This window comes from Mauremys mutica, chromosome 13 (assembly GCF_020497125.1).
Source record: "Mauremys mutica isolate MM-2020 ecotype Southern chromosome 13, ASM2049712v1, whole genome shotgun sequence".
NCBI lineage: Eukaryota > Metazoa > Chordata > Testudines > Geoemydidae > Mauremys > Mauremys mutica.
In genome coordinates this window covers 30126384-30412631 of record NC_059084.1, presented here as the reverse complement: position 1 = coordinate 30412631, position 286248 = coordinate 30126384, and the positions used below count along the sequence as shown (strand labels likewise).

The 286248-nt window shown below is 51.3% G+C and overlaps 1 protein-coding gene and 1 long non-coding RNA gene across 10 annotated transcripts; one reads left to right on the top strand and one right to left on the bottom strand.

Moving 5' to 3' along the window:
• The first annotated feature begins 58860 nt into the window (after positions 1–58860).
• On the top strand, positions 58861–276272 carry CHD6 (chromodomain helicase DNA binding protein 6). 9 transcript variants are annotated; one of them, XM_044985565.1, is made up of 38 exons: positions 58863–58947; positions 130930–130982; positions 163189–163679; positions 177021–177168; positions 178648–178797; positions 181432–181497; positions 182416–182474; positions 183154–183271; positions 185836–185922; positions 186754–186888; positions 187382–187503; positions 189826–190069; positions 192876–193052; positions 195030–195173; positions 197543–197798; positions 198190–198400; positions 201453–201648; positions 202349–202513; positions 209813–209992; positions 211784–211894; positions 223317–223519; positions 223988–224187; positions 226789–226948; positions 228548–228637; positions 230206–230309; positions 231217–231346; positions 232121–232181; positions 240941–240995; positions 241698–241917; positions 243642–243850; positions 245902–247122; positions 248194–248342; positions 248893–249099; positions 250092–250538; positions 252888–253079; positions 256684–256803; positions 269743–269847; positions 272217–276272. In XM_044985565.1, the coding sequence occupies exons 2-38, from the start codon at positions 130956–130958 to the stop codon at positions 273108–273110; spliced, it is 7854 nt and encodes a 2617-aa protein (XP_044841500.1). In that variant the 5' UTR covers positions 58863–58947; positions 130930–130955; the 3' UTR covers positions 273111–276272. The 9 variants fall into 9 exon arrangements, with proteins under 9 accessions (XP_044841503.1, XP_044841502.1, XP_044841501.1 ...); XM_044985558.1 differs by having other exon boundaries at positions 245902–247437; XM_044985559.1 differs by lacking the exon at positions 58863–58947 and adding an exon at positions 95258–95311 and having other exon boundaries at positions 245902–247437.
• Positions 205407–207581, bottom strand: LOC123348145. Its single transcript, XR_006573176.1, has 3 exons — positions 207325–207581; positions 206529–206615; positions 205407–205629 (listed from the first exon to the last, which is right to left on the bottom strand). It is a non-coding gene; the product is annotated as an uncharacterized LOC123348145 (long non-coding RNA).
• Positions 276273–286248: the final 9976 nt, after the last annotated feature.

Genomic DNA, 286248 nt, shown 5'->3' with positions numbered 1-286248 from the left:
ACACTGGACCTCCTTTTATCTGTGGAAGCCATATCCACCATTCCTTACCTCCAGGCCCCTCTCACCTCACACAGACCATCCCCGTTGCTCCAACACTAACTCCACATGAAGGCATGGTCTTGGCAGATGTGGGACTCTCAAGCCTCCATATGTCTCCCAAGCTGGCCTGGACCATCGCAGCATTCAGAACACATGGAAACAGCCACCACCAGGCTTGGGCTCTCCAGCCATTCCACCAACAAAACATGGAAGAAGGAGGTGTTGAGTGGTGATGTTTCAGGTTTTCTCAGATTGCCCCAGCTCTCACAGCACTACACCTTGGTAGCTCACCCTGCTGTATATTTGTGTAGCACTTTTTTAACATGCACACCATTTTTACACTGTTCTCTTTTCCCTCTTTTTAAAGCACAATTTAATCATTACTCTGAGCCTTATTTTACTGTTTTAACTGACCCTTATTTTAACCTGTAATCTCTGAGCGGAACATCTATGATGTTTTATCCAAGTGTGTCAACTATAGCATTTTAGCTGTAACTGCACCATCATTTATTTTTTTAACTTGAAACGTGAAATATTTGGCATTTTTAGCTCAGCGTGTTTTTAGTCTAGTATTGTTTTCAATCTGATTTATGTTTCTGTCTGTTGTCGTGACCCTGGTTTGTTGAATTTTATACCCCTTTTCTAATTCTGTTTCTCCTACACATACACATTTGTGTGCATGAAAGAAAAGGCTGGTTTGGCATGCACACTGGAGCCTGTCTTTCTTTTTTGCTAAGATTCATTGGAAGTCTACAGTTACCAGCTGATGGGCTAGAACACCTCATGCAGGGGTCACTCCCAGATCCTCCTTTCCTCTGCTGACAAGGGACAGCAGCCTTTGTGCATGTGCTTGTTGTGGATGCTGGTGTCGCCCCTACTCGGCAGCCTCAGCCTGCTGCTGCTGCTCTTCCTCCTCCTGCCCCACTTCTTGTGTGTGTGGCCCCTCAGGAACAGGAATGCCAGACTGGAGTGCAATATTATGCAAAATGTAGCACTCCCATAGATATAGTCCTTTCAGGGTCAGCAGACTAATGCACACCAGAGGGATGGAGACACCTCCAGTACATCTTTGAGATGCTGAAGGCTCTTGCTATCACTTCCTGAGTGGTAGCAACAGCACAATTGTATCACTCCTTTGCCTGGGCTGAGAGGTTCACAGTGGGCTGTAGGAGCCATAGCCAGAGGGGATATCCTTTGTCACCAGTGAGGAGGATATGTGCAACAGGGGTTCTGCACCCACCCATGTGGTAGCAATGACCATGGTGGGTCCTGAGTGGGGAGTGGTGGCTTGGGTGGGGTGTGCTTTGGAAGGGGCAATGAGTGAACATAAGGGGTGTGGGGATGGCTGGGAGGGAGGGAGTAGGGGAACTTAGGCACAGACCCTCCAAGATTTGTAAAATTCTCACATCCACTAAACCCAAATGAAAGTTAGGAGCCAGCACGGATCCCATTTGCTCTCAGCCTTTTCACCTGGCCTCTTCTTTTGCCTGACGCTCATGGCTCTGAAGGAGACTTTCTCTCTGGAAAGTTGGTTTTCATTAAACTCTTCCCTGCTTCCTGCACATCTGGGTCTCTCGCATGCACACACATGTTCTGGCTCATCAGAAAATACGTGTTTGGAGTCTCTGTTTATGTAGTTGCTTCTGAAGCTTTTTCTTTGCTGCCTTCCCTGTTTTACTAAACCATCTTCTTTTAGGGCCAGATCCTTGGCACAGCACACACTGCACCTGCCACCATATTCTCCTCCACTGGGGCTCAGCTGCACAAGGCAGAAGCCTAATTATTCTTCTGTCTCATACAGAAAGTTCTCCCTCCCAATCAGGAACAAAGACCAGGTAGAAGGTGAACAAGCCTCTTTGCTTCCTTTGTACTTGCAATGGGCTCAGCAATGAACAGGTGCTAATTGATACCCTTGTGACTCTTGGCTTTGTCTTCTTTAGCAGTGAGTGCTTAATGAGTTCTGGGTATAAAGGTGCCTAGCGGTTTCTAACAAAGGAACATCTGGACACACTGATCAATAGAGAAAAAGAAGGGGGAGTTTCATTTTTCTACCCCCTCCCCCCACCAAATCCCTTCTTGGCAGGCGAGTTAACACACAGCTGCCCAGGAAATGTCTGGCATACATGTGACTGTACTTTGCCAGTAAACAGTCAGAGAGGAAGAACGTTCAGAGCCTGGGCTCGGGGAGCCCTGGGTTTAAACACCCCATGTGACCCTGAGCAAGTCACTTAGGCCCAGATCCTCAAAGGTATTTCTGTGGGAGTTAGGCGACTGTGTGGATCTGGTCTTAGTCTCTCTGTGCCTGAGTTCCCCATCTGTACAGTGGGACAATCAAACTGTCACGCTTCACTGGGTGTACAAGGAAAAATACACAAAATGTGTGAGGTGCTTAGATACTATGTGACAGAGGCAAGGTAAGTTCCTCAGACAGAGGGACTAGCCTTCCTTGGCTACCAGAGGGAACTGTACAAGGACATTATGACCTGCATGCTGTGCCCAGTGTTCAGCACCACAGAAGGAAGCTCCTCTGTGAGGTCTGTGAATCCCTGACCTTGCCATTTTGAACGAGCCTGTCATTTCTCCTTAGATGGACGTTTCTCAAATGCAGCCACCATGGCCGCATGCAGCCACCAGGGGGTTTCCCTGCAGCCACAACAGCTTCCTGAGCGGTGATGGGGTGGGTAGGGGAGAGAGAGGCAAAGCGTTGGCCCACCCCCCTCCCTTCTTGATCCTCTTGGATGCACCGCCCTGCACGGCCCCTGGAGACAGGTGGGGCACAACGCTGCAGGAGCATGGTGAGTTCTCTACGGGAGTGGGGCGTGATGAGACTCGGGCTTCAGCCCTGGGGTGGTAGGGAGGCAGGCTCCAGCGGCAGGACTTAGGGAGCCTGGCTGGGCAGATCAGGGTTCTAGCCATGGGGCTTCAGGTGCCAATACCCGGCTCCGGCTGCTGGTTTTGGGCGCTGACCCCCAGCTCTGGCCACCCAGCCCTGGCCTTCAGCCATAGAGCTTCAGTTCAGGCTCCAACCCCTGGCCATGCAGCAGCAGGCTCCAATCCCCATCTGCGGCCACGTGGCATGGGCCACACAGCATTGGCCCCCGACCCCGGTGGCAGCTGCTGACCCTGGGCCCCGACCCCCTGGGCCCCGACCCCCAGCTGCATGCTCCAACCCCCAGTCCTGGCTGCTTGCCCTGGGCAGCAATCCCTGGCCCCAGGTCCATGGCAGCAGGTCCCGATTCCAGGCCCCGGGTGGGCAGCAGCAGGCGCTGAACCTTGGCCCTGGGTGGGTTGCAGCAGGCACCGATCCCCAGGCGCATGGCAGCATGTGCTGTCTTTGGCCCCATGGCAGCAGACACTGATCCTTGGATCCGGTCACAAGGCCCTGGGCTCCAGCACCCAGCTCTGGGCTCCGGCTGCATGGCAGTGAGCAGTGGCCCTGAGCTCCAACTCCCCCTCCCCAGCCATGCAGCTCCTGTCCCCAGCTCCGGGCTCTGGACGTGAGCACTGACCCCCAGCTTCACAGCAGCAGGCGCCAACTCCCTGCTCCAGCCGCGCAGCTGCGGGGCTCACCACCCGCCCTCTTCTCCCTTGGCCCAGCATCTATGCCCTCCTCCCCATTGCCCCTGGACCCCACTGCCTTCCTGGCTCCGCATCCACCTCTCCATTGCCCCAGGCCCTCACTGCTTCCCCCAGCCCACCATGTCCCCACTGCCTCTGCCTCCAGCACCCTCCACCCCCTCATCCAGGGCTTAATTTTTCCTGGGACTTGCTGGGAAAAGTGATATTAACAAACATGCAAGTATCATTTTTCACAGCCTTCCAGATAGCTACTAAGTGTCCTGTGAAAAGCAACTGATATTAACAAACATACAAATATCATTTTTCAAAGTAATATTTTTATGACTGAGTATGAAAAAAACCCTACATAAATTACAATGATGTGCATATGTGCTATTTATTTGTTTTTTTCTAAAGTTAATCAAGTGTTTTAGGATAAAGTGTCAGTGTGGCTACCAGCTAGAATTGGTGGCCGCACTCTGAGGCCACCAAAAAATGTGTTGCGAGAACCCCTGCCTTAGACTATGGGCCAGGATTGTTTCAGACCTCCCTAAAGTGCTTGCTCTGCACCAGCCGCTGCCACCCCAGAGCACTGATGTGGAAGGGGTAGGGAGGGATGACATACCTGGGCTGGGATTGGCCAGGACCCTCTGCACACAGAACCATAGACAAAGGGCCAGACAGGACACTCAGTGAACCCCTGCATGTTCCAGGCTGCTTTACACCTGCTAATCTGACCCTAAAATGCCACAGGAATGGGGCTTCAGCCACCTCCCTTTCTGGGCAGAGCATTTTCCTAATGTCTAGTAAAAATGTTCCCTTCGTGCCATGTTACCCTGTGAACAGAGCAGGGCCTGAACTCCTCAGTCCCTTTCCCTGTGTGCTCAGCTTTCTGGCATTGCCTGCCAGAGCTGCTGGAGGACTCACCCACAGGTGAGGCACTCTTTTGAGCAGCAGTTGGCCATTAGGGGATGTGTGCGCGACATTCAAGCCAACAGTCTCTAGGCCAGGGGTATAAAATCTCTGCTCCTGTAACCACCCGTTCGTTTTCCTGTGCTGCCAGCAGAAGCTGTCACTGAACCGAGCTTCCCCTTCCAACCAGGCTAGATAAGCAGACCTCCTTGGATGAGTGTGTAATAGCTGTGATGGTAGGGCCGGGCTAGACTGTATGACTATGTGGGATCTGGGATGACACCTGTGCCTGGCACTAGGGTGACCAGATGTCCCAATTTTATAGGGACAGTCCTGATTTTTGGGTCTTTTTCTATTACCCTCCACACCCTGTCCCGATTTTTCACATTTGCTGTCTGGTCACCCTACCTGGCACGTACTCCCCTCCACCCCAGCCCCACCCACTCACTCACAACCAATCCAACAAGCTGATGGTTTGTTAACTGCTTTCCAAACTCTCTCTCCCCTGTGGGGTTCCCTGGACATTCCCCTGCCTGTTGATCCTGAAGTCCATCTTCCCTTTTTGGCAGCAGTTGGTGGCCTAATAACCTGTTCCTGGGGGGAATTCTGCACCACTGCACATGCACAGAATTTACGTCCCTGCAAATTTCTTTGCTTCCCTGCAGAAAAATGACTTTCTGACAGGGAAGCAAAGGGAAGCTGCCAGAGCAGCCATGCACCACTCCCTAGTAGCACAGGTACATTGTATCAGGCACCCAGAGCTGCTGGCAGAGACATAAATCACCAGGGACTGGGGACACCACAGCCAGCGGCTCCTACCTTGAGCTGGGATCAGCTGCTAGTCCTGGCTGGACTGGAGGCAGGAGAGGACAGGACTTCCTCTTCCCCAACAAGGAGTGACTGGGGCTGTGTCAGACCCACCCCCAGAAACCTCCCCCAAGCTACAGGAAGCTCAGCATCCTCCCCTGCTTCCTCCTCCCATTGCTCCTCAGCTGTGAGGGGAGGGGTCACTATATGGGGAGCTGTTCCCCCATCTACGCAACCCCCATACATCTGGACCTCCCACACCCAGACATCCCTGCCAAGCCTCACCTCATACATCCAGAACCCCCCCTAGTCCTCCATACTCGAACCCCACCCCACTGAACCTCAACCCCTGCATCTGGAACCCCCCTGCACCCAGAACCCCTACCTCTGTACCCCCACCCCTGCACCCAGACCAACCCCCACTGAACTCCCTGCACTCAAACCCCCAGCCTGATGAGCCTGAGTCCCCACATCCAGACCCCCACACTACTGACCCCCAACTAGCTGCACCCAGACTCCCACCCCTCCAAGCTCCACTTCCCTGCACCCAGACCCCTCTTCTGAGCCCCAATCACCTTCACCTGGAAACCTCTGCAGAGTCCCATTGCCCCTGCATCTGGAACCTCCCCACCCTCAACGAGCCTTGTGTATCTGGATCCCCCCCACACACACCTAGACCCACCCACTGAATTGCCTGAATCTCACACAGAATCCTCTCGCCCCACACCTGGATCCCTCCACACTGAGCCCTCCACAATTGGATCCTGCCTGGTTGAGCCTGCCTGCCCCACACCTGGTGCACCTGGGACAGAGAGGCAGGGTCCCAGGGGGTTTCTGGGGCAGCCCCAGGCCTTGTGCTGTTTCAGGGTCGGGTGCAGCCTCACCACTGAGTCCATGTCCCAGGGGTTGGGGGTCTGCAGGGTGATCTCCCACATCCCACCTTCCTGGAGCCAGTGGCCTGTGCTCCCCACTGCCTCTTCAAAATCACTGATGAAGATATTGAACAGAAGGAGTGATCTCTGTGGGACCCCACTCGTTATGCCCTTCCAGCTTGACTGTCCACCACTGATAACTATTCTCTAGGAATAGTTTTCCAACTAGTTATGCACCCACCTTACAGTAGCTCCATCTAAGATATATTTCTCTAGTTTGTTTATGAGAAGGTCATGTGAGATAATATCAAAAGCCTTATTAAAGTCAAAATATACCACATCTACTGCTTCCCCTACATCCACAAGACTTGTTACCCTGTCAAAGACTGTGCTTGTGCAATGCTTACAGTACATTGGGTAAGGAGGACTGGGGTTGATTTTCATGCATTGTACTTATGAACGACATGACCACTTATGAAATGGGGGTGAGAGGTGGGTGAAACCAGATTTACAGTATGGATTGATGTAGATATCTGTATTGAGAAATAAATACTGTTTGCATACAACTTCCAAGTTGCCCATTATCATGCGTTTACCTTTATTATTTGAAATACACATGATATGATGGGACTCAGGTACGGTAATACAATTTCTTAATAAAATAAAAATCTTTATTTTTGAACATTTGTTAGAAAAGCACAATATCAAACCATTGCCAGGCAAGCCAACTCCCATTAGACCACCAAAACACCAGTACACCAAAACCTTTAACAAAATCATGAACAAAGTGCATGAACAAGTGCAAACACAGTCAAACAATTTCCAAAGCTGGAAAACCCCTTCTGTGCCATGTCCCCTGCCCACTGTTCTCCTTTCCCTCCTAATGCATTTGCTGCTCGCTTGGTGCCAGGTCAGGGAGGTGGAGGCATCCACAGGGGAGGGGTTCAGCATGGGGAGCTTCATGGGGTACATTTAGGGATAGGTCCTGATTGCATGGACCACCCAGCCATGGAATTGTCCAAACTGTTCCTGGTCTGCAGCACATTGCACCATGGAAGGGGCTCAGGCTGTGGGGCGGCTGCAGCAGGATCCTGCAGTCTTGCAGCCATTAGCAAAAGAAGCCACTCACACAGTTCTGTCTGCTGTGCTCTAACTTCTGTACCTCTTCCAGGAACAGCAGAGCAAGAGCCTGTTCCCAAAATATAATCCTGTCCTCAAGCTGTGCAGCCAACTTCAGCCTTTCCACTGGCCTCTCGTCCTGCCTTTCCACTTGCCTGAAATTGAAGTCCCTGTCTCTTTGGTATCAGATCTTCTTGTTGGCCCTATCCAGAATGGCAACCATACGTTCAGAGAAATGCTTCCTCCTGGGCTGGTCCATGACAGCATGGCGACCAAGGCTTCTACTGGCCTGTGGTGAGCTGTTGAGATACAACAGGCTGTAAAGGTCAATAGGCCTGGAAGTGGATGAGCTGCAGAAGGTGATTGTCTCCAGTGTCTCAATACAGGAGCACAGAAAAATTCCTTTTGGAATTTCCAGGGCATGAAATGTTACTTTCTAAAACTGTACTGCAATATATCCTTCAGACCACAGAAACTCCCTGGACACAGCCAGGTTAATTGCAGTGAAAGATGTGCACAGAGAATGGTAAGTTAAAAATCACAACTGCTTTTTTCTAAAAATTGCAGACCAGTTTGGGTTTTGGTGAAGGTTCTACATAAGTCTTCTCTGCCATTTCAGGCATTCCTCATTTTGGAGGGCATTGCCATTCGGGAACCACAAGAATGGTTAAGAGAGCTTTTATTCCAAGCTGTCAGCGGGAAGCCAGCCAGACGTGCCACCGAAGTATTCAAAAGTGTGGTGAGTGAACAGCACATCTACGAGTGAAATGGACTGGTCAGCAACCGAGGTGGCCCTGAAAATGTCCTTTCCTGAACTGTGATTCCTTATCTGGAATTCCTGCTATGGGAAGAGTTTGCAGCTATCAGCACCTGGGGCTGGATTATAATTCATGAGGGAATAAGAACATAAGAACAGCCGTACCGGGTCAGACCAAAGGTCCATCTAGCCCAGTATCTGTCTACCGACAGTGGCCAATGCCAGGTGCCCCAGAGAGAGTGAACCTAACAGGCAATGATCAAGTGATCTCTCTCCTGCCATCCATCTCCATCCTCTGACAAACAGAGGCTAAGGACACCATTCCTTAACCATCCTGGCTAATAGCCATTTATGGACTTAACCACCATGAATTTATCCAGTTCTCTTTTAAACCCTGTTATAGTCCTAGCCTTCACAACCTCCTCAGGTAAGGAGTTCCACAAGTTGACTGTGCGCTGCGTGAAGAAGAACTTCCTTTTATTTGTTTTAAACCTGCTGCCTATTAATTTTATTTGGTGACCGCTAGTTCTTGTATTATGGGAATAAGTAAATAACTTTTCCTTATCCACTTTCTCCACATCATTCATGATTTTATATACCTCTATCATATCCCTCCTTAGACTCCTCTTTTCCAAGCTGAAGAGTCCTAGCCTCTTTAATCTTTCCTCATATGGGACCCTCTCCAAATGCCTAATTATTTTAGTTGCCCTTTTCAGAACCTTTTCTAGTGCCAGTATATCTTTTTTGAGGTGAGGAGACCACATCTGTACACAGTATTCGAGATGTGGGTGTACCATGGATTTAAATAAGGGCAATAATATATTCTCAGTCTTATTCTCTATCCCCTTTTTAATGATTCCTAACATCCTGTTTGCTTTTTTGACCGCCTCTGCACACTGCGTGGACAGCAAGCAGGCTGGCTAATTTGCAAGCAGGCTGGCTAACCTAGTGAGGAGGGCTTTAAACTAGGTTCACTGAGAGAAGGAGACCAAAGCCCCGAGGTAAGTGGGGAAGTGGGATACCGGGAGGAAGCACAAGCAGGAGACTGCAAGAGGGGAGGACTCCTGTCTCAGACCGAGAAAGTGGGACAATCAGCGAGTTATCTTAAGTGCCTATACACAAATGCAAGAAGCCTGGGGAACAAGCAGGGAGAACTAGAAGTCCTGGCACAGTCAGGGAATTATGATGTAATTGGAATAACAGAGACTTGGTGGGATAACTCACATGATTGGAGTACTGTCATGGATGGATATAAACTGTTCAGGAAGGACAGGCAGGGCAGAAAAGGTGGGGGAGTTGCGTTGTATGTAAGAGAGCAGTATGACTGCTCAGAGCTCCAGTATGAAACTGCAGAAAAACCTGAGTGTCTCTGGATTAAATTTCAAAGTATGAACAACAAGGGTGATGTCGTGGTGGGAGTCTGCTACAGACCACCAGACCAGGGGGATGAGGTGGACGAGGCTTTCTTCCAGCAACTAACAGAAGTTGCTAGATCACAGGCCCTGGTTCGCATGGGTGACTTTAATCACCCCGATATCTGCTGGGAGAGCAATACAGCAGTGCACAGACAATCCAGGAAGTTTCTGGAAAGTGTAGGGGACAATTTCCTGGTGCAAGTGCTGGAGGAACCAACTAGGGGAAAAGCTCTTCTTGACCTGCTGCTCACAAACAGGGAAGAAATAGTAGAGGAAGCAATAGTGGATGGGAACCTGGGAGGCAGTGACCATGAGATGGTCGAGTTCAGGATCCTGACACAAGGAAAAAGGGAAAGCAGTAGAACAGAGATCCTGGACTTCAGAAAAGCAGACTTCGACTCCCTCAGGGAACTGATGGGCAAGGTCCCCTGGAAGAATAACATGACGGGGAAAGGAGTCGAGGAAAGCTGGCTGTATTTCAAAGAAACCTTATTGAGGTTGCAGGAACAAACCATCCCGATGTGTAGGAAGAAAAGTAAATATGGCAGGCAACCAGCTTGGCTTAACAGTGAAATCCTTGCTCGTCTTAATCACAAAAGAACAGCTTACAAGAAGTGGAAGATTGGACAAATAACCAGGGAGGAGTATAAAAGTATTGTTCAGGCATGCAGGTGTGAAATCAGGAAGGCCAAATCACACTTGGAGTTGCAGCTAGCCGGAGATGTTAGGAGTAACAAGAAGGGTTTCTTTAGGTATGTTAGCAACAGGAAGAAAGTCAAGGAAAGTGTGGGCCCCTTGCTGAATGAGGGAGGGAACCTAGTGACAGAGGATGTGGAGAAAGCTAGTGTACTAAATGCTTTTTTTGCCTCTGTCTTCACAGACAGGTCAGCTCCCAGACAGCTGCACTCTGCAGCACAGTATGGGGAGGAGGTGACCAGCTCTCTGTGGAGAAAGAAGTAGTTCGGGGCTATTTAGGAAAGCTGGACGAGCACAAGTCCATGGGGCCGGATGCGCTGCATCCGAGGGTGCTAAAGGAGTTGGCCGATGAGATTGCAGAGCCATTGGCCATTATCTTTGAAAAATCATGGTGATCGGGGGAGGTCCTGGATGACTGGAAAAAAGCTAATGTAGTGCCCATCTTTAAAAAAGGGAAGAAGGAAGATCCAGGGAACTACAGGCCAGTCAGTCTCACCTCAGTCCCTGGAAAAATCATGGAACAGGTCCTCAAGGAATCAATCCTGAATCACTTAAAGGAGGGGAAAGTGGATTCACCAAGGGTAAGTCATGCCTGACTAACCTAATTGCCTTCTATGATGAGATAACCGGCTCTGTGGATGAGGGGAAAGCAGTGGATGTGCTATTTCTGGACTTTAGCAAAGCTTTTGATACAGTCTCCCACAGTATTCTTGCCAGCAAGTTAAAGAAGTATGGGCTGGATGAATGGACGGTAAGGTGGATAGAAAACTGGCTAGATGGTCGGGCTCAACGGGTAGTGATCAATGGTTCCATGTCTAGTTGGCAGCCGGTATCAAGTGGAGTGCCCCAAGGGTCGGTGCTGGGGCCGGTTTTATTCAATATCTTCATTAACGATCTGGAGGATGGTGTGGACTGCACCCTTAGCAAGTTTGCAGATGACACTAAACTGGGAGGAGTGGTTGATACGCTGGAGGGTAGGGATAGGATACAGAGGGACCTAGAGAAATTAGAGGATTGGGCCAAAAGAAATATGATGAGGTTCAACAAGGACAAGTGCAGAGTCCTGCATTTAGGACGGAAGAATCCCATGCACTGCTACAGACTAGGGACCGAATGGCTGGGCAGCAGTTCTGCAGAAAAGGACCTAGGGGTTACGGTGGACGAAAAGCTGAATATGAGTCAACAGTGTGCCCTTGTTGCCAAGAAGGCTAATGGCATTTTGGGTTGTATAAGTAGGGGCATTTCCAGCAGATCGAGGGAAGTGATCATTCCCCTCTACTCAGCACTGGTGAGGCCTCATTTGGAGTACTGTGTCCAGTTTTGGGCCCCACACTACAAGAAGGATGTGGATAAATTGGAGAGAGTCCAGCGGAGGGCAACAAAAATGATTAGGGGGCTGGAGCACATGACTTATGAGGAGAGGCTGAGGGAACTGGGATTGTTTAGTCTGCAGAAGAGAAGAATGAGGGGGGATTTGATAGCTGATTTCAACTACCTGAAAGGGGGTTCCAAAGAGGATGGATCTAGACTGTTCTCAGTGGTAGAAAATGACAGAACAAGGAGTAATGGTCTCAAGTTGCAGAGGGGGAGGTTTAGGCTGGATATTAGGAAAAACTTTTTCACTAGTAGGGTGGTGAAGAACTGGAATGGGTTACCTAGGGAGGTAATGGAATCTCCTTCCTTAGAGGTTTTTAAGGTCAGGCTTGACAAAGCCCTGGCTGGGATGATTTAGTTGGGTTTGGTCCTGCTTTGAGCAGGGGGTTGGACTAGATGACCTCCTGAGGTCCCTTCCAACCCTGAGATTCTATGATTCTATGATCTTCAGAGAACTGTCCACGATGACTCCAAGACCTTTTTCCTGACTCGTTGTAGCTAAATTAGCCCCCATCATATTGTATGTATAGTTGGGGTTATTTTTTCCAATGTGCATTACTTTACATTTATCCACATTAAATTTCATTTGCCATTTTGTTGCCCAATCACTTAGTTTTGTGAGATCTTTTTGAAGTTCTTCACAGTCTGCTTTGGTCTTAACTATCTTGAGCAGTTTAGTATCATCTGCAAACTTTGCCACCTCACTGTTTACCCCTTTCTCCAGATCATTTATGAATAAATTGAATAGGATTGGTCCTAGGACTGACCCTTGGGGAACACCACTAGTTACCCCTATCCATTCTGAGAATTTACCATTAATTCCTACCCTTTGTTCCCTGTCTTTTAACCAGTTCTCAATCCATGAAAGGACCTTCCCTTTTATCCCATGACAGTTTAATTTACGTAACATCCTTTGGTGAGGGACCTTGTCAAAGGCTTTCTGGAAATCTAAGTATACTATGTACACCGGATCCCCCTTGTCCACATGTTTGTTGACCCCTTCAAAGAACTCTAATAGATTAGTAAGACACGATTTCCCTTTACAGAAACCATGTTGACTATTGCTCAACAGTTTATGTTTTTCTATGTGTCTGACAATTTTATTCTTAACTATTGTTTCGACTAATTTGCCCGGTACTGACGTTAGACTTACCGGTCTGTAATTGCCAGGATCACCTCTAGAGCCCTTTTTAAATATTGGCGTTACATTAGCTAACTTCCAGTCATTGGGTACTGAAGCCGATTTAAAGGACAGGTTACAAATCTTAGTTAACAGTTCCGCAACTTCACATTTGAGTTCTTTCAGAACTCTTGGGTGAATGCCATCTGGTCCTGGTGACTTGTTAATGTTGAGTTTATCAATTAATTCCAAAACCTCCTCTAGTGACTCTTCAATCTGTGACAGTTCCTCAGATGTGTCACCTACAAAAGTCAGCTCAGGTTTGGGAATCTCCATAACATCCTCAGCCGTGAAGACTGAAGCATTTAGTTTCTCTGCAATGACTTTATCATCTTTAAGTGCTCCTTTTGTATCTCAATCATCAAAGGGCCCCACTGGTTGTTTAGCGGGCTTCCTGCTTCTGATGTACTCAAACATTTTGTTATTACCTTTGGAGTTTTTGGCTAGCTGTTCTTCAAACTCCTCTTTGGCTTTTCTTATTATACTCTTGCACTTAATTTGGCAGTGTTTATGCTCCTTTCTATTTGCCTCACTAGGATTTGACTTCCACTTTTTAAAGTAAGTCTTTTTATCTCTCACTGCTTCTTTTACATGGTTGTTAAGCCACGGTGGCTCTTTTTTAGTTCTTTTACTGTGTTTCTTAATTTGGGGTAAACATTGAAGTTGGGCCTCTTTTATGGTGTCTTTAAAAAGTGCCCATGCAGCTTGCAGGGATTTCACTTTAGTCACTGTACCTTTTAACTTCTGTTTAACTAACCCCCTCATTTTTGCATAATTCCCCCTTTTGATATTAAATGCCAGAGTGTTGGGGTGTTGAGATGTTCTTCCCACCACAGGGATGTTGAACGCTATTGTATTATGGTCACTATTTCCAAGTGGTCCTGCTATAGTTACCTCTTGGACCAGCTCCTGTGCTCCACTCAGGATTAAAACTAGAGTTGCCTCTCCCCTTGTGGGTTCCCGTACCAGCTGCTCCATGAAGCAGTCATTTAAAGTATCGAGAAATTTTATCTCTGCATTTCGTCCTGAAGTGAAATGTTCCCAGTCAATATGGGAATAATTGAAATCCCCCGCTATTATTGGGTTCTTAATTTTGATAGCCTCTCTAATTTCCCTTAACATTTCATCATCGCTATTACTGTCCTGGTCAGGTGGTCGATAATAGATCCCTAATGTTATATTTTTATTAGAGCATGAAATTTCTATCCATAGAGATTCTATGGAACATGTGGATTTGCTTAAGATTTTTACTTCATTTGAATCTACATTTTCTTTCACATATAGTGCCACTCCCCCCCCCCACGACCTGTTCTGTCCTTCTGATATATTTTGTACCCCGGAATGATAGTGCCCCATTGATTGCTCTCAGTCCACCAGGTTTCTGTGATGCATATTATATCAATATCCTCCTTTATCACAAGGCACTCTAGTTCACCCATCTTATTATTTAGACTACTAGCATTTGTGTACAAGCACTTTAAAAACTTGTCCCTGTTTATTTCTCTGCCCTTTTCTGATATGCCAGATTCTTTTTTATGTGACTGTTTATCATCTGATCTGGCCCTTACATTATCCTCTTCTGTCCTCTGCTCCTGACTATAACCTGGAGATTCTCTATCATTAGACTCTCCCCTAAGAGAAGTCTGTGTCCGATCCACATGCTCCTCTGCAGCAGTTGGCTTTCCCCCATCTCCTAGTTTAAAAACTGCTCTACAACCTTTTTAATGTTTAGTGCCAGCAGTCTGGTTCCACTTTGGTTTAGGTGGAGCCCATCTCTCCTGTATAGGCTTCCCCCATCCCAAAAGTTTCCCCAGTTCCTAATGAACGTAAACCCCTCCTCTCTACACCATCGTCTCATCCATGCATTGAGACTCTGAAGCTCTGTCTGCCTACCTGGCCCTGCGTGTGGAACTGGGAGCATTTCTGAGAATGCCACCATAGAGGTCCTGGATTTCAGTCTCTTCCCTAGCAGCCTAAATTTGGCTTCCAGGACATCTCTCCTACCCTTCCCTATGTCATTGGTACCTACATGTACCACGACCACCGGCTCCTCCCCAGCACGACACATAAGTCTGTCTAGATGCCTCGAGAGATCCGCAACCTTCGCACCAGGCAGGCAGGTCACCATATGGTTCTCCCAGTCATCACAAACCCAGCTATCTACGTTTCTAATGATCGAATCTCCCATTACTAACACCTGCCTTTTCCTAGCAACTGGAGTTCCCTCCCCCGGAGAGGTAACCTCAGTGCGAGAGGCAACCCCAGCACCATCTGGAAGGAGGGTCCCAACTATGGGAAGGTTTCCCTCTGCTCCCATTGACTGCTCTGCTTCCCTGGGCCTTTCATCCTCCTCAACAGCACAGGGGCTGTCTGACCAGAGGTGGGACAATTCTACAGTGTCCCGGAAAGCCTCATCAACATACCTCTCTGCCTCTCTTAGTTCCTCCAGTTCCACCACCCTGGCCTCCAACATCCGTATGTGGTCTCTAAGGGCCAGGAGCTCCTTGCACCGACTGCACACATACACCACCCACCCACAAGGCAGGTAATCATACATGCTACACTCAGTGCAATAAACTGGATAGGCCCCACTCTGCAGCTGGGCTTCTGCCTGCATTGTCTCCTAGTTAATGGAAGAGTTGTTTAAAGCACAAAGTTTTGAATGTAGTTTGGTTTATAGGTTTTAAAGGGACTGAAGGGGCACAGATAGAACCGACAAGGGACCCCCGCTCCCTTCCCACTCCCCTTCCAAACTCCCTTGCGAAACTCCCTGTTAGCAGCCCCTGGTCACTTGTGTGCAGCTTTATAAAGCCCTGGCCTGTGTGAATGCCCCGCTCACTGATTAAGGCTCGCCAATTACCAGAGGCTTCTAGCTTTCAAACCTTCCTTTGAAGCTCACAGCCTCCAACTGCCAGCCACAGCACATGGTCCTTCAAACAAACAAACAAACAAACAGACTGACAAACACAAGTTCAGCACACAGCAAGTAACCCCCAAACACAAACAAACACACACTACAAACAGTCACTTACCCCAGAGATGCCGTATTTGCTCCTCCTTCACCTGGAGAACTCCCTTGCGAAACTCCCTGTTAGCAGCCCCTGGTCGCTGTTAGCAGCCCCTGGAATCAGGGGAAGACACACTAGCATCCACATGGGTTGGTGCCTTCCCACAACTTCCAATACAGACTGCCTGCAAACACAACGAACTCCACACGCATCCCCCTGCCTCCTCCTGACATATTTCAGGGCTTCATTAAACCCCAGGCCTATTTGGACACATGATTTTGTCTCCCATGGACCACATGGATTACATTGAATTGAAATGGACTACGGTTGTACATGGACTACATTTCATCCTCCCATCACCGCCATTCACTGTTTTGCAAGCAGCTTGTTACACCATTGGGTTGGCAATGTAAGGTTCTTGTTTTTAACAAACCAGCATGTCCTAGCAAAAATTTGCATTTTTCTAGTAAAACTTAACTTTTAGATGCTTGTGTCACTGTTTGCGTTTCCCAGTTTCTATTTGGAATGCCATGTTGTGGAGAGGTTGGGGGACGTCAAGGCACTGGCATGCAATCCACTATTAGTGGATAACTGCCGCCATCCAGGGTTCGTAATAACTTTTGTATTGGTTCATAAAATGGAAATCCCTCTCATAGCTGCATTAATAAATGCAAAAATGGAGCCAGAAACTTACCTGGCTCTGGAGCAACTTCTGACTCTTCCATTTCTGCTGCCATTTCCGTGGTGGGCTGCTCCTCAGGGGGGCCATCAGAAAGCTTCTTCAAGTACAGTCTCGGGATGTGCTGCAGCTGCTCCTGCAGCAAAGCCTCATTGGGGACTGGTTTCATCACCAGCGTCACTTGAGTGGCTTCATCCAGTACCTGCTATTGGCTCCATTTACCAGTCTGGTGAATTTCCAACGCTGCCATCTTCTTCGCTATTTGCTGGTAGGCATAGTCATTCCTGGTGCTCTAATCTGGCTGTGCTCCTGCAACCAGGAAGCAGAGCGCTTGGCGAGGGACTTTTCTGATTGGTGGTGTAGTGAGGCGGCCTGGCTCCCGGCCGCACCTGAGAGAGAGGAACCAGAACAGCCACCTCAGTGGGCGGAGCCACCACTACCTGTCCCCGCCCCCCGGAAGTCAAGGGGCGGGACAGGAAGTATAAAGGCCCGGCCCCAACGCTCAGTTGTAACCCGGCGGCCGGAGAGGACAGACGCTCCAGACCGTGCTCCTGCTGGACTGAGCCTTCCCCGAGCCAGGTATCCGGAGGAGGACTGGCCAAGCCTGCCCCGAGCCAGGTACCCCGAGGTGGACGTACCGAGCCTGACCCGAGCCAGGTACCCCGAGGTGGACGTACCGAGCCTGCCCCGAGCCAGATATCCGGAGGAGGACTGGCCGAGCCTGCCCCGAGCCCGGTACCCCGAGGAGCCGTTCGAGCGCTACCCTGACCCGAGTCCTGAGGAGCAGCCCGAGCTAGCCAGCCCTCCACCCGGCGAGGAGCCCATGGTGTGGGACCCAGCGCCCGACCCCAGGGATGAGCAGGTACCCATAGAGGGGGAAATGGAGTGTAGCCCGGGGGTAGCCGACCCCTGTCAGGCTGTAGGCACTGAGGTGCCCATGTCAGTGTGTTGCGGTCAGGACCCCACTGACCAGCGGCAGTGATAGCCGCTAATAGGGCCCCGGGCTGGGACACAGTGGAGTGGGTGGGCCTGTGTCCCCCCTGCCACCCCACTCATGGGTGGCAGTCTCCCCCTCACACCAGCGCACAGGCACAGAGGCCTGCACTTGTCTGATTGTTACTGCTCAGCTCCTGATGCAAGGACCTGAGCCCTGATCTCTTATTGTTGCTCAGCTCCTGGGACAAGGATTGGAGCCCCTTGAACTATTGGGTGTTGCCCCGCCCTGACTGAGGGCCTGGGCTTCCTGACTTTGTTATTGCTCAGCTCCTGGGACAAGGATTGGAGCCCCTTGAACTATTGTTTGCTGCCCCACCCTGACTGAGGGCGTGGGCTTCCTGACTTTGTTATTGCTCAGCTCCTGCTGCAAGGACCTGAGCCCCTTGAACTATTGTTTGCTGCCCCGCCCTGACTGAGGGCCTGGGTTTATCTCATTGACTCTGTGCCGCTCAGCCCCTGACTGAGGGTCTGAGCTTAGAACTATTATTTGCTGCCCCGCCCTGACTGAGGGCGTGGGCTTTATTGACTGCTTGCCTTTTGTTTAGCCCCTGCCGAGGGGCGGAACCCCTGGACCTTCGGAGACTGATCACGAACTTAGGCCGTGTAGTGAGGCGGCCTGGCTCCCGGCCGCACCTGAGAGGGCCGAGCCCCCACACCGGACTGTTACAGGTGGCCATTGCAAATGCAGGAAAAGGTTCATTGTTTGCAGCTCAGCGGTCAGAATAAAATGGAAGGATACTTGAACAGAGCGGGTTGCCTACATTTCCTGGGAGTTAATTGGCTGCTCATGGGATAGAGTGGACAAAGAACACCAGCCCATGGGCTTGTGGGATACAATTGGCAGACTCCTAGGGTCTGAGTCCAGCATGGCTGTGTCTGCATGGTGAAATGGTAGAGCTTGATCTTGGGTCCTGGCTGGACTGGACTTGGCCCCTCCATCTCAGTGAAGTCCTAGGACCCTACAGTTGAGCCCAAGTGATTTGTGTGCGGACAGGAGAGTTAGGGCTTGATCCTGAGTCTCAGCCCAGGCTTATATTTGTCGAAGAAAAACTCAGTTCTCGCTTTTTGTTTGGGTGCAGCAAAACCAAATACTTTATTATTTCTCCAGTAATTACCATGGAGGGAGAGAGTGCCATAGGACACAGGGTCCTGGACAGGTCTCTCAACTGGTAAACAAGGTGGAATATTTAGACAGTCCCTTACCCATTTTCCACTCACACAGGAGAGACTCACAAGGAAAGGGGAGGGAAGATGGGTTCACACACTCCTAGACCCAGGCAGCTTCCTCGCCGGACAATGCCTGGCCGAGTCAGCCCACTGTGGGTCGGATCTCCTAAAGATCCACTAGTTACCGGGCTAGCCCGGTAACAGCCACTCACACTGGTGTACACACACACACACCAAGGCCTCTTTTTCTTCCTTTTTATCTCTTTTTAAATTTTTTTTCCTTTTTATCTCTTTAACCACGATGCATCTTTACCTGGTCCGGACCAATACCATGAGGCGGTATGACAACCCCTCTTGAGGCGGTAAAAACCCCTCAGCACCGGTGCATTCTAATGCATTCACCTATGCATTTACCTTATGCATTACCTTATGCATTTCCTTGGCCAACTCAGCAGTTCCCAGTACTGCTATAAACTAACCTTATTGGGGCCTCTCCCCAACACCACTTGCATCTGATCCTGCTGCACAGTCAATAAGTTCAGATGGCGTGAGCCCAACAGAGACAGACGTCCTCACGGAAAGTCCTCCTCCGATACCCCAATAGAGATTTCAAAAGGTCTCATACCTCTCATGTGGCGCCATGGGGTTCGAAGGGTAATGATCCGTAGTAGCCGTCTGTGGGTCCGTGGGCGTTGCCATCCCGGACGAGCCCCCAAATTGTCGAAGAAAAACTCAGTTCTCGCTTTTTGTTTGGGTGCAGCAAAACCAAATACTTTATTATTTCTCCAGTAATTACCATGGAGGGAGAGAGTGCCATAGGACACAGGGTCCTGGACAGGTCTCTCAACTGGTAAACAATCACAGCAAGCCTTTATACCTTTTACAGACAATTTCTAACAATAATACAGACAGTAAAAAGCAACAAATACATTTTGTTTATACATAAGCTTCTCTGCTATCTCACTAGAAAAACAAGACTGCAAGACTGCATATTGCAAGGTCGTAATAACTTTCACACAATTCCCTCTGTCTTACATTATCTTGCTTCCTCACGTCACCAGGGTCACAGTTAACCTAACTCATGCTAACTAACATTCATTAAGATCTCTTTAAAACCTTGTTAATTATTTACTGGCTTCCACATATTGCACTGTAGACATACCTATGGTTGTAACTTGTGGGAATGAGTTTGGGACCTGCTTCACTGCACCCAGAATCGATGGAGTAGGAGGTGGTACTGCTGCTACCACCTATTTTATGACTTTTGGCCCTGGAGTTAGAGCACTCACCCAGGATGTGGGCAACCCAGGTTTAATTCCCCCATCAGCTTGAGAGGGACAAAGGATTTTACCAGGAGTCAGGAGTATGTGCTAACTGCTGAGCTATGGAATAGTCTGAGCTGGGGGGTTCCCACAATCTCACCTGTTGAAGCTGTTCCACTTTATAAAGACATACAGAGTCACTGGGCCAAATCAAGAGAAAGGGAAGTGTCTATAGCCTGGCAGTGAGGGCAGCCACATGAAAGACCAAGGGGCCAGATCCCCTGCTCCAGTGACTTCTTCATTTAGCCACGGAAAGGAGGGGCTGGTCCATATGGAATAAGTGACCCAAAGGTCAGGCGTCTGCTTCGAAAGGTCACTGAAATGTTATAATAAAAAGGGATGTCCCTTGGTGTCCTGCCTGGAAGTTCAAAGTCAAAGTTTCAATAGGGGATATTTCCCATGCCCTAAATGGCCCAGGATAATCAGTCCTAGCAATATCTGGTAGTTGCAATTTATGTACTTATTGTCATTGCCCCCAGTCTGCCTAACCACAGGGGCCTTTCCCCTCTAAGTTCTTTTATCCTCCTCCCGGGTGTGGGGAGGGGGAGTAGCCACTCTGTTCTGGGGGCAGCCAGGGCCCCAGTAAAAGCCAGTCTTGACCTCCCTTGTAAGACAGTGAATTGCTTATATCTCCTCTGTGTTCAGCCACACTGACAACTGGAGCTCGTGCTATGTGTCCCACGCATTCCAGCAAGCCTGGCTGCCAGAAGGGACCCACCTAACTGATCCCACCCAAGTCTGGCCATTGGTGGGCTGCAGCCAGCCTGCCCTGCCTCAATTACTTGTTCCTGTATTCTAATCTGTCCTAGGGACTCTAAGCAGCCAGCTGGGTCTGAGCAGTGCTAGGAATACAAGCCAGCCTTCAGTTTGTGTTTATGGCTATTTAATGAGCTCATTTTCTTGTACACTATTGATTTCTCTGGGTGGTGCCGAGAGAGGACTTGTCTCTCCCTAATGACAAGTGACTCAGAGCCACTTTGAATGGTGCATTGGTTTAAATATGCAGGATGTGCTAATGCAGAATGGGCAGGGAAGCAGAGCCACTTGCATTCTCTTCTGCCGGCGTGGTGGTGTTCAGGGACTGTGCTGAGAAGAGGCTGCTATGGATTTAAAACCACAATGATTTCTTCATTTCATAATAGTAAAGCTATTCTATTGTTACAGATCAACCAGATCCTGCCTTCCTAAAGCTTGAATTTACATCATATCATCGCAATGGAGGAAAAAGTGCCTTGCTGATCAAATGAGCCAGAACTGGGGCTCCCCACTCTGACTGTGGGGTTTGTTTGTATTATCACCTTGCACTGGCTGTGCCCAGAGACCTGAGTGTCTGGCATACTACACCCTGGGTACTTCTGCAGGATACTTGTTTTATAAAGGAGTAAGCCAGGGGACAGAGAAGTCATGTGGCTAAACAGTCACCCAGTGACTGGGGATAAATCCTAGGAACCTGACTCCCGGCTCCCCCAATTTATCCTTTAGTGAGAGAAGAGGGGAAGAATGGACCTGCACCAGTTAGTTCCTCACTATCTGTGCCTCTCCCAGCCTGTTCAGCACAGAGGAGCTGAGTCCCACTGATTGCAGTCACATCTCCACATGGACAAACACCTCTCAACTAGCTTCTCTTCTGTCCAAGCAGAAGTCTCTGGCTCATCAGCCACCAACTGCTCTTTGCTCTCCAATAGGCACCCCTTTGAGTGCCCTTTTTCTCAAGGCCATTGCATAAAAGCACCCTCACCATTAAGAACTGAGTTTCCCAATGTCTCTCCCTCTCATCTTCCAGGCCAACCAATGCCTGGGAGAATTTACTGCTGCTCCCCCATGCTAGTGTGATGCTACTGGAGTGGCATCCTAATCTTAGCGAGACAGGGACCTGAAGAGCTCTGTGTGGCTTGAAAGCTTGTCCCTTGCACCACCAGAAGTTGGTCCAATAAATGATATTACCTCCCCCACTCTGTCTCGCTAATATCCTGGGACCAACACAGCTAACAACTTTCCTAATCTCAGCATTTAATTATGCACAGGCACAGCCTGTGCCCCTTGTCTTACCTTCCAGTTGCACTAACAACAACAGCAGGCAAATCTGGAGGCAGTAGCATGCTGGGAACTGGCAGCATCTCCTGTGGCTAGCCCACACTGTCAAGAGACCTGAGTTCTGCTCCTGGCTCCACCATCACCTGCTGTACAATCTTGGACAGGTCCGCTGTTCTCCTCATTTTCCCAAATGTAACATGGGGATAGAGCTAACTATCCCCCTTCATGGAGCTGTTAGAGAATGCTGGTTACATTAGCTATGTAGTGTTGTAGTGTAGCCCAGAAAGGGGTTACTTTATGAAGAAAACCCTGCACTGTGTGCCCAGACACTTCCTTGGCAGGTGGCCTTTGCCTAGGTGTAGGCTGTACTCAGGATCGTCCTGTGCATGCCTGGGTTGGAATTGAGCACACAGTGCAGGCTGACTCTGAGACTCTGCAGCATAACTGATTTGGCATTCTGCCCTTGAGCAGTAAGATATACCTTTGCTAAAAATCTGTACTCAGACACTGAGATCAAAGCTGTCAGCCCTGGGTACCTGGAGCTGGGTCTCTAACTCAGAGCAAGGTGCTAAGCTGAAAGCCACATGTCCTGCACATCTGCAGCTCCCAGTGGGGAAAGGGGAAGGGTGGGTACCTGGCACATCTGAAAGTCTGGCTATTTTTATTTAGGTGCCTAATTTTAAGCACCTGAGTTTGCAAATATTGGCCCTCTGTTCTGGACGAAACCAAAACACTCCCTAGCCCAAAGAGTCTCCTTTCATCTAGTCCATGCAGCTGGCACCCCTACTGGATGATGGCAGGACTGCTGGCCCCTACTGGATGACGGCGAGACTCCCAGACTCTGGGGAAGAAAGGCAGCATTGATCATGTTTCATACTCACCCTTGAGCATCAGTCAATAAAACACTAAAGAGGCACTTAAATCGCAGGAATCTCCCCCAGCAGCTTATTCTCCTTCCCCATCCTGGCAGCAGCTTCACACTCACACTTTAATTGCCTCAGTCTCTTTTCCCCCTCCCCCAGAGACCCCTTTCTCCCTTCTTTTACCTCTCCTTGCCCTCCCCCTCTCACTCCCTGCACTTATCCCACTGTGACGGGTTCCCCCCAGATGGCACCTGGAACTGAGGTACCACTGAGTCCTCTGAATCATCAACCTGGGCTCCCTCTCACACTGTGCTGCTGTGACAAGCTGCAGACCTGCTCCCAGTCCTGCACTCTCACCAGCATCCACACAGGCAGGCTGGCCAGCCACTGCATGCACCACAAGGGAGAGGCTACAGCCAAGATAACCTCAGCTCCCCAAGCACGCACCTTCCCCCCTCTGGAATATAAACCCAAAATTAGGCTGTCTTGCGCTGCACAGGGAACTGTACAGCATAAGCTCATAGAGTCCTGTGGCACCTTATAGACTAACAGACGTTTTGGAGCATGAGCTTTCGTGGGTGAATACCCACTTCGTCGGATGCAAGTAGTGGAAATTTCCAGGGGCAGGTATATATATGCAAGCAAGAAGCAAGCTAGAGATAACAAGGTTAGTTCAATCAGGGAGGATGAGGCCCTCTTCTAGCAGTTGAGGTGTGAAAACCAAGGGAGGAGAAACTGGTTCTGTAGTTGGCAAGCCATTCACAGTCTTTGTTTAATCCTGAGCTGATGGTGTCAAATTTGCAGATGAACTGAAGCTCAGCAGTTTCTCTTTGAAGTCTGGTCCTGAAGTTTTTTTGCTGCAGGATGGCCACCTTAAGATCTGCTATTGTGTGGCCAGGGAGGTTGAAGTGTTCTCCTACAGGTTTTTGTATATTGCCATTCCTAATATCTGATTTGTGTCCATTTATCCTTTTCCGTAGAGACTGTCCAGTTTGGCCGATGTACATAGCAGAGGGGCATTGCTGGCATATGATGGCGTATATTACATTGGTGGACGTGCAGGTGAATGAACCGGTGATGGTGTGGCTGATCTGGTTAGGTCCTGTGATGGAGTCGCTGGTGTAGATATGTGGGCAGAGTTGGCATCGAGGTTTGTTGCATGGATTGGTTCCTGAGCTAGAGTTACTATGGTGCGGTGTGCAGTTACTGGTGAGAATATGCTTCAGGTTGGCAGGTTGTCTGTGGGCGAGGACTGGCCTGCCACCCAAGGCCTATGAAAGTGTGGGATCATTGTCCAGGATGGGTTGTAGATCCCTGATGATGCGTTGGAGGGGTTTTAGCTGGGGACTGTATGTGATGGCCAGTGGAGTCCTGTTGGTTTCTTTCTTGGGTTTGTTTTCCAGTAGGAGGCTTCTGGGTACACGTCTGGCTCTGTTGATCTGTTTCCTTATTTCCTCGTGCGGGTAGTTTTGAGAATGCTTGGTGGAGATTTTGTAGGTGTTGGTCTCTGTCTGAGGGGTTAGAGCAGATGCGGTTGTACCTCAGTGCTTGGCTGTAGACAATGGATCTTGTGGTGTGCCCGGGATGGAAGCTGGAGGCATGAAGGTAGGCATAGCGGTCGGTAGGTTTTTGGTATAGGGTGGTGTTAATGTGACCATCACTTATTTGCACCGTGGTGTCTAGGAAGTGGATTTCCCGTGTAGATTGGTCCAGGCTGAGGTTGATGGTGGGATGAAAGCTGTTGAAATCGTGGTGGAATTTTTCCAGAGTCTCCTTCCCATGGGTCCAGATGATGAAGATGTCATCAATGTAGCGTAGGTAGAGAAGGGGCGTGAGTGGACGGGAGCTGAGGAAGCGTTGTTCCAGGTTGGCCATAAAAATATTGGCATATTGTGGGGCCATGCGGGTGCCCATAGCAGTGCCACTGATCTGGAGATAGATATTGTCATCAAATTTGAAATAGTTGTGTGTGAGGATAAAGGCACAGAGCTCAGCAACCAGTTGTGCTGTGGCATCATCAGGGATACTGTTCCTGACAGCTTGTATTCCATCTGTGTGTGGGATGTTTCTGTAGAGAGCCTCTACATCCATGGTGGCTAGGATGGTGTTTTCTGGAAGGTCACCAATGCATTGTAGTTTCCTCAGGAAATCAGTGGTGTCACGGAGATAGCTGGGAGTGCTGGTGGCATAGGGTCTGAGTAGAAAGTCCACATATCCAGACAGTCCTTCAGTGAGAGTGCCAATGCCCGAGATGATGGGGCGTCCGGGATTTCTGGGTTTGTGGATCTTGGGTAGTAGATAGAATAACCCTGGTCGGGGCTCTAAGGGTATATTGATTTGTTCCGGTGTTAGTGTAGGGAGTATCCTGAGTAGATGGTGCAGTTTCTTAGTGTATTCCTCAGTGGGATCTGAGGGAAGTGGCCTGTAGAATTTGGTATTGGAGAGTTGTCTGGCAGCCTCCTTTTGGTAGTCAGACCTGTTCATGATGACAACAACACCTCCTTTATCAGCCTCTTTGATTATAATGTCAGGATGGTTTCTGAGGCTGTGGATGGCATTGCGTTCTGCACGACTTAGGTTATGAGGCAAGCGATGTTGTTTTTCCACAATTTCTGCCTGTGCACGTCGGCGGAAGCATTCAATGTATAGGTCCAGACTGTCATTTCGACCCTCAGGAGGAGTCCATGTGGAGTTCTTCTTCTTGTGCTGTTGGTGGGAGGGTAACTGTGTATCAGTGCGCTGTTCAGTGTTGTCCTGAAAGTATTCTTTGAGTCGGAGATGGCGAAAGTAGGCTTCCAGATCGCCGCAGAACTGTATCATGTTGGTGGGGGTAGCAGGGCAGAAAGAGAGTCCCCGAGATAGGACAGACTTTTTTTTCTGGGCTGAGTGTGTGGTTGGATAGATTGACGATATTGCTGGATGGGTTAGGGGTACCACGGTTGTGGCCCCATGTGGTAGGTAGGAGTTTAGACAGCTTACAGTCCTTTTTTCTTTGTAGAAAGGTGAAGTGAGTAATGTAGATCTCCTGTCTTATTTTAGTGAAGTCCGTTTGTATGGAAGTTTGGTTATTAATGAGAGTTTCCAGGTTGGAGAGCTCTTTTTTGATGTTTTCCAACAGGACTCCACTGGCCATCACATACAGTCCCCAGCTAAAACCCCTCCAACGCATCATCAGGGATCTACAACCCATCCTGGACAATGATCCCACACTTTCACAGGCCTTGGGTGGCAGGCCAGTCCTCGCCCACAGACAACCTGCCAACCTGAAGCATATTCTCACCAGTAACTGCACACCGCACCATAGTAACTCTAGCTCAGGAACCAATCCATGCAACAAACCTCGATGCCAACTCTGCCCACATATCTACACCAGCAACACCATCACAGGACCTAACCAAATCAGCCACACCATCACTGGTTCATTCACCTGCACGTTCACCAATGTAATATACGCCATCATATGCCAGCAATGCCCCTCTGCTATGTACATCGGCCAAACTGGAGAGTCTCTACAGAAAAGGATAAATGGACACAAATCAGATATTAGGAATGGCAATATACAAAAACCTGTAGGAGAACACTTCAACCTCCCTGGCCACACAATAGCAGATCTTAAGGTGGCCATCCTGCAGCAAAAAAACTTCAGGACCAGACTTCAAAGAGAAACTGCTGAGCTTCAGTTCATCTGCAAATTTGACACCATCAGCTCAGGATTAAACAAAGACTGTGAATGGCTTGCCAACTACAGAACCAGTTTCTCCTCCCTTGGTTTTCACACCTCAACTGCTAGGACAGGGCCTCATCCTCCCTGATTGAACTAACCTTGTTATCTCTAGCTTGCTTCTTGCTTGCATATATATACCTGCCCCTGGAAATTTCCACTACTTGCATCCGACGAAGTGGGTATTCACCCACGAAAGCTCATGCTCCAAAACGTCTGTTAGTCTATAAGGTGCCACAGGATTCTTTGCTGGTTTTACAGATCCAGACTAAGATGGCTACCCCTCTGATACTCATAGAGTTCACCACTCCCTCAATGTGGAGAGGAAATGCAACAGCCTTTGCCCCTTAAGCTAAGATTTCCAAGCATTTCATTCAAACACACTGGTTTAGATAAAGCAAAAGCATAAGATAAGTTTATTAACTACAAAAAGATAGATTTAAAGTGATTATAAGTGATAGCAAACAGATCAAAGCAGATTACCTAGTAAATAAACAAAAATGCAAACTAAGCCTAAGACAATAGAAAGATAGGGTATTAATTAGCAAATTCTCACCCTGGCTGATGATACAAGCAGGCTTGCTTATTCTCAAGGCACAAGCTGCATTTGCTTTGCAGCTTGGGTTTCCCAGGTTTCCATACACAGGCTAGAAATCCCTTTAACCTGGGTCCAGCACTTCCCCCAGTTCAATCTTCGTTCCTCATGTGTTTCCAGGATTCCTCTTGTGTGGGGAGTGATGTCACTCCCTGCCTTATATAGTTTTAGGGTTAGGGTTAGGGTTAGGGCAGGAGTAATAAAGGGTTGTTATCCTTGTTGTATGAACCAAGGGCAGCAGAATTGTACCTGGCATACCCCGATGGAGGGATTCACCCTCAACTGAACGGCACTTGCTAGGCAGAGGACATGGGTTCCAAAGCCCAATGAGTTGAGAGAGGGTGGAGATAGGTACTTGTACCTGATGGTATGGGCCCTGTTTAAGGGTCCTAGACACTATTTGACCCCTTCTCTCTCCATGGCATAATAAAAGAACTTATTGAGAGTCTTGTTAAACTCTGTAGAGCTGAAATCACTGATATCTAGCTATTAGACCTAGTTTGGGACAGTGTCTCTATTGCAAGAGTCTGCCCAGTGTGCACCAGCAGTAAGACTCCCCCACTAATAGCTGAAATCACTGAGAACTGTGTTAAGTGGTGGACCCTGAAGCAGGGCCGGCTCCAGGTACCAGCTTATCAAGCAGGTGCTTGGGGCGGCCACTCTGGAGCAGGGCGACACTTTCAGGTATTCGGCGGCGAAGGCGGCCACTCCCGCTCAGAGCGAAGGACCTCCCGCTGAACTGCCGCAGATCGCGATCGTGGCTTTTTTTTTTTTTTTTTTGGCTGCTTGGGATGGCAAAACTCCTGGAGCCGGCCCTGCCCTGAAGACATCTTGGTGAGTGACCAGCTAGGCGGCTGGTGGAGAGGCGCGGCCAGCAGGCTGGCTGGTGGAGAAGGCCAGAGCAGAACCCCTCAGAGAGGTGCAGCAATTGGCCCACGGGACGAAGAGCAAGTGCCCAAGCAGCAGAGCGTGTACAGTGTCACCTTACCCACACTTCCACCCAGGCTGGGAGGTGAACTCTGCAGATGGACCTCTGAACTCTGGGGCTGCACTGGCCAGGGACAGCAACTGTGAGTGGGGTGCAGAAAAGGGACGGGCACATTAAAGGGACTTTTGGGTTGCCGGACTTAAGAACCTGAGGGAAAAGGACACCGCCCAACTTACTTGGGGGGTGGGTCTTTTGCTCATGGTTTATGTTTATGAACCCTAGTTGCGGTGTTTTCCCAAATTAATGCTGAGTTACTTCCTTCCTTTTAATAAAAGTTTTTGCTACACAGACTCTGTCCTTGCGAGAGCGAAAGTATTGCCTCTTAGAGGCACCCGGGGGTGGTGTGTAATTGTCCCAGGTCACTGGGTGGGGGCTCGAGTCGGTTTTGTGTTGTATTGTTGAAAATGAACCCCTAACACTGAACCCGGCCCTTGTTGCTGCTGGCTCCACCTGGCAGAAGGGTTACACATACCTTACTGAGTAATAGCAGCCATTACTTACAGGCTGTCTCAGGAAGGCTCCCCAGGTGGGGGATAAGCTTCTTCTAAGGCCTATTGTTTTTCCTAATGGCCCTTTACCTTGAATAAACCGACTATCTATCACTTTTGCTTAGTGAGTGTCACCCAGGTGTGACTACATTTGAAATACAGATACATAGTCAATATTCATAACTTCAGATACAAAAATGAAACATGCATACAAATAAGATAATCATATTCAGCAAATCATAACTTTTACAATGACACCTTACATGTCCCATCTTGGCATCATAATTATGCCATAATCATATCATAATAATATTGGAACGAAGAATATGGGGTGCAGAGTCATACCCTCCTTCTCCCATTTCCTGCCCTCTCAGACCAGCCATTTGCTGTATCTCCGTTCTGCTATAACACAGCTGTTCCTGGGTCCCCAACCCAACAGGGGGCCCTGTTGTGAATAGCCAGAATCGCTGCCCGAGATCCACCTCCCATGAAAGGGAGGGTAGAGAGGAGCAGGCATGTATGCAAATGCAGCTTGCGTTTGCCCTCTGCACCAGGCAGTGCAGATCGTTCCCCGCCAGCAGACACTCATCCATGGGATGCAATGACATGCCTGATGGGGGTCTTTCCTCCTTCTCTTTTCCCCACCACTCTAGGGCCTTGGTGCTACACAAGCAGTAGGTCAGCAACAATTTTCTGGGGGACTCGACGAGCACTGACATATTCCTGACCTTTTGTGCAACGTTCTCCAGATGATTTACAAAGTCTCCTGAGCCCCATTTCACTGATGGAGAAACGAGACACAGAGAAGGGAAGTGACATGCCTCAGGTCCCACTGTAAGTCAGTGGCACAATGATCCGGGAGTTCTGTGTCCCACTGGACTGTGCTGAAGGGCCCAGATTCCAAGAGTCCCATTTTAATTTGTCCCTGGGAACTAAAAATTGAGATGTGATGTACCGAAACATTCAGCCATTGGAGAGCAAGTTAGCAGAAGCTTGAGGTCTGTGGGCTAAACCCTTGGAAGAGGTAATCTGGAAAAGGCAACTACTGATAGTTCCGAAACAGTATTGTGCCCTCAGGCTATGGGCAAACAGTGAGGGGTTGTTCTGATGATGTAATGTTTTAAACATAGGCCTTTCATTGACAAAGGTCTAATTCCACCACAAGAATCCGTACCTTACCCTGGCTTTAGAATAGGCCTGGTGGAGAGTGTGTGCTGGGCAACAGCATGTCCATCCCCTTTTAGAAAGGGGCTTGGGATGTCTCAAAAGAGCTCTCCCCATAAGAGCTAGAACCCAGAATCATAGGAGTAGGGGGCTACTGACGGTTCTGCATTGCCAATGGAAGCTCAGCTTAGCCTTTTGTTAGAGGACCCTGTGAAGCTAGGCTCAACAGGGCCTGAGTGGCAGCCCCCCACAGCCCACTGATTGGCTGAGGCTAGTATTTAAAGAACAAATCGTGTCAAACCAATCTGATAGCTTTCTTTGATAGGATAACGAGTCTTGTGGATAAGGGAGAAGCGGTGGATGTGGTATACCTAGACTTTAGTAAGGCATTTGATACGGTCTCGCATGATATTCTTATAGATAAACTAGGCAAATACAATTTAGATGGGGCTACTATAAGGTGGGTGCATAACTGGCTGGATAACCATACTCAGAGAGTAGTTATTAATGGTTCCCAATCCTGCTGGAGAGGTATAACAAGTGGGGTTCCACAGAGGTCTGTTTTGGGACCGGATCTGTTCAATATCTTCATCAACGACTTAGATATTGGTATAGAAAGTACGCTTATTAAGTTTGCAGATGATACCAAACTGGGAGGGATTGCAACTGCTTTGGAGGACAGGGTCGTAATTCAAAATGATCTGGACAAATTGGAGAAATGGTCTGATGTAAACAGGATGAAGTTTAACAAAGACAAATGCAAAGTGCTCCACTTAGGAAGGAAAAATCAGTTTCACACATACAAAATGGGAAGAGACTGTCTAGGAAGGAGTACGGCAGAAAGGGATCTAGGGGTTATAGTGGACCACAAGCTAAATATGAGTCAACAGTGTGATGCTGTTGCAAAAAAAGCAAACGTAATTCTGGGATGCATTAACAGGTGTGTTGTGAGCAAGACACGGGAAGTCATTCTTCCGCTCTACTCTGCGCTGGTTAGGCCTCAACTGGAGTATTGTGTCCAGTTCTGGGCACTGCATTTCAAGAAAGATGGAGAAATTGGAGAGGGTCCAGAGAAGAGCAACAAGAATGATTAAAGGTCTAGAGAACATGACCTATGAAGGAAGGCTGAAAGAATTGGGTTTGTTTAGTTTGGAAAAGAGAAGACTGAGAGGGGACATGATAGCAGTTTTCAGGTATCTAAAAGGGTGTCATCAGGAGGAGGGAGAAAAATTGTTCACCTTAGCCTCTAAGGATAGAACAAGAAGCAATGGGCTTAAACTGCAGCAAGAGAGGTTTAGGTTGGACATTAGGGAAAAGTTCCTAACTGTCAGGGTGGTTAAACACTGGAATAAATTGCCTAGGGAGGTTGTGGAATCCCCATCTCTGGAGATATTTAAGAGTAGGTTAGATAAATGTCTATCAGGGATGGTCTAGACAGTATTTGGTCCTGCCATGAGGGCAGGGGACTGGACTCGATGACCTCTCGAGGTTCCTTCCAGTCCTAGAATCTATTAAACTATGAATAAACCAGGAAACCAGTCTGGGGAAATGTCTGAGCAACAATGCAGAGTGCCTGCCTCTCTCTGCTCCACCTTGCTTACTACAGACCTAGATGCTGGCTTCTGACCCTGGTTTGTCCTCGACTTTGCTATTTGATTGCTGTCTATAGCCTAGCACCTCACCTCAACTTCCTGGAAGACACAGCTTGACCCTAATCCCACTACCTGTCTGGTGCCTGCACCTTGGTGCCTGACCTGACTTCCTGGTGTTCTGACCTGGCTTGCTCCCAACCTCATGACTTTTCTCCCAACCGAAATGTAGCAGCTGACCAGTGCTCACAGGCCACCCACAGCCCGGCCGAGACACTCACAGGCCAGGACAGACTCACTGTGGCTTGTCCATGCTAGCTAGGCAAAGAGTAGGAAACCCCTGGGGGCAGCATGCATTTTACACACTGAATTGAGCTAACACTGATTCTTGGTGATAGATGGTGTCTTCCTTGATCGACTGCTGGAGAGTCTTAGGGCTGGAGTTCTGAGGAATGGCCCTGGGCCAGCTCTGAAGAAAGACACAGCCAGTGCTTACATGCAGGGCTATGGAGGGATGGCTTTGGGGCTGAAATCAGGCAGTATTTGCGATATTCCCTAGTCTATAATGAGACCTGGCTCGGGGGGAAGAGCCTTGAACCAGACCCTCTAAGAATCCACTCAGTAAAGGGAGTGCTGCTCAGTAGCATGGCAGACTGGCAAGACAGAAAAGCCTCAGCTGAGAACACCAAGAGCACTGGGAAGCTAGCCCATGCAGGGGAGTAGATGGATGGGAAAAATGGTTAGTTGCCATTGTACCCCAGGGAATCCCAAAAAATCACTGCTTCCCCGTGGCAGTGACACACTCTGTGCAGCAGGATGCAGAACGCAGTACTGAGACAGGGAATGACCATTCCAACACATCCCCCAGCTGGACTGTACAAGAGTTCACCGGGGCTCGAGCCTCTCCGGGGTGGAGGGGAGCCACGCTGGCTCACTACCCACCGAGGGGTCCGGGAAAATAGTCTGGACGGGGTCTCCCTCGGTAGCCCTTGTGGTAGTCGGCTGCACTGTGGTTACGTCTGGCCCCGGCTCCGGTGGGGCAACAACCACTGGGTCAGGAGGCTCAGGCCCTCAGGCAGGGCTGAGCCGTAACAACAGTTATGAGCTCCGGCCCTAGGTCAGGGCGGGGCAACAACTACTGAGTCAGAATGCTCAGGCCCTCAGGCAGGGCTGAGCAGTAATAACAGTTATGAGCCCCGGCCCTAGGTCAGGGCGGGGCAGCAACCACTGAGTCAGAAGTGCTCAGGCCCTTAGGCAGGGCTGAGCACCAGTAACAGGCTTCGGCCTCCTCAGGCCAGGGAGAGGGGGAGTCTGCCACCCAGGAATGGGGTGGCAGGGGGGAAGCAGGCCCTCCCACTCCACTGCGTCCCAGCCCGGGGCCCTAGCAGCGGCTGACGATCCGCTGCTTAGTCAGTGGGGATCCTGGCCGCAACACACTGACATAGGCTCTGGTAATGCTGCAGCCAGACTGGGGTCAGCTGCCCCCGGGCTACTTCCGTACTCCCCCTCGGGCCCTACCTGGTTCCTGACGTCGGCCTCTGCAGGGTCCAGGAGCATGGGTTCATCGCGGCCAGGGCTGGTTGGCAGGTCCGGCAACTCCTCCGGGTAGCGGGCGTGGGGTAGCTCCGGCAGCTCCTCCAGGTAGCGGGCGCGGGATAGCTCCGGCAGCTCCTCCGGGTAGCGGGCGCGGGGTAGCTCTGGCCAATCTGGGTGGCTGCCTTGGGCCACAGGAGCTTCCCATTCTCGAGCTCCCCTAGGGAAATCTGCTCTCTCCGGCGGCTGGGGCCCTACTGAGCTCTGAGGGCCGGCCTTTATAGTTCCGGGTCGCCGCCTGACCCTTTGAGGGGCGCGCTCAGAGCTCCCTAGCTCCGCCCACTCTGGCCTCCGGCTGGGCACTTCCTCCTCAGGGGCGGAGGGGAGCCACACCGCCTCACTACATGGACCATCTGGGATCTCCCATCAAGCCACTGTTGTGAGAGAGAAAATGTCACTACCTAGGGCCAATAAGCCACAAGGGAATGCCAGCCTGGGAACCAGGGATGGACTGCATGCCTAATAGATATCAGTGTCTATATCCAGGGCACTGTGGGACAAAAGTGCCCATCAGAGTCTCCTAAACCCAGTCAGGAAGATAATGGAGGTGCCCTCGGGGAGAGGATAAGTTTTCAGGTATGAAAAATGACCCATATTCTTAAATGTTTCTTTTAAAAAACTACTGATTGCACTAGATCTACTCGATAGGGAAGACAAGGGGGAGGTGTGCGTGTGTGCTGGGGAATGGACGGAGGTGGGAATTGAGGGTGGTCTGGGGTCTGTGGAAGACAGGAGGAGAGACACTAGGGTGCATGCTCTGGCTGCTCTCTGCTCGTCTCTGAGGGCTGGGCAAGTTTTCAGCCCAAACTGTTTTGGTCAAAAAATTCTGGTTTGGGTCGACTGAAACGTTTTGTCAATTTTGGCAAATTGTCTTGGGCAAAACCAAAAAGAGAAATTTTTGGAAATGTCATAATGAACATTCCCCAGACTAAACATCTTGATTTTGGGGGGAAAGATTCACAAGAGGATATAGGAGCCATTCACAAAATTGAGGAGCTCCCCACCCCCTTTTTAACCTGCAGACCAGTGGATACCACTCTCTAGTGGGAGACCCCAGGTTGAATCCCTGCTTTGGAGCAAAGGCTTGAACTTCAGCCTCCCACATCCCCCACGCGTGCACCAACCCCCAGAGTATAGTCATTCTCACCTTTGTTTTTTGGCCCAATGACTATTCAAGTATTTTATAAAAAGTAGAACGGTTTCAACAGGAGAGACTGAGAGAGACCAACCGCAGAATTCCTGCCAGCCTGGTGGTTAGGGTACTGAGGTGGGCGATCTACACTCAAATGCTTGCTCCAGAGCAGGGATTCAAACCTGGGTCTCCCAAGTGAGTCCCCTAATCACTGGGGTAAATGCTGGAAGGGGGCAGTGGCATCACCACCATTTTGGGAATCTAGCCCTTCTTCACCTCCTTCGTATTTGTTTGAAAGTGTCCCAAATGAAACAAAATTCTTCTGACTTTTTGATTTGGTGAAAATTCCAAAAAGTTTCAGTTTGACACATACTGAATTTATTTTGGATTCTTTCAGAACTGAGCACAGAGCCGAAAAATCAGTTACTCAATTAGCTGTAACCCCTGTTTAACTGGTCATTGTTCTCCAGCCACTTTGTGCTACTCCAGAGTGGCATAAATCAGCCCAAAGGCACTGACAAATCTGTTCCTAAAAGTCAAAATAAACAATTATTTAACATTTTAAGCTATACATCTTCAAATCCTTAGGAACATCACAGGGTATCATACTTTGGGGGTTTATGATTACTGTTTATGGATAAAAATTTTAATTACTAACAAGGGAATTCCCAGACAGAAACTAAGGGCTGGTCCACACTAAGAAGCGGGGTCGAACTAGGGTACGCAAATTCAGCTACGTGAATAGCGTAGCTGAATTCGAAGTACCCTAGTTCGAACTACTCACCCGTCCAGACGCCACGGAATCGAAGTCCGCAGCTCCAAGGTCGACTCCGCCACCGCCGTTTGCAGTGGTGGAGTACCGGAGTCGACCGCGGCGCTTCCGGAGTTCGAACTATCGCGTCCAGATTAGACACGATAGTTCGAACTCCGAGAAGTCGAACTCACCGCGTCGACCTGGCTGGTAAGTGTAGACTAGCCCTAAGTTAAGACAGAGTTAATATTGAGTATGTGTATCAGTGAATTAGGGTAAAAAAACATTACCAGGAAATTGTAATTATCTTAGAAATAAGCATTACAAACCCATCAGATTCAGAGTTAAGGGTAAACTTTATAGAAATACAAACATGTTCAGGTATGGAAATGCACAGTTAAGGCACCCAACCATCCCTATCTGGCTTTGGTAACAAGCTCTTGAAATGTGATTAAGAGCCAATCATCAATCTAAGCTTGCCAAGGCATAGATAAGAGCTCTGAAGAGAGGAGAAAAGAGACCCCACCTGAACTGGCAGAGGGCCTTGGAGATTTACATTCCTGGCATATCCAAATACCAATGACAATTTCCAGGATAAATTAGCAATGGACCAATTTATGGATGCTCAGCTGGGACTGGGATCTACAGATCAAGATCAGCGAAAGGAGGCCAAGGACAGTCAAAGATGCTGTGGAATTTGCCACAAAGCTTGAATCTTTCCTTGTAGCAGCACACCAGATGATGGAAGTGGATTGCCATGAGCCCTATAAGCACAGCTCTAAGATGTGTGATAGAAAAAGGGAGTTTCTAAGCTGGTTCGTGACATTTTTGAAGAATTGGAAAAATTGTTAAATTCAGTTTGTGAAACAAGGGCAATTGGCAATAATGCAAAAATTAAGGGAGGCAGTTCAGATAAATGTTGGTACTGTGACAAAAGTGACCACAAAAATTATCATTATAAATTTAAGACTGGCCAGGAATGTGCAACAAAGTGCCTAGTGAAAGCACCTCTCCCAGTTCAGTAAATGGGGGGGTGCCAAGCTGAAGGGGCAAAGCTTGGTGAAGGTACATGGCTCAGCCCTGCAATTTTTTGTCTAGATCTGCGTAGCTGAACAATGATGGGACTTTGGCTATGGGGTATATAATAGGAGCTGTGAAATGTGCAGGCATAGTGGACACTGGCTCAAACATAAGTTGTTAGCCCAAACTTGCTAATTATGTTAAGGAATAGGGGATCCCAAACTGAACCACCTAACTGGTCTGAAATGGAGACTGTGACTGGGGAGAAATTTGGTTTGCAAATTGGACCTCTGGAATTCAAGCAAGAAGTCTGGCTAGCCAAGATATTGAATGAGCTAATAATTGACTTGTATTTCTTTATGACTAATCACTATGGAGTCAATGACAGGAAAGGCATTTTACAAATTTACTCTGGAGAAATTCTCTTTAAAAACAAAGCCGAGGTAAAACAAATGGTTTGTAGGCAATTGGTTTGCAATACACCAGTTGTCCAATCCCTAGCGGCAGAAACCATAATAACAGCTCTGCACTATTGTAGCTTTCAAGCAAGGGGAAGATGGGTAAGACATGCTTTGAGACACAAAACTTGAGGGAATTTTACCTGCTAAAGTTCTGGTGGATCTGAAGCAAGAATGGATCCCTGTTAATTTGCTGAATAGTTCTGACAAACAGCAAATTATAAAGAAAAAGGAACATGGTTGCAAAATGTGAACCCATGGAATTAGTAAATGCTGGTACAGAAGAAGAAAAGTACAAGGGAAAAAGGGGTGATAGTGACTCCCAGAGTTTCTATTGGAGTTGTTTCAGCACAATGCTGTACATTTAAATGCAAGCAGGACAGTCTACAAATTTCTGGTTAGGAATCAGTGGTTGTTATCTCTATCCACCAAAGATATAGATTATACTGCACTGGTCCAGCACAAGATTGATACTGGGGAAGAACAGCCTATTAAACAGCCCTGTAGCGAGGCGGTGGGATACCCCACAGCCCCGCTGAGGGACGAACCTCTGCTGATGCCAACGTGGGCAGAGCCACTGGGTCCTGCGCCCGCCCCTCAGAGGTCACGGCGCAGACCCGGAAGTATAAAAGCTCACCGGCAGAGCTCAGTTGAGAGCGAGCCACCGCAGAGACCAGACGTCTATGGCCGAGCTCCCGCGGGGGAGACAGCAGAAGGCCGCACCGGGCCGGCCGAGCCTACCCCTCACTCGTTACCCTGAGGAGGACTGGCCGAGCCTGCCTCTTGCCAGCTACCCCGAGGAGAAGCAGAGCCTACCATCCGCTACTTATCCCGAGGAACCGATGGTGTTTGAGACCGCCGGCGATGCTACCATGACTCAGGTACCCTACGAGGGGGAGTGTGGAAGTAGCCTGGGGGCAGCCGACCCCAGTCTGGCTGCAACACTGCCAGAGCCGATGTCAGTGTGTTACAGCCAGGATCCCCACTGACAGCAGCGAGTTTCTGCCGCTGCTAGGGCCCCGGGCTGGGACGCAGTGGAGTGGGAGGGCCTGCGTCCCACCTGCAACCCACTCCTTGGCAGACTCCCCCTTTTCCCTGGCCTGGAGAGGCTAGAACCTGCTGATATTGCACTAGTGACTCAGCCCCTGCTGAAAGGCCTGAGTCCGTGACTATTTGCTTGCTGCCCCGCCCTGACCTAGGGCCAGGGTTGCTATTGAACTGCTGACTCAGCCCTTGCCTAAGGGCCTGAGTCTCTGACAGGTTGCTTGCTGCCCCGCCCTGACCTAGGGCCTGGGCTGCTAACTGACTATTGACTCAGCTCCTGCTGAGAGGCCTGAGTCCTTCACTGTTTGCCTGCTGCCCCGCCCTGACCTAGGGCCTGGGCTGCTATTAACTGCTGACTCAGTCCCTGCTTAAAGTCCTGAGTCTTTGACTATTTGTTTGCTGCCCCACCCTGATCTAGGGCCTGGGCAGCTATATGAACTATTGGCTCAGCCCCCTTGCTTAAAGGTCTGAGCCCCTGACCGTGTGCTGGCCGTCCCACACTGCCGCAGAGCCCAGACTGCTGGCGGACTAGAGCGAGGCGGTGGGATACCCCACAGCCCCGCTGAGGGACGAACCGCGGCAAAGCCGCACTACAAGCCCCTCACCATTTACTAGTTGCAAAAGGGAAGGAGCTTAACAGGCTATTGTGGAAATATATCAGGGAATGTTCAGGGAACCAGGGCTTGGCAGACACACTTTGTACATAAACAGAATTGCACCAAAGAACCACCAGGCTCGTGTCGATGATTTCTCCTCATTGGGCATAGGGCTGCCCCTGCCTATATAGCACAGGCCACCAACACCTGCACACTAAACCCAACAACCTACATGAGACCAAAGTGTCACAGCAGATAGGAGGCTAGGCTATGATGTGCCACATGCAGAGAACAGGAGGAACCGAGGTGCACCAGGACCTGAGGCCCCTACAATGGCAGGGAAAAGATTACCTGAGAGAGATGCAGAATATTTTAGCAAGTGACCAGGACTCCATGCTGCAGAGGAAGGTGAAACACTGCCAATCTGACCTGGGTGAAATTCCTTCCTGACCCCCACGTATGGGGATCAGTTAGACCCTGAACATGTGAGCAAGAAACAGCCAGCCAAGCACCTGAGAGAGAGAATACTCAGTGCCACCTCAGAGCCCTGGACCACCCCATCCAGAGTCCCATCTCCAGCTATAACCATCTCTGATGCTTCAGAGGAAAGAGACAAAAACATACAAACCAAATACATTGGGGGGGGGCACACTTCCTGACCCCGACAGACAACTGGCTAAAGCCCTGAAGCATGAGCTTGAGGGACATTAACTAGAAGGGACCCCAAGGCTGCTGAGTCCTGCCCCCACCATCACAAGCAATGGAGTTAAACAATCCCACTCATAAATTTGTCCAGCTCTCCCTTAAAACTAATTCAGTTGTTTGCCCCCACAACTCCTGTGGGGAGGCTGTTCCAGAACCTCACCCCTCTGATGGCTAGAAACCTTCTAGTTTCCAGCCTGAATTTGTTCATGGCCAGTTTATACGCATATATTATTGTGCCAACACTGTCTTTTAGCTTCAGTAGAGACTTAGAACTTTGCAACTACATTATCTGAAGATTCGCCAGCCCAAAGATGCAGGGCTACAAAGCACTTTCCCTGTAATTGCTGCTTATTGATACTGCAGGCCAGGATGGAACTGGGCACTGGAGAGCCAGGAGATCGTCTCTCTAATGCTCTCAATGCTCCCCCTGCTGGGCCAAAGCAGCATGGAGAAGGAAGCTGCCTGACTTCAATGCAGAAAAAACAAAAGCTGGAACCAGTGCATGGATGGAAACTGGGTCTGTTGGCTGGTGGATGGCAAGTAATCTGGGACTGAGATCTGGGAATGGAGATGGGGGGCCAGGATAGGGGTATCACAGCTCAGGGCAGGTGCACCTGTATTCCCCTCTGTGATCCAGACAGGGGACCCACTCTTGGCTTCTGGCTCTCCGTTATCACCTCTCTTGGATGAGACTTGTCTCTCTCCCACTCTTGACTGGGGTTTTTCCAGGCTGCACAGTTCCTTGCCTATACTATGGTATTCCCAGCAAGTCAGGTGGCCTGAACAGGCCAGTGTTTGTGCTTGGCTGTCTCTCCAGAGCCTATAAACAGTGTGATTGTCAAAGATATATGTTACCACTCAGCTCTTTCTAAGCAAGCACATTTGTTCTTAAGGTGAAAGCATCACAGAGAAAACATTTTAAAAACAATAAAAGAACCTACATGCATGCTAAGAAGCTGATCAGAGATTATCCCCAACTCCAGCAGGAGTTGCTCCTTGAAATCACACCAAGGCGTTTGTCTGTGGTTGGTAGTTCATAACAGCTTCACTGCAGAACCAGCCCCCCATGCATAGGCAGGGCCGGCTCCAGGCACCAGCATTCCAAGCTGGTGCTTGGGGCAGCAATCTGAAAGCAGCAGTCCCTGTTGTTTTGCCCCCAAGCAGCGTGCTGAATTGCTGCCGCAGGTGGCGGGGGCAATCCGTGTGCCCTTAGGGCGGCAGGCGCATTTCCGCGGTGGTGGCAAGTCTGCGGCAGCTTCTATGTTTAGTGGTCCGTGGTGGCTTCAGCTAAACATAGAAGCTGCCGCTGAATTGCCGTAGCTGCGGAAACACGGGTGCTGCCCTAAGGGCACACAGACTGCCCCCACCGCCTGCGGCAGCAATTCAGCACGCTGCTTGGGGTGGCGAACACTGTAGAGCCGGCCCTGTGCATAGGTCAGTCTTTCCTGTAGACAATCTGGGCCTTGATCTTCAGATTTCCAGGAACAGGTAATCAGTAGACTATGGTCTCTTCCTCAGGGCAGAGCTACAACATAACTGGGGGAGCGGGGATGGAGAACAGGGGCAGATGATTTGAGATGGGGAGGGGTAAGAGATTGATTGAGCAAGAAGCTGTGGCAGGAGATGGGACTGGGACTGGTTAGGCAAAGGGACTAGAATGAGAAGCATGAGGGATGGAGATTAGGAGTGATTACATGAGGAGAATGGGATGGGGTGAGAGGGAGACAGGACATGGACAGAGACATGCTGGAGGGGACAGGCCAAAAGGGATCAAGCCTGGGGGCAATTCCACAGACTGGAATGAAACCCAAGGTTCTTGAGTCTTGCCATTCCTTTGCTGTCAGCACATATCTATAGAACCCATTGGCTAAGAGTCTCATCCCTTTCTATTGCTCATCCACACAGAGTGACAACCCACTACTGCTGTCAGTTACTCCATTAGCTCAAGTGGCAGAGGTCTGTGTGGTGGAGGTAAAGGTTCCAACTCTGCTGATGATCCATGTGGGTGCCAATCTGATCCCACATAAAGGAATTTCTGTTTTTTAATTTGCTTTGTTTAAAACATGAGAAAATTACACACACAAAACACATTAAAAGCACATTATTAAGGTCACAAATTCAAGCTCCTAGTTCAGAAGCTAGGAAATGCCAGAATTAGGGATGCTTGTACAGCCTTAATTAGGCCCCCTTGTGTGTTCGCAGTTTTCAATTACATGATCACATAGTATTTTTTCATCCCGACCTCATTCAGTGCACAGGCAGGACCTGCTCTGGGGATGAATCAGGGTTATGTAGGGAAGGAGACTGTTGTTTTCAGGACCCAGCCTTATTTGTTTGCAGAAGCTGGCAGGTTTGTAGTGCATGAGACAGTGGAGTGCCAGAAAAGAAAGGATAGTCTCATTGTTAGAGCAGTTGCATGATACCCTGGAAATTGGATCCTATCCCTGCCTCTGCCACAGAGTTCCTATGTGATGCTGGGGAAATCTCTTGAATCAAGCCTTTCACAGGTGGTCACTAATTGTTTCTTATTTTCTAAGTAGCCTTCTTGAGACTCTGGGGTCTGATTTGTACTAGAGCTGAACACTCAGAGCTGGAAATGAAGTCAATTTCAAGGTAATCCAAGGAACCATGCCAATTTTAGAAAACATAGAAAAGCTGAGCCTTAAACAGAAAGCTGGTTTAAACCTTAACTACAGAAGGTCTGGTGGTCCACAGTAATGGAGCTGTGATTTGAACACATAGAGCGCTACATAATGCTAAGCACTCTGAAAAGTCCGGTCCTAGGCATCTCATGTTGGACACCCAAAATTAGCACACACTCTGGCCTTAGTCTCTCTGGCCCTGATCCACAAAGGTACTTAGGCACCTAAGGCTGGGGTTTAGACACCTAAGTCCTAGTTTTAGGCTCCATTGAGATCCACAGAATTCCCACCAAGCCCTGTAGGCACCTAACCTCACTCAGTGCTTACATTTTCAGAGTAAAAGTTCTCTCAGTGTCCATGTTTCTGCCTCCTGGCATGAGCACCAGTACCTCCTTCCAAGCATCTGAACACCTGTCTCCTGCCTAATCCCCAGAGCAATCCACAAAACGTAAAAACATAGAATCATAGCAGATTAGGGTTGGAAGAGACCTCAGGAGGTCAGCTAGTCCAATCCCCTGCTCAAAGCAGGATCAACACCAACTAAATCATCCCAGGCAGGGCTTTGTCAAGACGGGTTTTAAAAACCTCTAAGGAAGGAGATTCCACCACCTCCCTAGGTAATCCATTCCAGTGCTTTACCACTCTCCTAGTGAAATAGTTTTTCCTAATATCCAACCTAGACCTCCCCCACTGTAACTTGACACCATTGCTCCTTGTTCTGTAATCTGCCATCACTGAGAACAGCCTAGCTCCATCCTCTTTGGAACCTCCCTTCAGGTAGTTGAAGTGCTGCTATCAAATCCCTCCTCACTCTTCTCTTCTGCAGACTAAATAAGCCCAGTTCCATCAGCTTCTCCTCATAAGTCATGTGCTTCAGACCCCTAATCATTTTTGTTGCCCTCTGCTGGACTCTCCCCAATTTGTCCACATCCTTTCTGTAGTGGGGGCCCCAAAACTAGATGTGGCCTCACCAGTGCCAAATAGAGGGGAATAATCACTTTCCTCGATCTGCTGGCAATGTTCCTACTAATGCAGCCTAATATGCCATTAGCCTTCTTGGCAACAAGGGCACACCGTTGACTCATATGCAGCTTCTCGTCCACTATAATCCCCGGTCCTTTTCTGCAGAACTGTCGCTTAGCCAGTTGGTCCCCAGCCTGTAGCAGTGCATGGGATTCTTCCATTCTAAGTGCAGGACTCTGCACTTGTCCTTGTTGAACCTCATCAGATTTCTTTTGGCTCAATCCTCCAATTTGTCTAGGTCAGTCTGGACCCTATCCCTACCCTCCAGCATATCTACCTCCCCTGCCCCACCCCCCAGCGTAGTGTCATCTGTGAACTTGCTGAGGGTGCAATCCATCCCATTATCCACATCATTAATGACCAGCATTTGTCTGCCTAACTCACATGTGGGACCCAGTCAAGAGGCATGCTCTGAGGCTGCCTACCGGATTGGGTGCATTTCAAAATTTGGCCAGAGGAGGAGGTGGGCCAAAGGGAATGAGACTGACTCTCTATCCCAGTGGTTAGGGCACCCACCTGGGAGGGGAGAGATGCAGGATCAAGTCGCCCTGCTCCAGTGACTAATTATTTATACACCCTAGAACAGCTTCAGCAACTCAGCAAGCTCCACATCACCATGGCTCAGTGGTTAGAGCATTCACCTTTAACATGGGAAACCCTTAGTCAAACCCCTTTTCCCCACCAGGCAGAGGTGGGAATTGAACTTGGAGAACCCACATCCTAGGTGAATGTGCTAACCCCTGGGCTAGAAGTTATACTGTGAGCACTGCCACCTCCTGCCATTTTGTGCAAAGCGAGGCAGGTCCCTAACTCATTCTCACAAAGAACTACTTCGGCACCTGAGCTGTACGACTTCAGGAGAGGGGTTCCTGGGTGTGGAGCACTAGCAGAGGTAGGCACCTACCTCCACGAGAGGGGAGGGGCTTAGCACACACCTCTCTGTTTGGCACCTCTGATTGGCTAGTTTTGGGGCTTCCAGCCTAGTGTGCTGGCTTCATTGTATAGGGACCCTGGGTGCCAAACTCAGCTTTGTGGATCACAGTGTGTTCCTGTGGTTGTCTAGCTGCCTACAAGCTGGACACTGCGATGCTGAGCATCACAATGCCAAAGCCTCTTTGTGGATCTGGGCCTGTTTGCCTCAGTGCCCCGTGTGTAAAATGGGGTCAGACCCTCTCCCCTCACAGGGGCATTGTGAAAATAAACTCATGAGTGTTCATGGAGCATTCACCCACTGTAGTGATGAGTGTCATAGAAACTCCTGTCCCATTGCAGACAGGACTCCAAATAGGCCAGAGAACTCCATTGTATTGTAAATGGGCCCTGTGGCATGATGGCTTTGCCTTCCATGGCTTCCAGTCATGCATCTGCCTCAATTTCCCCTCTCATCTCAACTCACTGTCTCCCCCTTGTGGCCCTCTGGCTCCCAGCATGGATGGATCACTGAGTGTCATAGCCCTCCAGCTAGCTAAGATGGGTCCATCCCTTCTGGAGAGTCCAGTGCAGCCAAGCAACCATCTGGTCTTCCCTGGGTGCAGTTGTTTGGCTGCTCTGTTGGTGCAAGCCCAGCTCAATCCCAAGTAGGGCCTTCTCCATCCCTTCCTCTATTTCCCCTGGTGGGACATTTGTCCCTCCTGAGCTTCTCTGTTTCTTCTCTCTCTGTAGGCAAAATCAATCTCCTTTAGACCTTCATGGGACTCACCAGTTTTTACCCTGAGGGCACCAGGTGGGACAGGGGCCTCCTTATTTCCTCCTTCACTAAAAGCCCCTGACCTGAGGCCCCTAACAGCTGACTCTGACACTGAGCCCCCAGCCCACACCAAAGCTATATTGCTCAGGCCTTTTCCTTCTCTCTTTCACTCCTCCCTGCTCGTACCTGGTAGGTTTCAGGTCGGACTCTTGTACCTGATATGGTCTGGCTACCAAGCTTCCATTGTAGAGAGAGATACTATAGTGTGTTCTTTATAAGATTCTTTAATGCACTGCCAGGTATAGCTGTTGTATGCTCAGATAAGTTATGTTACACGTCACCACCTACTGACTGAATAGTGCAATACAGTTTAGTATTCCATTACATCTCCCCCTTTAAGTTTTACATTCAGGGGCGGCTCTAGACATTTCGCCACCCCAAGCACGGCGGCATGCCACGGGGGGCGCTCTGCCGGTCGCCAGTCCCGCAGCTCCGGTGGACCTCCCGCAGGCATGCCTGTGGAGGGTCCACTGGTCAAGCGGCTCCACCGAAGCCGCGGGACCAGCGGACCCTCTGCAGGCACGCCTGCGGGAGGTCCACTGGAGCAGCGGGACCAGCAGACCCTCCGCAGGCATGCCGCCGAAGGCACCCTGCCTGCCGCCCTCCCGGCGACCGGCAGAGCACCCCCCCGTGGCATGCCGCCCCAAGCACGCACTTGGCGTGCTGGGGCCTGGAGCCGCCTCTGTTTACATTCCTACCATTTACAGAATTTACTTTATCTTTAAAGTTCAGTATGGATCAGTCTGTTAAGTGTCTCTAAATGGTACTGTTTTTCTAATTATACGACCCAAACTCATAATTACTTGGCCATCTGGCTATCCATTATTTGCAATGACTGCTCTGGTTGGTTTGGAATCTTTGAGTTCTGTATCTGTAGAGTTTTATCTGTTGATTGTTCTGAGAAATAAATGGTTTCTATTGAACTCTCCTCTGTCGGCCCTAGTCACATATAATCTGGGCAATTATTTTTCTTTACAACTAGAGTTGTCCATCCTTTTTCTCCATCTAGTTCAACACAAACGTGGTCACTAGACCCAGCAGTTCTATAACCGAGTGATGTCTGTTGTAGCGGTGTTTATAAGCTTTTTTTGCTGTGTTAGAATCATAGATTATTAGTGTTGGAAGGGACCTCAGGAGATCATCTAGTCCAACCCCCTGCTCAAAGCAGGACCTTTGGCTACTCATTTCATGTCTGGCCACTCTGGAGACAGATTATTTTCCAAAGTTGGAAAAGTAGTTCTTAGTTATTGTCCCATCAAGACTTGTTCTAGACTATATTCAGTGGCTGCTATTGGTATTGATCTCTACTAAGAAGATCAAGGAATGGATCTTGCTGCCATAGGATTTTCTTGGCTGTTTGTACAGCTTTCTAGCCTCACCATTTGCTTGTGGATAATGTTAGTAATATGCTAGTAATATGATCAGAATCATATTTTGTTCAGAACTATTTAAATTCTGCTGCAGTGAATTGTGGTCTGTTGTCCATCACTGGTTGTTCAGAAATACCAAAATGAACAAAAGTGCACTTCAGTTTCTCAATTACACTGTTACATGTTATATCTTCCAAGTACATTATTTCTATATACCTGGAAAAATACTCCACAACAACTAGTTACTGATGTCTTCTGAATTCACATAAATCTGCAACTACTCTCTTTCAAGGTCTGTCTGATAAAGGTGTTCGGCATTGTCTCTTGAGGTTATTTTTAAACTCAGTAGTCTTTCCATGAATATTCAGTTTCACTCGCCAGGAAGGTTCTGTGTCATCACAAGTGATAGAGCCAAGAAACAATGGCTCGATTGTCTGTAATATTAGTCAACTCCCTGACTGCTTTGATACAGAAAACAGCTGCAAAATGTCCATATTTTGTGCATTTATTATATATTTCACCTTTAGCTGGACACACATCTTGAGCTATGAAATTTTCCTCATTTACTCTGCATTTACTCTGAAATGCTGTGTAGCTAGACTTGGACTCTCTCATAGCGTCAGGGCTTTTATGGTAATGATTCTTAACATTTATGTTATGTCAGTTTACAGTTTCTAAGCTAGTTTCAGGGGTTTCAGATTGTTCCTGTCTTTTGTTTTGCTGTTTGACTATTTCAGACTGCTTTGCTATCTGCATAGGTGTGGATAAATTTAAGTCTGTCTTTAATTATAGCTGTTTTGAAAGGTTCTTATCTGATAACTTAATAGTCAGTCTGTACCCAATAACCAGCCTGTCTGTGATATATTCATGTTTTGCAGTTCCAAAAAAATCACAGCTTTTGGTCAGTGTATGCAAAGCTCTTAGAAAATATTCAACATTTTTCCCCTGGTTCTTGAATTCTCTGGTGAAAACATAGAATCATAGACTTTAAGGTCAGAAGGGACCATTATGATCATCTAGTCTGACCTCCTGCACAACGCAGGCCACAGAATCTCACCCAGTCACTCCTGTATCAAACCTGTGTCTGAGCCATTGAAGTCCTCAAATCATGGTTTAAAGACTTCAAGGTGCAGAGAATCTTCCAGCAAATGACCTATGCCCCACGCTGCAGAGGAAGGCAAAAAAACCCCAGGGCCTCTGCCAATCTGCCCTGGAGGAAAATTCCTTCCCGACCCCAAATATACCGATCAGCTAAATCCTGAGCATGTGGGCAAGATTCACCAGACGCACGCCCAGGAAAGAATTCTCTGTAGTAACTCAGATCCCACCCCATCTAACATCCCATCACAAGCCATTGGGCATATTTACCTGCTAATAGTCAAAGATAAATTAATTGCCAAAATTAGGCTATCCCATCATACCATCCCCTCCATAAACTTACCAAGCTTAGTCTTGAAGCCAGATATGACTTTTGCCCCCACTGCTTCCCTTGGAAGGCTGTTCCAGAACTTCACTCCTCTGATGGCTAGAAACCTTAGTCTAATTTCAAGTCTAAACTTCCTGATGGTCAGTTTATATCCATTTGTTCTTGTGTCCACAGTGGTACTGAGTTTAAATAATTCCTCTCCCTCCCTGATATTTATTCCTCTGATATATTTATAGAGGGCAATCATATCTCCCCTCAGCCTTCTTTTGGTTAGGCTAAACAAGCCAAGCTCTTTGAGTCTCCTTTCATAAGACAGGCTTTCCATTCCTCGGATCCTCCTAGTAGCCCTTCTCTGTACCTGTTCCAGTTTGAATTCATCCTTCTTAAACATGGGATACCAGAACTGCACACAGTATTCCAGATGAGGTCTCACCAGTGCCTTGTATAATGGTACTAACACCTCCTTATCTCTACTGGAAATACCTTGCCTGATGCATCTCAAGACCACATTAGCTTTTTACACAGCCATATCGCATTGGCGGCTCATAGTCATCCTGTGATCAACCAATACTCCGAGGTCCTTCTCCTCCTCTGTTACTTCCAACTGATGCGTCCCCAGTTTATAACAATAATTCTTGTTATTAACCCCTAAATGCATGACTTTGCACTTTTCACTATTAAATTTCATCCTATTATTACTCCAGTTTACAAGGTCATCCAGATCTTCCTGTATCATATCCCAGTCCTTCTCTGTATTGGCAATATCTCCTAGCTTCATGTCGTCCGCAAACTTTATTAGTACATTTCCACTTTTTGTGCCAAGGTCAGTAATAAAAAGATTAAATAAGATTGGTCCCAAAACCAATCCCTGAGGAACTCCACTAATAACCTCTCTCCATCCTTACAGTTCACCTTTCAGTACAACTCGTTGTTGTCTCCCCTTTAACCAGTTCCTTATCCACCTTTTAATTTTCATATTGATCCCCATCTTTTCCAATGTAGCTAATAATTCCCCATGTGGAACCATATCAAATGCCTTACTGAAATCAAGGTAAATTAGGTCCACTGCGTTTCCTTTGTCTAAAAAAATCTGTTACCTTCTCAAAGGAGAAGATCAGGTTGGTTTGGCACGATCTACCTTTTGTAAAACCATGTTGTATTTTGTCCTAATTACCATTGACCTCAATGTCCTTAACTACTTTCTCTTTCAAAAATTTTTCCAAGACCTTGCATACTACAGATGTCAAACTAACAGGCCTGTAGTTGCCCGGATCACTTTTTTCCCCCTCTCTTAAAGATGGGAACTATGTTAGAACTTCTCCAGTCATACGGTACAACCCCTGAGTTTACAGATTCATTAAAAATTCTTGCTAATGGGCTTGCAATTTCATGTGCCAGTTCCTTTAATATTCTTGGATGAAGATTATCTGGGCCCCCTGATTTAGTCCCATTAAGCTGTTCGAGTTTGGCTTCTACCTCGGGTGTGGTAATATCTACCTCCATATCCTCATTCCCATTTGTCATCCTACCATTATCCCTAAACTCCTCATTAGCCTCATTAAAGACTGAGGCAAAGTATTTGTTTAGATATTGGGCCATGCCTAGATTATCTTTAACTTCCACTCCATCCTCAGTGTTTAGCGGTCCCACTTCTTTTTTCTTTGTTTTCTTCTTATTTATATGGCTATAGAACCTTTTACTATTGGTTTTAATTCCCTTTGCAAGGTCCAACTCTACATGGCTTTTGGCCTGTCTTACTTTATCCCTATATGTTCTGACCTCAATAAGGTAGCTTTCCTTGCTGATCACTCTCTTCTGCTTTTTCTTAATCACCTCTCTGAGATGCTTGTTCATCCAGCTTGGTCTACAACTTGCGTCTATGATTTTTTCCCCCTTTCTTGGGATGCAGGTTTCTGATAGTTTCTGCAACTTTGACTTGAAGTAATGCCAGGCCTCCTCTACCTTTAGATCCACAAGTTCTTCAGTCCAATCCACTTCCCTAACTACTTTCCTTTCCTTAATTCTTTAAAGTTAGCCCTTTTGAAATCAAAGACCCTAGTCACAGATCTATTTTTGTTTATCCTTCCATTTAGTTTGAACTGAATTAGCTCATGATTGCTCGAACCAAGGTTGTCCCCTACAACCATTTTTTCCTATGAGGTCCTCACTACTCACCAAAACCAAATCTAAAATGGCATCCCCTCTTGTTGGTTCAGCAACTACTTGGTGAAGGAATCCATCAGCTATCACATCTAGGAAAATCTGAGCCCTCTTATTATTACTAGCACTTATCCTCCAGTCTATATCTGGGAAGTTAGTCTCCCATGATCACGCAATTCCCATTAGTATTTACTTCATTAAAAAAGTCTCTATCCATATCCAAATCAGATCCTGGTGGTCTATAGCACACCCCAAGCACTATCCCAAAGGATGCTCTAGTAGCTTTCTTCCGCAATGTGATTTTTGCCCACACAGACTCTGTCTTATCCATTCCATCACTTCTTATTTCTTTAGTCTACCTCATCATTGATACACAATGCTACTCCACCACCTTTGCCTTTATTTCTGTCTTTCCTAAACAGCACATACCCTTCAATACCTCTACTCCAGTCATGACTACTATTCCACCATGTTTCTATTATCCCTATAATATCTGGCTTCACTTCCTGCACCAGTAACTCTAGTTCCTCCATTTTGTTACCTAGGCTCCTCGCATTGGTGTACAAACATCTTAATTTCTGCTGTTTGGCTTTGCTCACATTCTTTACTCAATTAGGCCCAGACATTCTACCGCCAGTATCAGCTATTAGACTGGTATCTACACTACCCTTCCTCCTTATGTCCATTCTCCTACCCACAGCTGTATCCTTTCTTACTTCGTTTTCTTCCCTCTCAATGTTAAATTCCGGCATGAAGATTACCTGGACATCTCCCAACCATCTCCCCCCAATTCCTACTTTAAAGCTCTCTTAAACAGTTGTGCCAGCCTCCATCCTAGAAGTCTATTTCCCTCCCTACTCAGGTGAAGTCCATCCTGAGAGAAAAGTTGTCTGTCCATGAATGCCTCCTAGTGGTCATACATCCCAAAGCCCTCCTTATAGCACCACTGCATGAGCCATCTGTTGATCGTCATAATCTTCTCACACCTTTGTTGCCCTTCTCATGGAACAGGCAGAATCCCACTGAAGATCACCTGAGCCCTGATTTCCTTAAGCATCTTCCCCAGCCTGGCATAGTCTCCCTCTGAATCTAGCCGTATCATTTGTTCCCACAGGAAGGACAATCAGTGGATTCTTTCCCGCTCTCGTTAGGATCCTCTTCAGCCTCAGGTCCACATCCTGTATCTTAGCACCTGGCAGACAGCATACCCTTCTGTTCTCTGGATCAGCTCTGGTTACAAGCCTGTCTATTCTTCTCAGTAAGGAGTCCCCAATCATTTAGACCTGCCTTTTCCTTGTGTGGGTGCGATTCTCTGGTCTATCCCCTGTTCCCTCTGGCTGCAAGTCCTCTCGATTCCTATTCACCCTTGCAATCCTCCGCAACCCATCCTGTATCCTCCTGGGGGCTCATATTTGGTGTTGTTATCACAATTGACTCTTCCCCTCTTCCTATAGGACTAGTTGCTCTTCTCTTCTTCCTTGCCCTTTCACCTTCATTGACCACCTGCTGTTCCCCTTCTTCATTTTCCAACTCCGCAGACCTGTTCCTGAGCTCTATTTCTCCTTCACTAGCCGGTCTTTTCCTCTGCCTGGTTCTATTAGTCATATGCTTCCAACATCCACTTTCCTCACCCAGCTGTCTCCCCTCAGAGTTCTTTGGTCCTGCTTCCATCTGCAAGTCTGAGCTTTTCCAGACTCCTCATATCTTTGCTCTATCATCCACTCGAATCCTCTTCTAAACTCAACCAGAATTTCCACCTGCATCTCCAATCCTCGGATCTTTTCTTCCATCAGCTCTATCAGGCAGCACTTCATGCAGATGAAACTTTTATCAGGTACCCTCTCCAGGATCATGTACATGCCGCAGCTTCCACATCCAGTCATTTCCATTGTATCTTCCACTGCTTGGGTCACTACCACTCCTGCCTCTGTATCTGTCATAGGCTTCCCACCTAAATCCTGTAAATCTGGGAAACACAAACCAAGCCACACCACCACCCACAGCAAAACAAACCCCCAACAAGCACCAAAACACTGCTAGAACACCACACACTCCCTTCAGTTACCTGGCTGTTCCTCTGCCTGCCTCTTGGTCTTCCCCCCAAACTCACACTCAAACTCCCCTGTTTACAGCTCTGTTTACAGGCTCCTGTGTCACTGCAGCTGTCTATGCTACTGCCTGACTGGCTGGCCACCTTTATAGGACCCCTAGTCAGAGAATCCCCACCCCCTAATCAGGGGTCAGCTTCTCTTCCAGCACACTGCCCCTACCAGCCTCCACACATACAAATACAACTACAACTACACTAGCTACAAAATACCTTCTCCTCCAACAGAAGTCCCACTCAGACTCTGTTTACCGCTCTGTTTGCTGCTCTTTTATAAATCACATTTGTCTGAGGTATAAAGTATGCATTGAACATAGCCATAACTCTTTCCTAGTCATCTTTGTGACTGTCTTCAGTAAAGTCAATGGATTTAAAGATATGCTCTGCTTGCTTCCACATAGCATAAATTAAAGAAGATATCTGAATATCTCCAGTTTCCTGGTGGAATTTTGTAGCAATGCAAAACACAGCTTCCAGTCTGTTCATTCTGAAGGTCTATCAAAGCTGACGTTCTCTGGGGCATTGAAGGTAGAATGTTGATGAGATCCTGCAACCTTTTGTTGCTTTGTGCCTTCTGTTTGCAACTCTTGCTGTTGTTTTTACTTCTGCTTCTGCTCTCCTCTGGCATCAATTAGGCTACCTTTACTTCTGACACCATGTCATAACTGCTTGTACACTGGAGGTTGCAGGTCAGTTTGTACCCGATATGGACTGGCTACCCACCTTCCATTGTAGAAGACGTTACTATAGATGTGTTCACTATAAATCCTTTAATGCCTGCCAGGTATAGCTGTTGTATGTTCATATAAGGTATGTTACATATGGCGTTACCTAGTGGTTGAACATTATAATACAGTTTAGTGTTCTATTACACTTCGGGTCCTTCTCACTCTTTTAAGCAAAACCCAACTCTCCATCAAAAACAGTTTTTTCCAGAAACTTTTCAACCAGCCCAGGCTGCTAGATCCTGTCTCCTGACCCCTGGTCTTCTGCAGCAGCCTTCCTGCTCCCTGCAGTTCTTAATTCTCTCAGCTGGCTCTCCAGACAGTTCTTCCCTCTAGCTGGTGTCTCTATCAGCTCCATCCCCTGATGGACTCAAGGAGCTCTTCTTATTCAGAGGCTTTCATTATCACCTGAGGCCTGGTTCCCAGCATGCACAGATAATACAGGCTACCTCCTAGTACTTCCCCCTCGGGGGGCAGTTCAGGATTGCTCCCACAGTCTGTTCTCCAGAGCTTTGTCCAGTCTAGTTTGAAACATCTCCAGCCATGGGGCACTCCCTTCCCTCCCACAGATCAGAAATCCTGCTCTGTAAAGAAGGTTCTCCAGATGTTTGCAGGCTACATGTTGCACCCAGAGCTCAGTATGGGACAGTAGGAAAGCGGAGAAATGAGTCACTGAGCAGAGGGGCAGTCACCAGCAGGGGACATGAAGGGATAGGGAGAAAAGGAAGAAGGGGCACCATCAAGGGAAGGGACATGCTCCCTGGGGTCCATTACTTTTCCTCTCACTGAATCTATGTGTTGCCTGATGGGACACTCAGACTGGGCACTTGACAATCATTTACTCCTGGGGGAATTCTGCACCACTGTGTAATGCAGAATTTGTGCAGAATTAATGTTCTATGCAGAATTTCCTTTTCCCCTGCAGAATTGGTGCTGCAGAGCTTCTGGCTGCCACTAGGGGCTACTGGACCTGGCAGAGCCCAGCTCCCCAGCTCACAAAAGAAGACACTGGAGGGGACAAGGATGGAGCTGGAGGGTTTCCAGCAGCTGCAGTTCCTGGCATGCCCTGAAGGAAGGAGGCAGCATGCAGGAAACTCCATAGAAGCCTGGGACCCAGCATCAGGATGTTTCTCCCTCTGGATTCCTGTGCTCTGGAGGGAGGGAATGCAAGTGTTGGGGCTGGAGGGCATGGCTGGGCTCTGGGGGTAGGGGATGTGGATGTCTGGGCTGGGGGGCGCCCCACAGCTGGGATCTATGGTGTGGGTGTCAGTGTCTGGGCCTGAAGCTGGGCTCTGTGGGGGAGGGGCAGAGAAACAGGAACTGGGTTGTTGTAGGGGTTTCTTTAACTCTCTACTCCTGGGGTTTTTGTTGTTGTAGTCTGTATTATTATAGAAATAGTTGCTGACAGGTATTATTAAATACATTACCAAAACTGGTGTTATTTTGAGTTTTTTATATATATAGTGTTATTTTGGCAAATAAAATATGCAGAATTCTGCATAATGTTAAAAGATTGTGTGCAGAATTTTTAATTTTTTGGCAGATAATTTTTAATTTTTCAGTGCAGAATTCCCCCAGGAGTAACAGTCACCATCAGTGACAGTTTTCGATGGTTTTACTGTGAATTGCATTTGGATGACTACATTTTCTGACTCTTGGCAACCCAGCAACTCTCTTCAGCGTGAGGCTGAAAAATTCTGAGTGTCTCTCTGGATGTGCTGGGTGCCCACAGCTCTTACAGAGGTCAATGGGATGGGATGGAGGGCTCTCAGCTCTTTGCAGGATCTAGAGCTTGATATAGTATCACCAGTCTGCCCTGGAGCACACAGGCTAACTGGGCCACATGTGCAGTGGTGAGCTGCAGCCGGTTCGCACCGGTTCGCGGGAACCGGTTGTTAAATTTAGAAGCCCTTTTAGAACCAGTTGTTCCCGGTGGGACAAACTGGTTCTAAAAGGGCATTTAAATTTAACAAGCGCTCCCTGCTCACCTCAGCTCTGCCTCCACCTCCTGCCATGAATGCTCCTCCCTGCTTCTCCTCCCGCCCTGCTTCCCGCGAATCAGCTGTTTGTGCGGGAAGCCTGGGAGGGCTGAGAAGCAAGCAGGCTTCCCGCTCAGGACAAGGAAGAGGATGCTGGGGGGCATCCTAAGATTAGGGGGGCCGTGTGCCCCGGCCGGTCTCCAGCCGCAGCCCGCCCCGGCCCCGCGTTCCCGGCCCTGCGTCCCCAGCCACCCGGCCCCGACCCTGCCCGGCGTCCCCGGCGCCGCGTCCCTCCCGGGCCCCGCGGCGGCCCTGGCCCCACCTACCCAGATGCCCGGCTCTGGACACGGCCCCCCAGCTTGGCCCCGTGGCTCCAGCAGTTTTGCCAGGGGGCCGGGCTCCAGCAGTGTGGGTCGAGGCGTGGCGGCAACCCCGGCTGCCCGGTTCCAGCTCTGGTTGTGGCCCTCCCTGGCTCCGCCGGGCCAGCTGCCGGGCTCCCGCCACATCCTCCCGCTCTGGCCGCACAACTCCTGTCCCGCCCCACATCCCCGGGCTCCCGGCTCCAGCAGCGGCTGGACTGTAGCGCCGCCAGCCATGTCCAGGCAGCGCGGTAAGGGGGCAGGGAGGGGGTGTTGGAGAGAGGGTAGGGGAGTTCGGGGGTGGGGGTTCAGAGGGCAGGGAACAGGGGGATTGAATAGGGGCAAGGGTCCTGGTGGGGCAGTCAGAAAAGATCAGGGGTTGGATGGGGTGGCGGGGGGCAGTCAGGGGCAAGGGTTCCAGGGGCAGTCAGGGGACAGAGAGAAGGGGTGGTTGGATGGGGCAGGGGTCCCAGGGGTGGGGGGGCATCAAGGAACACGGGGGGTTGGATGGGGCAGGAGTCCGGGGGGGCATGATCCCTCCTGGGGTGAGGAGGGAACCAGTTGTTATGATTTTGGCAGCTCATCACTGCACACGTGTCTTGAGGTAAGATCATTTCTGGATCTCAGAGTATGTGGGAATAGTGCAGTTCGGATCCTATTTGAAGCCAACAGAGTCTTTGATATTGACTTTAATGGGAGCAGATGTAGGTAAGAACTTTGGGGCAAACCAAATTTATAGATTCTTAGAGACCACCAGTGCTGCCTGTGTGCAATGATCAGGCAGAAATCATCTGTGTTTTCTGCAGATGGGACGCACACTGTGCTAGCCCCGTTCTGTTATGCTATCAATAACACAGTGAAATATCATCACACAAAACCTGCCTTTCCAAATCTACTTTGTGTTGGGCATGATGATCACTTTTATTGTGAGAAGTCTAACCTAGTAGCACAGTCCTGTTTCAGACTGAACTGGCAGATGACTTTCCACTACAAAGCCATCTTTTCAGGATTTATAACACAAAGATTGTTAACCAGTTTCAGGTGCATTTTTTTAGCTCAGAGAACTAAAAAGTGATTAGTCTTTACATGAATTGCTGTTGGTATTTTGATAATAAAAATACAAGTTACTTTTCAGAGCATTCTTCATGCAAAGAATTAGGAGTTAATTCTGAGACAGAGTACAGAAAAGGGTGAGGGAAGGCAGGACATAGGGAAATGCAGAGAGATCAGGAACACTTGGCAGAGGGAGGGAGAGGGGTTGCAGAGATAGAGGAGGAAAGGAGTTTGGGGAGAAGCACTTTGCACATTTGGATCTAGCAGATCTCATCTAGTCAGAGCAAGGAAAGTGATGCCTAGTATAGGGATGGGGTAAAGATTCCAGTGGATGTAGTAGAGACAGATCAGCTCTATGTAGAGTGGAATAGCAGGAGGCAACAAGGGGGGAAGGAGGCAAGGAGAGTTTTAGGGTTGTTTTATAGATTCAAATGCACCAGAAGTTTTCAAAGTGAGATTTGAGGAGAGAAATCATCTGTCTGGCTTGCAGGAAGGGTGAGGGATCCCAACTGCTCAGCAAGAGGTCTAGGGTGGAGTGAGTGTGCAGGGGGAGTGGATAGCCAGAGGAGCGGGATGCTAGAATACATAAAGCTCTCAGGAGGTCCAGCAGAGTGCAGCCTGGCAATGGGAGTTTTGAGAACCAATAGGTCACATTGGAATTGATTTGGAGATGGGCAAGGAAGTGAGAAGGGATGGGGTGATCCCAGATTGGAGCCCTATTCCCCTCCCTCTGGATACAACTAGCTCCTATTGATGCCCAAGGAATTACTCGCATCCTGTGGGAGGAGATTAGGTCCCCTGCTTTCTATGGGGTAGGCTCATGTTTAATAAGACTTTAATAGATTCCTAGCTTGTAAGGTCAGCAAGGACCATTATGACCATCAAGTATGACCCACATTGCACAGGCCAGAGAATAACACCTAGTGATCCCTGAATGAGTTTATAATTTGTGTTTGAACTACAGCAGATCTCTTAGAAAGACATCCAGTCTTGCTGTAAAGACTCCACCACATCCCTTGGCAATCTGTTCCAATGGTTTAACATTTCCAGTGACTGGTTCTTATGTCTTTGTCGGCTAGATTGATGAGCTCTGTTTCCAGAAATATTTTTCTTTCCGTAGGTACTAAAAGACTATAATCAAGTCACCTCTAATCCTTCTCTTTGATAAACGGAAGAGATTGAGCTCCTTAAATCACTCATTGTACGGCAGGTTTTCCAGATCTTAAGTAATTCTGGTGACTCTTCTTTAAAGCATCTTCAAATTTTCAGCATCCTCTCTAAAGTGGGGATACCAGAACTGGACAGAGTAATAATCTAGCAGTGGTCTCATCAATGGTATATACAGAGATAATACTACCTCCCTAGTTCTAGTCGACATTCCTACATCAAAGGATCCAGTGGGAATTTGTGAAGATTAAGGCACTACTCAGCATGAGTATCTGAATCTTGCTCTAAAGCAAGAGACTGCCTCGGGTATATAATTAAGAAAGGTGACTACAACTTCTCACTATGCTGTTCTAAGGACAGAGTAACTCGAAGCCAGGTGCCTCCAATGGAGCTATTCCAAAGATCAGCTCTTCAAAGGTTATCTAGCTTAGCTCCCAGACAATGCGGGATCATTCCCTAAATTCTATTTTCTGGTGCTTTCCCAGCCTCATTTTGAATATCTGAGCCACTATTTTAATAATCTGTGGTAAGATTTTTAAAATATACATATTTACAGGATATCTATTGAGCAAATAAATAGTTAATATGAACATCAGTAATAAGTGAAACAAGTGACTGGATTCCCAATGTTTGGCAATCCCAGAGCATGGGAATAGCTTGGGAAAATCAAGGCTGATAAGAGAAACTGGAACAGCACTTGTCTAATCATGCTGAAAAGAAGCAGCAAGTTGTATAGTATGATTTACCAAGGAGAGAATATCAGATTCTGCAGCACATAGAGGGAGTCAGTGAGATTTAGACATTAGGGCCAGTTGTGACACACTGGTATGAAGAGTGGCTTGTGGCAGCGCTGGACAAGGTACAGTCACATCTGTAATGTAATGGTATGGGAGCTTCTCTGACACAAAGGAAAGCCAAGTGGGTGCCAGAACAGGGTGTTAAACACATCTATTGGCCTGGTTCTCAGTGGTGCTGAGCTTTCTTTGACTGAATCTGAAAATCAGGATGGTTTTTCCCTAGGGAAAAAAAAAGATTGAAATTGATGAGTTCTGGGCACTTCACTGAGAGACATTAATCCCACTTGGAAAAGATGTCCCAGAGAGAGAGAAACCAGCAGAAGGTGGACAGTGTCAGGGGTGAGCTGGAGAACAGAGATTGTAGTGGCTCCCAGGAATTGCAGCGGCTCCCAGGAGGTGAGGGGCCAGAGGGACTAATGTGGTATTTAAGATCACAGAGTGGCTGAGTGAAAAACTGCTGCATCTCATGAGAACAAGGAGGTGAAAAGAAGGTGAAAAGACAGGAGGCCTGAAGACCCGTCTGCCGTCTCCAACCTGTCCTGTTGGGCCAGGTTATTGAAGACTCTGTCACACCCTGTTCCAAAGACCCCTGCAGTACATCTTTCGGATCACTGTAGGGGGTCAAGGGCAGAACCTAACCCTTATGTTTGTTGTAGTCACTTCTCTGTGGAAGGCAGGATATCACAGCACTCTGAATGGTGCTTGGGAAGATTTCACCACTCTGCAGCTGAGTACTTTGGACCATCCCTGCAACAAGTCTAACAAAGAGCAGTGCCCTAGTTGGAGTATGTTTGCAGAAAGAGATGGAGGCTCTGAGAGCCTTTGGCCCTCTATATCATGATTCTTATTTCTACCTTTTTTACACCATTAATTAAGGTTCCAAGGAACCTAAGTGCTCTTTTAGTTATATGCATTTGCCCCATAAGTGACTGCCCCCCTATTAAATACCAGGGGTAAATAAATCAATTAGAAAGTAAAGGGCAGCGTTTACTTTTTATTAACTCTCATTGCAGCCACCAGGCGATAGATATTTTGTGGGGAGGCAGCACGGGTTAGAGGTGGTACCTAGCAGTTTAACATCCAAGAGCTGCAGCCCCAGGCAACTGGCATCCCTGCCTGTGCCCTGCTTTCTCCTCCTCTCCCGCGGCGAGCGAGGATGCACTGCAAAGCCTTGCACATTCCAGCTTTACACATTGTGTTTTTGTGCAGGAAATTTCACATCCGGGAAATGAAAGGCGAGCAAAGACGTGGAATGCAAAGGGAAGAGTTTTTTTTATTTTTCTGGTTGGAGCAAGTAAAACCCCCCTTGATTGGAGGATGCAATGGAAATTCGGGTTTGCCCCCTGCCTCAAGCCCCGGGAACTTGCAGCCGCCGTTGCCCTGCGCGGCAGAGCTGGAAGCCGAGAGGGGGCGAGAAGCAGCGCCGAGGGGGGGCAGGGGCTGCAGAGCCGGGTGGCTCGAGGGGGAAGGGGGCTGCACGGCCTCGGCCCAGCCAATCCCAGCAGCGATCACATCAATGCAAATAGGAGCACAATGGAGCTAGCAATAAGCGCGCTGCAGCCAAGCTTGAGAGGGGCTGCGCGTGGCTGACGGGCAGGCCGGCCAATGGCAGGCGGGCGGGCCGGCCAGGGGCCAGTGGCGGCGGCGCGGGGGTGGGCCGGGCCAGGCTAGGCTGCGCGCGCGGGGCGGCTGGCTAAACTTCACCAAATAATAGCTGGCTGGGCTTTGGCTGCCGCAGGAGCCATTTTAGGTAAGTTCTGCGCCCAACTTCGGCTGCGGCGGCTGCCCGGGCTGGCCTGGGTGCGGGGCGCCGCCCGATGAATGATCTCGGCGGCCGGGGCCCGCGCGGGGACGGCGACGGCGGGGCCGGGCCGGCTCGGTCCATGGCTAGGGGCTCCGTCCTTGGGCTGCGGCCCGGCCCGACGGGTCACACCTGTGGGGGCGGCGCGGCGCGGGCCGGCGCGTTGTGTTGCGGGCGCTCCCCGGGGCCGGGCTCCCCGCGGGCAGGGGCTGTTCCCCTCCCCCCGGCAGCGGTTGCTGTGAGGGGGGCGGGACCGTCTGCACCGGAGAAGTTGTGGCCCGCGGCCAGCGCTCCGCCCTCCCGCGGCCCCGGCCCGCCGCCCGGGACGATCCCTGGCCGGAGCTGGGTCGAGCCTGGTTGGTAGGTGCGGGGGCAGCCCGCCCTCCTGCCGCGGAGCTTTGCGCGCTCACCTGCGCGCTGCCCGCGGGCCGCCAGGTGCGGGCATCCCTTGCTGGCCGTTGGGGGCGGGGAGGCTGCAATTCTCCGGCAGTATACGGGCCCGAAGTGTGCCCCTGCCACGGGGGCTCTGTGGCTGGCATAGTGCGATGTGAAACCAGCCTGATACCATGGCACTGGGCAGTCCCTCCAAAGTGAGCCCGTTTGTAGTGACACGGGGCACTGCGGGCCCGGATGGCATCATACAGAAAATCGGAGCCAGTGACGAACCATTGCCACTGTGTGCCAGTAACCCTCAAAGGAAGTATGCTACAGTTGGAGGTGAAACCAGGTGGTGTTCAGAGTCAGTGCAGTCTTATGTAAAGTATCCGCTGTGGTTGTATGTATGGGTCTAGGGCAACTGATGTGATTTAGGATCTTTGTTTACCAATGAGTAGTTAAAAATCAGATATGCCAGCAGATGTTGGGTACCATGCTGCCTGAGTAGGATGGTGAAGAGGGCTGCTTTGAACATATATATGGATTCAACACACTCCTATGGCAAAGCTATTTAATAGCTGTGTCCGAAGAGTATCGGCAGTGCAACATTTCTGGCTGTCTATTCTGTATTTTGGTTAGAATTATAGCAAAGTAAATTAATAATTAAGTCTTTAAACTGTAAGGCTAGCAGAGAAACCCCTTCAAAGGCCAGGATACCATCTTTAAGGGCTTCCTGCCAACTGACCTATGGCAAGCAAGGTCATCTTCCACCTTGTATTGATTAGGAGAAATAAATGAATGCTATTAAGGAGCAACCCTTCCTACAGAAGCATCTAATCTGTTCTGCCTCTCTTGCTGTATGCAAAGCAGACACAGATCTATTGTGACATTGCAGCCATGTCACAATAGAATGGCATCACTGGCACATTAGAGCCATATCTCATTCATGCTGCAGTCATCTCAGGGTTAGCTAGCAGTTATGTTACAAAGCTTTAATCCTGATCATTTTGATGATTACTTTGTGGAATTATCTGTATCCTTACCAGTGACTTTACTGATAATCAGAATAGATTTCTTAGTGTTGATCAGTAGGATTCTTAGGGTAAATGTTCCGAGAAGTCAGAGAGAGACCTACAAACAATATAGAGATATTACTGGCTAGTGGCACACTTAATGGCTGAGGTTTTCTCTATTTATCAATTTACTTTCCTGACTATTGTGCTAAACTCACAGTAAAGTTAGTAGCTGAGGAGGATGAGTACACAGACTCTGTAGGGGCACAGGGAGCTGGTCTTGCTGGGACGGCTGCTGGCCTTTGATGTAGGAAATCCTTTTACTAACTTTGGTATGAAAAGTGCTCAGTTTATGTTTTTGCAATAAGTGTCTCAACTCACTCAAGAAATAGTCTCCTCCTTCCCCTTACCCCCTCTTTAGGAAACATGGCAGATGCTTTCTGGAGCTAAAGAATGTTGGGTTGCTATTATTAGGTCAATAGAGTAGCAGAACAGATTGAATGGTGCTCCATAAGGGTTAGATTATCCCATGCACCTATATAGAAGGCTCTGATTCCTTTCTCTGTAATTGCTGGCATCATTGAAGTGGTGTCTTTGGGAATGGCCTGACTGTTAAGAGTAGTACTCCCAGACTGCCTCTCATTTCAAAGCCTTTCATTTACAGGTTTACAGATGCTTGGTAGGTGGCACTGCTCATATTGCTGAATTGTCACAGTTTCAGGTTGGTTAGAATATAGCCAAATGAGAGGGAAAGTTGAGCAGTGCTCATGTGATCCCACTTCAGCATGTTAACATTGTTCCCACAATCATATCCATGTTATAGATAAGATAGTAGCTGCTCCAGTGCTGTCTTTGGTCTCTTGTTTACTTCATTCAGGTGGCATCTCTGTCATGTTCTTCTCCAGAAGAGAATTAATTTTGGGCCACCCAGCACCATAAATGCTTCAAACTTTACGCTTTTGCACAAGAAATAAATCCCTCTTGGAGAAAATTGGCTGGTTCACTTGTAGGTGCTGCCCCCTCTGCTCTAGTTCTGTTTGGAGCTGCCATACCCAGGTGTCCTCCTCACTGACTTGGTAGAGAAATTATTGTTCTTCCAGTACTGACTCTTAATACTGTTTTCTCTTTAGTTTTGAGATGTTGAAGGTTAAATAAATTTGAGTAAATGAGCAACCTTTTAAAATCACCTGCTAAGGAAAGGTCAGCAACTCCCTCTGGGGCCTTGGATGTGTCACTTGCATAATCTGTGCCTTAGTTTCCCCTTCTATAAGGAGTGTGTGTGCACATAGCAGAGATGTGTTGAAAGTTAATGAATGATGTCTCTATAACACTTTGAAGGTCTAAAGTATGATATAGTATGCAATATTATTAGGATTACATATCAGCAAAACCTCTGTGGACACTTTGTCAGGGGTTGGCAACCTTCGGCATGCAGCCCGTCAGAGTAATCCACTGGCAGGCCGCAAGACATTTTGTGTACATTGACCGGCCGCAGGCACGGCCCCCTGCAGCTCCCATTGGCTGGGAACGGTGAACCGATGGGAGCTGCGGGGGGCCATGCCAGCGGATGGTCAACATAAACAAAATGTCTTGCAGCCTGCCAGTGGATTACTCTGATGGGCTGCATGCGAAGGTTGCCAACTCCTGCTTTATGTAGTAGCATTTAAAATGTTGCAAAATAAAAAGTAATATTTTAAACTGATAATGCAAGCTTGGTTCTTCACTCATTGGGATCTGCAGACAATGTCTTGAAACTGTTGCTGTCTTTTCTTTCTTAACGTCCAAAGCATCTAAACACAGCCATGGATTGCAATATTTCTCAGAAAGTAGCCGTTCCTTTTCAGGGGTCACTGCACCTGTGTTAACAATTAACTAGCTTGACCCTCTGAAATTAGCAAACTTTTTGCACCATTTTTCTGTGGTGTGTGACTAAAGTATGTCCTTTTTGGAGGGTGTCATTAAGCTTTGTCACTATCTATTTCGGTGTGTTATATAGCAGTTTGCTAGGTGGAGAGAACTGTGCCTTATTTAACTAGTTACATTAACCCTTCTTTCCATTCTCTTATATATCAAAATTAGGAAATAGGCCCTTTCTGTGCTACCAGTCTTTATTAGTAGTTGATTTCAGTAGTTTTCTGGGCCCTTTGTCAATGTTGCTAGATCCAGTAATGCATATCTTTTTGCGATCCGCTGATTTCTAGTGACTCAGTGAATTGTTGGTGTTCAGAAATGGAGATGTTCCTTATGTTGCACTGTTGCATCTCTGAATGAGAAACAAATGCCTAAATTTCTTTCCCTAGAATTGTGGTTTCATAATTTTTAAGATTAATATCCGTCGAGGGAGTCTTAATATTTTCTCCATAATAACTTCTCCAGGGACATAAAGTTTTACAGGTAGATGATGCAAAGTATTTTATTTAATGGTGTCTTATTTCTAAAGTCATTTGCTCATGCAAACTAACTCATTTTAAAGAGGGTAGCAGCTAAACTTCTGGCCTTGCAGAGCAGCGAGACTGTTGGCTATGGGGCTTTTGTGCTTTTGTATGAACTTGTGGTGTTCTGGCCTGAGCTCTTGGAGATAAGAGCTAGTATCTTGCACATCGATTTGCAGGAGGGATTTGCTCTTGAAAAGGAGAGAGAGAAGGATTGATCAGGCTCCTGTTCCTGGTGATCCATTAATAAAGGAATGTGGATTTGGTGTGTTGAGTACAGAGGAAGCAGGCAGGTTCCTAGGACATTCTCTGAAGTTGTCTTAAAGGAACACTGCTGAGTCCTGTGAGCCCTAAACTTAGATTCTGTCCAGAGGTCAACAGAACCTTACATGAGTAGAAGAGATTTTTAATTATTACTTTAATTAAGAGTGAAAGCTCTTTTTGCTTTCAGGGAGGTAGATTTTAACCCTCCCCTGAAATGTTTGAAAGGCAGATACTGCAGCCTTGTGCTACCACGTGGAAGCAGAGAGAGAGCTGCTGCCAGGAAGTGGAAGTGCCCAGTGTCCAAGCTGGATGAAGTGCAGAAAGCAAACTCCACAAAGGGAGTAACCTGTGGGCGTTTAGTAACAACCACACATGGATACAATGGTGGCCTATTTTGATTTAAGATACCTCAAAAAATATTCCTCTAGGCACCTTGACAAATAATAGAAAATCAGAGTTACCTTTGCCCCCAAAGCAATGGTACTGTACACTAGATATTATTGCAGTCTGTTAGTATATTGGTGGTTGCCCCAAGGTCCTGATTGGCATGGGGGTCCCAGTGTGCCAAGTCTCTACAGGCACCTGGGGATAGACAATGCCTGCCCTAAAGAGCTTGCAGTAGAATTTCTAGATGGCTAACTGAGTGAGAGAGTTGGGGACAATCTTGCTGACATCGTTACAAAAGAATGAGTCTTCAGAGAAATACAAAAAACGTGTGTGTGTGTGTGTGTGTGTGTGTAAACTCATAATATTAAAAAAACCTCCAAAATCAAAAAATCTCAGATTCCCCTAATATTTCAGGCTGGTAGAATATTTTCTTTCTATGTGTTAGGACAATGCATCCGACCATCACAATCTTCCCTTATATGGGATTATCTAGCATGCAGTCTAGCAATCGGACAGTATGCGGCTATTATTATTTATTTAATATTGATGTTGTGGTTGTGCCCGGAGGAACTGCTTTCAACTCTGCTCTTGGGTTTTAATGCTCAAGACAGGCACTTGATGGTCAGGTAGGAGAATGTTTCCCGGGGGCTATTCTGTGGCCTGCGTTGTGCAGGAGGTCAGACTAGATTATCATAATGGTCCCTTCTGATCTTAAAGTCTATGATTCTATACAGCAGGTTTGTGAGCTCCCTGGGAAGTGAGTGAGAATTGGGGGTACTGTGCCTTTGGTAGGAGGCATACCTCACCTGTTGGGATTGAGCCCCAAAAGCTTCAAGGAGAGGTAGGCACTTGAATGACATTATTAGTTAATAGCATATAGGGATGTTCACCCCTTCACCACTGTAAGGCCCCTTTCCATGGAGGAAGTGAGGCAGTGCTTCAGCCAGAAACTGTTTCCTTACTGCTTGGGGAGTTGTATTCTCTAGGGGCAATAATACCTGGTTTGCAATGGGTGTAAACCCCACTGTGAAACCAGGAACAATGGGAGGAGCAAATCTGCCTAGCCGTTCTAAGTATGGAGGCAAGTGAGGGGTGAATTCAATAGCGTGTGTGGAGAAGGCTGCACGCCAATGGAGTTTGTTTTTAATCACAATGTGCTGTTTCTAAAAGTTGTGCAGAGAGGCCACTAGTTCCAGTTTATGTTCCTAGTGTGAGTACGTGCAACGTTCAGGTTGCACAGTGACAGTAAATAAAAGTCAAGACATGCCAACCGTAAGCATCTCACAGTGGCCTTATCCGGTCCCTGCTGCATGCAAGTTGTATTTGCCATTCTTCTCTCTCATTCTTTATGTACTTCAATTTATTTTTGTTGATATTTAGTATATTACAGTTGCTATAGGATCCCTAATTTTGGCAATCTGCCTTTCTCCCTAGCTTTGACTGCACAGTCTCATTGTTGCATTAACAGTTTTTAGCTTTTAATTTTCTTTTTTTTAATTCTGTGATGTTAAGATGTAACCCTCTCCAGCCAGTAGCTCACTGGGAGGGATGGACTCGGATGGGTCCAGAGGCTGGAACTCTCTCGGATGTCTGCCTTGAGACAGCTCTCAGCCAGGTTGGGATTACAGAACAGCAGCTTCTTGAGTCACTTTTGGGTGGCTGCATCCTTGCCATGGAAACGTCTTTTTCCAGATGGAAATGAGGAATGTGTGAGGGTATAGCAAATTTCCGAGACTCCCAAAGTCCTGAGAGTTTTGGAGCCCAGTTTGCTCAAGTTAAAAAACAACCAACCAACCCAGCCAATGATTCTTAGGACTGAGCCCAGACTGGGAAAGCTTCACCCCAAAGGAGAGTTGTTCTGAGTGTCCAAAATGGACATGCAATGGAATCTTCCATACTAGGAGCACTACCAGCACAATGCAGACATCCCTGCTTATTCCAAAGGGTGCTAGACTCTCTTCCAGCAAAAGAGAAGAAAGTAGAGAGGGATAGTAGATTCTCAATCTGGAATGGACCATTAGATCATCTGGTCTGACCTCCTAGTTAAAAATGTGTGTCTTATTTCCAATCTGATAGATAAGTGAATGTGAGACAGCTGCCCTTGGATATGCTGTGAGGGGACATGGGGCAGGTGTGCTGGGACACCACTCTAGCTCAGGAGGAAACACTGTGACACAAACAGGGAGAGGGTGTGGGGGTGATTTGTTAAAGGAAAAAAACCCTAACTTGAGAGGGTTTCTTGGAAATTTTGGGTGCCTTATTTTTGGTGAGACACCTTGGATCACACTCTGAAGTGGTGAGTGCTCCCAGCTCCGGCTGAAGTTGATGGGAACCTCCCTGAATTTTAGACTCAAGGTGTCTCTAGTTGGGCACCCAAAACCAGTGGCTACTTTCAAAAATTTTGACCCATGTGTATTTATTAAAAACCTACATTTGTCGTGAGGATTTAGGAAGCAAATTGTCCTTTGTTGTATTAAACCTCTCTCTTTGCAAGCCATGGAGGAAACTGAAAAATTGGGGTTGGTCACTTACTGTCATTTACACAGGACATTCTGTGGTCTCTCCTCCACTTTTGTGTGTGCCCATTTGAGTGAATATACACAATGAGCTCACTTTAATAACTATTTCTGGCATCATTATAACAATGTAACTGGTTCCAGGTGTGTTCCCCTTATTACATATTGACGGTTTTGCTCAAACTGGTAGTCTCTCTGAAACCAGAGTGAATTTCTTAAGTACAGCCACTAGGCACACACAAACCCACACAATGTACATTCCATCCCAAAATGAGGCCAGCACTAGGTTCTGGGTGAAGTTTTACCTGCCCAGAAGTCAGGAAATTCCAAGTGATGGTTCTTAGAAGAACTCTTAACTCTGCTCTTTGCACATATATAATAAGTCATTAAGGTTAACCCTATCTACAGAAATAAACATCAGTGCTTTGCTACTTATGAGGAGTTAGCACTTCTATTCCTATGGAAACCATAGCCTTGAGTTTCCTGGCTTTTGTGCATATAAACACCTGAAACATAACGCTGAATTAACATGGGTTTTAAATTTAATGTTCTTGTTTTTTTACAAAATAAAATAGTGATTAAATGCATTGTGTGTATTTGTTAAACATCTGAGAAGAGAGAAGAATGGAGTTCTTTCTGAGATTCCCAGGTTACTGTCTGGATCCGATACTCAGTTCTTGCTTAAGCCAGGAAGGAAAATACGTTATCTGTGTGTACAGTGTGCTGCTCTTTTTTAGTTTATCTTTTAAAGGTTTGGAAAACCTACTTTTCTTATTGATCTGTCTTGGTTCCTGTGTGGTGCCCTTCACGGGGGGGGCGGGTGTTTGAGCACTTCCCAGAATACATGTATGAGCACATGAAGCCATATATGTTTCACTCTCCTTGCTCCAGCCAGTCAGGCCTGGCGCTGTTTGTTCTTGGTGTGGTGTTATTGTGGGCAGGCTGACGGGAGCAGCGCTTGCAGTTAGCTGTGAAGACGCTGAGGTTTGTGGTCACCCTGATCTTTCGATAGACAGTTACTCTCTCGATGACTGGCCCACAAATCTGTATTTCCTACACACATACAAGCCTAGTTCTTGAGGGCAATGGTTACCTTGCTTCACTGGAATGTAGCTGGCTTGGCCACTCTTGGAGTTAGCTTGGGCCAGTCCCATGAAGTGTTTGGAGATGAGGACTGAGCTCTTGAATTTGCCCTGGTATCCCACTGGAAGCCAGCATATAAAGTGGCTTTCTGCTGCCTGTGGTGCTGTGCGGATGGCTGCATGTTTAATTAAATGTAGCTTTTTCAAGGATGGTGGTTTCATACCCAGGTGTAACAGATTACAGTAATGAGTCCTGCAGGGTCTGAGTGCTATGCCTAAGTCTGACAGGAGGGAGGGTGCAGTGCTCTGGGCAGCTATCTCTGGAATGGGAGTTCTGTGGCTGTGTGTCCAGTTGCTTTATGAAATGCAGGCAGACACTGGGGCCACAAGCTCCCCTGCTGAGCTGAGGGTGATGTTAGAGAGGTGCTAAGCTCTTAGTGCTTCACTCTCCCCACCAGCCTCTCCTTGATTTTCCTGGTTTCAGCTGCCGCTCTTCATCCAGTCACTGCTCATGGAAACAGTGCTACTTGTGCCTGATATGAAGGAGGGTGGTCATCCATGCTGTCCTGATGTCCCCAGTGACTTCAAGTAAATGAGAGCCACGTGGGGGAGAGGATGGATCCCAGTGAGATGAGGGCTGGGGTAATGGAGCAACAGGTGACCATCTTGACTGGGTGAGGCCTGAGGGGAGCCGTGGAAGCCATCTTGGTGCGATCCTGCTAAGCCTGTCCCATCTCTGAGTGGGATGTGCCGAAGACTTGTGGTTGAGATGCTGGGCAAAGAGATCTGGGCAAGTCACTGTACCTCTCTGGGTGTCATTCCCCATTTGTAAAATGGGGATAACTTGTCTGCTCCATCCCCCCAGGGCTGTGGGGAGGGGGGATGCCATGGTGATGGGAACCACAGAGCATCTAAATAGAGGTTGTCAGTGACTAGTGCTGCCTGCCCGCTCCTCTTGCACTGATTAGCAGGAGCTGGTCAGATGGCTGTCTATTCACTTCTGTGAGCCTGTGGACTGGCTGCAGGTGTCTCTAATGATCAGCATTCTAGGTGGTAACTGGCATTACCTGTTTCTGCCACGTACGCTTTGGATTGGGGAGGTGAGATGTTGGGGTGAGTTGTGGGGTTCCCCATGGATCCAAAGCATGGCCAATGTGCTGTGCACCTCTTAGCTGCCAGGAGGGGCACAGCAGTACTCCAGCAGAGAAGAATGTGAGGGCATAATGCTTCCTGTTGAGGGTTTCAGGGCTTGCAATGGGCTAGGTTCTGTTGGAAAGGGGATTCTGTAAAAATGACCTCCTGGGGCTCCATGTTTATCATCCCTTCATCACTAGCTGCAGATCATATGTGCTCGGTTTTAAGATTGAAAAGATGTACACACCACCGGTTCTGCATACTTCCCCAATCTAGGCTCGCTCTTTCTCCAACAATGAAAGTACTGCAGTCTGCCTTTGTGACACCTGTGCATTCCCATTAGCCTTCCCTGGGTTTGTACAGGTCTTACCAATTGGAACTTAGGCATCTTCAAGAAAATTGGTTGCCAGGGAATCTAGCTGCCTCTTCTGGAGCAGCGTTGTTGGCTCTGCAGGTCTGACAGGAGTTAAAAGCAGTAAAACTTTACTTTAATAAAGTCATCTGACTTTGATGCACATTGGGGCAGGTCTAGAGTAAGAAGGGGCTGCTTCTCAGTAACCGCTCTTCAGAACATTTTATTTTATCTCTTCAAAGGTTTGAAGTGCTATGATAGGTGCATATCCAGAGCTCTTGGTGTGTAGCCTGTGCATTACACATTACAACCTAAACAGGCCTGCCCATGAATGTGCGCCTCTCACCCACACCTTCCTCAACAGCCTGAACAAGCTTTACAGAGTGCTTGGAAGGATGAGAAAGTGAGGGGAGGTTCCAAAATGAAGGATTCCTGCCATCCAGACAGCAACCTGCTAGCAGTACCCTCTGTTTGGTAATGAGGGACACCAGCTCAAGTGACTCTTAAAACATGCTAGAATACATGACACACATAGGCATGAGGACAGTTGCCACAGAGCATTTCCTCGCAGCGTTTCCGGCTGGAGGGATTCTCTCCCAGTGGTTCCAGGATGTTCCAATGCTTTTAGGATGAGAATAATGAGAACTGTCTTCCCAAAGAGTAACTTCAAAAATCAGTTCAGAGCCCCTGGAAATGTGGGCTTGGCCAGGAAGTGCCTTGCCAGTGATATGGTGGGGTCCCTAGCAGGTCCACAGGGTGAAGGATTATATGGTAGGATAACATTAATGCCCGAGGGGTGGAAACATCACTTCTACGGGGCTGCAATGGCTCCAGCTGGAGATGGGAACCATTGCTCCGTGAAGGGCACTTGTTAAACCCAGGGGACAATAGATTTTGCTTCAATGTTCTCAACTGCCCATGTTTCTATAGAGCCTCAGGGGCAGGCTGAGGTGCTAGGCACAGAGCAGCTGCTGCCATCTTGGATTAATCCTTCTGTGCTAGCTTCTCTTCGTCTCATGGTTTTGTTTTTTTTTTCTCTAGTACAAGGGAGGCTAAAAAGCATCGGAGAGTCAGGGAGCCCCTCAAATGTGGCACAGACTGTGGTACATCTATGTAAGATTGACTATTTCAAATCCTGGGTGTCTGCAGTGGTTGCCTGCCCCTTTGCTGCCTGCTCCTCTGCTGTCACATGGACAGTATGCCTGGTAATGAATGTCATCAGGCTGTGTGGTGTCTGTAAGCCATACCCCCAGTAGGGGGAAGCATGAAGAGCACGGCCAGAGCAGGCTCCTGGGGAAAAGCTACCCGAGTTGGACAAAGCACCTCCCTGAGTGCAGGAGACTTCTCACTTCCAGAGAGAACGAAGTGGGCTCCCTGTCCTGGGAGCCAGGTGTGCAGGCAGATGCAGAGGGGGTGGGGCCATAGTGCTGCTGCCACCTGTCTCCTTATTTGGCTAGTGGCTAGTGCCATGGCAGGTGTCCTTGTTCTGCCTCCTCTACCCCCCAGATTCCTGCATGTGAGTTTATACATGTAATTCTGCTCACGGCTGAAATTTAATGTCCAGGCTATAATCTAGGCCCCTGGGAACAGGAGCTTACAGTGGCAGCATTGACCCAGCCTTGCATAAAGTGCCCTCACTTCTGAAGGCTGCTTTAACATGGCTTATAAATAACAATTCAAAATGCACAGTACACATTCTGCAGACAACATACTGTGTGTGCAAAGTACATTGCCCCGTCCTAAGAGCATGCAGCATAGAGCCCAGAGAGGTACAGGGATGGAGAATGGAGCGAGTGGTCTTAGAAAGAATTCCTCCTGCAGTTCCACTGTGCGAGTCTCTGGTGTGAGTGCCCTGGCATGTAGTGCACTCCACAAAAGCAGAGCAAGGCTTGTACTCACTATGCTGTCTGTACTGCAGTGACACATCAGAGAGCAGGGTTCCTATTTTGCTAGGCGCTGTGTAAGATGGTCTCTGCCCTGCAGAGCTTACAGTCTGAAAACCAGCTAAATGGCCTTAATGTAGACCAATTTAAAGGCTGTCTGCCATGATGAGCTTGTGCAACCTGGTAAATATTTACTAGAGGAGAATCTGGTCAGTAAAATATGAAATCTGTTTCTGTGGTTCACTTGTTAGGGGTAAGGTCATCCCTATCAAGATCTCCCAGCAGGGGTTGCACTCTGCTGCAGTGTCAGAGACAGGCAGGATACTGATGTCTATAGCCAAGAATCTCAATGCATGCTAGAAACATTAGTTCAATTCCTCAGCCTCCCATGAGGTAAGGTATTTTTGTTATCCCCATTTTACAGATGAGGGAATTGAGGCACAGAGGGTACTTTGATGAGTCAGTTATTGTGGATACTGGGTGCTGAGTGCAGCCTCATGAGAATTTTCTCCTTTCTGGTATCTGACAGCTGCTGTACTGAGTGGATGACAGGACCTGGGAGGAGAGGGCCAACATTTTTCAAAAGTGGCCTGTGATTTTAGGTGTCCTAGTCTGTGGGTGCTCAACTTGGGACATTAATGCTTGTTTTTTTTCAGAGGTGCTGAGCCCTTGACTAATAACCTTCAGGGGAGCTGCAGGTGCTCAGCACCTCTGGAAAGCCTGTGTCTCAAGTGGAAAACTTTGGTCTAAGTAACTTACTTAAGACCACACACTGAATTCGTGGTGGAGATGGAAATAGAAGTCAAGACACCTAAGTCAGCTCCCTGCTTCAGCAGGAGTGTGGCATTGTTGTCCAAGCTCTCAGGTTAAGGCTCAGGGATGTGCATCAGGCCAGCAGAAATGCAATCTTTTTCCTTTCAGACAACAACAAAATGTTATTGTCACTCTCTTTTGTGATAAAGCTGCATCAAAAGTAGCTGAAGTTTGAAGGTTGAATCGTGGCTATAATTGTCCCTCCATAGGGTGTGGAGCCTTTGTGGAGTGTGAGGAAAATGGATTTAAGTAATAGTAATTTGAAGTAATATTCGATTGAAACTAGTAATACCGCACATGCTCAGTAAACCATCTTGAGTATGTCTACATTGCAACAAAAAAACCTGTGGCACCGGGTGTCAGATCCTGGGTCAAATGACTCAGGTTTGGGTTTATGGGACTAAAATTTGCAGTATAGATGTTCCGGCTTTGACTGGACCCTGGGCTCCAGCCTGAATCCGAATGCCTACACTGCAATTTTTAGACCCGTGGCCTAAGCACTGCAAGGCAGAGTCAGCTGACCTGGCCAGACAAGGCTGTGCTGTGGGTCTTATTGCAGTGTAGACGTTACCTTGTGGTTCTGTTCTGAAAAGTGACAACATGGCACTGTGGGGCTCCACATTCTTTATGACTGGTCTGCTATCCAAGCTGAGTTCTGCCCTGCTTGTGCACCATTGCCAGTATTAAAGGTTCTCTGAGCGGAATGACGCTGTTGGTGACACCTGGGCAAGGCCTTCAGTGGGGTTGTGCTGGTGGCCTAGAGGTTGGAGTTCATTTAACATTTCCCACGATGCATGAGCTGGAAAGTCTCTAGAGCTATTGATGCTGCAGGGATGACAGCAGTTAAAAGCAGCATAAAATTATTTATTGGGTAGCCAGCATTGTAGCTCTGCCCCAGTATATCCAGGCAGCAGATCTGTGCAGTAAGGTGTGTTTGTTTTTACAGACTCCTCAGAATGGAAAGGCAATTCAAACCTGGGAAGTTGTGCTTTGTGGGAGACTGCATGTGTGTGCATGCATGGGTATCCTGGCAAGAATGCTGTCACCCTACACAGCTTGCCTTGAGTCTGCTTCCGAACCTAGCCCCTCCCAACCCTTTGTGCTTTATGAGAGCATTAGTGCCCATGCTGAATCTGGCTTCTGGCTCAGAAGCCCCTGAGCCTGGGAGCAGTGTTCCCTGTTAACAAAATTTATTCCACGCATGTATATAAAAAAATTATGTGCATCAATATGGAGGTGATGTGTGGTGGGGGTGGGGCCGAGGGGTTCGGAGTGTGGGAGGGGGCTCAGAGCTAGGGCAGAGGGTTGGGGTGTGGGAGGATGAGGGCTCTGGCTGGGGTGGGGATGAGGGGTGCGGTGTGCAGCTCAAGACTGGGGCAGAGGGTTGGGGTGTGGGGGGATGAGGGCTGTAGCTAGGGGTGAAAGCTCTGGGGTGGGGCCAGGGATGAGAGGTTCAGGGTGCAGGAGCGAGCTCAGGGCTGGGGCAGAGGGTTGGGGTGCGGGCTTTGGGGTGGGGCTGGGGATGAGGGGTGTGGGGTGCAGGCTGCACTAGATCTGTGGTGGAGAGAGAGGACTCCCCACCCACCCCTCAGCCCCCTCTTACCACAGCAGCTCACGGTGCCTCTCCCCGGCCATGGCAAATCTGGCAGGGTCGGGGCAGGGGCTCCCCTCTCCTGCCTGCCTTGTGGCTGCGCAACTTACAGGGAACTTAGCTTGGAAGGGCTCTTCCTTCTCCATGTCTGCAGGACCTGCCCCCTGCTGGCATTGGGAGGCCTCTGGGCTCTCTGGGACACAAGCCCCAGGTGTTCAAAGCAGCTGGTTGGGTTGTGGATTCCCAGGACAGTGAGGAGAAGGTGGAAAATAGGGTCCAGGCTTGTCTTTGGCTGTCTTATCCTGGCAGGTGAGCTGGTTGTTCTCTGGCTCCCTATCTGAGGAGCTCCAATTTCACTTCCACCATCTCCTAGCACATTCCACAGCCCTGCTGCCTTCATGGAGGTCCTGCGTGGTCCTATAAATGCTGTGCCAGGGCATGTGTTAATGGCATGGTCACAGAAGTGGGTGTTCCCAAGATGTTCTGCCCTCCCACTGCATGCAGGAAGTTTCTATCTTTGCAAGAGTCAGCTGCAATTAAAAAAAAAAAAAATTAAAGGTAGGAAATGAGATGCTAAAATCACCCATATCCAGGAATGTGGACTTACTGTCTGCAGAGGGTACATGTGTTTCTCTTCTGCTCCCCCAAGGAAAGCTCTGCAAGGTTCATCCTGAGTGCAGCTGTGGCCTTCCCTCCCACTTAGAGGCAGTGTGGATTGGGGGGCAGCAGCCTGTAACCAGGGCCGGCTCCAGGAACCAACGGAGGAAGCACATGCCTGGGGTGGCACATGCCTGGGGTGGCACATGCCTGGGGTGGCACATGCCTGGGGTGGCACATGCCTGGGGTGGCATTCCATTCATTCTTGGGGCAGCACAGTCCGAGTGGCTTTTTCGCTTGGGGCAGCAAAAATAGTAGAGCCGGCCCTGCCTGTAACCCTGCAGATCGGGGACGGCTCTGTCAATGGCCTGTCTCTGAGCACTGCCCTCTGTCTGGGAGCAACGTGCACGATCAAGTGTTGGATCTAGCTCAGTGATTCTGAAACTTTCTGTATTGGTGGCCCCTTTCATGCAGCAATTTAAAATTAAAATTAAAAATAGGGGGAGGAGTAATTTAATTTAATTTTAACAGGGGCTTGGGCCCGTCAGCCCCATGCATGGCCAGGCTCCAGCCTGTCGGCCCCATGGGGCTTATAGCTTGTGACCCCCTGAGGGGTCATGACCCCCAGTTTGAGAACCCCTGGCTCCTAGAGGACTTGCTCAGTGGAAACCTCAGGGTTTGAAGGAGAGTAAGATGTGGGATTGCTGCAGAGGGCTGGGTGGGCTCCCAGAGAGGGAGGAGCAGATTTAACAGCCACTTTCCCCCACCCCTGTCACCAGTTACACATGCTTAGACTCCTCCCTGCCTGTTGTGCTGGAGGAGAGGCACACCTCCCCTATGTGTTTTCTGCCAACTTTTCATGGACTATGTTCAATGTAATGTTCAGAAACAGAGCATATCAGAATTTGGTTGCTGAGAACATGAAGGGTTCACTCAGCCTGTCTATGTGGTGACATAGATGAACTCCCACAATGGAATGCATTCATACTTAGGGAGGAGAGCAGTCAGAGAAAATGCTACATCTGTGAACATGGCTGTGCTAATGCTGCAACAGAAAATGAATTTGTGGCGCCTCCTGACATTTGGGTGCTAGATTGCTCCTCTGGGACTTCATTTCATTGGTACCATCATGGAGAGATGTGGATGCAGGCCCACCTGCTGTAACTCTGCATTGGGAGAAGGTGGGCATTTTTATGAGCATGCACCGAATGGTGATTTCAGACAACCATAATTTCATGATCCTGTAGCTGCTGATTGTGAGAAGTCAGAGGGGAAGCAAAGAAACTGCCATATGCTAGGCAGTTCTCACGTAGAAGGATTGAGATGGTGGCCTGTGGACCTCTGGGTCAAGCCTCCTCAGAGGTTCAGGGATATCTGCCATCACTTGCTGCTGGAGCCTGCCTGCTGGTGTTCTTGCCACCGTGCCATCCAGGCCTGCTTGGAATAGGTGGCTCAAAAGCTGCAGTGCCCCTGCTGCAGGGCAGGGGCTGCGGTTGTCTGTCTCTCACCTGCCAGCTCCCTTTTACTGTCAGCACAGCTGCTGGGCTGCATAGAGCTGCTTTTTCAGGTTTCTCTTGCTGCTGCTGAGGATTAAAATCCACACCGGATTAAACTGTCTGGGACCCACAAGCCATTGTCTGGAGCCTGATTCTTGGCCAGCTGATTTAAAGACACTAGAGTTAGGTTCGGTTGAAGGAGAAACCTATGACATACATGGCTGCTCCCCACCACAAGGGCAGCTGAGTAGGAGATGCTGAGAATGGGCGAAGGGAGAGAGATGTAGCTGGTACTAAGCTAGGATACAGGTGGTGTGTGTGTGTTGCGGGGGGGGCAATGTTTGTGTTGGTGCAGTGTTACCATGGCCGAGGGCTCACTGTAACACAGGAGAAGAGCAGTGATTCCTTCCAAAACCCTGCTGTCATTCCCACCTCTCAGTCTGGTGACTAGCGGTGGTGTCCATCCCTGCCCTGGGAGATGCCGTGAGGTCCCCTCAGCCTGGGAAGTGCAGCAATGCAGGGCCCAAGAAGTGAACAATGGGGGATGAAGACTTTCAGGGCTGTTGCAGGACAATGTTTGCTTTCATTTGAGTAGCTTCTTAACCAAATAATAGAACTTAATTTACAGCAAGTCTACAGATCAGCTTTCTTGTCTGTTCTCAGGTTGAGGTACACTGTCTATGTCCCTTCTCCAACTGTCAGATTATCCAGTAGGCTTGGTACTCATTGCTGCGTGCCTTATTGTGTGAAGACATAGATCTAACTCTCCGCCTTGTTTGGTGGTTTTCCTTTCCCTTGAGCTGAGATGTCCTGCTCAGACTCCTGGCTCCAAATTGCAGTGTTCACTGTGAGGTGAGGAGGGTTCCCAGGAAGGTTTATGTTTTGTAAGGTGTCGAATGTCCTGTGTCTACAGGGTTTGCAGTCACCAAATTGAGATGGGAATGTGTGGTTATTTCTTGCCTGTCCGTTGTGAGTACTGTTTCTCATCTGCATTATGCCATGCTGCTGCTTCCTTTCCCAGCAGATGCTGGTTGAGAGCTGGGTCCCAGGGATGATGTCAGTGTTGCTGCATGGATTGGCCAGCAGGGGACAGTGCATGGTGTAGCCAGGATCCTGTTTTTCTCAAGCGACCTAGAATGCCAAGTCTGAATGCTCAGCCGCAGGCAGTGCTGTTAAGTATCTCCAGATTTAAGATCAGAATATTTTAGGAGACGACAACAACCCTGAAGCATTAAATGTCATTTCCTCATTTCTGTGCGCTTGCACAGCACTCTGAGGGAGCCCGGCCCAGGCTGTGCTCATGGAGCTCCGCGGGGCATTTGCTCCCCAGCAAAGGGATCCCTCTGCTTCTGAACTCGGACTCCTCCTTTGCCAGTCAATTGGGTTGCTCAAAACACATGCTGCAGTTCCCCACCCCCATCCCTGGTATAATATTGGCTGGGCCAGTGGACTTATTCCTACCAGGTTTCTGCTGGTGGCATTGATCCAGGAAGCAGAGAATATGCACTGTTAGAGCAGCTGCTGGGATGAAGAGGCCAGCAATGAAAAGAGGAGCGCTCGGCTCACTGAGAAGCTAAAGTACAGGCCTACAACTCCCAGGAATTGGGGATGTGGAGGGGAGTGAGTGTGTGTGTGTGTACATCTGCCCCCAAGAGGTTCTATCTCCACATCCTGCTCATTAGAGAGGGAGATTCTTCTGCCTTGACCTTGTAGTGAGGTTACAGGCTCTCAGCCCTCTGCCTAGCAATGCTGCCCCTTCCTTTCACTGAACTGCTGGATTATTTTTCACTTGGAAAAATTGCACCCAAATAATCCCATCCCCTTCTCCACCCAAATTTAGGAATGAAGCAGGGTCTGGAGGAGGGGACTGCAGAGCCCTGGGATGGGAATTCAAGTCTTTGCTCCAGATTGACCATTTCCAGGGAGTATGGGCCCCCTTTGATTCCTCAGGCAGTGAAATGGGAATGCAGTGGGGCTACTTCTCTGCTGCACAAGGCTGGAGTTTTAGTGTGGATTTCCACAGTGAATGCACTGAGCAGCTGCAGATACATAAACAAATTCTGCTGCAGAAAGAAACTGTGGGGAGAGGTGGGTTCTGCTGCTGCCAGGGATGCATAAATGGGCAGCCTGCAAATGGAGTAACTCCTAATGGTGAACAGATGCCTCTGCCAGGTGCCTGGGAGGAGGGAGCCCCCATAATACAGCAGCCTGTAGAATGGCGAGTATGCAGTAGCGCAGTGGTTCTCAAACTGGGTGTTGGAACCCCAAAATGGGTTGTGATCCTGTTTTAATGGGGTCACTGGGGCTGGCTTAGACTTGTTGGGACCTGGGGCCAAAGCGCAAACCCCACTGTCCAGTGCTGAAGTTGAAGCCCGAGCCAACTGCGTGGGGCCAAAGCCCAGTGGCTTCAGTCCTGGGCAGTGGGGCTCAGGTTACAGACCCCCTGCCTGGGGCTTCAGCCCTTGGGTTTTGGCTTTGCCCCTTCTTTTCCCCCTGCTCCCCCTGCTTGAGAAACCTTGAGAAACTACTGCAAGGTTTCTCAAACTTCACTGCACCATGATCCCCTTCTGACAACAAAAACTACTCCATGACCCCAGGAGGGGGAACTAAGCTTGCTCAAGCCCTGCTGTCCGAGTGGGAGGGGCAGCAGGGCTCAGGCTTTGGCCCCTCCCACTCAGACAGCAGGGCTTGAGCAAGCTTAGTTCCCCCTCCTGGGGTCATGGAGTAGTTTTTGTTGTCAGAAGGGGATCATGGTGCAGTGAAGTTTGAGAAACCTTGCAGTAGTGTAACGGCTGTGGGGGGCATTGCCTCCCCTTAAGGAGAGGCTTTGCTGGGCCCTGCTGCCCTCCTGGAGCAGCATGCTGATGTGCTGCATTGGTTAGATGGGGAGGGGTGAGGGAGGGAAATAGCCATCAATCTTAGCTGTGCCCCATTGCTATTTACAGACACTGAGCTATCCCCTCTAATGCATCTTCCTTAGCAGAGTCCCTCTCACCACTCAAACCACAGGAATGTAGTTTTTTTTTGAGTTCCTCCCACTGGATTGCGCCAGAGGTACCCTGGCTTCAAGCTCCAGTGGCTTTGCTGGCTGAGACGTGTCCAGCTGAGCAGCCCTGCCTGGGAACAAGAGCTGATAAGGTAGCAGGAACAAAACAGCCCAGGAGGCTGTGTGGGCCTTTCCTTTTGTTGTTCAGTGAATCAAAGAGGGTCTTGGAGAAGCCAAGCAGACTGACAAGGCAGGTACCCAGGGCCCATTGCATGTCCGCTAACACCTGGTCTATGCCAGCAGCTCTTGCTGACAGCCTTGCCAGACGTGTGTTAGGTACAGATGGCAGTTCTTTATTATCTATGTTGTATTTGTGCCTAGGGCCCAGCCCCATTGTGTTTGGTTGCAGTTAGCCTTTCTAACTGACATCTCTGACAGAACAGCTGCCATGGCATGGAGCAGTCGATGGCAGTGGGAGCATCCCCCCCGATGGGTAGGTATTAGCGGTCTAGGAATCTCTCTGTGTTTCCCTACATGTACACCATTCTGTCACATGGGATCCAGCACAAAGCTCTGCTGATCTCCTCTTCTCCTCCCCCGCGCAAACTGTGACCTGTAGCTCCTGATGTCCCAGAGCTGGGCCCCACTGACATTACTGATTCTTAGCTGCACTCCCTGCAATTCCTGCCCTGGACCCATCCTTGAAGCAGACCACAACTGAGATGCTTTGTCCCTCACCTCACTTCCAATTACACTTATCTCCTGTATTCACTTACTTTGTATGGGTCCAACCCCCTGTTGTCTCTTTAGATTGGGGTGAGGATCCTGGCACGCTTTGGGGTGCTATACAATGGGCAGTGAAGAGTCTGGTTGAATCGGGTTTCCCAGCCCATATAATGGGGCGTCCTGAGGGCGCCAGTCCTGTCTTCCTGGTCAGTGTGGAGATAAGAGGTGCTGTTTCTCTGCCATGGCTTAGTGTAACAGCTCTGGCAGTTTCTAGGATGCTGCTGGGATGGAGAGGGGCCCAGCAAAGACACTGATGTGAACATCTCCCTTGTGTAGAAGTCCTGAAACATTCATCCTGTGACCATCCACAACCAAGGTGGTGACAGCATAGGTCAGCCTGCACTCCATGTTTGTTTGTTCTCAGGGTTGGTGTTCTGGTTATGCCCAACTGACAGCCCTGGTCCCATGCTGTCTCACAGTGGGCGTGGTACTGAGCTTTGCTGTGACTGGGGGAGATAGCACCCACTGCCCCTGGGGTGGGGATGGCCGGATCTATATGGGGTTTGGTTTGGTTTAAGATCTGCTATCTCTTGGACTGCCAGGGTTAGAAATGATGCCTGTTCACTTGGGGGGACCCACATACCTCACTAGGCGGGACGAAGGGAAGGGATTAATGTCCTACAGGGAGAGCCAGGCTAGGAGCTGGCCAGGTTGAAGAGCAGCAAGGTGAGTGATTAAACAGGAAGGGAGTGGTTTGGAGCTCTGGGGGAAGGGACTCTTTCTCTGCTCCCCCAGCCCAGGGAGCCTGCTGCAGCCAACCTGGCAGTGTCCTGAGGAGTATGTGCTGCTTGAAGAGGCTCCTATCTGAGGTTGATTCTCTCTCCTGTGTATATGTGGACTGATCAGAGCCTGTGGGTACTCGATGCAGACTCAGCCCCTCAGTCCCTTGGGCTCCTGCTGTCTAGAAACAGGCCAGAGGCTTAAATTGTCCTTCGCAGCTCCTGGCCTGCATTCACAGGGGCCATAAGCACAATTACAGACTGTACACCGGGCAGAGCAGGATGCTTTCAGCATCCCAAGCGTCTTAGGCTAATTGTAGCACACCACTCTGCCAGCCCACCTCCGTTCTGACCTGCAGCTCCCTCGGCTATTTCAGTGCTGGGTCTCTCCTGCGTGGACACTGCTCACAGTACTCTGTTGTTTGGAGGGTCTGTTGCTACAAAATAAACTCTTCATTTCACACAAGCAATCCAGGTATGAAATGAGACTTCACTCTTAAACTACAGCTCTGTCTGGAGTGCGAGCCAAGAGACGGCTTGTTTCTTTCAAAATCAGTACCCCCATGACCTTTTTTATACAGTCCTTGTCCCTTCTTTATCTGCCCCTCTTGTCTGTGGAGTCTAACCCCCCTCTTTGGGGCTTGAACTAGGTCTGCTGAGTGCCTCTGAAATGCACATCTATGTTGCTATGCCTTTACAAAATCACTTCTCTGGGGTGGAAGCTGCAGGAGGCACTTTGGAGGGGGAGGGGGTGCACAGTGTCATGACTCAGTGGGACTTTGATTAGCACCCTTTGTCAGGAAGAAATGCCATATGATCTTTAGTGGCACTCTGAAGCTACTGTGGTGTTGCCAGCATTAGTGTATCAACTCTTCTCTTGTGTCTGGACAGGGGAGGACCTCCTACCCATCTAGCTGTGATGTCTTGGGAACATAGCAGTAGACAGACTGGCACAGACCCAGGTCTGTCTACCCCAGGGGTTCTCAAACTGGGGGTCGGGACCCCTTGGGGTCACGAGGTTATTACATGGGGGCTCATGAACTGTCAGCCTCCATCCCAAACCCTGCTTTGCTTCCAGCATTAATAGTGGTGTTAAATATGTAAAAAAGTGTTTTTTAATCGATAAGGAGGGGTCGCACTCAGAGGCTTGCCATGTTAAAGGGGTCATCAGTACAAAAGTTTGAGATACACTGGTCTAGCCAGTGTCCTGTGTCTGACAGTGGCTCAGTGCCAGATGCTGCAGAGGAAAGTGTAGGAATCCCACAATGAGAAATCTGTCCCCATGTTAGGGCTCACCCTGATCTCTCAGAGACAGAGATTAGCATAAGCTTTGAAGTAAGGGCCCTCAGCCATGTCTGTAGAGCTACAGTTGGGGCTCTTCATTTTTCTTAGTCACTTGCATTGACCCATGGGGTTTGCTAGCTGTAGTTTCCATTTTGCCAGACAATTTTTTTTCCCCTTGAAAAAACAAGCCAACTGTCTCTCCCAAAGAGCACAAAATGACAGTGTGGGATCCTACACTAACTAATGAGGGTGCTCATCTTAAGGCTTGAACCCATTCTGCCCCCCCTGCATGCTGAATAAGGAGCGTTATTGGTCACATGCTATCAACTACTGCAGGCAGTAAGCTGTTTTAAAAAGCTTGTAGCCCTCATGGTGTGAATAAAACCCTTCCAGTTCTGAATGGAACGTAGCTGAGGCAGGCTCTACCTGAGTCTACACGCAGCTCACCCCAGTACCTATGCTGCTGCTGCTCAGAGCTTGGCCAAGCAGCTGCAGAATAAAGACTCACTGGAGTCTTGTCAGTTATTACTGCCTGGTCTGTTTCACTCTGTGGTTGCCTGGGAAAGTTCTGAGCAGTGACTGAGACAGGCCATGGAGCTCTTCGCTGGGGCCCAGGACTCCAGCACTTCCAAAGCAGCCAGAAGGTTGAAGGTGGGGTAGAGCAGTGAGAATGCACGCCCTTAGCACAATAGTTAGGGAAATGGAAGAGCGAAACAAATGCAAGAGATGATAGGTTACAGATTAAAAAGATGGATTAAATAGAAAGTTGGCTGACGATGTTGCAGTTTAATACAGCACATAATAAAGTGGATGCAATTGTTTTATTCCAGGGGTGCTTATGCTTTTCCATATGAGGTTCCCCTATAAAAAAGAATAAATGCAAAAAAGACTAATTTATTGCAGCAGGAATGGGATTGGCCAGTATTGTGCATGAACTGCTCTTGGTTTTCAGCTCCCTGCTTGGAATGTGCCAAGTGAGGTTCTCCCCACATTGATTTCCAGACCCAAACATAGCATGTAGGAGCTGTGTGTACAATATGCTTGCATTTCTGCAAGACTGCATTCAGAGCAGGGTAGGGTGACCAGATGTCCCGATTTTGGGGTCTCTTCCTTATATAGGCTCCTATTACCCCCCCTACCCTGTCCCAATTTTTCACATTAGCTGTCTGGTCACCCTAGAGCAGGGTGCCTTCTCTAAATCTCTGGCTTTCCTCCGGTGATGCTGTGTGATTTCCCTTCAGGAAATGAAACCTGCTGTTTGAGCAGAAGCTGAGACTAAAACTTTCCTTCTAGACTCTATGCTGTGTTCAGTACTGTAGAGCCCACTGGTGCACCTGCTCCTGGTTATAGCATCTGGGTCAGACAGCCTTTAAAGGGACAGCAGTGAAAATATGTAGTTGGGAGATGTTAGGCCAGGGGCAACTTGCCAGGCATGTGAAATTCATAGATTCTAAGGCCAGAAGAAAGAGTAGTGTAGAAAGAATACACTAATACACAAATCATATGGCAGGCGACCAGCTTGGCTTAACAGTAAAATCCTTGCTGATCTTAAAACACAAAAAAAAGCTTACAAGAAGTGGAAGATTGGACAAATGACCAGGGAGGAGTATAAAAATATTTCTCGGGGGTATGGCTACACTTACGGTTTGCAGCGCTGGTCATCCAGCTGTGCAGGGCCAGCGCTGGTGTGTGGCCACACTCACAGCTACCAGCGCTGGTGTGTGGCCACATTTGCAGTATTTGCAGCGCTGTTGGGAGTGATGCATTATGGGCAGCTATCCCAGCGTTCAAGTGGCCACAACGTGCTTTTCAAAAGAGGGGGGTGGAGTGGGGTCTAGTGTGACAGGGAGCGGGGGGAAAGAGAGAGGGGATTTTTGGAGCCAACGCTGTGTGTTTAGCTTCCTGCATTGAAAAATCAGAACATGTTTCCGACCCCTTAGTCTTAACTCTTAATTGCAAACAGCCTGCAGCCAACACGACTCCCCGCTGTTTCACTTCCTGCCTGCCTGCCTCTCATTTGATTGTTTACAGCCAGGTACAGATGATCACAGCAAACAGGAGCTCTGTTTGTTTTTTAGATAAGCAAGAAACGGAGCTGATCGGAGCTCGTTCATAACAAAACAAAGAGAGGCTGCATAACAAAACAAAGCATTCTGGGATACATCCTTATACCCTGGAGGCCAATCACAGCGCTGGTGTGTGGCCACACTTGATGACCAGCGCTGGAGCACCAGCGCTGGAATCCTTATTCCCCATGCTGAGTGAGGTGTACGGCCAGCGCTGCAGCCAGGGAGTTGCAGCGCTGGAAGTGCCCTGCAGGTGTGGCCACTTACTAATTGCAGTGCTGGTGGAGGCTTTCCAGCGCTGCAACTCGCCAGTGTAGCCATACCCTCAGCCATGCAGGAGTGAAATCAGGAAGGCCAAATCACACTTGGAGTTGCAGCTAGCAAGGGATGTTAAGAGTAACAAGAAGGGTTTCTTCAGGTATGTTAGCAACAAGAAGGTCAAGGCAAGTATGGGCCCGTTACTGAATGGGCCTAGTGACAGAGGATGTGGAAAAAGCTAATGTACTCAATGCTTTTTTTGCCTCTGTCTTCACGAACAAGGTCAGCTCCAGACTACTGCACTGGGCATCACAGTATGGGGAGGAGGTGACCAGCCCTCTGTGGAGAAAGAAGTGGTTCAGGACTATTTAGAAAAGCTGGATGGGCACAGGTCCATGGGGCTGGATGCACTGCATCCGAGGGTGCTAAAGGAGTTGGCGGATGTGATTGCAGAGCCATTGGCCATTATCTTTGAAAACTCATGGTGATCGGGGGAGGTCCCAGATGACTGGAAAAAGGCTAATGTAGTGTCCATCTTTAAAAAAGGGAAGGAGGAGGATCTGGGAACTACAGGCCAGTCGGCCTCACCTCAGTCCCTGAAAAAATCATGGAACAGGTCCTCGAGGAATCAATTCTGAAGCACTTTAGAGGAGAGGAAAGTGATCAGGAACAGTCAGCATGGATTCACCAAGGGCAAGTCATGCCTGATTAACCTAATTGCCTTCTATGACGAGATAACTGGTTCTGTGGGTGAGGGAAAAGCAGTGGATGTGTTATTCCTTGACTTTAGCAAAGCTTTTGATACGGTCTCCCACAGTATTCTTGCCAGCAAGTTAAAGATGTATGGGCTGGATGAATGGACTATAAGGTGTATAAAAAGCTGGCTAGATCATTGGGCTCAATGGCTCCATGTCTAGTTGGCAGCTGGTATCAAGCGGAGTGCCCCAAGGCTTGGTCCTGGGGTTGTTTTTGTTCAATATCTTTATTAATTATCTGGAGGATGGCATGGATTGCATCCTCAGCAAGTTTGCAGATGACACTAAACTGGGAGGCATGGTAGATACGCTGGAAGGCAGGGATAGGATATAGAGGGACCTTGACAAATTAGAGGATTGGGCCAAAAGAAATCTGATGAGGTTCAACAAGGACAAGTCCTGCACTTAAGATGGAAGAATCCCATGCACTGCTACAGACTAGGGACCGAGTGGCTAGGCAGCAGTTTCTGCAGAAAAGGACCTAGGGGTTACAATGGACGAGAAGCTGGGTATGAGTCAACAGTGTGCCCTTGTTGCCAAGAAGGCTAATTGCATTTTGGGCTGTATAAGTAGGAGCATTGCCAGCAGATCGAGGGACATGATCATTCCCCTCTATTCGGCATTGGTAAGGCCTCATCTGGAGTACTGTGTCCAGTTTTGGACCCCACAGCACAAGAAGGATGTGGAAAAATTGGAAAGAGTTCAGAGGGCATCAAAAATTATCAGGGGGCTGGAGCACATGACTTATGAGGAGAGGCTGAGGGAAGTGAGGTTATTTAGTCTGTAGAAGAGAAGAATGAGGGGGGATTTGATAGCTGCTTTCAACTACCTGAAAGGGGGGTTCCAAAGAGGATGGATCTAGACTGTTCTCAGTGGTAGCAGATGACAGAACATGGAGTAATTGTCTCAAGTTGCAGTGGGGGCGGTTTAGGTTGGATATTAGGAAAAACTTTTTCCCAAGAGGGTGGTGAAGCACTGGAATGGGTTACCTAGGGAGGTGGTGGAATTCTTAGAGGTTTTTAAGGTCAAGCTTGACAAAGCCCTGGCTGGGATGATTTAGTTGGGGATTGGTCCTGCTTTGAGCAGGGGGTTGGACTAGATGACCTCCTGAGGTCTCTTCCAACCCTCATATTCTAAGAACACAAGAATGGCCATACTGGGTCATACCAATGGTCCATCTAGCCAGTATCCTGTCTTCTGGCAGTGGCCAGTGCCAGATGCTTCAGAGGGAATGAATAGAACAGGGCAGTTTATCGAGTGATTTGTCCCATGTTGTCCAGTCCCAGTTTCTGGCTAACCACAAGTCATACAAGCAATTTTCTTAGACACTCCAGTCTCCCAGTATCACCACCATTGCCACTCGTCCTGGGGATGAATGGTTATGAAAACCAACACCCCAATAAAAGAAAAAGATTATCTCGATCCCAAAGAATCAAGCCCCAGACCCAGGTCAATATACACATCAGATCTTACCCACAAATCACGCTGTTGCCAATCCTTTAGAATCTAAAATCTAAAGGTTTATACATAAAGGGAAAAAGGTAGAGATGAGAGCTAGAATTGGTTAAATGGAATCAATTACATACAGTAATGGCAAAGTTCTTAGTTCAGGCTTGTAGCAGTGATGGAATAAACTGCAGGTTCAAATCAAGTCTCTGGAGTACATCCCCAGCTGGGATGGGTCATCAGTCCCTTGTGTAGAGCTTCAGCTTGTAGCAGAGTCCCTCCAGAGGTAAGAAGCAGGATTGAAGACAAGATGGAGATGAGGCATCAGCCTTATATAGGCTCTTCCAGGTGTAAGAACACTTCTTTGTTCTTACTGTGGAAAATTACAGCAAAATGAAGTCTGCAGTCACATGGGCAAGTTCCTGCACACCCTGCTGAGTTACAAGGCATATCTGCCTCCTCTCAATGGGTCAGTTGTGTAGCTGATGGTCCTTAATGGGCCATCAAGCAGGCTAGGCAGAGCTAACACCAACTTGTCTGGGATTTTTCCCAGAAACACAGCACAAATTTGAAATACAGAAAGTATACAGCCAATACTCATAACTTCAATTACAAAATGATACAGACAACATAATCATAACCAGCAACCCATAACCTGATCTTAGACACCTTATCTGACCCCTTTTACATAAGATTTGGTGCCACTACAGGACCTTGGTTGCAAACCATGTTCTATATGGTCCCAGTTTATATCAGTAACGTCACAGGGTCCCCTTGTAGGCTGCAAGCAGATTTCAGGGGATCCACCAAAATAAACCAGAGAGTAGGGCCGGCGTTAGACTTGCTGAAAGCTGAAGCCCAAGCCCTGCTGCCTGGGGCTGAAGCCAAAGCAACTTAGCTTCATGGGGCCCCACTGCTTGTTACCCTCTAATGCTGGCTCTGGCTTTTAATGTACTGGATATGCAGAAAAACAGTTGTTGTGGCACAGGTAGGCTGTGGAACTTTTATAGCATATTGGGGTGAGGGGGCCTCAGAAAGAGAGGTTGGGGAAAAAAACTGTTTTTAATCTCTCCTCATGTGGAAGCTGTTCCATATCCCTAATCATTTTCTTTGCTATTCTCTGTATACTTTGCAATTCTAATTGATATATCATCTTTGAGATGGGGTGACCAAAACTGCATGCAGTATTTAAGGTGGGCGTACCATGGCATTATATTTACTGTCTTATCTATCCCTTTCCTAATGGTTCCTAACGTTCCGTTAGCTTTTTTTGACAGCCGCTGCATATTGAGCAGATGTTTTCAGAGGACTGTCTGCCAAGATCAACTAATCTAGACCCCATCATTTTGTATGTATAGTTGGAATAACGTTTGCCAATGTGCATTACTTGGCACTTACCAACATTTGAATTTTATCTGCCATTTTATTGCTCAGTCACCCAGTTTTTTGAGATCCCTTTGTAATTCTTTGTAGTCAGCTTTTGACTTACTTATCTTCAGTCATTTAGTATTATCTGCAAATTTTCCCACCTTACTCTTCACCCCCTTTTCCTGGATCATTTATGAATAAGCACAGATCCCAGTACAAATCTTTGGGGGACCTTGCTATTTACCTTTTTCCATTTTGAAAACCGACCATTTAATCCTGTTCTTTGTTTCTTATCTTTTAATCAGTTATTGATCTATGAGAGAATTTTTCCTCTTATTCTGTAACTGCTTACTTTGGTTGAGAGCTTTTGGTGAAGGACTTTGTCAAAGGCTTTCTGAAAATCCAAGTCCACTCACTCGTGTTCATATGCCTGTTGACACCCTCAAAGAAATCCAATAGATTGGTGAGGCATGAATTCCCTTTACAAAAGATGTGTTGACTTTTTTTCCTCAACAGATCCTGTTCTGTTCTGTTCTTATAGTTTCAATCAGTTTGCTTGGTACTAAAGTTAGGTTTATCAGCCTCTAATTGCCAGAGTCGCCTCAGGAGCTTTTTAAAAAAATTGGTGTCACATTAGTTATCCTCGAATCACAGGCTGATTTTAGCCATATGTTTAAATAATACAGTTAGCAGTTCTGCAATTTTGTATTTGAGTTTCTTAAAAACTCTTGGATGAATTCCACGTGGTACTGGTGACTTACTACTGTTTAGTTTAGTGTCCAGTTTTGGACTGGAACACCCAGTTGAAAAGTGATCCTGGTGGCTCTGACCGGGCCGTTGACTGTCCAGTTTACGATGCCACACAGCGAGGCTGGCAGGCTCCCTGCTAGCCTCTGTGCTTCACGGCTCCCGGGAAGCAGCTGGCATGTCCCCTTCCAGCTTCTACGCAGAGGGGCCAGCAGGGGGCTCCGCACGTTGCCCCTGCCCCAAATGCCGCCCCGCAGCTCCCATTGGCCGGGAACCGCATAGGAGCCAGAGGGAGGACATGCAGCTGCTTCTGGGAACTGCTTGAGGTAAGTGCCACCCGGAGCCTGCACACCTGCCCCCCTCCCAGACTCCAACCCCTTGCCCCAGCCTGATCCCCCTCCCACCCTCTGTACCCCTCGATCCCAACCCAGAGCATCTTCCTGCACTCCATACTTCTCATCCCTAGCCCCACCCCAGAGCCCGCACTCCCAGCCGGAGCCCTCGCACCCTCAGTCCCAGCCGAGAGCCCCCTCCTGCACTCCGAACCCCTCAGCAACAGCCAGGAGCCCTCTCCCGCATCCTGAACCCCTCATTTCTGGCTCCACCTGGAACCTGCACCCCCAGCCCAGAGCCCGTACCTCTTTCCACACCCCAACACTCTGCCTCGGCCTGCTTTTCTTTTTTGGCCTGCCTAATTATACTTTTACATTTGACTTGCCAGAGTTTATGCTGTTTTCTATTTTTCTCAGTAGGATTTGACTTCCAGTTTTTAAAGGGATGCCTTTTTGCCTCTAACTACCTCTTTCCTTTTTTCTTTTTGCCATGGTTGTGGCTTTTTTTTGGTCCTCTTAGTTTAAACACAGCACAGTAGAGGTTCAAAAAGTTTCCATGCAGCTTGCAGGCATTTCACTCGTGTGACTGTTCCTTTTTAATTTTCATAGAATCATAGACTTTAAGGTCAGAAGGGACCATTATCCTCTAGTCTGACCTCCTGCACAATGCAGGCCACAGAATCTCACCCACCCACTCCTGTATCAAATCTATGTCTGAGCCATTGAAGTCCTCAAATCATGGTTTAAAGACTTCAAGGTGCAGAGAACCTTCCAGCAAGTGACCCGTGCCCCACACTGCAGAGGAAGGCGAAACCCCCCCAGGGCTTCTGCTGATCTGCCCTGGAGGAAAATTCCTTCCCGACCCCAAATATGGCGATCAGCTAACCCTGAGCATGTGGGCAAGACTCACCAGCCAGACACCCAGGAAAGAATTCTCTGTAGTAACTCAGATCCCAGGATACTTTGCTGCTTCTTCAGATCCCATCCCATCTAACATCCCATCAGGCATATTTACCGCTAGTAGTCAAAGACGAACTAATTGCCAAAATTAGGCTATCTCATTATACCATCCCCTCCATAAACTTATCAAGCTTAGTCTTGAAGCCAGATATGACTTTTGCCCCCACTACTCCCCTTGGAAGGCTGTTCCAGAACTTCACTCCTCTGATGGTTAGAAACCTTTGTCTAATTTCAAGTCTAAACTTCCTGATAGCCAGTTTATATCCATTTGTTCTTGTATCCACATTGGTACTGAGCTTAAATAATTCCTCTCCCTCCCTGGTATTTATTCCTCTGATATATTTATAGAGAGCAATCATATCTCCCCTCAGCCTTCTTTTGGTTAGGCTAAACAAGCCAAGATCTTTGAGTCTCCTTTCATATGACAGGTTTTCCATTCCTCGGATCATCCTAGTAGCCCTTCTCTGAACCTGTTCTAGTTTGAATTCATCCTTCTTAAACATGGGAGACCAGAACTGCACACAGTATTCCAGATGAGGTCTCACCAGTGCCTTGAAGAACGATACTAACTCTTCCTTATCTCCACTGGAAATACCTCGCCTGATGCATCCCAAGACCGCATTAGCTTTTCTCAAAGCCATATATCACATTGGCGGCTCATAGTCATCCTGTGATCAACCAATACTCCGAGGTCCTTGACCTTCTCCTCCTCTGTTACTTCCAACTGATGCCTCCCCAGCTTATAACAATAGTTCTTGTTATTAATCCCTAAATGCATGACTTTGCACTTTTCGCTATTAAATTTCATCCTATTACTATTACTCCAGTTTACAAGGTCATCCAGATCTTCCTGTATCATATCCCGGTCCTTCTCTGTATTGGCAATACCTCCCAGCTTTGTGTCATCCGCAAACTTTATTAGCACGTTCCTGCTTTTTGTACCAAGGTCAGTAATAAAAAGATTAAATAAGATTGGTCCCAAAACCGATCCCTGGGGAACTCCACTAGCAACCTCCCTCCAGCCTGACAATTTACCTTTCAGTATGACCCGTTGAAGTCTCCCCTTTAACCAGTTCCTTATCCACCTTTCAATTTTCATACTGATCCCCATCTTTTCCAAATTAGCTAATAATTCCCCATGTGAAACTGTATCAAATGCCTACTGAAATCGAGATAAATTGGATCCACTGCATTTCTTTTGTCTAAAAAATGTTACCTTCTCAAAGAAGGAGATCAGGTTGGTTTGGCACGATCTAACTTTTGTAAAACCATGTTGTATTTTGTCCCAATTACCATTGACCTCAATGTCCTTGTCTACTTTTTCCTTCAACATTTTTTCCAAGACCTTGCATACTACAGATGTCAAACTGACAGGCCTGTAGTTGCCCGGATCATGGTTTTTTCCGTTTCTTAAAGATTGGAACTATTTTAGCAATTCTCCAGTCATATGGTACAACCCCTGAGTTTACAGATTCATTAAAAATTCTTGCTAATGGGCTTGCAATTTCATGTGCCAGTTCCTTTAATATTCTTGGATGATTTAACTAGCTTCCTCATTTTTTGTGTAGTTCTCCTTTTTGAAGTTAAATGCTACTCTGGTGAGCTTCTTTGATATTTTCCCATTTACAAGGATGTTAAATTTAACTACATTATGGTTGCTCTTACCAAGCAGTTCATCTGTAGTCACCTCTTGGACCAGAACCTGAGCTCCACTCAGGACTAAATCAAGAAGTAGTCATTAATGGTGTCTAGAAATTTTATGTCTGCATCCCATCCTGACATGAAATGTTCCTAGTCAACATTGGGGTATTTCAATTATCCCCTTATTATTGAGTTTTCTGTTTTTTGTAGCCTCTCTAATCTCCCCCAGCATTTTACAGTCACTGTCCCCATCCTGGTCTAGTGGTTGGTTACCAACTCTTTGCTTATTCAAGCATAAGGGACCATTTCATTCAGAATGGACCACTGTGATCATCTAGTATCAGAGGGGTAGCCGTGTTAGTCTGGATCTGTAAAAGCAGCAAAGAGTCCTGGGGCACCTTCTAGACTAACAGACCTATTGGAGCATGAGCTTTCGTGGGTGAATACCCACTTCGTCGGATCCATGTAGTGGAAATTTCCAGAGGCAGGTATGCAAGCAAGAAGCAGGCTAGAGATAACGAGGTTAGTTCAGTCAGGGAGGATGAGGCCCTGTTCTAGCACTTGAGGTGTGAAAACCAAGGGAGGAGAAACTGCTTTTGTAGTTGGCAAGCCATTCACAGTCTTTGTTTAATCTTGAGCTGATGGTGTCAAATTTGCAGATGAACTGAAGCTCAGCAGTTTCTCTTTGAAGTCTGGTCCTGAAGTTTTTTTTTGCTGCAGAGTGGCTACCTTTAAATTTGCTATTGTGTGTCCAGGGAGATTGAAGTGTTCTCCTATAGGTTTTTGTATATTGCCATTCCTAATATCTGATTTGTGTCCATTTATCCTTTTCCGTAGGGACTGTCCAGTTTCGCCGATGTACATAGCAGAGAGGCATTGCTGGCATATGATGGCATATATTACATTGGTGGACGTGCAGGTGAATGAACTGGTGATAGTGTGGCTGATCTGGTTAGGTCCTGTGATGGTGTCGCTGGTGTAGATATGTGGGCAGAGTTGGCATCGAGGTTTGTTGCACGGATTGGTTCCTGAGCTAGAGTTACTATGGTGTGGTGTGCAGTTACTGGTGAGAATATGCTTCAGGTTGGCAGGTTGTCTGTGGGCGAGGACTGGCCTGCCACCCAAGGCCTGTGAAAGTGTGGGATCATTGTCCAGGATGGGTTGTAGATCCCTGATGATGCGCTGGAGGGGTTTTGTGATCATCTAGTCTGTTGTTGTGCGTTGTGATCATCTGGTCTGACCTCCTGTATACTACATGCCATAGAATTTCCCCACAATAATTCTAAGAGCAGATCTTTTAGAAAAACATCCAATCTTGATTTAAAAATCATCAGTGATGGAGAATCCACCACAACCCTTGCTAAATTGATCCAGGGATCGGTGAACTCTCACCATTACAAATTTATACCTTATTTCCAGTTTTAATTTGTCTAGCTTTAACTTCCAGCCATTGGGTCATGTTAGACTTTTCTCTGCTAGATTGAAGATCCCGTTATTAAACATTTGTTTCCCATGTAGGTATTTGTAGGCTGTAGTCAAATCATCCCTTAACCTTCTCTTTATTTAGCTAAGTAAATTGAGCTCCTTGACTGTGTGACGATAAGATGTGTTTTCTAATCCTTTAATCATTGTCTTGGCTCTTCTCTGAACCCTCTCCAATTTATCAACATCAAGGGCTGGGCCCTATCTGCAGAGACTAAAATGTCTTGAATCTGCCCTCATGACTAACTTGGAGATGTATACTATGGGGAGTTCCCAGTGGAGGCTGCTCAGAATCAAATTTGGGACTGACTGTGTCTCCAGGTGAGCTGCACTGTGGACCTGTGGGCCCATGAGCTGCACTTTGGTCACCTTTTGTTTTAGGACGTTGTTGATGTATAAATACTTATGCAGGGCAGAGACTGGGTGAGAGATCCCAGGCTGTTATCCTCCAGGGACTCTAAAGCAGTGGGGCTTTCACTTTATATGTAGGTGTGTTGTGCTGGTTTCCACTCCACTGTCATTACCTGGCAGAGGGTTCCTTCTACTGGGTATTTATTTTGGCAACTATCCAGGCTACTCAGAGGCCTAAGGTGAGGTAGGAGTTAGCTGTGTGATGGCTATCTTGCTGAGACTGCCAGTTGTAATGGAGATTTCTGTGATACCCTCTAGGAATTAAATTTGAGAATCTACCAGATTATTTGTTCTAGACAGCCATCAGATGGGTATGACTTGGGTTGTGCTGGACTGGAGCTGGTGTGTCCCATCACCTCCTTAGCTGTCAAGCCTTCTTCAAGGACGTGTAACCCTGGGTGATTTTCCACTGCTTTTTAATGACTGATATATCTCAAGCTGGTCACCTGTAGCAGTTGGGACAGGCTAAGTCAGGGGTTCTCAAACTGGGGGTCACAAGGTTATTATATGGGGGTCGCAAGCTGTCAGCCTCCACCCTAAACCCCGCTTTGCTTCCAGCACTTATAATGGTGTTAAATATATAAAAAGGTGTTTTAATTTATAAAGGGGGGTCACACTCAGACGCTTGCCATGTGAAAGGGGTCACCAGTGCAAAAGTTTGAGAACCACTGGTCTAAGTGCTGTCCCTCTTCCTACCTGTTTTTTAAATCATTTCATTATGAGTGGAGTTGGCAGCATGGCACAACACTTCCCATTATAAACCCCTCTTTTCAGTTGTTATAACCAGGGCTGTCAAGCAATTAAAAAAATTAATCGCGCGATTAATGATGCTGTTAAACAATAATAGAATACCATTTATTAAATATTTTGGATGTTTTCTACATTTTTCAAATGTATTGATTTTAATTACAACGCAATACAAAATGTACAGTGCTCACTTTCGATTTTTATTACAAATATTTGCACTGTAAAAAAACAAAATAGTATTTTTCAATTCCCCCATTAAAAATACTGTAGTGCAATCTCTCTCATGAAAGTTGAACTTAATTGTACATTTATATGTACAAAAAAGTTGCATTAAAAATAAAACAATGCAAAAATGTAGAGCCTATAAGTCTACTCAGTCCTACTTCTTGTTCAGCCAATTGCTCAGACAAAAAAGTTTATTTACCTTTGCAGGAGATAATGCTGCCTGCTGCTTGTTTACAATGTCACCTGGAAGTGAGAATAGGCATTCAGATGGCACTGTCGTAGCCGGCATCGCAAGATATTTACATGCCAGATGTGCTAACAATTCATATGTCCCTTCATGCTTCAACCACCATTCCAGAGGACATGCTTCCATGCTGACGACAGGTTCTACTTGATAGTGATTCAAAACAGTGCGGACTGATGCATGTTCATTTTCATCATCTGAGTCAGATGCCACAGCAAAAGGTTTATTTTCTTTTTTGGTGGTTTGGGTTCTGTAGTTTCCGCCTCAGAGTGTTGCTCTTTTAAGACATTTGAAAGCATGCGCCACACCTTGACCCTCTCAGATTTTGGAAGGCACTTCAGATTCTTAAACGTTGGGTTGAGTGGTGTATCTATCCTTAAAAATCTCACATTGGTACCTTCTTTGCGTTTTGTCAAATCTGCAGTGAAAGTGTTCTTAAAACAAACAACATGTGCTGGGTCATCATCTGAGACTGCTATAACATGAAATATATGTCAGAATGCACATAAAAGAGCAGGAGGCATGCAATTCTCCCCTAAGGAGTTCAGTCACAAATGTAATTAACACTTTTTTTTTTTTTTTTAAATGAGCGTCATCAGCATGAAAGCATGTCCTATGGAATGTTGGCTGAAGCATGAAGGGGCATACGAATGTTTAGCGTATCTGGCACGTAAATACCTTGCAATGCCTGCTACAAAAGTGCCATGCGAATGCCTGTTCTCACTTTCAGGTGACATTGTAAATAAGAAGCGGGCAGCATTATCTTCCATAAATGTAAACAAACTTTTTTGTCTGAGCGATTGGCTGAACAAGAAGTAGGACTGAATGGACTTGTAGTCTCTAAATTTTTACATTGTTTTGTTTTTGAGTGCAGTTACATAACAAAAAAAAAATCTACATTTGTAAGTTGCACTTTCACAATAGAGATTGTACTACAATACTTGTATGAGGTGAATTAAAAGATACTATTTCTTTTATCACTTACAATGCAAATATTTGTAATCAATAATAATATAAAGTGAGCACTGTACACTTTGTATTCTGTGTTGTAATTGAAGTCAATATATTTGAAAATGTAGAAAAATATCCAAAAATACTTAGAATCCCAATTGAAATGTATTATTGTTTAACAGTGTGAGTAAAACTGCAATTAATTGCGATTAATTTTTTTTGAGTTAACAAGAGTTAACTGCGATTAATCGAGAGCCCTAATTATAAGTTTTCCTAGCTTTAATTGTTTTTGGCTGAAAATGTCCATGTTTGCTCTTCTTCAGACTGTTGATTTTGTTTTGGTTTTTGTAAAGTTACAAGAAAAATGGTTGTCATTTCTGAGACCAAGATTAGGGAAAAACACAATATGTGGCAGAGGTGTTGTCCTGGGGTCAGGGAGGTGCCTTTTGCTATCCTTATGAAAATTCATCCAGATTTGTCCATGCTATAAGTCTCTGAAAATCAACATTCACACATGCTCAATCAAGCTTTTAAAGAAGTTTGTTGTTTTAAAATTTGCGTGTTGTGTTCCCCTCAAGTAGCTGGTCCTCAAAAGGGTAACAGTCTACTACTGCTATCAGTTATTCTTTTAGCTTGATCAGTAGAGGGTTGTACTGTTGCTCTACGGGTCCTTGGTTCCCACTTCCTAATGAGCTATGTAGGAGGTCATTATGGTTCTACAGGACAATTTTTTTTTCAGTTTGCTTTTTAAAAAACTTAGGAAATAACATAAAATGTTAAAGCAATATTAATGTTGCAAAGTCAAGAACTCAAAGGTTAGGAAATGTTCTTGCAGTCCTAATCCAGCCCTCCTCTGCATGTGTAGAACAGTACAGTCTTTCCTCACATAAACACCCCTGCCTCATTCTATCCACAGGATGGACAGTGAAAAAAGCAGAGGATCGCAAGAAAAGAAGGGGTATTCTTGTGGGTAAGGCACTGGACTTAGAACCCAGATCTTGTGGGTTTATTTCTAGAACTGCTACAGGCTTTGTGTTATTGAAGGCAAGACTGTTTCATAAAACACAGGCACAGAGGGGGCAGAGTTAAGGGTGCACGGGCAACTTTAAATCTGACTTTTCCTGGCTTCTGAGGGCTTGACTTTGCAACTTTCACATTCTTCTAAAATCTTGTAAAGTGAGGGGTAGCAGTGGAAATGATTGGAGCCAATCAGCACTGTAATAAATACTTAGGTGTCCCTGAGTAGCTAAGGGAAGGGCAGGGTGCTCAGTGGTGTCTGAGAATAGATGCTCCTTGTCACTGGTTGGACACTGAAGAAATAAGGTTTCTAAATTGGCATTTAAATGTTGCCATAAAGCACATCAACAGCTTTATGGGCACAACTAATTTTGCAGCCTATAAAGTAGTTTTAAAGCTCTCATGAGGGTTTTAAAGGTGATCTGCAAAGATTTCATCAGAAATAAGCCAAGAACAAGGTTCTGTGTGGAAAGCCCAGGACAAGTAACAATGGCTACTCATGAGGGAATTCTGCACCTAAAAATGATGTGCACAATATTTTAAAATTTTGCAAAATTTGACACATTTTATTTGTCATAATAACATAATATAATCATTCCAGTTTCAATTATTTTAATGATTTTTTTTTTCAAAGTACTGGTCAGCAAGTATGTCTGTAACCATACAGACAACAACAAAAAATTCAGGAAATGTGTTTGGACCAATAGATTCCTTACTAGGTATATTAATACAGATCTTTGAGTACTAATGCCTTTAAACTATAATACAGAAATGTATTTTTCGCACCCCTCAGAAGCAGTGCAAAGGCTTCAGGGAGTCAGGGGTAACAGAGGAGCTGAGGGAGATGGAAATAATTGCTGGGAAGGAGTCTAGGGGTGAATCTGGGGGGTTGGGTGTGGGTGGGAGAACTAGGAAACAGGTTTTTTTGGAGGTGGTGGTGGTAGGGAGTTGGGGAGCTTCCCCTGTGCAGACTGTGGCTGACTCCTAGTCTCTCCCATTCAGCCAGGCCTAGCTACCTCTGTCCCCTTGTGGCCCTGCACCCCCCACCAGCTGTGTGCCCCCCATCCCCATGTTTCCCTGCACCACCTCTCCCTCCTGTCCCATGTGGCCCTGCATCCTCGCTCCCATTCAGCCCTTGGCTCAGTGCTGCACCTTACTAGCTCCTGTGCCCCCGCCCCAGTCTGTGCCCTCCTAGCCCTTCTGAACCCCAGCCTTGTGTGACCCACTCTGTCCATACTCCCATATATCCCATCCCTCCTCACCTGGCCCTGTGGGCAAGGTGCTGTGAGGAAGGCAGCCTTTCCCCCTCCTTCTCTGTGGTGGCTGGCTGCTCTTTCTTCTGTTACCACCTGGTGAGAGAAGGGTGTAATTGCAGAGTCCCTTTGCTTCCCCCATTAGAATTGGGGGTGGGGGTGGGGTGGGGGAAGTTGAGTGCCCTATAGTCTCTTTCCAGTTTGGGATGCCCAGCATGTAACTCTGTGCTTGACTGGAGCCTGAAAACCTCTGTGCTAGGGAGGGGTTGGACTTAAGAAAGCTGGGTTCAATTCAGGGCCGGGCCCATTGCCTCTTGCTTCTAGGGCTGGCAGGCTGGGGAGTTTGGGGGCAGTCAGTGTCCCTAGCTTGGTGTGAGCCTAACATTGCAACCCCTTTTGGGAAGTTAAGGAGTGGCCCAGAGGGTGAAAAGAATACCCTTTGGGGAGCAAGGAAGAGGTAGGTAGGGCTTGGTGTGCCTTTCTTGAAGTTGTAATAGCTTGCTGGAGACTGTCGGAGTGAGCGACTCTCTATTTCGTACTGCTCAATCTGAAGCCAGTCTTCGTATCTGGACACACATCGTTCCAGGAGTTGATGGACAAGTTTCCGTTGGGGAGACTTTAGCCTGCACTGGTGTTTGGTGTGCTGGAAGGCTGGTTGCTCCCTGATTCTGTCATGCCTTCCCAAAGTCTCTTCCCTCTCCCTGGGCCTTCTCTTCCCTGGCTTGGTGGATGAGTTGTAGTATGTTTTCTCTCCTAAGGTTGGCAGTGTTCTGCTTCGCGCTCTCTCTCTGTCCTTCTGCTTTCTTGTTTATTGTACAGCCAGATCTGGGGAAAAGCAGCTCCTTATTGGCTGGCTGGCATGAACCTATTTGTGCCCATCAGCTGTGCCCGTTCCCCAGAGTTTGCACTGCTTGCTGTCTGGCAGCCATGCTGGCACCAAGTGAGCATCTGATATTCCTTGGAATCACAGGCTGTTTCTCATCCTAGTGCAGTTTTTTGCTTGTTTTTCTCAGGGTGGGGTGGATGCAAGGATAGTACTATGTTGTTTTCATACCCAGCCCTCTTTCTGCTTCAGTCCTGCATTCATTAAACCCCAACCCCAGGAATGCTGAGTAGCTGCTGAAGCCATGCTGCACTGAGGCTGCTGAAATAGCTCTGGAATCCAACTCAGTGCAGCATTCCATCTGGTTTTGCAGAGCAGTGGGTGGTTGGCACTGGAAAGTTATTTGAGCCATGTCCAGGGCCTGTCCTCAGCCATTGTGTCAAACTGGTTTGTTTGGTTTTTTTAAAGTGGAAAAAAAAATCTGAAAAAAACTGTTTTTTTTTTTTTTTTTTTTTTAAATATGAATTTTGGGCCTGGCCTGTGCACCAGGGTGGGGAGGATGGAGCCATAGGTGTGGAAATGCAAGAGCATGTTTTGTGACATATGGATGTCTCCAGCAGTATTTTTTATCTTGAATTCATCTATGGCCAAGTCATGGTGTCTTCCCTGTGTGTGGAGAGCAGGGTCTGTGATGGGGTAGGAGGGAGGGACCTCATATCTGTGGGAGACAGCCCCAGTTCAATGTGTAACTTCAAAGAATTTCAAGGGCTTACAGTTTAAAAACATCTGCAGTGGGAAGTAAAGTCCTTTCTAAGTGTTAACTCTGTTGTTCTGAGATGATTTGATCCTGTTAGGATTTTGTAAGCCCACATGCAGCTTTATGCCCTCTTGGGCAGCTCTCAATCAGTCCCGCTCCACTCTAGAAATTTTTCTGTTAGATTAAAAATAATTTGACCCCCCTGTAAGAACCTGTGAGCAGGTGCCTTTTCCAGCCTAGTCCAAAACTGAGTCCACATGCTGGGAAGAGTTATAAATAGGGCCCTAACAAATTCATGGCCATGAAAAATGCATCACAGACTGTGAAATCTGGTCTTTGGTCCTTTGTGTGCTTTTACCCTATACCATACAGATTTCATGGGGGAGATGTGTTTCTCAAATTGGGGGTCCTGACCCAAATAGGAGTTGCAGGGGGTCATAAGGTTATTTTAGGGGGTCGTGGTGTTGCCACACATACTTTTGCACTGCCTTCAGAGCTGGGTGGCTGGAGAGTGGCAGCTGTTGGCCAGGCGCCCAGCTCTAAAGGCAGCGCAGAAGTAAGGATGGTATGGTACTGCCACCCTTACTACTTTGCTGCTGCCTTCAGAGCTGGACGGCCGGAGAGTGGTGGCTGCTGACTGAGGGCCCAGCTTTGCAGGCAGCAGTAAGGGTGGCAGTACCATACCATGCCATCCTTGCTTCTACACTGCTGCTGGCAGCAGTGCTGCTTTCAGAGCTGGGCTTTTGGCCAGCAGCCACCACTCTCCAGCTGCCCAGCTCTGAAGGCAGCACCGTCGCCAGCAGCAGCACAGAAATAAGAGTAGCAGTGCCGCAACACCCCTGCAGTAACTGTGACCCTCCCAGTTGGGTCAAAACTGCTACAGTTTTGGGTCAAAACTGCTACAGTTACAACATGGTGAAATTTCAGATTTAAATAGCTGAAATCATGAAATTTACATTTTTAAAAATCTTATGACCATGAAATTGACCAAAATGGACATGAATTTGGTAGGTCCGTAGTTATAAACTCACCTCCTTTCTGGAGTCTGGCTTTATTGGCCATAAGAGGACATCAGCTGAGCTGTTCTGCTGTTCTCCCACACTCAAGGCTGCGCTGCCCACACCCCAGATTTTTTTCTCTCTGGAGAGCTGCTTGCACCTCCCTGGTAGCCAGCTGCTTTGCAAGCTGTGTGCACCAATGACTCAGCAGAACCCACTGCATTCTTTCCTAGAGCCTGCTGGCAAGGTGGGGTGTTGCTTTGTGTCAGGCAGACTCAGTTTGTCAGCATCAAGACTTCATCTGTGAGCATGAAGCAAGTTGCTGTACGTGTCCTCTCTAATCTTATGCCACAGCAAACTTCTTATTTGTGGAGACTTGCTTGATGAATAGCAATGGGGCTGGTTCTGGCTGGAGTCATTCCACTGGCCTATGAGAGGTCAGACTATTTTAGCCTTAACTGAATGCAATGCTAGTGAAAGGCATTGGGCTGGCAGGCCTGTCCTCTGCTCCATGCCTCTGACAGGTACAGAACAACTTCTGGGAGAGCTGAGCCAGGCCCTTGGTGTGCATGGGGGTTGGCATGCTGGCCGGCTCTGGACAAATGGACAGTTATTGCCTGCTCTGATGGTGGCTTCTGGGCTGAGGTGCCCCCACTGCTTTCTGAAAGGCCACTGCATAGTCCTTAGGGCAGTGGCTTCCCGTGGTGGCTGGTCTGGGACCAATGACAGGGCCCCAGAGCAGCAGCAGCACTCCTTGCCAGGAACGGGGCAGGTCAGGCCTCTTCTCCCCATCCTAGAGTATATGTGTGTGTATGGGGGAGGGGGAGAGAGGTGGCAGGAGAAAGACCTGGGGCCCTCAGAATAAACAGAAAAAGCAGTACCCTGGTGTGCTGGGGTGAAGCGCTCCATGTGGGCCCCCCAGCTGCTGTTGATGACACAGCAGTTCTGGGATCCAATGTGGTGCATATGGCATTCCCTTGGCACCCAGGGCAGACCCTCATACCCTTCTGTAACTGCATCCATCTGCAGTGCTGCGAGGTTTCTGCAGGGTGCCAACCTTCCTTGGTGAGACGCATATGTTAAGTGGCCCTTTCACAATCCTTGGGAGGAATAACTGCTGCCTCCAGGGGACGTGTACACTGCAAGAAAAAGACCTACCACAGCAAGTCTTAGAGCCTAGGTCAGCTGTGTGACATTACCCAGGGTACAGTCTGGACTGATGAACAGCTGTGTCCCCTCAGTTCTCCACCCTGGGGTACCTTTTGTACTGCTTTGCTGTGGGAGCTTACCACTCCTGGTCGTTCCCGCAAAGCCTCCAGCAGGTAAGTTACTCTCAGCTATAGTATATGAGTGCTGTAGCTAGTGAATTACACTGTAGAGCAACACCAGCAAATTTCCAGTCCCAGACTTCCCCCAGAAATGTATGTCTTGTACTCTCCTGCTTACTTCTGGACAATACAAGCTCATATAAAGTCTGTCATTTTGTTGATAGAAAATGATTTGCACAAATCCTGTTATCCCAAATGGAGTTTCCCAAACTCTTCAGTGCAAACACACTAGTTTAGATAAAACAACAAAAGAAATTCATTAACTACTAAAGATAGATTTTAATTGATTATCCATAATGAGTCTTGAAAGTCAGAATTGGTTACAAGAAAATAAGAGTAAAACCCAAATAATATCTAACTTAAGCTAAGTGAATTCAAAGCAAAGGTCTCTCTCGCCCCATGTTACAGCAGTCTTGCTGGCTGAATTTCATAGACTCAGACTTCAAGGTCAGAAGTTTTGACCTCCTGCACAATACAGGCCACAGAATCTCACCCACCCACTCCTGTAATAAACCCTTAACCTATGTCTGAGCTATTGAAGTCCTCAAATCATGGTTTAAAGTCTTCAAGGTGCAGAGAATCCCACATGACCTGTGCCCCATACTGCAGAGGAAGGCGAAAAAACCCCAGAGCCTCTGCCAATCTGCCCTGGAGGAAAATTCCTCCCTGACCCCAAATATGGAGATGAGCTAAACCCTGAGTATGTGGGCGAGACTCACCAGCCAGACACCCAGGAAAGAATTCTCTGTAGTAACTCAGATCCCACCCCATCTAACATCCCATCATAGGCCATTGGGCATATTTACCGCTAATAGTCAAAGATCAATTAATGGCCAAAATTAGGCTATCCTATCTTACTATCCCCTCCATAAACTTATCAAGCTTAGTCTTGAAGCCAGATATGTCTTTTGCCCCAACTGCTCCCCTTGGGAGGTTGTTCCAGAACTTCACTCCTCTGATGGTTAGAAACCTTTGTCTAATTTCAAGTCTAAACTTCCTGATAGCCAGTTTATATCCATTTGTTCTTGTGTCCACATTGGTACTGAGCTTAAATAATTCCTCTCCCTCCCAGGTATTTATCCCTCTGATATATCCCTAAATGCGTGGTTTGCACTTTTCAGTATTAAATTTCATCCTATTAGTGTTACTCCAGTTTACAAGGTCATCCAGATTTTCCTGTATCATATCCCAGTCCTTCTCTGTATTGGCAATACCTCACAGCTTTGTGTCATCCGCAAACTTTATTAGTACATTCCCACTTTTTGTGCCAAGGTCAGTAATAAGATTGGTCCCAAAACCGATCTCTAAGGAACTCCACTAGTAACCTCCCTCTAGCGTGACAGTTCACCTTTCAGTATGACCCGTTGTTGTCTCCCCTATAACCAATTCCTTATCCACCTTTTAATTTTCATATTGATCCCCATCTTTTCCAATTTAACTAATAATTCCCCCTGTGGAACTGTACCAAATGCCTTACTGAAATCAAGGTAAATTAGGTCCACTATGTTTCCTTTGTCTAAAAAAATCTGTTACCTTCTCAAAGGAGAAGATCAGGTTGGTTTGGCATGATCCACCTTTTGTAAAACCATGTTGTATTTTGTCCCAATTACCATTGACCTCAATGTCCTTAACTACTTTCTCTTTCAACATTTTTTCCAAGACCTTGCATACTACAGATGTCAAACTAACAGGCCTGTAGTTACCTGGATCACCTTCCCCCTGCCCCCTCTTAAAAATAGGAACTATATTAGCCATTCTCCAGTCATATGGTACAACCCCTGAGTTTACAGATTCATTAAAAATTCTTGCTAATGGGCTTGCAATTTCATGTGCCAGTTCCTTTAATATTCTTGGATGAAGATTATCTGGGCCCCCCGATTTAGCCCCATTAAGATGTTCAAGTTTGGCTTCTACCTCGGGTATGGTAATATCTACCTCCATATCCTCATTCCCATTTTTTCATCTGCCATTATCCCTAAGCTGCTAATTAGTCTCATTAAAGACTGAGGCAAGGTATTTGTTTAGATATTGGGCCATGCCTAGATTATCCTTAACCTCCACTCCATCCTCAGTGTTTAGCGGTCCCACTTCTTTTTTCTTTGTTTTCTTCTTATTTATATGGCTATAGAACCTTTTACTATTAGTTTTAATTCCCTTTGCAAGGTCCAACTCTACATGGCTTTTGGCCTTCCTCACTTTATCCCTCCATGTTCTGGCCACAATAAGGTAGCTTTCCTTGCTGATCCCTCCCATCTTCCACTCCTTGTAAACCTTCTGCTTTTTCTTAATCACCGGTCTGAGATGCTTGCTCTGCAACTTGTGCCTATGAATTTTTTCCCCTTTCTTGGGATGCAACTTTGACTTGAAGTAATTCCAGGCCTCCTCCGCCTTTAGATCCACAAGTTCTTCAGTCCAATCCACTTCCCTAACTAATTTCCTTAATTCTTTAAAGTTAGCCCTTTTGAAATCAAAAACCCTAGTCACAGATCTATTTTTGTTTATCCTTCCATTTAGTTTGAACTGAATTAGCTCATGATTGCTCGAACCCAGGTTGTCCCCTACAACTGTTTCTTCTGTGAGGTCTTCACTACTCACCAAAACCAAATCTAAAATGGCATCCCCTCTTGTTGATTCAGCAACTATTTGGTGAAGGAATCCATCAGCTAGCACATCTAGGAAAATCTGAGCCCTATTACTAGCACTTATCCTCCAGTCTATATCTGGGAAGTTAGTCTCCCATGATCACACAATTCCCATTAGTATTTACTTTATTAAAAAGGTCTCTATCCATATCCAAATCAGATCCCGGTGGTCTATAGCACACCCCAAGCACTATCCCAAAGGAGGCTCTAGTAGCTTTCTTCCCCAATGTGATTTTTGCCCACACAGACTCTGTCTTATCCATTCCATCACTTCTTATTTCTTTACAGTCTACCTCATCATTGATATACAATGCTGCTCCACTACCTTTTGTGTAGATGTGCAGACTCGCCCCTGCAGCGCCTCCTGCTGGTCTGTTCTGGGAATTAGCTCATTCCAGCTCCAGAGCGCCCTCTGCAGGCCAGTGAGCCGCCTGTTCTCTGGCCCCCATGTCCCTCCCTGGACCTGGTGCCCCTTTACTGGGGTGCTGCCCTCTGGCAGTAGCCCCTTTCTGTTAGGGTCTCCCCTCCCCAGGGGAACCCCCACCCACTATCCCCACCTTGCCTCAGTATCAGGCTACTGCCAGTCATCATCTAGCCCCATGCCCTGGGGCAGACTGCAGTATCATCCTAATCATCACTGGCAAGGTTGGGTTTGGACCTGCTGCCTTGGCCTACCCCGGGCTTCCCAATGCTAGGCTGCAGCCTGGGGCTTTCCAGGCTGGAGCTCCCCAGCTCCTCTGCCTTTCCCCAGCCCTGCTCCAGTCAGGTACCCTGTCTCTAGCTCCCTGCAGCCAGGCCCATCTCCCTCTACAGGCAGAGGGAGACTCTTCCTTCTGGCTTTCCTGGCCGCCTTTATAAGGCCCTGTTGCTCAGCTTGGGGCATGGCCTCCAGCTGCAGCCACTTCCCCCAATCAGCTAGAGTTTTACCTTGCCCAGTCCAGCCCTCTGCAGGGCTTTTCCAGCCCCTTCCAGGCTGTAGCGGGTGGTCACCTAACCTGCTACACTTTGCCTTTATTTCTGTCTTTCCTAAACAGCACATACCCTTCAATACCTGTACTCCAGTCATGACTACTATTCCACCATGTTTCTTTTATCCTTATAATATCTGGTTTCACTTCCTGCACCAGTAACTCTAGTTCCTCCATTTTGTTACTTAGGCTTCTTGCGTTGGTGTACAAACATCTTAATTTTTGCTGTTTGGCTTCGCTCACATTCTTTATCCGATTAGGCCCAGACATTCTACTGCCTGTATCACCTATTAGAATGGTATCTACACTATCCTTCCACCTTTATGTCCATTCTCCTACCCATGGCTGATTCCTTTCTTACTTCATTTTCTTCCCTCTCAATGTTAAAATCCAGTGTGGAGATTACCTGGACATCTCCTAACCCCAAATTCCTAGTTAAAAGCTCTCTTAATCAGTTGTGCCAGCCTCCATCCTAGAAGTCTATTTCCCTCCCTACTCAGGTGAAGTCCATCCCAAAAGAACAATCCTCTGTCCATGTATGCCTCCCAGTGGCCATACATCCCAGAGCTCTCCTTATAGCACAACTGCCTGAGCCATCTGTTGATCATCATAATCTTGTCACACCTTTGTTGCCCTTCTCATGGAACAGGCAGAATCCCACTGAAGGTCACCTGAGCCCTGATTTCCTTAGGTGTCTTCCCCAGCCTGGCATAGTCTCCCTTGATACGTTCCAGGGAGAATCTAGCTGTATCATTTGTTCTTCTTCGAGTGGTTGTTCATGTCCATTCCAAGCAGGTGAGTGCGCGCCGCGTGCACACCAGCCGGAAGATTTTCCCCTAGCAGTGTCCGCAGGGTCAGCCCTGGCGCCCCCTGGAGTGGCGCCACTACGGAGCCCTATAAAGGGGCCCGCCGACCCTCCACCCCCTCAGTTCCTTCTTACCGCCGGTGACGGCTAGCTGGAAGTTCTCTTCAGTGTCCTATCCTCGTGTATAGTCCGTGTATATAGTTAGTTTACTTAGGTCATTTGTATATAGTTCTTGGTAGTTGGGGGGTTCCCCCCCATGTTTTGTTGCCTGTTGGGGCATGCCCGGGTCCCCCGGGTTTAAACTCTGCAAGGACTGCGGGAAACTCGTGCCCAAGAGCGACCCACACTCTGCTTGTTTGAGGTGCCTCGGAGAGAGCCACCAAAAGGACCAGTGCTCTATCTGCAGGGGCCTCAGACTTGATGGGACTCCCGGCGCCGGCCTACCCGCACCGTAGTAGGGAGTTGCTTACCACGGGCCGTCCCCCAGTACAATCGAGGGGCAAGCCAGCCATGCTGTCGCCTCCCTCCCCACCCCGCACCTCTAGGGCGGCACTGGACCAGATGGGAGGTTCCCCGCCGCCTCAGCATCGCTCTCCAACGGCACGGGGTGCTGCTCCCCCCAGGTCCCCTTACTCAGAAACTTCAGACTCGGAGGCAGACTCCTATCGCTCCAGCCGGTCACGGAGCAGGAGATCGGTTTTGGGAGTGAGCCACCAGTGTTACCCACAGTGGCAGCAGCAGCAATGGATCCGCCCTCACAGTGGCCGTTTTGGACCCTCTGGGCCTACCACCAGTCGGTAGGCCAGGCGTTTGGTCCTCGATCAAGGTCGGCCTTGGTCTCCTCGGCGTCGGTGGCCCCGGCGCAGTTGCCTCCTCCACTGGCACCGTCGCCGGGCAGGGGTGTGCCATATTCAAGTTCAGCACCCCCTAGCTGGGCAGCGGCACCGGCAGCGACTACAGTTCGGGCTCAACAGGCACCGCCCAATACGCCAAGCCGCTCACTGGCGACCCTGGTACTGGTCGCGGTGCCGCATTTAGAATCGGAACCGGCCCTGCAACCACAGTACCGTGTGCCGCAGGACCCCAAAGGGCTACATGCACCTGAGGAAGGGCCGATCCAAGTTATTTCCTCGTCTTCCTCCCCGGACGACGCGGTCTCGGTAGTAGGAAACCATCAACCAGGGCCACCTACCTGGCCAAATGGAAGCGCTTCTCCATATGGTCGGGTCAGCGAGGTCGCAATCCTCTGAGGGTCCCAATCCCTATTATCCTAGACTATTTGCTCCTCCTCAGACAACTGGGCCTCTCCCTCTCCTCGATTCGCATTCACTTGGCGGCCATCTCGGCTTTCCATCCGGGAGAGGGGGGTACCTCGGTATTTGCGAGCCTGCTGGTAGGGCGTTTCCTCAAGGGTATGGACAGGCTATTTCCGCATGTTCGTCAGCTAGCTCCTTCCTGGGACCTGAATCTGGTCCTCTCCGCCCTCTTGGGACCTCCCTTTGAGCCCCTGGCTTTGTGCTCCCTGTTGTACTTGTCGTATAAGACCGCCTTCCTGGTGGCAATCACCTCGGCCAGGAGGGTGTCGGAGCTCAGGGCGTTAGCATACGGGGGCTCGGATGTTGTCTTTTATAAGGACAAGGTCCAACTTAGACCTCACCCGGCCTTCCTGCCCAAGGTTGTCTCACAGTTCCACGTGGGACAAGATATCTTTCTCCCGGTGTTTTATCCGAAACCACACTCTTCCAGTGAGGAGCGGAGGTTACATTCCCTGGATGTCCGCAGGGCCTTAGCCTTTTACATCGAGCGTACCAAGCCGTTCAGACGCTCGACGCAGCTCTTCATCGCGGTGGTGGATAGGATGAAAGGGCTCCGGTCTCCTCTCAGCGAATCTCTTCATGGATCGTGACCTGCATCCGGGAATGCTACCGCATAGCTAAGACCCCTGTCCCTCCAGTCACGGCCCACTCCACTAGGGTGCAGGCCTCCTCTGCGGCATTCCTGGCTCAGATCCCGACTCAGGAGATTTGTAGAGCGGCCATGTGGTCCTCCATCCACACGTTCACGTCGCACTATGCCATCACGCACCAGGCTAGGGATGATGCAGCCTTTGGTCGTGCAGTACTCCAGTCAGCAGTGAACTCTGACCCCACCACCTAGGTTCAGGCTTGTGAGTCACCTGCTTGGAATGGACATGAACAACCACTCGAAGAAGAAAAAACGATTACCCACCCTCCTGCCCCTCTGTCGGAGTGCTGGCAAGAAGGAACTGAGGGGGTGGAGGGTCGGCGGGCCCCTTTATAGGGCGCTGTAGTGGCGCCACTCCAGGGGGCGCCAGGGCCGACCCTACGGACGCTGCTAGGGGAAAATCTTCCGGCTGGTATGCACGCGGCGCTCACACACCTGCTTGGAATGGACATGAACAACACATCTCGAAGAACAACAGTTACTAAAAGGTGGGTAACCGTTTTTTCCCACATGAAGGACAAATCAGTGGATTCTTTCCTGCCCCCGTTAGGACCCTCTTCAGCCTCAGGTCCACATCCTGCATCTTAGCACCCATCAGACAGCACACCCTTCTGTTCTCTGGATCAGCTCTGGTTACAAGCCTGTCTGTTCTTCTCGGTAAGGAGTCCCCAATCATGTAGACTTGCCTTTTCCTGGTGATGGTGTGATTCTCCAGTCTATCCCCTGTTCCCTCTGGCTGCAAGTCCTCCCGATTCCTATTCTTCCTTGCATTCCTCTGCAACCCATCCCATATCCTCCTGGGGCTCATATTTGGTGTTATCTCTATTGACTCTTCTCCTCTTCCTAGAGGACTAGCTGCTCTTCTCTTCTTCCTTGCCCTCTCACCTTCAGCGACCACCTGCTTTGCCCCTTCTTCATTTTCCAACTCCGCAAACCTGTTCCTGAGCTCTATTTCTCCTTCACTAGCTGGTCTTTTCCTCTGCCTGGTTCTATTAGTCATATGCTTCCAACATCCACTTTCCTCACCCAGCTGTCTCCCCTCAGAGTTCTTTGGTCCTGCTTCATTATTTACCATTCCCCCAATGTTTATATCATCTACAGACTTGATCCGTGATTTTATGTTTTCTTCCAGGTCATTGATGATCATTTTTAAATAGAAGGCAGTTTATCCTCTGCCTAATCATTCCTTTATCCGGAAGGCTCTTACAGCTGCAGTGGTGGGCTTTTATGTGTGTTAGTTTTGTTCATGGCAAACCCTAGGCGAGCAGCAGGGCCTTATCTCGCATATATGCTCTTCTCCAGTCCATTCCATATAGCTATCAGGTGGATGTGCTTCATATAGCATTGGGGGCTATAGTCCAGTTTAGACACCACAATTCTCTTGCCGATATTTTTCCATCTCTTAAGGGTTCTCTATGCTAGAGTTGGCCATCTCCTGAGTTGCTCCTCTGCTAGCAGAATCAATTTCTGCATTCCTTTTTCCTAGGGTTTCTGTGCTCCTATTGAGTATCTGCTGCAAAAAGGGGGTTTTTGGCCCCTAAAACTAGCCGCCTTTTTTCCATCAAATCCTATGTGCAAATCAGTCCATCTTTACCTTCTCTCATTCACAAGGGACATGAAGTGTGCATGTGCCTCTGGAATTACACATGCAAGATGGCTGTGCTTAATGGTTATTTACCAGGTATATCTCTGATTCTACGCACAAGGGTGTGTGTGTGTGTGTTTTGCATGAATAATTGTGGCAATCTGATTCACTACAGCTTCTCAATGTTAGCTCTTTGTGATGCTACAAAATTCCTAGAGCAGATGGTAGTCTGTGAGGAACATGGCAAAGGAATCCCTCAGCAGCAGAGCAGAGATGTCAGAAATGAACCTGGACATCTCCTAAGGCAGCTATGGTCTCTGGGTTTCTTAGTCACTCACTCTGGGAGCTTGGGTGACATTTTGTTCAGAAGTAGATTTAAATGGCATTTGTGTGTGTGCGTGCGTGTGCATGTACATACATGTGTACAGCTCCACTCAAACTGCCATGAGGGTCTCAGTGAAAATGATGGGAAATGTGAGCTTCACCCTGGTGCAGGGATGTGCCATGTTTTCGGGACAGTAATAAACCAAAGTGGGGAGGATTCAGTGTATGCTGCACTGGCCTTGTGCATTGGTGACTGGTTGGCACTAGGGTCATGCAGTCTGGCAGTACTAGCATGAAATACACAAATTACATTGGGTTAAAAAGACATAAAAACTTGAGAATGGAGCATAAAACTATTGCCACTGGCGCAAATAAGGAAAGCTAACTCAAACAACTCAGGTGCACTTACATGATGCAGTAGTGAGAACATGTTGATCTCCATATGAAAACCATAAGCTCATTTAGAAAATTAGGCTGTCTCATTTGAGATTAGTCTCTGGTTAATCTCCACATATTTAACTAGCTATTTCCTGGCTAATTAAGTGAGGGTCTCCATATAGTTGTGTACCAGCATGGAGGTACTCTCAAGGAGGGTGCACATTCATGTTCCCTAATAAGAGATGCGTTGTTAGCAAAAGGGTACCAGCCGATGAGACCAGCATGGGGCTGAGGCCCTGGGGCAATAGGAAACATGACATTCTCAGAACAAAGGGCAGATGTGGAGATGGTTCATGCTCCAGAGGGCCTTCTCCTCCCCTCCCCCCCCCCCCCCCCCGGCATATTTGTAACATATCAGGTGATTGACAGAATGGGTCCCAGGGTGGATAAAAAACAGTGCTTTTTAAGAAGAATCAAATCAGATTTTTTAATTTAAATTGAACGTTTATTTTTAAAAAATTTTTAAATTACATTTGAAATTGACAACGTATGTTAAGACCTAAATTTATTATAATTTATTAAAATATCATCAGTGAAATAATAAACAGTATTAAGCAGTACATGTTTGCTCCCAATTTTTAAACAAAGTCAACTTCCTGAACTGATGGAAGTCACTGACTAAGCATCTGGAACCAGAGTTGTTTGAAGCTTTTCACAGCGGTAGACTTTTGCAGCTGCAGAGAGAATATTTTCTTCATTTCAGTTTATTCAGTTAGTTCCGTTCTCGCTGGCATTGCTCCCCTCATGATTAGATATGAAGATAGGGCTCTGGCCCCATTACTATGCCCAGACAGCTATCAAGAAAGTTTACTTCACAGTTCCATCTCAAAGCCACATCAAAAACGCCAGCTAAAGTCAAGATGCCCCTTTTCTGAAATAATTGAGTCTCTCAGAGAGTTCTAGGATACAATGGCAAGAGGTGGTATGGGACTGATCAATGGCACATTTCTGGGAACATTGACAACTCAGATCTGTGTTCGCTAGTCTCCCTGGATGAGCTCTCACAGGACCCTTAGAACAACCCTATGAACTGAAAAAGCCTTCCTTGTTACGACAGGGTATGTTGCGGTCACCGGTGGTTTAACTTGCATCTTTACTGTTGGGACTTCTTGAACTCCCCGTCCTACCTCTGGAGCTCAAGAACAAATTGCATCTGGTTATGGACTGTTCTCTTTATCATCTTGATGGTGAATGGATGCACTCTGGATGAGGCTGCCGTGATAGAGTGGCTGTGTCACTTACCTAACTGCTAATTTATGGTTTAGTGCTGTCACAAGTCATATGTCAGAAGAAGTTCAATGATCAGTTCATAAGTTAAGAAACCAGGTGGGAATTGAAAAAGAGGAATGCTTGTTTTTCTCTTCTAATCTATCTGAGTGTGAGAAGTTGAAATCTACTAGTTCTAACATCTCCAAGGATGTGGTGACCAGAAAGAATCTTTTCACAAAATACAAATAATACTACTGTTTAATAAATAAGTTTTAAATGTGTTAAGCTTTCTCTTGTGCACCCAGCACATTTAAGGTAGTTTTATTTAATAAAAATAAAGGAAAATGCTGTTTTTGTGTATTTTTAATTGAATTTGGATTTCCATTTAAATAAAGCTTGATACAAATCACAGGTAAAAAATTGATCTGTTAAACAAGAAATGCATCATTCCCTATTTTCTACCATTATAGAAAAATTTAAAAATTAAGAATCTGGATAAATGTAAGTTACACTATATAATTGGTTAAGTAAATGTGTACATCTATAGTATATCCTCTTGGTTAGCACAAAGAAGCACCAAGTTTAGCATAAATGCTATATTAGTTGCAAATCACCATGTTTTAATGGTTACCTACCAATGGAAATTCAACCTTTCTTGAAGAAAATAAAAAGTGCAAATATAAACATGATTTAAAATCAAGGTTTCTGCTTGTGATTCTAAGTCATACTTCAACTCTGATTTAAATACCTTTTGATTTTAAATCATTCCAGCTTGGTGTGTCCCACTGACGTGTAATTAATGACATAATGTGTAATTATTACACAGTTCTGAAATGATCAGGTTAGCAAACTGCTTAAGTGGCAGCACTGTAATTCTCCTTCTCCACTGGGTATTTAACATGGGCTGCCAAAACTGCATGATGGTGTGTTAATGCAAAGATCACGTAGCAACAGCTCCACCTGAGTAAGCACCTGGAACGGCTTTTGTCTCCAGAGTACAGAATCCTGGGAGTGTGAGGGTGATTATGTCGGTGGGCGAGGCCCGGTTAGCTGTGGATTTATTCAGGAGGCCAGGAACACCCTACAGCACGATTGAGAGAGAGAGCCGTATTGTCATTGTGGTCACCTCAAGCGCAGGCTTCCCCTGAGTTGCCCTGTTTAGCCCCCTAATGTTGCCCTGCCTCAGCTCTCCTTTGCTCTGGAAGGAAGAACAGGGTCATTCAGACTACACTCACTCTTGGGCTGCTCTGCTGAGGCAGCTGGCCAGGATGGCAGTTAGTCCAGCTGTGGTGATGACTCATTATGTGATCCCATGTCCATTAGGGGCTGGACTAAGACCCATGCCTGCCCATCCCCCCACACTGCTATCTCATGGTGACTTTTATCTTGGTAATTAAGCCATATCTGAGTAGGAATGAAGCCCCATGTCCCCCCCAAAAACTCCAGCTGGTACAAAACAAGTAGGCCATATGCTTAGGAGCACAGGTGCCTGTATGTACATCATCCAGGCCCCTGCTTTGCACTGGGTCCCCCCCGAACAGAGTCCAGCTTAAGGCCTCTCTCCGGTTAGTCCTACATCAGGCACTCGACGTGCTCAGAGCTAAATGCAAGAACTCCTTTTTGCACTTAGATTTTCCCTTGGTAAAGACTACACGTGCATTCTCAGCATCTGTATAGGCATAAGAACATAAGAACGGCCGTACCGGGTCAGACCAAAGGTCCATCTAGCCCAGTATCCTGTTTACCGACAGTGGCCAATGCCAGGTGCCCCAGAGGACGTGAACCTAAGAGGCAATGATCAAGTGATCTCTCTCTTGCCATCCATCTCCATCCTCTGACAAACAGAGGCTAGGGACACCATTCCTTAACCATCCTGGCTAATAGCCATTTATGGACTTAACCACCATGAATTTATCCAGTTCCTTTTTAAACTCTGTTATAGTCCTAGCCTTCACAACCGCCTCAGGTAAGGAGTTCCACAAGTTGACTGTGCGCTGTGTGAAGAAGAACTTCCTTTTATTTGTTTTAAACCTGCTGTCTATTAATTTCATTTGGTGACCCCTAGTTCTTGTATTATGGGAATAATTAAATAACTTTTCCTTATCCACTTTCTCAACATCACTCATGATTTTATATACCTCTATCGTATCCCCCTTTAGACTCCTCTTTTCCAAGCTGAAGAGTTCTAGCCTCTTTAATCTTTCCTCATTTGGGACCCTCTCCAAACCCCTAATCATTTTAGTTGCCCTTTTCTGACCCTTTTCTAGTGCTAGTGTATCTTTTTTGAGACAAGGAGGCCACATCTGTACGCAGTATTCGAGATGTGGGCGTAGCATGGATTTATATAAGGGCAATAATATATTCTCAGTCTTAGTCTTATTCTCTATCCCCTTTTTAATGATTCCTAACATCCTGTTTGCTTTTTTTTTTGACCGCCTCTGCACACTGCGTGGACATCTTCAGAGAACTGTCCACGATGACTCCAAGATCTTTTTCCTGACTCGTTGTAGCTAAATTAGCCCCCATCATATTGTATGTATAATTGGTGTCTGACGAAGTGGGTATTCACCCACAAAAGCTTATGCTCCAATATGTCTGTTAGTCTATAAGGTGTCACAGGACTCTTTGTTGCTTTTTAGAGTTGCTGCTTTCCTGCTTTCTGTCCTATAAAGTACTCCTGGGGGAATTCTGCACCACTGGGTATGTTGTTAATGAGCTGTGCATATTTTAAATTATTTGCACAGAAAAAAGCTTCTGCTGGAAAGTTGCTGCAGTTCTGCCTTTTGCCCACCTGAGGGCCCTATGGTACTAGAACAGAGCAGCATTTTAGTTGCCTGGCCAGCTAGGGAAGAGAAAGAGCCTGCCTTCACAGCACCTGTTGAGCCAGGTCAGGGGATATGCGGACACAGCACGGGGCTGCTGGGGGGGGGGGGGGGGGAGTCAGTCAGTGGCTCATAAGGGCTAGTGGGGGAGGACAGACTGGGCAGGTGCTGAATAGGAGTGGAAGTGCAGGGTTGGATGGGGGAGGGGATGGCTGAGAGGGGGCACAGAGACACATGGGGATGGGGTGGCTGAGTGGGGGTGGAGGGACACATGGGTACAGGGTCAGATGTGCCTGACTGGGAGAGGCTAGGGGTCAGCCAGTGTGTGCCATGGGGAAACTCCCTAACAATCCCTCCCCAGCCCCTCAAAATCCTGTTCCATACTTTTCCCATCCATTCCCAACAATCCTCCAAGTTGACACCCAGGCTCCTTCCCAGCAATTACGTCCCTCTCCCTTAGCTCCTCTGTTACCCCTGACTCCGGCAAGCCTTTGCACTGATTCTGAGGGGTGTGGGAAACACGATTCTGTATTGTAGTTTAAATGAATTATTACTCAGAGTTCTTCTTCGAGTGCTTGTTCATATCCATTCCACTTAGGTGTGCGCGCGCTGCGTGCACGTTCGTTGGAAGATTTTTACCCTAGCAACCTCCGGTGGGTCGGCTGGGTCGCCCCCTGGAGTGGCGCTGCCATGGCGCAGGATATATACCCCTGCCGACCCGACTGCTCCTCAGTTCCTTCTTACCACCCGTGTCGGTCGTTGGAACAGTGAAGCGCGGCTTAGCTGTCCTCCACTTCCCTAGCTACTCCTTATCGCTGTCTTGGTTGTATATAGTTATAGTATAGTATAGTTTAGTATAGTTAACTTGATAGTTCTTTAATTGTTAGTGTATATAGTTCAGCGGGGTTTAGGCATTAGCCCCTTCCCCGCGCCCAGTGCCAGGGCCCATGCCCGGTTCACTGGGGTTTAAACCGTGCTCGGCCTGTCACAAGCCGATGCCCACAAGCGATCCCCATGACTCTTGTCTAAAGTGCCTCGGGGAATTGTACATCACAGAAAAGTGCCGGATTTGCAAAGCGTTTAAACCGAGGACAAAGAAAGAAAGAGACTTTTGCCTAAAGACATCACGTCGACATTGTCAAGGACCTTTTCCTACATTTAGGCCTAATGATCAATGCGGAAAAATCAACTCTGACTCCTACTCAGAGGATAGAATTCATTGGTGCCACCCTGGATTCCAACCTCGCCAGGGCCTGCTTACCGCTGCCCCGGTTCCATGCAATGGCGGCCATCATCCAGAATCTGCAAGTTGCTCCGTTGACTTCGGTTCGCACTTGCCTCGCTCTCCTGGGTCACATGGCGGCCTGCATGTTTGTGACGAAATATGCCAGACTACGCCTCCGTCCCCTCCAATCGTGGCTCAGCTCAGTATACCGACCACGCAGGGATGCCATAGACATGATAGTCACCATTCCCCCGAGCGTCTTAGATTCCCTCAAATGGTGGCTGACCCCCTCCCGGGTGTGTGCAGGGCTACCGTTCCAACCGCCCTAGCCCTCGGCATCCGTGACAACGGACGCATCATCTCTCGGTTGGGGTGCTCACCTCGGACATCTACGCACTCAAGGCCTTTGGTCACTTCAGGAACTGGCCTTGCACATCAATGTCCGGGAGCTGAGAGCAGTCCGCCTTGCTTGCCAGGCATTCCAACAGCATTTGCAGGGCCGTTGTGTGTCATTATTCACCGACAACACAACAGCCATGTACTATATAAACAAGCAGGGCGGGACAAGGTCCTCGACCCTTTGTCAGGTGGCCTTGCAACTCTGGGACTTTTGTATAGCCCACTCTATAGACCTCATGGCGTCCTTTCTCCCGGGGGTTCGGAACACTCTGGCGGATCACCTCAGCAGATCTTTCCTTTCTCACGAGTGGTCACTTCGCCCGGACGTTACTCTTTCGATCTTCCGGAAGTGGGGATTTCCCCGTGTAGACCTCTTCGCGTCCCGCGAGAACAGGAAATGCCAGATGTTCTGTTCCTTTCAAGGCCTCTCACAGGAGTCCATAGCGGACGCTTTCCTGATACTGTGGACGTCTCACCTGCTATACGCTTTTCCACCGTTCCCACTTGTCCACAAGGTCCTCCTGAAAATACGCAGGGACAGAGCCCGCTTGATCATGATCGCTCCAGCGTGGCCCAGGCAGCACTGGTACACCATGTTGCTAGACCTGTCAATAGCCGACCCTATCCCACTACCTCTTCACCTGGACCTGATAACTCAGGACCACGGTAAACTGCGACACCCAGACCTACAGTCCCTCCACCTCACAGCATGGCTCCTGAGTGGTTGACCCAGTCTGAGTTGCGTTGCTCTGTCCCAGTGCAACACGTGCTCTTAGGTAGCAGAAAACCTTCCATTAGGGCGATATATCTGGCCAAGTGGAAGCGTTTCACATGCTGGTGCAGGGAGCACAACGTTCTTCCCACCGAGGCCTCCATCCCCACCATCTTGGACTACCTCTGGTCTCTTAAGCAACAGGGCCTAGCGGTATCATCTTTGAGGGTGCACTTAGCGGCCATCTCTACCTTCCACCCAGGGGAGAGTGGTCGCTCGGCGTTTTCGCATCCTATGGTATCTAGATTCCTCAAGGGCGTGGAGCGTCTATACCCCAGGTACGCCGCCCCGCCCCAACCTGGGACCTCAACCTGGTTCTTACCAGACTTATGTTGGCCCCATTCGAGCCATTAGCAACTTGCTCCCTTCTCTACCTGTCCTGGAAAACTGCCTTCCTCGTGGCCATCACATCGGCACGACGAGTTTCCGAGCTTCGGGCTCTCACGGCGAACCCTCCACAAGGACAAGGTGCAGTTGCGACCGCACCCGGCCTTTCTCCCCAAAGTGGTATCAGCCTTCCATGTTAACCAGGAGATCTTCCTTCCGGTCTTCTTCCCGAAGCCACATTCATCACGTAGAGAGCAACAACTGCACTCCCTAGACGTCCGTAGGGCACTCGCTTTTTACATCGAGCGGCCAAAGCCCTTCCGCAGAACCCCCCCAACTCTTCGTAGCGGTGGCAGAGCATGTGAAGGGCCTACCCGTTTCCTCACAGAGGATTTCATCCTGGGTGACATCTTGCATCCGCACCTGTTACAACTTGGCTCATGTTCCGTCGAGCCACCTCACTGCCCACTCTACCAGGGCTCAAGACTCTTCTGCTGCTTTCCTGGCTCATGTGCCCATCCACGAGATATGTTGCGCAGCTACCTGGTCCTCAGTCCATACCTTCGCCTCTCACTATGCCCTGGTTCAACAGTCCAGAGATGACGCAGCCTTTGGCTCCACAGTACTACACTCTGCGACGTCTCACTCCGACCCCACTGCCTAGTTAAGGCTTGGGAATCACCTAAGTGGAATGGATATGAGCAAGCACTTGAAGAAGAAAAGACAGTTACTCACCTTTATAACTGTTGTTCTTCAAGATGTGTTGTTCATATCCATTCCAAACCCGCCCTCCTTCCTCGCTGTCGGAGTAACTGGCAAGAAGGAACTGAGGAGTGGTCGGGTCGGCAGGGGTATATATCCTGCGCCATGGCGGCGCCACTCCAGGGGGCGACCCAGCCGACCCACCGGGGGTTGCTAAGGTAAAAATCTTCCAACGAACATGCACGCGGCGCGCGCGCACACCTAAGTGGAATGGATATGAGCAACACATCTCGAAGAACAACAGTTATAAAGGTGAGTAACCGTCTTTTCTGTGTTAATATGCCTAGTAAGGAGTCTATTTGTCAAAAAACATTTCCTGAATCTTTTTTGTTGTCTGTATTGTTACAGACATACTTGCTGACAGGTATTTTGAAATAAATGACCAAAAATAATTGAAACTGGTGTCATTATATTGTGTTATTTTGACAAATAAAATATGCAGAATTTTGCAGAATTTGAAAATATTGTGTGCAGAATTTTTAATTTTTTGGCACAGAATTCCCTCAGGAGTATGTAAAGGTGGCCTAACTGCTCTGTTCCTACAGAGCATTTGGCTGCATTAAAATGCATGCCTGTTTGCATACAGGTTACGATCTGCAACCTGAAGACAAATGGGATATTCTCTAGCGCTGTTCATAAAGGGCTTTTCAGGGTGAATTCCGTTCTCCACATGCTCTGGGTATCCTAGTACTGATGGTCATGTAACAAAGGAATGACACTTTCTATTGCAGGGGTTCTCAAACTGGGGGTCGCAAGGTTATTACATGGGGAGTTGCAAGCTGTCAGCCTCCACCCCAAACCTTGCTTTCCCTCCAGCATTTATAATGGTGTTAAATATATAAAAAAGTGTTTTTAATTTATAAAGGGGGGGTCGCACTCAGAGGCTTGCTATGTGAAAGGGGTCACCAGTACAAAAGTTTGAGAACCACTGTTCTATTGGCTGACTGCAGGTGGAGAGGTGGGAAGAGCAAAGTTAGGAGAGAAGCTGCTCTTGACCCTAGTTCAGATACTCCCAGAGCCAAGGAGGCAGATCCCGGAGTGAGGTCATTTTGAAATGACTGAAGTGTGGACGCATAACTTGTGTGGCCTTCCATGGCTACAGCACTGCAAGAAGAGGGTGCATCTGTGATGGTTTAAAGAGGATAAGTTGTGGGTGGTTCTCTCTCACCTTCTCCGAGTGCCTCAGTGCCATGACCCTGAATGACACAGGTTTAAACAAGCTCTCAGCAGGCTTTGGTAAGTAGCCTCCACTCTTTCCTTTTGTAACTCAGCTTTCTGGCATAGAGCCAACATTGAAGAAAGTACCAAATTGAAGAAATACTAGAATACAAACAGAATTATGGAAGCAGCTGTCCTCGTGTACACCCCACTCCCCATCTTGTCATCCTCCAGCAGGCACCTTACATCTCTGGTCCCGCCTTTCTGTTTCAGTGCCAAGGCAAGCCCTGGCTGTAGTTAAAAGATGTTCATTCACTGCATAAGCAGCTTATGGTATGTTGGCAGAAACTTGTGACCTACGTGTAATTTCCATCTGATCTGCCCATGCCATATAAATTGTGAGTAAATTGACACATCACCCCCTCGTCCTTGATGAGCAGAACCAGTTTTCCTTGTAGCTCATGGCAGTCAGATGTCTAGGCTGGGTCTTGCTTCAGTCAGTAGAAGTTTTGTCAGTGACTTCAGTGGACAAAGGAGCAGGCTTAGTGTTTACACGCATGTGCCCAGCTTTGTTCCCTGGGGAAAGGAGGGATTTCTGCGTGGTATAGTGCACACATGCTCTGTGCTTGGAGAATCATTATCAGTGCAAGTGACGCATGTACGTTACTACTAATTTACACCCATACTGTGTAAATGTCACTCTTCCTTGCATAAACCCTATCAAATGGGGTCTGCTCTATGAGTCCTCTCCTCCAAAATGCACTGTTCAGTGCCGTACTGTCTATCACAACACATGCCAACATGTCTTCCTTTATGACATCCCATCACTTCTTCTTGGGTCAGTCTCTCTGTGTTTTTCTTTCAGAGTTGATCTGTTGGACTCTCACATAGTTGCCAGGACTGCTTTTACTGTATATGACCAAACCATTTGAACCTGCACTCCCCAAGTTTTTCATTTAGGGTGTTACTTTGAGCATGTCAGTAACATACACGTTCCTCAGGTGGTCTGTGACGGGGCAGCACCACCCCGCACCGGCCCTAGTAGCACTGATGGCGGAAGTCCCGCCCCGTCTATACTGGGCATGTTCCAAGTACTCTGGGAGAATAAAAGGAGGGAGCCCAGATCAGTCTGGGTTGGCAGCCGCAGGGGAAGGACCTGACCGGGAAACTCCTGCGGAGGACCAGCTGCCGCCCATGGAGGTGCCAGGGACTGAAGCCTCTCCAGGCCGGCCCAAAGCCCTACTACAGGAGGAACCTGGGGAGGCGACTGACCCAGAGGCCCGCAGGGAACCTAGGGAGTTGTGGAAGATCTCCACGCTCAAGCCGGTAGGAAGCGACCCGGGGAGGGGGTGACGGACTGTACCTTGCCCCCAGCAAGTCTCAGCGTGTTTCAGTAGGAACCACCTGCTGAGCCAGGGGCAAGGTCCTATGCTGCGGTTAAGGCCAGAGGCCGGGACCCGGTGGAGTGGGAGAGTCACTGGGCTGCATTGCCCCACAACCCGGAGTGACCCTAGAGACTCTGGCCACTAGGCCGTACTGCCCTGCAACCAGGGGCAGGTCTATGGACTCTGGCCACTAGGCTGCATTGCCCTGCAACCAGGGGCGCAAACCCTCACGTGGTCTTTTTTGCTTACCGCTACTCATCCTTCTCAACATCTGCATTTCTGTGAAACAGATCATTTGCTCATGTTTCTTCATTGTTGCCCAACACTCAGTGCCATACATCAGAACTAGATAGACCATCGTTTTATAGACTTTCCCTTTTACTATAACTGGAATCTTCCTGTCAAATATTACACTACTTATCTCTTTCCATTTGAGCCAAGCATTTATACTTCTACTTTTGTTCTCTATTTCCCCATTTTCCTGGATTTGGGAATCCAGGTACTCTGCATTTTCAGTATTGTCTGTCCATCTAGTTTCATGGATAATTCTTCAGCATTCACATTTTTGAAATTATGATAATTATAATATTTTTCCTTGGCTTATTTTGAGCCTATGTCTCTCCAGCACATCTCTCTGGATTCTCTTCTGGACTATCGTTCTCACTGAATAGAATATAATTTGCAAACATATACAAAGGTGCCTCCTTCTGTATGTTCCTTGTGAAGGTATCCAAGAAGAGGATAAACAAGAGTGCTGATCACTGACGTACTCCCACCTTTATTGATAGTTCATCTGTTTCACCACTAGAAGTTCTGACTACTAATGTTACTTCTACATATGTGCCTTGAACAAGTTCTTGTACCTGTTTTCTCCCTCATGTACCATTAGATGTTTTCCTTTGGAACTTGTGGAACCATATGAATTTTTTTTTTCCACTAGCTGCCTCCGTGCAAAAAGAGCCTCTGTTGTTGATCTTCCTGGTGTAAAACCATACTGATCTGCACTAATACTTTGCTTCTTAGTCTCTTAGAGCTCGTAAGCTTCACAGTGCGTGCAGTGTTTGTAGTTGGGAGGATATGGGCGAATCCCGCATCCATTTCTCCATATCTATGTGGGAATTGGCTGCAAGAGAATTCTCTTCACTGGACTTGATGATGATGATTTCCAGCCATTTGTGTGTAATCCATACATGTCTTTCCAGTAGTTCTGGCTGCTCAGCCTTCCACTTGCTGCCAAATGATTCTCTTGATTCTTATAGAGATATTTCTCCCTGCAAAAGGATTTCTCATCTGAGTGTGGCTTTGGCTTACAAAATGGAGTGACGCTCATACAAAAACTCTTTAAGCAGCAAGAACCTGCATGGTGACCACGTCTGAACTTGCTCCATCTTGAGTGAGCTCTGAGGAGGACTGTCAGAGGAAGAGGTGGGAATGAGAAGGGGAAATAGGAAAGATTAGACCTTGGAATTGAATTGAATACCCATTTGGGTAAATGTTTACTGTGGGGAGAGGGGCTTTTTTGTCTTCTCCTCCCTGCTGCCCCCAAACAGAGAGATGTTTTCCTTCAGGCTCACATCATTAGCTAACCTTCTCTTAGAGACATAACAGCGTAAACATCCCAGGGAGCTTATATGTTATGTGTACAGCAAATCTCAATGCAATCGTTTTGTTAATTTAAAAAAATGGTGTTCAAAACAGCAGTAACCAGTTGTGCTTAAGAACTGCAAAACCGTAAGGGCATACTGGAGACAAGATATCTCTGTACAGAAACTGCAATCCCTCCACTCATTGCTGGACTGCTGCTACCTCTGTGGTGGAACATGGCCGCTGTTTAAAAGTGCACAGAGGTGGCACCCAGTATCTTAGAATGGGCTGTGAAGAAAAATACCATATCCAGTTGCGGCTGCAATTGTCCTGATGGAATTTGGCCAGGAAACCTGGGTGAATATTGTGGCTCTTAAGATTTAGATCTACCCTGATTGTTCAGTCTGCTCCATCTGAATGAGTTTGAGTGGGAGACACTCTGTAGTGACCGTTTTGCTGACAGATTGCAGGTAGTGCTTCCCTGAATAATTCCTTTGCAGCACTTCCCCTTAACCCAGAGGTGGGCAAACTACGGCCCGCGGGCCACATCCGGCCCACGGGACTGTCCTGCCTGGCACTTGAGCTCCCAGCTGGGGAGGCTAGCCCCCGGCCCCTCCTCTGCTGTCCCTCCTGGGCTGCGGAGCCGTGCGCTCCTGCCGAGCAGAGAAGAAGCGTGTCTAGCTCTGGCCGGGTGGCGCGCCTGCCAAACATGCTGCTCCGAGCGGCATGGTAAGGGGGCTGGGGCCGGGGGGTTGGATAAGGGGCAGGTGGTCCTGGGGAACACTGAGGGGACAGGGAGCAGGGGGTGGTTGGATGGGGCAGAGGTTGGGGGTGGTGGTCAGGGGACGGGAAACGGGGGGGTTGGATAAGTGTGGGAGTTCCAGGGGGTGTGGCTAGGGGTCGGGGCAGTCAGGGGACTGGGAGCAGGGGGGTTGGATGGGTCGGGGTTCTGAGGGGGGCAGTCAGGGGGCAGGAAGTGGGGGGGGGGATGGGGGGGGGGCCAGGCTGTTTGGGGAGGAACAGCCTTCCGTACCCAGCCCTCCATACAATTTTGCAACCCCAATGTGGCCCTCGGGCTAAAAAGTTTGCCCACCCCTGCCTTAGCTGCACAGGATCTTGATTTTGGTCCATTACCACAATTCCCAGCACCATTGGGGCCATCCTCCTCGGGTGTCCTTGTGGCTCACCAGGTAGCACTCTGAAGTCTCCTCCTGAGGCTTGGGCTCATACCTAGTGCTGGCCCAGCCCAGTAGCACTGGGGAACAGATGTGCTGTTAGGGCAGGGGATGGCAAACTTTTTGGCCAGAGGGCCACCTCTGGATGGGGAAATTGCATGCAGGGCCATCAATGTAGGGCTGGGGCAGGGGGTTGGGGAGCGGGAGGGAGTGTGCGGTGTGGGAGGGGGTGTGGTGTGCAGGAAGGGGCTCAAGGCACGGGGGTTGGGGTGCAGGAGGGGTGTGGGGTGCACAAGGGGGCTCAGGGCAGGGGATTGGGGTGCAGGGATGGGGTGCGGAGTGTGGGAGGGGGCTCAGGGCAGGGGGGTGGTGTGCAGGAGGGTGTGGGAGGGGGTTCTGGGCAGGGGGTTGGGTGCAGGAGGGTATGGGAGGGGGTTAAGGGGCTCAGAGTAGGGGGTTGGCGTGTAGGGTGCAGGAGGGGTTCTGGGTGCAGGCTCCGGCCTGGTGCCGGTTACCTTGTGTTGCTCCGGGGTGGCAGTGGTATGCAGCGGCTCAGGCAGGCTCCCTGCCTGCCCTGGCCCTGCACTGCTCCCAGAAGTGGTCAGCACCACATCCTTGTGGCCCCTGACGGAGAGGAGGTAGAGTGCTCCGCGTGCTGCCCTTACCTGCAGGTACCTCCCCTGAAGCTCCCATGGCCAATGGGAGCTGCGGGGGGCGGTGCCTGCAGGCGAGGGCAGCATGCTGAGCCCCCGTGCAACCCCCCTTCCCCAGGGGCCACAGGAACATGGTGCTGGCCGCTTCCGGGAGTGGCGCGGGGTTTGTGGTGCCATGGGGGTGGCTATCCTGCAGTCTGGATCCAAAGCTCTGACGGGTCGGATCCGGCCTCCGGGCCGTAGTTTGCCCACCCCTGTGTTAGGGGATTTTCCTTTGCTGATGAGAGGAGCTGAAGTTCTTTCTGTTCCCTCTGGGTGTGCTGGTGTGTCTCGACGATCATGTGGTGCTTTTTCATGCAAACCCCTTCCCTAACAAGCATGCTTTGCAGAAATCTGAATGTGGTGAGGAGGGGACAGTGGAGCAGGAGGGGACGTTGAGAGATTTCTGCATTGTAGTTTCAGCTCCAATCTGAAATGAGCTGGATGAAGTAGGTGAGACCCACAAAGGTAATGGCTCTGGCACCAGCAGCACCCAGCGCTTGTGGGTGACAGAGTGGAGACAGGTGCCAGATGAGTTGGTAGGGGAGCAGTGAGAAGCAAAGCCATGCCGGTATAACAGGGGTAGGCAATCTATGGCACGGGCCTAAGGTGGCACACAAGCTGATTTTCAGTGGCACTCACACTGCCCAGGTCCTGACCACCAGTCCAGGGGGCTATGCATTTTAATTTAATTTTAAATGAAGCTTCTTAAACATTTTAAAAACCTTATTTACTTTACATACAACAATAGTTTAGTTATATATTATAGACTTACAGAAAGAGACATTTTAACGTGTTTAGAAGGTATCACTGGCATGCGGAATCTTAAATTAGAGTGAATAAATGAAAATTCGGCACACCACTTCTGAAAGGTTGCCAACCCCTGCGGTATAATGTCCCTGGCCTTGAGGGCATGTAAATGCTGCAGGGGTTGCCTTCACAGTCACTGCAGTGCTGTTTGCTAGCTCCTTGCTGCACACAATACTCTGGAAACCTTTCTCCTTTAGCATCCTTGTCTTGTCTTCTAGCAACTGCTGAAGTTAAAAAGAGACTGAACAGAGGGGTAATGGAGGATGGGTGGGACCTCTGCACTGGTTGTTGAACAATGTCTGACTCAGACTGGCATCTAGCGTAGTTCTAGGCCTTTTTGGTTTTGGTGCAAAACACTACCCCATTTAGTTTCTTGGTAGCCCACTGGATTTGCTGGGTACTGATATGCTCAGCCTTGACTAGTCTGGCAGCTGAGGGGCTTGTAGCAATGCATCTGTGTTTACTTGCAGGAAGCATTGCTGAAGTGCCACCTTATAAGCAGATGCCTAGCAAAAGCCCATGGCTTCAGAGTCCTTCTGCTTCCCTGGAAGCTCCTGAGCCTGCAGCGGAACTCCCAGAGGAACCTGCTTTGTGTATTCTCGCTTCTAGGAGTCAAGCTGGGTCAGAACTTAGGGCTGGGTTACTGAAGCCCTTACAGATTTACAAGGGGGCTCTCGTACTTTGCTTTGGAGTGAGACAGTGAGAAGTTCTGCTAATGAAATGTGGAAGGTGATGCTAACCCTCTCCTCCATTCTGCACTGTGAGGGATGGGGGAGGGAGGACCCACAGGGATTGCCAATGTCCTGTCTGTTCTTCTGTTCAAATTCATTCCATGGGTGTGAGATCTTGTAGTGAGCATCTCATCCTGTGCTCCTTCTGCAGGCTGTTCTGTGCAGACACATGCCACGTGCTGTTCCCAGAGCTGGAATTGGCTGGTGCAGCTGCACACAGATGTCTTGCTGCGATAAAGTCAGTGCACCGTTAGCTAAATGTGTCAAACTGGCAGCTGCATTCATCTCGTTTCAGCTCCATTCCAGGGATGGCAAAAACTCGTTGCCAGAGGGACGCAGGGAACTTAACAAAGGGTCAAAACACCATTCTTCAGCTTCAGAGTCAGGTGAAGGGGAGCAAACACCAAAAATACAGTTCTGGGGCAATACAGTAAAGAGGACAGAGCTGTGGGTTTCTCCATGCAAAGAGTCAATGGAAGAGCTGGAGAGGGGCAATGGAAGAAGGGAGGGTCAAGGACACTGAGGAGGTGCGGGTTGTTTGGCCAGTGAGTCAGACAGAGAAGCCCAAGGGAAAAGCTGCTGGCTGTAGCTTTAGAGAAGGTGGAGTGGGACAGGACTGGATGCCCACTTCATGGTGTGGGGCCCCAGGGTGGAACCCTCTAATGAGGGTGGACAGGAGCTGGGTTGGAGGGGCCCTGCAGGAGGAGAAGCGTTGGTGGAGTGACACAGACTCTGGAAGGGGAGTATGTCTGACTGTAGGAAAAGCTCCATTTTCCAAAGATGGGAGGGGAATCATGCCACACCCACCTCACTGTGCCCTGGCCTCACGCTGCCATGTGTTGGAAATAGTCATTCCTGCGAATGGAAGAAACTGGGTGCTTTGTTGCTGCTGGGTGCCTCGGCAAAGCAAGACACAGAACCACCTGCACAGTGTGTCCAGTGCTGAAAGGAGACCAGGGGATGCCATTCAATACAGTGTGTGTCATAGATAGAATGGTACTATCAGCCCTGAGCCTCTGGGTTTCACTGTCCACTGTGTGAGCTAATGGCTTGGAGAGCTAGTGATTGGTTACGTGCTGCTTTGTGGTATGGGGTGGATTGACGCTAGTGCATTTCCTACCATGCACTCCATGGCTGTGGATCAAAGTTTTCACTTAAAAACAAACCAGAACCCAGACAGATTTCTAGCACTTCTGGTTACAAGGCTACACTCAAGATGGGATGTTCTTCTAAATGCTCTGCTCTAGGAATTATTTGGAGGGAGGTCTCTGACGTGTTAGATGGGAGGTCACACTCTGTGATCACAGTGGTCTCTTCTGGCCTTGGAATCCATGAATCTTCAAAAGCTCACCTGAGTGTGAACAGGTGCAGTGCTGTCTACAGGGAGCCTGAAAAAAACAGTTGATCAAATGATGGTTAACTCTGGAACATAACGATGGTGACATGAATGTCAATTTTGTTGCTGATTGTGTTAGCAGACACATCCAGCTGCAGTGATGTGCTCATCTTGCAGCCCAAGATCCCTCCCACTGGGGACTCACGTTCATGGGGAAGGGAGGCTTGCTTAAAAGGCAGGGAGCACAGGTTAGTGAGCTTCCTGTCCAAAAGTACAGTTAAAATCCTCTTCCCCAGACGTTGCATAGGGTGCCTGGATCAGGTGTGGGCTCGTCTGGCATAGAGTTTGGCTCATGTTTGGGGTATATGCTGCCAGCTGGAAACCTGTGCTTGCTGCCCTCCACAGCCAGGGCTCGCTTTCCTGGGCTGTTTGAATAGTATGAATAGGGAATACCTGAGCCTCCAGAGCACGGTTTATCCCCCTGGAGGGAACATGGGCCCTGGTCACTCTGAGGTTTTAGTCATGCATGGAAGTTCAGACTAGTGGAAGGATTTGGTTTCCTGGCAGCCACATGCTGCATGGGGGCATTAGTGTTAATGCCGAGGTACGTAAGAGTTGAACTAGGCCAGTGCCCTGCAGCCAGCAGTGAAACAACTTGCAGGGCCCATTGGCTTCACATATCCTTTGTAGAGGGGGAGGAGGAGGTGAAGGCCGATGGGGTGGGGATGGGCTGCAGTGTGGGAGGAAGAGGAGGTGGTGGGCCCCGTGTTCTCTTTCTGTAACTAAATCCCTGGCAGGGCAGGGGGATGGGGGAGACTGGGGATGGGCAAAAGAAAACCTAATCCAATGGAAGGAGGGTTTGCAGCAGGTGGCCACAATGTGAACAGTCGGATCTGACAGCAAGATCCATGCAGGTGCTCTCTGCTACTGAGGCTAGTCTGGAGGCTGCTCTTCACAGGAGGATTCCTCCCCCGCTGGTTATCAGAGCAGGATCTGGCTTGCCAGTTTGTTTATGATTTTCCTGTTGCCAGTTAGCACCCTACTTGTGGCCTGGCCATGGCTACTGGGGAAGTGTAGCTGTGTCTCCCCACAGAGTGTATGTGGGACATGTCTGCATTCTCCATTGTGGGAGAAGACACCTGGATGAGAAGATGCTCAGGCCTGCTCAGTGTCCCCAGCCTCAAGCACAGGAGCCTCTGCACATGGGAGAGGATGCAGGGGAAACCCGTGGAGCTAGGATGCTTCTTATATCTGGAAAGAACTATTGCCCAGCTGAGCCCCATTCCCCATCCCCCATCGAGAATGGGGGCTGGGGAGCAGGAAAACATGGGATGAGGAGATCTCCAGAATAACCAGAGGATGGGGAGAGACTGGGGAATGGAGATGGGGTGCAAAGCACCAATACAAGGGGAGGAAGAGAGCGCGAGGCAGGACAAGGACTGGCCTTAAAATAGGGGCCAAGACCACCTTCTCAACCACACCCCAAGGAGAGTTAAGCCCTGCCACTCCCTCAAATGGCTTTATGGCACCTCCTCTGTGAGGGAGGGGGAGCCATTATCCTGGCAGCTCCCTCTCTCCAAAGCCAGCTGGCTTAGTGGTGGTGCTCTGAGGTGAGATTAACCCTGCTAGTGGTGGTGCACTGGAGTCTGGCTTCACCCACTGGATCTGGCAGACTGAATTCCCAGCTCAAACAGGGTGCATTGGGAAGGTGGCGTTGCCCAATGAGATCTCTCAGCCTTGCAGGCAGTTATATGGAAATAGACCAGCTCAGGCCTGTCCTACCAGCACCCTGAACCCATCTCTTCACCAGCTGTGCCCAGGGCAGAGCTATTGCCACAGCTGTGTTTTCTCATTTGGATGCCAGGAAATGAGAAATAATGAGCCGCTTATCTCATATGCCTGGGGCAGGTAGCAGCAGAGAGCTCCCAGCATACTTTGCCACATTAAGCTGCTTCTTGTCTCTGTGCTACCAGTCCATAATGCTTGCGCCTGCGCTGCTTGTCATGTGGGAAGTTCTTGATCCTGGGGCTTTGTCGGGGACAGGTACTCAGCTGAGGAATGCAGAACCAGTTTGGGCTGAGAAACCCGAGACCACGAAGGAGCTCTTAGTGACTCCTCTGAGTCTAGCAGCAAAACACCTGTGCCCAAAGCCTGTACCAAGCCCTATACATGAGTCTGGCAAAGGGCTCTTCAGAAGGTGGCGCTCCTGGAGGCAGTGACATTGTACACGTGGGCAATGGCTGGTGGATTCACATAGCACCTACTAATCCTGCTCTTTCCCAGCCTTTCCCCCTGTGTGCTAGGCTGCAGGGAGCTCCTGTCAAGGTGAGCTCTATGGTGCACAGGGCTGTAACCCTGTGTTCAGTGGGTTCCACGAATCCTGCCTCCTCCTGCAAAGTAGAACTGTGCTGGTCCCACCACATCCAGGAGGCTGGAGGGACCAGGACGTGTCCTGGAGCATGTTGCAGGAGAAGGAGTTGGCCCTGGCTAGCTCACACTGTCAAGCACTCTACATTGGTTACAGTTGCTCACTCAGAGCTTTCAGAGGCACTTTTTGAGCCTGGTTCTGGAGTGAGAACATCCTTCTGGACCCCTTCTTGCAGTCCATCAAGTTCCCTCAACTACTCCTCCCCTGCCTAAGGAGTGGCCCTGGAGGTGTATTGATCTCTGCAGGGGAGGGGGACAGAGCTGACTAGGCAGTGCCCAATAGGGAGATAACTGATTGCTTTGGGGTGGGGGTGGGGGCGGGGGCTTTGGGAACCTTGTGTGCAGCCGACAACCCCTTTTCTTCAGCCTTACGGATGTGGGGCTTCCAAGGCAACAAAATGTGTCCACCGGGGGAGGGGCCTGTCCGTATGTGTCCTTGTATCTGTGTGTCTGCCACTCGCCTTTTGTATTTTGTCTCTTGTTTTGCAGATGAATCTCTGAGACCAAAAATATTTTAGAAAGTTCTGTTTCAAGCTGTTAATAAGTTTTGTCAGTTTGTTTGTTTGTTCTATGCAGTTGTGGGAATGTCAAGGTAGGAGGGACAGGCACATTCAGGGGTGACCAGGGAGTACCTTGGCTTTTCCTGGGTGCGAATGGCCCGGGCAGGGGAGTGGCTGGTGGGATGATGGAGCCAGCATTCTGAGCTGTCACAGAAGGGGGAGCAGGAGTAACAGCTACATCAGCGCTTGCTGTCTGTGCTGGTGCTACCCTATGGTGGAGGGCATGGTGCTTAGCGGTGCTCAGAGCAAATGCAATCACTTAAAGGCATGGTGCAAACATTTGTGCACAGCTGTGGGCACTTTGTGGATGGAAGATGTGTTATTGGTGCGTTAGGAGGTTGCTTTGGGGCTGGCAATGCTAAAATGCTCTAGAATAGAGAAGGAGAGAGCTGGTAGCAACCCCTATATTCAGGTTGTCTAATATTTTCCATTACAAAGGATTCTTGCAACCTTTTCTTTGAGAAATGTTCGTCTCACTATTGTTTACAGCTGGCATTTGATGTTCAGCAGGGGAAAGGCCCTCAGGCCACAGAAGTGTCTGTTCTTTGGGCTTATCTACGTGGAGAAATTTGCCAGTATAATTAATTATACCACTCTAGTTATACTGATATAACTCTTATTCTAGGGGCTTGGCTACACTTACAAATTTGCAGCGCTGCAGCAGGGTGTGAAAACACACCCTCTCCAACGTGGCAAATTGCGGCGCTGCAAAGCGCCAGTGTGGTCAAAGCCCCAGCGCTGGGAGCACGGCTCCCAGCGCTGTCCGTTATTCCCCACAGGGAGGTGGAGTACGGACAGCGCTGGGAGAGCTCTCTCCCAGCGCTGGCGCTTTGACTACACTTAGCGCTTCAAAGCGCTGCCGCGGCAGCGCTTTGAAGTGCTAAGTGTAGCCACAGCCTAGAACAAGAAGAGCAATATAATTATACCAGCATAACTATACTGGTAACTTTCCCCATGTAGAACAGACCCAAATCCCATTGAATTCTGTTCAGCTTTTGCTGAGATGTGAACTGTTACAAACAGCTGTGTTGATGTTCCTTTCTGTGATGGTGTTCTTCAGGGGAGAGTTGCCAGAATCACTGAACACAGGAACCTTCTCTGGCAGGGCCCATGCTGTCACTACAGCAGCAGCAGCAAACACGGCACTGGAAATGTCTGAGAGCTGTCTGAGCAGCAGGGTGGAAGAGACCTGGGCTGGGCTGGGCTTACTCCCCTCGACCTGTCAATGGTCCTGATGGCCCATCCCCCTCCTCTAGGGTCATCACATGGGGCTGGGCTTAATTCCCCCCTCTAGCATAATAGATTTCCGTTACCACCAGCTAGTGTGGGTCACAATTTGTGCTGTGATGCTGAAGGTTAGGGGTTTGAATATTTTTTTCCAAAATAAATGCTTCACTGCTCCTAACTCAGCATCTGGAGTCCTGTGCCCATGATCATGGCAGCTCATTGCTAATGGGAAGCCCTTCAATGACAAACGTGCATGAGGGGAAGAACAGGCAAGCACTGTTCAATAAGGAAACAATTTCAAGCCCAGGTTTCCAAAGGGTGGTTACGAACACACACACCAGAAGGAAGGAGATAAAGGGCTGTCAAAACAATGAGGGGGAAGAGGTTTCTCCTTGGTTTATAACTCATGCTTGCCCTCTCTGATTCTTTCCCTTTTGTTTTCCCCATTTGGCAGGGTTTTTAATTGTTCTTCCTTTCCAGTGAAGTTGGTGTGGATGACACCTCCTCTGGTTCACTCTCTGGGTAGTGCACTGGTCTCTACGGTAACTGAGAAGGTGTCTGTGTTAACTTGCCTTCTCTCTGCTGGCTTTGAGCATCTGAGCAGAAGGCCTGCTTGACACACAGCACTGCCCTGATTTCACTGGAGGTGTGATTTTAAGCTGATTTAGTTAAACGGTTGCCAGTGTGTATGTGGACATTCATGTCTTGCTTCGGTAAATTTACAGGCACAAACGGAAGTGCTGTAACCCGCATCAAACCCATAGAATTGTTTGCACCATTTAACTCACATAGGTTTTTGACTGTATGTGTGTGTGCGGACAAGGCCTAAAGCTCTGTGTTTTGTCAAGGTCTGGTAAACAGTGACTATTATGCCTGTGACAAGTTGGTGGATTCCTGTTTATCAGGAGATGTAGACCATAGATACTGTTCCCTATCCCTGCTAACAATATTCCAGCATGGCTGAGGTTTGTCCAGCCCGTTTCACTAGGGTTCACACAGTCAGTCAGGGGGCATTACGCTGAAAGGCTTCCAGCACTGATGCTACACTGATCTTTACTTTGAGTGTTTGTGTTGTGTTTTGCAGAAGTAACATTCATCCTCAAGTTGATAATGAAAATTCAGAAGAAAGAAAAGCAGGTTTGTGACCTCTCCTTCACCTTAATCAGTCTTTGAGGCTTCAATGCCTCGTCATGTGTGAGTGGTGGCTACAGCAAGTCGACCTACAGCATGTTTGTCGTGTAGCCAAGAGGTGTGTGTCCATTTCCAGCTTTCAGCCCCTCTTGTCAGGGCCACGGACCTGTGCTTTGAAATGTAACTGAGGCTTGGGGCATATAAATCTCTGCTTGAGGCAAGGGCAGAGAGTGGGATTTATTTTCCATTTAATAAACAAGACATACTTAATTGTTTATGTTAGCCTGGGTAGCGAAGCTCCTACCATTCCAGTGTGTCTGGCTTCACAACCACTGTGATTTAGGAAAACCGGTAAAGTTGTTACAATAAGTGCTAATAAATAACCCGTCCCAGATAAAGCTGGAAGTGGAGAAGGAGTGGGACAAGGGGAGGGGAGGCCTGCCGTGCCAGCTCAGGAACCCTGCTCGGTTCAGAAATAATCCTGGCCACCAAGCCTCTGACCCTTGACTCTGACCTGCTACATCCGGTATTACGATACAAATTGAATGAATAAATCTGCTACTGGAGGAGATTTATGAGCTGCTGGTCATTGTCTCTGCTATTTGCACAGGGAGAAGCTGCCCCTGGGCTCTGTGATAAAGGGATAGAACCTGTTCAATGTATGGAGACTCTGCCTCTGGGGTGAAAGGTGTTTGTAGGGTGTAAAACAAGCCAGTCTGCCCTTCATGGATTTGCGTCCATGCTGCTTTTAATGGGAAACCATTAAAGTGAGCATCTAATAATGGGATAAATCTCTTAAAGGGAGTGGGAGCCTCTTTCAGCCTACTCAGAAGCAAAGCCCACAGGGCAGCAGCTAACCCCTTTCTGGGGTCTGTCCTTAATGACAAAGAAATGAATAATAACAAAGCTCAGCTCAAGCCACCTTCACTGCTTCTAGTGCTCTTCTCTCAGGACTGCTTAGCCCACATGTTAGATCCTCTCTCTCTCCAGGTAGCCACTGCCATCCCCCTTGTACCGTGCACTCCTTTTGTAAGAATCACATCTGCCCTGGATGATTTGAGTCTTACAAGTGGAGTATTTTAGTTAGTATAGGAACGATTTTGTCCCAGTGGCTTTGATCACGGTATGCGGTTGATTCTTATATCAGTGATTTTTATAAATGGAGTGCACTGTATCTGGTTTGGATAGTGAACCACCCACCCCATGGAGTCAGCAAAGCCCACTCAGCCCTTTCCCAGCAGAGTGCATGCTGCCAGCAAGATTTAATGTGTACCAAGGAAAGGGAGCCTGGTAAAAATGCTTCTTCATTGGCAGCCTTTCCCCAGGTGTGGTTATCGTGCAGATTGCTGGCAGGTGTTCCCTTGAAACAGTGGCATCAGATGGGATTCCTGTAGTGATGGGTCCTGAACCACCTGAGCAAAGGCAAAGAGACATTGGGCCAGGTTCTGACCATACTTTTCCTGGTGTAATTCCACAGCAACTTGCCTCAGAATCTTCTCATTCAGGAACTGCCCATTGCCACTCCTGGACCTGTGCTCTCTCTACTTTGGAGTGGGCTGCTCTGCTATTGTACCAGAGAAGTGAGATGTTTCTACTGTCTGTCCTGGAAAATCACAGCAGCAGGGGGCCCTTCCCACAGCCCTACCTGCTTTCCTGCCGACAGACACTGCTCCCAAGTGTGCATGGAGGTAGAAGGGAGAGCAGCAGGCAGCTTCGCTTCTGTGTGGGGTAGGGGGTGTAGTGCAGACCAGGACAAATGAAAGTGTTGCAGGAGCTGGTGCTGCCAGAGGGAGTGGGGGAGCCAGTGGGGCTTCCTCCAGAGTGACGTGAATCTCTTACAGTTCCCGTTCCTGTGGGTGAGGCTGGTGTAACACCCTAGTGTTGGAAAGCACCTCTTCCCCCCCCCAGTGCATCTGTGCCTTAGCCAGGAAGGAGCAGTCGAGAGAATGAGGATGGATGGCATAGTGTGGTCAGCAGCCAGAGTTTAAGGCCAGAAGGGAGCACCAGATCATCTAGTCCAGCTGTTCTCAAACTGTGGGTCGGGACGCCAAAGTGGGTCGGGACCCTGTTTTAATGAGGTCGCTAGGGCTGTCGTTAGACTTGCTGGGGCCCGGGGCCAAAGCTGAAGCCCGAGCCCCACCGCTTGAGGCTAAAGCTGATACCCGAGGGCTTTAGCCTTGGGTTGCAGGGGCACAGGTTACAGCCCCATGCCTGGGGCTGAAGCCCTTGAGCTTTGGTTTTAGTCCCCCTGCCCGGGGCAGTGGGCCTCTGGCTTTGGTCCCCCACCCAGGGCAGCGGGGCTTAGACGGGCTCATGCTTTGGTCCCTCCTCCTGGGGTCGTGTAGTAATTTTTGTTGTCTGAAATGGGTCAGGGTGCAATGAAGTTTGAGAATCCCTGATCTAGTCTGACCTTTGTATATCACGGGCCACCAACCCCAGCAGCACCCATACTTGAACCGAACAACCGAAATCAGGCCAAAGTATTGCAGACTTCAGCACTTGGCTGTGTTAGAGACCCAGAGAGAACCAGAGAGCTTGTTAGTGTGAGGCAGCCTCAGTGATGGCAAGCAGGGGGGATGCGCTGCACTCTCTGGGCATACCTTGCCTGGCCTGGAGTGCTAGGCTGGTGGGCCTTCTCCTTCTGAGGTGCTTTCCCTGCTGCCCAGGCTGGCCCCAGCCCCTCCATCTTCATCTGCACAAATAATTCATGAACAGAAGCCATTTCTGCCAGTAAGTAAAGGCCAAGGGTCTGCCAGGCCAGGGCCAGGTGTGGCTCTGGGTGAGCATGGCCTGGGTGGGAGACAGCTCTCTCTGCCATACAAGGGGCTGCCTGTATGTGGAACTGCCCATCATAATGGACCTGGCCCTCTGTCTCATGGCACTGTCTGCTGGTCCAGCTGTTAGCTAGAAATGCCTTAGGGATTTCTACAGGGCTGGAAGAAACCCTGGCTAGGTAGTGAGGAGGCAGGGAAAGTCCCTGCATAGCATTTGGGGCTGGGAGTCCTGGATGAAAGGGCAGCGGCACTGGCTGTGGCGGCACTCCTCTCCTCCCCTCCCCGGGGCTGGATCCCTGAGCTGGAACACCTTCAAGCTGACTGAGCTTCCACTTTCAACGTGGACCAGACTCCTCCCAGTAGAGAGCCCTGTCAGTGTGGCATCCCAGTAGAGCTTCAGGGCCATTGTTCGTGGCAGCCTTCTGTATGTGGACTCTGGAGAGGATGTGGCACTCACAGAGTTTTAACAGGCCCTGTGTGTGGCTTGGGCTGCATTCAGTTCTGCATGTGTCCCTCATCCATATCTGTTTTCCCCTTTGTCATCTCAGGGTGTGTGTGCATGTGCACATGAAAGAGACATGTTAGGCAGAATGTTGAGGCTCAGATGTGTTGCAGGCTGTGAGGTGAGGAGATGCCGCTCTCTCCCTTTGGAGATGGATTCGCTAACTGCTTGCTTCCTTTGGAAATCCCATCCCAAATTACTTTGCTTGCCAGTGCATTTGAAAAGCCTGGTGTGCTGTTAACATTATCAGTTGTTGACTGCAAGGCCTGACATAGCATTCCAAAGTCTTCCTCGGTCATCTGGATCTCTTGGTATAGGATTCCTTTCTCCTTGGGGAGTCAGGTTTTGTCATCTTGGTGTGTTTTGCCTGTTGTGGTTGGGGCTAGGAATGCCAGGTCTTGCACACAGACCTGTTCTCACTATTTATATTACTAAGTGGTCTGATATTCGTGGATTGTTTGTTAGTGCTTCTAAGTGCTGTGTTTGCATTTCCTTCCTTCCCTGTTAATGCAGGAGAAATGAGGATTTGTCAGCTGCTGTGAGTAACCTTTGAAATCTGTCACCTTTCCATGTGATTTGTGGGGCGCCCAACCTGGAGGCCCATGTCCTGGTGGGGTGGGGGTTTAGAATCTGATTTAAGCATGTTCTTCTTCAAGTGATTGCTCATATGCATTCCAGTTAGGTGTGTGCGCGCCGTGTGCACGCTCGTCGGAAGATTTTTACCCTAGCAACACTCGGTGGGTCAGCTGGAGTGGCGCCGCTATAGTGCCAGATATATACCCCTGCCGACCCATCCGCCCCTCAGTTCCTTCTTATTGCCCGTGACGGTCGTTGGAACAGTGGAGTGCGGCATCGCTGTCCTCCACAGCCCTAGCTTCTCTTATTTCTAGCTTATCGTGTATATAGTTCAACTTTAGAGTAGTTATAGTTAGTTTTACTAGTTTAGTTGTAGTTAGTGTTTGTAGTCCAACGGGGGATTGGGGGACTAGCCCCTTTTTCCCCTGACCTGGTGCGGGCTCATGCCCAAGGCACCGGGGTTTAAGCCGTGCTCGGCCTGTCAGAAGCCGATGCCGGTGGGAGACCCTCATGAGTCTTGCCTGAAGTGCTTAGGAGAGTCTCACCTTCCTGATAAGTGTCGAATTTGTAAATCGTTCAAGCCAAGAACAAAGAAGGAGTGGGACTTTCGCTTAAAGCAGCTCCTAATGGAATCGGCACTTAAACCTGCGGCACCGGCACCGACTGCCCAGCAGTCTGCATCGGTGAGGAGTGCACCTTCGGCACCAGCTCACTCCGGTACCGAGACCCGGCACCGACATCAGCCGGCACTGGCTCCCCGGCACCGATCCCTTTCCCCCTTGGGGAAACGTAAGGCTGCGCCGACCACATCCTCTAAAAAGGATCATACACCCAGGCCCGCAGGCCGGACCCCGGTACCTACGCCGGCACCATCAACTCTGGCACCGCAGCTCTAAGCTCCTCCTAGCGCGGCACCGTCGATTCCGGCACTGCAAGGGCCGTTGAGTCCAGTGCCACACAGCTCCCCGGTTCACGCTGCGGTTGAGCTAGCTCTCCCTTCAACTCCCGAGACTTTCTCGATGGCACGAGAGCTAATTGCGCTGATGGAGTCGACACAGCCTCAACCCCCGGCACCGCCGGTGTGGGTCGTCAAGTCAGTTGGCAAGCCGGCCATAATGAGGCCCCCTTCCCCTGACCACCAAGAGAGGCGTCACTCCAGATCCCGATCTCGGAGACGTTCCCGCTCACGCTGGTCCTGATCCTGGCACCGCTCGCAGTCCTGGTACCGCTCTCCATCGCGGTACCGGTCGTACTCGCGGAGACGCTCATGATCCCGGCCCCCGGACAGACACTGTCGGCACCGGTCCGGCTCTCGGTACTGTTCTCGGTACCGTACGTCCCGCAGCCGTTCTCACCACAGAGACTCGAGATCCCGGTCGACCTCCCGGCACCGGCGTGGTAGATGGTCCCAATCTCAGTCCCGGCACCGACAGGACCGGTACTGTTCTTCGGTACCGCCCCGGGACCGAACGGCTGAATCGGCGGCACCGTCCCAGGGCCTCTCGGCACCGCCATGGCCTTCGAGACACCCGTCCATCTCGTCCCACGCCAGCAGTGCTTCCTACCAGCAGTCTGAGCCACAAGGCCAAGAGCAAGGCCCTCCTCAATGGGCTTTCTGGACTCCATGGGCGTACCACGAAGCGCAAGGTGCCCCATTCGCGGCTCAGCGCTCAGGTCCCTCTGACCATAGAGCCCCCGAAGCCACGGTTAGCAGGCCTCCTCCCACGGGCACTGACGAGGTGCCACTTGTTTCTGCGGAACCTGAAGTTCCTCCCGACGCAGAAGCAGCTCCGCCGCTCACTGACCCACCACAGGATCCCTTGGTACCAGGCCTCTCCTCCTCCTCCTCGCCTGATGAGGCGGTAGCAGGAACATCCTCCTCGGGTCCTCCTCCTATTGACCTTCGGGCTCATCAGGACTTGTTACGGAGGGTAGCTCAAAACATGAACCTGCCGGTCGAGGAGGTGGCAGAAGTAGAGGACCCAATGGTGGACATATTGATGGCGGATGCCCCCCTTCGAGTGGCCCTCCCCTTCATCCGTACTATTCAAAACAATGCTGATACTATATGGCAGTCCCCAGGCTCCATTCCACCGACGACTAGGGGAGTGGAAAGAAAATACATGGTCCCGTCAAAGGGCTATGAATATCTATATACCCACCCTGCTCACTGGTAGTACAATCCGTCATTGAACGGGAACGGCATGGCCAGTAAGCGCCGGCTCCTAAGGCTAAGGAGGCAAGGCGCATGGACCTTCTAGGCCGTAAGATCTACTTGGCTGGCGGCCTTCAGCTTAGGGTGGCCAACCAGCAGGCCCTCCTGAGCCATTATAACTTTAATACATGGGTGTCTGTAGGCAAGTTCACTGAACTCCTGCCACAAGACTCCTGTGCAGAATTTACGGCCCTTTTGGAAGAGAGTAAAAACGTAGCCAGAACCACCCTCCAGGCCTCCCTGGATTCAGCGGACTCGGCGGCCAGGACTCTTGCCTCTGGGATAACGATGAGGTGCATATCCTGGCTCCAAGCTTCGATGCTCCCACCTGAATTGCAGCAGACGATTCAGGATCTACCCTTTGACGGTCAGGGTCTCTTTTCAGAGAAAACCGACCCGAGACTGCAAAGCCTCAAGGACAACCGCATTACAATGCGCTCGTTGGGCACGCACACTCCGGTAACCCAACGTAGGTCCTTCAGGCCCCAGCCGTACCGCCCCTATAATCAACCCAGGCCGCGACAAGACACCAGACGTCGTGTCAGGGTGAACCGGAGGAGACAATCTGGCAACCAGGGAAACCAGACTCAACCGCCCCCAAAGCCATCTTCGGGGTCGAAGCAAAACTTTTGATGGGACGCCCGAGGACGGCCCACCAGTTTCCCTACCGGATCCTTCACCCTTTTTTTTTCCAACCGTCTCTCCCATTTCCTCCCTGCCTGGTCCCAGATAACTCCGACAGCTGGGTCCTCCGCACGGTGGAATCGGGATACCACCTCCAATTTGTTTCTCCCCCTCCCTCCCACCCTCCCTACCCATCCCTCTTCAGGGACCCCTCTCATGAGCAATTCCTCTTGCAAGAGGTCGAGACACTCTTGAGTCTGGGTGCCATAGAGGAGGTGCCAGAGGGCATGAGGGGCAGGGGTTTTTATTCCCGCTACTTTTTAATCCCCAAGGCAAAGGGAGGTCTACGACCGATCCTAGACCTGCGAGAACTCAACAGTTTTATGGTAAAGCTCAAGTTCCGCATGGTAACCCTGGGGACCATTATCCCATCCCTGGATCCGGGAGACTGGTATGCTGCCCTCGATATGAAGGATGCGTACTTCCACATTGCTATTTACCCACCACACCGACGCAATCTTCGCTTTGTCGTCAACAACCAGCACTACCAGTTCACGGTGCTCCCCTTCGGCCTATCTACGGCCCCGAGAGCCTTCACCAAGTGCATGGCCGTGGTCGCTGCCGCCCTCCGCCGTCGTCGAATACACGTCTACCCGTACCTCGACGATTGGCTTATTCGAGGGACTTCCCAACTGCAGGTGACCCAACACACGCGTGTAGTCACAGACCTATTCGGGAGGCTAGGCCTTATGGTCAACGCCGAAAAGTCTACTCTGACTCCAACGCAGCGGATAGAATTTATTGGAGCAGTTCTGGACTCCAATCTGGCCAGTGCCTGCCTCCCTCTGCCACGGTTTCAGGCAATGTCTTCGATCATTCGAAGTTTCCAATCCTTCCCGACAACGTCAGTGCGTACCTGCCTCGGCCTCCTAGATCACATGGTGTCATGCACCTTTGTGACCCTGTACGCAAAACTCCGGCTTCGGCGTTTTCAAACATGGCTCACGTCACTATACCGCCCACACAGGGACAATATAGACTCGGTGGTCACGATTCCCGGGACAGTCCTCGACTCCCTCAATTGGTGGCTAGAACCTGCGGTAGTTTGCGCAGGGGTACCATTCCACCCTCCCCAACCCTCTGTGGCGCTGACCACGGATGCATCATCTCTGGGTTGGGGTGCCCACCTCGAGAGCCTACACACTCAAGGCCTCTGGTCACCCCAGGAGCTGGCCTTACATATCAACGTGAGGGTGCTGAGGGCGGTCCGCCTAGTGTGCCAGGCGTTTCGAGTCCATCTACAAAGCCGCTGTGTATCCGTGTTCACAGACAACACGACGACAATGTTCTACATAAACAAGCAGGGCGGGGCGCGTTCCTCCCTACTTTGCCAAGAAGCCATCCACCTGTGGGACTTCTGCATAGCCCACTCTATTCATTTAGTAGCGTCCTTTCTCCCAGGAGTACAGAACACCCTGGCAGACCACCTCAGCAGGTCATTCCTGTCTCATGAATGGTCGATCCGTCCCGATGTCATCCATACAGTTTTCCGGAGGTGGGGCTTTCCCCAAGAAGACCTCTTTGCCTCCAGAGAGAACAGGAAATGCCACGTGTTCTGCTCCTACCAGGGACGCTCCCCGGGCTCCCTCTCAGACGCGTTTCTCCTCCCATGGACGAGACACCTGTTTTATGCCTTTCCGCCATTTCCCCTCATTCACAGAGTGCTGCTCAAGCTCCGGAGGGACAGAGCCAACCTCATTTTCATCGCTCCACCATGGCTGAGGCAGCACTGGTACACCCTGCTGTTCGACCTATCAGTGGCGGAACCAATTCCCCTGCCAATATGGCTGGACCTCATAACGCAGGTGTCATAAATAAACAGATCAGGGTTAAGGTCTCTTTTACCTGTAAGGGGTTAACAAGCTCAGTAACCTGATGAACACCTGACCAGAGGACCAATCAAGGGACAAGATAATTTCAAATCTCTGTGGAGGGAAGTCTGTCGTCTGTGTTTCTTTGTTTGGAGTTAGTCTCTTTTTGGATTTAAGAGAGGCCAGTCATATCCTTCAAGTTCTCCAAGTTTCCTGAAATAGCCTCTTCTATTCAATATAGTGAGTATTAGTTAAAAAGGCGGATTAGTCTTTTGAGTTGCTTTCTGTATTTGCAATTGTGTGTTTGCTGGAAAAATTCTTTATTTCTGTTTGCTGTTACTGATTATTCTGAGGAGGAGGGAGGGGGAAGTCTCTCCAGGTTTATAAGTCAGACCCTGTGATATTTTTCCATCCTGGTATTACAGAGATAGTGTACTTTCTTTCTTTCTTTTTAATAAAATCTTTTCTTTTTAGAACTTGATTGATTCCTTCCCTTGTTTGGATTTTCAGGGGAAGGGGAGGGGGGAAAAGTGAATCCCTCTTTGTTTTGATTCAAGGAATTTGAATCCAGGTATCTCTCCTAAGTATTAGGAGAGGGGAGGGGGGAAATGGTTGTTTCCCTTTGTGTTGAGATTCAAGTTTGAATCTGTGTTCCCCAGGGAGAGTTTTGGGGGAACAGGGAGTGTGTCAGACACTTAAAACTTGACTGGTGGCAGCAAGAACCAGATCTAAACTAGGATTTTAGTTTAGAGGAGTCCATGCAGGTCCCCATCTTGTGAACGCTAAAGTTCAAAGTGGGGAATAAACCTATGACAGCAGGACTTCGGCAGGCTTCACCACCCGGACCTGCAGTCCCTTCACCTTATGGCATGGCTCCTGCCTGGTTGACCCAAGCGGAGCGGAGTTGTTCTGCTGCGGTACAGCAGGTGCTTTTGGGGAGCAGGAAACCTTCCACTAGGTCGACTTACCTCGCCAAGTGGAAGCATTTCTCCCACTGGTGCAATCAGAATAACTTCGATCCTCATCTGGTGTCTATTCCAACGATATTGGATTACTTTTGGTCCCTCAAGGAGCAGGGCCTCGCGGTCTCCTCCTTAAAGGTGCACCTGGCAGCTATCTCGGCCTTCCGACCAAGCGAGGGTGGCCGTTCTATTTTTTCTAACCCGATGGTTTCCCGGTTCCTTAAGGGACTGGAACGATTGTACCCACAGGTCCGGCGCCCGGCCCCTACCTGGGACTTAAACCTGGTCTTAGCCAAACTTATGGGGCCCCCTTTTGAGCCTATGGCCACGTGTTCCCTTTTATACCTTTCCCGGAAGACGGCCTTCCTCGTCGCTATCACTTCGGCGAGGCGAGTCTCAGAACTTCGCGCCCTCACGGCTGACCCGCCTTATACGATCTTCCACAAAGACAAGGTGCACCTCCGACCACACCCCTCCTTCCACCCTAAGGTGGTGTCTGCTTTTCATGTAAACCAGGACATCTTTCTCCCTGTTTTCTTCCCGAAACCGCACTCTTCGCGCCGGGAACAACAGCTTCATACTTTGGACGTCCGTAGGGCTCTCGCATTTTATATAGAGCGGACGAAACCCTTTCGGCGTTCGCCCCAGCTTTTCGTAGCTGTAGCAGACCGCATGAGGGGCATGCCATTCTCTTCCCAGCGGATCTCGTCTTGGGTAACATCCTGTATCAAGACGTGCTACGAGCTTTCTCATATTCAGGCTAGCCATCTTACTGCTCACTCTACAAGAGCGCAGGCCTCTTCTGCCGCCTTCCTGGCCCATGTCCCCATCCAGGAAATCTGTCGGGCGGCTACCTGGTCATCGGTTCACACCTTTGCTTCACACTACGCATTGGTACAACAATCCAGAGACGATGCAGCCTTCGGCTCAGCAGTCCTACGCTCTGCCACGTCTCACTCCGACCCCACCGCCTAGGTAAAGCTTGGGAATCACCTAACTGGAATGCATATGAGCAATCACTCGAAGAAGAAAAGATGGTTACTCACCATTGTAACTGTTGTTCTTCGAGATGTGTTGCTCATATCCATTCCAGACCCGCCCCCCTTCCCCACTGTCGGAGTAGCTGGCAAGAAGGAACTGAGGGGCGGATGGGTCGGCAGGGGTATATATCTGGCGCTATAGCAGCGCCACTCCAGGGGGCGCCCAGCCGACCCACCGAGTGTTGCTAGGGTAAAAATCTTCCGACGAGCGTGCACGCGGCGTGCACATACCTAACTGGAATGGATATGGGCAACACATCTCGAAGAACAACAGTTACAACGGTGAGTAACCGTCTTTTACTGCTCTGGGGATGGGGAACAGATTTATTTGCTGGGTTTAAGGCTCCAGCAGCTTGTTTTCCCTCCCTCTCCTCATGGTTTCTTCATGGGAAGGGCACATGGTAGTCTGTGCTCTGCTCTCTCTAGGGCAGAGGTGGGCAAACTACGGCCCGCGGGCCACATCCGGCCCACGGGACTGTCCTGCCTGGCACTTGAGCTCCCAGCTGGGGAGGCTAGCCCCCGGCCCCTCCTCTGCTGTCCCTCCTGGGCTGTGGAGCCGTGCGCTCCTGCCGAGCAGAGAAGAAGCGTGTCTAGCTCTGGCCGGGTGGCGCGCCTGCCAAACATGCTGCTCCGAGCGGCATGGTAAGGGAGCTGGGGCCGGGGGGTTGGATAAGGGGCAGGTGGTCCTGGGGAACACTGAGGGGACAGGGAGCAGGGGGTGGTTGGATGGGGCAGAGGTTGGGGGTGGTGGTCAGGGGACGGGAAACGGGGGGGTTGGATAAGTGTGGGAGTTCCAGGGGGTGTGGCTAGGGGTCGGGGCAGTCAGGGGACTGGGAGCAGGGGGGTTGGATGGGTCGGGGTTCTGAGGGGGGCAGTCAGGGGGCAGGAAGTGGGGGGGGGATGGGGGGGCCAGGCTGTTTGGGGAGGAACAGCCTTCCGTACCCAGCCCTCCATACAATTTTGCAACCCCAATGTGGCCCTCGGGCTAAAAAGTTTGCCCACCCCTGCTCTAGGGCATCGAGTGGCTCCCTCTACTGCTGGCTTTCTTTTTGCCCAGCCTTGACTTATTGAATAACGTGAGAACTGTAGAGATAAAGCAAATTGAGTTATTCCACAGAGCCTGCAAATTTCCTTGTCCTATAGTTATGGAAATAACTAGACTCGTCCCTTATATTAGGAGTCTGTGCTCAAGCACATCTGAATTTTCAGAGCTCTAAGCAGCATTACTTTCCCATCAGAAGGAGAGGCGATGGGAAGGGGAGAGGTTTCTTAGCTTCTGCTTTAATCTGAGGGTTTCACTCCATGTCTCAGAAATGGAGATGCTGAAGCTGTGAATTGCCTACCCCCCTAGGTGGTGCCAGCTGATGGATCTGGTGGGTGCTCTACAGTGGGTAACTTGTCCAGGACAAGCAGATATAAGGGTGCTATGATGGATGCCTTTATGCAGTGAGAACCATGAAGGGGACACAACAGATGTCTCAGGGTGGTTCTTCAAGTGATGGTCCTGATGTGTATTCCACATGTGCATACGCATATGTACATGATGCATCTAAGTCTGGAGATTTTTAGCAAGCAGTGGTCACTGGTCTGCACCCGCACAATGGAAGGGAGCACAAAAGTCTCTTTTTAAGGGCCCCAAAAAGGTGACAGGTGGAATAATTCATCTTCTCATTATTTTTTTCCTACCAATTAGGTCTAATTTCCAAATTTTGTAATTTCCTAATTTTTGGTCCATTGATTTCCAGTCCTCTGCTACTCTTGTTTACCAGTCATAATCTTAACATAGTCCTTGAATGGTGTCAGTTTAAATTAATTCAGTCTGTCTGTCTCCTCACATCTTTTCTTAAACAGTTTTATATAACGGATTATTGTGACAATTCATGACAATATTTTTCACAGTTGAGCTCACAGTTAGGGTAAATTTGTAGGCCCAATTATTACAATAGACCTGTGTTCCCTGTAAGCTGCGCATTTGGGCGGCCTTGCAGGAGAGATTCAGGTGCCACCCAGCTGATTAGGAGAGCAGGCACAGCCGGCAGCATGTGTTCAGGTGCCCCTCCTCCAGCCACGTTGCTCCGTCCTGCAGTTGCCCCCTGGAGCCGGAACCCTCCTGTTGGTTGTGCAGAGTGGAAGAGGGGGGAACGGTGCTGATGTCAGGCTGTCCCCCTTCCCCCCACCCCTGTATCCCATCTCTGCAGAGCAGGGCAGAGGGGACAGCCTGGCTCAGGAGGACTCACTTGGAGCTTCTGAGGTGTGAATGGTGAGTGGCTGAGTGCCTTTCTTAAAGAGACAGGGCACTGTTTCTGAGATTTCCCCAGCAGCCAGTTGACACAGTCTGTCTCTCTATCTCCCCCTCACCCTGTCCATGTGCCCCATCTGTGCAGAGCGTGGGAGGGGAGACAACAGGGCTCAGGACAGAGCAAGAGAGCTTTCAGGGAGTGTCTTAAAGAGACAGCACAGGGCTTTCCCCAGCAGCCAGTCCTGGCTGGAATAATTATTCCTATGGTAACTTTTAAAAAAAATATATTATACCTAGGTTTTTTGTTTCTATTGGTGGCGCACATAGGCACATACAATTTATTCCACACATGGATGGAAAAAATTAGAGGGAACATTGCAACAGACCCCAGGGACATGGGCCTAGACCCTATTGTTGAAGTTTCTCTCTGCTGAGTGCTGGCTGATTGTAACAAATCCCATAAACCAGCCTCATGGTCCATCCCAGCCTTGATACCTTGCATGGCCTGGTCCTGTTAGAGTTGTTAACTAACACATAATACCATAGGTAACCCCTAAACATTGCTAGAGTCTCTGCATTCAAAGAGGCCCTATACTTGTCTGTGGTCTTAGCTAAATACCAAGGTGATGGGCACCATTGAAATACCATTGGCAGATGGATGAGGTCTCCATTCACAGATCCTCTAGATTTGAGGGCACTGGGTCTGCCCCAGAACATGGGCATCAGCTTTTCTCTCCTCGGTTGCTCACTGATCTCTTCAGGCCCCCGTCTCTGTCCTGCCAAACACATTGTAGTGATAAAGACACAAGCACTTCATGTTCCCCTGTGCGTAGAGCTGGGTAAAGGATGCATAGCTGTGTCCTCCTAGCAGCTCCTATATGGTGAGACCAGCCCTTCTGTCTGTGAGAGCTGCCTTGTCCAGACTCCCAGTGATGAGGCCTTGATCTTGGCTGGAACCTTTAGGGGTCACTCATAAGAACCTAAAAACAGCCATACTGGGTCAGACTAATGGTCCATCTAACCTAGTGTCCTGTCTTCCAACAGTGGCCAGTGCCGGATGCTTCAGAGAGAATGAACAGAACCAGGCAATTATCTAGTGATCTGTCCCCCGTCGTCCACTCCCAGAGTCTGGCAATCAGAGGCTAGGGGACACCCAGAGCATGGGGTTGCATCCCTGACCATCTTGGCCAATAGCCATTGATGGACCTATCCTCCATGAACTCATCTCATTCTTTTTTCAACTCCCCAGAGTGCCCTTTGCTAATGACTGGTGGTGCCTGCCTGTCTCCAGACTCCCAGTCTCCAGACTCTCAGTCACTGGAGTTCTCCATCTCCTCATGCTGAGTTTGCAGGATATGCTGGTCCATTTTTGTGGCAGCAAGTCCCATCTGCCATTCCCTTCTGGTGTCACTTCCATGCTGCTGTCTGAACACAGGGCTTCCTTGAGTATCCAACTGCGCTCAGCCTGAGTTTAAGGAAGGAGCCTTTGTGTGAGCACTCACTGCTGAAGGAGTCCAGAGGCACAGGTCCCAGTGGCACAGTGCTGGGGCTGGGACCTGCAGGCCTCACAATGCAAGGAGCTGAGAGGAGTGAGACAAGCTGGGATTCAGTGTAATGCTTTTACATTAGTAAAGATGCTTTTATTTCTGGAGCTAAAACCTAATGAGTCAAATTCATCCCTGGTGTAACTCTACTGGAGCAATTGCTTCATAGCTTCTTATATTGTGAAGGAACGCAGAGACCTGTACAGTGACAGAGAATCTGTCTGGTAACAGCAGTGTATCCATCTCTGGATGGGAAATGGTATCTGTTTCACATGGCTCAGCAATGTAAGGCTGCAGGGGTCTGGGACAGGAAGTGAAGAGGAGAGTCCAATTGTAACTGAAGAGGGAATGAAGGGAGCTGCGATGTGGTTAGTCAGGTATGACTCCTTCCAGCACGGAGCTCCTTTGGGAGATGGCTGCCTTATGATTACAGCTGGTCAGAAAACTTGTCAAAATGGGTTTCTGTCAGCAAATGCTGTTTTAACTAAGCTGAAATTTGTTTTAGAAAAAATTTTGAAATTTCATTTCAAACTGAAATTTTCACTTTGAAATTTATTTTATATTGTTTTTTAGTTTTACATTACTGTTGTTTTTATGTTATTCCATGACATGCCAGTAGTAGTAGCATATACTATGATGTCATTGTGACAGAACTTGACATAGTATGACATCATATTATCTACTGCTACTGGTATGTCATGGAATAATACAAAGATGATAGTAATTTTTAAAATGCCAGAAAAATACATGTTGAAATGATTGGGGGTGGCAGCTCTCTTTATTTTTGCAGGAAATTTTGAAAATACTTGTTTTCACAGTGATTTGGAACAAAACAAATTTTGAAATGTTGTTTTCCCTGAAATGAAAATTCTGCATTTCAACCAGCTGTAATTATAATAGTTGATAACTACATGATCACATGCTATTTTTTCACAGGAACCCTGTCTCATTCAGTGCACAGGATTGACAATACTCACTGAATGAGCAGCTGTTATATATTTTGGTTTCTTCTCATTCTTCAGTGGGTAGCCCCAGGCCTCATGTACTGCACTCTATTCAAACCTTGTTCTGAAGGTAGAATTATGTATTTTCACATGGCCTTTTTTTGTGGCACTCTTCATTGTAGTACCTGAGTGTTTCAGAGTAACCCTGTGAGGTTCAGAGGTATTATCCCTGTTTTATAGATGGGAAACTGAAACACAGCAAGATTTAAAAGTTTCCATTGAATTTGGGTGCCTAATTTGTCATGCCTTCATAACAGTCTATAGCAGGGATCGGCAACCTATGGCATGCGGCCCGTTAGGGAAAGCCACTGGCGGGCCAGGCCAGTTTGTTTACCTGCTGTGTCCACAGGTTCGGCTGATCGCAGCTCCCACTGGCCGCAGTTCACTGTCTCAGGCCAATGGGGGCTGCGGGAAGAGCGGCCAGCACATCCCTCGACCTGCGCTGCTTTCCGCAGCCCCCATTGTCCTGGAACAGTGAACCGCGGCCAGTGGGAGCTGCGATCAGCGGAACCTGGGGACGCAGCAGGTAAACAAACTGGCCTGGCCCGCCAGGGGCTTTCCCTGGCGGCCAGCGTGCTAAAGGTTGCCAATCCCTGGTCTATAGCAGTTTATACATTCAGAGCACAGCTCCCACTGACTTCTGTTGCAGCTGTGAGTGCTCAGCGCTAGACCTACTGGGAGGACAGTTACGTTTCATGGGAACTTTCAAGGTTTTAACATTTGTTTTTGTTCCTCAGTGGAACGAAAACAAAACCTTTTGAACATTTTTGCAAGAAATGTCTTCATGCTTGTCAGGACCATGGGAAAGCCATGTTCAAGTGCCTGTGCTGTCTGACTCGGCAGTAGGCCATCTCAGGCCACTCCAAATCAAACACAGCTGGGACTTTAATATGGGTCTCCCACATCCCAGACCAATACCATCCTCACCCAGCTATAGAATTTCTTTCGTACCTCACCACGGGCCCAGGAACCTTCCCAATTAATCTTTTTTTGGGAACTGATATGTCTCTGCCAAATGTTTCAACTTTGACCAAATAGCGCATTTCACTGAGATGGTTGTTCTGACTATCTTTACCTCAGCACTTATAGCTCCAAGTCAGGCACCCAGAAAATGAAAATCACACAATTAATGACCCCCTATATAGAGTTGGGGTTAAGTGAATTGACTAACATCCCACAGGAACTCTGTGGCAGACCTGGAACAACGCTTCCTCAGCTCCCATCCACTCATGCCCCTTCTCTACCTACGCTACATTGATGACATCTTCATCATCTGGACCCATGGGAAGGAGACTCTGGAAAAATTCCACCATGATTTCAACAGCTTCCACCCCTCCATCAACCTCAGCCTGGACCAATCTACACGGGAGGTCCACTTCCTAGACACCACGGTGCAAATAAGTGATGGTCACATTAACACCACCCTATACCGAAAACCTACCGACCGCTATGCCTACCTTCATGCCTCCAGCTTACATCCCGGACACACCACAAGATCCATTGTCTACAGCCAAGCACTGAGGTACAACCGCATCTGCTCTAACCCCGCAAACAGAGACCAACATCTAGAAAATCTCCACCAAGCATTCTCAAGACTACAGTACCCACACGAGGAAATAAAGAAACAGATCAACAGAGCCAGACGTGTACCCAGAAGCCTCCTACTGCAAGACAAGCCCAAGAAAGAAACCAACAGGACTCCACTGGCCATCACATACAGTCCCCAGCTAAAACCCCTCCAATGCACCATCAGGGATCTACAGCCCATCCTGGACAATGATCCCACACTTTCACAGGCCTTGGGTGGCAGGCCAGTCCTCGCCCACAGACAACCTGCCAACCTGAAGCATATTCTCACCAGCAACTGCACACCACACCATAGTAACTCCAGCTCAGGAACCAATCCATGCAACAAACCTCGATGCCAACTCTGCCCACATATCTACACCAGCAACACCATCACAGGACCTAACCAGATCAGCCACACCATCACCGGTTCATTCACCTGCACATCCACCAATGTAATATATGCCATCATATGCCAGCAATGCCCCTCTGCTATGTACATCGGCCAAACTGGACAGTCTCTAAGGAAAAGGATAAATGGACACAAATCAGACATTAGGAATGGCAATATACAAAAACCTGTAGGAGAACACTTCAACCTCCCTGGCCACACAATAGCAGACCTTAAGGTGGCCATCCTGCAGCAAAAAAACTTTAGAACCAGACTTCAAAGAGAAACTGCTGAGCTCCAGTTCATCTGCAAATTTGACACCATCAGCTCAGGACTAAACAAAGACTGTGAATGGCTTGCCAATTACAGAACCAGTTTCTCCTCCCTTGGTTTTCACACCTCAACTGCTAGAACAGGGCCTCATCCTCCCTGATTGATCTAACCTCGTTATCTCTAGCTTGCTTCTTGCTTGCTTATATTTACCTGCCCCTGGAAATTTCCACTACTTGCATCCGAAGAAGTGGGTATTCACCCACGAAAGCTCATGCTGCAAAAACATCTGTTAGTCTATAAGGTGCCACAGGATTCTTTGCTGCTTCTACAGAACCAGACTAACACGGCTACCCCTCTGATACTTGTAATTGAAGACAATATCATAATACATATGTCCAAGGGGGCTGAATGAAAGTTGCACAGGCCACCTTAATACTGGCATTTCCTGACATTTGTGTGATTGACTTTGCAGTCTTAATAATGTTCTTTTAATGTAGTTTTCTGTATGTAATTTCCTGGGTTTTTAAAAAAGCAAACTGAAAAAACAGAAATTCCCTCACATGCTATCATATTGGCACCCCATGGGTCATCAGCAGGGTTGGGACCTTTAGATCCATCACACAGATCTGTCACTCGAGCTAAGGGAATAACAGATAGAGCATGGCAGCCTGCTACTTCTGTGTGGACCAGCACTGGAGTGGGATAAAACACACACTTTGCCAGAGGGTTTCACAGACATTTGCTGACTGTGGAATGATGAGACTCCAGAGTCTTGGGTTCCATTCCAGCCTTTGGATGGGAGTGTTCTCTAGGAGGTACAGACTTTTCTGCCCTGTCCCTGACTTGTTTCTTCCACACACCTGAGTTCTCATCCCTTTCTCCTTGCCTACAAAGTCCCAGACTTGCTTGGTCTTCTCATCCCCGTCCTTGTCTTCTTGCCTGGCAAGTCCTAATCTTACCCGTCTAGCCTCCCAGTCTCCCCCACTCTCTTTGTTTTCCCTTTGAAAGTTTTACTGCAGAATTAAAAGTTAGCCAGTGTTGGAGTTGCACCAAGTTTGTGTGTGGTTAGGGGTGCCAGGTTGTGGTGTTGCCTAGCTGTGACTTGCACAAATTGCGTTATTCCACTGCTCAATAGACTGTGCCTCTGAGGCAGGTGGGTTATAATGGCCTGTTGTTGCCTGGGAGCATGGGCTGGAGCCTGTCTGCACCAAGCTCTCCAGTAAGTTGATGCATATTTTCTCCTTGTCACAATCACTATTCAGCTGCTCGACGGTGAAGTTGGCATGGCAGAGGGTGATCCTGCCAAGCAGCCACTCTGGGCCATCAAGGATACAGGCAAGGCCTGTCCTCTTTTTGGGTGCATGGGGCTGAGTGGAGGCTGTCTTGTGCTTTAACAGTATTTGCAAGGGGCTAGGAGTTTAAATGCAGTTTTTGGTGTTTTAGCCAATGCAGCATTGACTTGCTGTGCCATGCTGCAGGAGCTGCTGCTGACAGGTGGCCTCACACAGCATCATTAATATGGGCTTGTTCCTGTGGCTGGGGCTGATATGAAATTGTCAAACTAATTTAGTAATTGTTGGAACACACCATGTGCAACGTGAATTCAGCTGTACTTGGCACAGTTCCCAATCTGGGCCTGGAGCAAACGACATAGCGAAGCCAGCACACTCAGCTGCAGGCCCCACCATTGCTTGTGAAACAAAGGAGCTCAAGGCTCAGTATGGTGATACCGTGGAAGCCAGAATGTCACAGCCCGAGTCAGGGGCTGGTACCGGAAGAGTCTGATTATTTTATCGTTTAAGGTTTTATGGTTTATGGTCTTGGTGTGCACCACCAGTAGCACATGCGGGTCCAGGGGTGTGTGGCAGCTTGTTTGACTCCTCTGCCATGCACCAGGATAATTTAAATATGAGGTGTATAGTGAGTCTGCTGGTTGGGTTATCTGCAGGGAATGAACCTGTGACATCTGGATCTAAACGTGTAAGTATCTGCTAACTGAGCAAAAGGAGGTTTATAAACCATTCCATGTAATCCGATCACTAGAGGGAGATGGAGAGCTGCTATGCCTCAGCCTCCAAGGCAGAAATGGAGGGTTCCCCTTTGGCTGCTTTGAGGTGAACAGGCCAGACATTTGTTTAAAGAAGTGTTTGTTATGTACCTTAGAAATCTCAGGAACAGCACATCTTGTTTTTTGCTGGAGGTCTCAGTGGAGGAGCCAGAGAGCTGGAGGAAGTGCTTTCTCACTCTAGTGGAGAGGAGTTGAGTCTTTAACTAGAGACCTTTTCTTCCAACTCTTTTTGTCAGGAATTTGAGGTTTGAACCAAAGCAAAAATCTCAGTGTTTTGAACAATAGAAATCCCTTCCTTTCACAATCATACCTTGTCCTCATTGCCTGTGGGGTCATGAACCTACTAGCTCTCCAGTTGTCCAGAGGGTTTTCCAGGAAAAAACAGGGTAGACAAGATCTGATTTCTCACAGGGAGAAAGCAAGCAGGATAAGAATTTTCTGAAGAACCCATTCTGGCCTTGCTTGGAGAGGAGGAGGAAAGGGCATGACCTGATTTGTACTCCTTGGTGGTCATCTTTTAAGGAGCAGTGTTGAGCTCTGGTATGGAGGAAGGGGGAAGAGAGTCCCATGCTGTCCTCTTTGACCGAAGAGTTAGTGTCTGTGAGGCAGGATGACTTTGACATCATACCACATCCTTGCACTGTACCCCACCTCACCTCACCTCACCCAGCAGGGGAGAGGAAAAGCCCTGATTTTGAGGCAGTGGCTATAAGCTCTGGAAGAATGAAGCCTCTAGTCTGGTCTGCTTGGTTACTAGCTGCAGCTGCTGTGCAGAGGACTGGCTTTACCATGGCGTTCACAGCACAGGCAGGGGGAGGGGCACTGCTATCGTGGGGGGTCCTAAGCTTGTTGTGTTTAGGGCCTGTGGTCCAAATTTATCCTGGCTGTAACCCAATTGGCTTCCATAAGGTTTGGTCACTCTGATGTGGGAGGCCAAGGCAGCCGCTTGGATGATATCTGATGAGGCTGTTGTTTGGAAGGACTATCCTGGCTAGGGGAAGAAAGAGCAGTGGAATCTCACTGTGAGCTGCTTTTGTAATGCTACAAGTAAGTGTTGTCCATGAGGAGCTTCCCATCAGCTGTGCATCCTGTCTGCTTTGCATCCAGCTGGCATAGCTCTGCATCCTGGACCTGAGAACACTTGCCAGATATCAAGTTCTGTGGAGATGGGCTTTCACCTAGTTGCTGGCAGATCTTACTTTTAACTGTCTAGCTCTTGCTGAGGACATTGTTTCTTCCTGGTACAGAGGGATTGCAGAGAGAACACATGAATGGGAAAGTCCCATGTGCAGCAAGAAGTGGTCATCATGGTTAAGCAGGCGCTCAGGGCTGAACAAGTGGTCAGTGTGCAGTTCGGGGGTGCTGTGCTGCCAGCACCTCCCTACCCCTAAATCAGGAAAATGCTTCCTCTCCCTCATGGCTAATTTCTAATTTGCAAGCACTGGGGTGTTTCCACGAAGTCCTGCTCAGATTCCAGGTTGCCTAGCTCCAGGCTCTGTCTTTATCCTCCTCCCCCTAGAACTGGGATTCTTCCTTGATCCTTGCTACATAACATAGCTTTGTGCTGAGAGATTGATTCTTCTTCATAGTTTGTGAAATGCTTTGGGATAAAGGTGCAAAGTAAATGTAAGTTATTAATCAAATCCCACACACAACCCAGGGACCTCACTGCCACAAGAGATGCCTGAGGCTGAGAGACTGGGGGATTCAAAAAAGGAATCACCATTTGTATGGAGAATGGAAACATCTGCAGTTACATCAGTGATCCCAAATCAAAGCTATATTGAGGTGGAGATAAGGTGGAAAGCCCATGTTGGCAGTTTAGGGTAAAAATGTTACATGGATTTTGTAATTATCCCAAACCAAGTGTTATAAACTCAGAAAATTCAGAGTCAAAGTTAAACTTCAAAAGCAATCCAAACAAGCTAAGGAAACGCACATTTAGGGCAACTCAGTCAGCCTTACCTCTGCCCTCTAGTGATGCCATCCAGTTACCTACAATTGATCCCTAGGAGTGTTTGTAATCCCAGATTAGAGTAATTGGATCTTTAAAGACATAATAGATTATTTTTATGCCTTTTTTCTCCCGGTGGTGCTACAGTGAAGGAGATTTTCTGCCTCAGCCTCTACTGAAGGATAATTTTTCAGTTATGAAAAATAATTACAAGAAATTACTATTAATCCTCAATTATTTCTTCACACATAACCAGTGCTCAGGATTTAAGTGAGTTTTAACTTGGTGGAATAATACAGACTCTTCAAACTTTCCATTATTAAGATAATTCTGAGAGAGGGGGGTGGAGAAGGGCTGACATCAGGGGATAAATTTCTTAAAAGACCCATTTTCAAATCAATTTGAGCTAACAAACCAATTGATTCACTTGTAAATTCTCAGAGGATGAATTCTGTACCAAAGTGTAAGTGCTGGAATTTGGGAGGGCATGTGCATTCTTCATGCATAGTGAAGCAGTGGAAGGCTTGGTTCAAGTGTAAAACTCAGCTCAGTCTTAACCATGACATCATGGCTGGTGCCTCCATGATAAAATGAGACAGAATACCAACTCCATTGCTCAGGACACATACTAGGAAGAAGCTTCCCCCTAACTGTCCACACAAAGTATCTTTCACCTTCTCCTGCAGTAGCTGGCACTGGCTGCTCTGAGAGACATGGGCTAGAAGGACCCACTGGGCTCAATTCTTCTGTTCATGTCTGCCTTCCAGCTGAAATCCTGTGCCTGGCTTACGCTCCTAAAGCTCTCATCAGCACAGTGACGAGAACAGTGTGAGCTGGGAAAGATTGACTTGGTGATCCTCTCCTGGGGGTATTGCTATGAGGGCAGGTGATGCAACTGGTGAGCTTAGACATGGGGAGGAGGCTCCAGCCAATCATGTGCTTGGGTTTCCTTGCCGGCATGGTAAGTGCTCAATGCAGCTGTGCCAGCAAAGCTGGGAATGTGACACCAGTCTATGCAAGATGTTCCCTGTCAGTCTCATTTCATGGATCACTCGCTTCATTGTTACTGTGGAAGGGAGGCAGGAATTTCCTCTAGCTGAGATGGCAGCTAATGAATCTGAGCTGTGCGCTGGGAGAGCTGCTGCAGGGTGGCCTCTGGCTCATGCACGGCTGGGGAGGGCTCTGTGGCTCATGCAGGCTGGCATGTGGAGTGACAGTAGTTAAATCGCAGATGTAATTTTTAAACCCATTTACACCAGGACAGAGGTGCCATGGATGCTCTGCTTCTGGGTAACCAGGCTAATTTCCACTGAGCTTAGGTCAGTTAGGGACTGCTTTAAATGGAAATCAGCGCTTCCATGTGGGTTTGTACTGGTTGAAATATAGGTTGGAAATCAGACTTTTAGTTAACCTGGTGTGATTCTGCATACAAAGGCCCCAGTTCCTGGGAGCTGCTTTATCACCACAAAGGCCTTTTCCATTGGAGCAAATCCAGACAGAAGATTTGGCCTTCAGGAATGTCCTGGAGCAGTGGGAAGGTAGCTCTCTGGCTTCTCATGGTTATTGCCTAGAGGAATGCTGTTCTCCCTGGCCATCCCTTTGTGAACAGTGGGGTGATGTCTCTGGCCAGCCCAGCCTCTGGTCTCCAGTGCCTTTTCCTGTGGCTGGGCCAGGACTGGAAACAGTTCTCTGGAAATGTTCTTGCAGATGCTTCTGATGGGCACTAGTGCTGTCACAAAGCCTGTCCTGGCTGGTCAGGCCCTGCCATTTGCCCAGCTGGTAAATGTTCTAAACTCAATCTGATCCTGTTTTGCACCACAAAACCAATGCTATACCTGAGCTACATTGATATTTCCATCCTCTGGATAGATGACCTAAACTCCCTCATAGATTTCCACCACAACTTCAACAGCCACCACCCATCCATCAAACTCTCTAGAACACTCCCACACCAGCATCAACTTCCTGGACACCTGGAGTAGCTTCAACAATAGATGCCTCCAAACAGCTATATACAAGAAAACCAGTGATCACCACATCTACCTCCACAGATCCAGCAACCACCCCATACACACCAAAAAAATCAGTTATCTATAGCCAGGCACTCAAATTTATTAGAATTTTCTCTGAAGAGAAAGTTAGGGAGACACAATTAAACACACTTAAAACTGCCTTCACTAAACACAGACACACCAGAGAAGTACATCACATCGTGGAATGGGCCTCCCAAATACCCTAGGAGAACCTGTTTCAGTACAGAAAAAAAAAACCCACCCCACGGACTACACACCCCTAGCTGTCATCTGTCAACCCACACTGGAACCCATATGGGGGATTGTAGCGAGTGCAGGACTCACCCCTGTGGCGCCTCCTGCTGGTTTCTCAGGGAATTAGCTCAATTTCCAGCCCAGAGCACCCTCTGCAGGCCAGTGATCTGCCACAGCTTGGCCCCAGGTGTCCCTCCCAGGACCCCAGTGCCCATTTAACTGGGTGCTGCCCCCCTGGCAGTACCCCCACAGTTCCAGGTCTCCCCCTTCCAGGGGAACCCCCACCCACTATCCCCATCTCACCTCAGTTTAAGGCCACTGCCAGTCATAGACTAGCCCCCACGACCTGGGGCAGACTGCAGTATCAGCCTACTCATCACTGGCAAGGTTGGGTTTGGATCTGCTGCCTTTGCCTGCCCCTGGGCTGCCCTCTGCAACCCCCAGTACCTATTTGCCTTCTGCTAGGCCACAGCCTGGGCCTTTCCAGGCTGGAGCTCCCCAGCTCCTCTGCTTTTCCCCAGCCCTGCTTTACTCAGGTACCCTGTCTATAGCTCCCTCAAGCCAGGCCTATCTCCCTTTACAAACAGAGAGAGGGACTGCTGAGCTCCTGGCTCCCAGCTTCTTTATACAGGCCAGATAGGGCCTGATTGGGGCGTGGCCCAACTGCAGCTGTTTCCCCAATCAGACCAGGGTTTTCTCTCTCTCAACCCCTGCCTTCTCCAAGGGCTGTCTTTAAACCCCTCAGAGCAGGAGCGGGTGACCACTCCTCTACAGGGATCATCAAACAATAATAACCCTTATTTGATTAACAGCACGTCAGAAAGAAATCTTTCTCCAAACCTTTCTTCTGGCTTCAAAAAACCTCCAACTCAAAGCAGCACTAGACCCTGCCAGAGCAATAGATACAAAAGCTGGAGCCATATCTCCTCTGTTACGATACCAGTACGCCCTACAACACACCTTTCAAGAGTCATGGGTCCTACAGATTCTTTAGCACCACACATGTGCCTCATTCAGTGCATCACGTGCCCCAATAACTAATATGTGTATGAAACCAGACAATCACAATGTTTTTGAATGAACGCACAGTGTTTTTGTCTTATTGTTTATCTGTGTATCTCCTGTGAGTGAACACTTTTCACAAAGCCATCTCACTCCATAGCTGATCTTTCAGTACTTGTCCTCAAAGGAAACCTGCACAACACCTTCAAAAAATGTGCCTGGGAACTTAAATTCATAACTCTGCTAGATACCCAAAACCATGGACATAACAGGAATACTGGTTTTATGGCTCATTACAGTTTGTAGCACCTCACACTACCTGCTATCCTTAATTGCCCTCTTGAAACGTTCTGTGTGTAACAATCTAGATTCCAATTGCCCACTTCTTTTTAAGGGACTTCCCCCCCCCACATGCATTACCCCTTCTGCTTAATCCCAACTTGTATGTAGCTCAGACACTGCTTCCTTCTCCAGATCTGAGGAGGAGCTCTGTGTAGCTCGAAAGCTTGCACCTTCCACCAAAAGAAGTTGGTCCAATAAAAGATATTACCTCACCTACCTTGTCTCTCTGCTGTTTTACTAGCAGTTGTGTGAGTTAGCCCATCACAGTGGGGAAGGGACTGATTGGCTGGTTTAAACTAGTATCTCCAGTGCCTTTTCATGCTGGGCCAGGGATTTAAACGGCTCTCCGGCAACATTCTTGCAGATGACTAGAAAGCCAGTGCTCTGCAAAGATCAGCTTGGGTAATGTGCGCCCTACAGTTAATAGGGCCAGGCAGTTGCATGCAGACTTGTGCAGTGTTTCAAGACCTGGGCTGGCTGGGTGAGGTCTGGATCTGAAGATGCAGTACAGACCCCTGCCACTTCCACAGGTGGAAAAAGGCACTTCTGGTAGAGCTCCCATCTACCATCCCAGCAGCAGTTGGAGCTCCAGGAGCATCCTCACCTTATGAATCTCTTGGCTAGGTGCTGGGTCAGGTCCATCACTAGTAAGGCAGGAGCTCTTCCCCATGTAAGCGCAGGATCCTTCCGCTGCCTCCTTGGCATCATTTCAGACTAGTCGAGTCACAGCCCAGCTCTGTGACTGGTTGGGCTGATGGGGAGGAAAGAAAGGCCTTGTCTGCACTTCAAAGTTTTGGCTCACTCAAAAAGGTATTTTGGGGCATAACTCCCATGGAAATGAAAGGGAGCTAGACACCTAAATACCTTTGTGCATTTGGGCTTTGCTGCTCTACCTGTGCCAGCAAAGGGACAACCCCTCCTCACTAGTGTAGCTGCAGTTACTAGTACAGGGGTCTCAAACTCAAATGACCACGAGGGCCACATGAGGACTAGTACATTGTCCTGAGGGCCGCATCACTGACACCTGCTGCCCTCAGCCCCACCGCCACTCCACCCCTTCCATGAGGCCCCACCCCTTCCCTGCCCCATTCCAACCCCTTCCCCGAAATCCCCACCCCAACTCTGCCCCCTTCCTGCCTCCAGGGGGTGCAGGAAGGATGTGGGGTGTGGCAGGGGCTCAGGGCAGGGAGTTGAGGTGTGGAGGGGTGTGGCAGAGGGCTCAGGGCAGTGGGTTGGGGTGCAAGAGGGGTGCGTGGTGCGGCAGGGGGCTCAGGGCAGTGGGTTGGGGTGCAAGAGGGGTGCGTGGTGCGGCAGGGGGCTCAGGGCAGTGGGTTGGGGTGCAAGAGGGGTGCGGGGTGCGGCAGGGGGCTCAGGGCAGTGGGTTGGGGTGCAGGAGGGGTGCGGCAAGGGGCTCAGGGCAGGGTGTTCGACTGCAGGAGGGGCTCGGGGGGTGGGCTCTGGCCCAGCGCACACTGGGGGCAGGGCAGGCTCCCTGCCTGTCTGCCCTGCCCCCGCACCGCTCCCTGAAGCGGCTGGAACGTGGGCGAGGAGAGGCGCAGGGGTGTGTGTTGCTGTTGCTTCAGGCACCGCCCCCAGCATCTCCCATTGGCCGAGAATGGGGAACCGCGGCCAATGGGAGCTGCTGGGGGCGGTGCCTGAAGCAACATCAAAACACACCCTGCACCTCTCCTCCCCCACGTTCTTTCCGCTTCCTGGAGCAGCACGGGGGCAGGGCGGGCAGGCAGGCAGGGAGGGTCCCTTGTTATTGGAGGGTCCCTTGTGGTCATTGGGTTGCATGTGCTGGCTTGTGTTTGCAAGTGGTCACTGAAGCACCCTTTCAAACTGATCTAAGGAACGCCATGGACTCTGCAAACGCACAAAGCAAACTGCAGGAAGTAGGTCCTTTGTGAAGCCTTGAAATGTGACTCTCCTGTGTGTACGGAGGCCCTTGGTGGGTAGCGGATGTGCTGACTGGCTGCGCATGGTTAACGCCCAGCATGGGAACCCCACTCTGGAGTTCACAGGCCTCCAGAGCACAAGCAGAGCCCTGCTCAGTGGCTTGTGTTGTGGTACTTTGGACCAGTAATCACAGGTCACTGAACCATTCTGAGAGGCATGGGGGTGGCAGAGCTGGGGACTGAGCCACTTGTCCAATGTGTGGCCATTGTTGGAAGTACCAATTTAAATGTGGAAGTAGGAGCCAACTCTGAGTGCCCTCTTCTGACCAGTTTGGCTCACATGTGCCCAGATGTGTGCAGAACTGCAATAACGATGGCAAGGCTGGAGTGTTGCCCTTGAAGGAGTTGCACATTCCTGCATGGCCCTGCAGGGTTTCTGTCTGGGGATGATTTGATGATCAGAGAGCATCTGCTTTGGGCCTTCAGTGTTGGGACTCAAGCTGCCACCAAGACACACGCGTTCTGCTCAACTGCAGACTTCCCAGCATGTGGCTCTTGCAGAGCATCTGAGGAGTGGTGCTGTGCGGAAGCGCTGTATGATGCTGCTTGCATGAAAGGAGCCATGGGGAAGTGCATGATGTTGTTGAAAATCTCTTCCCGTTAAGGCAGATATTGGGGGAGGTGGCTGGAAAAGCAGCAAAGGTGCCTTTAGGAAGGAGCCAACATCTTCCACGTAGCTAGAGAAATGGGCCCGGCATTTCTACACCCACCATTGGCTCAGCCTCCTGACCTGTTGGCTGAGAGACTGACCCAGTCCAGGTGGCCAGGGATGATGGTGCTGATCTTGGCCAGGCCCTGATGTAGTGTCCCATCCGCTCCCACACATACTGAGAGGGGGCTGGCATGTCCCATTATGGGAACAGCACCTGAGGTGTTGCCTGCAGGCCCCCTGGGTAGGGAGATCCCTGCAGTTGGGGAGATCAGACTGTGGTAGCATGTGGCATATCCTGAGGCCCAGAGCCATTGCCATGCTGCTGTAGGATACTGGAGTTCTGCTTTCCATCTGGTAATTGTGCTCAGCTGCTCCTTAGCAAGGATGCGAAGGGAGATTTGGCCTCTTGAGAGGGCTGTTGGCTTTGTAGCTACTCCAGTAAATCATTCCAGTCGATCCCTGACTCAGGCATCTTGGAAGATCTAAGAAGTTCTCAGGAAGGTGGGGCGGGGGCAGATTTTAGTACTTGACAGCTGGGGTCAGAGTCGACTTCTTCAGAGCTGCTCTCTCTCTTGGTGAAGAAAGCTCCCCTTGGTCATTAATGTGGGGCTGCAGTGCCCAGGTTTCCTGTGGAGGCCAAGTTGCAGTAAGATTTTCCCTGAAGTCAGTGTGGGTAGGAACAGGGTAGCACCCTGGTTTAGTACATTATATTTAACCTAGATACAAGTGAATATTAGTTGGTTGGTCGCATTCTGGTTCATCTCCATGCATATCATAAATCTCCTGCATAGGTCAGCACGGTAGCCATGGAACAGTCTGCGATGCCGTGCGCTGGGTGTGCTGCACAGCTGGGTGGAGGTCCAGGACTAGAACAGCAGGGTGTGCAGCAGTGATTGCAGGGATGCCAAAACAAGCAGCATGCTCTGGCCCACGCCTGAATATCCCTGGAAATACAGAGAATCCATCTGTCCGAGTCTTTCAGGAATGTTAGGAATCGTTCCTCTTTCTGACAACATTTCACTCCCTACTTGTGTGTAAATACAAATTAGAAATCAGAATTCACAGAGCAACCTGCACTTGGACCAGAGCAAATAGGAATTCAGCCTTTCAGTACATAGGAGTATAAATGGTTACATGCTTGTCCCATGGCTATAGAATTTCCGAAGAATTCTACCTGCTTGATGATTCCTAAAACCAAAGCTTTGTTCGCAGGCAGGTCAGGTTTCCTTCAGGGCTTGCCCCAGCCCCTGCAAATCAAAGAAGTGCCAAGTGAAGGGAAAAGCCTCCAATGTCCCCTGGCACATGGACATCCCGTTGCACAGTGTCAGGGACACGCTGCACTCCTAGGGAGAGCACTTCTACTCACCCAGTGTGCGTCTGCAAGGCAAACCCTGAACTCCAGCCTCAGCAGCAGGCATTACAGAGATGCTGGCTGTGGCTCTAGAGTTGAGTTTTCCCCCTAAAGCAAGGATTCAGCTTCTTTGCCAGCTTTTCAGAGGAAATTAGTGGCACTTAATCACTATTGTATCATTAATACCAAGTATTCATTTAGCTATTTTGCATATTGCAAATAATTTACATATATATTCCAATGATCAAAAAGTGGAATGTGGCATTAGTGCAGGTGAAGGCATTGGCCTGAGAACCCAAGTGAAGGGAGGTCCCTTATTTATCTACAGGGCACTTCTCCAACACACCACTCTGCCTGCCTTAACCCTGGGTCATCAGAGGGCCGCCAGTTAGTGCCAAGCATGGAGAGGAGTGTGTAATGTGGGACCTGGAACTGACACATACCAAACTCTTCACTCCCAACTGAGCGGGGCTAGATTCAATCTGGTGCCATACGGGGAAAGGCTGTGTAACCCATCAGCTATGTCCTGAGGCACTGGATCCAGCAGCAAGTGCTGACATCAGAGGGGTCTCAGAGAGAGATTATGGAGGGGCTGGTCCCTGCTCCAGAGCTATGTCTTGAGTTGGGATTTGTACTACAAAGAGGGGATTCAGCTGCTTTGGTATATATGAAAAACACACTGTATCCTCCCCAAACTACAGTCCTGTGGTTTGGGAACAGAAGGAAGCTTCTGAGAATTTCCAATTCATTAATAGATTTGAATTCCTGTTTTGTTATTAAGAATTATTTTAATAATGGAATAGTGCAGGCTCTTCAGCCCTCCGTAGAGTTGTCACTCACTGAAAACTTGTGCACAGACCTTTTTGGATTATTGATCACTTTTATTCCCCTTCCAAAAGCTTGAGCACTTGGAAAGTCCTATATGCCTGTGGATGTTCAGCAACCACAGTATCCAGGTGTTGCAGGCCGTTCTGGGTGCTACAGAGCAGTGGTCTGAGCCTCCAGATCCGCCACTGAGCCCTGCTCTCAGCCAGGCCAGTCACTGGGCCAGCATTTCACTCCACAATTGGGGCCAACACCCCCCCTCTGCGACCCAGAAGCAATGAGCCCATGGTCCCTGGATTCTGAGGAGTGGGAGTCTCCTGTGGCCTCTCTCCCCCAGTTGCTCACCATTCATTTCTGTGGCCTCCCAAGTCTCTGATCCTGGGAAGCTGTAGTTGCCCATGGCGCTTGCTCTGCCTGTCTCGACATGTGCCAATGAGAGGGGCTGCAGGAGGCAGCCTGTACGCAAGTGTGGCAGGGTCAGGTAGGAGATCTGTCTAGGAAAGGAAGCATGTTCCTCATTACTTCTTGCACCACCCTCCGTCTTTTGGTCTCTCTCCTGGTGAGTGTCAGCAGGCAGTGGGGGCTGTCCAGTCCTTAGCAGTGCAGGGACAGCCAGTGATCCGTATGTGCTGTGCTAGCCCTGAGATTTTTGGTCTCTTCCTTCCCTTTCACACTGGGATGGCCAGGCTGAAAGCATCCAGATCAAAAGGCAACACTGCTCCCACTTTCTCACAGGCTTGCGATACTGGGAAGCTGAAAAGGAACCTGGCCCCCCCCTTTCCCCATGCTCATTGTAATTTCATCCTGTTCATTATTTGCAAAGAAAGAGTCATGTTTCTGGCTGACTTGTGAGCAGCCCTCGGTCACTGTCTATCTCTGGTAGCTTTTCTGAGAAACATTTCCTATGATACATCCTGTCCCGGGTTGAAACACCACATGGAGCTCAGGGTCTCCCATGAGTGCTCGGCACAGCCCCAATCCCAGCGAGAGTCCAACAAAACAGTCCTCTCTTCAGGGGAAAGTAAACTCCATTACACCAGGGTGCCCTAGTCTAGCCCCGGAGCTCTCTGGTCACTTTATTGCTCCCCTTATGGCCTGTTTTGCCAGCTTTGGAGGTTGCTGTGCTGGTTTTACCCTGTCTGCCTGAGGCTGGGAGCAGTGGGAGGAGGGGATTGAATTCTTTCAGGGGTTAGTGTTGAAGAAATTGCAAAAATAAACAAACACCAGAAGCAGGGCGAAGCAGAGAGTACGCCAAACTGCTTTGGGTTTGCACAGCCCGTGGTGTCAGGAGTGGCCTGGGTGTGTCTGATCCTTTAGAAGGAAGCACCAGTGACCCTGTGATCACACTGCCCAGCACTGTATCTGGCTGGGTGGCTGCCTCCTGTCTGCATGCTGAATGAAACACACAGCACACTCCCCAGGGGTAACCAGCACCCCATTGGGGGTTTCCCTGTGCCCCCTCTAAGCCAGCGAGGCAGCTGTAAAGAGGTTGCAGGGCAGGCATAATTCCAGGGAACACCCCTGGCTTGGGAATGCCTGCCTGGCCATGGAGCCAGCTCTGCGTCACCTCCACAGCAGGTCTGAGAGCACTGGGTGTGTAGAGGTCAGGCGGGAGGTGGCAACTCCAAAACCCTGCAAAGCCCTATGAGGCCATTGAGGCAGGGGTACTAGGCCCCCACGGTCCCTGAATAGGGGAGGTGCAAACTTCCCCCTCTCTGCCCCGGCACCACCAGGAAGTGGGTGCTGCTTCTCGGTGGCACTGAGTTGGGACCCAGAAGGCCTGCATTCAGCTCCCAGCTCTGCTGCTGACCTTGCTGGGCTCAGCTTCCCCTCTGTCAAAGGGAGGAGTGAGACTTACACCTTTGTACAGTGCTCTCCGACGGATGGTTGCAAAACTACAGAAGTGGTGATTGTTATTGTTTATTGATAGTTTTACGCCAAACATCCGTCTGCTTAGCAGCATGCAGCAACACCGCGCTGAACGCTGTCCTGCTGGAACAGTCTGGTACCCAGTGCAGTCCTGTGCATGACACTGCACTGGGCAACCTCTGCAGAAGTCAGGCTATGTTGTAAGCATAATGGCCTATGTGTAACACCACCCCTAGGCGTGTAAAGATCCATAGGGTCTGGAGACTGACAGGGCCCTTGCAGCCCCCACCTGCCATGTCTGTAGGGGCTGTTTGCTAATGCTCCTCCTTTCTGCTCTCTGCAGCTGTCTCATTCCCTGATGTCTGGCGCCTCACTCCCTTGCGAGTACAAACCCCAGGCCCCCTTTGCCAGCAGCGCCGATCGGGAGGACCTGTGTCCCCACGTGAACATTGCAGACTTGGCCAGTCACTACCAACGCCCGGAGGAGGAGCCTGGCGAGGCTGTACAGAAGAGGATGCCATCTCAGAATGGCATGCAGGACAGTGGGGGTGGGGGCACCGGGGTGAAGAAGAAACGGAAGAAAAAGGTCCCGGGGGAGTTGGAAGTGGGAGAGAAAGGAGCCTTGGAGAGAGAGATGAAACCAAAGAGGAAGAGAGAGCCCAAAGAGCCAAAGGAGCCCAAGAAACCCAGGGAGCCCAAGAAACCCAGGGAACCCAAGCAGAAGGAGGCAGCCAAGAAACCCAGGAAACCCCGGGAGGCCAAAGCTCCCAAGGAGCCTAAAGAAAAGAAGAGCAGCACTGAGCCGGCCCGCAAGGCAAAGCCTAGGAAGGCCAGGTGGGTCTTGTTGTGTGTTCAGTGCTGTGGGGTCCTGCCCCAACCACACTGCAACCAGGCCAGGGCAGGGTGGTAGCTTCTAGGAGCAGACCAGGGCCACCTTTCCCTTTAGCCCAGAAGGGCATTGTGTGGTGGGACTAGGGGGCTCCCTGTATTGGAGGCAGGATGGCCGCTGGCATACTGGAGTGAGCTGTGTGGGCAGCACCCTTTGGGCACTCCTGTCTGCAGGGCTCTCACTGAGACTGATGTACAAAGTGTGTGTACACCACTGCGATATCTAGTGGTTGGGCAACACGACACGCCAGCTCTGTTAGCACCAGGCTGTGCCGAATCCTGTGTCCTCCCCTCTCTGGCCCCTGCGCTGGGTGTATTGTCACCGCATAGGGGCATCAGGTGGGAGTTGTTCCAGAATGGGGCAGATTTGTAATGAGGCACTTACTGAAATGGTAGTGACACAAGACGGGCCTTTCAGTCTGCTTGACAAGGCCCCTGCTGTTCCCATTCCAAGGCAGTTGTAGTAGTAGTCGGGGGTATAGAAGAGTAAATCTGTCCAGAGCAACAAATGGGGGAAGCAGGCCACATGCACTCCAGCCAGACTCTGGGGTTTGAGTAGTGCCTGGAACCCTTTGCATGAGTGTGGGGATAGCGAGGATGTTAATAACTCACGAGTGAGCCTCTTCCTCTGGCAGGCCTGTCACACAAGGATCTCAAAGCTTTTTGTAAACCCTCCCAGCCCGATTGAGGAAGGTAAGTTTTAGCCCAGCTTTACAGATGAGAACACTGACTGAGAAAGGAGTGAGTGTTAGACGCAGAATCCACGAGTCCCGTCTGTGACTTCGCTGCTCTAACCACTAGATACCACTATCTCCCTAGAACTGAATTTTAGGTTGCCCTAAGCTCCTAATGGAAAGCATGATCCCCTCTCCCCCTGTTGCAGTGTAAGAGTCAGCTAAAGGCGGTGTAGCTCTAAGAGGGCCTGTGAGTTCTTTTGTGTTGCATAATGTAATACTGCTGCCTTTGCTTGTCTCTTCTCCCTTTAATTAACAAGGTGATGGGCCAGTAGAGGAGCTCCCATTCCTGGGGAAAGCCGGTTAATTGGTAATATGCACAGATAATGGATTGGGTCTCTGCAGCTCCAGCTGCATTTGATTTACTATCTGTCCGGCTGGCTAAAATAAATGTTTTTTGAGGGTTCTGTAACAACCACACTTATTGATTGGCATCTGGGTGCCGTGGCATGCTATGCATAATCCATGCGCTGAGAGCATTTCCATGATGTAAGGTTCGTACCTGTGGGAGTGCAGTGCTGGTAAGAGACAAACATCCCGGGCACTCCCAAACTTTGCCTATGCGAGGGCTGCGTTTGCAACTCAACAGGAACTGGAGCCACCAACTTTGCATGAAATGGGGCAGCCAGCAGCTGCCCTGGTCTGTGCAGTGGAGCCCCCTGCAGGCAAGGCTGCACCCTGCCCTCAGTGTGTGGTGTTCCTCAAGCTCAGTGCATCACAAGCACCTAGGAAAAGCTGCTCTGGCTGCATGGGTCTTCAAGCCAGGGCAGCTCTGGACAAACGAAGAGGCACAAGCAGTGCCTCTGAGCGCAGGGGCAGGGCCAAGCGAGGCTTGAGGAGGAGTTGAGTCAACAATGCGGAGGAGAGCAGGAGGAGGGAGGGCCAGTGAAGGCGTGGGGAGGGCAGACAGAGATGGCATTGTGATGTAGGCAAGGGGGCTGGGCAGAGGCCAGTGCTGGCTAGAGAAGCGGGGAGTGGCTTAAAGGTGAGAAGTGACCTGGGCGGAACAGCCAGGAAGGCAGGGGAGTTTAGCACCAGTGTTTTGGCTGGGCCAGGGGCCAGGGGTGAGGGGTGGGGGATGCAGACAAGGGTAAGAGGAAGGGGTGGGGCAAAGAGGCAGCAGAGAGGTGGGCTGGACAGAGGTGAAGAGAGGAGTTTTTCCCTCCTGTGTCAGAGTGAACCAGCAGCCCTCTTCTCCCAGTGCTGGGCAGGGTGGGAAGCCGGCCCAGGCCAAGGGGAGGCAGGCCCCTGCCCTCAACACCTGCCTGGCCCTTCCCACTCTCAGTGTGCTGGTTCCCTCCCCTCATCTGCCCCCACCCTGCAGGCAGGCGAGAGCTACACCTGAGGCCCCAGGTGTAGCACCACGCGAGCTCCACTAGGCCATGCTTCTTTTCGTGAACAGCTCCTGCATTCCATTTGCTGCTGGCGCTTGTCCTGGCCCCTTTCCTTGCAGGGTGAGCATCTGAGTTTGGGGCTCATGCTCTCCAGGCTGGCAGCACTGCAGAGGCAGCTTCTACCAGCCCTGCCAGGGAGGCTGAAGTGCAGGTTGTGGTCATTTCTGGTGGCCCCTCCATCATGCGCACAGCTCTGGCTAATGTGGGAATGATATGAATAATCTGCTTGGGGAAGGCAGGGTCAATTTGGGCCTGGGATGGAATAGGTGGTTCCTTACTAGGAAAGGGAGGGTCTGGTCAGGCAAGGCAGCACTGGATGCAGATGGTAAGATTGCCACACTCTTTCTAAAGACCTGAGCATAGTGGCACAGTCTCCTGTAAACGATTTCTAACACCTGGGTTCATGAATGGAAGGTTGTTAATTGTGACACACCAGCCAATCTCTTGGGCGGAAGTTACACGGGCAGTGCATTTTCAGCCTTTAATTGTATTACGGGTGCGAGGCTAGGCCACTTTTGGCCTAAATGTCACGTTTATCTCAATCACTTTTTACAAACCCTGGCCGACCCATGAACCTGAGGGGCACAATCCAACGGATGCATCTTGTGTTCAACAACCCTTCCTCTGCAGCCTGGCAGACATTGTGGCGTGAGCTAGTGCTTGAGAACCTGTGTGGAACTGACCATAGCCAAAGGGAAGCTGACTCATGTTTCATTGGCCCAGCTCGGAGCTACGCACAGCCACAGCTGGCAGCGTGCACAGTGACACGTGCATTCACTTCCGAAAACCTTTTGACTTATCTGTGAGATTCTGTTACCTGTAAGGGGGAAGGATGCTGATGTGTGAGAAGTACATGGTCTTTGAACTGATGCTTTCCAGGTTCATGCCTGGAACCAGTGTGTGCTGTTGCCTGGTTCACTCCAGATGGGGGCGACTCACCTGCAAAGCATATGCAGCCAGTGTTTGTGCCCCATTGGTGCTGGGCAGAGGCTTGACAGGTTTGATCAAACTCTGCTGCAGCCGTTGAGTATCTTTCTATTGAACTTGCTGGGGGTGGGCTGAGTCCTGCTGGACTTTGGGTTGGGGTGAAGCTCTCATAGAGCATAGGTCCGTCATCCTGTCGCACTCCTGTGTGTGAGCCTGCTGCCAGGGGAAGGCAAGGGACTGGAGAGCTGCCCAGCAGACAGGAGAGGAGCTTTGCAGACTGCCAGGAACTCCACCTCTCTTTTTGGGAGCCCAGTCCAGGAACCCTTGAAGTGTCTCCCATTCGGCACCCACAAGTAGCGGCCACTTTTCACATTGTTGCCCTGGGAGTTTGGGCTGTCTGTGTCTCTCACCCACTGTACAAAGTGTGTGTGTGTTGTAAGTTGAATTGGATCCATTCTTGGGTTGAACAAGCTGGTGCCTCCCTTCTCCGGGTCATTAACCTGTTCGTTACTCTTTGTTGTTTGTGTGCCAGTACTGCCGAGTGGCTTCAGCTGAGCTCAGGGCCCCTGTGGGCTGGGGAGAGAGAGTCTTTGCCCCAGAGAGTGTACAGTCTGAACAGCTGAGGTGGGGAGAGGCTGGCCCAGTGGTTAGGGTACTGCCCTGGGACTGTGAGCACTGGGTTCAAGTCCCTGCTCTGCCACAGACTGTCTGCAAAGCCTTGGGCCAGTCGCTGCGTGTCTCTGGGGCTCAGTTCCCCTCTGTTCAGTGGGGGAATATCTAGGAGCGGGGCAGGGGACAGAGGCCCAGAGAGAGTCAGTGACTTGCCCACGGTCACATGGAGCTTTGAGCCAGAAACTGCCCAGTCCCAGTGCAGAGCACTGAGCACAAGCCCAGAGTTGCTGTCCTGTGCCACTTTTGCCCCGCTAGCCACTGAAAAGATTGAAACAATTAGACATCAAAGTGAAATAAAATCTGACTGAGTCAGGTGTTGCCAGGATTTCTCCAAAGGCTGGTGTAGCTCAATGAGCTCTTAGATGTGCTAGGACAGCTTACGCCTGCACCTTGGATCTGAGGACTCTTCCACAGGCAGTTCTTTAGCGTGGGGTGTCACCTGCGTGTGAGGCTGCTGGAGGTGCTAGTGAGACAGTTTGATGCAGGGCCATCAGTATGTAGGTGACATGCAGCCCTAGGCCTCTTCTTCATTGGACCAAGATGGGGCAGGGGTTCTGGGGCTTGAAGGAGAGGGAGCTGGCTAAAGCTCAGAGCAGACCAGCCAGGGGTGATGCAGGTGCATCGGGGGGGGGGGGGGTCTGCTCTAGGTATGGAGGAGGGTGGCCTGTGGTTTTTCCACCAGGTTTGCAGCTTGGTGCTCCTGGCCCCCAACTGTGACAGGATTCCTGAGCGGCTTCATTGACCTGAAGCCCTTTGATCCTCCAGGCCTTTCCTCTCTGCTCCAGGCTTTGTGACTTGCTCTGACCTCTCCCTGTTGGGGCCACCTCTGTGCATGGCGTGGTGACAGCAGGAGAGTCCAGAACCTGCACTCCCCTCCCATTGCTTTCAGCTGCAGTTCAAGGTGTTGACGTTGGTCTGGAGAGCCCTATTGGAGTGTTGGACATGGCATTCCCAATGAGGAGTCTCTGTTGCTCACGGCTTGCCACCCTCAGACTTCGTGCTGGGGCCTTTATACATTTAAGAGAGAGAGAGATGAGACAGCCCCGGTCCTAAGGAGAAGGTGGCCAGGTCATCTCCCTACGACTGTGTGAATCCATCCAGTGCCCCTGCGTTCCCAAATCCCTCCATGTCCTGCTTATGTTGTGGCAGCACTGCAGCAGCTCAGAGCTCCCTGCTTCCGCGGTGGCAGCACTGCAGTGGCTCAGGGCTCCCTGCTCCCGCGTTGGCGGCGCTGTGGTCGTGCAGGGCTCCCTGCTCCCATGTTGGCAGTGCTGCAGTGGCACAGGGCTCCCTGCTCCCGCGGTGGTTGCGCTGTGGTGGCGCAGGACTCCCTGCTCCTGTGTTGGTGGCGCAGGGCTCCCTGCTCCTGCGTTGGCGGTGCTGTGGTGGCACAGGGCTACCAGCTCCCGTGTTGGCAATGCTGCGCCGGTTCCCAGCTTCCGTGTTGAGGGTGCTGCAGTGGCGCAGGACTCCCTGCTCCTGCTTGTTGCTCATGGCCTGGTTCACAATGAGGGGCAGCACGTCTTCCCACTGCCTGTTTCAGATGCAGTATGTTCTGGCGCAGGGGTGCTGGGGAGGCTGTGCCAGCTGCATCCCTCTGTTGAAGAGAGAGCCCGACACTGACTTCCAGGGAGAGCTAGAGTTCTGGGGAGAACGCAGATGAACAGAGAGAATATCTTCTGCAGGCTTTAGGCTGTCATCCCTCACCCATTGGTGTGCCCCCCGAGCCTGCCTCCCTCTCTGAAGTGGTGCCTTACTGATGGGGACCGTGGCAGCACTGCAGATAGGATTCTGCAGTTTGCCCCACAATAATGTGCTTGGAGCAATCGCTCTTGGCGAAGGATGATGTTTTGGGTAAAGCATGGGACAGGGAATCCAGAAATGTGGGTTCTACTGCTGACTCTGCCACTGACATGCTGTGCGAGGCCTGGGCAGTCAGTTCAGCTCTCCTTCCCTCTGTGAGCTAGGGATACTAATGGGTGTTGTTAGGAAACGGGCAGGTCCCACACCTAGAATGGGAAGATGTGGCAAACACTGCACTGAGTGTTACCCTGCAGGCAGCGAGTGTCCCAGTGTAATGGTGTCCCTGGCATCAAGCAGGCATTTTATGAGAATCAGTTCATTAATGTCTGAAAGGAGCTTTGAGCTCTCCAGGTGGGAGGTGGGAGAGGAGGTCATGGTCCTCTCCCCTTAAACCTGGTGTCTCCTCTTGCCAGCTGACTGCAGGTCCTGGTTATATCATCATCTCTTTAGCAGGCACCAGGATAATAGACGTCTTTCCCCAATCTGTTTGCCAAGCACTTGGGTTTGATACCATTAGAAACGAGAGGTTCTCTGTCTCAGACAGCCCAGTGCAAGCTAGCAGTTGTACTGGCTATGGGGAGACTCATAACTCCTTCCACTTTGCCCACACGGAGCTGACAGACTGAGGTATCAGAACCAAAGTGGAGCAAGACATGAGGTAACTGATCAGATTTCTCATGTTCATTTCCTTCTGCAGAGGACTGAACTGTTTCAAATAGAACTTCCAGGGGAGCAGTCCATAGGGCATGTGGGCCAGGAAGCCAGGGTTGCAATTTGCACTCTGAAGTCTGCAATAATAACTGTACTTCGTGGCATCTTCAGCCTGTGGATCTCAGAGGTGGGAAAGTGTCACCTCTATACTTATGGGGAAACAGGAGTGCAGAGGGTACAGCCAATGTATCATGGAGCAAGGTCTTCGTCTTCAAGTGATGGTCCCTCTTGTATTCAACTGAGGGTTCTGTGCATGTGCCTGTAGCTGGAGCTTTTAATAGTAGTGTCTGTTGGTCCATGCATGCCCCCTTGGTCCACCTCATGGTTATGACTGAGGCAATAAAGGGCAGGACAGACCGACTGCGCACTCACTTCCTTCTCACCGCTGCCTGGTCAGAATTGGAGCCTCTTTGTTTCTTGTGACGCATTTCTGCAACCTGAGAAAAAAGACTCTTATTCTTGTACATAGTTAATAGTTTTGTTATTTTTATAGTTGTTTCAGTGGTAGTTCTTAGGATTTTAAGGACTGGGGGACGCCATTTTCACCGGTCGTCCCGTACTCTCCCCTCTTCGCCCCCCCCATCTTCCCAGCACCCAGGCCTGGTACTGGATTATGCTGAAGACGCCTGGGTTCAAGATCTGCACTTCCTGCCATCGCTCATTCTCAGTCAGTGACAAGTACCTATGCTGCCCTTATTGCTTGGGGGAGGCACAAGTTGCATCCAGGTGCAGTATCTGTTTCTCCTTCCCTGCATGTACGCGGAAAGACTGGTCTCTTCACTTCAAGAAGCACCTCATGGAGGTCACCTTGAGACTACAGTCGGATCCAGGCCAGGGAACCTCCCTGTACATTGGCCTGAGCAAACTAAGAACATGTCTCCTACCACAGACCTCCAGTCTAGTTCCGCCAGTACCAGCGCTGTGGACCCACATTGGGGACTAGCCGTGAGGCAAGGAAGCCTGCACATAAGCATGGCAGTAAGTCTTACTCCACGTCCAAGAAGAACACTGCCCCATCCATGAGTTCCGGCCACAGAGAAGCATTGTGTTCCAAGGCGCACAAGCATGACAAGAAGCTACACAGACCATTGTGTCTTTTGGCCCCATCCATTGAAACTCATACTCCTTCCAGATCGGCACCGCCAAGGTCCAGGGAGCCTTTGGATCCTTAGCAGTCCTCCTCTCCATTCCTGTTCCAGCTGAAGAGCGCATGCCACTGATGATGGGGAGACTTGGGTCAACTTCCGGAGCCACACGAGCTGTTTGCTTTAACTGAGGAGAGGTCTTCTTGCCCTCTGGTGCTGACGCCTCTTCAGAGAGTGCGCTTCCCAAGGTTGGATTTGCCTTCTTTGGGCCATGTTCCCGCCCACTCCCCAGAGCCTTCTACAGTTTCTTTAGTTCTGATGGCACCACCATTTGAACTGGCTTCTGATTTCTTGGATTCGGAAGGTTTGTTCAGGGACCGAGGCCTTCCCCTCCTGTACCGCTGGTGTGAGCACTCCAAGGCCCCATCAGGTTCATGGTAGTAGCCGCCATTTACCCAGCATTGGTGTCTTTGGTACCTTGCTCTATGGGGCCCTCCTCAACATCTGCAGTCTGCTCTGCCCGTGAGGAATGCCCTCTCCCTTCTCCGACCATCGTCCAGCAGGCATTCAGACTCGCTGTTAGGTAATGCTGAGTCCAACTCTGATGGTACCACTAGATCCGGAGCAATTCTCCTCTACATCCCCGGATGCTGCAGTGTCTTCTACTCCTCCCTCATCCCCGGATGACTTGCACCAATTTCAGGAGCTGCTTCGTAGGGTGGCTGGTGCCCTCAGCATCCCACTGGAGGAAGTGCAAGATAAGCAGCACAAACTGCTCAACATCTTACATCCTCAGTACCAGCAAAGGTGGCCCTACCAGTCAATGAGGCCATCTGAGTTTCTCTTCTCCCATCCTCCACCCAATTCTCTTGGGATTCAGACAGTTACCAAACGGACCCACCAACAGCACCCGCGATCCATCCTGGCAGATAAGGAGGGCAAGCACCTGGACCTTTTGGGCCACAGGGTCTTTTCCTCTATCAACCTACAATTTTGCATTTTGAACTACTTGACTCTGTTTGTGAAATACAACTTCCTTACCTATGGCAAACCTATGGATTTCACTGATAAACTGCCCCTGCAGGATCCGGCCCAATTCCAAGCTATCCTAGAGAAAGGGAAACTGGTGGTGAGGATGACGCTGCCGGCCGCAGTTGATGCAGCAGACACTTCTCACATACGATGGCTATGGGGATTGTCATGCACAGAGAGTCCTGGTTACATTCTTCCGACTTCCCGAAGGAGATCCAGACCACCATAGAAGATCTTCTGTTGACAAGTCTCACCTCTTCCATCAGAAGACTGATGACTCTCTTCACTCCCTCAAGGACTCTAGAGCCACCCTCCGGTCTCTGGGCATCTACACACCAGCGCCCAAGCTCAAATTCTACTGTCCACCTCCAACCCAGCGGTTCAAAGCTCCACAACTTTTCCAACAGTCCTATGAGCCTTCTCGCAATCGGCAGAGGAACCAGCAATCCTATCCTTCCAGTTAATCATCATCACAACCTCCTGTCCTCAAACGTCTCAGAAGTGCTATTTCTGAGAACACTCAGAGAGCCGCCAATCACTGTGCCTCATGGCATGCTCCCAGTCCACCCCCTTCGGAGGCTGCCTAGCTCTCTTCTTGCCAGTTTGAAGTGCAATAAGTGGACACGTGAATCCTGGATGTCATTCGACATGGCTATAAAATTAAATTCCAAACACTACCTCGTCCACATCCCCGACGCCTGCTTCAGGAATTGTTCTCACAACAGTATCCTCACCCTAGAAGTGGACTTCCTTCTTCAGATGGGCGCGATAGAACCTGTTCCCACAGCCCATCAGGGGGCAGGGTTCTATTCCACTTATTTCCTAGTCCCCAAGAAGACAGGCGGGTGGCGACCGATCCTAGACCTATGTCATCTCAACCATTTAGTATGAAAGCCAAAGTTTTGTATGGTCACTCTGGCGGCCATCATTCCTTCCCTAGAAAGAAATATGTGGTTTACGGCTCTTACTTTTATGTGGCCATCCATCCTGCCCACAGACGATTCCTGAGATTCATGGCAGATCATCATCAATTTCAGTACAGGATTCTCCTGTTCAGACTCTCCACTGCTCCTCATGTATTCAGCAAAGTTTTCTCAGTTGTGGTGGCCCACCTCTGCTGTTGAAGGATCCTTCTATTCCCTTATCTAGATGATAGGCTACTGGCAACATGATCAAGAAGGGAAGCTTGAGCTTCGATTTCCATGCTGCTCACACTTCTCTCCTCCCTGGGGGTGAGCATAAACATTGAAAAATCAACTTTGGATCTCAGGTAATTGCTAGAGTTCATTGGGGCACGCATTGACATGGTTTTGGCTTGTGCAGAACTGCTGGAGGACAGGTTCCACACCCTTCAGGACCTAATTTTCAGGGTGTTGTCCAATCCTTTTTTCCCAGCCAGAACCTGCCTTTCTCTTCTTTGCAACTTGCACTTGTGTGACTGCATGCGCTCATCTGCGGTTTCGCTGCCTACACCTATGGCTCCAGAGGGTCTATTCCCCTACGCACCTGTCATGGACTCACAGGACTCGTGCTCTCTCTTGGCTCTGTACGGTCCCTGGGAGGAACCCCCTTCAGTGTGACAGCCCTTCTTGGCGGTCCACTCTCTCTCAGCGGTTAAGCCGTAGGCCCCTCTGGCTCCTGGAACTCCACATCTCTGAGCCCTCAGCATGCCTGTCTCTCGCTGCAGGCCCACTCAGGGAATCCACTTGCTCTGGACCCCTGAGACCTCCACTCCCAGGGGAAATAATGCAACCCTGATCTCTAGACTGGAGTGACTCTCAGCCAGCATAAAACAGAAAGGTTTACTGAGCATCTGAACCTAGCACAGAAAACTCTCCAGGCCCTCAGGCCTAGCATCTCTCAGCACCATACATCTAGGTCTCTCCTGCATCCAGGTAGGCTCTGGCTGCTCCCTCTCTCCAGTCCAGCAGCCCCATCCTTCCAGCCGATTATCCGATATCATCTCCCCCAACAGCTCCTCCCTTGTCCTTTGTTTTCCATCCTAGGTAAACAAGTCACTGGGGTCCTCCCACTGGCCAGAACCGGCTGACTGCTAAGTTGGGGTGGACCTCTGTCACCAGGTCACCAGTTGTTAGGGTACCCCATCTCCAGGCCGCTGTCCAGGGGTCCCCGCTGCTAGGCGAGGTCACACCTAGTCCTCTGCACCAACAAACCCTCTCTCACCACCTTGTTAAACATGCAGCACACAGGGAAACTGAGGCGTGCACACACTGGTCATGTAAAACACTACAAAAATCCCCAACTTCGTCACAGCACCTTTCTATGGACCATGTCCCCATTGGGTCCTCTTCCTTCTCCAGTGGTGATGGATCTGGCTCGGATGTGCACTGGATACTGTTCCTCCCATCCTCCCCTTCCATAACAGATATCACGGGTGCATTGCTCGTTAGATTGGGGGCCCACATGAGCAAGTGCATGACTCAAGGCACTTGGACTGCTCGGGAGTCCTGGATGCACATCAACATCCTGGAACTTAGAGCAGTGAGGAGAGCATGTTGGGCGTTTCTCCCATCCATCCATTCCTGTCATGTCCTCCTCATGTCAGAAAATACCACTGTCTACTACATCAACAAGCAAGGGGCCACGAGCTCTCCCATACTCTGGGCGGAAGCCTTTGGGATTGGTGCATCATCCGCAAGATCCTGTTCTCGGTGGCGTACCTTCCCAGAATTCAAAACATAATCATGGACTCTCTCAGCAGAAGGTTCATGAATGGGAGCTTCACAACACTGTAGTCACCAGCATTTTCAGCTGCTGAGGAACTCCAATCAGGGACCTCTTTGCCTCCCAGGCCAACAGCAAGTTCGCCTAATACTGCTCCAGAGGCTGTCTTGGTGTCCTGTCCCGGGGCGATGCTCTAGTTTCTTTGCTGGTCTGATCAGTTCAATTACGCCTTTCCTTCCCTACTGCTCCTACCGTGAGTCCTGCACAAGGTCAGGTGGGAGAGAGTGACAGTCATTCTGATTGTCCCCTTCTGGCCTCGACAGTTCTGGTTTCTCCTGCTTCTCTGCATGTCAGTGCGCTCCCCACTACAACCTCTCCCGGAATTAGTCATGCAACAGGGCAGATGGATCCAGCACCCCAATCTCTAGACTCTTCACCTCAGAACTTTTGGATGGGCATCTTTATTAAAGTGGGAATGCTTATTGGCAGTACAGGGCATTCTCTTGAGCAGCTGGAAGGAGTCCATGAGATGCTCCTGTGGGGCCAAGTGGAAGCATTTCACTTCTTGGTCCCAAAGCAAGAGCCTTGTCCCTGAAAATGTGTACATCTCTCTTATTCTGGACTATTTCCTCTCTCTGAAGGCATCCAGCCTCGCTCTCAGCTCCATCAAGAGCTTCTATCAATGCCTTCCACCCTCCATTTGAGGGTCTACTCATCCATTGACTTCCAGGTTTTGGAAAGGTCTCCTGTGAACCTATCCTCCTGTTCAGTCCATTGCTCCCCAGTGAGACCTCATCCTTGTCCTAATGACATTGACAAAGTCACCCTTTGAACCTATGGCCTCATGCTCTCTCTCTTCACTCCTTGAAGGTTGCCTTCCTGGTGGCTATCACTTCTGCAAGATGGTGGGCAAACTGGGGGTCATGATGGCTGATCGCCCCTTTACCACTTTTCACAAAGACAAGGTTTCCCTACACTTGCACCCCAAGTTCCTGCCTAAGGTTGTCCCTTGTTTCCATATCAGCCAACCTATACACTTACCCACCTTCTTTCCAAAGCCTTACGCTTCAGTGGAGGAACAACACCTTCACTCCCTCGACATCCCCAGGGTCCTGGCCTTCTACCTGCAGAGGACAAAACCCTTCAGGAAGTCCCCTAGGCTGTTTATTACTGTAACTGAAGGCATTAAGGGACAAATTATTTCTGCTAAGAGGATCTCTAAGTGGGTTTTGCAGTGCATTATGCTCTGCCACCAGTTATCAGGCCTGTCTCCATTGCATGGGATACGGGCCCATTCCACGTGAGCTCAAGCATCAACTGCAGCTGTACTTCACGATGTGCCCCTTATAGACATCTGTAGGGCAGCCACGTGGAGTTCAGTACATACCTTCTCTTCCCATTACACCTTGGTGCGGGACTCTTCTCTGGATGCCTCCTTTGGTGCAGCCGTCCTCCTCTCCCTGGTTCCATCGTTGTCATCCTCACACCCTCCTCCTGCCTAAGGTACTGCTTGTTAATCACCCTCAGTGGAATACCATAGGGACTGTCAAAGAAGAAGAGGAGGTGACTTACCTGTAAGTGGTGATTCTTTGAGATGTGTGGCCCCTATCAGTATTACAGTCCTGCCCTCCTTCCCTTCTGCTGCGGATTTGATTGATTTGTGGTGGAGAAGGAGCTATGGGCACGGTCAGTCTGCCCCACTCTTTATCACCTCGGAGGAAACCAAGGGCACATATGTGGAAATGGACACTCCTACTTTTAAAAGCTCCAGCTCCGGGCACATGCGCAGAACCCTCAGTGGAATACAGGTAGGGTATTCCATGCATCTCAAAGAGCCTTCAGTTACAAGTAGGCAACCTCCTCTTATCACTCCCAGATTCCTGCTCTGAGCAGTGGACCACACTCCCTGACAGGGCTAACCACGGGGCCAGGCACCCTGACCATGTCCGTGCAGCACTCTGACCACGGGGCCAGGCGTCCTGGCCACGTCTGTGTGGCGCTTTGACCACGGGGCCAGTCCCATGGTCAGAACGCTGTGACTGTGGGGCCAGGTGCCTTGCGCACAGTCTAGAGTCACTCACAAGGGGAGCTTTCCCCACTGGCCTCTGCATCCTGGTGACCTGATGCAGAAGCTCCCCAAAGTGGGATTAAAGAACTGAAGAGAAATGGTTTTGCTGGCCTCTCCCTGGATGCTGAGCTCTGACATCTCTGGAGAAGGGATTAACTGTCAGTCTCTCCTGGCAGCAAGGAGCAAGGACCAACCCCCGTGGAGAAGAAGAAGAAAGGGAAAAGGAAAAACGAGATCCCAGTGGAGAGTTTGGAATTGGATCAAGGCCTCCTGAGCCCATCTCTGCAGAGCCCTGAGGAGTCTGCTGAGTCAGCCGACAGCCAGGTATGTGCAGGGCCCTGGCCTCAGTGGGTTCAGCTGGCTATAGTCTGTTGTGTGTCCTGGGGTTCTAACACAGCTCTGACTTCCTACAGCTGATTTCTTACATCTGGGTGCCTGTGCGTTGAGCTCGGAGCTCAGTGTATCCAGGTAGCAGTTGGTCAGTGGATAGCCGCCTCGGCCAGGTTTGCGGCTGGTAATGTAAAGGTTAATGCCAGCACGCAGCCCTTGCACATCACTTGGCCGTGTTCCCCTCTGACCCCTTGCTCCCCAGCTCAGTGGGACTAGGAGAGCCTTGCCCCTCAGACCAGCGGGAGGGTGTGCTGAGCACAGCATGGGCAGCACCCCCCACGCTGTGGAGCCCTGCTGGTCTCTGGCGGCAGTGCTAGAGGCGGCCTCCTACATTCATGGCGGTGGGAGTGTCATATTGAGAACCTCCCTCCACAGTCCAGCAGTGGCACAGCTCTCCATTGGGGTCCCTTAAGAGATGGCCCATGTGATTTGGACAGGGGATTCCCCATCCCCCAGCATCCTTTAGCCCTGGCCTTTGTTCGGTGCTCCCCCCAGCCTGAGCTCTGGCCTGTGTTCGGTGCTCACCTCAGCCTGAGCCCTGGCCTGTGTTCGGTGCTCACCTCAGCCTGAGCCCTGGCCTGCGTTCGGTGCTCCCCCCATCCTGAGCCCTGGCCTGTGTTCGGTGCTCCCCCCATCCTGAGCCCTGGCCTGCGTTCGGTGCTCCCCCCAGCCTGAGCCCTGGCCTGTGTTCGGTGCTCACCTCAGCCTGAGCCCTGGCCTGTGTTCGGTGCTCACCTCAGCCTGAGCCCTGGCCTGCGTTCGGTGCTCCCCCCATCCTGAGCCCTGGCCTGCGTTCGGTGCTCCCCCCATCCTGAGCCCTGGCCTGTGTTCGGTGCTCCCCCCATCCTGAGCCCTGGCCTGCGTTCGGTGCTCCCCCCAGCCTGAGCCCTGGCCTGTGTTCGGTGCTCCCCCACCACCTCTGAGCCTGGCTAGAAAAGCATGTGGCATAAACCAATCCTGAGAGGTGCCAGGCTCCCTCAGTGCCCCTGGGCTTCCGAGGATTGAGGTCCCTGGGCACCTACCAGGATGGTCCCAAAATGGATGCACCTGAACCCCAGGGCTGGAATGCTGGGTGCAAACACCATGCTCCATGTTGGGGGTTCACAGGGAGTGTGTGAGCAGCTGTATGTTTTGGCCTGGGGAGGAGGGATCTGATATCTGGTAGTTCCCTGTGTGAGAGCCAAGAGACATGGAGACAGAAATCCCTGTGAGAATAGCTGTGCACCCTGGCAGTGTCTGCTGCATAAGGCACCGTTGTCCCACAGGCCTGGGTGGGGATGGGATTCTCCCAGGTGCGGCTGGGCTGTCTCCCCTCCTGCACCTTCCGCTCCCCTGTGAGTCCCCGTGGCCATGGGGAGGGAGAGGTGGTGTTGTCCACCAGCCCTCTGACTGTCTGTGTTGTCTACCGCACAGAAGCGCCGCTCAGGCCGCCAGGTGAAGCGGAGGAAGTACAACGAGGACCTGGATTTCAAAGTGGTGGATGACGATGGCGAGACGATAGCAGTGCTGGGAGCTGGGCGAGCCTCCGCGCTCTCCGCGTCCACGCTGGCATGGCAGGCAGAGGTACGGGAGGGCCCGCTAGCCTGTCTTGCACCAGCCCTCCCTGTAGAGAGGGGGTGGGGCTCTGCTGGATTGGGGGAGGGGCATGCATGGGATGCTGGCTGTGTACTGAAAGCAAGCAGGAGCGTGTGGGTCCGAGGGGGAGCCGGCTGCGTGGGGCAGTGCATGTGCCTAGGAGGATGGGTGAGAGCTTTCCATAGCATCGTCCAGCTGCACTCAGCATGGCTCCTTGCAGAGCATGCGTGGGGCTCTCAGGAAGTGAAGCATTCAACCCCAGCACCAACTAGCACAGAGAAATGGGAAGGACCATCCAGAGCCCCAGCATGTCGGCCTGCTAGGTCAGCGAGGGCCTGTTCCCAGCCCATGGTCTGGGGCCTGAGCTCCTCTTGTTTCTGCAGGCCCTGCCCTTCCCCTTCTCTGGGAGACTGTTCCCAGGGGAAGCTGTCTTCCTGACCCTCCCAGCTCTGCCCCTGGCACCACACTCAGTGATCCCCTCCCTCATTGGCATTAATGTCCTAGGGGTGTCTGTGGACTGCTGCCACGTCCCTCTTTCCGCATCCCCAGCCACACTAAGCTGTCAGGACTGAGGGCTCGGAGATTAGTGTCTCCAGCCTGCTGGTATCTTTGACCCCTCTCCAGTTTCTTGGCATCTCTGGCAATGAAGTGCCTTGCGTGGGGGATGTGATCACAGCCCTTTCATGCGGCACGGGGCAGCTGCTACCCTGCTCCAGGGTATGGGGTCTGTCTGCGGCCCAGCGCTGTGCTCGCCATCTTTGTAGCCTCATCACCTTGTGTCTGGCACGCTGCCCACTCACTGTGAGTCCTGAGGCATTTCGGATGTGCCTGTCTCCATGCTGTCTCGGTGCCCATGTCTTTGCTCTCTCCAGGCCCCTCTGTGTCAGTGTTCTGTCCTGGCTGACACTGACAGCTTCTCCTGGCCGGGTCTCTGCTGTGAGTGTCAAGCACTGGCTGCTCGTTCCCTGCTCCAGCCCTTAGCGAAGCTGTTCAATATTGATTACAGCCTCTCTTTGTGTACCGTTGTCAGGTGCCCCTTAGTCAGCTCTCAGCCAAGCTTCCACGTGAATATTAGTCATCTCCTTTACTGAGCTATTCAAGGCGACCCTGCTCCTCTTCCCAGGGGAGATGTGCGGCCCTTTCTCTCTGTTGCTGATTCGCCTTTGGCCACTGTCACAGGCCTGTGATCCTAGCTTGGCCCATGGAAATGATCTTGCAAGTGAGATTTCCTGAGAGACCCTGACAAATCCAAACGGGAAAGGGAAGTGGCTTTGGCAGGCCCGAGCTCCCGCTGCCCATTGGTCCCACCTGGCATCTGCTTCCCTCTGAGCAGGGTAAATGTGGCCTGACCCCAGCACACCCCGGAGAAAACCCCACTCCGGGTGGGTTGCTGTGTGCAAAGGCTCAAAGCCTCCAGCTCCCCTGCGGCATTATGCCAGCAGGTCCAGCGAGCTGCGGCCACTGGGGCTGGCTGCATTCGTTGCCTCCATCTGACATCCAGCATTTTAGAGGTGACCATGGCAACTGTGGCTAGGGAAACCCACTGGCACCTTGGCCCTTCCCAGGCTAGGAACAAAACCCACGCACAAGGTTCTTACAACACCCGTGTGGAGGCAATGGGCATGGCTGCACCCCATGGTGCCCCCAGGGATGGAGATGGGGAGTTTGTGAGTGGCACAGATAGTGATGAAGCCAGCCCTGAGGTGTGGGGCTCTCCCCGGTGTGGGGCTCACCCCCATGTAGCTGGGCGCGCCTGTGTGGGGCTCACCCCGGTGTAGCTGGGCATCGCTGTGTGGGGCTCACCCCGGTGTAGTCGGGTGCCCCACCTGCCCTGCTCTCAGGAGCCTGTGGCCTGTATTTCCACACCCTCCCTCAAGCCCCTCCCTTGGCTGTCTGCTTCTGTACTTGCTCCAGCCTTGCCACAGAGCACAAGCCCCTTCCCGTGGAGAGGGGGAGTCATGCCCTGCCCTTGGACACTCTGCCCCAGTGATACTGCAGGGTGGGAGAGGACACATATCGTGCCTGTGCAGCCTTGGTGTCCCCTGGGTGCCTCCCATTGTGCGTGTGCTGTGCGCTGCTGGCTCCCTCGTGTCCCCGGGAGAGGCTGGAATTGGTGCACCAACAGGCAGACGATGGCCCTGAGGCTCTGTCCAGCCCCCAGTGCAGAGCACCTTCCCGTCCCCTGGCCTGCTGGCGCCATTGCCTGCGTGTGTGTGGCCGGGAGTGGATAGCGCCTTGGTGCTGGGCATTGCTGGGGCTCAGGCAGGGCCTGGGCAGCCTCAGCTGAGTGCCACCAGGAGGAGCCAGGGTGCCAGGATGATGCATCCCCTCTCCTGGTCCCAAACGCAGCCCTGGAAATCGCAGCCCCATCCAGGGGCCCCTGAAGCTGCTCCTGGCCTGGCTGAAGAGCAGTTGGTGGTACTGCTCTCGTCCCCCTGACCTGCGACCGTGAAGAACATTTTGGGGGGTGCCCCTCCCCATTGTTTGCCAGCTCCAGGCTCCCACACTGCTGTGAGCCCAGAGGGAGGAAGGGGAGGGGGGCGGCCAGTGAGCTCTGTGTGACAGGGATGCGGGTGCTACCAGGCCAGGGTATTGACTCTGCTTTCCCTTCGGTGCCCTCAGGAGCCCCCTGAGGATGATGCCAACATCATTGAGAAGATCCTCTCCTCCAGACTGGTGCAGAAGGAGGTGAGTGTCCCTCCCGTCCTGTGTCTAGACAGGGGAGGCACTTGGGCACAGCTTTGGCATACTGACATGGCCCTATGGCTGCCTATGGCCACCTCGCTGGGGGCTGAAGCAGTGTGATGTCACACTTTTTGGGGTTGGATATCCCCAAGGAAGAGGCATAGCCCATTGACCAGGAGTCCCCCTTCCCCAGGAGTCAACCCCTGCTGCCTCCCATGAGCATTTGCTCTGGGCTCTCTCAGGATACAGTGGGCATGATGAGAGGAGGGCTCTGACTGGCTGACTATGGCCATTGCTGGGCCTGGGTGAGGCCAGCGGAGGAGCCTCACAACAGAGCATGTCCATGAAGGACAGAGATGGGAACACTGCCCTTTCTGGAGAAGGGGGTTGGACTGTGGGGGTGGGACACGGTGCATGCAGAGGGGTCTAGCAGAGCATGCACGTCCCAAAGGGTCCCCAGTGCCAGCTGTGTGCAACTTCTACTGGATCCCACACTTCTGAGGGACGTGTGGGTGGGGCTAACGTGCCCACCTGGCCTCGGGCAGGGGAGGGCCATCATCCATCAGTCAGGCAGTGAGCCAAGCCGGGTGGGAGCCTGGGTCCGGTGAGCTATTCGCACGTGGCTGCCCTTTGCAGAAGCATATTCTGGGGCAGCGCATGGAGGAAGTTCTGTCCCTGTGTTACCTTCCTGGCCCTCTAGGGCCACTGAAACCTCGAGTTAGAGCTGCGGCAGCGCTCGTCACCTTCCTGAGCCTCATGCTGCTCAGCTCCCCTCTTTGCTGTCTCCTGTACTCCAGTTCTGCCTACAGCTAACACACAGGCCAGAGGAGCGAAGTCAGAGCCCTGACCAGGGGAGAGGTCCCTGGCCCTGCACCCCTTCCCTGCGCTGGCTGGTGCTAACCCGCTCACTCTTGGTTTCAGGTTCACCCAGGCGGCCTGGCCTATGAGATGGAGGAATTCTACGTCAAGTACAGGAACTTGTACGTGCCACGTTTATGTTCTGTATTGGCACATGTGCTGTGTGCAGAGGTGTGTGCGTGCTTGTGTGTATGCAAGTGCTGTGTGGAACAGTGTATGCGTGTGCATGCACATGGTGTGCACAGAGATGTGTGTGTGCACACGCTGTGTGCAGATGTGCACATGCTCTTGGTGTGTGGAGAGAGATGTGCGCATGCGCTGTGTGGAGAGGTGTGTGGACACATGTTTAGAGAGGTGAGTGTGGGTGTACCCTGGGTGCAGACTGTGTATGAGCAAGTGCTGTGTGCAGAGGTGTGTGCGCCCAGGCACTTGTGCGTGCCCCATGCTGCTCCCCTCGCACTAGCATCCACCTTGCTGGGATGGCTGCCAGCTTGCTGCAAACCCAGCCTGTGCTAGCTCTGGCTAGGTGCTTGGAACCTCTCCCCCTGGGCTTCCCTCTGAGCCCATGCCCCTGGCAGGGTGTTAGGAACAGGCAATCACTGCCACTGCAGCCCTGATCCTTGGCCATGGAGCTCAGTCTCAGCTGTACCGGAGCTGTTTGTTTCCCCAGCCTCTGGCCTTGTGTTACAAACCAGGGGTCAGTGCAGTGGGGGGGGTCACTGAGGGCTCCTTCCACGCTGGGAGCGGGGGCGGGATCGTGACCCACCAGGCTTTCATGTTTGGCTACCTGTTGTTCCGCAGCTCCTACCTGCACTGCAAGTGGGCTACGCTGGAAGAGCTGGAGAAGGACCCCAGGATCTCTCAGAAAATAAAGCGCTTTCGGAACAAGCAGGCCCAGATGAAGCACATCTTCACGGAGGTGAGGCCATGGCCGGGTGGCTGGCACTTCTATCTCCTCCCTGGAGAGCTGGGCCAGTTGAACTGGCTGGGTGCTGCCCGTGAGCCCCGACTGGGTGCTGCCGCCTGCCGTGCTCTTTGCCTAGCTGTCCCCAATTACAGTGCAGGAGCTGCAGCTTGACGGCTGGCTCAGCCCAACCTGCCCCAGCTCTGTTCTGAGTGATGCATCACCTGGAGCAGGCACAGTGGCCAGGCAGAGGCGGCCAGGCAGCATTTAGCCTAGTCCTGGGACTGGCTGCCGGCTCCAGCCCAGTGCCAGCGGAGTGAAGGGGAGACTGGATGGGCTCTGCTCCTCAGCTCAGCCTCAAAGCAGCCCAGGCACACGGGGAGCAGGCCTGGGAGAGAGGTATTCAGCAGTGCCTGTGGGGCCAGTGACACCCCCCACAGTGCCAGACATGACGCAAGCTGTCAGCCCTGCTGTCCGCAACCCACCATGGCTCTGGGGGATCACACTGACAGTCCACGTTTGTCTAAGGAAAGATGTAGGGCTCAGGCCAGCGTTCGTCCACATTTGAGCTAACCCAACCCGCTGTGGCTTCTCCTTGGCATGGGCACCTCGTGCCTCAATTAGCAGGTCATGGTCACTTTGATCGGGGGTGTATGGCGCCATCTTGCCAGGGCAGTGTGCAGTGGGGCAGTGTGAGCAGGGGTGTGTGGCATCATTGTGCCGGGGCAGTGTGTAGAGGGGCAGTGTGAGCAGGGGCATGCGGCACGTGCCAGGACAGTGGGGCAGTATGAGCAGGGGTGTGTGGCACCATCGTGCCAGGGCAGTGTGCAGTGGGGCAGTGTGAGCAGGGGTGTGTGGCATCATTGTGCCGGGGCAGTGTGAGCAGGGGCATGCGGCACGTGCCAGGGCAGTGGGGCAGTATGAGCAGGGGTGTGTGGCACCATCGTGCCAGGGCAGTGTGCAGTGGGGCAGTGTGAGCAGGGGTGTGTGGCATCATTGTGCCGGGGCAGTGTGAGCAGGGGCATGCGGCACGTGCCAGGGCAGTGGGGCAGTATGAGCAGGGGTGTGTGGCACCATCGTGCCAGGGCAGTGTGCAGTGGGGCAGTGTGAGCAGGGGTGTGTGGCATCATTGTGCCGGGGCAGTGTGAGCAGGGGCATGCGGCACGTGCCAGGGCAGTGGGGCAGTATGAGCAGGGGTGTGTGGCACCATCGTGCCAGGGCAGTGAGCAGTGGGGCAGTACGAGCAGGGGTGTGTGGCACCATCGTGCCAGGGCAGTGTGCAGTGGGGCAGTATGAGCAGGGGTGTGTGGCACCATCGTGCCAGGGCAGTGTGCAGTGGGGCAGTATGAGCAGGGGTGTGTGGCACCATCGTGCCAGGGCAGTGTGCAGTGAGGCAGTATGAGCAGGGGTGTGTGGCACCATCGTGACAGGACAGTGTGTAGTGAGGCAGTGTGAGCAGGGGCGTATGGCATCGTTGTGCCAGGGCAGTATGTAGTGGGGCAGGGGATGTATAACATGGGGCGGCATCTGCATCTGGACTCCTCTTGCAGCCCGTGATGTATCTCTGCTGCAGGAGTGGGGGCAGTGTGGCTCCGTTGAGAGCCCTCTGGCATTACGCACTCATCTGTGCAATGTGCCTGTTCATGGCGCGGGTGAGTGAGATCTCCTGGGGCAGGGATGTTGCAGGGAGAGAGGAGCCATAAACACCCAGGCCCTGCTGGGCTGCTCCCTCCCACTCCGCGTTGTGAGCAGATTGAAAGCCGTTTTCTAGCATTCACCATTCGCTCCAGAGATATTTGCCTGGCGAGTGTAAATCAGCCTCGAGGAAATGGCCATGTCTTTGTAAGCGTGGCAGTAAACCCTCAGGGGCTCCGACTCCCAGCCCTTGCCCAGTGTGCAGACGCAGCACCCCTACTGGAGAGCATCGGGTGCCTAACCCCAGACAGGGTGCAAGCGATGTTCTGCCTCGGCCTCTCAGCTGCGCAGCAAGGAAACTGATCTCCTTCCCCTCCCTCCCCCCAGCCTGCCAGAGTGGCGGTGACACCTCTGCAGCTTGCTCCTGCCAGGAAGGGTGGAGGGACCCAGGGGAGGTGAGGGCCCCTACAACCTGGTGTCAGGCCCAGGGCTGTTGGCTGTGTTGAGCTGGCAGAGGAGAGTCAGGAGGGGCTGTGTCTGGCAGGTGACTCAGGTTGCTGAGGTTTGCCAGGACAGGGAGGGGTGTGAAGGCCTGCTTGGGGCTGTGCCAGGCTGCTCGTCGGCGGGAGCCCTTGGATGCACTAGCACACAGGGCCAGGCCCTGAGCTAGCTTGTGCCCTGGGTGTGAGCTCCTCACTAGCTGAGCTCAGGCAGACATTCCTTCCCATCAGCGCAGCACAGAGCCAGCATCCTCATGCGTTCTAGGGCAGCAAGGGGCCTGCCCTCCCGACACCTCCCTGGGCTCCCTGGAGGCAGATGCTGGGGCCAGCTCCGATATGTGCTCCCTGCACTGCGGAGCCCTGGGACCATGTCCCTGGCACCCTCGCCTGCTCAGCCCAGGAGGCAAACTGAATGTGTCGCTCTCTCTCCTCCTGCTGCACCAGCCTGATGAGGATTTGTTCAACCCAGACTACGTGGAGGTGGATCGGATCCTGGAGGTGGCTCACACGAAGGACTCTGACACTGGGGAGGTGAGTGCCACCCCTGGCATGCAGCTGCTCCTCATCTGGATGCGGGGGGAGCAAGGCGCAGTGAGGAGGGCAGAGGCTGTGCCCAGGGGGAGCTCAATGGAAGTGCCCTGGGGAGGCAAGTTTATTTGCCTGTTTATGGGACCTGCCGGGAGCTCTGGGTTATGGGAGCTCTGGGTTACAGGAGCGCTGGTTCCAGTGTATTTATCCCCAAGTACTACTCAGCACGCCAGGCTGACTCAGCAAACTCAGAGGGGAGAAGTGCTGGGAGCAGGAGGCTAGAAATGCAGAGACTCCCTGAGGCTGGCGCTGAGTCCCTGCCTGATCCTTCAGCTCCCTAGCCTGCAGAGAATGGTGTGTTGTGTTCCTTGTCGGCTGGCATCTGGGGCCTGGGGAGACCTTGAACCCTGAGGGCCCCGCCCATGCAGAGGGATATTTGGGCCGGGTTTTGATTGAGCAGAGGTCTGGATCTGCACATCCCTGCATGGCCTGCGTGTGCATGTCTTCACATGTGTGTGCGCAAGCAGGCAAGCACATATGCGTGTGCATGTCTTCGTTTCTGTGCGTGCAGGCAGACGCATGTGTGCACATGTGCGTGAATGTCTTCGTGTGTGTGCATGCAGGCAGGTGCATGTGCGTGTGTGTGCATGCATGTCTTTGTGTGTGTGCAGTATGTGCAGGCAGATGGGCTGGCGCGCATGCAGGTGCATGCTAATGGAATATGTGTGCTGGGGGCTTACACCCCATGGGGCAAGAGAGTGTGTGGCCCCTAGGCCTCACCTTCGAGAACCAGTCCCCCTCCCTGATCCCGAAGCACCTCTCCTTGCGCTGCAGGAGGTGACCCACTACCTGGTCAAGTGGTGCTCGCTGCCGTACGAGGAGAGCACCTGGGAGCTGGAGGAAGACGTTGACCCTGGAAAAATCAAAGAGTTCGAGTCCTTGCAGATTCCACCAGAGATCAAACATGTGGTAAAGCACCCCTCGGCTTCTCTGTGATGCAGGGAGAGGGTGGCCTGTTAGCACCAGTGCTGGTTCAGTGCTTCTGATGCCCCTTGATCCTGGCCTGCCACCCCTGCTGTTCTGATCCTGAGCCCCCTCCACAGTGCTACCGATGCCCCTCAGTCCTGACCTGCAGCCCCCTGCAGTTCTGATCCTGAGCCCCCTCCACAGTGCTACCGATGCCCCTCAGTCCTGACCTGCAGCTCCCTGCAGTTCTGATCCTAAGACCCAGATCCCCCGCATCCCCCACATTAGGGGTGGGGAAAATCAGTTGCTGGGATCTAGGGGCTGAGGCCTTGCTGCTGATCAGCTGATGCTTGCTAATAATTTTGAAACCTCTTTCCCAAGTTTTCCCTTTTCAGCCTGAGCCCAGCATTGTCCCTTGTCCCAAGTTTGTGGCTACACCTCGTTGAGCACTAGCCTGTTCCTCTCCGTGGGTCATGCTCTCTGCTCTCCCTCCTAGGAGCGCCCCGCTTCCGAGTTCTGGCAGAAACTGGAGAAGTCACGGGACTATAAGAATAGCAACCAGCTGCGGGAGTACCAGCTGGAGGGGATGAACTGGCTGCTCTTTAACTGGTACAACAGGTGAGCAGGGGCTGGAGCAGACCCCACCACATGGAGGACTGCTAGCGTTTCACACGTTCAGTGACCGTGGGGAGTGTTGTGCCGTTGGAGGAGAAGGGTGCTTCCTGAAGCAGATGCATGAGCTATGCTTGGGGAATTCTGCGCAAAAACATTAGCAATTCTGTGCACAATATTCTAAAATTCTGCATATTTTATTTGTCAAAATAATACTATATAAGCATGCCAGTTTCAATTATTTTGGTAATTTATTTTAGAATACCTGTCAGCAAGTATGTCTGTAACCATATGGACAACAAAAAAATATTCAGGAAAAGTGTTTTGACAAATAGATTCCTTACTAGGCATATTAATACAGAACTCTGAGTAATAATTCCTTTACACTACAATACAGAAACATATTTCCCGCACCCTTCAGAAACAGTGCAAAGGTTTGGAGGAGCTGGGGTAACAGAGGAGCTGAGGGAGAGGGAAGTAATTGCTGGGCAGGCACCTGGGAGTGAGCCTGGAGGATTGTTGGGTGTGGGTGGTAGGGTATGGGGACAGGAGGAGGGATTGTTAGGGAGCCTCCCCCATGCAGACCCTGGCTGACTCTTAGCCTTTCTCATTCAGTCAGGGACATCTGTCCCTCCTCCCATCCACCCCTGCACCCCCACTCAGCTACCCCTTCCCCTATCCCTGCATCTCCCTCTCCATGTGTTCTTGTACCCCCATCCAGCCACCCCACTCAGCCACCCTTCTCCTCCTGTTCCCAAGTGTCCCTGCACCCTCACTCAGCCACGCCTCCTCCGTCCCCATGTGTCTCTATATCCCAACTCAGTCACCGCTCCTCCCCCACCTCCCCATGTGGCCCTGCACCCCCACTCCCATCAGCCCCTGGCTCAATGCTATCACCCCACTAGCTCTTGTGCCCCACCCCAGTCTATGCCCCTCACTAGCCGTTCTGAACCCCAGTCTGTATGATGCCCCCAGCAGCCCCATGTGTCCTGCTGTGGCTGCCCCCCATATCCCATTCCTCCTCACCTGGCCCCGCAGGCAGGACGCTGTGAGGAAGGCAGTCCTCCCCCTCCCTCTCCACGGCAGCTGGCTGCTCCTGCCTTGAGTTAGCTGCCCTCTTTTCTGGTGCCACAGCAGCCCCTGGTGGGTGAAAGGTGTAATTGCAGTGCCTCCCTGATAGAATCTGTTTTCTGTGAGGAAAAAAAATCTGCAGGGAACATAAATTCTGCATGGGCACAGTGGTACAGAATTCCCACAGGAGTAATGGGCTCACCACTCCCATGGGCTGATGAGTCACTGCTCCCCCTGCTGTCAGGGTACATGTCAGCAGCAACCAATATAGCTTTGTTCTTTGTAATTTTACCTTTATGATTGTTTAATACCAATGAAGTCGGCTCCTCCCAGATGGCATGAAGTGTGTGCTGGGTGCTGGTACGTTCCTGGGGCTGGTGAGGCCTCAGGAGAATGAAGACTCCGCTGGGTGTCCCTTGGGTAGTTGGTTGGTTGGTGCTGGCCGTGCTGGTGTGCCCCTCCCAATGGCAGGGACACAGATGCCCTTAAGAGACAGAAATGTGCACAGTGCTGTGCACTGACCCATGCACAAAGAGCTGGAGCAGATGGACATGGAGATGGTGAGGCATGCACAGTAGTCTGATTTGTGTGTGCACCCACAGCAATTGTGTGAGCATTTTCCCACTGACGTGGGAACTTGGGCCTATAATTTGCAGATATTTTGGTGGCCGGCCCTGGACCACCTTTAATGTGAGCATCATGTAGTGCTTTAGAGGCCCTGAGTTCCCCCTCTGAACCCCCCCCGGTAAGCAAGTCTGTCTGCAGTGCTCCCAGGCTCAGAGAGGTGGCATGACCTGTCCAAGGTGACAAGGCAGGCAGTGTCAGTGCTGTGGGTTCCCCAACATGCTGTGTACATAAGAACGGCTGTACTGGGTCAGACCAAAAGTCCATCTAGCCCAGTATCCTGTCTTCCGACAGTGGCCAATGCCAGGTGCTCAGAGGGAATGAACACAACAGGTAATCATCGAGTGATTCATTCTCTGTTCCCATTCCCAGCTTCTGGCCAACAGAGACTAGGGACACCATCCCTGCCCATTCTGCTAATAGCCATTGATGGATCTATCCTCTATGAATTTATTTAGTTTTTTTTAACCCTGTTATAGTCTTGGCCTTCACAACATCCTCTGGCAAAGAGTTCCACAGGTTGACTGTGCCTTGTGTGAAGAAAGACTTCCTTTTGTTTGTTTTAAACCTGCTGCCCATTAAATGTGTCCCCAGGCATAATGTGTCCCCATGTGTGTTGTGCTGCATCCACAGGAAGAACTGCATCCTCGCGGATGAGATGGGCTTGGGGAAGACAATCCAGTCGATCACCTTCCTTTCTGAGATCTTCCTGATGGACATTCATGGTCCCTTCCTCATCATTGCACCGCTCTCCACCATCACCAACTGGGAGCGGGAGTTCCGCACCTGGACGGAGATGAATGCCATCGTGTACCACGGCAGCCAGATCAGCAGGCAGATGATCCAGCAGTACGAGATGGTGTACAGGGATGCGCAGGTGCCTGCCGCTCTCAGCTCCCCATGGCCCACTGACCCTCAGGTCTCTCCATCTTGGCCACTGCTATTGTGGCTCCCGGGATGGATACTGTGACGGGTTCTCCCTGGGGTACTACCTGGAACTGGGGTACCACTGAGCCCTTTGACTCACCAGCCTGGGCTCCCTCTCACACTGTGCTGCTATGACAAGCTGTAGACTGCTCCCAGTCCTACACTCCACCAGCATTTGCACAGGCAGGGACACATCCAGCTGCAGTTACATGCAGGCTGACCAGCCACTGCATGAAACAACAATAGAGAGGCTACAGCCAACCTCCAGCCCCCCAGCCTAGGGCCCCAGAGCTGTACCGTACTACCCTGATTGAAACCCCGACCAAATTGAATTTATTACTCAGTTCCCCTCTCCCTCAATGTGGAGAGGAATATGCACAATACGCTTGTGTTAAACCAAGATGAGATTTCCCCAGACACTTCAAAGACACTGGTTTAGATTAAAACATAAAAGAAAGTTTATTAGCTACAAAAACATAGATTTTAAGTGATTATAAGATCAAAGCAGATTACCTAGCAAATAAACAAAACCGCAAACTAAGCCTAAATACTAGATAGATTGGATACGAATTAGCAATCTCGCACTCTGGCTGCTGATACAAGCAGTTCACCAGATTTCCATACACAGGCTAGAAATCCTTTTAGCCTGGGACCAACGCTTCCCCCAGTCCAGTCTTTGTTCCTTGGGTGCTTCCAGGAGTGTCCTTGTGTGGGTAGTGAGGCTCCTAGGTGATCTCACACCCCACCTTATATAGCTTTAACTTATGGCGGGAACCCTTTGTTTCAAAATCCCACTTATGGAAAAATATAGGTACCCAAAATGGAGATCAGTGTCATGTGGTCTGGTCACATGCCCTTGCTGAGCCATAGCTGCCATTACTTACAGGCTGTCTGGAGCGTTCTCAGGAAGGCTTCTCAGGTGAGGGATAAGCTTCTCCTAAGGCCTAGTGTTTCCCCTGATGGCCCATTACCTTGAATAGGCCCTTCCCAGCCAGCTGTCTAGACTGGAAGCATCTTGCCTATAGATGAGGTCCCTCAGGTGTAACTACATTTGAAATACAGATACATAGTGAACATTCATAACTTTAGATACAAAAATGAAATATGCACACAAATAAGATGATCATATTCAGCAAATCCTAACTTTTCCTTAGACACCTCACATGACTCATCTTGTACAGGATGAATATGGGGTGTAGTGTCACAGATCCCCTGGGGTCACCCTTGCAGCCTGGCTCCCTGCCTAGCTCTGCATCACGAGGAATGTTGTTCATGAAGCGACTGGCCTGGGTGTGGCCAGTGCGCGGGGCTGCCCTAGCTGTGGGGAAGGTGCTCTTGAACCAAGACATGCCCTGCTCATGCAGGAGGGTGGGAATGCCGCGGGTCCCTTCCCCTGCTGAGAATGGGCTCGCCCCCTCCATGGCAGGAGCCTGCTTTTCTGATTCCGGAAAGCAGCAGGTCAGAGGGCCCCCGTCTGTGTGGGATGTGGTGTGTTGGGAAGGCACCTGGTCTGTGGGGCGTGGAGGGCTGGGGGACACCCAGTCTGAGGGATGTGGGGGGCACCCAGCCTGTGGGGTGCAGAGTGTTGGGAGCACCCAATTTCTATGGGGCACAGAGGCACCCAGCTCAAGAGACACGGTGGGCCAGGGGGCCCCAGCCTCAGGGATGCGGTGAGCCAGGAGGCACCCAATTGGTGAGGCGCAGAGGGCCTGGGGGGCACCCAGCCTGAGGGACGCGGTGGGCTGGGGAGCACCCAGCCTGAGGGACGCAGTGGGCCAGGGGGCACCCAGCCTGAGGGATGCGGTGGGCCAGGGGGCACCCAATCTGTGAGGTGCAGAGGGCCTGGGGGGCACCCAGCCTGAGGGATGCAGTGGGCCAGGGAGCACCCAGCCTGAGGGATGCGGTGGACTGGGGGGCACCCAATCTGTGAGGTGCAGAGGGCCAGGGGGGCACCCAGCCTGAGGGATGCGGTGAGCTCGGAGGGGGGGACCTACCGCTGAAGAATGAAGCGTCGGTGGTAGAGCTGCCACCGAAGTGCCGCCGATCACGGCAATTATTTATTTTTTCGCCGCTTGGGGCGGCAAAAACGCTGGAGCTGGCCCTGGTGGTGAGCTGGGGGGATGCAGTGGGCTGGGGGGGCACCCAATCTTGAGGCACAGAGGGCCGGGGGGCGCCCAGCCTGCAGGTTTGGAGTGTCAAGAGCACCCAGTCTGAGGGGTAGGGAGGCACCGAGTCTGTGGGATACAGGCCATTTAGGAGCTTCCTGCACTTGCAGGGAGGGGCCCTGAGAGGCCTGGCTGGATGCGTACTGCAGCCTGCTGCGTGAGGGGAGATGGTCTCGGGGGGTCTGCAGTCAGAGCAAGTTTCTAAAGTGCATGTGAGGCACGGCCTGTCAGGACCCCTGTGCAGCCCTGCCCCAGTGTCCCCAAGGGCGTTTTCCCAAGGCCAGCATTTCCAGCTGCATCACCCTCTGGCTGCTGGAGCCCCTCAGCTTGCCAGTCCCCCCGCTGGCCCTGCGCAAGGCCTATGGCTGGCATTGCGAGGTCACTGTGGCCTGGGATGGCAGTGCCTTCCCCTTGCACAGATACATTAGAGCACACTCTTTGAAATGCCTCTCTGATGAAGCCCTTGGCTCTCCAGAGAGCTGCTGCAGATCAGGGCTGCGCTGCCCAATAGCTGTGTCCAGCTGGCCTGCCTGTCTGGGGTGTCCCACTGCCTGGCATGAGTAAAGCACTGCCTGGCTTGTGTCTCCTCAGGGTAACCCTCTTCCAGGGATCTTCAAATTCCATGTGGTGATCACCACCTTCGAGATGATCCTGGCCGACTGCCCCGAGCTGAAGAAGATACAGTGGCGCTGCGTGGTCATCGACGAGGCCCATCGGCTGAAGAACAGGAACTGCAAGCTGCTGGAGGGGCTGAAGCTCATGGCTCTGGTGAGAACTGGCTGCTCACAAGAGCGCAGAGCGGGCTGGACTCAGCCACATCTTAGTGCTGTTCCTGCACAGCCAGGGCTGGGCTGTGAAGGAGAACGAGCCCTCCCCGTCAACTGGCATGGCTGTCCTTGGGAAGATGCTCTCAGCCTTTGCACCCTGAGCTTTAATTTCCCCAGTTCAGGCTGTGGGGCCTGGTTGGTGCTCGGCTGGGGCCCTCCAGGGCAGTGTCAGATGCTGCTGACCCAGCGTGAGGTGCTGCCGGAAGAGCATTAGCAGAGGGGCTCTGACCACTTGTGCTCATTACAAAGCTTGTGGCCCAGTTCACTAGAGCAAGGACATCAACCTCTGTTCCTGGCCAGACCACTGTGGCTAATTACGTCCCCTGCACTCTCAGAGGGAGCTGCTATTCTCCAGCACTCCCTGCCCCATCTGTCCTGCAGTGGTACTGTGTTCTGCACACAGGGGCGGCTCTAGGCATTTCGCCGCTCCAAGCACGACAGGCAGGCTGCGTTTGGCGGCTTGCCTGCGGGAGGTCCAGAAGCCGCAGGACCAGCGGACCTCCCGCAGGCAAGCCGCCGAAGGCACCCTGCCTGCTGCCCCCGTGGCACTGGCAGAGCGCCCCCCGCGGCTTGCCGCCCCAAGCACGCACTTGGCGTGCTGGGGCCTGGAGCCGCCCCTGTCTGCACAGCTGCTGTGTTCCACCCTAGAGGCAGCTGCTTTCCAGCGATGGATGGCACAAAGACCGTGTATTAGCAATGGTAAGTAAAGGGCTCTGGGATAAAAGGTGCTCTAGAAACAAGCTCTTTTCTTGGTATTCAGTGACTCTGACTCTCTCGTGCCCCATGATGGGGGGCGGGAGGGGGAGTTGCCCACACAGCCGCCCTGCGGGTGTGGGCAGTACAAGGCTAATGGGACTCTGCCTGTCAAACTGGCCCCACTCCTGCACTGCTCACTGGCTCCTCGCGCTCAGCTTTTTGCATGATGCCCTTGGAAAGCTGCAGCCTCCCAGCACCCCCGGCTTTCGTCCATTGTCTCAACCGGCAGCTCTTGGAGCTGCTCCCCACGTGAGGAGCGACCCGGGGATAAATGTGAGCATTTAATGCAGGCCCGGAGAGCAGCACGAGCTCGCCTCAAGCTCACGCTGGGTGTAATCGACTGTCCATTGCCCACCCAAAGTCAGGGGTGCCATTTCCCTCCAGAGAGGCTGGCCCCATTGGGCTCACTTAGCTCCAGGCCCCTGCTGGGCCAATGTCTCCTATTACAGGAACAAGTACAGGCAGTGACTGCTAACAGCCCTGCTCTGCTCTGCCCCAGCCTGCCACTGTAGAGACATGGGGCCCGCCAGCAGGTCGCTACTGTCAGCCCCCTTTTATTGGGTCGGGGGGGGCAATGCAGGCCCAGAGCAGTGCTGAGACTTGCCAGCAGTGGAGCCGGGAATAGAACCCCGGAGTTCTGCCTCCCAGGCTACTGATCTTACTGCTGGGCCATGGTCCTTCTTGTGGGGGCCCAGGGCCTGGCCCAGCAGCACTCAGGAGAGCTCCTCCCCAGAGAGAACGGGCAGCACAGCCAGGGGCAGTGTGAGCTTCCCGTGTGCTGCTGGTGCTGAGCTACCGCAGCTCTGCCCTGCACCACTCAGGCCTTGGCGTCCCTGCTGATCCTGTGACTCGGAGGCTAGTCAGGGCTGGACTGAGACCTTCCAGTGCATGGCCATTGTGTCTTGACCAGGGACGGTGTGGGGGCCTGCTGACCTGGAGCAGATCGGTAACAGTGCCCTGGGCCAGCGTTGGCTCTTCAGACCCTTGGGGTTTGCAGTCAGCTGCATCGCTACCCTGGCCTCCTGCCCCAGGAGTGAAGTCATAGCAAGGGCAAGTTAGTGTCCCTGGGGTGATCCTGCCAGCCCCTTTGAACCCGTTGCTCTGGCTCCGGCTGCATGAGCACTGCCCCCCGGCACTGAAGCCCTGACCCTGCTCTACTCAGGAACACAAGGTGCTGCTGACTGGGACGCCCCTGCAGAACTCAGTGGAGGAGCTTTTCAGCCTGCTGAACTTCCTGGAGCCCCAGCAGTTCCCCTCGGAGACGGCGTTCCTGGAGGAGTTCGGGGACCTGAAGACAGAGGAGCAGGTACCAGCAGGGCCCAGGGGTGAGGCTCAGGGGCTGGCAGGGCTCAGGGCTGTGGGGGTGGGGCCCAGGAGCTGCGGAGGCGGGGCCCAGCACACCTGGGCCCCAATCCAGAAACACAGTTAAGCATGCACTTAACTTGAATCCCAGCAAAGGCAATAAGGCTCCTCCTCGCTGCAAGCTAAGACCCTGCCTGAGAGCACCCTGGGCCCAGCCCTGGAGACAGGGCCGGCTCTGCCGGGGGCGAGCAAAGCTCTAGAGAAGGAAGCTGCTTGGGAGACAGAAAATGGAGATGGACTTGAGCCATGGCCCTGGCCAGAGCGGGCTAACTTCCCCCACTGCTACTTAGGTCCCCACCTTGGGCCTGTCTACACACATTCCCAGCACTCCCACAGCCCCCCCACGCACCCAGCCCCCCCACGCGCCCGGCACCCCCCCCCACGTGCCCGGCACTTCCACGGACCCCCCACGCACCCAGCACACCCACAGCCCCCCCACGCGCTGGGCACCTCCACAGCCCTCCCACGCGCCCAGCACACCCACACACACCCCACGCACCCAGCACACCCACAGCCCCCTCATGCGCTCAGCACCTCCACACACCCACCACGTGCCTGGCACCTCCACGGACCCCCCACGCACCCGGCACACCCACAGCCCCACCATGCGCCCTGCACCTCTACAGTCCCTCCACGTGCCCAGCGTCCCCAGCCCCATGCGCCCAGTCAGCCCCCAGCCCCTGCGCACCCAGCACATCCACAGCCCCCATGCACCCAGCACCTCCCGCCATTCCCTGCGTGCCCCAGGATCCCCAGCCCCCACATGGCCAGCAATCCCCAGTCCCCGCATGCCCAGCCCCTCCAGTCCCCGCGCATCCAGCACCCCTGCAGCCAGCACCCTGCAGGCACCCACGGTCCCCGCATACCCAGCACCCCCACCCCCCAGATGCTCAGCAGATCTACAGTCCCCCGCACGCCTGGCACCCCTACCCCTGCTTGCCCAGCACCCCCAGGCTCTGCATGCCCAGCCCCCCTCTGGCCCCACATGCTCAGCATATCTCCAGCCCCTGCATGTCCAGCACCCCCCCCCGCATGATCTACATGCCCCCTGCACTTGCTGCATGTCCTGCCCGCACAGCTCCCCAGTCACCCACATGCACCCCACAGTCCCTATTCATGCATAGAATGCCCCTGCACGCTCACCACTACTCTTGCATGCTCAGCACATGCACAGCACACACCCTAATGCACACACCGCACCCCCCCCACCTCCCTGCATGCTCACCCTCCCCTGTACTCTGCACATCTCCTATATTCTCTGTGCACACTCACCACCCCCCTGCATGTTCAGCACACTCACACCCCATGCATGCTCAGCACACCCCTCTGCATCCAGTACGCACCCTGCATGTTCACTTGCACGGACCCTACGCATACAGCGCAGAACCTCTACATGCATGCACATCACCCTTGTGCACGCATCCTTCCTCCTGGTCCCCATTCCCAAATGTAAAGATGCAAAGGGGGCAGTTAAATCAGTGTGTCAGTGGCTCTGCTCTGTAAAAGCTGTGCCCTTTGGGGCAGGTTCTTGTCACGCACAGTCAGCTGGTTCTGCACACCCCCTCTGGAATTCCTGGTGTTGGGTCCGTCTGGAGGACTCTGCTGCTGCTCTTTGAGAGCCTGGGTGGAGCTTGCAGATTCTGCCCCTCCTCGCTGTGCAGCCCATGGAGCCATAGAACAAGCAGCATCCCTGTGGGACTGGAGCCCTGGACCTCCCTTCTGCTCACAACAGGCCCAGTTCAGAGCAGCTGCCTGCATTGTGCTAGCAACACTTTTTGTGCCCACAAGGGGAGGAATCGCACTGGGGCATACAGGGCAGGCTCACTTCAGGCAGGAGCTGGATATAAACTGGGTGCTCAGAGGGAGGCAATGAACTGTGCAGTGAGGGTTCACACGGGCCTCTGCTCAGCAGGCATCTCTCAGACCACCTGCTCCCTGGACTGCCTGCTCCTGGGAATGAGCTCTGCTCTGGGGAGGAAGCCAGGCTCACTGGCAGAAGTGTTTATGAACTCTGGGCGCAAGGCCAGGTAGTCACACATCTGCCCAGGTGAAAGCAGTGGGGCTGCACAGGTGTAACCAAGGCTAGCCCTACCCAGCCCGGCTCTCAGACCCCAGCATAGTTTGCAGGGCTGGCAGCTGGAGAAGTCCTCTTTCGGTGTTAGCAGAACAGGCTTGCCCTGGTGTCCCTGGGTGGCGATTAGCACAGAGCCCTCACACGCATGGTGGCTGCCCCAGGAGGGCTCTGCACTTGTCTTCACTGCCTGCCATGCATGAGGCAGGGAGGGACAGTGCGTCTGCGCTTGTCCTGGGCAGGTGAAGAAGCTGCAGTCAATCCTGAAGCCCATGATGCTGCGGCGGCTGAAGGATGATGTGGAGAAGAACCTGGCGCCGAAGCAGGAGACCATCATCGAGGTGGAGCTAACCAACATCCAGAAGAAATACTACCGGGCCATCCTAGAGAAGAACTTCTCCTTCCTGTCCAAGGGCGCCAACCAGCACAACATGCCCAACCTCATCAACACCATGATGGAGCTGCGCAAGTGCTGCAACCACCCCTATCTCATCAATGGTGAGCCGTGGGGCATGGGGCACCAGGGCAGGACAAACCAACATGCCCAGCTCATCAGCACCATGAGCTGCGCCAGTGCTGCAGCCACCCTGCCTCATGGTGATGAGGAGCTCCACCCAGGGCGGGTGCTTTTCAGCAGCTCCCATCCAGGGGCATTGAGTGAGGTGTAGTCATTACTCTCTGTAGTTCTGGCCACTTACCAGCTTCCTAGACCATCTGGTTCGGGTGTCGGGCCTGGCTCTGGCAGCAGCTGGGGCCTGCTACCCCATAGTATGTGACAGTGGAGAGCAGGACTAGGGCAGCTGTGCCCAGGCAGCAAGGATGGCTGTGCCCGGGCAGTGCAGGCAGGCCACAGCTCTAGCCAGGGCTGATTTCCCCTCCTGCTTTGCAGGGGCGGAGGAGAAAATCCTGGAAGATTTCCGTAAGTCGCACAGCCCAGAGGCGCTGGACTTCCAGCTGCAGGCCATGATCCAGGCGGCTGGCAAACTGGTGCTGATTGACAAGCTGCTGCCCAAGCTGATCGCCGGTGGGCACAAGGTGCTGATCTTCTCCCAGATGGTGCGCTGCCTGGACATCCTGGAGGACTATCTCATCCAGAGGCGGTCAGTACAGCCTGCGCTGCCTGGCACTCCCCACTCTCCCCGCCCTGCTGTGTGTACCAGTCATCAGGCACGTGCCCTCTCGGCCCTCCCTGCCCACACAGAACGGGCTGGGTGACAAACTCAGGCTGTGCCCTGGTGTGCAGTGCAGGTGAGCGTGGCCAGGCCCTGCTCTCAATACAGCACTGCCATCTGGGCTTGAGGGGCCCCAGCTAGTTGCAGCCAGGTCACAGCAGCTTTCCTCCTTCAATACATGCTGCTCACTTGGCCCTCAGCAGCCTCCTCTTCCTCACTCCATTCTCTCCTCACCCACCCTGGACTCTTGGCCCCTCCATGCAGCCCAATCAGTTGGGGTTCCCCCTCTGTGCTTAGCCTGGCCGGATGTGCAGGGCAGGGGTCACTGGGCAGACATGCGCTGGGCTCTGGTGTGCTCCCAGCACTGCTGAGTCAGCACTCAGTCTGGCCCAGGTCCCCCTTGGCTAGGGTGGAGAGCTCCAGGCAAGAGCCGCGTGCGAAACCGCAGAGGGTGGTGGTAGATTGGGGTGATGCTCGAGTGTCAGGGCCATTCCCAGGTGCTCTGGGGGAGATTCTGGGTGTCCTGGTAGCTGCATAGACCCCTGCCTCTGGCCCCCATCTCTGCCCATCTCCAGCCCCCAACCTCCACCCCCCTCCCCCGCAGCTGCCACGGTCATATTCCTTTCAGTTACTTTCACGCTGGGCTGCGGCTGGGAGATGAGAAGTGGCCAGAGGAAGTGGCAGGAAAACGGCTTAGAGATGCTGCTCTGTTATTTACATGGATCAGCCCATCCAGCCCCTCTTGCCCTGCCCCTCACCCTCACCTGCCTTGCCCACACCCTTCACCCACCCTGCTCATACCCTGCCCTTCCCACTATACGGGACCTAGCGGGCACAGCTGGGTTGTGATCCACACATCAGGGACGGCAGTCAGTGAGCTAGAGCTGGGTTCAATTAGCAAGAGTCAGGGTCAAAGTCAGGCCAGAGTGAGAGATCAGAGATCAGAGGTACCAGGCTGGAGGAAGGAATCAGGGTGCGACAGGCCAGGGTCAGAGGCCAAGACGAGGAGACGAGGTGAGTTCTGGAGTCGCAGCAGGACCAAAGACCGTGTAGTGCACAGACAACTTCCTGGGGCACCCTCCAGGGTTCATAGGGCGCATGGTCAGTCAGAGGGCTGTCGCTCTGGGGCCTCTGCAACGCCTGCTCCCTACACTGCCCTGTGGCTGGGGCTCTGCGTAGCCTCCCAATGCACTGTGGGAACATCAGCCATCTCAGGCTCTGCAGACCTGGGCTCTAGTTCCTGGATCCTTACATTAGCGCTGCTTACCCACCCTGTGCCATGCTGTGTCACGCCCACTGCCAGTGAGCACAGAGGTCAGTTTGCAATGAGTGAGGGTCCCAAGCCGGGGGGGCAGCCGAGCTGTGTTCAGTGCAGGCTGTGGAGAAAGGCCCCTGCACATCCCTGTGTGCTTCCCCCAGCACATATTAGAGCAGCCTCAAGACCCTGCCTGTGCCTTCTGTGCCAGAAAGGGGGTGACTCTTTTGTTCTGTTCTTACCTTGCGGGAATATGTCTGCCTCTTGGGGCAGCTTCACATGGGCTTTGTGCCCTCAGCATGTGCGGAGTGGGGGTGGGGATGGGGGTGGATCTGGCCCCACCTATCCAATATTCCTCACTACCGTCTGCCCCAGTGGTGAGTGTGGAGGCCTGTTCTTACTGTGGAGTGTCTTGTCCGGAGAGCCCCCCTCAGTGCTGGCTCCCCCAGATATCTTAGAGCAGGGTTTCTCAAACAGGGGACACCGCTTGGGTAGAGAAGGCCCTTGGCGGGCCGGTGTATTTACCTGCCCCGTCCGCAGGTCCGGCCGATCGCTGCTCCAGGCCAATGGGAGCTGCTGGAAGCGGTGGCCAGTAAGTCCCTCGTCCCACGCTGCTTCCCGCAGCTCCCATTGGCCCAAAGCAGCGATCCACGGCCAGTGGGGCTGACGCTTCCAGCAGCTCCCATTGGCCCGGAGCAGCGATCCATGGCCAGTGGGAGCTGCGATCGGCTGGACCTGCGGACGGGGCAGGTAAATACACCGGCCCGGCCCACCAGGGGCTTTCCCTACACAAGCGGCAACCTCTGTTTGAGAAACCCTGTCTTAGAGCATCGTTCCCTGGGCACACCCTGGCCTGTCTGTTGGCCCATCTTGGGAGTGTCGGGGTGGAGACAGGACCTTGTGAGCTAAGGCTCCCCTGTGCCTATCACTCCTTCCCCATGGCCCAAGGGAGCCTCGTGGCTGAGTGCTGAGCCCTCAGTGGCCCTGCCGCCATAGAGAGGAGAAGTCTGGTTCCTGGTGGGGAATCAACAGCTGGTGCTGGCTGGCCCCAGGGGAGCCCAGGCTGTGCGGGCTGCTTGACCCACAGGATGCCCATCAGGCAGCACTGATACAAGAGGCCCCGTCCATCGTGACCAGCAGAGCAGAGTGTCCCCAGCCCGCAATCGCCCACTGTGTACTGGGGCTGGAGCTAGCAGGTGCAGGCTGCACTGCCTTCCTGTGGGGGAGCCTCAGGGAGGGGGAACCCTGCAGAACGCTGCCCCCAGGGTCAGGAAGGGGCAAGGCCATAGGGTCTGCTGGCCAGGACCATGGCCCACCTCGGTTGCAGTGTGGCTCCTGCTGACTTCCTGGAAATGCAGGCACAGAGCTTTGAGCGACGCAGGCCCCTACATGGGTTTCTGACAGGGAGCAGCCCCTGGCCCTATCTCTGCTCCAGAATGGTAGAGCTTCCTGCCCTCAGGTGCTGCACAGCCCGTAGGCCCCTGTGCCATGTGGGGTTGGCTGCCCCCATCGCTCAGCCTTGCTGCCCTTGGCCCCAGGAGCAGGGGAGCCAGGGTCCTTGTGCCTGCATGGAATGGGTGTCCTGGAGCTCTCAGAGCAGTTGTGAGTCTGGCGACTGGCACCCTGCAGCCCCAGGAGCTAGGTCTGCAGAGACAAGATGCCTTATTCCACATGGTGCAGGCTGTGTGGTGACCTGGCCGTGTCCCCCGTTCCCTGTCTGAACAGATACACCTACGAGCGCATTGACGGGCGGGTGCGTGGGAACCTGCGCCAGGCTGCCATCGATCGCTTCTGCAAACCAGACTCAGACCGCTTCGTCTTCCTCTTGTGCACCAGGGCAGGAGGTCTGGGCATTAACCTCACAGCTGCCGACACCTGCATCATCTTCGATTCGGACTGGAACCCACAGAACGACCTCCAGGTATTGCAGAGCAGGGCCATGATGGTGTTGGTGGGGCACCAGGGGTTGCATGAATAATGGTGCTGATTAGAGCAGAGGAGTTGTGTGCCAGCCAATGAGACCATGGGATGGGGCCCCGCCCATTGCTGGGGGCAGCCAATGGGACAACGGGATGAGATACCACCCACCGCTGGGGCCAGTTAAAGAATGGCAGCCCAGGCAGTCAGAGCAGAGTGGTGCTGGAAGTGCCGCATAGTAAGGAGCAGCTGTGCTGGGGGGTCGGGTGCAGGGCAGAACCTTGCCCCCTCGGGTGCCTGCTTCAGCATAGCTTGGGGCAGGAAGTGGGGGGATGCGGAGTTGATTGCGGAGAGCTCCCTGGCTTCAGCGTGGCCTGCACTGCAGTGAATGGAAGCCCCAGAGGAGGGCAGCTCAGGTGCAGGGGGCGCTGAGTCCAGCACAGGCCTCTGCATCACATCCACATGGCGCTCACTGCCCCTTGCTGGCCAGCCCAGCAGAGAGGCTCCTTAGGGTGGGTCCTTCAGGTCAGCTCTAGGACACCTTGTGGAGGCAGAGGCTGGGCTCTGCCCGTTGTGCTCTGGGCAGGGGTGGGTGCTGGGCTCTGCCCATTGGGCCCTAGAGCTCCTGTACTGGCTGAACCAGGCAGAGCCGTGCCTATGCTGCCTGCATCCTGTATTTGACACTGTGGCCTTTGCTATCCCAGGCGCAGGCGCGCTGCCACCGGATCGGGCAGAGCAAGGCCGTGAAGGTCTATCGCCTCATCACCAGGAACTCCTACGAGCGTGAGATGTTCGACAAGGCCAGCCTGAAGCTGGGCCTGGACAAGGCCGTGCTGCAGGACATTAACCGCAAGGGCAGCACCAATGGGGTAGGCTGCCTGTCTGCCCGCTTGGGGGCTGGGGCCATGGGATGGCTCTGTGCTCTGCTGCTCCTTCCAGTGTTCCCCCGAGTGGCTGTGTCTGTGTGTGCCCCCTGTGCCCATGGCTGTGCAGAGAGGTGCAGGGGTGAGCCGCCGGAGTAGGCCCGTGGTCCATAGTATAGGACCGATCCCACTTGCTTGCCCGCACAGCATGGGTGAGTGTGTGGAGCCAAGGATTCATGAGACCATGAGGAGGATCTGTGTCCCTGACAGAGCAGATTGCAGGCACCTCTGCCATGGACATCAGTCCTGTCCTGTAACATCCAGCCCAGCCCCCCAGCACTGCCAATGCCCCTCAGGCCTGACCTGCAGCCCCCTGCTATCCCAGCTCTAAAGCCTCCACAGTTGTTCCCCATGCCATGCTTGCTTGTCTAGCCATTGGCTTGCCCTGAGCAGAGGTTTCCGACCCCGCTAGGTTTATTGTGGCTCTGGATAGATGAATGTCTGCTAAGGGCTGAGTTTTGAGCCTACCCCAGGATCCCAGGGGCACTGAGATCCCACATTGATGCAGCTGAATGTACCCAAAGGTGCCTTGTCCCCTGGCTGTCGAGACTAACTACCACGGATAGGAGCTGCCTCCGAGAGAGCAGAGGGCACGTGGTGGTGCTTGCTGTGCCCAGGCGGCGCTGCCAGCTGGACTAGGTGACAGCTTAGCAGGAAGCATGAAAGCACACGAACAGCTTCCAGTAACAGAGCTGGGGCCTGGGTCTTGAGGGCCGGTAGGGCTCTCCCATCTCGGACTCTGAACTTTCCTAGCACTCTGACCAGCAGGGGTGGCCAGTTCTTCTTCGAGTGATTGCTCATGTGTATTCCACAGTAGGTGTGCGTGCTTGCCACATGCACCGTTGCCGGAAGTTTTTCCCTTAGCAGTACCCGTAGGGGGCAGCACCGCTGCGACCCCTGGAGTGGCACCTCTATATCGCACTATAAGGGAAGCCACGCACTGCCCCCACCCTCAGTTCCTTCTTGCCGCCAGTGAAAGTAGTCGGAACGTTTGCACTCCAGCTTTGCAGTAGCTCTCCTATTAGCCTTAGTAGTACTCGTCTTCTCCATGCCCCAGGCTTCAAGTTGTGTGACTCTTGTCACAGTTCTATGCCAAGGAGCGACCCGCACACTCAGTGTCTCTGCTGCTTGGGTGAGACCCACGTTACAGACCGCTGTAAAATCTGTAGATAGTTCAAGCCTCGAACTAAATGAGAGAGGAATATCTGGCTCCAGGCCTTGCTAATGGAATCTGCGTTGGCCCCAGCACCGGCACGCCGTCCGGACACAGCACTGAGCACCGCATCCTCGGTGCGGAGTGAGGCACCCTCCACCAACCGGCACCGCTCACCCGCTAAGAAGCAGGGAAAGACTCAGCGGCACTGACAAAAAGACAGGGGTGAGGCCGGACCCGAGGTGGGCAGCCCACGATCCCCCTCAGGACCCAGACCTCCGACTCGCGCTGCGTGGAGTAGTCCAGTCCCGTCTGCGCGTGCCTTTCCTGCGGTGAGAAAGCCGTCGACGCTGGAGGCTGCACAGGCTGCACATGATATCCTCTCCCTTCCGGTGCCGGGAGAAGCCGCCGTTGGGAGCACACCAGCCCTCTCCAGCAAGACACAGTCCCCGCTCCGAGGACCGTGCGCTGCCCCGTTTGATGAGGTCTTCACTTAGCTCGTGTCAGCCCTCCACTCCGCTCAGATTGGCTGACTCGCCCGCGCAGGAGTCTCGAGGGTCCTCTACACCCCACCGGGGGGGACAGGCACCGAGACAAGCGGTGTCGATGCTCCTCCTCGAATCGTGGCTACAGGAGCAGATCCCGACGCCGTCGTTACAGACGCTCAGGTTCGAGTGCCTGCTCCACCAGACACCATGCCCGGAGCTCCCCTCGACAGGCACCTAGGTGTCATAGCTACGACTGCTGGGATGACTATGAGAGCAGCACCTCCGACGAGTACCGCTCCTTGTCGTCGAGGTCCTGATCTCGAGGTCGGCACCGACATGACCATAGACGCTCCCGCTGCTCTTACAACACCGTGCGGTCAACGGCGACCACGGCTTCGGCACCCAGCTGCCCATCACTGAGCCGCACCGCCCTTCAAGAGCAATTTGCACCGCCTGGTACTCAAGCCGGTCAGTGGCAAGGAACACCGTGGCAGGGGCAATGGTGTCAATGGGCACCGTGGCCACAATTGCCTGCCCAGGCAAGACCTCACCCTTGCCCATTCGGTGTCCCCCCAACGATAGAGTCAAAAGTCGACGGGTACCGAGCAGGCGGTACTAGGTCCGGATTCGGTCTTGGGGATCGAACCACCGGCACCTCCCGATGCCCTGGGAGCCGGCCTGGCCCCCTCGCTGGCGCTGGAGGAGACCATAGCGGCCCCTCCGCCCATTCTACAGGAGGATTTTAAGGCTCATCAAGAGCTCCTCAAGTGGGTGGCCTCAAATCTCCAACTCCAGGCTGAGGAGCTGGAGGAGCCGTTGGACACCCTTTTCAATGTGCTGTCCTCCTCGGCACCGGGCCATGTGGCCCTGCCTCTCCACCAAGGGATAGCCAACATATCGACTGCTCTATGGCAAACCCCAGCTTCCTTGGCACCTATCTCCAAAAAAGCGGAGAGGAAGTACTTTGTCTCAGCTAAGGGACACGAGTACCTGTACTCCCACCCAGCACCCAACTCTTTGGTGGTGGAGTCAGTCAACCACCGGGAATGCCATGGTCAGCCTGTGCCCACCCCCAAGGACAAAGATGCCAGGAGACTGGATTCTTTTGGCAGGAAGGTTTATTCTTCCACGAGCTTCCCGTTCAAGGTGGCCAACGACCAAGCCCTCTTGAGCTGCTATGATTTTTACTTATGGGGGTCTCTACCGAAGTTCGAGCCTCTTCTCCCGGAGCGGGATAAAAAGGAGTTCAAGGCTCTGGTTGAGGAAAGGGCAGCAGCGGCAAAAGCAGCCCTCCAGGCCTCCTCGGACGCAGCCAACACGGCAGCCCGTTCTATGGCCTCGGCTATATTTATGCATAGGGTGTCCTGGCTTCTCCTGTCCAGTCTGTCTGCAGAGTCCCAGTCCTTGATGCAGGATCTTCCCTTTGATGGGAAAGCGCTATTTGCGGACCAAACTGATGTCCGCCTGCATGGGATGAAAGACTCCCACGCCACCCTGCAAACTCTGGGCCTATATGTCCCGCTAGCAAAGGACAAACCTAGGCCGCAGACCTCAGCACCTCCCGCTAGGGGCAGATAGGAGACCCCGCCCAAGAGACTGAGGGAGCAGAGACACAGGTCCCAGCGTCAGTCCCGCTCGGCCCCGCGACCAGGTCCCTTGAAGGGCAAGAAGCAGGGGAAGAGGCGTTTTTGACTCTTTGCGGGGAGCCACCGGGCCTATTGCCGCGGAAGCCCCCCAGTTAATAAAGTTTGTGTTCTGCAACCGTTTATCTGCATTCCAAGTGGAATGGTCCCATATAACATCGGACTAGTGGGTTCTCAGCACTATTTCACCCCCCCTCCACCATCCCCTGCCCCAGGAGGACCTCGGGGAACCGGAACATGTCCCCCTTCTAAGCCAGGAGGTGGTGCGCCTCCTCGACCTGGGCGCGGTAGAGAGGGTACCAGTAGAATTCCAGGGCAAGGGGTTTTACTCCCAGTATTTCCTGATCCCAAAGGCGAAAGGCGGGCTCCGGCCCATCCTGGACCTGCGGAATCTCAACGGGTTTATGGTCCGTTACAAGTTCCGCATGGTATCCTTGACCTCCATCATTCTCTCCTTAGACCCAGGGGATTGGTTCGCGTCCCTGGACCTCCAGGATGCGTATTTCCACCCTATTTTCATGGGTCACAGGCCCTTCCTCTTTTTCCTGGTAGGGTAGGACCATTATCAGTTTGCGGTCCTCCCTTTTGGCCTTTCCATGGTCCCCAGGGTTTTTCCCAAATGCATGGTGGTGGTGGCACCCCACCTCCGGAGGAACAGGCTGCAAATTTTCTCTTACCTGGATGATTGGCTCCTCAAGGGCAACTCCTGGTCCCGAATACAGGCACAGATGCAATTCCTGCTGTCCATATGCGCAGGTCTGGGCCTAGTGGTGAATGAGGCCAAGTCCACATTGGTACCGGTCCAGCACATACACTTCATAGGGGCCCTGCTAGACTCCCTAGAGGCCACAGCCTCTCCCCAGGACAGGTTTGAGACACTCAAAAGTCTCATTGCCTCCATCACGACCTTCCCTGTGACCACGGCAAGAGTGTGCTTTCAAATCCTAGGTCACATGGCAGCATGCACGTCCGTAGTGCGGCATGCCAGGCTCAGAATGAGGCCCCTCCAGCTCTGGTTGGCCTCCCAGTATTCCCAGTCCAGGGACAGCCTAGACAAGGTTGTCACGATACCACCCAACGCAGCGGCCACTCTGCAGTGGTGGTCCCTCCTGAGCAACATGCTGAACGGGATTCCCTTCCGAGAAGCCCCTTCCTCACTAGACCTGGTGACGGATGCCTCGGATCTGGGCTGGGGAGCCCATATAGGGAACATTCAAACCCAAGGCAGATGGTCGACCTTGGAATTGTCCCTCCACATAAACATCAGGGAGCTCAGGACAGTACGCCTGGCGTGCATAGCGTTCAGTTTGCACCTTTGCGGGAAGGAGGTCAGAGTCCTCACGGACAACATGGCCGCGATGTATTATATCAACAGGCAGGGGGGCATGCATTCCTCGGCCCTGTGCCGGGAAGCCTTGGACCTATGGGAGTTTTGCATCGCCCACGATATCTCCCTACGGGCCTTCCACCTACCTGGCATGCGCAATGTGCAAGCCGATCACCTCAGCAGGCTGTTTTCCTGCCAATATGAGTGGTCACTCCACTGGGAGTTCGCCCGACAGCTCTTCCGAGAGTGGGGAGCTCCCCGGGTTGACCTCTTTGCAACTACCCAGAACCGACGCTGCCACCAGTTCTGCTCCAGGGCAGGGGTAGAAAGGGGGCCGATCTCAGACTCATTCCTCCTCCGGTGGTCAGGCCAACTGTTCTATGCCTTTCCACTGTTCCCACTGATAGGCAAGGTCCTGCAAAAAGTAAAGGCAGACAGGTCGAGGGTTATTCTCATAGCCCTGGATTGGGCCCGCCAACATTGGTACGGGACCCTCCTGCAACTTCTAGCGGCCCCTGCCGCGGAGGCTGCCGCTGCGCCCGGATCTCCTCTCCCAGGAGAGGGGATGCCTTCTTCATCCCAGCCTGGCCGCGCTTCACCTGACAGCGTGGTTGCTCCATGGTTAAACGAGGAGGGAAGGTGTTCAGAGGATGTCAGACGCATTCTGCTGGAGAGCAGAAAGCCGTCCACACGAAGGACGTACCTTGCCAAATGGTCTAGGTTCTCTAGGTGGGCTGGGGAGCGGGGCGCCTCCCCATCATCCGCATCCCTCCAGCTCATTCTCGATTACCTCCTGTCCCTTAGGACCAAAGGACTAGCTCCTGCCTCAGTCAGGGTACATTTAGCAGGCATTTCAGCCTTCCACCCTCCGGTGCAAGGTCACTCCGTTTTTTCCCATCAGATGACCTCCCGCTTCTTCAAGGGCTTAATTTGTGCATTCCCATACGCCAGGGCCCCGGTCCCGCAATGGGATCTGAATCTAGTGCTATCCCGCCTAACGGGTCCTCCATTTGAACCCTTGGCCACATGTTCCTGGTCCCACCTGTCATGGAAAGTGGCATTCTTGGTGGCTTTCACCTCAGCCCATCGTGTCTCGGAGTTTTGGGCCTTGACCTCAGAACCCCCATATACGGTCTTCCACAGGGATAAAGTCCAGCTTCGCCCACACCCTGTGTTTCTTCTGAAGGTGGTCTCTGCCTTCCATATGGATCAGGACATTTTCCTACCAGTACTCTGTCTTAAGCCCCATTCCTCCAACGAGGAACGATGCCTACACACACTAGACATACGTAGAGCGCTGGCCTTTTACCTGGACCAAACCAGGCCGTTCAGGAAATCCTCGCAACTGTTCGTTGTGTTGGTAGAGCGCATGAGGGGGCAACCAGTTTCCACCCAGCGCCTTTCCCAATGGATCACCTCCTGCATACGCACGTGTTACGACTTGGCAGGGGTTCCCCCGCCGCCTATCGTAAAGGCGCATTCTACGAGAGCGCAAGCCTCATCGACCGCCTATGTAGCCCATGTCCCTATCCAGGACATATGTAGGGCTGCCACGTGGTCCTCTGTCCACACCTTTTCCTCGCACTATGCGATTGTCTCAAAAGCAAGGGATGACGCCGGGTTTGGTAGGGCGGTGCTCCATCCCGGAAACCCTTAAACTCCTACCCACCTCCATCAGATATAGCTTGGAGTCACCTACTGTGGAATACACATGAGTAATCACTCGAAGAAGAAGGGACAGTTACCTGTTCATAGAATCATAGAATATCAGGGTTGGAAGGGACGGGTGTATTCCACATTCCGCCCTCCTTCCCCTCTGTCGGAGTTGTGTGGCAAGAAGGAACCGAGGGTGGGGGGAGCGCGCGGCTCCCCTTATAGTGCAATATAGAGGCGCCACTCCAGGGGTCGCAGCTGTGCTCCCCCCTACGGGTACTGCTAAGGGAAAAACTTCCGGCACCGGTGCATGTGGTGAGCACGCACACCTACTGTGGAATACACTTGAACAACACATCTCAAAGAACGCCAGTTACGGAACAGGTAACTGTCCTTTGCCATGGCATCATAAACAAGATAGCTTAAAGATCCAGCACACCCGTGTGACAGCCCTGACTCCCTAGGGAGGGGTGGGGGTAGGAGAAGAGCCAGGTACCCGTGTGGAGAAGGTGATGTCTTGTAGCTTGACTGGATTATTTCTAGGCCAGAGGGAGCTGCAGAGCCCTGCTGGGAGTGTGTGGGCAGGTCCCCTGCTGGGAAGGGCAGCTGCGTTAACAGGAGTTCCAGGGAGCAGCCCGGCAGAGGGGCTGTGGTTTTACCCAGCCCTTTGCCTCACTTTCCCTCTGAGTGTTTGTTTGATCTCACCCAGATCCCTCCCTGTCCACTCTGGGGTCAGAAGCGGGCTGTGTCTGGGGGCATTCAGCTGCAGTCTAGCACAGTCATTGCAGGCACTCACACCAGGCACCATCTGCAGGGATGGCACTGCGGTTCCAGTTAGCACCATGGCTCTGGGGCTGTTAGATGCCTCTGCCTTCAAGGGCTGGCTTGGGGAGGGAGCCTCCATCCCTCATGCCTGCGCTCCCAGGTCAGCCCCAGCTCTCGGGCGGCTGGCACAATGCTGACATCCTGTATCTTCTGCAGGTGCAGCAGCTCTCAAAGATGGAGGTCGAGGACTTGCTACGGAAAGGAGCGTACGGGGCTTTAATGGACGAGGAAGATGAAGGCTCCAAGTTCTGCGAGGAAGATATCGATCAGATCCTGCAGCGCAGAACCCAAACGATCACTATCCAGTCGGAGGGGAAGGGCTCCACCTTTGCTAAGGTGCTGCGCGTGCTGCCCGGGGGGCTGCCTGCCTGCTTTGGGTGGGCGAGGCCGGGGTGCACTGGGCAGATGGGACACAGACTTCGTTTCCCTGCTCTTGGCTTGGCCTGTTGCTTTCTGAGCTCCCCTGTGTGTGTCAGTGCAGCCTGCGTCCCATCCCTGCTGAGCCATTGCCCTGCACGGACTCACAGGCGCTCCAAGGGCAGGCTTAGGTCATGAGCTGAGTCCAGGTGGTACAGAAAGCGGGGCAGCATGGGAGGGCGCCGGATGGGAACACCAACAGGAGTAGGAGGGAAAGCCGTGGCCAGCATGTGGCAGCGAGGGGTGGCCATGTGAGCAGCTCAGCTTGGCCTCTGTCCAGTTCACCCAGGATGGATGTCTCTTGTGAAGCCTTCCCCAGGCTCTTGTGTTCCTCACCGTGTCTGGACGATCCATGCTGGGCTGGGGAGTGTTCTCTAGCAGTTAGAGTGAGACGGGGGTTCTGTTCTCAGCTCTAGAAAAGATCCCTTCCCCCACCTCAGGAACCTCCAGGAGATGCTGCTCTGTTCTGAGGAGATCCCTTGTACTTGGCAGATTTGCTCGCTTGCACATCAGTTTATTTATTTAGCGTGTGCATAGTCATCTACCCACGCAATGGCATCTTCAGTGGCGTGATGCAGTTCTTCTAGGCCACCGCTGAACCTAGTCAGCAGGCATTCCTCGACAGTGTGTGTCATCGTCTATGTTGCACCGCAGCTGCACAAAGGGCTGTCATGAAGGCCCCAGCGATACTGGTTGGCTGTATAGAGACCTTGCCTGGTCCAGAACCTGTTCAGCAGGGACCACTGGAGGCCCCATGGCCCTGGAGAGGGAGCTGGAGTCTGCTCCTTCTAGTGATTGCCAGCTGTATCCCAATGGCAGGGCTGGCTGTGTGTTCCTCCCGCCCCTCTGCTAGAGCCATTGTCCTCGATCCCTCAGGGCTGAGCCAGGCCTGCGCCCTCTGTTGTGGGGAAGAAGTGTGAGAAGGAAAGAGATGAGCTTCTCTTACAGATCCCAGGGGAATTTGCAGGGTTGGCCTTGTCCTGGGGGCCTGAGCACATTTATCCAAAGTCTGTCCAGCCCCTGCCCCATGGAACCCCTGCTGCCATCTGCACAACATGTGTGGGTCTGTCCGCCCCATGGAACCCCTGCTGCCATGTGCGCAGCGTCTGTGGGTCTCTCCGCCCCATGGAACCCCTGCTGCCATGTGTGCATCATCTGTGGGTCTGTCTGCCCCATGGAACCCCTGCTAGAGGAGCAGCAGCGCACTCATGCTTGATAGCAGGGGCTGCAAGCAGTCTGGGGATGCAGAGCCGTTATTCTTGCAGTACTGCTCTCCCTGTGCCTCTGGAGCAGAGACACCAGCTCAGTGTCCATTCTTGAAGCACAGGGGTAATGGCTGGCTCTGCTGTGCACTCCCATCACTGGGCAGGGAGAGTGCAGTGCACCATACATCAGTGCTATCAGAGCTCAGCTGAGGCGCCTGCTATAGAGGAGGGAGCCCATGAAAGCGGTATTGCATTGTGCTCCCAAGGCTGGCAATCTGGGCACTGCTGGATGGGGTGGGGCTGTCCCACCTCTTATCCATTGCCAGGACTGAATTTCCAGGGGGCTGGAAACAAACCTGGCTCCTGACCCCCCTTAGCAAATGAAGAGGTGGCTGGTAGTGATCCCTTCTTTGTACAGACAGGGGGCAGGTGGGAGCACACAGCCTCTCTTGCTGTTGCTGAGGATGGATTGCAGACTGTTAACTGACTCTTTCTTCACCCCCAGGCCAGCTTTGTCGCTTCAGGGAACAGAACTGACATTTCCTTGGATGACCCCAACTTCTGGCAGAAGTGGGCTAAGATAGCAGAGCTGGACACGGATGCAAAGAATGAAAAGGTAGAGTACGGCCTGAAAACGGGCAGCCATGCTCCTCCATGGACACGCACGCTCCTCCACACGCACGCATGCTCCTCTGTGCATCTGCACACTCCTCCATGCTCCTCTGGGCAGCCACACATGCACACGTCTCCATTGCTAACAAACCCAGCTGTAGGCTGTGTGGATCCCAAGCCCTCCCCCTCAGGCAGAACTGGTGTGCTGCAGTGCTGCGCTCCCAGGGCTGCGGTCGGTGCAAGTGCAGAGCCCAAGTGTCCAGTAGCTCATTGTCAGGGGACATTGTGAAAGCCAAAACTATAACTGTTAAAAAAAGAACGAGATAAGTTCATAGAGGACAGGTCCATCTATGGCTACTAGCCAAGATGGTCAAGGTTTCAACCCCATGCTCTGGGTGTCCCTAAGCCTCTGACTGCCCGAAGCTGGGAGTGGACAAAAGGGGGTCACTTGATAATTGCCCTGTTCTGTTCATTCCCTCTGAAGCACCTGGCATTGGCCACTATCAGAAGACAGGATACTGGGCTAGATGGACCCGTGGTCTGACCCAGCCTTATGGTCATGCCCATCCAAGAAAGCCTTGCCCTGGAGGGAGCACATGGGTCCTCAGCTGCATTTATTGCCTGGTGCTGTGTACTTGGGTTCTCCTGGCTCTGCTGCCATGTGGGTGATGGACTGCAACTGGCTGCAGCTCCCAGCACTCAGGAAGAAACGTGTTTTAGCACAGCCTGAAGCCCTGTCCATCTGCCTTGGGGCCCTTCTTGACCCAGCAACCCTGGAGGTGGATTCAGCCCCTCTAGTTCTGTGGGGAGGAGGGGTGGATGCCGTTTCATAATGGGGCTGGCCAGGTGGCTTTGCACCAGGGATCCTGGCTATTTTATTCACTTAAGCCTCAGAGTGCTAAGAAGTGCTCACTCCTCCTCAGCACCTGGCTGAGTGCTGGAACACAGGGCGACCCCCACAGGCAGCATCGCAGGCATGCCCCTCCCTCCCGCTGTCCGCTCCCATGCCAGCTCCTGCCATGGCCTTCACTGATTCCTGGCCCATGGGCCAGGTAGGGAGCAGTGGGTGGGCAGAGGTGGGGGTTTGCCATAACAAGGACAGGCTGCTCTGTGTACCAGCCAGTACCTAGCCAGGGTTCTCATGGGAGCAGCTGTCTCTGCCCCACTGACCTTGTTAGTAGAATCATAGAATCTCAGGGTTGGAAGGGACCTGAGGAGGTCATCTTGTCCAACCCCTGCTCAAAGCATCATAGAATCATAGAATCTCAGGGTTGGAAGGGACCTCAGGAGGTCATCTAGTCCAACCCCCTGCTCAAAGCAGGACCAAACCCAACTAAATCATCCCAGCCAGGGCTTTGTCAAGCCTGACCTTAAAAACCTCTAAGGAAGGAGATTCCACTACCTCCCTAGGTAACCCATTCCAGTTCTTCACCACCCTACTAGTGAAAAAGTTTTTCCTAATATCCAGCCTAAACCTCCCCCTCTGCAACTTGAGACCATTACTCCTTGTTCTGTCATCTTCTACCACTGAGAACAGTCTAGATCCATCCTCTTTGGAACCCCCTTTCAGGTAGTTGAAAGCAGCTATCAAATCCCCCCTCATTCTTCTCTTCTGCAGACTAAACAATCCCAGTTCCCTCAGCCTCTCCTCATAAGTCAGGACCTATCCCCAGACAGATTTTTGCCCCAGATCCCTAAATGATTGAACTCATAACCCTGGGTTTAGCAGGCCAATGCTCAAACCACTGAGCTATCCCTCGCCCAAGTACTCGGGGCGCTCACTGCCCCAACAGCAGGACTGAGCATTTACCAGGAGTCACCGAAGCCGCTGCCTGGCCCTGATCCCTCCGTGGCTGAGGCGCTAACCCCAGGCCTCCAGCAGTTTTTTTTCTATCATTTAGTGTATGCATTAAACCAGAAATCCAGCTGAATGGCAATTAGGCGGCTCTGTGGGGAGCGGCTCTCATCAGAGAGGGGTGCCAGGGGTCTATCGTACCTCACGGAGCCCTGTTTAATTTCAACAGTGGACTTATCCCTTCATGCCCAGGCTGTTATTAGTGTGCTGTTTGCCCATCCCAGTGGCGACACGGAGGAATTTTAAAGAGCTGTTGCAGCATCGTGGTGATGGTAAAATGCTAACCAGGAGCTGCCACATGTGGCTTGCCGGCTGCGGGAGGCCCTGACAGCCTGGGCTGCACCCAGAGGCAATGTCCCAGGGAATCCTGTGGAAATATGGGTCGGTCTGTGAGATGCAGTATCCGTGCTCTGCTCAAGAGGCATCACTGCAAACCAGCACTGCTATTGCTGCAGGCTGAAAGTCCCCATGGCTCACCCTAGCACAGTGTCTCCAACTTTTTGCTCACAAGATCATTTTTTGAATTTAAGTACAACTCAGGATCTTCCCTGTCCCTTCCCCAAAGCCCCATCCCACTCATCCCACCCCCCCACAACCCTCTGTTGCTCGCTCTCCCCGCCCCACACACACACTTTCACTGGGCTGGGGCAGGGGGTTGAGGTTCAAGAGGGTGTGCAGGCTCTGGGCTGGGGCTCAGGGGTTCAGAGTGTGGGAGGGGGCTCCAGGCTGAGTCTGGGGCAGAGGGTTGGGGTGCAGGAGGGGAGTGTGTGGTGCTGGCTCTGGGAGCAGGGTCAGGGCTGGAGCGGGGTGTTGGGGTGCAGGAGGGGGTTCAGGGTGGAGGAGGGGGTATGGGTTGCTGGCTCTGGGAGGGGGCTTAGGGCTGGGGATTGGGGTGTGGGCTCCCGCCGGGCAGCACTTACCTCAGGCAGCTCCCAGTCCACGGTGCAGCAGGGCTAATTCAGGCTCCCGGCCTGCCTCAGCCCCATGCCACTCCCAGAAGGGGCCAATGTTGGGGGGGGGGGAGCAAGTGGCTCCCCGCACTGCCCCTCTCTGCAGGCACCGCCCACCGTAGCTCCCATTGGCCGCAGTTCCCGGTTCCCGGCCCCCGGCCAATGGGAGCTGCAGGTATGGTGTTTGCAGGCAGGAGCAGCAGTAGAGACCCCTCTCCCCCCACACTCTGCTTGGGGCTGTGGGGGTGTGCTGGCCGCTTCCGGGAGTGGTGTGGGGCCAGGGCAGGCAGGAAGCCTGCCTTAGCGGCAGCCCTGCTACACCACCGGACTTTTAGTGGCTAGAGATCGTAATCAGCTGGGAAAGTGTCGAGGACAATCTACAGGTTACAGAGTAGCAGCCGTGTTAGTCTGTATCCGCAAAAAGAGCAGGAGTACAGGTTACTGACCACTGCCCTAGCATGTCCGTGGGGGAGGGGCTGGTGATTTATACATCAGCTTTGTAAAAGGGAATGGAAGAATTGTACTTAAATTCCTTTGTTTGCATCTGTTTGGCCCAAATTCCTTCCCTTCCCTTCCCTATATGTGCACATGTGTACACACGCATCTTGCAGAAGTTGGATCTGGTTAGGCTGCAGCCATTGCTGTCAGAGCGTGGTGCAGTGAGAGGAGCCCTGTGCCTTGGAGCCTATTGCATTGACAGGGCAGAATTTGGGGACACTTTCCTGCTGAAAGGAAGCTCCTGTGGGTGAGCTGGTGTCGTGCTAGGGGGTTTGCAAGGCGACAGCAGCAGCACAGCTTCTTCCTCTCCTGGTCTGTTTTTGTGAATGAAAGTGACTAATAATTCCCGTGAGGAGAGGGTTACTTAATTCACTTTAAAGTGCCTTGGGAGTGCAGTGGAGTCTGGGTGCATGACATATTGCTATGGGGGTGGGGGTTGGAATCCCCAGGCCATAGGAGTCACGCTGTTCTGATCATGCCTATGCCGCCCCGTAAAGCCTGTGTATATTAGTGCCCTCTGCCTGGCTTTGTATTGTCTGGGTTTGTTTCCAAGAGAGCATTGGTCAGGCCCAACCATTGGGCTTTGTCTGCTAAAAGAAAAAACCCTCTATTGAACCTAATATGAACAGAAACCTCATCAATAAAACAACGGGGGCATTGCTGTGAATTAAAAATGTTGGATGGAGATGTTTGCAATCCAACATCACAGCACTGGGCTAGTGCAGGGGAACCGGGAAGTGGAACTGACTAGCTTGTTGCTGTTGTCCAAGATAAGAGAAATGCAGACAGTAAATGCACAGCCAGGGAATCCTCTCAGCTGTCCTGCGCTTGGGTGGGTCACTGGGATAACTGAGTGTTTGCAGGTTGTTCTGCTGTGTCTGCTGCCATGCTGCACATATGTAAACTTCTCTTTACCCAGTAGTGATAGTGGGTAAATATGGCAGCTGAAGTATCCTGAGAGGCCAGGCTATTTCCAGACACTTGCTAGTCGGCCTTTTCTCCAGCAGCAGAGCCTCAGGAATGTTCACGGCATAGCCTCTGGGAACATCTCCTAGCCAGTACCAGCCACCCCAGCCCCAGCTCCCTGTGGCACCTGCCTGCCCCGTCCGTGGTAGAAGATGTTTCTAGAAGAGAACATTAAACGCAAAGAATGAGGGCTTTGCCTACTTGGAAGAAAGAGTGAACAGATGGAGTCTGTTCCTCTGATCCTGCTCTCGGAGCATGTTCTGCCGGGCCTGCATGCTCAGCCAAACAGCTGGGCCTCTCCCTTCCAGCTTTCTTTGGCAAGTTCAAACCTCTGTGCAGCCATCTTCAGTGCCTCCCAAGGGGTTCTGGCTTCTGAAATTCAAGCTAGGGCAGCAACAGCAGATGGGCTTAGATGGTAGCAAAGGGGAGGCTTAATGGGCAACATTTCACAGCAGCTCTTCAGATTTCACTGTTCTAACAGGAAAAGAGGTGTGTGTGCCTGTGTATATGTGTCTGTGTGCCTGACTGCATGCCTGTGCCTGACTGCGTGTGTCTGCGTGCCTGACTTTTTGTGTGCTTGACTATGTGTGTGTGTGTGTGTGTCTCTGTGTGCCTGATTCTGACTTTGTGTTACTGGAGAGATGAGATTCAGCAGGACCAGCAACCAATACGGGTATGGTGTGACTCCAGTTGGTGCGGGGTGCTTTTGTGCTGTTATATCCTACACCTTTGTGCACCTTTCCATCGGCTGATTCTCTTGTCACAGCCCTATCCCTTTACCCCCTCTACAAGTAAATTATTCCACCCTGAAGCACAGCATTTACCCCACCATTTGTGTTGCCTGGGAGTAGTGGGGCATGAGTCAGAGATGAGTCAGCTACTAAGCGTAAGTAGTTTTGTAGCTGTTGGGCCTAATTTTCGCCTGTGGTATCTCAGGCACTATTTTGTGCTTGCAAATGATTGTCATTCCCACCCTTGCCACACATACACACACTCATTCTTCATGGAGTGCTGGTCCCAATGTGTATTCCACACATGGGTACGCATGCGTGCCATGCACCCGAGTCCAAAAATTCTTCCAAGCAGTGTCCATTGGCCTGCTCCATAGATCTCCTCGTGCTCCCAACTAAGGGTATAAGAGACACTGCAGGCCGACACCTCTCCAGTTCCTTCTTACTACCACCTGGCCTGAGTCGGAATCCTGTGTCTTCTCCTCCTCTAGCTCTTATAACACCTATAAAGGCATTTGTAAATTGCTATTTTCTTAGCATACTAGTTAGTTAAAGTTCATAGTAAGTGTGGTTTTTTCCCCAGTTGGGGAATCCTTCCCCAGGTTTGGGACTATGCCCATGTTTCAAGAATTGCATGTCTTGCCAGTGCTCCTTCTCTATCAGCAACGAACATCAATGCTGTCCCCACTGTCCAGGTGAGGCACATATCCCTGCAAAGTGCTGTATCTGTTGCTCCTTCCCTCCCAGGAACCGAGGAGCTCGTGAGCTTCGCCTGAGGAAGTACCTGATGGAGAAGGCTATGAGGCTCCTCTCCGATCCAGGCCAGGGAGACCCCCTGTACATCAGCCTCAACTTATGAGCAGTGCTCCTCCAAACACGTGCCTAGGAGCAGAGCCTCCAGTACCTAAGCCCAAAGACTTCTCTACTCTCAAGGGCTTCCCTTGAGAGTAGAGGGCACTTCTGGGCATAAGGAGAGAGATGTGCTCCCTCCCTGAGCTTGTCCAGGTCAGGTGAGGCTTAACACAAACAGAACCTAAGGACCAGCTCAGCTAAAGACCCCCCAGTACCGATGGCCCAGCCACTACCGGTAGAGCAGTTTTTGGACTCGGAGGTGTTGGAGGTGGTAACTGCTCCATTTTCTCCCTGGAGACTGTAAAGCCCTGACAGACAGTCTAAGTGTCACGTTTACTACTCCTCAGGGTATGACCTCCCCAGGCACCTCTGGTTCTGATTTCATTGAGGTCCCCCACAACTGATCGATGCCCTTATTCTGGCCTTGTTGGGGTCCGTGGAGCCGTATGCTAAGCATCTGGGCCCTTCTGAAGAATTGTACTGCTCCTCTCCCGCCTGCCAACTGCATCTGTCAGTGTACGAGGAGGAATAAGTTGACCCAGATCCGCAGGTAGTGACGGTTCTGATGGGTGTCTCTTCATCATCCCTGGACGAAGTGGTCACTTTTTCCTCTCTGTCTTTGCTGGATGACAATGGGCAGTACCAGGAGCTATTGCAAAGAGTTGCCAGCGACCTCCAGATCCCACTGGAGGAAGCCCAGGACCCTCAACACCAACTTCTGGATATTTTGAAACCTCAGGGACCAAGCAAGATGGCCCTCCTGGTTAATGAAGCCAGCCTAGAACCAGCCACAGTGTATGGCTCAATCCAGCATCCTGTGCCCCTACTCTGAAGACAGCCGAGAGGAGATATTCCCACTAAGGAATATTTTGTTCTCCCACCTTGCCTCCATCTCACTGGTGGTACAGGTAGCTACAGAAAGAGCTTGGTACACTATCAAAGGACCATCCCCACAGGCAAGTGCTCTAAAAGACTGGACCTCCTTGGAAAAAAGGTCTTCTCCTCCGAGGCCTGCAATTTCGTGTTGCTAACTACCGAGTTCTGTTAGCGAAATATGACTTCAATAACTATTCTAGGCTTGCGAATTTCATAGATAAGCTTCCCACAGAGGATAGAGCCCAATTTCAGTCCTTTATAAATGAGGGAAAGCTAATGGCAAAAACAGCTCTCCAGGCCATAATGGAAGTAGTGGATACAGCTGCCAGAAGTCTGGCCTCTGGCGTAGTGATCAGGAGGAATTTTTGGCTGCAATCATCAGGGTTTTCTAGGGAGATCCAAAACGCCATCTAGGACTTCCCCTTTAGTGAATCAAATATCTTTAGTGAGAGAACAGATGAGTCATAGAATCATAGGACTGGAAGGGACCTCAAGAGGACACTTAATCCAGTCCCCTGCACTTAGGGCAGGACTGAGTATTATGTAGACCATCCCTGACAGGTGTTTGTCTAACTGCATTCATTAAAGGATTCAAGTCCCTGCATTCATCAAAGGACTCTCTGTGTTCCCTGGAAATTTACACTCCAGCCCCCAGGAGGAAACTCTAGAGACAGCCTTTTAGGCCAAGGCCACTCCCTCCTCATGCAATTTATTATCATCACCTGGCGGAGGTCAGGTCGGCAACTGAGTTTCTCATAAAACTTCTGGTAGCTCTAGGTGTTTGCAAAAATAGAAAGAGGTCTGTTTTGTTAGCCACAAGGACGATAAACTTTATAGGAGCAACATTGGACTTGGTTTCAGTGAGAGCATTTCTCCATGCAGACAAGTTTCACATAATGAGCAAACTGGTTTCACGCATTACCTGCAAACCAAGAACTACAGTGCACGTCCCTTTCACTGTTAGGCCACATGCCCACACACATTTACATGACACTGTTCACCAGGTTTCACTTGCGATACCTACAAGCTTGGATCCACTCGATCTATCCACCAAACAAGGACCACATCAGCTGGAGTTATTGCCCACCTCGCCTGGTGGTGGAACCCGAAAAAGGTCATGGTGGGTGTTGCCTTCAGCCTGCCCACCCTCAAAGCCACCATTGTGATTGACACCTCCCTTCTGGGGTGGGGCGTTCACCTGAATAACTACACTGCTCAGGAAACCTGGATCCCACAAGAGGCCAGGCTACGTATAAACGTAGGAGAAGTGAGGGTAGTCCACCTTGCATGCAAGGCTTTCCTTCTGATAATTCGCTCCTTCCATATACAGGTGATGTCAGACAATATCACCACCATGATACAAACGGCAGATCCAGGTCTCGTCCCCTCTGCTTGGAAACTGGCTCTCTCTGTCTCTCTATTGCATGTATGGCATCTGCAAAGCAATATTCTATAGATGCAGTTGTAGATCTATAAGCCATTTCAAGGCCTTCTCTGTGACATGGATATCATCCAATTCACCTTTGAATCCAGATTTGGGACACTGCATTACGATGTGTTTGATGGTTTGGATGCTCTCACTGCAGTCACACAAAGGTGAGTCTTTGATTTTCCACTTGTACTTCAAGTAGCCACATCTTCTGTGGTTTATTCAAATGCAGTTCAGTGTGGTCCAAAGTATCTGTGGCAGGTCAAAACTGGGAGGGCATTTTGTTGTGTCAGTAATAATGTGCTTGTTTGGAATGGTAGATGAGGTCTAGACACTTCACCATTCCCTGCCTAGATCCAGAGACATGAGATGGTCACGTGTGGTCCAAAGTGGTTTTCACAATTTCAGGCATTGTGGGGTATGTTATCCATAACCTGCCAGATGGGAAGGTCTGTGTAGTCTGGTGTGTTTAAGTTCTCATGCTGTGGTTATAGCTCAACGGATAGCTGGGGATTCAGTGTTTGCTAATACAGAAAGCCACAGCAGAGGTGTTGATTGTAAAGTTCCCATGATGAATCGCATGGTCTAATTCAGCTGCCTGTCCACAAGTTGGGTATGGCAGCTTTTTGTCCTCATCCGTGTACAGTACTCTGCAACTGAGTACACCAGGGCCAAGGCCGATGTTTGTAGCACTGAGGCAGTTGATCTCCAGCTTGTTCCTGCTAACTTTCTAATTATGTTGATGCAAGTCTTTGCTTTGGAGGCTACTCTCTTGAGGTGGTCATGCAAGGTCAGTGTGTGGTCAAGAATGATGCCAAAATATGTTGGCTTTGGGTCTTAATGCACAGTTTCACCACAAAACTCAACAGAGTGTTTTGTGCTATTCTCTTGTCAAGGTGGAAAGTAGAGACTACCAATTTGCCCGAATTTGGTCTCAGACGCCATTTTTCGAAGTACTCCTCCGTGATCTTAAGGTCAGATGTAAGGGTCACTTCAAGTTCTTTAAAGCTATGAGCCTGAGTTGTGAGTGCCATATCATCAGCATACTCAAAATTCTGCGCTATCATTTCAGGTATATCGCTCACATGTGCATTGAAGAGGGTCGGAGCAAGTACAGAGCCTTGTGGTAGCCCATTATTTAAAGTGTGCAGCTTGCTGGTTTGCCTCTGAGGTATACGAACATCCTTTGACCACTAAGCATGGTGTTCGGTAGCCTGAGAATCCACACATGGGTTCACTTTGGCCAGCTTCAGTAGCAGACCATCCTTCTAGACTACATCACGTGCTGCTGACAGATCAATGAAAGCGTTATCAATCTTGAGTTTTCGTTGGAATTCAGCCTTAATGTTTGTAGTGAAAGCCAGGACCTGATCACAACAACTTCTGTGCGGTGGAAAACCAGCTTGCTTCTTGGGTAGGCTACTGTCCATTGGGGACCCAATTTGGTTCAGAATCATACGCTCCATCACCTTGTAGGTGGTGCTCAAGAGAGACTGGCCTAGAACTAGAAGGGTGATCCACAGGTTTCCCAGACTTTAGGACTGCAATGACCTTGGCTTCTTGCTACACACAGAGAATTTCACTGGTCTCCAAAATGTGGGTGAAAAACTTCATCACCCATTTCCATGCCAGTGAATTCAGGTTATATAGGGACTCAGGACAGATACTATCTTTTCCCACTGCTTTTCCCAATTTTGTGCCTGCAATGACTGCATCAGTCTCCTTACTTGTGAACAGTCCAGACCATTGAGATGATGGAATGCATGTGGACGTCACCTGCCGGAGTTAAAGCTGGAAGCCATCAAACTTTGGAACTGGTGCATCTGGAATCGCATCATGATGCAGGCCACTTACCTTCTGGGTATCCACAGCTCCAAACTGAGCAGTCACTTCTCGATGGACCATGCGTGGGAGATGCACAATTCAGTCCTAAGTGAGATATTCACGCAGTGGGCACACCACAGTGTGACTGTTGACACTCACTGATTCGCCCTTCGAGACCATGGCAACATGTTCCATGACCTACCTGCCTGTCCATGAAAGTGGTATTTTTAGTAGCTATCATTTCAGCCAGGAGCAAGCTGTGAGCCATCATTGCGGACCCTCCTTATTACAGTTTTTCACAAAGAAAAGGTTTCCCTTCGCCTACACCTAAGTTTCTCCCCAGGGTTGTTTCTGAATTCTACATCAACCAAAGTATTCGCTTATCTGTGCTTTTCCCAAAACCTCATGCTTCTGCTGAAGACAAGAGACTTCACTGCCTCTCTGTCTGATATGCCCTGGTGTTCTACCTGCAAAGAACGAAACCATTAAGAAATCACCAAGACTTTTTATTGCCATTTCAGGCAGATCGCGTGGGCAAACCAGAGGATTTCTAAGTGGGTTTCAGGATGCATCCTAGAGTGCTATTGGGAAGCAAAGATCCCTTCCCCTGTGGGTGTCACAGCTCATTCCACGAGAGCGCAGGCCACCTCCACAGCACCCCTACATGATGTCCCGCTACAAGACATTTGCAAAGCGGTCACCTGGAGTTCTGTCCACATGTTCGCAATGCACTGTGTTTTAGTTCATGCCGCGGACGCAGCAGTGGGATCTGCAGTGCTGCAAGCATCTTTGCTACCAGCTTCCAAGCACCCACTTGCAGTCTGAGCACTGCTTGCCAATCATCCACGTGTAAAATACACACAGGGACTAGCACTCTAAGAAGAAATGGAGGTTACTTATTGTAACTGGAGGTTCTTCAAGATGTGTGGTCCCTATCTGTATTCCAGTACCCGTCCTCCCTCCCCTCTACTTCAGATCCTGTTGGATTTGCGATAAGAGGAGGAATGACGTCAGCCTGCACTGTCTCTTATACCCTCGGTTGGGAGCACAAGAAGATCTATGGCGTGTGTGCGGGCCAATGGACACTGCTTGGAAGAATTTTCAGACTCAGGGGCATGGGGTACTTGCCTACTCACATGTGGAGTCTGAAAGAGCCTCCAGTTACAGTAAGTAACCTCCATTTTTTGCACCCACAGTTAATTGTAGGTGGCAGTCCATAGTGGCTGGGCGTTGAACAGGCCATCTGGGCCTGGTACCAGATGCTGGGTGTGATACTAGGCTTGGAGAGAGCTGGGTGGTGCTAGGAGTTGCTGAGGCCAGAAGGTGGCACAGAGGAGGGAAGCAGCCCCACACCTCGTGCTAGCGGCCAAGGGGGGCACCATGCAGAGGGAAGGGTCTGCCGGGTGGTTCTGGGCACACTAGCCTCTCACTGTCTCCCCCTGCAGGAGAGCTTAGTGATCGACAGGCCCCGTGTCCGCAAGCAGACCAAGCACTACAACTCCTTCGAGGAGGATGAGCTGATGGAGTTCTCGGAGCTGGACAGTGACTCCGATGAGCGGCCCACTCGCTCACGGCGCCTCAATGAGAAGACGCGGCGCTACCTGCGGGCTGAGTGCTTCCGCGTTGAGAAGAACCTGCTCATATTTGGGTGAGTCTCATCTGGGCTCTGCATACCATGTGAGGCCGGGCTGACCCCTAGTGCAGCTGTGGCTCTCGGGTGGTTTGGTGTCACATGTTTGCTATTGTCTGTCTGTGCCTGTTGCAGGCTGCTGCACGAGGGGGCACGAACCTGGCAGGGAGCTGCACAGCTAGTGCCCCGCCAGGGGGACCTGCTGGGTGCCCAAACCCCACGTCTATGGGAGGAAGTGTGGTTTGTGACTAGAGCATGGGCTGGGAGTCAGGACTACTGGGGTCTTTTCCTGCCTCTGCCACTGACCCAGTGTGTGATGCTGGGTGAATCCCACCACCTTTCTGTTCCTCAGTTTCCCTACTTCCCCAGGGACTGGCCAGGCTTTGTCCATTAGTGCCCCATACAGCGTTGTGAGCTCCCCACTGGAGGGCACTAGAGAAGTGCAGTCACTTGCAGTGTTTATGGTGTGTGTTTCTGCTCCTCCAGCTGGGGGCGCTGGAAGGATATCCTGACCCACGGACGGTTCAAGTGGCACCTGAACGAGAAGGACATGGAGATGATTTGCCGGGCCCTCCTGGTCTATTGCGTCAAACACTACAAGGGAGATGAGAAGATTAAGAGTTTTATCTGGGATCTGATCACTCCGACGAAGGACGGCCAGAACCAGGCCCTGCAAAATCACTCAGGTACTTTCTCTCCCGACAGTTATTGTTCTGCTGCCAGATGCCAGCATACCCAGCTTTCAGTGCCCAGGATTAGAGAGTTAAACTAGAGCAGATCCCAGAAGGCACGCAAACAGCCAGAGCTGGGCAACAAGGAACCACTGTGTGGGAGCCTGGGGGTCACAGGGCTGACTTGCATACAGACCCCTGCAGGCAATGGCAGAGGGGCTCTCTGATACAGGAGATGGCCAGCCCTGGCCCAGCTGAGAGGGAATCTTGGGCTAGAGAGCTCGGGCACCAGGCCAACCTGAGCTGCCTGTTCCTGAGGCCTAGATTGTTACTTAGACCAGTGAACAGGCTTGGGTCCATCAGGGATGGGGGGCAAATGTCGCCTGCAGAGTGCAGCCCATAGTGGTCTTTAGTCTCAGAACTATGGAGGTGTGGCCAGTGCTGGCTGCATGCTTGGACCTGTGGTCTCTGCAGGCAGCCACACTATGTTAAAGATGACTCCACTCCATTCTGTAGTCGCCATTCCCTGTGGGACGCTGCTTGTCTGTAGATCCCTCAGGGCTTCACAAAGGGTGGGGGGAATCCTCAGCTGGGGTACTGAGATCTAATACAAATGAGGCCCGGCGCCTGGCAAGTAGCTAGTGCAGCCCCTTGGCGGGGCACTGTGTGGGTACCCCGATCCATGGCACAATGTTCTTTAAGTTTGGCAGCCCTTTCCGGCTGGCTCGCTGTGCTGCCTTTCAGTAGTTTGTCATGGGTGAGCCATGCTGAAAGCTGAGGCAACTGCTCCCATTTCCGCTCCACAGGGCACGCCAGAGGCTGTTTGTGAAGTGGCTGTTAGCAGTATAAAGCTCAAGGCTCTCCCATGCGGTGCAGGAGAAAGCAGCCAGGCTCTGTGGTGGATTTGAAGTCCTAGGTCCAGTCAGGAATTCCCCCGTGCCTGGTGCTGTCGGGTTATGTTCACGGCCATCGCATCTCTCCCTGAGCGTGAATGACGCCATTGCCTACTGTTCTGAGTTAATATCGTCATTTTGTCCAGCACTTGAGCCATCTCAGTAGGATGGGCTGGGGCTGGGGGATCAGGCGTGTGCTGGTCAGGCCAAAGGAACCATGGCACACACCTGGGACGCTGGCAGGGCTGCATCACTGGGTGTACCCCGGTGCACTAGCATGGAATGGAGCACTAGTAAAACTGATAGGGGGGCACTTATGGGCTCACATTTTAGTAATGCAATGAGCAAGGGGCATGGTCCATTGAGGGTCATGAACGCTGCACTGCAGCTGCAGCACTGAATGTAACCCAGCTGGATCCCTAGCAAGAGGAAACCTCGGAACCTCTGAGTCAGCTCCTGGAGAGGCTTTTGCTTCCACGAGTCTGGGCGTGCGGTGGGCAATACAGGACTGAATTCCAGCCCATGCCCCGACTCTGTGCAATGGCAGCCACAGCAGGGAAAGGTCTGGAGAGCTGCTGAAGGGGAACTGGTCCTCTCCTGAGAGGAAGTGTGCGTGAGTTGGGCCTGTCCAGGGCTAGAGGGAGTCATGCAAGAAGTGAAACTGCAAGAACTGGTTGGAATAAAAACACAGGGAAACGTGGCCAGGGAACCAGTCCAGGGAATAGGCTCCAAGGACGACTCAGCCCCCACCTGCCTGGCATAAGGCTGGCTCTGCTTTGAGCAGGGGGTTGGACTAGATGACCTCCTGAGGTCCCTTCCAACCCTGAGATTCTATGATTCTATAAGAGGCGAGGACTCTGACTGGCATGTGCCGTGGGTACAGATCTGCTTGGCTGCCATCTCATCAGGAGTATCTGGCTCTGATGTCTGTGCTGGGTTCTGCTCTCACCTCCATCGGGAGAAAGCTGGAGTAGCTTTGGTGGGGCTACAGTGGAGCTGAGTTTAGAGCCTGAGCTGGGTCTGCTTTGTGTGTTAGGGAAGCGCTGAGCATTGGCTGTGCGCAGCAGTGCGGAGAGATGTGGATGTGCAATGGCACTGCTGAGAGTGTGGGCCAGTGTGTATTGGGGAGAGCTGTGGCTGGTCTGGGCCTGCTGGTGTGCAGCGGGGAGATGGGTTGTGTCAGGCAGAGTGCAGGTGTTGGAGCACCTGCTCCCTCTCCCAGCACACAACCTGACATCTTTCCACGGACCTGTATCTGACAATGTCGATGTTCAGGCTGCCAAGACCCCGGGCCAGCTTGCTTCCGTTCTGTGGGCGGGGTTGCCAGCAGCGGCGTCCAGCAGCCTGTCCTGCCAAGCCACCTCCTGCGCTCAGAACTACCCCATTCATTTAGGCTGCTGGGAAGGTGTGGATGTGGCATAACCTGACCTGGTCTAACTAGGGCACCATGTACATCTGGCTCTGCTATGGGATTGTGCCTGGACAGACACACTGGGTATGCTGGAGACCATGCCTGCCTTCTCCCTGGCTCCCCCACTCCCACCTGAGCTGTGGCATGAGGGTTTAAGAGCATTACAAGGACTGGCTTTCAGTCCTTCCAGCTGCACTGCTCCTGCCAGCCAGTGTCTGTGTCCTGTCTGATCCAGCGCATTTATCAGGTGCCCGTTAGGATGGTGTGTGGCCTGAAGCAGTGCCGCTAATGTGCTCCCTCTTGCTGTTGCAGGGCTGTCAGCTCCAGTGCCCAGGGGCAGGAAGGGGAAGAAGACGAAGAACCAGATGCTGCTCCCTGAGATAAAGAACGCGGACTGGCTGGCCAGCTGCAACCCCGAGATAGTCCTGCATGATGACAGCTACAAAAAGCACCTGAAACAGCACTGCAACAAGTGAGTGTGAGCCCCTGCCCCTGGGGACTGCGGCGCACACTCCATGCTGTGCGTCCCGCTCTGGGCCCAGAGCGAGGCCACGTGCCCCCAGCTGGCGTTGTGCCACTGGGCTGCAGCTCAGTGTCTGGGGAGGAAGGGGCAGGACTCATCCGAGCAGTCAGTATGGAGAAGCCAGTGGGGATGTTGGGTCGGTGCACACTGGGTCGTCAGACCTTGGATAGTTTTTGCCATGCTGTAAAGTGCTGTAAAGCCGCAGCCCTATGGAATTCTCATCTCCCTGCCGGTAGGTGCAGTGCACTCACCCACAGCTCAGCTGGCATTCAGGATAATTCCTTATTGCCACAGCTGTCCGCGGTCAGGGGCTTGAGAAGCAGGGCTGGTCAGATACCTGAGCAGCCCATGGTGGCACCAGCATCGAACTGCAGACTTGTGCATTAGTGGTAGCTGGAGAGGGACAGCTCTTGGGACCCGGGAGCGGAGCCTGGAGTGGCACGGGTCTTGGGGGCCGGGGGTTGGACCCTGGAGGAGGACGACTCTTGGGACCCGGGGGTGCCGAGCCTGTAGGGGGATGGCTATTGTGACCGGGGAGGGGGCAGAGCCTGGAGGGGGATGGCTCTTGGGACCCTGGGGGGCGGAGCCTGGAGGGGGATGGCCCTTGGGACCCGGTGGGGCAGAGCCTGGATGGGGGCAGCTCTTGAGACCAGAGAGGCGGAGTATGGAGGGGGATGGCTCTTGGGACAGGGGGTGGGGCTGAGCCAGGTGGGGGACAGCTCTTGTGGGCTGGGGAGGCGGAGCCTGGAGGGGGACGGCTCTTGGGGCCCTGTAGGGTGGTGGCCAGCTCTTGGGTCCTGGAGCGTGGGGCCCAGCAGGTACAGCTCTTTGCAGGGAGAACTGAGAGACATTCTTTTAACAAATCAGTAACCCAGAGCTGTTTCCTCACCCACTCAGAGGATGCTGCATCCCAGCTCCCAGCAAGAGCTCTCCTAGCCATGAGCACTGTAAGTAGCGCAGCCCTCTCCCTCACTGGGTTAGGAGTGAGGTATGTCGCTGCCATTGCTGGGGAGGCAGGTACCCAGCCTGGCACCTCCCCTCTCCAGGTGAGCTCCTTCATGCGTGTTTTAAGCCTGCTAGATTACAGGGTTAGTGAGGTGAGATCTCTGAGACCCAGGCGGTGGGGATCAGGCCCACAGCCCACTGAGCTGATTAAGGAGCCTGTTCTCTGCCAGCCTGAGCCGTTTTCCCATGTGGACAGGGCCTGCCCTCTAGTCCCCATGTTCCAGCTGCTTCAGGCCTCCCCTCTTGGGCCCCAGGGACTGGGTGTCCTGCCGTGTCACAGTGCGAGGGGCAGCTAAGGACAGGCAAAGCTGCTGTCACACCTGCGCTCAGCCTTGGGTGGTGTTGTCATGAGAAGGGGAGTGGCTTCCCACCATGTCTGTCCTGGTATATAGCCACACAGGCTGCAGGCCTGGGCAGCGATCCCCATGCTGCCATACAGACCAGCCGACCCATAAACGCTGTGTCGCTGTGTGTAGGGGCTGTGCTATGCTGGATCTCAGCCCAGTGCTCTGTCTGTATTGACCTGCCCCTTTCCCTTGGCAGGGTGCTGCTGCGGGTGCGAATGCTCTACTACCTGAAAGCTGAAGTGCTGGGAGAGGTGGCTGACAAAGCCTTCGAAGGGACCCCGGCCAGGTATGATGCTCCCAGCAGCTCGGATCGGTTTGCATGCCCAGCTGCGGAGTTACAGTGACGGATATCTTTGGCTGCAGCGCCCCTGCTGCATGGGGAGCCCCCTCCCTGCTCTGGGCTGGCATGGGGGAGCTGCCCAGCAGCTGTCTATCTGAAGTCACCAGCAGCACTGTGCCAGTGTGAGAGGGGTCAGTCACCTCACAGTGTCTGAAGCCAAATCCTGCAGTTCTTGCTCAGGCAAAACTCCTGTCGCCATTGGTGATGGCTCTGCCTGAGTAGAGACTGCAGGATTGAGCCCTAGAGGCTGCCCCCTGCAGCTTAAAGAGCTCCCTCTGCAGAGGAGCAGGGACAGCGGGCTCCTTTGGCCAGGGGACAGGACCACTGCTCCTGTGAAATAACACCATTCAGAACTGCACTGGGCTACATGCATACACACGTACACATGGATGTGCAAGCCAAGGCACACGCAGTCCCCCTACGCTCATGCCCTCCCTAGAGATGTGCACACGTGTGCAAGTGCATGTTAATTTGAAGCTTGATTGGCTGGAATGACTTCACCTAGTGCAGAGGCCTGCGGCTAATCCTGCCAGCCCCAGCGTGCTGGGAATCAGGATTCCACACAGTGCAGCTCAACAAATTCACCTCTAATATGAAGCTGTAGCCCCAAGTCAGTGCTGAGCTAGCCTGGGCTAGCCACCCAAGCCAGGTGGCTCAGACCGGAGTGGAGCATTGCCTGCTGGGACCTGCATTCCCTCCCTCTGCTCTGCAGGGAGCATGGGAGACTGAAATGGCTGCAGCCCTCTAGCTCCTGAAGTCCCCAAAGGGATGCTGGGTTGGGCAAAGCCTGGTAATTGCCCTAGTGTCACATAACAAGCATTGGCAGAGGGAGCCTGCTGCAAACGCCCAGCTCCCAGGATGGTAGAGGAGAGCAAGGTTTGCTGAACTCACTGAGCCTGATCCTTTATTGAAACCCTTTGCTTTCCTGTCTCAGCAGAGGCTGTTGCTTTCCCAGGGTGCTCCTGTGCGCAGCACAGATGCAGTCAGTCCGTGTCCCAGCAGCTCACTGAAGGGAGGCCAGGGAGGGTGCTGCCTGCCACTCTGAAGGCTCGGTGCACTCCAGCAGATTGCTGCTTTGCCTTGCTCTTGCTCTGTCGGTGACTGGCAGCTTTAGTGAAAACTTTCCCCAACCTTAAAGCAAATACCATTCAAATGAGCCCTGGGAGCTCATGGGCCAGCCAGGCTGAGTAGGATGGGTGGGGGTCGGGCCATGGCCACCATCCCTGTCACACAGGAGGGTCCTGTGACACGTGTGTGTGCAGGGGAGGCCAACAGCAGGACTCAGCTAGTGCAGTGTCAGGCCAGATTGTGACCATGGCTGGTCCCCTTGGCGCCCAGGGAGCTTGCACACAGTGGAAGGCAGGACCTGACCCCAGTGTCTCTGGAGAAGCAATCACCAGAGCACCATCAAGGTAGAAGGCCAGTCCCCAGCTCCCCCAGTATCGCCTAGTCTACAGAAGCAGGGGTTCCCGGGGAGTCCAGAGCAGGGTGCATTCATGGCCTGTCCCTCTCAGGGAGCTGGACGTGCTGCTGCCGGACATCGACTACGTGGAGATCCCAGTGGACTGGTGGAATGCAGAGGCCGATAAATCGCTGCTTATTGGAGTTTTCAAACACGGTATTGCCCCTGCCAAGTGCTGAGCCCCGCCCCGGTGTGCTGGGGTACTCCCGCTGCCCTAGCCAGGAGTGGCTGCTGCGTTCAGAGTACCATGCCAATGTTCCAGACCCCTCTCCAGGGCGGAGCTAGTGGAATGTCGCACATGGGGCCCCACCCCATTCTGGGTGCTCCAGCGAGGAGCCCCAGGAAGCCGCATATTTTTGCTGCCATGACCTGGCAGTGCTGAGCACTCGTGTCCTGCACATCCCCTCCAGGCCAGCTTACCTGGGGGCTGGGCTGAGCCAAAGCGCCTGGGGCTGTAGCTCCATCAGCTCTCCCAAGTTGCGGGGAGTTGGGCCTCGCCCCATGTGACTCAGTAGAGACACTCCAACACCTGTGTTGGCCCTGACACAGGGGACAGCGTGGGGCTAGCAGGTGCTGGGCTGCTGCAGAGCGTGGCCATATCAAACCAAGCGCCTGACTCAGGGACTTGGGGGGAGCATCCACAATCCTGGCCAAATTCTATCTCAGCTCAATACATTCTGCCGCTTGAAACTCCTCTTGAAATTTCCATTGGAGACAGGAGTCTGTACTGCCTGTCCTAAACTGTTACCCTGGTGCTGTGTTCCATCCCAGAAGTGGCTACATCTCTGGGGCAGACAGGTTGATTCCTGTGTCTCTGTGTCCCAGACAGAAGGACTGCGGATTAATCAGCTGCCATATGTGAAGGGCTTTGGATGCTTTGGGTGAAATTTGCTATTGAGGGACCAGGTTATCTATGGGCCAGACAACAAGGTCCTAACTCTGGAGACAGGTGCACTCAGGCAGGCCCCACTGGCACAGCCAGAGTTTAGCCAAAACCGATCCCGGGTGGCCTGGCCCTTGGCTAGGACAGTATCCCATTTAATGTCAGCTGTGGTGTTGGCAGGTTACGAGAGGTACAACGCCATGCGAGCAGACCCGGCACTGTGCTTCCTGGAGAAGGTGGGCATGCCAGACGAGAAGCTGCTGTCTGCGGAGCAGGGCGTCAGCGATGGGGCACAGGATGCTGCAGAAAGGTGGGTGGGGGCAGGAGGAGGGAGGGGTCTGGTTGGCTCCTCAGGGCAGAAGAAGCAGGACCAGCGTCATGCTGTTCTCTGGGGGTGGGCATCAGAACGGACTGAGAGCAGAGAGGAGGGTAAGCTGGCAGCCCAGCAGGGTGCCTGTGCATGCAGGGTGGCAGGGGAATGCCAGTGTCTGCTGGGCATGACTGTGTATGATAGTGGGAGAGGGCAGGCAGGGTACCAAGTGTGTGGGAGCTGCTCCCCTGGGTGAATTCCCTCAATGGGCCAGGGAGGTGCATGTGCCATTCACACTCACCTAGGTGCAGGTTCTCCCATCCAGCCAGGGCACTGACACATGCAGGCCCCTTAGATGCTGTGCTGTGCTTTGGGGAGCAGCTCATTGGCCTTGATGGGGGGATGGGGCTGATCAGAGAGTTCACAGCCCCCGATTGCAGGAAATGGGGAAAGAAGTGGTGGCTGGCTGGCTGCAGCAGGCGGGTGAGGGGCGATGGGTGTCACCAGAGAATCCCAGAGCTGAGCCTGGAGCTGGGATTGGTGCTGGGTTCTTTGCCAGCTTTGCAAACATAAAGGTTGAGAATGTCCTGAATGTCAGTTCCCTTCTGCAGGTGGAGATCAGGGAGCAGGTCCATGCTCGGGCATATGATGGGAGGGCAGCCAGCAAGGGTGCCCAGGCGGTGTAGGAGTGAGGGAGCTGGCTCTCACCCTGCAGGCGCTGGGGCATTGCTGAGGTGGGCAAAGGCTAATGCTCTGTCGGGTTTTTTTGTCTAGAGGAAACGTTGAGAAAGAAGAGAACAGCGGAGACAGAGTGGAGGGGCTGCCACAGCAGGAGGTGAGTGGGGCTCCCCACAGATGAGAACAGCTCCTCTACCCCAGCCAGGCCTGCTCCCTGCTGGCTCAGGAGACACCTGGTGTTCTGCCGTGGCTAGGGAAAGAGCAGTAGGCCAGACCCCCACCTTTCCCCCATGGCAGAGCCAGTTTGCTGGTAGTGAGGCTCAGCAGGGACAGCTGTTGGGAGGGTGCCTGGTGCCAGGCTGTCTGTGACCGCTCCCAGGAGCACCGTGGCTGCTGGGATGGAGCTTGCGAGTGAGTGACGTTGCTCCACGGGACGGGTCGCTATCCTTCGGAAATCCCCGCACTGCGGGATCCTGGGTGTTGGTCTCCAGTCAGCTGATTCATGGATGTGCCCAGGCTGGCCAGTCAGCAGAGATCTCACCATCTCACTGCCAAGCAGAGCCGTACCCTGTTTGGCTGAGGACTGTTACCATAAATGCCAAGACCGGCTCTTCCCATGGGGCTGGGCTTGTACCAGCCCCAGGCAGGAGCCTGATGATCAGTAGGATCTCAGAGTGCTTGGGCACCTCCTCCACCACCCCCAGCCCTGCAGTACCTCCACTAGGGCCAACATGCTGGGTGCCAGGGCAGCCTGCCCATGCCCCCTTTCCTCAGCCTGGCACCTAACTTGGCCCAGGGCAGCCTAACCCCCCCCCCCGCCTCAGCCCGGCCCACCTCCCCGAGCCTGGCCCCATGGCCTAGGGAACCCCAGCCTGATATCTAGCTCAGCCCCCTGCCCCCCGCCTGGTGCCTAGCCTGGCCGAGGATAGCCCAGTCCCCACACCTAGCACCCAGGGAAGGAGAGCAGAGGAGGGGAGGCACTGAGGGGAGGGTGCAGAGTGGGAGATAAGGCATGGCTCAGCAGGGAAGGATTTAGAAGGAGCGAGTCTGGAGTTGCAGGGTAGAGAGTGCAGTGATGGGGCTGGGGCCGGCCAGCGGTGAAGAGGGGCCGCACCATCAGCCCCACCCTGTGCTGTCCGGGTTCATCCTGACGGGGAGGGCAGCACAAACCCGCTGCTCAGCTGCTTATCCCCACAGCTGGGATCCCCGCTCACCACCCTTAGGCTGGCAGAGGGAAGGGCCCCAGTAGAGCCCCACCCCTGCCATGCGCTGCCCCTGCAAATCACTCAGCCCTGAGCAGCAGCTGCTTCTCATCTGAGAGCCTGTGGGGCTGAGGAAAGGCCTCTGCTTCACTCTGTCTCCAGCAGCCTCTGTGCCTGGGGGGAACTGACAAGTTCTTCTTCGAGTGATTGCTCCTATGCATTCCAGTCAGGTGTGCGCGCCGCGCGTGCACGGCTCTTCGGAAGATTTTTACCCTAGCAACTCCGGCGGGCCGGCTGGGCGCCCCCTGGAGTGGCGCCGCTATAGCGCAGGATATATACCCCAGCCGGCCCGTCCGCTCCTCAGTTCCTTCTTTCCGCCCGTGACGGCCGTTGGAACAGTGGAGCACAGCTCAGCTGACCTCCACTTCCCTAGCTACTCGTAGTTTTCTCTCGTTCTGTTTATAGTTGTAGTTAACTCTGTTTGTTTGTAGAATAGTATAGTGTATTTATTTTACAGGGGTTGGGGTTTATCCCCTTCCCCTCACCCGGGGCCGGGTCCGATGCCCGGTCCACAGGGTTTTCTAATGCTCGGCGGGCCACAAGCCGCTGCCGACAAGAGATCTTCTCCTAAGTGCCTCGAGGGATCTTACCTCACAGATAAGTGCCGCATTTGTGAGGCCCTTAATCAGTGTTCAAAGGGGAGCGGGGCTTTCGTTTTAAACAGCTCCTGAGGGAGGCAGCTCTTGCTCCTCCGCTCTCGGCGCCGAGCGCTAGTTAGTTTTCACGGCGCGCTCCCTCGGCACCGGACCGCCGGTGCCGCCAAGGCCTCCTGGCACCACCGTCGCTGACTCCGACGTACCCTCGGCATGGACCTCTCTCCTGGAGGATGAAGAGTTACTCCGGCCAGGCAAGAGCTGTCGAGTCCGGTGCTGGAAAGCTCCCCGGTACGCACCGTGGTCGAGCTCGCCCGGAAGCTGCGTCCGAGCCGCCTGCTCCGCAGCCGAGCGCTATGCTCAGTCGGATCGCCCGGCACCGATGTCTGCCGCGGCACCGACAATATCCGCACCTTTCACTCCGGCCAGGCAAGAGCCGTCGAGTCCGGTGCTGGAAAGCTCCCCGGTACGGACTGTGGTCGAGCTCGCTCTGAAGCTGCGTCCGAGCCGCCTGCTCCGCAGCCGAGCGCTATGCTCCGTCGGATCGCCCGGAACCGATGTCGGCCGCAGCACCAACAATATCCGCACCGTTAACTCCGGCCAGGCAAGAGCCATCGAGTCAGGTGCCGGAAAGCTCCCCGGTACGCACCGTGGTCGAGCTCGCCCTGAAGCTGCGTCCGAGCCGCCTGCTCCGCAGCCGAGCGCTATGTTCAGTGGGACCGCCCGGCACCGATGTCTGCCGCGGCACCGTCAATGTCCGCACCATTAACTCCGGCCAGGCAAGAGCCGTCGAGTCCGGTGCCGGAAAGCTCCCCGGTACGGACCGTGGTCGAGCTCGCCCTGAAGCTGCGTCCGAGCCGCCTGCTCCGCAGCCGAGCGCTATGCTCCGTCGGATCGCCCGGCACCGATGTCTACCGCGGCACCGACAATGCCCGCACCATTAACTCCGGCCAGGCAAAAGCCGTCGAGTCCGGTGCTGGAACACTCCCCGGTATGGACCATGGTCGAGCTCACTATGAAGCTGCATCCGGGGTGCCAGCTATGGTCGAGCTCACTATTCCCTCCACGCTGGAGACAGTGTCCACGGCGAGGGGGCTGATTGCAACGACAGCATCTACGCTGCCTCAACCCCCGGCACCGCCGGTGGGGGTTACATAGTCGATGGGCAAGCCTGCCTTGATCAGACCACCCTACCTCGGCACCGCACAGCGGCACCGTTCAGGGTTGCGGTTCCGCAGATGTTCTCGGTCCCGTCACCGATCTAGGTCTCGGCGCCGTTCTCCCTGTTGGTACCAGTAGTGCTCGCGGCACCGGTCAGCATCCCGTTCGCCGGTCCGGGACACTCAGCTCCGATCAAGCCTCAGGCACCGCCCTCGGTCGACCGCCCGGCACAGCTTCGGTGGCAGGTCCCGTTCTCGGTACCGGTCTGTCTACCGGTACCGATCCCCGGTGCCGCATCGAGCGACGTCAGTTACAGACGGAGACTCTACCAAGAGCTTTCAGCTCCTCCAGGGCCATCCAGCCACGCATCAGTGTCGTCCCGTGCGGACACTTCATATGCGTAGCACTCTGTTTTCCGATGTGCCCTCCAGAGTCTTCGAGGAGACCTATCAGTGGTCATTCTGGACGCCGTGGGTGTACTACCACGCCAGAGGTGTACCAGTGATCCCATCTCGCTCCGTTCCCTCTGAGCTCTGGCTGCCAGAGGTGACAATTAGTCGTCCCCGTCCGACCGGTACAGAGCAACCCCCGGTTCGGCACCGGGCTCCCAGATCCCACCGGATCAGGAGGTCATCCAGGAGCTCAAGCCCACACAGGACCCGCTTGTCCCGGGCCTTTCTTCTTCCTCCTCCCCAGATGAGGCGGGGGCAGGAACATACCCCTGCAGCCCTCCTCTAATCGAAATGCGACCAGCCCCTAAATCCAAAGAGGCTGGGCGTGTGGTCTTACTGGGCCATAAGATGTACCCGGAGGGGGCCCTGCAACTTCGTGTAGCGAACCAGCAAGCCCTGCTTATCCGCTACTGTGGGCGGCGGTGGGCAAATTTACAGAGTCGGTTCTTCGGAACTCCCGTCAAGAGTTCGATGCCCTCCTGCAGCAAAGGACGGAGCTGGAGAGAGCTTCCCTCCAGGCCTCGTTGGACGCAGCTGACTCCGCTGCCATGACTCTGGCCTCGGGTGTTGCCACGCGGCGCGTTTCAGGACTCCAGTTATCGAGCCTTCCCTCGCAGCTGCGGCACGCTATACAGATCTTGCCCTTCAGTGGCACAGGCCTGTTCTCTGACAACACTGGCCCTAGGCTGCAGAACCTAAAGGGCAGCAGGGTCACTTTGCTCTCTCTCTCTCTCGGCATGCACACGCCGGTAATTCAGCGCCGACGCTTCCGTCCCCAACCTCCGCTCTTACCCTGCGCCTTGACAAGGTCAGGACATGGCCAGCGGGCGTGGCTTACACGGTCGTGGCCATCAATCCGCACCCCAAAGGAGCCAGAATTAGGGTCCTTCTGACCACCAATGGGGCAAAAGCCTACCCATCCTCGCCCCTCCTAAGGACCCCTCTCACGAGCGATTCCTCTGGCAAGAGGTGCGGATGCTCCTCCTCATCGGAGCTATACAGGAGGTACCTAAGGGAGAAACCTATTCCCCTAAGCGAAGGGAGGTCTCAGACCTATCCTAGGCCTGCAGGAACTCAACAAGTCACGATGCAGATGAGTTCCGCATGGTACCCAGGGCGACCGTCATCCCATCCTGGGATCCCGGAGACTGGTACGCCGGCCTCGATATGAAGGGCGCGTGTTTTTCACGTTGCCATTTCTCTTCCACACAGAAGGTACCCTCGGTTTGGGGCCTACCATCGTTATTCCCAGTATACGGCCCTCCCGGTTGGCCTCTATACAGCCCAGGGGTATTCAAGGTGCATGGCTGTAATCGCCGCCTTTCTTCGCCACCGTCTGATACACGTTCTCCGTGTCTAGATGAGTGGCTCATTCGAAGAACCCCCGGGCCCAAAGTACCAGTCATGTGGGCATCGACACGAACCTTTTCCTGTGTCTAGGCCTGATGATCAATAGTAAAATCCACTCTGATTCCCATATAGGGAAGGGAATTCATTGGGGCCGTCCTGGACTCCAGACTCGCCAGAGCCTGCTTTCCTCAGCCTTGGTTTCAGGCGAGGGTAACAATTGTACAAGGTCTACGGACCTTCCCGCCAACTTGGGCTCGCTCTTGCCTCGGTTTCCTGAGTCACATGGCTGTCTACACGTTTGCAACTAAACATACCAGGCTTTGCCTCTGTTCACTTCAATCGTGGCTCACCTGGGGGTGCCACCCGGGCAGAGATGGCATACTCGTGGTCGTCTCGTTTCCACCGAGCAGCCTAGGCTCCCTCGACCGGGAGTCGGTGTCCTCCCCGGTGTATCCGGGGATGCTGTTTCACTCACCCCTCGGGGTCCCTCGTGACAGACAGCCCATCTCTCAGCTGGGTGCGCACCTGGTGTAGTTTCGCACTCACGGCCTTCGGTCAGCGCAAGAGCTGGCCTTACACATCAATGTCCGAGAGCTGAGAGCAGTCTGCCTTGTGTACCAGGCGATTCAGCTGGCGGATCGTCTCAGCAGATCCTTCCTGTCTCACAAGTGGTGGTTTCCTCCCGTCTTTATCTATTCCGTTTTCCAGAAGTGGGTCTTCCCCCGCATAGCCCTCCTCGCTTTCGCGAGAACGGAAAGAGGGAGAGAAATTCTCCTCAACTTCAAAGCCTCTCCCCAGGCTCGGCCTTGGAGGATTTTCCTGAGGCCATGGATCAGCCATCTGCCGTACGCTGTCCACTGTCCCCGCTGGGTCACAAGGTCCTGCTCAAACTCCGCAGGGACAGAGCGCCCCTGATCGGGTTCGCTCCAGTGTAACCTGGGCAGCACTGGCACACCATGTTGCTACACCTCTCGGTAGCAACCCTCTTGGCACAGACCCCATGACGTGGAATCACGACAACCTTCACCACCCGGTCTTGTAATCCCTGCACCTCACAGCAGGACTCCTGCGTGGCTAAACCGATCCGAGTTACGTTGTTCGGCCTCGGTTCTACGGGATTCTCCGGGGTGGTAGAAAATCGTCCATTCGATTAAAGTATCTGGCCGAGTGGAAGCGTTTCTCATGCTGCTCCGAAACGCGCAAGGTTTCTCCCGCCGAGATCCCGCTCCGTTCCATCTGGTTCCTCAGGGCTTGGAGCGTTTATGCCCCCCCCACCCCCCAAGTGGGGCCCCGCCATAAACCTGGCTCTTCAATCTGGTTCTACCCAGTTTTATGACTGCCCTATTCGAGCCAATGTCAACATGCTCATTGATATAACTGTCCTGCAAGGCAGTTTCCTGTAGTCTTTCCTGCGGCCACACGAGTCTCCGAGCTTCAGACTCTCACAATAGGCCCAAGGGATACTGTGTTCCTCAAGGACAAGGGCAGTTATTACCACGTCCGACCTGCCTCCCCAAGGAGGTGTCGGCCTTTTATATCCACCAGGATATCTTCCTTCCGGTCTTATTTCCGAAGCCACTCTCTGTGCAAGGAGAGCAACGGTTGCCCTCCTTCGACATCTGCAGGGCGTCCGCAATCTATATCTAGCGGACAGAGCCCTCTCGTAACGCCCCCACAGCCTTCATCGTACCGGCATACCGGACGAAGGGCATACCTGTCTCCTCCTAGAGGGTTTCATCTTCAATGACGTTGTGCATCTGCACCTCTTCTGTTTCGGCCCATGTGCCATAGAGCCACCTTGCTGCACATTCCGCCAGGGCTCACGCTTCTCAGCTGCCTTCCTGGCTCGCATTCCCTTTCGGGGGATGTGTTGTACACCTACCTGGTCCTCGGTCCACACCTTTGCCTCATTGGTCCGGGAGTCCAGAGCTGTTGCAGCCTCTGGCTTAGCGGTTGCGTTCTGCAACATCTAACTCCGACCCCACCGCCTACGTAAGGCTTGGGAATCACCTGACTGGAATGCATAGGAGCAATCACTCGAAGAAGAAAAGACGGTTACTCACCGTAGTAACTGTTGTTCTTCGAGATGTGTTGCTCCTATCCATTCCAGACCCGCCCTCCTTCCCCACTGTTGGAGTAGCCGGCAAGAAGGAACTGAGGAGCAGACGGGCCGGCTGGGGTATATATCCTGCGCTATAGCGGCGCCACTCCAGGGGGCGCCCAGCCGGCCCGCCGGAGTTGCTAGGGTAAAAATCTTCCGAAGAGCCGTGCACGCGCGGCGCGCACACCTGACTGGAATGGATAGGAGCAACACATCTCGAAGAACAACAGTTACTACGGTGAGTAACCGTCTTTTCTCTGTCCAAGCGCCTTCCTGGGGGCAGCAGGCTGAGCTGCGCAGGGAGAACAGGTGGCTTCTGAAGCCCAGCAGACGCTGCAGCAATGCACACGCCACTTGTTTGACTTGGCTCCACAGAGGCTGCAGCTTGTGGCACATTGAGACGCTTCCTCTTAAAAGGACCTGGGGCAGCAGCCCTCCACTCTCCCCAGTATCTGCATTAGCCGTGCTGTGCTCTCCCTCTGTAGCTTTAGATCCATGCTGCTGGGTCTGCCTTTCTCCAGGTAACTCCACCCCCTGCACCCCCAACTCCCTGGGAAATGGGACTCTTGCCGAGAGGGATTGTCCAGAATTTCCACACAGGACCCTTCCCACAGCCCCTTTTCCCTGTCCAGTGCAGACTGGTCATAAAAGGCCCGAGTGATGTCACTGCCCGCTGCCCTGGTCGATAATCCCCCAGCCTGGTACAGTTTACACCCAGCCAGCTTTCCCTGAGACCTCTTCTCTTCCAAGCTACCCCCTTACTCCCAGCTGTGGCCCATTGCTGTCGCCTTCGGCATCACTGAGCCAGGCAGGAGTGAGCCATCCATCTCTCCAGGAAACAGCCCTTGCAGGCTCTGAGCGTCTTCATTGCTCACATCTGAGCCCCCAGTTTGCACCTGTTGTCCTGGCGTCACAGTGCCCGAATGGAGCGTGGGATTGCCAGGGCCTCGAGAGATGGCTCTCCCCCTGCCCATGGGGTGGTGCTTGCTCTTTCTCTAGAAGGCCCTAGCCTGGCTAGGGCAGGTGCAGCTCCCGCAGGGGCAGCCTGCAGGCAGACAGTGTGACAGAGTTTGAGCTGTCCTGCCGGTCAGGGCCTGGCCAGACAACCCTGGATAACACGCTTCCCTGTCCCACTATCGCTTCCTCCACTGCTTCCTCCAGGAGAGCTCAGCCACAGGCTAGTGGCCCTTCTGCCTTGTTTGCCCCACTCCTGCCTCTGCCCCAGCGAGTCCGAAACCTCCTTCCCTGCACCATGGATCCGTCCATCTGCAGGATCCGCCTTCTTTCAGAGGGCTCTGAGACAGCATCTAAGTTACCCTGGCTCCATGCCTCTTCCCAGGGCCTGCAGGGACACCTGATCCTGCCAGATGCCAAGAGTTCTATGGGCTGTCCCCCACCTTAGTGCAGGGAGCTAGGCCCCAGAGCAAGGTACAGGCCCAGCACAGTGTCCTGGGCCCGGCTCTGCCCTCTCTGTGCTGGCAGGGGCTAGGGTCACACCCTCTCTTTCCAGTGGCTCCCTGGGAGCACCGGGCCCTTCAGCAGCAGCTGAGCTCTGCACTCTTCTGGGCTGCTCTCCATCTAGGGCAGAGCACATGTTGCGGGGTCAGTGGTTCTCCCTGACCAGGGAGTCCACTGTAATGCCCCAGAGTGACACAAGAGCGTTAGTGTTTGTGTGGCCCTCCCAAGCTGGGGCCAGCATGGGGGAGCATCTGGGTTGTGACGTGAGAGCGGCTCCCTCCAGCCAGAGAGTGAGGAGCTCCCATTGCTTGATGGGGGCTGCCTGCAAACCCTGCAGCTAGCGAGACAGGTGGGAGATGAACACGGACAGTGCCAGGCCCACCGCACTCGGAGATCGGCTGGCAGGTGGGATCCAGGCATTGAGAGCGAATGGGCATGTGTGGCTGCTTGGATCCTTTCAACACCTGCTCCTGGCCGGGTGGGCAGATGCTCTCCTCTCAAGGTGGATTTTGATGGCCTGGGTCTTACTTTTCCTGCAGGACTCTGGGAATTTGTGTGGAGAAGCTGCCGAGAAAAAGGATGACAATGTGGCAGGTGAGGCTGTGCCTTCTGGACGGCTTGCTCTGTGTGTCTGGCACCTCACGTGGGGGGCCCTGCCCATAGCTGGGGTTGCTAGGTGCTGCAGTAACAGAAGGCATCAGGAAGGCAGCGCTATGCAAGGCATCAGTGCTATTAACGTGAAACTGTCCAACAATGACAGTGTGTTCTTAAGCAGCCGGCAGGTGCCTCTATGTGGCGCAGAAGACAGCTGTGGAGCCCTGGGTAACAACAGTGGGGAACTGAGCTGAGCTGAGTTGAGCTGTGCCTTCTGGAAACACTGATCAAACCCAGCCCCAGGGAAGGAATTACCCCGTTACAGAAGGCAGCAAGCAGGGCCAGTGCTAGCAGCCCCCTTGCAGAATGGAGACGGGCCGAATGAGCCATTGGCCACGCCGCCCTCTCGCATGAGAGCTGGGCATGCTCCAGGGTGACGTGGAGCCGGCTCTCGTTCCAGCCCCTTTCCCCAAAACTAGGAGCACAAGCCAAGCTGAGCTGTGATGCAGGGGTCCAGAAGGAAGGGCTCGCGGATGGTCAGCCAGCCAGCTGGCACCCTCTCTTGCTGCCCTGGGGAATGGAGGCAGCCGTGGTCTGGCCCTGATCCTCTGGCCCCTCTGTGAGGGGTAGGGAGCTGTTTAATGAACCCACCTGCCTCTGGCTGTGTGTGTTAAATATTAATGTCCTTGCTGATGTTTGAAGCCCAGGATGGCTCCGACTCAGACAGATCCTGCTGGCCTGTCTCGTCCGCCCTCACAGCCAGACTGCGGCGGCTCGTCACCGTCTACCAGCGCTGCAACCGCAAGGAGCTACCCCCCCGAGCCGAGATGCTGGTGCCCAGTAACCATGGCTACTGGCTGCAGGAGGAGATGTTCAGGAGAGCTGCTGAGATGGACCCGGTGAACAAGGAAATGCAGAAAAGGTAACAGAGGGGACTGGCCGACAGAGCAGCTGTGCAGGCCCTTTCCGAGAGTCACTGGCCCCTGCGTTTACCCAGTGAAACCCCCAAGAACTGCCTCTGTCTTCCCCAGGCGGCTGAGACAAGCTGGCTCGACATCTCCTCTCAGGCACACACCCTGCCCCTATGTCCAGAAAGTGCCTGCACTCTCCCCAGCCGGGAATCAGGTGCCTGGGGTAACATCCACCAAGCAGGTCCCTGTGTCCGGAAAGTGCCTTCACTCTCCCAGCTGGAAATCAGGTGCCTGGGGTAACACCTGCAGGGCAGGTCCCAGACCCCCAGGCAGGCACCAGTATGGGCCAGAGCTGGACCTCATTCCATGTAGGCAGGACCAAGACTCAGCCTCCTTCAGGAGCTGTTCCAGCTAACAGCTGTTTGAAAGGAGGAATGAGGGGGATTTCTGGTGGCCTGGGTCACATTGCTGGGCCAGACTGGGCCATCTAGTCTGGCTTCCTACCTCCTGCAGGGGCTACTGTCCATGCTGCCAGGACACAATAGCTTGGGCCATGCCACATGTGAGGGGCTGGGGATCCTTCCTGCCTCTCCACCTGGACCCAGAAGCATGAGGTTGGATTACCATCCTCACAGCCTGAGCCTGTGTCGCTAATGTGCCCAATGCCCAGGAGTTATGCACTGCTTTTGAAATCCAGCTACATTGTCTGCCCTCTGTGGCACTGGCTGGAACAGCAGGAGGCACAGGGTCACTGGGTAGAGGAGCATTTCCTTGCACTGGGTCTAAGTATGCTGCTGTTTAATTTCATCAGGCAAGCCTCTTGTTCCCCTGTGACAGGAAAGCAGAGACTGGGGCACAGTGACAAACCATCATGCTGTAAAATTAAATGCCCCAATCAAATGAGTTTGCTCAGACAGAAACCCAGGGTGAAATTGCAAATCATTGAATGAGGCACTCACCCAAACTCCAGCCCTTTGTCTGGCAGAGGGCTGCTGTCATTCTCAGCAAGGCAGTGCTGCCCTTGCAAACATGCCCATACTTGAGACTCCCTCGTGGACAGGCTGATCAGGATTTCTACCTGCAGGGCCTTCTACCCTTCCTTCTTTATCTCCTGCCAGGGAAACTGAGCCTAAGTGGAGTTTAATGAGACCCACTTGGTCTAGCTCCAAGGGTGAGTCAGGAGAAGAGCTCTGCACCTGCAGGTGCTACAGCCTGATACCCAGTTGTACAGTATGTCTAAGAAGTTGCAGATTGGGGAAGTTCTTTGAGAAGCTTTGCAGATCAGGAGAGCTCTACTGAACTCTTCATCCAGCTGTCTGTACCTGACAACTACAGACTGTATGGCTGTCTCGGACTGTGGCTGGCTGCTCTACATCACTGGGGTGAGATTGTCCCAGACTTAAGCCATTACCTCTGGTGGTGGTTCTGCAGCCTGAGTCAGCCCAGTTCCTGTTGGCCAAGTGTCCACATCACAAAAGCCACTATTGCCACAATGGTACCAAGTGGGCCCCTTATTCATGTCTGAGCCAAGAGGGCAACAACTGGCTGGCCCCGAGGAAGTCCCTGAGGCCACTGTAGGGAAGTGTGTGCGGAGCCTGTTCTGGGGGTGGGGGGAGCACTCTGCTCCCCGGGGCTCTCCAGCTAGTGCCTCTCACTGGCACCAGACACAGTGGGAAAGCACAAGACTATAAAGAAATGCGTCTCATGAATGTGCGCGTCTCTCCCTGCCATGCAGATGGACGAGAAGGGAGCAGGCAGATTTCTACCGCACTGTCTCCTCCTTTGGGGTCATCTATGACCAGGAGAAGCAGGCCTTTGACTGGACCCAGTTCCGAGCCATTTCCCGCTTGGAGAAGAAGACAGATGAGAGCCTGGAGAAATACTTCTACAGCTTTGTGGCCATGTGCAGGAACGTCTGCCGTCTCCCCCTCTGGAAAGAGGATGGTGAGTGAAGGGGATGCTGCCAGCATGTGGGGCAGTGGTGGCGAGGCCCTCTTGGACCAGGAATGCCCTGGGAAGGGCTGGAACTGGTGCCATTGGGGGGGAAAGGAAAGTGGGGATGACTGGAATTCTAGCGACCTGCCCATCTCTTTGCTGATTGGCTGCCTGTCATGTGACCCTTTACACCTGCTCAAGCAGTAGGCTCTTTCCAGTGCCACAGGCTGGAGATCTTCCCTTCCTGATAGCCTTGGCGGACCTTGCGCAGTGCTTACCTCACCATGGCCAGCATGACCCTGGCATTTCGCCAGCCTTCCCTGGACACTCCGGAAAAAGAAGTAAGAATAAAACGAGTCCTGACCTGAGATGGGAACCTCCAGCAGCAATGGAGGGAACCAGACAGCCCCAAACAGACGTCCTCAAAACTGAACATGGCCACTGTCTGATACAGGTGCCCCGTCCTGCTCATAGTGTAGCTGTGTAGCCCACCTTCCCTTCCTGTCACTCGTGCTGATACAGGCCAAGTGCAATCCAGAGCACAACCATGTCCCAGTCAGTGCAGGACTTTCTGTTAGGAATGAGTTATCACAGGCTGAGCCATCCTGGAAGTCTACAGCAGGCTTGGGGAGGACGTGGCCAGCTAACACACATGGCACCAGCCCTCTAGACGCTCCCTGTGTTGCCAGACTACCCGCCACATAGCACTGAAAAATCAGAGATAGAAAAACCACCCACAGGGGATTATTGAACATACAATGATTTGCTTTCAAGAATAGCAGCAGCAGTCTCATCCCTGAGCAGTTCCTGGAGTGCCCACCTCCAGCACAATTCCTCGCAGTCATTGATCCTCAGGAAATGCCCTGCGTAAACCGATGTGTCAGCAGGAGTGTTGTAAGCAAGACACAAGAAGTAATTCTTCCTCTACTCCATGCTGGTAAGGCCTCACCTAGAGGACTGAGTCCAGTTCTGGGCACCACACTTTGGGAAAGATGTGGACAAATTGGAGAAGGTCCAGAGAAGAGCATCAAAAATGATTAAAGGTCTAGAAAACATGAACTCTGAGGAAAGATTGAAAAAGTTGGGTTTGTTCTGTCTGGAGAAGTGAAGACTGAGGGGGGAGATGAGAACAGTCTCCAAGTATGAAAAAGGTTTTTATAAAGAGGAAGGTGATAAATTTTTCTCCTTATCCACTGAGGACAGAACAAGTGGCAATGGGCTTAAATTGCAGCAAGGGAGATTTAGGTTAGAAAAACTTCCTAACTGTCAGGGTGGTTAAGCTCTGGAACAAATTGCCCAGGGAGGTTGTGGAATCTCCGTCGCTGGAGGTTTTTAAGAACAGGCTAGACAAACACCTGTCGGTGATGGTCTAAGGAACTGAACTCTTGAGGTCCCTCCAGTCCTACATTTCTATGATTCTGTGTGTGGTGGGATCCCTGCTCAGAAGGAACCATACATGTTTGAGAAACTCCCATGGTGCATCAGTTACTATGGACCTCCCAAGGTGCCACAAGAGCCTGCTCTGGTACTGCTTGCCGAGTCAAGGCAGCACAGACTGGAGTTGATGGGAGGGCTCTGAAATACCCACTGGTGAATTGCTACCCTTGGGGCAGTTGGTGAAGGTGAGAAACTCTTCTTCAATCTGGCTGGTTAGAGAGAAACTCTTCTTCAAACTGGCCATGTAACCCTGGCCAGTTTAGTTACATGTGATTCCAGGGTCAATACCCAAGAATCAGGAACTTCACATTGTTCCCGGCTCCTCTCCAAATGACTCTTGAATTATGGAGACACAAACTAGACAAGCAGCCCCACCAATTCATAACTTGTTGCTTCTCCATGGTGCAATTTGCAGCAGAGACCACACTGACTGGTAATCACTAGATGGCGGTGATAAATTTCCCAAGCTGCTGTTGCTGTCACCCGACAGTTCTTTTCCCACCTGTGAACCTCAGCCAAACAGTAACCCCCAATGTACAGCGTAGTAGTAAGGTTTGGCCATATATCCTTCTGTGCTCTGTCTAATTAGTAATGGGGTCTCTGCCTCTCTCTTCCTGCTGCAGGTCCACTTGATCCCAGTATCTACGTTGAGCCAATCACTGAGGAACGTGCTGCAAGAACGCTGTACCGGATTGAACTTCTAAGGAAGGTCCGGGAGCAAGTGCTCAAGTACCCGCAGCTCCATGAGCGGCTCACGCTGTGCAGGCCCAGCCTGTACCTTCCTGTCTGGTGGGAATGTGGCAAACATGACCGGGACCTGCTGCTTGGCACAGCCAAGCACGGACTGAACCGCACTGACTACTACATCATGAATGATCCCGAACTGTCATTTTTGGATGCATATAGAAACTATGCTCAGCACAAAAGAGCAGGTGTCCCAGGTCCAGAGAACCTGTGCTGCCTCCATCAGATGAACTCCAAACTCTACAGCTCCCCTTCATACTGCCAGATGGAAAGGACCTGTGAGTCCCTGGAGAACGACGCTGAGAGCCAGATCAAGCTCGAAAACCTGGAGGATGCGCTCTCCCGGGTGGAGGGCAGCCCTCAGGACACGAGCTGCGACCCATTCCTGTCAACAGTGCGGGACATCATTTCCATGAACTGTGATGAGAGCTCCTTGCCGGACTCTCTGATGTGCATGATGTACGAGGAGAAGGCATGCCCCAGTGAGCACAGCTCTCTCGCCCGTGACAGCCCCAGCTGCACACATGTCAGCAACAGTGCTGCTAAATTTGCTGAGGGCAAACTAGATGGGGATGAGGACCCATCCAGCTGTGAGGCTGAGGCCATCAGAGAGACCTCTTTCCTGGAGAGCTTGCAGATAGGCTGTGACCAAATGGATAGTCCCAATGAAAGAAGGGAGCCTTGGCCCTCAGCCCCAGCCAGTCAGCCCTCCAGGAGTGTCCCCACCGAGATCGGTGATGTCTTGCACCGGGCCAGCCCAGGGCCTGGGTCTCCTGAGCTCACCAGTGCGGAGGGGGTGATCAGCCTAGGCCTGTATGGGCCCAGTCTCCATAACTTGGAGATAAAGATCCCGCCGGAGCAGAGGTTCATGAGCCTGTTACACGAGAAAGGCTTGGAGGATAAATCAGTGCCAAGTCAAAGCCACAGCGAGGAGGAGGAGGAGGAGGAGGAGAATTCTGAGATGGCAGCAGATGCTGTAGAAGGATTGAGGGGCATCTCAGAGGCCAGGACTGATGGGGACCCCAAAGCTAATGTGCTAGTGGGGGAGGAACCTGGTTCTAGCCTTCCTGCTCCCAAGAACACTTGCCCAGAAGTGAATGGTGAGGCAGAGCTTTCAGGACAGGTGGCATCGCAGTGTAACAGTGGGGCAGGGGATGGGGAGGCCGACCACAAGAGCGCTGCAGAACACTTGTCAGACTGGCCCAAGAGCCTCCCCCCAGCACCCAGCCCAGCTGCAGCTGCTCAGCCCAGCTGCAGGCTCGCCAGCATGGGAGGGGAGCGCTGGGAAGCTGGCTGTGCTGCGCAGATGGGGGGCGGTGTGGCCTGGCACCTGGAAGGGCACAAGCCGAAGCAGGAAGACAATGAATGTGAGAACAAAGACGAGGAAGAGAAAGAGGGCACTGGCCAGAGCCGAGGTACGGCAGTGTCCGGCTGGCAGGCATGCCCATGCACCCTGGGCAGCGAGCCTGTGTGTGTGCCAGCCTGCAGCATCAAGTGGCGGCTGCACCTGCCTTGTGGGTGGGGGCATGTGGCTTTCTGAACAATAATATTCTCGCTGTGGTGAGAGGAGCAAACACAGACTGCACTGGGGCTTCCAGGAGGCCTTTGATGTGTGTGCCCTCTCTGTGCCCTCTCTGCCCCCGCCAGCATTGGGCATTGCCCCGTGACAAGGGGGCTCGTCCTGCCCTCCCTGCCCCTGCCAGCACTGGGCACTACCCTGTGACGGAGGGCTCACTCGCCCTCCCTGCCCCCTCCCAGGACTGGGCACTGCCTTGTGGCTGCGGGGCTTGCCCTTCCCTCCTTGCCCCCACCCAGGACTGGGCACTGCCCTGTGGCATGGGCTGTGTCTGTTCCTGCCAACATGGCTGGCCTTGGCCTTCGGCTGGTTCATTGTTCAGTGGTTTTGGGCCAAGCCCTGCTCCCTTGAGGTCAATAACAGAATTCCCGCTGGCCTCACTGGCCCCAGGTCTTGGCCATCCAAAGCCCTCATGGGTCCAGGGCTCCCCCAGCCGCTGCTGACAGCCGCTCAGCCCACTCACAGCCAATGGGTTCACTTTTTGAAAAGAAAAATGGTCCCAAATGATGGCTGGTGGGTGGGGTGCTGGTGGCGCCAACAATGCGGTGGGGGCTCCAAGGTTACGATGGCCCCTTCTGTTTGTCACTTTACCTAGATTGTCTAGAGAAGTATTTGGAAGAGGAGAGCAAGAGCTCTCCCTGTGCCCAGCCTGGAGAGATGGACGAGCTGCAGGATGCCCGTGCGCCCACCATCGCCCAGCTGCTGCAGGAGAAGACGCTCTACTCCTTCTCGGAGTGGCCCAAGGTGGTTTCCGAATCAGTTCTGCACCTGTCTGAATCATTCACAAATTGGGGCCGCTCCGGCCCAGCTTCTCTGCCTTGCCACCCTTCACTAAGCTTATTCCTGGGCAAAACCCCCAGCCACCCACCTCTGTGGCCCTGGTCCATGTTAGTGAGCAGGCAAGGGACTGAATGCACAGAAATCCCACTGCTGCGAGCAGGATTTGGGGGTACCACAGGGAGGCCGAGCAGGGGGCCCAGTGGGATGGAAGTGAAGCACAGACTTAGCACAGGCCCTCTGCCTGGGCTGAATTTCCCCTTCCATACTCAGTATCCCATGGCACATATGTCCATGTGCATGGGTGTGCACCCAGACACGAGTTCATATGTGCATCTGGGGCCTTCAGAAAGCATCAGTCCCTGTAACATTTGTGAAAAGAGAGGGGGTTCCATTTTCATTCCCACGGGCTCTCTGCATTTCCCTCAGGGCTCAAGGGCCTGTGCGTCCACACTGCCCTTTGCATGCCATGGGCCTGGGTTTGCCATGCTACTAAGCTGTCTGCTTCTGCTTGCAGGACCGAGTGATCATTAACCGCATAGATAATATCTGTCACGCCGTCTTAAAGGGCAAGTGGCCCTCTTCTAGCCAGCAGTTTGAAACACAAACCCTGATGCCCACATCAATGTTAGCCAGCAACGCAGGCACTAGGAACAGCTTTGCCGAGCCAGAAGCCCCGGACCGCAGCTTCAACAATGGAGTGTTAGTTGCACAGATACAAAAGGTGAGGGGTCAGGGAACGTGGCCAGACCACCTACCCCTTAGGAACTCCATCTCCCTGGTGTTCAGGGCTTCCCAGCCCGGGGAACTCTGCAGCTTTCCCTCCTCTCTGGCTCTCGCTGTTCTGCAATTTGAAGTGTATTATACAGTGCCAGGGGCAGCTTGGAGACCCTTCCCCCGAACCCGGTGCTGGCATTCACCCAGGTGCCAACCGGGTGGTTAGAGTTAGGTCACTGTGGCAACATGTATAATCTCAACCCAGGGGTGCCCCTTTATTTACTGACATTATGAGAACGGCAGCTAGAGGTCCCAGCCGAACGACTTGATTCATTTCTCTGCTCGCCTTCCTTTGGAGGGAGAGGTGCTTCCAAAATCCCTCCTCCCACACTCATCTTAGCTGAGAACACAGTGCTCACCCTACACCCCAGCAGGGGTGTAACAGAGGCACTGCCCTGGGGCCGGCACTCTGAGTAGAGTGCTCTGTCTCCCCAGCACAGAGACCCCTGCTTATGCGCTGTCCTGCTGAAGGAGAGGTGGCTGGGCTCTGGTTCTGAGGCCAACAGCTGCTGGCAGGGTGTGGGAACCAGGGGCATGCTTGCTGCTGGGAGGAGCCCCTCCTACAGCTCACTGAGCTGCAGCACACCTGCTGCAGTATGGGGCTCTGCAGGAAGTCCCACTCCATCCATCCCTTTAGCAGGGAAGTGGTGGCTGTCTGCTGGGCCAGGGGTAAAGGGTTGTGGAGGGCTCCGGCAGAGATACTGAGGAGCTCTATCCAGTCTCGTTAGCCACCCATCTCCATACACTCCCCTCCCCTCCCCTAGCTCCTAGCTCCAGGAAACCTCTCTTGTGCCAGTTTTTTAGCCCTTGCGATCCCTTCTCACCCTATAGTTCTATGATTCTAGTGTGTGCTGGATTTAAAAGGTGCTTCTGAGTGTTGTAAGGCCTGTGCGATGTAGGCCATAGCTGTGACCATTTCTCTGGCTTTGCTGCACACAGGAAAGCTTCCTGGCTCCTGCCTTTACGAAGGATGAACAAAAGCACAGGCAGACCTATGAGTTTGAGCTGGAGAGAGACGCCAAACCTAGAAGTCTCGAACAGTTAGCTGCATCGCACTCCCGTCCGCCTGTAGTGCTGAACGGCTGGCGGGACTCGGCAGGGAACCTGGCCAGAGCATCCGATGGATCCCCAGGAAACAACTCTCCTTTCCCCTTGAACAGCAACCTGCCCAAGTTAGGGACGGTGCACTCCCTGCAGGGGTCCCTGGGCATGGACTTGTCCGGCATCCTCCAGGCAGGGCTAATCCATCCTGTCACAGGGCAGATTGTCAATGGAAGCCTCCGGAGAGATGATGCTGCCTTGAGGAGACGACGGGGCAGGAGAAAAAATGTGGAAGGGATGGACCTTATCTTCTTGAAGGAGAGGAGCCTTCAAACTGGGCTGCAGGTGGGTAAATGATTCCCCCTCCCAAAGCAGGGGGAATCACTCAATGACTGCTGAGCTCTGCTGTCCATCCCAGGGCAGGGCAGGGCAGGGCTGGACGACTGCCCTCTCATTGACAGCCTGAGGCAAACCTGTAGCAGGAGAAGCAGACAACTCCAGAGAGGCAGGCCCTGCCTCTTGGTGAGGAGGGAGGTGGGGGCTTGCAGAGCTTCCCCCACCCCCTAATCAGGCTGAGTGCTTCCCTGAGTGCTTGAGTACTGCTAAGCATTAACACCTGACCTCCCACATGGGGGCTACTGTATTTATGTAGATGGAATGAAGGGGCTCAGAAAATAAAAGCTGTTAGTGTGACTCAGTCACTGTCCAAGAGGAGACAGCGGTAAACAAGGTTCAGGGTTTGGTATATAGAGACCTCAGCCTGCATAGTCCCATGGCAAACATGCAATTAAACATCCTTTTAACCTTCTAGTGAAGGTACAGAAAAGAAGCGAAACCAGTTGAAGCATTTGAAATGCAGAGTGTCATGTCAGACTTCCACTGTACCAGCTCCCTTTCCCTTGAGCTGGAGAGGCTTTAGAAGACAAACCCCTTGTTCAACAGTCTCTTGCATGGCATGAAAGATGGTAAGAACTCCTGTGGGGAAAAGAGAAGTGAGTGGAGATGGGGGGAGCTTTTGTCAGTGCTGCTGCTAAAGACCAATCCCATTTCCTAGAGACCAGACAGGACAAAAGGGGGAGAGAAAAGACCAGCAAAAGTAGAAAATGCAGCTTCAGATTAATCCCTCCTTGCAGTCTCACTGCTGGCCCCACACATGGTCTGAGACCTGGCAAATTCATACCCACATCGGGCTGCTGAGGGTCCTGCTTTTAGCTGCCTCTTGGGTCACAAGCTCACAGCAGTGTTGCAAAATATACTATCTTGGCTGGCTAATCCAGACTCCTGTTCAACAGAAGGCAAAAGGAGAGAGAAAAACAAGAAATATGGTGGGAAGGGACAGAGTATATTGGGGGCATGGGAGGGAGACCGGGTGTGGAGGGGCATATTCAGCACTTAGCTGGAGCCAGTGGAGGTGGTGATGACTGACCTGGTCTGGACATGACATCTCTCAGGATCCGGGTGAAGAAGGAGACGATAGGGGTGGCAGCCATGATGGTGAAGCACCCTCCTTCCCCTTCTCTCAGTGCTGCGGTAGCCAGCTCACGCCACCGTCAGTCAGGGTTCGCCTCTGTTCATCAGCAATTGTTCCCTTTCACTTTCTCTCAGCCAGTCTGTCTCTTGGTCCCTCCGAAGGGGGCGATGGGCACAATAGCCCATCCTCTCAATATTTTGTCCACCAACAGGCCTAATTTCCACCACACCAATTCTGGTTCATTGAGTTCCAGGCTCACACTACTCTCGGTTACCACATGATCTTCACGCAATCCTTGAGATCTATCAGGAGGCCTTTGGGTTGGACTAAGTCAGCCTGTCTCTTTTTTCCCACTCACCATTTGCTATTATAGGTTATTTTGACAATTCATGAACTCTCATTCACTTCACAGCTGGACTCCCAGTGAGGGTAAATTCATAGGCCCAGTTACCACAACAGGGCTTCACAGGGATGGGTATTGGGCTGAATTCAGCCCAGGGAAGGTATTGGGCTGAATTCCCCCACCCCAGCACAAGGTGGGGCCCTGCCCCCTCTTTATGCCCCAGGAGATTCACCCCGGAAAGGGCAGCAGGCTCTTGGAACAAGGAAGCTTTAGGTTCCTTCTGGGACTCCAGAGGAGGCTGGCTGGGTGAGGAATGTATCACACTCGCTCTGGATGGAGCCAGCCAGCTCCAGGCCACCGGGCAGAGCAGAGTTTGTGGGTGACTTGCACCACTGCAAACCCTGCTCAGGGTGGATTTCCCACAGTCTGGGTGCTGTCAGCAAACCAGGGGTGCAGAGAGCCTGTTGCCTGAGGTAGTGCCATGCCCTCTCTAGATGGTGGGGGCCTCTTCTCCCCAGAGAGGATGTGGGGTGAAGCCTCTCCACAAGAACCAGGATCTGGGCTGCGTTTGCTGGTAGCACATTGTGCCTTGTGGCAATTAGGGCATTTTCCAGGTCACACCCACAAAGCACAGACTGGTCCCACATCTCCCAGCTCTCTCACCCCTAGTGCAAACAGGGTGCCTGTGAGGCTGAATGTTTCTCCTGGTGGCTCTTGGTGATCCAAGTGAAGGACACCAGGAACTCCTGGGCTCTGGCGGCTTGCCAAGCCCTGCCTGGGTGTCTGCAGGGGCGGGTTCTGCCTGGGTGACATTGAGGTGAGAGAACTAGCAGTATGATGGTGTTCCCCACATGAGCTCTCCCTTCTCCCTTCACTTCAGGATGCTCAGGAAGATCAGACCCAGCCTGCACAGAGCAGCCCGCACCCGGATGGGCCGGTCACCGCTACCTCAACTCCGCATACGGTCACAGCCACAAGCATCCGGACAGAGAAGGCTGTTCCAAACAAGAGTCTCCTGGACTGGTTAAGACAGCAGTCGGACTACACACTCGATGTCCCTGGCTTCAGCACAGTAAGAGTGACTCTCTGGGGGGTCTCAGGCTTCAGTACATCAGGTCTAGATGCTGCCTCCTTCCTGACTGCCTTAGATCCAGATGCAAGGGGTGGGGCTGGTCTCCAGAGCTGCAGGTATCTCCTTTTTTGTAGAGCTAATGTACTTCTTTGCACACCCAGGGCAAAGACACTTGAATAGCTGCACATTCCTGGTGGATGGCATTGACACCTGCGGTCTGTTTGCTGGCTCCTGCCACAAGGATTTGCTGCCCAGTGATGTTGAGGGACTAAGTCGGCACCTCAAAAAATGGGTGGGGAATGGGCAGAGCTGTGAATCTAGGTGCCCCCGAAATTGTGCCTGCATCTCCCATCTCATCTGGGTAACTGTGGATGGCAAAGCACAGCTAAGTCAAAGGAGACTTTCTATAACAGAGCAGAAGGCAGCAGGCATGGCCCTACTCAGCCCTGTGAGCTGCTAATGAACCTCAAGGGCATTGAAGTAGGAGGAATTTGCAAGTCTCAAGCCACACAGCCCATGAGGGCAAATCACACTGCAGTATCCAAGGTTTGGGTGTGTAACTTTCCCAGGGAACTGTGCTTAGATTAGCAGACAGCACCAACACCAGATACAGTTGCTCCTGGACCCGACCAGCACGAACCTCCACAGGCTTAATCTTTCAGATCCTAGGCTGAGCACAGCTTGAGTTCATCCCAGTATCCGATCCTTACCCATTGTTCAGAAGCCAGGCCTGGTGTCCAGCTCTGATAGCTTCTCTCTGTTCCCTGCACTAGCACATGAGCTCATATAGATAATTATATGGAGAGAAAAGAGGTTACTTTACCTTCATATTTGGCATTGGTGTGACCCCTGCTGGAATACTGTGTCTAGTTCTGGTGCCCACAATTTAAGGATATTGATAAATTGAAGAGAGTTCAGAAAAGAGCCACCAGAATGATTAAAGGAGTAGAAAAGCAGCCTTATAGTGATAGACTCCAAGAGCTCTATCGATTTAGCTTAACAAAGAGGTTAAGGGGTGAGTTGATCACAGTCTGCAAGTACCTACATGGGAACAAATATTTAATATTGGGCTCTTCTGTCTAGCAAAGAAAAGTCTAAACCTGAGCCAGTGGTTGGAAGTTGAAGCTAGACACATTCAGACTGGAAATAAGGTGTTAATTTTTTAACAGTGAGAACAGTTTGCCAAGGGTTGTGGTGGATTCTCCATCAGTGACAGCTTTTAAATCAAGATGGGCTGTTTTCCTAACAGATCTGCTCCAGGAATTATTGTTTGGCAGGTCTCTGGCTTCTGTTGTGGAGGTCAAACTAGATGATCATGATGGTCCCCTTCTGGCCTTGGAATCTATGAATTGGGCTAGCCACAAAACCACAAGCAAAAACCAAGAGGGGAGAGAACATAATTTCTTGCCTTTCGAAGTGAAATGAAGATGAAATTTGAAACTGTCGTGCTCTGAGTGTCTGAGGAAAGTTCCTCTGATCACCCATCCCCACTTGTGTGTCTATTTCTGTTATCCAGGATCTATGGGAGGACAGACAGGAGAGGAGCATGTGTTCAGAACACGCCAGACCTGTTCTCAGAAGCTCATAAACACCCACCTCTTCTTCCAACAGGCTGGTTATTCATATTTTGGCTCATTTAGCCTATAAAATAGCTCACTAATCTGAACGCAGACCATGAAACATTATGGAAAGGGAATCAAGAGAGATACTGATGATGTCTATAAAAAAGCCGTGTCTTAGTGCCGAGGGATTGTGCACCTGGAACTGCAGCCTGAGGTGTGTAAAGATTCCCTTAGAACTCAGAGCACAGGCAGTGAGTGGCTCCTGAGGCGTATGGGTACATTAGCATGACCAGCTGCTTAGAACTGAGAAACCCAGAATTTGCAGGCAGAGCAGTGAGGCTCTAGTCATAGCCCAAAGAAAACTCACCAGGGGCATGCACAAGGCCAGATTCTCAGGAGTCCTGAAGCAGTGGCACTCAATACACATGAGTATGGGGGGCCTTCTGCTACCTTGCCAATCTCCCTGTCCTGTCTTGGAGGCAGCCAGAAGCTCTAAACTGCACCCTAAGGGGCTGTTCTGCCAGTGAGTACTACTGGAGCACTGTGCATCCCAGTCATCCCTGTGCCTGCGCTGGTGTAACGCCAGCTCTGTGGGATTCGCCATGTGGGGGCAATCCTCACCGGTCTGGAAAGGGCAGCTTTAATGTGCTTTGTGCTCCTTTGACAGTACAGACTGGCTTCACTGAAAGCCAGGACTGGGCCTAGAGCCTTTTCTTTGCAGAAAAACCCTGGTTTCTGACTCTGATTTAGGCAGCTGCATGTTTTTCCTCTTCCTTCCATACATGTGCATTGGCTTACTGCAGCTGTGCAGCTTGCACTCCTGAAGAGCAGTGATCTAGAGTTCACATAGAGCGGGTAAAGCTGGAATATCAGCAAGCAAGAGAATGGGATGAAATTAAGCAGAGGAAAATGTAGGCTGAAACCTTCCACAGGAAAACCTTCCGGGCAGCAAATTCTGGAATCAACTTGCAAGGGAAGGGGTGGAGGCGCCTCTCATGAGACATTTAAAACAAGGCTGGTGACTAGTCTGTGAAGAGTGGTCCTGGCTCTGGGGGGAGCTCCCTAAAAGGGACCAAGTAGGGCATTTCCCTCTCTGAGTGTCTGAGGTGGGATCAGCTGATGGGCAGATAGTAAACAAGAGTCCATGGACACTGACGCCTGTATTAATGTCCCTGATCCACTCCTCTATGATTAGGGGTCTGAGACTGGTGCCCTGTTAGCCCAAAAGCCATAATGCAGAGAAGAGATTGGTCACAATCAAACTGACTTGGGAAATGGGGAAACTGCAAAACTTACAAGTCTTATCCACCTGCTAGATGTGGAAACAGATGCACAAAGAGATTAAGGGACTTTACGACGGTCACACAGGAAGTTGGGGCAGAGTCCGACTAGAATCCTGGAATCTTGACTCCCAGTCCTATGCACTAACCACGGGTCCACACTTGCTCCCTTAGACTTGCACTCTGAGAGTAGGAGATCAGGGTTAGGGTTTGTATCTGGTAGGACAAGCATGACTATTAATTACTTGTATTACCATAGTGGTGAGGTATCCTAGTTTTTTGGACCAGGACACCATTGCACAAGGTGCTGTGCAAGCACAGAACCAAAAGAAGATCTGTGGCCCAAAGAGCTTCCAATCTAAGTATAAGTAAGACAAGAGACTCCAGCTGGTCACAGCCACATGGGCAGGCATGTGAGATGCTGCCACACTGTGGCACATACTGCTGTGCTCTTCCTTTCTGAATTATGGCTGGGACTTTTTAAGGAGATCCAGCATAGTCTCTTTGCTGTGAATTTAGTGACAGACAGCACTTTTAGGTGTGCAGAGACATCAGCCACAGATGGAGTAGTTAGTCTAGGCTAAGGAACAGCAAAAGCATCTTCAGACTGATCAAAATAGATTTGCACTCATCCAAAAAGCAGAGCTGTGTAGTGGGGCCTGCACGGATGCCCCTCCCTCACACCATCAGCTTGGCTTGGCCATTCTCCCTCCAAGTTTCTAGCCACCCATTCTCATTAATGTTCTCTTATTTGCCTTCTAGAGTTTTTCAGACAAGCCCAAGCAGAGGAGGCAGCGCTGCAAGGACCCCAGCAAACTGGACATAAACTCACTCACGGGAGAGGAGCGGGTGCCTGTGGTCCATAAGGGTACAGGACGGAGGGTAAGCAAAGACATTTGCTGTGCTTGGTCCTTGGTCTGCATAGAAATAGTTAGCAGAGACCCAGCTGTCCCACCTGGATTTTAAATCCTGAGAAGTAGGTAGGATGGTAACTAAAGTCTGTAATACATACATGGATCTATACCACTCTCAGAGCCACAAGTGTGCCGGGGGGATACCAACCTACTGACAATAATTAACTGACTCAGCAGAGTAGATATAGAGTGTTCTTTGAGTGCTTCCTCATGTCCATTCCAGTATAGGTGTGTGTATGTCACATGCACTGTCGCTGGAAGACTTTTCCCCCCCACAGTGATATCTGTCAGGTCGACTCTGGTGCCCCCTGGAGTGGTGCCTTCATGGCATGGTATATAGGCACCTGCCGACCTGCCTCTTGCTCAGTTCCTTTTTTCTGTCCGTGGTGGTCACTGGAATGCTCTTATCTCTTGCTCATCAAGTGATCCCCGTAGTGGTCTTCTTTCTGTAACTAAATTGTAAAATAGTTAGTTAGAATAAGCATAGTAAGTAATTAATAATTAGTTTACTTGTAAGCATTCACCCTGCAAGGCTATCCCACCTGGGCCACGGGGCATGCCTAGATCCAAGGGCTTCAAACAGTGTGCGGCATGCTGCAAACACATGCCAATAAGTGACCCTCATGACAGCTGTTTGAAATACCTAGGAGGGTCACATCCAAGGAAAGTGCTGGATTTGTAGGAATTTCAAACCAAGAAAAAAAAAAAGAAACAATCCATTGAAATTCCTCTTCTTGGAGGGGGCACTTCACCCCACTTCAGAGCTGCAGCCTGACCTGGCACCAAGCGCTTCCTTGACCAGGAGTGTCCTGGCATCCATTAGGGAAACCCAGCTGACCTCCTCCTGGCACACTGCTTTGGCACCCAAGAGGTCAGCACCAACAGCGCAACACTGTTCTCCATCAGCATTGCCAAAGAAGAGGACAGAAGAGTCCGAATGGTGGCGTTCCCCTGTGAGAAAGACCATAGAGTGAGATCTGTGGTGGGCCACTCTCAATCAGCTGAAATCCAACTGGCTCTGTTGACTCTGGCCCCAGGGGAGGAACCCGTCGAGTTGAGTACCAATGGACTCCTCACAAAGGATGAGTCAAGAAGGGGACACAACCCTGGCAGCACCATCGATGCCAGAGGCATATGAGGCAGCATGGAACCTTCTAACTCTCACAGCACTGCCATCCCCCCCAAGCTGAGGTCCGCAAGGGACAATGCAGTCACCGCAAGGCCCAGTTCCAAGAGAGCAAGCACCAGTCCTGGGCAAGCCTGCAATGATGGTGAGGCACCGCCGTCTCTCCCACTCATCATCAAGAGACTCGACACCACAGACACGCTTGCCACAGTGACACTGCACCTTGCCCCAACATCGGTCGTCTTGTTCCTGGCACCAGTCACAGTCTCAGTGGCGCTCCAAATCACAGCACCACTCTCCACTGCGGCACCGTTCTCTACCATGATACCACTCTCAATCATGGTACAGTTATTCGGCGCCAAGGAGGAACGGGTCCTTGGGCTCCGAATTGCAGGCAGAATCGTATGTCTGACGAGGGAGCAGCCTCTGGGCGGACCATAGATGCCCAGCTGACATGGCCCAGGGACTCGCTCCGCCAGCATGGGCCCCTGGCAGATGCCACCTCAGTGGCTGATGTCGACCCCTTGGCCGCACATGGTTCAGGGCTCCCACAGGGGACACTCACTCTCGGCACCCTCTGAGATGAGGGTGCTCCTTGCATCCCTGTTGTAAAGGGGTTCCATTCCCAGGGCAGAAGTCCAGGACTCTCAGATCACAGCTGTGCGAGACCCATCAGCACCGGATGACGTACAAGGGAGTCCAGGCCTCTTCGTCATCCTCCCCTGACAAGGCAGTGGCGGATATGGCCATAGCCCCAATGCAAGATGACTACAAAGTTCACAGGAGCTCCTGCGTCAGATGGCTCAGAATCTCAACCTCCAAGTGGAGGAGATTGGAGAATCAGCCCCAGCCTAGGTAGACATTCTGACTCCCTCGGGTCTGGCAAGAGTAGCCTTGCCCCTGAATGAAGCCATCCTACAGCCTATAAGGGCATTGTGGCAGACCCTGGCCTCTCTCCAGCCCATGGCTAAACGTGTGAAGAGGAAGTATTTCATCCCCCATAAGGGCTATGAATATTTGCACACTCATTCCTCACTGGGCTCCCTGGTTGTTGTTGTGGCCAACGAGAGGGAAAGGCAAGGACAGCGCGGACTATTGCCCAAGGCAAAAGAGGCCAGGAAACTGGACCTCTTAGGGAGAAAAGTTTACTCCATGGGAGATCTTCAGTTAAGGATTGCAAATCACCAGGCCCTATTTAATCAGTATGACTTTAATTCCTGGTCAGCCATGCAGAAATTCTAAGAGCTCCTGCCATCGGATTCTAGGTCAGAGTTTGTGGCCATGGCAGAAGAAGGCAAGGCCATAGCCAAGGCATCCCTCCAGGCAGCCTTGGATGCCGCGGATGCAGCAACCCGAGCGATGGTCACAGGAAGTGCTGAGGCGAAGCTCCTGGCTTCAGTTGTTGGCCTACCTTATGTTGGCCTCCCTAGCCTCTGTTTGCCAAAAGCTGGGAATGGGTGACAGGGGATGGATCACTTGGTGATTACCTGTTCTGTTCATTCCATCTAGGGCCCCTGGCATTGGCCACTGTCGGAAGACAGGATACTGGGCTAGATGGACCTTTGGTCTGACTCAGTATGGATGTTTTTATGTTGTTATGACCTCCCGTTCAAGGGACATTCCCTCTTCTCAGAACAAATGGACACCCAGCTTCATAGCCTTAAAGAGTCGAGGGCGACCCTGAAGTCATTGGGCCTCCACACTCTGCCCCATCCCAGAAGCATTGTAAGCCTCAGCCCATGGGCCATTTTTACCTGCCACATCTCCAGCAGAGGCAAGACTTCAGGTGAAAGAGGAATAAGGGGCTCTGGAAAAGAGTGGCCCTTCACTCCCCACCAGTCTCGACGTCTGCGCCCGCAAAACAACTGTTGGGCAATAAACAAAACTTTTGACGGTTCACCCGAGGACGGTGCACCAGATCAGAACCTGAATCTTACCCCTATGTTTGTGGATCATTTGTCCCACTTTTACTGGGCACAGGCCAACATCACATCCAACTGATGGGTGCTCTGCATGGCAGAAGTGGGATATACCATGCAGTTTATTTCTTCCCCTCCTTCCCACATTGCCTCCCCGTCCCTCTTCAGGGACCCTTCTCAGGAAGATCTTCTGGCCGAGGATGTGCAGTCACTCTTAAGGGCGGGGGTAGTGGAGGAGGTTCCCTAAGAAGCAAGGGGTTTTACTCCCACTACTTCCTGATCCCAAAATCCAACGGGGTTCTCAGGCCTGTCCTAGACCTCAGGAACCTAAAAAAGTTCTTGAAGAAGCTGAAGTTCCACATGGTCTCTCTGGCCTTGAGTATTCCTTCCCTAGATCCAGGGGACTGGTATGCCACCCTCGACTTGAAAGACACATACTTTCATATTGCTATCTTCCGAGACCAGAGAAAATATCTTTGATTCGTGGTAAACCAGAACCACTATCAGTTCACAGTGCTGCCTTTTGGCCTGTCGGCAACTCCAAGAGTATTTACGAAATGCCTGGTGGTGGTGGTGGCCTCCCTCGGGAGACGAGGGTTGCAGGTCCACCCATACTTAGAGGACTGGCTGGTCAGGGCCTGGTCCAGGGTACTTGTGGAACAACATGTGGGCCTCGTACTGTTCACTTTCAGGAACCTGGGATTCCTGGTCAGTTAACACAAGTCTAACTTCATGCCCGTCCAGAGGATAGAATATATAGGAGCAATTCTCAATGCGAATCAGGTGAGGGCCTTCCTGCCAGAGAACCATTTCAGGGCCATTGTAGCTCTTATACAAAGCCTGAAAGCATGCCCAACCACCATGGCAAGGAGCTGTTGGAAGCTCCTGGGGCACATGGCCTCTTGCACCATGCAGCATACACATCTCAGACTGCACCCTCTCCAACTGTGGCTGGTATCAGTGTACATATCAGGTTGTCACCCACTAGACAGAGTGGTCTCACTTCCACCAGCGACACTCAAAGCCCTTCAGTAGTGGCTGAAGCGAGACACAGTGTGTGCTGGCGTTCCCTTCACAAGGCCCACACCTTTGATGGAGCTAGTCACAGATGTCTTGGACATGGGGCCTCGTCCCACACCCCTCATCCACAAAGTTCTGCTCAAGGTCAGAAAGGACAAGGCTCACATAATTCTCATAGCGCCAGCATGGCGGCAACATTGGTTCATCACATTGTTGGACCTCTCGATAGACACGCCAGTCAGCCTTCCAATGTGGCCAGATCTGATCTCCCAGGAGCACGGCTGCATGCTGCACCCAAATCTAGAGTCCCTGCACCTGAGGGCTTGGAACCTTCGTGGCTGAGTGAGATGGAACAGTACTGCTCGGTGCCAGTACAAGTCATCCTTATAGGTAGTAGAAAGCAGTCAACCAGAATGGCCTACCTAGCAAAGTGGAAAAGGTTCTCACCGTGGTCACTTCAGAAAGGGGTCTCCCCCGTGGAGACCACACTGCCCTTTATCCTGGATTACCTGCTTTACCTGAAGAAGGTCTTGCAGTATCTTCCATCAAAATCCACTTAGCTGCAATCTTGGCATTTCACCCATCAGTGAATGGCAGATCGGTTTTCTTCAACCCGATTTGTGCTCAGTTCCTGAAGGGTTTAGATCGCCTGTATCTGCAGGTGCTTCTGGCCCCCTGGGATCTCAACCTGGTGCTATCTTGGTTGATAGGGCCCCCATTCAAGCCATTGGCAAAGTGTCCCTTGATTTACTTATCCTGGAAGACTGCCTTCTTGGTGTCCATCACCTCAGCCAGGAGGGTTTCAGAGATCCAGGCACTCACCGCCTAACCACCGTACACAGTCTTCTTCAAGGACAAAGTTAGGCTTTGCCCACACTCGTCCTTCCTTCCGAAGGTGGTCTCCCATTCCCACAGTAGTCAGGACATCTTTCTCCCAGTCTTCTATCCCAAGCCTATAAAAATAGACAGGAGCAGAAGCTGCACTCTGGATATTAGATGTGCCCTGGCTTTTTACATAGAAAGGACTAAACCCTTTTGGAAGTCCACCCAACTTTTCATTGCTGTCACAGAAAGGATGAAGGGGAACCTAGTCTCAGGAGGGATAGCTCAGTGGTTTGAGCATTGGCCTGCTAAACCCAGGGTTGTTAGTTCAGTCCTTGAGGGGGCCATTAAGAGATCGGTGGGGGGGAACTGTCAGGGACAGTACTTGGTCCTGCTAGTGAAGGCAGGAGACTGGACTCAATGACCTTTCAAGGTCCCTTCCAGTTCTGTGAGATAGGTATATCGCCATATAACATCCTGCATTTGCAAGTGCTATGACCTGACAAAGGTGGCTCCCTGTAACAGAGCCTCCTTGGTCCTGCTTCTGTCTCAGTCGACAAACTAAGCAGAGACTCTCGTGCTGGTCCAACACCTTGTGCAGTTTATTTATAAAGGAGGCCCACCACCTTCACAACATACATAGGGGGAGAGCAGTCTCTCTCTCCCCCCTTACTGCCTGCTTCCCCCCTTTTTACTTCCTTCCTGTGCCTATTTGTGGGCTCTGGCTAATGGCTTAATAAGCTTTTCTGCCCTGCCCCACCCACAAATTAGGCACTGCTCCATTTAGTCAGCTCCAGTCTGCTATGCCTGATTGGAGCTGCTGTGAACAGAGTGCTGACTCAGGCTTTCATACCTAGCACTCTGTCACACACCTTTCCCCCTTATCTAACGCAAGGTTCTTCTTTCCCTGTGCTCTGACTCCCTTACCGGAGGGACCATCCTCTCTATCGCCAGGGCAATCATCTGGGTTTCCCTTGTGGGGTTTGTTCATCCCCCACCCACAGACTCTCACCATGTGGGGGGCGAATACCCCCCATAGCTCCGTAGCAGCCCATTGGTCTTCACACTAGGGGCATCCCAGGGGGTTACTCCTCTCATTCTCTCTCTCTTTGCATCTGGCAGGGGATCATGGTTACTCCCCTCATCTCCTGGATCACCCAGGGCACCAGGTTCCCTCAAGTCTCCAGACTGTGCCTGGGTTTCTTCTCCTGGGCGTTGTGTCGCAGGGAGCTCTATTGGCCCCCTGACCTCTACTAAGGAGTTCATAGAATCATAGAATCATAGAATTTAAGATCAGAAAGGACCATTATGATCATCTAGTCTGATCTTCCGCAAGATGCAGGCCACAAAAGCTGACCCACCCACTCCTGAAATAATTCTCTCCCTTGACTCAGATGTTGAAGTCCCCAAATCCTGACTTAAAGACTTCAAGTAGCAGATAATCCTCCAGCAAGCGACCCCTGCCCCATGCTGCGGAGGAAGGCGAAAAACCTCCAGGGCCACTGCCAATCTACCCTGGAGGAAAATTCCTTCCCGACCCCAAATATGGCGATCAGCTGAACCCTGAGCATGTGGGCAAGACTCTCGAGCCAGACACTCAGGAAAAAGACTTTCAATATCCCAACATTGACCCTCGGTACTAATTACCAGTGGTGGCACGTTATTGACCTATTGACTAAATCACGTTATCCTATCAAACCATTCCCTCCATAAACTTATCAAGCTTAATCTTAAAGCCAGAGAGGTCCTTCGCCCCCACTGTTTCCCTCGGTAGGCTGTTCCAGAATTTCACTCCCCTGATGGTTAGAAACCTTCGTCTAATTTCAAGCCTAAACTTCCCGACTGCCAATTTATATCTATTTGTTCTCGTGTCCACATTAGTACTGAGCTGAAATAATTCCTCTCCCTCCCTGGTATTTATCCCTCTGATATATTTAAAGAGAGCAATCATATCTCCTCTCAACCTTCTTTTGGTTAAGGAAAACAAACCGAGCTCCTCAAGTCTCCTTTCATACGACAGGCTTTCCATTCCTCGGATCATTCTAGTGGCCCTTCTTTGTACCCGTTCCAGTTTGAATTCATCCTTCTTAAACATGGGAGACCAAAACTGCACACACTACTCCAAATGAGGTCTCACCAACGCCTTGTATAACGGGACTAGCACCTCCTTATCTCTACTAGAAATACCTCGCCTAATGCATCCCAAGACCGCATTAGCTTTTTTAACGGCCACATCACATTGCCGACTCATAGTCATCCTGCGATCAACCAGGACTCCGAGGTCCTTCTCCTCGTCCGTTACTTCCAACTGGTGCGTCCCCAGCTTATAACTAAAATTCCTGTTAGTCATCCCTAAATGCATAACCTTACACTTCTCACTATTGAATTTCATCCTATTACTAATACTCCAGCTTACAAGGTCATCCAAATCTTCCTGGAGGATATCCCAGTCCTTCTCCGAATTGGCAATACCTCCCAACTTCGTGTCATCCGCAAACTTTATCAGCCCACTCCTACTTTTGGTTCCGAGGTCAGTGATAAATAGATTGAATAAGATCGGACCCAAAACCGAACCTTGAGGAACTCCACTGGTAACCTCCCTCCAACCCGACAGCTCACCTTTCAATACGACCCGCTGCAGTCTCCCCTTTAACCAGTTCCTTATCCACCTCTGGATTTTCATTTCGATCCCCATCTTTTCCAATTTAACCAGTAATTCTTCATGTGGTACCGTATCAAACGCCTTACTGAAATCAAGATATATTAGATCCACCATATTTCCCTTGTCTAAAAAATCTGTTACTTTCTCAAAGAAGGAGATCAGGTTGGTTTGGCACGATCTACCTTTCGTAAAACCATGTTGTAATTTGTCCCAATTGCCATTGACCTCAAGGTCCGTAACTACTCTCTCCTTTAATATTTTTTCCATGACTTTACATACTACAGATGTTAAACTAACAGGCCTGTAGTTACCCGGGTCACTTTTTTCCCCCTTCTTGAAAATAGGAACTGTATTAGCTAATCTCCAGTCAAACGGTACAACCCCCGAGTTTAGAGATTCATTAAAAATTATCGCTAACGGGCTTGCAATTTCACTCGCCAATTCCTTTAATATTCTAGGATGAAGATTATCCGGGCCGCCTGATTTACTACCATTAAGTTCAAGTTTGGCTTCTACCTCGGATACTGTAATTTCCAACCCCGCACCTTCATTCCCATCAGTCACTCTGCCACTATTCCTAAACCCTTCATTAGCCTCATTAAAGACCGAGGCAAAATATTCGTTTAGATATTGTGCCATGCCTAGCTTATCCTTAATCTCCACTCCGTTTACAGTTTTAAGCGGTCCCACTTCTTCTTTTTTGGTTTTCTTCCTATTTATATGGCTAAAAAACCTTTTACTATTGGTTTTAATTCCCTTCGCAAGGTCCATCTCTACCCGGCTTTTGGCCTTTCTCACTGCATCCCTACACCCTCTGACCTCAATAAGGTAGGTTTCTTTGCTGATCCCTCCTATCTTCCACTCCTTGTACACTTTCTGTTTTTTCTTAATCACCCCTCTGAGACGCTTGCTCATCCAGCTCGGTCTAAAACTGCTACCTACGGACCGTTTTCCCTTTCTCGGGATACAGGCCTCTGACAGCTCCTGCAACTTCAACCTGAAATAATCCCAGGCGTCTTCCGCCTTTAGATCCCTAAATATGTTAGTCCAATCCACTTCCCTAACTAGTCGCCTTAATTTAGTAAAGTTAGCCCTTTTGAAATCGTAAACCTTAGTCTCAGATGCAATTTTGTTTATCCTTCCATTTATTTTGAACCGAATTAGCTCATGATCACTCGAGCCAAGGTTGTCCCCTATGACCATTTCGTCAACAAGGTCCTCACTACTCACCAAAACCAAATCTAAAATGGCATCCCCCCTCGTCGGTTCTGCAACTACTTGATGAAGGAATTCATCAGCTATCACATCTAGGAAAAGCTGAGCCCTAATATTATTACTAGCATTTGTTCCCCAATCTATATCCGGGAAGTTAAAGTCTCCCATGATCATACAGTTCCTATTGGTATTTACCTCCTTAAAAACATTAAAGAGTTCTCTATCCATATCCAGGGTAGATCCCGACAGAGTTTGGGCTGTCTGTCCCCCTGTACCTCCTTCCTTACTTCCCTGGGGACATCTCTTGTCTCCAGATTCAGGCTTTGTTGTCTAGGGGGTCGCTCCTGCTTCTTTTTGGGGGGTTCCTCCTCTTCCCCCCCCCCCGTTCTCCTTTTCCTAACGTGGGATTCCTCCCACCACCTCGCTTCCCAATGGGGAAGGGACTCTAATCCATGCCCAAGACAACCAGATAAGGCAGCCTCTCCATTACCCCAACTTGTGCCCTCTGGACAAGAAAACAAGCTGAGGCCATATCCACAAGGCCCTTCTGGAATTTCCTCCCCACCATCACAGAAATGGTGAACAGTTTTTGTCCTTTTTTCTTTCCTCCCACCCTGGCCCAACCACAACAGTTGGCAAAATCCATGTACAGGCAGGCCCCTTTCATCTGTCCAGATCGTCCACATTGCAAATAATGGGTTGAGTCCCAGCTGGAACTCTGGGGTTCTTCCTGTCCATGCCCCTTTCTGCTGTGGGTTCTTCAGTCTTCCTCCCCAGCTCTGGATCCTTATATGGCTGACCATCTTTCCTGGGAAAGTCTGTCTCTGCATACTTTTCTGTCAGTTTCGCCTGACCCACACTCATATGTTCTCGGGGAGTCCCGGCAGGCAGCAGCATGCCATTAAAAATCCTGCCCGGCCCGCCCTTCTCCCCTCTCTGCCCCCCCTGCCGTGGGGGCAGGGGGCAAGGGGAAGGGGGCAGAAGCTTGGTCCTGCTGGCTCCCCTGCCTCTTCCCGCAGTGTGCTGGGTTCCTGGCCCTCCTCCTCTCCGTCCCTCCCTCCCTGCTGGTGGATCAGCTGATGGCCCTTGCGAGGGAGGGGGTCCAGGAGGAGTGGAGTCAGCGTGCTCGCTGCTCCCGGCGGAGGCAGAGAAGAAGCAGGGGCAGGCCCTTGGGGAAGGGGGAGTGGAATAGGGACATATCCTCTCCAGCCCCCTGCCGTGAGCACCCCATGTCCCCAGCCCACAGCCCTCTGCCCTGACCCCCCCTCACACACACCTAGCCCTCTGTCCTGCAGCGCTGCACCCCCCCAAGGCCCCTGCCCTCTACCCTGACCTCCCCTCACACACACCCAGCCCTCTGCCCTGCACCCCACACACACACCAGGTTCCTGCCCTGAGCCCTGTACCCCCCTCACACACACCCAGCCCTCTGCTTGACTCCACCCCCCCACACCCCATGCTCTGACACCTGCACCTCCCTCACATGCCCCCAGCCCTCTGCCCTGACTCTTGCACCCCCCCCCACATACCCAGCCCCCCCACACTCCATGCACCCACCACATCCTGACTCTTGCACCCCCCACATCCCCACCCCCACCCTGAGCACCAAACGAGAGCTCCTGCACCCACCCCTCCCCGACATTCCCACCTGCACCCCTTGCACCAAATGGGAGCTGCCCAGGTAAGCGCTCCACACCCAAACCTCCTGCCTGAACCCTGAGCCCCCTCCCTCATTCTAGCTCCTGGCCGGACCCTACACCCCAATCCCCACCCTGCTCCTTCACCCCCAGCCCTGTGCTCAGTGCACTCCCACCCTCAGCTCAGTACAGAGATTGAGGAAGAGAATGGGCCAGAACCAGGGAGAAGGTAGGTATGTGGGCAGGGCCAGGACCCCTGAGCGGCAGTGGGCTGAGCGGGTCCGGCAGCTGGGATCCCGGCTGGCAGGAGCCGGCGGATGGAACCCCTAAGTGGCAGCGGGCTGAGCTGCTCAGCTCACTGCCGGTCTGGGGTCCCGGCTGCCGGCCCCACACAGCCCGCTGCCGGTCTGGGGTTCTGGCTGCTGGACCCTTCCCAGCCGGGGTCCCGGCCGCAGGCCCCGCTCAGCCCGCTGCCGGCCTAGGTGAACAGAACCCCAGACCGGCAGCGGGCTGAGCGGGCCGGTGGCGTAAGATCAACATTTTAATTTAATTTTAAATGAAGCTTATTAAGCATTTTGAAAACCTTGTTTATTTTACAATACAATAATAGTTTAGTTATATAATATATAAGACATAGAGCGAGACCTTCTAAAAAACATTAAAATATATTATCGGCACGCGAAACCTTAAATTAAAGTGAATAAATGAAGACTCAGCACACCACTTCTGAAAGGTTGCCGACCCCTGCACTACACTATCACTCAATAGGCAAGAAGCGATGCAGCCTACAGTACAGTGGTCCTCCAGTCCATGCCTTGCAGAAACTGCAATCCCACCACCTGACTGATTACTTGGGAATCACCTATATTGTAACGGACATGAGCAAGCACTCGAAGAAGAAAAGACAGTTACTAACCTTCCCATAACTGTTCTTGCTCATGTCTATTCAACAGCCCATCCTCCTGTCCTTCTGTCAGAGTTACTGGCAAGAAGGAACTGAGGAAGAAGCAGGTTGGTAGGTACCTATATACCGTGCCATGATGGCGCTACTCCAGGGGGCACCAGAGTTGACCTGACAGATACCACTAGGGGGGAAAAAGTCTATATTGGAATGGACATGAGCAACACTTCTTGAAGAACAACGGTTACAGAAAGGTTAGTAACCATCTTTTTTAGATACACACTCACCAAGGCATATGGGTCCCAAAACAGGAAAGCAATTCAGCTTAAAGCTCCAGGATCACAGTAATGCCTGCTGTTGGCTGCAGGGGCTAATTTAATCCTTACCTGTCAATTTCCTGGGATTATTTCAAAAACTGTAATTTTTTGATGTGGTGCAAATGTCTTTGTTTTGTCCCTGATTGAGAAGTGCAGGAACAGCATGTAAATCCTCTTCCAAGCCCTGGGCAGAGCCATGCTGCGTGGCAGTGGGCAGGTTCTCAAGTGCGTTGTCTCACTTGTTGCAAAAATGTTGAGAAAGTAGCACAAAGTCTGAGTCAAGATCATGGTTTTTTCCCTGCAGTGCAAACCCCAGTGTGACAGGAGAAGGCGAGTCTAAGGCAGCTGAGTTCTTGTATCTTCTCCTTACAGTGAGGAAGGACCTTAACTTGCCCTCAAAATTCCATTTAAAACAAACCCATGTGATTGGGGCAGGTGACTTCAAAAATAATCATTTAATTAAAAATCAAACAAACTGGTGAGTTGGAAAGACATTGGCTGAGCTCCCCTTGTGCTTCCCTGTGCTGCAGCAGTGAGACCACCATCGGACAGAGCTGGTGAGTTTCAGGCCAGCTCCTGAGCATCCCCCTCACAAAAGCCACCATCACCACAACTTGTCCTCTCGTTGGCAGGCTTAGCAGGGAGGCCAGAGATGGAACAGGCCCTTGAGACTGAACTTCCCTCTCTCCACAGGTCAGGGCTGAGCCACAGTGGCTGGGAGCAGCACAGGGGAAGTTTGCAGTAAGCACCAATACACACATTCACTGCACTGGGCACCACAAACACAGTCAGACAGGCCCTGCCCCAAAGAGCTGGATAAATAGAAGAAGCAAATGCTCTTATCCCTGTTTGCCAGATGGGGGACAAAGACACAGAGAAAAAGTGACTTGTGCCAGGTCTCAGTGAGTCGCTGGCAGAGGAGCACTGGCTTCTGTTCCTGGCTGAGTGCTAGTACAGAGCCTTCGGCACGAGATCCTTCCTCCCAGTGACAAAATTCTCAGTGACGTAGACGGGAGTAGGCCGAGGCTGTGCACCTCACTGGACACCACGCACTGTCTGCGGGTGAAACTTGGGTTGCTGATGCCACATAAGGAATCAAAACTCCAGGCTGTTTGGTTTTAAGAAATGATCATAGCTGCCGAGTATTGGGGAGCAGTGGTAATGCCCCCAAACATGGAGGCCAGCTGCACTTCACCTATGTGTACACCTAGAAGGTTAACCATATTTCTTATGTAACTTTGCATAACTCTTTCTGGAACAGAGGTCATCCTTTTACTGTGTTTTATAGTTAGGGGGAGCCATGGCACCAGCATTGAAGGAATTGCCAAGGTGGCTTGATGCAAACTTGGAGTATGCTGTTGCAGCAGACTGGGCTGACATTGTTAAGCTTTCAGTAAGTTAGAGCTTTTGGAGAAATCTGTATCATGTCATCTTTTCTTTCTCCTCTCCATCCCCACCCCCTTTTTTCCAAGGAGGGTCCCTGAATTGGAAGGCAGGGCCTCAGATACACACATGGGAGGGACTATCTACAGGACCAACTCTGCCTGGTGTGGCCAAGTGACAACTCACGAAGGAGCTGAGCACCCTGCAGATTGGTGACAGGTGGATAGGAAAAGTGGAAGAGGAAATATTTAGCAGTGATGAGAATGGGAGGAGGCAAGTTTAGACTAAATATCAAGAAAATCTACTGGACAGAGAGATTTAAGACTTGGGATGTTTAGAAATGACCAGACAAGGCACTAGAAATGTTGTAGAGGGAACACTCGTGCATGGGGCTGGACTGGGATAGGAAGCAGAAAAAATGTGACCAAATGGGTCAGATTTTCAAAGTGGCCTCAGCTCAGCTTCTGTATCAACTCCTGCAAATCCCACATTTGCTAAGGAACATGCAAGTCTCATGGCCTAACAGGCCTTATGTGCAGGGAGGCATAAAATTTGCCCCACTATTTTTTCTGTTCCTAATCTCTGAGTCACTGCCTCAGTGAGCAACAAGCTGCCATGGGTGGGAGCTCTTACTTCCCTTGGACAGGGATCGCAAGGAGATTCAGCTGGTGTTTGGGTGGGGTTACTCCATTTTCATGTGGCCCTGTTCTCTCCCCTCCCCCTGCCCCTTCTTGGTTGTGGAGTTGTGTGTGGCACTCATGCTGGGTTGGGAGGTGGGAGGAGAGCATGGGCAGTTTGAAGGTTTATGCTGCTCTACAATTGGCACTAGAGAGTGACAGAATGACCATTCCCTCAAGAAACAAAGAGCTGCCAGGCAAGGATGGTGCCAGCTCCACCAGCGCAGAGAGCAAGCCTCCAGTCCAGCTTCTGCCTCACACTGAGTCATTAGGCTTCCTTCATGGGCTGGGTTTGGCATTTATTGTATACATTTTCAAGAGGCAACCTCCACTTGTGCCCACACTTTGCTGATTTCAAGGCCTTCATGCCTGCTAACTGTTGTGTGCATCTTTTCAATTAGCTTAACACTTGCATGTCTGTTAGCATCTGCACTCCCACAAGCAAGCGTTAGCATGGGGCGATGTTTGCACCTCCCAAGTCCAGGCACACACTTGTGCACACACAGTTTGCCACAAGCACAGGTGGAGGCTGAGTAGAAAATTTACCCTTTTATGTGCAGTAGTTTTGCCATGTGAACCATAGAATCTCAGGGTTGGAAGGGACCTCAGGAGGTCATCTAGTCCAACCCCCTGCTCAAAGCAGGACCAAACCCAACTAAATCATCCCAGCCAGGGCTTTGTCAAGCCTGACCTTAAAAACCTCTAAGGAAGGAGATTCCACTACCTCCCTAGGTAACCCATTCCAGTTCTTCACCACCCTACTAGTGAAAAAGTTTTTCCTAATGTCCAACCTAAACCTCCCCCTCCGCAACTTGAGACCATTACTCCTTGTTCTGAACCTCCAGTATATTTAGGACACACCCTTTTCAAGTCTAAATGCAAAATGTTTCCATTTAAATATGCATCATTTGCAACCCATTTGCTATCCTGAAACCCCAAGAATTAGGTGCAAGAGTAAAGATACTAAAATGTTTGTGCTAAGAATGCTGGATAACAGGTTTTAATTCTATTCTGTAGATGCTCCTAGGTTATTTTGTAATTTAAACAGACACAGTCACACCAGGCTGTGTGTGTAGGGGGTCCAGAAGGCCCTTCCTTATTGTTTAATATCTATACAAAACGGTTTGAGCCGTACATTAAAACTCTAAGTAATGGGTGAGCTCCAGAAAATAAGCACGCTCTGTTTGCATGTGCATTTTTTGCAGCTCTGCGGTTGTGCAGGGCTTTGAAAATTTGGCCCTTAAAGTCTAAAAAGTAACATTTTTCACCTGGTAATGCAGCCAGAATTCAAGCTGGGATGGGAACTGATTTAGCGTCACTAATACTGGGCTGCCCCTGTGCTTTTGATGTCATTAAAGATGTCAGTTCTCAGGAACAGAATTCACCCACCCAGGAAGCTCAGGAAAAGCAGAAATTGTACTGTCTAGACAGAGCAAAAAGTTTTCTCCTCTTCTCCCCATGAGCTTTTGGACTTGTCTGCAGCATCATGCCAGGGGCAGGGCGGGAAGTGTTTTGCACTGACAGCATCCCTTTGGTGAAAGTTCTCTATCCCTCTCAAATCCCATCTTCAGAACCATATACCAACAGGGGCTTGTGTGTTGCTACCTTTGGGAACACAGGTGTAAGCACATGACGACAAGCTGAGTTTTCTTTGGGGCTACAATAACCTTTGGGCTTTTTCTGTTTTGTTTGTCACTTTCAGGGATTCCTCCCAGAAAGCAAGTTCAATCGTATCCTAACTGAGCCCGTGCTCCGAGACAGCGGGCCCCGTCGAAGAGGGAGGAGGCCAAGAAGCGAACTTATTAAAGCCCCTTGTGTTGTATCGGATTCTTCTTCTGGAATGGGACCGTTATTCATGAATGGACTTATTGCTGGAATGGATCTAGTGGGACTTCAGAACATGAGAAACATGCAAGGCATCCCTTTAACTGGGCTGGTTGGGTTTCCTGCTGGATTTGCAGCAGTGCCTGCTGGTGAGGATGTCAAAAGCACCCTAAGTATGTTGCCTATGATGCTGCCAGGCATGGCTACTGTACCGCAGATGTTTGGTGTTGGAGGTCTTCTCAACCCACCAATGACAACTACTTGTACTTCAACTGCTCCAGCTTCATTAACAAGCACAACTAAAAGTGGTACATCAAATATGGAAAAAGCTACTGAGGACAAACAAAGTAGCCAGGATGTGAAAAATGAACCTCTGTCTGAAGACAAACCTGGTCCTAGTTCATTTTCTGATCAGACAGAATCTGCAATAACTACCAGTAGTCCTGTAGCTTTTAATCCATTTCTTATCCCAGGAATGTCCCCTGGACTGCTCTATCCATCTATGTTTCTTTCCCCTGGTATTGGCATGACATTGCCAGGCATACAACAAACCAGACACTCTGAGGCAACAAATCCAGAAAGCCAGAAGCGGAAGAGAAAGAAAGCTAAAGGGGAACCAACAAATCCGGAACCAGAAACTGTCTCGCTGTCTGAAAAAGAAGCTGCAAACAGTCAAAACTGTACAGAGCAAACCCAATCTTTGTCATCAGAGAAAGAACATGACATACAAGCAGAAGAGAAGGAGTTAAAAGAAATTAACAATACCAATTAGAATTTTTGTTTCATTAAGAAAAAAGATTGTGGCTTGTAAGTTTCTTATCCCATAAATATTTGTTACCCTCCTGCCCCCTCTTCACCTTCATAAAACCTGTGTTTCCATGAGTAATATTATCTACCTAATTCCCTGTAAGAAAACTATGGTGACATATTATATGTTAATAGTTGCAGGGTCTTGCCACTTTATTAGATTAACAGTGTTGTCTAGTTAGTATGGGAGGCACAGAATTCTTCTTCTGTTATCCAGTTGTTCATCCCAACCAACAATAGTAAATCCAGCACTTGGTCACCCCCAAAATTGCTCATTTATCTGGGGAAGAAGAAAAAAGCAGAACCAGAGCAAAAGAAAGTACTTTCATCTCTTGAGCTCAATGCAGACAAGGGTATTTCTTTTTACAGTGACACTGAATGAATAAAACTGTATTTTGGGGGTAAAAAGCACAGCTATAGTAAGTGCTAATGTGTATTTTTGATTTAAAGTATTTCCCTATTTTATCATGGTTACTAGAATAGTAGTATAGACAGAAGTATATAAGTAATGATTGAAAATGCATATATTAATTTTTTAAAAAAAAAGCATAACTGGTAGTGATATAATTTCCTCCCCTTTCACTCCTCGGAGTTTTGGAGACAAACTGCAGTAAGTGAAAAGATTACGTAGACGTTATTTTATATTTTTTTTAAACCAAAGTTTTGTTTTACATTTAGTGGACTTTCAGTTGCCCTTTCCTTGTTAGTTACAAGAACTTTTCCAGCTTGTGCTGAAAAGGTTTTGCAAATCCTGCATGTCTTTCATTGAGGTTCTTGTACCTAAAGCTACCAGTTACTTCACCTGTCTGCTAGTATTCTGTTCTCATCTATGGCATCAGAAGTCCTGTAAAGTGTTGTTTTTCCAACAATGAACAGGCCACTCATATAATGCTCTAATAAGAATACTGAGGCTTTTGAGTTTTTTAATTTTTTTTTTACAGTTCTCCTCCTCCTCCCCCCATAAGTGACATCTTTTCTGAAAACAAAAACAAAATAAACAAACAGAAAGCTATTGGGCTGGCTTTACAATTGTGAGTCCTTTGAGAAGGATTGTTGAGGTTTTCAAAGCTTGTGTTTATCTTCCTTTTCTAGGGTTAGACTGTGAAGAGATTATTTTTGCTTCTTCTTTCCATTCCTCTTTGTTCTATTTGCTGTTGAACAGTGTTTCCCAGCAGTCCCGTTGGCAAATAATTCTACAGTATGCGTTTTAAATTAACGGGTTTTTAATGTGATCAGTCCCCCAAACTCTGTATCTTGAGACACCTCCACAGGTAAACTCCATGTAGTCCTCTCTCCTCACTGCTCCTGTTTAGTTTTTCTTTTACTTGGGCTTGTTCTTATTTGCAGCTCATGGTTTGAGACTTGAAATAAACACTTAGTGGTGCAGCAGTGAAATGGCAGACTGTTTGAGGGAGCTGAAGTGTGCTAGTAATCAGTTTTGCTGATTGTCACCATTTACTGTATTTTTTACTTATTTTCTGTTACAGTTTTCCTAATTTATCAGATGGTCCAAATGTTTTGACATAACTATTTCAGTTTGCATTATTTATTTATGATGCTTTGTGTCATTGTCTTTTATACATTTGGGATTATAAATTATGTACATGTTACAATTAGCATCTCAAAGAAGTCTGTTACCCATGACCTAAAAATTTATATTTTCAAAGAATTTATTCCCACTTTATTGAATTGGATGAGATTTAAAAAAAAAAATTATGTAACTGATCATAATGCAAAAAAATCGGATCATTAAATGTGTTCTATTTAATAACACCCTTGTAGCATAGATACTGTATCATTATCGACAGATTTCTTAGAAATGCTGCTATCTCTATTTAACTAACAGTTTGTTCAGTTTTGCCTCCAGTGGAAGCAGAAAGGGTTTTTTCAGCTGTTAAATCCAAAATCAATATAATTTATTTATGTAAAAAAATCACTTGATTGATATATTTTTGAACCTTTTAAGTACTAACTTTCTTTTTACTCAGTAGAACATGTACTTGCCCTAAATCCTTAAAATACAAATGCTATAAAACTTCATATATCTTCAAAGCCTTACTGTGAATGGGTATAGAAATCTCTGCAGAGTCCATTTCTTATATGGGATGGTTGTTTTTCCAGGGTTGCACTCATAAGGAACAGGGTTCAAAGTGAAATGTATTTAACTAGCCAGCATGTTCTTACTTATCAAACATGTATGTTAAGTCTCTGGGTGTTTAGGCTTCTCTTTGGCTGCTATTGTGTGACCCTTTTTGAAATCTGATAGAGAAACTCTGTGGATTATTTACATTGTAAGGCATAAGTGGCTTCTTATTACTTTCCATCATCATATCCTAGAACAAATACCCAGTTTTCACCACTTTCATGGACACTCACACAAACATACATTTTCCACCAAATGTGCTAACAAAATAAACTGTCTGTGCTCTTGAACATGGATAAAAAGAAAAAGATTTAAAAGTCAAATTTTTATTTTTTTAATTTAGTGACTAGATGATGCTTATCTTTCAAACTTGGCAGAGCCTTGCCACAGATGTATATAATTTTTTCAGCAAATATATGTGAATGTTTGATTCACTTGACTCAGTGCTAAACGTTACTTGCTTTTTTCTCAGCATGAACAATATCCACGGCCATTATATACAGCACACCCTCTTTGTCAGATCGTCCCTCATGTGAACTGAGGAGCTTACTGTGGGGGGTTGACTAATTGCTGTTGATTCACAGACTTTTCAAGAAAATGAGCTACGTCCTCAGCTGTGTCAGTGAGTGTTTGCTGCCTCCCCTTCAATTTTGCACACAACCTACCATGCTGCTTGAACAACTAGTGCAATGGAGCAGCCCAAGTTACATAGCAGGCTTAAATGCACCCAACTGAATGGCAGACAGGCAGTTCGTGGTACACAGAGTATCTACACTGAGGGCCTTCATTAAGATAATCAGTGGGAGCCAAGCAAACTCTTCATAAAATCCAAAGAACCAATAATAAATCCTTTGCACTTGCACAAGACCACCTTTCCGCAGAAGAGGAGCAGAGTGTTTAGTTTCTCCTATTGAGATCTTAAGTGTCTCCACTTAAACCTTGTACCATGTTAGTAGGTGCCAAATAAATGCTTGTAATAATGAATCAAAAGATCTCATTATGCTTTAGAAAGATAGTGGAATTTCCATTTTGCAGTTAGGTAAATAGATGCACCGAAAAACTAAGGTGATTTATCAACAGTCACAAACAAGTCCAGCAACAGCACTGGCAACAAGTAGAGGAGTCCTGGTTCCCAGGCTCTGCTCTAACCATTGGACACACTCCATTCTTTGGAATCTTGAAATTTTAAAGCTGTTTTCTGATCATGGTTCCCTGGAATATGAACATACCTTGGGGTGGCGTAATAGAGCTACTCTCCAGGACTCAGTTTCAGCCATTGTTTTGAGGTAGGTTTATTTTGGGAAGCACAGGGACAAAATATCAAAGTGGTAGAGGAAAAAGAGCCTACCTCCAAAGACTGGCATGAAGTTTGAACATGGCCTTAAGAAAAAAAATCAAGGTACATCACAATTTACAGCTGTTCTTGAGAGTCCCTTTAAGTTTGGGGTGGCTAAATACAGCAAATGGAAAATCGACAGTACAGCCTGCAGCTGTATTAATTTTTCATACAGAATTTTTACCACAACAGCTACAGGTATCTAATGCCAGACTGTTACTAGACATAAGCTGAAGCTCTGTGTGCTGGAACCTATACTCACTACGGCCTGAACCTTCATATTAAAGCTGAGGATGGGTGCAATCTGCCCTATTTTATGCAGATTAGGAGTAAGCTAACACTCAGGTTTGCCTGAGCTAACGCATACAGCTATTGAACAAAGTTTGGCCATTGGCATTAGTGTTGCTTTTTTAAATTTTATTTTACAGTGTGTAAGCACCAGGGCTTCCCAGGTTAAAGGGTGTATTCTCTCCACACAGCAGCTGGAAATTTTCACAAATGACTCTCACAGATGCTAACAGGATTTATACATATAAATTCCCCCATTGCATTGAAGTAGGGCATGACAGCTGTATAACAGCAGCACATAAGAAGGAAAAGCAGTGAATAAGATTTTTGTGTCCAGCTGTGATAGGGCATCCACCTCACGCTGGCTTGTAAGGGGTTAATGGAGCTCTAGGGAGGCGGCACAGAAAGCAGCCAATAGGAGAGGGGCTGTGAGGAGCAGCCAATGAGGGCTAGGCAGACCCATATAAGAAAGGCTGCACGGCAGAGGAACTTCAGTAGCAGCCTGGAGCTTGAGGAGGCAAAATCAGGCTCCTAGCAGGAGGTGGAAGTGCTAGCACCCTGGACAGAACAGTGCTGGTAGCAGGGATGGGGGAAGCTAAAGAGCTCCTGGTTAGCTGCTAAGATGGGCAGGATGAAGCCCTGAGGTAAGGGCAAAGAAGGTGCTGCGGGCCAAGGGGAAGTGACCTAGGGAAATTAACTGAGGAGTTGGAGGGGACATAGCAAATGGAGGCTATCTACAGGGTCCCTGGGCCAAGATTGGAATAGAGGGCAGTCATGCCTCATCCCCTGGCTACTGAGGAAGTGGCCATATAATTGGCTGCAGTTGCCACTGAAGGAAGTTGCTGGACAGTGGACTGCAGTTTCTCCAGAAGGGGGAGAACAGAGTGTGGTACAGCCAGAGGGCTGTGTCATGGGGCGGATGCCATGGTCTTGGCATTGATGGGGTCCTGGAGCACATGGGCTAGTAGAGCTAATCCCTGGGACAGCCAGCAGGAGGTGCTGCACTGGTGAGTTGCACCATCACACCAGTTCAAACTGCAGGGGGCAGAGTGTAATTTTCTGAAATGAAATTTGATCAGGTCATCTGGGCTAACACCCTCACTGACAAAAGTTCTGTGAAATCTTCACATGTGTCTTATGTCTCTTCAGAAAGAAGGCACCTCCTTGTTCCTCAATATTATCCTGGGGCATTTGATCCATACCAAGTCAGAGAGAGGAGCACTAGTTACAACATACCACCCCCACTTCCTGCAGAAAACTAGGTATTTTCTAGGCATCTTACACCCAAATACTGACTCAGCCTTACCTAGATCTATTGGGGTCACAGTGCTGGATGGTCTGATGGAAAAAACCTCCCACTGTGAGGAAAAGCAAAAGGTTACAAAGCACAAATCTTTGGAACTGGAGGAGTAACTAAAACCCTTTGTGGGATTGTTGTTTTTACTTGATTAGGTGTGTCCTATTTATGAACCAATAAACACATTTCTTACTTATCCCTGAGCTTCATGTCCCCCACCTCCACTTTTCCCTTCTCTAGACAAGTTCAAATCACTTTACAAACACCCCTAGCAGGGAGGTGATAGTTACAATTTGCAGGTGGGAAAACTGAGATGCAGAAAAGAGCCCCAAAATTAAATATAGAGGCCCAGTGCCACCTAGAGCTGTCTCTAGGCAGTGTACATTCTTCAAAATCCCCATGTCCAATTGACTTACAAAAATTGTCTTGGGGCAAGCTCCACAAAGGGATGTAGGCAGCACAACAACTTTTATGTGTCCTTCTGCCCAGTGGAATCCTCCAAGCCCTGAGTTAGGTACCCAGTTCCCTATACAAGACATAGGGAAGATTATTCAATATCTTCATTAACGATCTGGAGGATGGTGTGGATTGCACCCTTAGCAAGTTTGCAGATGACACTAAACTGGGAGGAGTGGTTGATACGCTGGAGGGTAGGGATAGGATACAGAGGGACCTAGACAAATTAGAGGATTGGGCCAAAAGAAATATGATGAGGTTCAACAAGGACAAGTGCAGAGTCCTGCATTTAGGACGGAAGAATCCCAGGCACTGCTATAGGCTAGGGACCGAATGGCTGGGCAGCAGTTCTGCAGAAGGGGACCTAGGGGTTACAGTGGACAAAAAGCTGAATATGAGTCAACAGTGTGCCCTTGTTGCCAGGAAGGCTAATGGTATTTTGGGTTGTATAAGTAGGGGCATTTCCAGCAGATCAAGGGATGTGATCATTCCCCTCTATTCAGCACTGGTGAGGCCTCATTTGGAGTACTGTGTCCAGTTTTGGGCCCCACACTACAAGAAGGATGTGGATAAATTGGAGAGAGTCCGGCGGAGGGCAACAAAAATGATTAGGGGGCTGGAGCACATGACTTACGAGGAGAGGCTGAGGGAACTGAGATTGTTTAGCCTGCAGAAGAGAAGAATGAGGGGGGATTTGATAGCTGCTTTCAACTACCTGAAAGGGGGTTCCAAAGAGGATGGATCTAGACTGTTCTCAATGGTAGAAGATGACAGAACAAGGAGTAATGGTCTCAAGTTGCAGAGGGGGAGGTTTAGGTTGGACATTAGGAAAAACTTTTTCATAGTAGAGTGGTGAAGCACTGGAATGGGTTACCTAGGGAGGTGGTGGAATCTCCTTCCTTAGAGGTTTTTAAGGTCAGGCTTGACAAAGCCCTGGCTGGGATGATTTAGTTGGGTTTGATCCTGCTTTGAGCAGGGGGTTGGACTAGATGACCTCCTGAGGTCCCTTCCAACCCTGAGATTCTATGATTCTATGACATGGGGAGAGTTAGGTGCCTATGAATGGGATCCACAGGTGCCAGTCTGCTGAGCTGCCTAAGCTAGCCAGTAGGAAATGCTGAGGAGAGAAGGGGGGTCTAAGCCCTGCCCCTCAAAGCTTAAGTCATTAACTCCAGGACTGAGAGCCGCAACTCTCTCTGCAAAAAGATTCGGGGGGAGGCATGGTGAATAATCAGCTGAATCTGAGCTAGCATGACACTATGGCCAAAAAGATCCTAGGATCCATAAACGGGAATCACGAGTAGGAGCAGAGAGGTTATTTTACCTCTGTATTTGGCACTGATGCGACTGCTGCCCGAATATTGTGTCCAGTTCTGGTGCCTACAATTCAAGAAGGATGTTGATAAATTGGAGACAGTTCAGAGAAGTGCCATGAGAATGACTAAAGGATTAGAAAACATGCCTTAGAGTGCCTAACAGCATCCCAGTGCCAGAGGGCAAGGGGCTCAATGGTATCTGGTAATGAGTTTCAGCTGGTGTAAGCAGTTCACTGTGCCCCAATCATAAACTATCTGATATGTCATGTAAGGTATCATTGGAAAACTAATAACACACTGATCATTAATATTCTCATGGTATGTATGTATGTAGGGTAAACATCCAAGGGACCATACAGGTATGAAGGAAACGTGGAACTAAAATGTGTTTACCAGACAAATCTGGGGAATGGGTAAACAAATTTCCCCCAGAAAACAGACAGGCAAACATCTCCAGGCAGGTATCATCACAGTTGAATAGCAATTACATCAAGTGACCATAGTATATTAGCTAACACCAGCAGTGGAAGAAACCAGCATGGAAATGCCTTCACCAAGAAATGCCATGTCTCCTTGCTCACAGCATGAATGAACTTTACTTTGGGGGTTACCTTCAGAAGAATCCATTTCAAAGATTCGCTGGGCTATAAAAGAGAGGCAAAGAATCTCAAGTTATCTTTCACCTATGGAGACAAAGGAACAGAGCACTTTGGACTTTGTGGGAGATCCTGAGAAGAGGGGTGGTCAGCCATCTTGCTGGAAGGTAATGTGATAAGAATCTTACCTTGAACCAAGACTGTAGTTTTGTTAAAGTCTGAGTCTCTAGAAAGCATTTTTCACTTTTATTTGCTTGGAATCATTTCTAACTCTACCCTCTGTACCTGAACTTACTTAAAATCTTATCTCCTTTTATTAATAACCCTGTTTGACTTTTAATCTAAAACAACCCAGCGCTGTGCTTGAATTGAAATGATCGCTAACTCCATTTATGGTGATAAACTGTGCCATGGTCAGGTTGTCTCTTTAGAGAAGCAAACAAACCTTAGTCCCCTGAATGGTCCAGAAAAGATCTAGACATTTCAGAGCCCATGGTTTTGGGAAGATTCAAGCCTGAGTGGTATTGAAGTCATTTTGCCTGGTGTAACCATGGCTGGTGGACGCAGGGTGTGGCTGTGGTGTAACAAGCAGAGCTGCTGGTCCATGGCTGAATATCACACAGACACTCAGTGCATGATTGTATGCTGGCTGGGAGTGTCCAGGCAAGGGAGCTACAGCAGCAGAGCATTTTACGGCACCCAGGATTACAGGGCAGGTGATGACACAACCTCTCACTGGTCTGTATGTGATTCAAGGAGTTCAGTCTATTTATCTTAATAAAGAGAAGGAGGTTAAGGGGATCACTTGATTACAGTGTAGAAGCACATATATGGGGAACGAATCATAGAAGGTTAGGGTTGGAAGAGACCTCAAGAGGCCATCTAGTCCAACCCCCTGCTCAAAGCAGGACCAACCCCAACTATTAATATTTAAGAATGGGCTCTTAAATCTAGCAGAGAAAGGTCTAACATGATCCAATGGCTAGAAGTTGAAGCTAGACAAATTCAGACTGGAAAAAAGGCATAACTTTTCAATAGTTGAGAGTAATTAACCATTTGAACAATTTACCAAGGGCTGTGGTAGATTCACCATCACTGACAACTTTTTAAATTAAGATGTGATTGTTTTCTTAAATATCTGCTCTAGGAATTCTGGTGTGGAAGTTCTATGGCTTGTGCCATACTGAAGCAATCCTTTCTGGCCTTAGAATCTATGAATCTCCGGTTGGGATTCACAGCCAAGGATTCTGTCCTGGAATTAGGTGCCTAAACCAAGTCAGTCCTCTCTCTCTCACACACACACACGGACAGAAATAAAGACTACCTCCTATCCCACTGTAGTCAATAGCCCAGCAGTTCTGGAGCTTGTGTAGGATGTAGGAGACCTGTTTTCAAATCCTTCTCTAACTGATTTAGAACAGGGACTTGAACTTGAGTCTTTCACATCTGAACCCCATTTTATTTATATATGTGTGACAGGTTGCTGGGCAAGAACTGCTGACTTGGCCCTCTGTCAAGCCAGCACCCATTATGGGAAGCAAATGGGAGCTGGCTAGAGAAAAGCTGCCTGCCCAATTAGCCTGGGGCTGTATAAAGGCTGCAGGGAAGGGGGCAGAGTGATGGCTCTTCCCTCCTGGGAGCAGACACTAGAAGCAAGCTGTGTATGGTGAAAAGGTGGTGGGAGCACAACCTGTAAATAAAAAGCACCAGTGGTTACCAAGCCCCAGGATCTCCAAGTGACTTTGTCAGCATTTTGTGCCAGAGGAAGACTTTCACAGCCCAGAAATGGAGGAGACGCTGCAGGGGCTGGTAAAGCAGCAGGAAGAAGTGCAAAAAGCAAACCTTTCAGAAGTCCCACCAGCTGGAGAGGCAGGCCTTGCTTAGCTGGCAAGCAGAGCAGCAGAAAAGACGGTTACTCACCTGTAGTAACTGTTGTTCTTCGAGATGTGTTGCTCCTATCCATTCCAGTTAGGTGTGCGCGCTGCGCGTGCACGGCTCTTCGGAAGACTTTTACCCTAGCAACACTCGGTGGGTCGGCTGGGCGCCCCCTGGAGTGGCGCCGCTATAGCGCAGGATATATACCCCTGCCGACCCATCCGCTCCTCAGTTCCTTCTTGCCGGCTACTCCGACAGTGGGGAAGGAGGGCGGGTCTGGAATGGATAGGAGCAACACATCTCGAAGAACAACAGTTACTACAGGTGAGTAACCGTCTTTTCTTCTTCGAGTGATTGCTCCTATGCATTCCAGTTAGGTGATTCCCAAGCCTTATGTAGGTGGTGGGGTCGGAGTTAGATGCTGCAGAATGCAAACTTCTGTGCCAAAGGCTGCATCATCTCTGGACACTTGGGCCAATGAGGCAACGGTGTGTACTAGCTGCACGACACAACCCCTGAAAGGGTATGTGGGCCAAGAAGGCAGCAGGGAAGCCTGAGCCCTGGTGGAATGTGCAGTAAGGTGGCTCCATGGAGCATGGGCTAAACACAGGAGGCGCAGATGCACCAGTCATCGAAGATGAAATCCTCTAGGAGGAGACAGGTATGTCCCTCGTCCGGTATGCCAGTACGATGAAGTTTCGGGGGCGTTACGCAAGGGCTTTGTCCGCTCAATATAGATTGCGGACGCCCTACGGACGTCTAGGGAGGGCAATTGTTGCTCTCCTTGCGACGAGTGTGGCTTCGGAAAGAAGACCGTAAGGAAGCTATCCTGGATGAAATGAGAGGCTGACACCACCTTTAGGGAGGAAGGCAGGACACGGTCACAACTGCACGTGTCCTTGAGAGACACAGTATACCGTGGGTCCATCGCGAGCGCCTGAAGCTCGGAGACTCGTCTGGCCGATGGAAAGGCTACAAAGAAGACTGTCTTCCAGGACAGGTATGCCAGCGAGCATGGCGTCAGTGTCCCGAATGGGCAATCATAAAACTGGCGAGAACCAGGTTGAAGATCCAGGTTGTGGCGGGGGCCAACCGGGGCGGGTATAACGCTCCAAGTCCTTGAGGAATCTAGAAACCACAAGGCGTAAGAATACGGAGCAGCCACTCCCCGCTGGGTGGAAGGGAGAGATGGCTGCCAAGAGTGCCCTTAATGAGGGCCGCGCCATATGCTGTTGTTTGAGACCAGAGGTAGTCCAAGACGGACTGGATCGGGACCCCGGCGGGAGAAACATTGTGCGTTTCGTAGCAGCAGGAGAAACGCTTCCACTCTGCCAGATATGTTAACCGAGTGGAGGATCTCCTATCACCCAGGAGAATCCTGTAGAGCCGAGGCAGAACAATGTAATTCGGATCGGTTTAGCCACACAGCCGCCCTGCTGTGAGGTGCAGGGATTACCAGTCTGGGTGGTGAAGCTTGCTGCGATCCCGCGAAATGGGGTCTGGGCCAAGAGGTAGGGAAATAGGGTTGGCTACCGACAGGGGTAGCGACCTGGTGTACCAGTGCTGCCTGGGATACGCTGGAGCGATCATGATCAGGTGCGCTCTGCCCCTGCGGAGTTTTAGCAGGGCCCTGCAAGCCAGCGGGAACGGTGGAAATTGGACAGCCGATGGCTCATCCACGGCATCAGAAACCTCTCCAAGACTGAGCCCGGGGAGAGGTCTTGGAATGAGGAGGACTTCTCTCTGTTTTCGCTCTCGCGGGAGCGAAGAGGGCTATGCGGGGAAAGACCCACTTCCGAAAAACGGAATGGATACCGTCCGGAGGGAACGACCACTTGTGAGACCGGAAGGACCTGCTGAGGCGATCCGCCAGCTGAAAAGCCTGGCATACAAGGCAGACTGCTCCCAGCTCTCGGACACTGATGCGTAAGGCCAGCTCTTGGGCTGACCAAAGGCCGTGAGTGCGAAGCTGACCCAGGTGAGCACGCAGCCGAGAGATGGGGTGTCCGTCATGAGGGACCCCGAGGGGTGAATGGAACAGCATCCCTGGATACACCAGGGAGGGCACTGACTCTCGGTCGAGGGAGCCTAGGATGCTCAGGGGGAACGAGACGACCAGGGTGGTATCTCTGCCCGGGTGGTACACCCAGGTGAGCCACGATTGGAGTGGACAGAGGCGAAGCCTGGCATGTTTGGAAACAAACGCGCAGACAGCCATGTGACTCAGGAAACCTAGGCCTGGGCGAGCCAAAGTTGTCGGGAAGGTCCGTAGACCTTGTACAATTGTTACCACCGCATGAAACCAAGGCTGAGGTAAGCAGGCTCTGGTGAGATTGGAGTCCAGGGTGGCTCCAATGAATTCTATTCCCTGTGCGGGAACCAGAGTGGATTTTACCATTGATGATCAGGCCTAGACACCGGAATAGGTCCGTGTCGATGCCCACAGGACTGGTACTCAGGCTCGGAGGTCCCTCGAACGAGCCAATGTGGAAGAGAAATGGGGACATGAAAATACGCGCCCGTCATATCGAGGGCGGCATACAGTCTCCGGGATCGAAGGGTGGGATGAAGGTCCCCCTGGGAACCTATCCGCGGCGTGAACTTGTTGAGGACCCGCAGGTCTAGGATATGTCTGAGACCTCCCTTCGCCTAGGGGATTAGGTTTCGTCCCTAGGCACCTCCTGTATAGCTCCGATGAAGAGGAGCGTCCGCTCCTGATGTAAGAGGAATCGCTCATGAGAGGGGTCCCTAAGAGGGACGAGGATGGTTAGAAGGACCTTAACCTTGAGGGCCTGACTGACGCCCACGACCGCATAAGTGACGCCTGCTGGCAAAGTCTTGTCTTTGTCTAGGCGCAGGGTAAGAGCGGTGAGGCTGGGGACGGAAAGGCCGGCGCTAAGCACCGGCGTGTGCATGCTAATAGAGAGCGGAAAGTGACCCTGCTGCCCTTCAGGCTTTGCAGCCTAGGGCCAGCTTTCTGAGAGAACAGGCCTTTGCCAGTGCAGGGCCAGTCCTGTATAGTGGACAGCGGCTGCGAGGGAAGGCTCGATAACCGGAGCCAGGAAATGCACCTCGTGGCCACACCCGAGGCCAGGGTCGTGGCAGCGAAGTCAGCAGCATCCAACTAGGCTTGGAGGGAAGCTCTATCCAGCTTCTTCCTTCGATCCAGGAGGGCATCGAACTTTTGACGTGAGTTCTGAAGAACCGACTCTGTAAAGTTGCCCACCGCCACCTGTAGTAGCGGCTAAGCAGGGCTTGCTAGCTTGCTACACAAAGCGGCAGGGCCCCCGCCGAGTACATCGTACGGCCCCGTAAGACCAGTCGCCTAGCCCCTTAGGATTTAGGAGCTGGTGCCTGCTGGCCATGGCGTTCCATCCCATTGAGGGACTGGACGACAAGGGAGCGGGGGGGGGGGTTTAGATGTACCTAGGTACTCGTACCCCCTGGATGATGCTATGCACTTGCATTCCGATCATAGGAGGGCCCGAGGAGTATGTTCCTGCCCCCGCCTCAGGTGGGGAGGAGGAAGAAGAAAGGCCAGGGACAAGCGGGTCCTGTGTGGGCTCGCACTCCTGGACGACCTCCTGATCCGGTGGGATCTGGGAGCCCGGTGGCTGAACCGGGGCTTGCTCCGTACCGGTCGGAGGGGGACGGCTAATTGCCGCCTCTGGCACCCAGAGCTCCGACGGAACGGAGCGAGATGGGAGCACCGGTATGCCTCTGGCGTGGCAGTACGCCCATGGCGACTAGAAGGACCTCTGATAGGTCTCCTGGAAGACTCTGGAGGGCACATCGG

Excerpts from the sequence above, each read along its gene's own strand:
- CHD6 (XM_044985558.1), top strand. The coding sequence starts at position 130,956 with ATGAAAATTCAGAAGAAAGAAAAGCAG. Across the intron at positions 249,100-250,091 it reads TAGTTGCACAGATACAAAAG|GAAAGCTTCCTGGCTCCTGC; the intron begins GTGAGGGGTCAG and ends TGCTGCACACAG. Across the intron at positions 253,080-256,683 it reads ATGTCCCTGGCTTCAGCACA|AGTTTTTCAGACAAGCCCAA; the intron begins GTAAGAGTGACT and ends TTTGCCTTCTAG.